General features: G+C 42.7%; 3 protein-coding genes across 24 annotated transcripts; 2 read left to right on the top strand and 1 right to left on the bottom strand.

Annotated features, from left to right (window-relative positions):
- The first annotated feature begins 39,904 nt into the window (after positions 1-39,904).
- PTH (parathyroid hormone) lies at positions 39,905-42,661 on the top strand. Its single transcript, XM_045892763.3, has 3 exons — positions 39,905-39,993; positions 41,862-41,952; positions 42,085-42,661. The coding sequence occupies exons 2-3, from the start codon at positions 41,867-41,869 to the stop codon at positions 42,344-42,346; spliced, it is 348 nt and encodes a 115-aa protein (XP_045748719.1). The 5' UTR covers positions 39,905-39,993; positions 41,862-41,866; the 3' UTR covers positions 42,347-42,661.
- A 20,860-nt stretch (positions 42,662-63,521) lies between these two features.
- BTBD10 (BTB domain containing 10) lies at positions 63,522-139,430 on the top strand. 5 transcript variants are annotated; one of them, XM_064577116.1, is made up of 10 exons: positions 63,951-64,139; positions 65,667-65,836; positions 84,097-84,254; positions 117,539-117,732; positions 120,301-120,586; positions 122,835-122,937; positions 124,632-124,752; positions 132,439-132,636; positions 135,181-135,291; positions 138,302-139,430. In XM_064577116.1, the coding sequence occupies exons 3-10, from the start codon at positions 84,154-84,156 to the stop codon at positions 138,610-138,612; spliced, it is 1,425 nt and encodes a 474-aa protein (XP_064433186.1). In that variant the 5' UTR covers positions 63,951-64,139; positions 65,667-65,836; positions 84,097-84,153; the 3' UTR covers positions 138,613-139,430. The 5 variants fall into 5 exon arrangements, with proteins under 5 accessions (XP_064433183.1, XP_064433186.1, XP_064433185.1 ...); XM_064577115.1 differs by lacking the exon at positions 65,667-65,836; XM_064577113.1 differs by lacking the exons at positions 63,951-64,139; positions 65,667-65,836; positions 84,097-84,254 and adding an exon at positions 63,522-63,545.
- A 777-nt stretch (positions 139,431-140,207) lies between these two features.
- BMAL1 (basic helix-loop-helix ARNT like 1) lies at positions 140,208-239,143 on the bottom strand. Of its 18 annotated transcripts, XM_054512042.2 has the most exons (22): positions 238,987-239,124; positions 209,778-209,899; positions 209,615-209,687; positions 173,843-173,971; positions 170,958-171,082; positions 169,932-170,084; positions 169,343-169,363; positions 167,585-167,623; positions 167,229-167,270; positions 165,740-165,897; positions 163,904-163,983; positions 159,322-159,414; positions 157,860-157,977; positions 156,055-156,204; positions 153,417-153,663; positions 152,223-152,329; positions 150,756-150,906; positions 149,813-149,901; positions 148,207-148,315; positions 145,505-145,598; positions 141,747-141,849; positions 140,208-140,832 (listed from the first exon to the last, which is right to left on the bottom strand). In XM_054512042.2, exons 6-22 carry the CDS (start codon positions 170,069-170,071, stop codon positions 140,672-140,674), a joined length of 1,902 nt encoding a protein of 633 aa, XP_054368017.1. In that variant the 5' UTR covers positions 170,072-170,084; positions 170,958-171,082; positions 173,843-173,971; positions 209,615-209,687; positions 209,778-209,899; positions 238,987-239,124; the 3' UTR covers positions 140,208-140,671. The 18 variants fall into 18 exon arrangements, with proteins under 18 accessions (XP_054368017.1, XP_054368016.1, XP_054368022.1 ...); XM_054512041.2 differs by lacking the exon at positions 209,778-209,899 and having other exon boundaries at positions 238,987-239,143; XM_054512047.2 differs by lacking the exon at positions 209,778-209,899 and having other exon boundaries at positions 153,417-153,660; positions 238,987-239,143.
- Between the last annotated feature and the right edge of the window lie 31,450 nt (positions 239,144-270,593).

Genomic DNA, 270,593 nt, shown 5'->3' with positions numbered 1-270,593 from the left:
TGAAGAAGATCCACAATGAAGAGATGGGCTAAACCCACAGATATTAATCAGTATAGTCTTTCTCCTTTAAAAGTGTTAGATTTGATCTGAGGTGGTTCACAGATCTCTCTTTTGGGAAAGAAAGTCTGTCTACTGTGAGAGTTCTTTCATTGAATTTCAAGATTAATGTCAAAGTAGATGAGAAATATCGTGAAGTTATTTTAGAGAATATTTTTATTGAACAATCTTACTCAGAACTCTGTGTTTAAGCAAAAAAAAAAAAAAAAAAAAGAGGAATGTGTCTGCCATGTTGCTAACATTTATCCTGTACAACAAAAATATCACATGAAAACGATAAAAAGAATCTTACGTTGTGTTACTCTTGTATGTATATTATTATGCTTCATGGGGATAATATAAAAAATTAATAGGCTTTCACAAAGTTAGAAAGTTCTACTATGATTTTCAGCGGTCACCCTCTGGATGGCAACTTCGTGGAATTTTATTGAGCAAATGAACTGTAATAATAAATATGTGTATAATTCTCAGTATTCATGTTGAGATGTGTTATGAACATTGGTGAGGTATATTACAAGTAATCTGCTATTAAGAAAAGTTAAAGTGCCAGTTTTTAATCACAGCTGACTTCTTTGCAGAAATTGACAAGCTGACCCTAAAATTAATAGAGAAATCCAAGGGAATTAGAAGAGCCAAACAATTCAAAACAATCTTGAAAAAGAATAAATTTGGAGGAGTCAAGCTTCTGATTTTCAAAACCTATTACAAAGCTACGTTAATCAAAGCAGTGTGGTAGTGGGGCAAGGATAGACATATACATCGGTTGAATAGAATTGAGACCCAGAAATAAACCCTCTCATTTTTTGGTCAGTTGATTTTCAACAAAGATGCTGAGATAATTCAATTGGAAAGAATAATTTTTCAACAAATAGTGCTGAGACAACTGGATATCCATATGCAAAAGAGTGAATTTGGACCCCTATCTCACGTCATATTCAAAAATTAACTAGGGGCGCCTGGGTGGCTCAGTCGGTTAAGCATCTGACTTCAGGTCAGGTCATGATCTCAGGGTCCTGGGATTGAGCCTCGCGTCAGGCTCCCCACTCAGGGAGGAGTCTGCTTGTCCCTCGCGTCAGGCTCCCCACTCAGGGAGGAGTCTGCTTGTCCCTCTGCCCCTCCTCCCACTCATGCTCTCTCTCTCTCTCTCTCTCTCTCTCTCTCTCAAATAAATACTTAAAAAAAAAAAACTTACTTAGGGGCGCCTGGGTGGCTCAGTTGGTTAAGCGACTGCCTTCGGCTCAGGTCATGATCCTGGAGTCCCGGGATCGAGTCCCGCATCGGGCTCTCTGCTCGGCGGGGAGTCTGCTTCTCCCTCTGACCCTCCTCCCTCTCATGCTCTCTGTCTCTCATTCTCTCTCTCTCAAATAAATAAATAAAATCTTTAAAAAAATAAATAAATAAAGCTGTCATAGATTGATCTTGACCTCATGAAGGAGAAGTTTCGTAAATAATTGAATAAGTGGTAGAGAGAAGTGGAATGGAGATGAACCGATTGGTTTGAGAATTCTTTCAAAAAATACCTGTGGGACTTTATGGCAACTTATTAGATGTAAAGAATGAAGGGGCAGGGAACTGACCTTGAGAAATGGTTGTTACCAATAAGAAATGAAGTTGAAAGGAAGTTGATTTGGAGAGTAAAGTGAGTCCATATCCAGACTTACTGTATTTGAAATGATGTGATACCTAATTAGATATGCCCCATAGGTAAGAGTAAGCATGAGCCTAGGTGAGAAGATATCAGGATAGAAATGGTTATAACATTAGTGAGCAAGGACTAGGGTAGCTGAGAGCATGTCCATCGGGTGTAGTGGGAAGGCAGGGGAGAATAGTGGAGAAGAAAGAAATCAGATGTTCAGAAGTGGGACATCCACCACCAGAAGTGGGTGGTAAAATACTTAGAATTCACAGAACAAAGTTCACGAAGTAGAGAGCGGGCAACTGTGTCTAGAGGTTACCTGAGAAGAAAACTGATCATTGAATGTGGCAACCCAGGAGTGATGCCACAGTATGAGTGGTGAGGTGAGGAAGCCACATTTAAACAATGGACCACTCTATCTAGGGGGGGTTAAAGTAACTGGTATAGATCACTGAAGAAGATCCACAATGAAGAGATGGGCTAAACCCACAGATATTAATCAGTATAGTCTTTCTCCTTTAAAAGTGTTAGATTTGATCTGAGGTGGTTCACAGATCTCTCTTTTGGGAAAGAAAGTCTGTCTACTGTGAGAGTTCTTTCATTGAATTTCAAGATTAATGTCAAAGTAGATGAGAAATATCGTGAAGTTATTTTAGAGAATATTTTTATTGAACAATCTTACTCAGAACTCTGTGTTTAAGCAAAAAAAAAAAAAAAAAAAGAGGAATGTGTCTGCCATGTTGCTAACATTTATCCTGTACAACAAAAATATCACATGAAAACGATAAAAAGAATCTTACGTTGTGTTACTCTTGTATGTATATTATTATGCTTCATGGGGATAATATAAAAAATTAATAGGCTTTCACAAAGTTAGAAAGTTCTACTATGATTTTCAGCGGTCACCCTCTGGATGGCAACTTCGTGGAATTTTATTGAGCAAATGAACTGTAATAATAAATATGTGTATAATTCTCAGTATTCATGTTGAGATGTGTTATGAACATTGGTGAGGTATATTACAAGTAATCTGCTATTAAGAAAAGTTAAAGTGCCAGTTTTTAATCACAGCTGACTTCTTTGCAGAAATTGACAAGCTGACCCTAAAATTAATAGAGAAATCCAAGGGAATTAGAAGAGCCAAACAATTCAAAACAATCTTGAAAAAGAATAAATTTGGAGGAGTCAAGCTTCTGATTTTCAAAACCTATTACAAAGCTACGTTAATCAAAACAGTGTGGTAGTGGGGCAAGGATAGACATATACATCGGTTGAATAGAATTGAGACCCAGAAATAAACCCTCTCATTTTTTGGTCAGTTGATTTTCAACAAAGATGCTGAGATAATTCAATTGGAAAGAATAATTTTTCAACAAATAGTGCTGAGACAACTGGATATCCATATGCAAAAGAGTGAATTTGGACCCCTATCTCACGTCATATTCAAAAATTAACTAGGGGCGCCTGGGTGGCTCAGTCGGTTAAGCATCTGACTTCAGGTCAGGTCATGATCTCAGGGTCCTGGGATTGAGCCTCGCGTCAGGCTCCCCACTCAGGGAGGAGTCTGCTTGTCCCTCTGCCCCTCCTCCCACTCATGCTCTCTCTCTCTCTCTCTCTCTCTCTCTCTCTCAAATAAATACTTAAAAAAAAAAAACTTACTTAGGGGCGCCTGGGTGGCTCAGTTGGTTAAGCGACTGCCTTCGGCTCAGGTCATGATCCTGGAGTCCCGGGATCGAGTCCCGCATCGGGCTCTCTGCTCGGCGGGGAGTCTGCTTCTCCCTCTGACCCTCCTCCCTCTCATGCTCTCTGTCTCTCATTCTCTCTCTCTCAAATAAATAAATAAAATCTTTAAAAAAATAAATAAATAAAGCTGTCATAGATTGATCTTGACCTCATGAAGGAGAAGTTTCGTAAATAATTGAATAAGTGGTAGAGAGAAGTGGAATGGAGATGAACCGATTGGTTTGAGAATTCTTTCAAAAAATACCTGTGGGACTTTATGGCAACTTATTAGATGTAAAGAATGAAGGGGCAGGGAACTGACCTTGAGAAATGGTTGTTACCAATAAGAAATGAAGTTGAAAGGAAGTTGATTTGGAGAGTAAAGTGAGTCCATATCCAGACTTACTGTATTTGAAATGATGTGATACCTAATTAGATATGCCCCATAGGTAAGAGTAAGCATGAGCCTAGGTGAGAAGATATCAGGATAGAAATGGTTATAACATTAGTGAGCAAGGACTAGGGTAGCTGAGAGCATGTCCATCGGGTGTAGTGGGAAGGCAGGGGAGAATAGTGGAGAAGAAAGAAATCAGATGTTCAGAAGTGGGACATCCACCACCAGAAGTGGGTGGTAAAATACTTAGAATTCACAGAACAAAGTTCACGAAGTAGAGAGCGGGCAACTGTGTCTAGAGGTTACCTGAGAAGAAAACTGATCATTGAATGTGGCAACCCAGGAGTGATGCCACAGTATGAGTGGTGAGGTGAGGAAGCCACATTTAAACAATGGACCACTCTATCTAGGGGGGGTTAAAGTAACTGGTATAGATCACTGAAGAAGATCCACAATGAAGAGATGGGCTAAACCCACAGATATTAATCAGTATAGTCTTTCTCCTTTAAAAGTGTTAGATTTGATCTGAGGTGGTTCACAGATCTCTCTTTTGGGAAAGAAAGTCTGTCTACTGTGAGAGTTCTTTCATTGAATTTCAAGATTAATGTCAAAGTAGATGAGAAATATCGTGAAGTTATTTTAGAGAATATTTTTATTGAACAATCTTACTCAGAACTCTGTGTTTAAGCAAAAAAAAAAAAAAAAAAAAGAGGAATGTGTCTGCCATGTTGCTAACATTTATCCTGTACAACAAAAATATCACATGAAAACGATAAAAAGAATCTTACGTTGTGTTACTCTTGTATGTATATTATTATGCTTCATGGGGATAATATAAAAAATTAATAGGCTTTCACAAAGTTAGAAAGTTCTACTATGATTTTCAGCGGTCACCCTCTGGATGGCAACTTCGTGGAATTTTATTGAGCAAATGAACTGTAATAATAAATATGTGTATAATTCTCAGTATTCATGTTGAGATGTGTTATGAACATTGGTGAGGTATATTACAAGTAATCTGCTATTAAGAAAAGTTAAAGTGCCAGTTTTTAATCACAGCTGACTTCTTTGCAGAAATTGACAAGCTGACCCTAAAATTAATAGAGAAATCCAAGGGAATTAGAAGAGCCAAACAATTCAAAACAATCTTGAAAAAGAATAAATTTGGAGGAGTCAAGCTTCTGATTTTCAAAACCTATTACAAAGCTACGTTAATCAAAGCAGTGTGGTAGTGGGGCAAGGATAGACATATACATCGGTTGAATAGAATTGAGACCCAGAAATAAACCCTCTCATTTTTTGGTCAGTTGATTTTCAACAAAGATGCTGAGATAATTCAATTGGAAAGAATAATTTTTCAACAAATAGTGCTGAGACAACTGGATATCCATATGCAAAAGAGTGAATTTGGACCCCTATCTCACGTCATATTCAAAAATTAACTAGGGGCGCCTGGGTGGCTCAGTCGGTTAAGCATCTGACTTCAGGTCAGGTCATGATCTCAGGGTCCTGGGATTGAGCCTCGCGTCAGGCTCCCCACTCAGGGAGGAGTCTGCTTGTCCCTCTGCCCCTCCTCCCACTCATGCTCTCTCTCTCTCTCTCTCTCTCTCTCAAATAAATACTTAAAAAAAAAAAACTTACTTAGGGGCGCCTGGGTGGCTCAGTTGGTTAAGCGACTGCCTTCGGCTCAGGTCATGATCCTGGAGTCCCGGGATCGAGTCCCGCATCGGGCTCTCTGCTCGGCGGGGAGTCTGCTTCTCCCTCTGACCCTCCTCCCTCTCATGCTCTCTGTCTCTCATTCTCTCTCTCTCAAATAAATAAATAAAATCTTTAAAAAAATAAATAAATAAAGCTGTCATAGATTGATCTTGACCTCATGAAGGAGAAGTTTCGTAAATAATTGAATAAGTGGTAGAGAGAAGTGGAATGGAGATGAACCGATTGGTTTGAGAATTCTTTCAAAAAATACCTGTGGGACTTTATGGCAACTTATTAGATGTAAAGAATGAAGGGGCAGGGAACTGACCTTGAGAAATGGTTGTTACCAATAAGAAATGAAGTTGAAAGGAAGTTGATTTGGAGAGTAAAGTGAGTCCATATCCAGACTTACTGTATTTGAAATGATGTGATACCTAATTAGATATGCCCCATAGGTAAGAGTAAGCATGAGCCTAGGTGAGAAGATATCAGGATAGAAATGGTTATAACATTAGTGAGCAAGGACTAGGGTAGCTGAGAGCATGTCCATCGGGTGTAGTGGGAAGGCAGGGGAGAATAGTGGAGAAGAAAGAAATCAGATGTTCAGAAGTGGGACATCCACCACCAGAAGTGGGTGGTAAAATACTTAGAATTCACAGAACAAAGTTCACGAAGTAGAGAGCGGGCAACTGTGTCTAGAGGTTACCTGAGAAGAAAACTGATCATTGAATGTGGCAACCCAGGAGTGATGCCACAGTATGAGTGGTGAGGTGAGGAAGCCACATTTAAACAATGGACCACTCTATCTAGGGGGGGTTAAAGTAACTGGTATAGATCACTGAAGAAGATCCACAATGAAGAGATGGGCTAAACCCACAGATATTAATCAGTATAGTCTTTCTCCTTTAAAAGTGTTAGATTTGATCTGAGGTGGTTCACAGATCTCTCTTTTGGGAAAGAAAGTCTGTCTACTGTGAGAGTTCTTTCATTGAATTTCAAGATTAATGTCAAAGTAGATGAGAAATATCGTGAAGTTATTTTAGAGAATATTTTTATTGAACAATCTTACTCAGAACTCTGTGTTTAAGCAAAAAAAAAAAAAAAAAAAAGAGGAATGTGTCTGCCATGTTGCTAACATTTATCCTGTACAACAAAAATATCACATGAAAACGATAAAAAGAATCTTACGTTGTGTTACTCTTGTATGTATATTATTATGCTTCATGGGGATAATATAAAAAATTAATAGGCTTTCACAAAGTTAGAAAGTTCTACTATGATTTTCAGCGGTCACCCTCTGGATGGCAACTTCGTGGAATTTTATTGAGCAAATGAACTGTAATAATAAATATGTGTATAATTCTCAGTATTCATGTTGAGATGTGTTATGAACATTGGTGAGGTATATTACAAGTAATCTGCTATTAAGAAAAGTTAAAGTGCCAGTTTTTAATCACAGCTGACTTCTTTGCAGAAATTGACAAGCTGACCCTAAAATTAATAGAGAAATCCAAGGGAATTAGAAGAGCCAAACAATTCAAAACAATCTTGAAAAAGAATAAATTTGGAGGAGTCAAGCTTCTGATTTTCAAAACCTATTACAAAGCTACGTTAATCAAAGCAGTGTGGTAGTGGGGCAAGGATAGACATATACATCGGTTGAATAGAATTGAGACCCAGAAATAAACCCTCTCATTTTTTGGTCAGTTGATTTTCAACAAAGATGCTGAGATAATTCAATTGGAAAGAATAATTTTTCAACAAATAGTGCTGAGACAACTGGATATCCATATGCAAAAGAGTGAATTTGGACCCCTATCTCACGTCATATTCAAAAATTAACTAGGGGCGCCTGGGTGGCTCAGTCGGTTAAGCATCTGACTTCAGGTCAGGTCATGATCTCAGGGTCCTGGGATTGAGCCTCGCGTCAGGCTCCCCACTCAGGGGGGAGTCTGCTTGTCCCTCTGCCCCTCCTCCAACTCATGCTCTCTCTCTCTCTCTCTCTCTCAAATAAATACTTAAAAAAAAAAAACTTATTTAGGGGCGCCTGGGTGGCTCAATTCGTTAAGCGTCTGCCTTTGGCCCAGGTCATGATCCCAGGGTCCTGGGATTGAGTCCCACATCAGGCTCCCTGCTCTGCAAAGAGATTGCTTCTCCCTCTGCCTGCCACTATCCCTGCTTGTGCTCTCTCTCTCTCTGGCAAATAAATAAATTAAAACAAAAAAAAGGGCAAATGAACTGAGGTGCCTTATGTCCAGGCCTTTATGGCCCTAAATCAGGACCCCAACCTAAGGCTTCTTAGAGAATGTGTCTAACCACCAACCAGGTTAATAAACCCCTCGGGACATATTGGACGATGATTGTCTAAATAGACCCATTCCTGTTAATAAACCTGGGCTACTGGAGGAATCACCAGCCAATCTAAACAACTAACTCTCCTCCCTGTAAACCTCAAAATCCCTTTGCTCCCAGCCCAGCTGGACATACTCTGAGCCGAATTCCCTATCTTCTAGGAGTTCCACCTAAATCTGGATTGCATCCTCTTAGGGAGGTTGCTAATGGAGAGATGGGCACAATTAAAGTCCACGTCCCATTCTCCATAGCAGATCTGAGTCAGATAAAACAACAATTAGAACGATATTCCAAAAACACTTCTCAATTTATTGAGGGCTTTCAACAATTATCTTTTCTGTTTGATTTGACCTAGTAAGATATATACATCATATTAACTCATTGTTGTACCCCTGAGGCAAAGGGGCTTAAGAATTTGCTGATGAGCTAGTAGCCAGAGAGAGTTATCCAATGGGGGAAACTGCTGTTCCCCATCCTGAACCTCACTAGAATTACCAAGAAGATAGACAGAGAAGGGAAAGACGAGACCAAATGATCACTTGTTTAATAGAAGGAATGAAAAAAGGATTCTCTAAACCTGTAAACTTTGATGAAATTCAGGAAGTTACTCAAAGAGCTGATGAGAATCCAGCTCTATTTCAGGGTCATTTGATAGAAGCCATCCATAAATATACAAATGTGGATCCAATCTCACCTGGGGGAACAACTATATTACACATGCATTTTATAAGGCAGTCAGCACCTGACGTCCACCAAAAACTGACTAAAATGGCTCTAGGTCCTCAAACCCCACCAGCACCTGCTAGAGGTAGCTACTGGAGTCTGTAATAACAGAGATATGGCCTTACAGCAGGAAAAGGACCAAGAACTAAATTGCAGGATAAAATACAGGCTCAAATATTGGCTGGTGCTACCGTGGATTCCCCACAACACCAGACTAACCAGGCACCAAAGAAAATGCCAGTATCAGAAAAAGAACCAGGGAAGACCCCATGCTACGGGTGTGGCCAAATCAGACATTGGAGCAAAGAATGTCCAAACAAATGCTCTCCACCATGACTATGTCCTGTCTGTAAGAAAAAAGGACATTGGAAGAGAGACTGTCCTCATCTCCAGAGAGAGAGAGGAAGACAGGAACTCACTTCCCTGCCTGAGAGCAGGAACCAGAGGATCTCAGCATGCGACAGGGCTGGTCCGGCTCCCTCTGACATCAGGATGTCTGAGCCCCTGGTTACACTGAATGTGGAAGGTAGGTTTTTTAATTTTCTTACTGATACAGGAACCACTTACTCTGTTCTTATTTAGCACTCCAGCCCTACTTGTCTTTCTAACCATAAAAATGTTGGCATAGGAGGGGAAACTAAATCATATCACCAGACAAAGCCTTTAACCTGTAAGTATAGAAACCAATTGGTTATTCCTGTTTTTCTAGTCCTTCCATCTTGTCCCACTCCATTACTTGAACGAGACTTAATGTATAAACTAGGAAGCAGGTTTGCTCTTAGTAAAGAAGAGAATGGCTTGCTCTTTATAACATCTGGAGAATTAAAACCTTACCCTGGTATCCCTTCTAACATCTGGAAGTAAATCCACAGGTTTGGGATTGCGATGTTCCAGGCCGGGCTCTTAAATAAAGCCCAGCCAGTTAAAGTGAACTTAAAGGACCCAACCACTATACCTCATACAAAACAAAATCCCTTAAAACCTGGGGCAAAACCTGGGTCATAACCACTTATTGATAAGTTTCTCAAACATGGTTTTTTAAAGCCTTGTCAATCTCCTTATAACTCTCCAATTTTACCAGTAAAAAAGCCAATGAAGACTACCAGATGGTATAAGATTTAAAAGCTGTAAATGAAGCAGTAATGCCTAGTCATCCCATAGTGCCAAATCCATATGCTATTCTCACCCAGGTCCCTGGTGATGCCAACTTGTTTACAGTACTTGATTTAAAAGATGCCTCTTTTGTGTTCCCCCCAAGTGAAGGAAACACAGCCACTATGTGCTTTTGAATGAGCCTCACCTTCAAGCTCACAGGCTGCTCAATTAGCCTGGGCAGTCTTGCTGCAGAAATTTAGAGACAGTCCTCACCTATTCAGGGCTGCGCTTAGTAAAGACCTCCGTGACATCTCCTTGCCTCAAAGGACTATAATTCAGTATGTGGATGATATTTTAATCTGTACTCCCACAAAAGAGATGTCTGATAGTAATTCTATAATTTTACTTGACTTCTTGGCAGACAGAGGGTATGGCGTCTCCCTTAAAAAGGCACAAATATCTAAACAAAAAGTACAATATTTGGGGTATGAACTAATACCAGGACACTGTACCCTATCTACTGATAGGAAAAAGGCTCTATGAGATCTTGGACCCCCACCTACAACTTTCTTAGGTGTGGCAGGTTTTTGCCACCTGTGGATTCCTGGATTTGGGGCTTTTAGCCAAACCACAGCATGATTCCATTAAACGTCCTGATGAAGAATCTTTACTCTGGACTAAAGCCCAACAGACAGCCTTCCAGACATTAAAACCTAAGCTTTCGTCAGCCCCAGCTTTGGCTTTACCAAATCTAGAAAAAACCCTTCACTTTATATGTAGTAGAAAAACAGGGACACGCTTTGGGAGTTCTTACCCAGAAATTTATATGTAGTAGAAAAACAGGGACACGCTTTGGGAGTTCTTACCCAGAAATTCGGAAATGAAACAAGACCGGTGGGCTATTTTTCAAAGTCACTCGATAAGGTAGCACAGGGGTGGCCGGCTTGTCTTCGAGCAGTGGCCGCAATAAGCCTCTGGTAGAAGCAGCTTCAAGACTTACAGTCCTTGACAGTGGTGACTCCACATCAGGTCCCAAGTGTCCTAGAGACCAAAGGCCACCAATGAATGATGGGAGGCTGACTTACTAAATACCAGGCTATGCTTATCGACACACCTGAAATAATACTTAAAAACCTGTCAAACTTTAAACCCAGCTATCCTTATGCCTAGACCTGACCATCATCCTTCCCTGTTAGAATGTGAATGCTCAGAGATGATCGATCTTGTTTATTCTAGCAGATTAGATTTAAAAGATTCCCCTATTGAAAATGCCAATGATCGTTGGTTTACCGACGGCGATAGCTTCATGGGTTAGGGAGAAAGAAAACCTGGATAGGCTATAGTTTAACTACGACCACTGAGGCAAAAGCCTTCCAATAAATACTGCTCAAAAGGTTGAATCAATAGCACTTACCCATGCTCTTCAATTGGCAAAAGGCCTAAAAATTAATATTTATACTCACTCCAAATATGCTCTTCGGGTGCTACATGCCCATGGGGCAATTTGGAAGGAAAGGGGATTATTATTGAGCCATAACTCCTCAATCAAATATGGGCCTGAAATACTTACTCTTCTTGAGGCTGTACACCTATCCAAGGAGGTAGATGTTTCACCTCAGGGGACATCAAAAGGATATGACCTTAGAATCTAAAGGAAACAATTTGTCAGATGATGCAGCCAAGCAGGCAGTGCAAAATAAACAAATACTCAGTTTTATACCAGGCTTGACTCGAATAAAGTCTCTAACTCCAGTCTACTCAGACCAAGAAATTCACATAGCCCAGGGATGAGGATATTCCAAAAATGCACAGGACAGGCTTGTTAATGATGAGAGAAAAATCTTTATACCCAAAAATAACCAGTGGAAGGTAATACAGGGTTTATGCCAGGAAACTCATTTGGGCAAAGGTACTTTAATTTAATTAAAACATTTAATTAAAAGTATATTTGATGGGGTAAATTTAACAACTACAATAAAACAGGTTTGCTTATCCTGTACTGTTTGTGCACAAGTAAATCCAGAAGGCGCAGTCCGCACCCCCCACCCCCCCACCCCCACTTTTAAAACCAGTCCAAAAGCATGGAATTTATCCAGGAGAGGACTGGCAGCTTGATTTCACACAAATGCCTCCTTGCAAAAGCTATAAGTTCCTACTAGTGTTTGTTGATACTTTTACTAGGATGGATCGAGGCCTTTCCATGTAAGTCTGAAAGAGCCAGGGAAGTAACCGAAGCAAGAAACCATTCCTCGTTTTGGCCTCCCATGATTCTTTCAAAGTGACAATGGTCCTTCTTTTCCCGCACAAAAAAACTCAGCAAATAGCACAAGCTTTAAAAAGTAAGTATTTTCTACATTCAGTATGGCGTGGCATCCACAATCCTCTGGAAAAGTAGAAAAAGCTAATCATAGCTTTTTCGCACCTAACTAAACTTAGTTTAGAGACCCCGGAAATTTGGGTTACTCTCTTACCAACAGGACTGCTGAGAATGAGGATTGCTCCAAGACAACCTCTAGGACTTAGCCCTTTTGAGTTATTATATGGAAAACCGTTTCTTACAGTGGACCTGTTACCGGATGAAGATTATAATTCTTTATTGAATTATTCACTCAAGGCCAGTTTAATTCATAAGTTATTTAATAAATACACTGATCACATGCCCCCAAAATCTGATTTAACTATAACTAAAAGTCCATCCCATGTAAGCCCCAGAGATATGGTTTCCTTAAAAGATCGGAAGTCAGGGGCGCCTGGGTGGCTCAGTTGGTTAAGTGGCTGCCTTCGGCTCAGGTTATGATGTCATGGTCCTGGGATCAAGCCCCCTACGGGGCTCCCTACTCAATGGGGGTCTGCTTCTCCCTCTCCCTATGCCTCTGCCCCTCCCCACCCCCAGACGTGCTCTCTCTCAAATGGACAAATACAATCTTTAAAATACATACATACATAAATAAATAAAATGAAAGATTGGAAATCAAATACAGCAGGGGACTGAAATCCAAAATGGAAAGGTCCATATTAGGTCATATAATGTACTCCTACTGCAGTAAAGTCAGAGGAAGCCATATATCTAGAATAAGACCTGTACCTCCTTCAAAGGAAATCAATGAACAAACTAGCATGCCTTCTTACTCTTGTGAACCTGTAGATCTCAAACTCCTCCTCGGACAATGAAGGTTGTCTGTTTTCTCTTTGTTCTCTGTTCACCAATTTTAGCAGACAATTCCTTTCTACAATGGGCGCAACATTACGCTGAACTTCAAAATCAAACAGCTTGTTGGATATGTGAAATTTTGCCCATGTCAAACACATCCCAGTTACCCTGGTGGGTTTCCCCTTTACAAGGCACTGATTGGCACTCTCTATATACTTATATTCCAGAAATAATATACAACCCTAATGACACCATGTTTCGTGATAGATCCACCTATGATCAGTAGGACATGGAATTTACCAGGACATAACCAGACTTTTTCATACCCTCAGACTATTAAAATATTAACTGACTTTGCAAGCCCACAAACTGATGCCCATCCATTAGTGCCCAAATCACAAAACCTTAGTTATTGTTAGACTAAAGATGGTATGTATCAAATTTGGGATATAGGTTTATGGTTCACACCCACCACCAGACAGCTCTGTAGAAACGCAGTTTTATGCTGGGAACAAAGAAATAATACATAAGACACCTGGGCAAATAACACCCAACATTTCAGATGGCTATCATTGGAAACATGTTCTCAAACCATTATACTCCAGCAACTAACTGGTTTGCTCCTGATTGGATAAGGCCACCTGAAATCAGATGGCTAGCTCTAGATGGAACCCACTGGTTATGTGGAACTAACGTATGGCCCTGCCTTCCTCCAGGGTGGATAGGTCATTGCACCTTAGGTTTTGCCTGGATTCATGGGCTCCTTATCAAAAGCATCACTACCCCTGCTAATCTTCCCAATTTAAAACAAAGATGAAGCTGATCTGTTTTTCACTGGTATGACCATTTGACGTCCATTTTTGTACCCTCCGTAGGGTTGGAAAATGTAATTTGGCGTATGGAAGCCCTTAATAAATACACCATAAAGGCACTCGGTGATTCACAAAACAGCAGCATCTCCTTACTTAATGCTGAGGTCACACAAATGTGCAAAGTGGTTCTACAAAGTAGAATGGCTTTAGATGTCCTAACAGCAGCACAAAGAGATACATGTACCATTATTAAAGCGGAATGCTGTGTATATATCCCAGATTATCATAAAAATGTCACAGGACTACTAAAAGATATGAGTACTCAAATTAAGGCTCCACAAAATCCTTTCCACTCTTTTTCCTAATTAATTAATTAATTATTTTATTTTATTTTATTCTATTCTATTCTATTCTAAGTCCAGTAGAGTTAAAATACAGTGTTATGTTAGTTTCAGGTGTACAATATAGTGATTCAACACTTCCATACATCACTCAGAGCTCAACACAAGTGCACTCCTTAATCCCCCATCACCTGTTTCACCCGGTCCGGTTATTTGAGTTACCTCCGCCAGGCAGTTCTCCTCTCTCCGCTTGATGGCCGTATCACTCAAGTGCAGTAACAAGAAACTACACCAGGGGGCTCCCCTGCATTTTCCAAATGAAGTCTGCAAAAATCTCCTTATCAATACTTCTGAGTTGTCAACTGAAGTATTTGCTTTCTTTTGAAACAAAGCAATAGAGAAACACAATACAAGTTACAACCCTGGAAATAATACCTTTATTTCTACCGAACTGCTGGTTGAGACATTCTTAATTTTCCTTAGTCCGTTAAAAACCTGACGGGGAATTATTAGTCCCCTTTTACTGACGGGGTTTAGAAACTGTGAGACAACCTGTCATTCAACTGAGGACTCCAATATTATTTACTATCAACAGGTTTGATCCCGGGTTGAGCTAAATAGAAGACAAATCTGATAATACAAACCTTTAATTACTGCATTCCCAAGAAGATCCAGCAAATAGTAGAGGGGGGAGACCTAAATAAATGAAAGTACATTTGATGCTTTTCTTTCTAAAAATAAGCTACAAGTTATAATGCATATGGCCCTAGATAAGGAGTCAATGACTCCTTCTGATGCTGGATGGATTTCTAACTTCCCCTATCTTCATGATCACTTACCTTCAGAGCTCAACTTTTTCATCTTTAAATGAAGTTTTGGGGTGATGGTCTTTTTAGAAATCAGCTTTAATGAGATACTATTTGCATATACAATTCACTATTTTTAAGTGAAATTTGATGAGTTCTGAAAAAGGTATGCTGTCCTGTAACCACCACACCAACATGATATAGAACACTTCGTTTCCATCACCACAAGAGTTCCCTCCTGCCCCTTTGTAGGCAATCTCCTTCCTTTATTCCTGGCCCTTGGAAAGCACAAATCTGATTTTCATCACTATAGTTTCATGCAGATTTTATGTCTGGCTTCTTTCATTTGGCATAATGTTTTTGAAATTCATCAACATGTGTGTATCAGTAATTTGTTTACTTACTGCTAGACAGAATGCTGTTGCATGAATATATGACAATTTTTTTCCTGTTAGTTGAACATTTAGGTTGTTCCCAGGGTTATTTTTAAAATTTTTATTAATAAGTCTACTATTGTCAGCAAGCCCTCTTGCCCAGCCAGGACCCCAACAGTTAAAACCAGAAGTAGACAAGACAGTTTAACGCATGCTCTAACTAAAACCCATTGTGCTTATTTCTTATTGCACTTTTTTGAGGCTTTGATGAAGATGCTTTTAAATGACCAGAACATTCCAACCACTAAACCAGAAAAGCCCTGATAGTGATGGAATGCTCAGAAGACCACATCCCACACGTCCCCTTCCCTGCCCCTGATCATGGGCTGAACACTTACTGACCTTCACCCATAATCATGTGCTCTCTGCCGGCTATCTTGCATGCCCCACCCCCACCTCACCTTATAAAACTCTAGATGCTCGTCTTGCCCGCAGGAAGGCTGGTTGTTAAGGCTTGAACCCGCCACCTCTCCCCCAGCTGCTGGCACCTGAAATAAATGTCTCCCTTTTTCTTTTCCAAACCCTCCTACCTTGAGTTAGTGGCTTCTCTTGTAGTGAATTTATTGGCGTTTGTTCGGCAACAGCGTTGGCAAACCCAGCCCGGAGCTATGCTTTCAATTTGTCCCGCTCCCTTAGGATCTCCTGGGACGGAGCAGTTGGCCATGGCAGAGCCAAGGTTCGCATACCCTTTGGGTCCCTGAGTTAGTGGTTGTGACAGATGAATCAGTGACGCTATGAATACTCATCTACAAGTCTTTGAGCAAACACAGGCTTTCATTTCTCTCAGCAAATACTGATTAGTGGGATTGTTGGGTTAGATACTAAGTGCATGTTTAATTCTATAAGGTACTGCAAACTTCTCTAAAGTGGTTATCCCATTTCTCACTCCAACTGACAAAGTGGAGTCCCAGTCGTTTCACTGACTTTACAACACTTGGTATTGTCAGTCTTTCATGTTAGCCATTCTAGTGGGTATGTAGAAGTACCCAATGGTGCCTTTAATTTGCATTTCCCTAATCAAAATGATGTTGGCCATCTTTTCCTCTATTTTTTTGCCCTCCATATATCTTTTTTTAGTCAAAGAAGATATCTTTAAATCTTTCACCCATTTTTAAAATTGAGCTGTTTTTCTTCTTGTTACTGAGTACTCTATATATTCTGGAGAAATGTCCCTATCAGATATATTTTTTCAAATAGTTTCTCCCAGCCCGTGGCTTGCCTTTGTAATTTCATTAGTGTCAATTGAAGAGAAAACCACTGACACGTATGTAAACACTCAAATTCTTCAGATCTCAATTTCTTAACATTTAAAATGAGATCTTTAGGGGTGCCTGGGTGGCTCAGTTGTTGGGTGTCTGCCTTCAGCTCAGGTCATGATCCCGGAGTCCTGGGATCGAGCCCCGCATCGGGCTCCCTGCTCTGCGGGAAGCCTGCTTCTCCCTCTCCCACTCCCCCTGCTTGTGTTCCCTCTCTCACTGTGTCTCTCTCTATCAAATAAGTAAAATCTTTAAAAAAAAAAATGAGATCTTTAGGTAAATGTTCTTTTCTTTTTAAAATGGCTTGATTGAGATCTATTTCACATAACACAAAATTCACCCTTTTAAAGTATACAATTCATTGGTTTTTAAAATATTCAGAGTTGTGCAACTATCACCACCGTGTAATATTTTCATCACCCCATAACGAAACCCTATGCCCACTGGCAGTCATTCCCCGCTTTCCCCTCACCTGGGAACCACTAATCTTAAAGTTCCATCTCAATGGATTTGGATATTTCATATAAAAGGAATCATACAATATCTGGTATTTTATGTCTAGCTTCTTTCACTGAGCATAATGTTTTCAAAGGTCATCATGTTATAGTATCTATACTTTGTTCCTTTTTTATTACTGAGTAACATTCTGTTGTATGAATATACCACATATTCTTTATCCATTCATCAGTTGATGAATATGCAGGTCATTTCCAGTTTTTAATTTTTTTTTTTTAAGATTTTTATTTATTTATTTATTTGACAGAGAGAGACACAGCGAGAGAGGGAACACAAGCAGGGGGAGTCGGAGAGGGAAAAGCAGGCTTCCCGCTGAGCAGGGAGCCCGATGTGGGGCTCGATCCCAGGACCCTGGGATCATGACCTGAGCCGAAGGCAGACGCTTAACGACTGAGCCACCCAGGCGCCCCTCCAGTTTTTAATTTTTATGAATAACACTGCTATGAACATTTGTGTACAAGGTTTTGTGTGGACATAGTTTCAATTCTTATAGGTACATACCTAGGAGTGGAATTGCTGGGTCAGATGGTAACTATATATTTAAAAATGGAGGAAATATAAAATTGTTTTCCAAAGTGGCTGCCTCCCTTTTACCACCAGCAAGGTATGAGAGTCCAGTTTCTCCATGTCCTCACTAAACTTTATTTTTTTCATTTTTGCATATATTTTATTTAAATAATTTCCTGTATTATTTTGTGCAGTCTTTTCCCCCCACTAACCTTTATTAATGTCTGTATTTTTCAAACAGTCATCCTAATGAGTATTAAGTGGTATCTAATTGTGGTTTTGATTTGCATTTCCCTGATGACTAATGATGTTGAGCATATTTTCATGTGCTTATTGGTCATTGGTATATCTCCTTGAAGAAATGACTAATATAATCCTTTGTCCATTTTAAAATTGGGTTGTCTGAGTTTTTGTTGTTGGGTTTTATTTAAGACTTTTTAAAATATTCTGGATAGAACCCCCTTATCAAATATATAATTTGTAAATATTTTCTCCCATTCTTTAAGTTTTCATTTTCTTTTTTTTTTTTTAAGATTTCATTTATTTATTTGAGAGAGTGAATGAGAGAGAGCATGAGAGGGGGTAGGATCAGAGGGAGAAGCAGACTCCCCGCTGAGCAGGGAGCCCAATGTGGGACTCGATCCCGGGACTCCAGGATCATGACCTGAGCCGAAGGCAGTCGCTTAACCAACTGAGCCACCCAGGCGCCCCACTTTTTTTTTTTTTTTAAAGATTTTATTTATTTATCTGAGAGAGAGAATGGGAAAAAAAGAGAGCATGAGAGGGAAGAGGGTCAGAGGGAGAGGCAGACTCCCCGCTGAGCAGGGAGCCCGATGCGGGACTCGATCCCGGGACTCCAGGATCATGACCTGAGCCGAAGGCAGTCGCTTAACCAGCTGAGCCACCCAGGCGCTCTCTTTTCATTTTCTTGACAGTGTCATTTGGCACCAAAGTTTTTAGTTTTGGTGCAGCCCAATTTATCTTTCTTCTTTGGTTGCTTGTGCTTTTGGTGTTATATTTAAGAAACCATTGCCTAATACAAGGTCACAAAGATTTACACCTGTGTTGTTTTTAAGAACCTTGTGGTTTTAATTGTTACATTTAGGCCTTTGATCCATTTCGAGTTAAATTTTATATATGGTGTGGGTAGGAATCCCATGGCATTCTTTTGTATATGGATATCCAGTTGTCCCAACATCATTTGTCAAAAACATCACTCTTTCTCCATTGGATTGTCTTGGCACCCTCGTCAAAAATCAACTGACCATAAACAGTGTGGTACTGGCATAAAGACAGACATATGGACCAATGGAATAAAATAGAGAGCCCGGAAATAAACTCTTGCTTGTATGGTCAAATGATTTTGATAAGGGTACCAGACAATTCAGTGGGGGAAAGGACATCTTTTCAACAAATGGTGCTGGATAAACTAGATATTCACATGCAAAAGAATGAATGGCTCTTTGACTAACATCATATACAGAAATTAACGCAAAACAGAAAGAAGACTTAACTGTGAGATCTGAAAGTATAGAACTCTTAGAGGAAAATATACAACCAACACTGCACAGCATTGGATTTGGCAGTGATTTCCTGGCTCTGACACCAAAGGCACAAGCAGCAACATAAGAAATAGATTAGACTCCATGAAAAATTTTTAATTTTGTGCATCAAAGGACATTATCAACAGAGTGAAAAGGCAACCCACAGGATGGAAGAAAAAAATTGCAAATTATATATATATATATATGATAAGGGATTAATATTCACAATATATAGAGCGCTCCTCACTGGCTGTTATGCACAAACAATGAATCATGGAACACTGCATCAAAAACTAATGATGTAATGTATGGGGATTAACATAACAATAATTTTTTTTTTTAAGATTTTATTTATTTGCGAGAGAGTGAATGAGAGACAGAGAGCATGAGAGGGAGGAGGGTCAGAGGGAGAAGCAGACTCCCTGCTGAGCGGGGAGCCCGATGCGGGACTCGATCCCAGGACCCTGGGATCATGACCTGAACCGAAGGCAGTCGCTTAACCGACTGAGCCACCCAGGCGCCCAACAATAAAAAATTTTAAAAAACAATATATAGAGCGCTCCTAAAACTCAGCAACAACAAAAGACAAAAACTTGATTAAAAATCAGACAAGTCGGCGCCTGGGTGGCTCAGTCAGTTAAGCGTCTGCCTTTGTCTCAGGTCATGATCCCAGGGTTCTGGGATCGAGCCCCGCATCAGGCTCCCTGCTTAGCAGGAAGCCTGTTTGTCTCTCTCCCTCTGCTGCTCCCCCTTGCTTGTGTGCTCACTCTCACTCTCTCTCTCTGTCAAATAAATAAATAAAATCTTAAAAAAATAATCAGACAAGACTTAGACATTTCTCAAAGAAGATGTACAAATGATCAATAAGCATATGAAAAGATGCACAATATCGCTAATCATTAAGGAAATGCAAATCAAAACTACAATGGAATACCACCTCACATCTATTAGGATGGCTACTATCTAAAAAAAAAAAAACCCATAAAATAGCAAGTGTCAGGACATAGAGAAATTCAAAGCCTTGTGCAATGCTATTGGGAATGTAAAATGGTATATGTCCTATGGAAAAGAGATGAGAGTTCCTCAAAAAATTAAAAATGCAATTACCAGTGATCCAGCATTCCACTTCTGGATATATACCCAAAAGAATTGGAAGCAGGGGCTCAAACATATTTTTACATCCATGTTCATAGCAATGTTATTCGTAATAGTTAAAACATGGAAGCAACCCAAGTGTCCATCAGTGGATGAATGGAATAGCAAAATGTGGTATAAACATACAATGGAATATATTATTCAGCCTTAAAAAGGAAGGAGATTCTGACATATGCTACAATATGGATAATTGTGCTAAGTGAAATGAGTCAGTCGCAAAAAGACAAGTACTATATGTTTTTACTTATATGAGATAGGTATTGAGAGTAGTCAAAATTATAGAGACAGAAAGTAGAATTGTGTTTGCCATGAGCTGAGGGGGAATGGGGAGTTATTGTTTAATGAGTATAGGGTTCAGTTTTAGAAGAGTAAGTTATGAAAGTGAATAGTGGGGATGGTTATAGAACATTATGAATGCATTTAACATCGTTGAATGCACACTTAAAAATGATTCGGGTGATAAATTTTATATTTTATCTCAATATCTCAATTTAAAAAAAAAAATCAACTGACTGAATATGTAATGGTTTATTTCTGAACTCTCAATCCGATTCCATCTATTTTATGTCTAGTTTTATGCCAATATGGCCGTGCCTTGATTACTATAGCTTTTCAGCAAATTTTAAAACCATGAAGTGTGAGTCCTTAGACTATTCATGTAATTAATAAAATAATTACAGCAAATAATTGCAGATTGCTGCAAAGAAAAGGAAAATGTGTCATAATTGAGAATATCAGAGACCACTACTATTGATAGGGATTTTATGGAAAACCTCCTTGAAGAGTTAAAGTGTGTCAAGTCATGAAGAATAGGGAGAACTAGCCTCATCAAGAGCATTCCAAGCAGAAAAAGGTGTAACAGCAAAGTCCCTGGGGCAGGAAAGAGCTGGGTGTATCCTAGGACCTGACAGAAAGCCAGTGTGACTAGCGTGTATGGAGCTAAGAGGACAGTGATACTGGACAGGTAAGCAGGCAATATATGTGGGGCATGGCAGGTGACGTGAGAACGGATTCATCCGAAGGGCAGTTGGGAGCCATTAAATGATTTTAAAACAAAGAATGTGGTGATCTGATTTACATTTTTAAAAGCTCATTCTTGCTGACGTGTGCAGAGTGGATTGAGCATATAGATTAGAATCAGGAAGTCCAGTTAGGGGGCATTCACAACTGTCAAAAGGGAAGGAGCCTGCCTTAGACTAGGACCGTACTAGTGGAGATAAGCAGAGAGAAGTAAAGAGATTCCAGATGTAATCTGGAAGTGAAATTGATAGGTTGACACTCAGATTTCTGGCATTAATAACTCACTGGATGGTGGCATGGGGAGGGGGAATGCTGCCATGGGGAAGAGTGGGAGCCAACGAGAGTATATATACGTTTCCAAAAAATCATGAAGAATTCCGTTTCTTAAAAATTTTATTAAGTTTTTAAATTTTAATGCCAGTATCATTAACATACAGTGTTATATTAGTTTCAGGTGTCCAAGGAATTCAGTTTTAGACATGTTAAGTTGGAAATGCCTAGGAGATGTGCAAAAGCCGTGTAGGAGAAGGTCAGGTTCTTCCAGCAACAAAAGCAGCTGAGGAAGAGGGCTTACTCCCGGGAAAAGTCTGACTCCCTGGGTGCCGGGGAGGTGTCAGACAAAGGAGGCCATTATTCTGAGAATATAAATATAAATATTCTCAGGCCAATATTCTGAGAAATAAAACCCAAGAACTAACTGTGCTATTTCAGCTCATCTTAGCAAATATTTATTGAATATCCATAGGAATCACCATGAGGCTATTCTTAAGTATTAGAAAGAGGTGTGAACTTGAAGAGAGAAGGCATGGTTTCAAGTCTGGTGACTTTGGCAAAATTTAAACTTTGATTTTGTTGGGCGATTGTGCAGATGACATGGAATAATTCATGTTAAAGCATCTGGCTATATAAATGGAAGTTCATATTAGACGTTGTGAGAGCCGGCATTATTATGAGCAATCAATATGAAATACTGCATACTTTTACTATTTATTGCTTTCTGAAAAAAAACCCCCAACAACTTTGATGACAACTTTAACATGATCAAAATAAATGTATTTATTTTGCTGTAGAGGCCAGCTTTTGCACCACCCAGGTGAAATAAATCAGGACAAAATAACACCAAGGAGACTGACCTGTGTATGCTGAGCTCTCATGTGGGTGAAGAACACACCTCAGAATCACTGGGTCTCAGCAGATCTTTACCCTGATTGCATGTGACCATAACTAATAGCCACAGCTTGATTACATTTGCTGCAATCCCTTTGCTGTTACATCCCAAACATATCAGAGTGTTGTTTGTACATCTTGTACCTTCTTTTAGAGCCCACCTGTCAGCATTAGCCCAGAAGCTTGGTGATACACACCAGTGATGATCTGCCTTCCCTCCATACAATCTCAGAGACTTGCAGCTTCAACAAAATAATCTTTTTTTTTCATTCCTTTGCTCTACCCACATAGGACAGATCTTTTCCCAATCACCCTTTACTTCCACTTTGCCAAATCTTTGTTCTTACAAAGGTTCCTTAGGCCTAGAATGTCTCCACTACTCACTTTCTTGCTGATTTACTGTTTATAGGTTCAGATAAATGCAAATTACCATTTCTTAAAACACTCAGTGCAATTTATTGCATCTTCATCTATATTTCCATTTCATGCTATTTATAATTCAATATACTTATTCAACAATAGAATGTCTGCTGAATGTTAGAACTCTTTAAAATGCAAATGACAGAAATCTAATCCAAGTAGCTTAAACAAACTAGCTCACACTGTTTTCATCCTCACCTATACTTTCCATTTTACTCTATTTATAATTCGATATACTTTATCAACAAACATTTATAGAATGCTGCTAAATGTCAGGACTCTTTTAGCTGCAACTGACAGAAGCTCAAATCCAAATAGCTTAAACAAATCAGCTCACCTAACTAAAAAGTACAAGGAAAAACATGGTAAGATACACATCTCTGCTCTCATGGAGCATATGAGCCTTGCTTAGCACAAGACAGACTAACAAAAATCTGCACTTTAGTGAGACACAGGCTTTGGTAGAGGGAGAATAGATTTCTATGGAAGCCTTACATACAAAATGTCACCTCACCCTCCTTGAGGGTCCATATTTTATGCTACTTTGTATATCCAATGCCCAGATGGTACCCTAAGTTATTATAAGTGCTCAAGGAGTGAGCACATGCAGCTTGGGGTGGGGATTCAGGGGTTTGAGGAGGAAGTAGATGCTCTCTGGGAGTTGTCTTTTCAGTTTATGAGCCATGAAAGAAAATCACTCACTGCTTTATGGTCACATCATGCCATTAAGTAGAGCTATTCTTATATCTGACTCCTAATGACTTTTTGCCTATTCCCAAATTCTGAACCTGCTTTCAAAAGGTAAACCTGATAACTTTAAGTATATCTACTTTTTCTCAGTTTAGTTCAACATATAATTCATTGATCATCAGCTCTGTGTTAATAGTGTGCTAAGTGATGCAAAAGATACAGATATTCATTTATTCGAACTTTGGTGCCAGCAAACTAAGAACATAGAACCGCTGCCTAGTAGGATCAATGTAATGACCTGTAAGAGGGATGCAAATTTCACTTTGTGTGATTTTTGGATAGCTGCCAGGGGAATGGAAGGTCTTTAAGTGTGCTCTTTGTCATATTCAGTGTCACTGAAGATAAGGCCAAGAGCACATCAACTCAAAGAGGGAAGACTTTATTTAAGGCCCTCAACACAGGAGCAGCGAATAGTCAGTCAGTAATCCTTGATTTTTATCTCTTTTCCATTCGACCACCTCTGTAGGGTCTGCACCTACAGATCAAACCTCCGCACCACCATCCTAGTCCGAGTCTCCTGAGTCTCTCACCTGCAAGAGCTCCTAAGGGGGCCTCTTGGATCCTATCCACTGCAGATTTCCTATCCATTCACCACACAGCAAGCTGAGTAATCGTTTGAAATTGTAAATTTAATCACATCTTCTGCCCAATCCCCATCCCGGCCCTATTTAAAATCCTGTCTGGCTCCCTCAATTGCATAAAATCCGGAGCCCTTATAGCGTCCTGTTAAGACCTACATAAATTGACACAGCTTTCGCTCTCTCTTCCCTATCGTTTCACACGTTGGCCTATCTTCAGTTCTGCAGACCCTGGAGGCGGAGAGCCTTCACACACGGGGCTTCCTTTGCTTAGCCCATCTGACTCCATCTTAATTTTCAGTCTAGGCTTATATGACTGAGCCTCAAAGAGGCCCTCCCTGATATCTTATTTAGAGAGAAGATCCCTGGGGCCCTTGGGTAGCTCAGTTGTTAAGCGTCTGACTCTTGATTTTGGCTCATGGGTGGTGAGATTGTGTCGGGCTCCGCACTCGGCGGGAACCCTCCTTGAGATCTCTCTCTCCAGTCCTTCTTCCCCTCCCCCAACTGAATCTCTCTCTCTCTCTCTCTCTCTCAAAATAAATAAATACATTTAAAAAAAATAAAAATTAAAAAATAAAGAGGCTGTCCCTGGGACACCTGGCTGGCTCAGTCAGTGGAGCATGAGACTCTCAACCAGGGTTGTGAGTTCAAGCCCCACACTGAGTGTGGACACTACTTTAAAAAAAGGGGGATCCCCTCACTATACACCTTTATTCTCTATTAAGAGAGAACCAAGTCTGGTTTATTTTTAGTGCTTATCCCCATTCGCATTTAAGTGTTCATTTATTTATTTATTTTTAAAGATTTTATTTATTTACTTGAAAGAGGGAGAGGGAGCACAAGCAGGGGGTGAGGGAGAGGGAGAAGCAGGCTCCCCACTGAGCAGGGAGCCTGAGTCGGGGCTCGATCCCAGGACCCTGGGATCATGACCTGAGCCGAAGGCAGTCGCCCAACCGACTGAGCCACCCAGGCACCCCCCGTTTTATATTTAAGATTTTTTTTGAGAGAGAGGGAGAGAGAGCAGGAGCAGGGTGAGGGGCAGAGGGATAAGCAGACTCCCCCACTGAGCAGGGAGCCCGATGTGGGGCTCAATCTTGGGACTCTGGGATCATGACCTGAGCCGAAGGCAGATGCTTGTCCGACTGAGCCACCCAGGCACCCCAAAGTGTTTATTTATTTATCGCCTGTCTTTTCCACTAGGCTCAAATTCCAGAAAGGCAAGGTGCACTATTTTATTTTCCAGTGGTGTACTCGTTATCTAGCTAAGTGCTTGCGTATAACAGGTATTCAATAAACATTTAAGTTAGTTCAGTTTAATTCATCTATTTATTCCTTTACTCAAGAATATTTTGAGCCCTAAGATTTTTTAAAAACTCTGCTGGATAGAAGTCAGTATGTGTAATTTTCAAGTTTTAAGCTGTTCTTTTTTTGTCAAAGTTGAAGACCTGTTTTGCCCTATTTGCCTTTAAGGAAGACCTTATTTGATTTGAGGGAAACCACTTGAAGTGTTCAATATATACATATATCCCCAATACCCGTCCATTCTTTTTTGAGAAAATGGGAATGACATGAAAGCAGATGTTTTGGATGAGTTCAGGTTTCTTTCTGATTACACAAGTTTGATGTGCAGCAGAGCTACTCTGCAGTATTTGTACTTCTTTGGGGAAAATTATTCTCTTCTTTGATTGAATTGAAACAGCTTTCTTGTTTGTTATTGTGGAAATGAGAGGTTTTTCCTCCAAGACATCTGGAAATCTGAAAAAATGTACCAAAATGTGAGGTCCCAAACATTATCTGGAGCTGGAGAAAAGAATAGGAAGTGGAGGAACTAGACTGTGCCGGATTATGAGGGTCTACAGATAATTGGAAGAAATAACCCAACTGTGCCGACACTGACATATTTTGATCTAACGAGACTGGATTTTTGTAGGTCATTCTGCACTACAACCCCCTTGTGTAGAGTAGAAGGGGTTTCTTCTGAATTAGGTGGGTATTTCTACACCCAATCTTTCTGCCAACCTAGAAAGATGTTGATTCTGGAACAGAAAACGAGAACTAAGGCGATGGCCCTGAAGCTACTTTGTGGTAGGTGGAGCTTCAGCTTCGTGGCAGGCGAGATGCTCAAGGGCTTCTCTTTCATGAGAGATAAGATGGTGCTGACCAGAAGGTGGTGGACCAGTAGCTAGGCATGCGGCATCCTTCTAGGACCCTGACCAGATGGGTCTGAAGCTAGGTCTGAAGACTCTGAGCAGCCACGTTTTCAGCAATGGGTATACATTGTTTTCTTTGTTCTGCTTTCTGTCCACTATCAATGAAAGGAAGGGTTTGTTTCCTTGTCTTACTGCCCACACCAGAAGAGTGAGGGCAGCATGTGTTCAAAGACAGATGATAATCCCCAAATTGCAGCATGTGATGGGCAGGCAAATGAATGGTCATACTTGTGGACAGAAAAGTGACATTCTGAGACCATTCACTTAACTAGGTAGCATACTCCATCGGGTTGGATTTGCAGAACATTTAGGCTTCTCTGATGTTAAAACCACTGAGGGAGGAGAGCCTATAAAGTGAGAACACTTTCTTCAGTCAAGTGGGAGGGGGGCACAAAGTCTTCATCATTTCAATGTTAAAGAAATCACTTCGTATGCCCGATTTGGGGAGATGTAGACCTATTAAATCTGTGACAGCTACCATGAAGAAAATAAAAAGAACGTGGAGCAAGTTATTTCCCCTCTGAGAGCCGCAGTTTCGTCTGTTTGGGCTGCGCTAACAAACTACCATAGACTAGATGGCGTATAAACAACAGAAATTTATTTCTGAACTGGCTTCTTGGCTCACAGATGGCTGTCTTCTCTCTATGTCCCCACATGTCAGAAAGGGGTAAGGGATAGCTCTGGAGCCTCTTCTAGATCCACTAATCTAATTCACAAGGGCTCCACCTTCATGACTTAATTACCTCCCAAGGGTCCCGCCTCCAAATACCACTACATTGGGGATTAGGTTTCAACATACGAATTGGGAAGGGATGCAGACATTCAGTCTACAGCAGTACAATGAAGATATTGGTTTAAATAATGATAACGATCCTTTTAAATCTGAAACTATGATTCTTTCAGGCTACCTTCCATGAATTGCTTTTGATCTAGTTGTAGTCACAAAATATACATGTAAAACAGTTACATAGTAATATAATTCCTTGCTCTAAGACCCAGCTAGAAATGTTACCTCCTCCAAGAAAATTTTCTTTCCACCCTCTCCACCCCTACCCCTAGATGCTTTGGGTGTCATATTCAAGAAATCATTGCCAAATCCCATGTCATGAAGCTTTTCCCTATGTTTTCTTCTAAGAATTCTAGAAGTTTTAGCTTTTAGGTTTAGATATTTGATCCATTTTCAGTTAATGTTTATATATGGTGTAAGGTAAAGATCTAGCTTCTAATTTTTTGCATGTGGGTGTCCAGTTTTCCTAACACCATTTGTTGAAAAGACTGTCCTTTCCCCCATTGAATTGTCTTGGCACCCTTGTCAAAAGTTATTTGCCCATGTATGCAAGGATTTATTTCTGTGTTCTCTATTCTATTCCATTGGTCTTCATATCTGTCATTATACCAGTACCACACAGGGTTGATTACCATACCTCTGTGGTAAGTTTTTAAATCAGAAAGTGTTGTTTTCCAACTGTGTTCTTCTTTTTCAAAATTATTTTGGCTATCCCAGATCCCTTGAGATTCCATTTGAATTTTAGAAGGATATTTCTATTGCTGCAAACAACGTCACTGAACTTTTGGTAGGGATTGCATCAAATCTGCAGACTGCTTTGGGTTGTATTGACATCTTAACAATATTAAGTCTTCCAATTCATGACCATGGGATGTCTTGCTATTTATTGGTGTTTTAATTTCAGCATTGTTTTGTAGTTATCACCATGCAAGTCTTTCACCGTCATGGTTACGTTTATTCTTGTGTATTTTAATCTTCTGGTGTTACTGTTAAATGAAACTGTTTTCTTGGTTTTCTTTTTGGACTGTTCATTGTGAGTGTAAATAAGTGCAACTGGTTTTTGTGTGTTGATTGTGTATCCTGCAATGTTGATGAATTTATTAGGTCTGTGTTTGTGTTTGTGTGTGTGTGTAATCTTTAGGATTTTCTACAGACATGATTATGTTGTCTGTCTGATTATGCTGCTTTTATTTTTTTTGCCTGCCTAATGGGTCTGACTAGGACTTCCAACACTTATGTTGAATAGAAGTGATGAAAGTAAACATCCTTATCTTGTTTCTGATCTCAGAGGAAAAGCTTTTAGTCTTTCATCATTGAGTATGATGTCAGCTGGGTGTATTTCATATATGGCTTTTATTATGTTGAGGTGGTTTCCTTTCTCTCTCTCTCTTTTTTTTTTTGGAAGATTTTTATTTATTTATTTGAGAGAGAGAGAGCGTGAGCTGGCGGGGCAGAAGGAGAGGGAGAGAAAATCCCAAGCAGACTCCACCCTGGGCGTGGAGCCGGATGCAGGGCTTGATCCCACACCCCAAGACCACCACCTGAGCCAAAACCAAGAGTTGGGTTCCCAACGGACTGTTCCATCCAGTAGCCCTGAGGTGGTTTCCTTTCAATCCTAGTTTGTTGAGTGTTTTTTATCATGAAAGGGTATCAAATTTTGTTAAATGCTTCTTCTGCACCACTTGAGATCATAATGTGTTTTTTTTCTTTTTAATCTATAAATATGGTGGAGTACATTGATTTTTGCATGTTGAACCAACTATGCATTCCAGAAATAAATCCCACTTGCTGATGGTGCATAATTGAACTCATTTTTAAACTAAATGTAATTGAGGATTTTTATGCCCCTGCTAAATAGCTCTTGGGGAGCTTGAGAAGATCAAAATAATTTTAGAAATTAGAAAAACTATATTTCCTCACATATAAATTATAGTATAGTAAACACACTTTAATATACTGTTTTAGTGTGTATGTCTATGTGTCTGTGCATGTGTTTGGGGGGTTCATAGGTGGGCAATATACCATAATTATTATAAGATGGGTTATGGGGTCATATTCTTCTATTCAAATTGTGTCCCTGGACAAGTTTTAAACTTATTTATGTTTCACATTTCTCAGCTGCAAAATACAGGTTAAAATAGTCCCACTTTAGGGCTCCTGGATAGCTCAGTCGTTAAGCGTCTGCCTTTGGCTCAGGTCATGATCCCAGGGTCTTGGGATCGAGCCCCACATCGGGTTCCCTGCTTAGCTGGGAGCCTGCTTCTCCCTCTCCCACTCCCCTTCCTTGTGTTCCCTCTCTCGCTGTCTCTCTCTCTGTCAAATAATAAATTAAAAAAAAAACCTTTAAAAAAAATGGTCCCACTTTAGGATTGTTGTAAAGATTAAAGAGATAATGTGTATAAAGTGCTTAGAATAGTCCCTGCCATGTAGTAAGTGCTCTATAACTATTTTTATATTATTGCAATCTAATTCATGAAAGATAGGAGTCTTTTGCTAAATCCAAGCTTAAAATCAGAATGTCGGCTAAACTATTTAGTGGCAAGGAAAGTGTTCACAGCTGAAAAACTATAGACAGAGACCTTTACAGTAGATAGAAGATTGTCCTCTTTATCATTTATGTGTGTCATCTTATTTACAGCCAGAAAGAAACCAAGATGCCTATCCTTCAATGCTCCCTCAGGTAAAAAGAAATAATCTTCTAATCTGCACTGGTTGCATAGAAGTGTGAGAGTCTGACCTTGAAACTTCTTAGCACCCGCAGGAATAAGTTTGGGTACATGTTAAATGGCCACATCTGCCTCTCCTCTCCACTCCAGTGGACCAAGTATTATCGCAAATCATATTTTTCTATCTCCCCAACTAGAGCGTATATTCCTCAAGTTCAGGTCCATGACTGACCGTCTCTATAATCTCACACATTCCAACACAGGACCTCGACCTCAGCAGATATGTTTTAGGTTGAATTTCCTCCTTTCATTCTTCTTTTTTTTAGTTTTTATTTAAATTCCAGTTAGTCAACATACAGTGTAATACTAATTTCAGGTGTGCAATTTGGTGATTCAACACTTCCGTACAACACTCAGTGCTTATCACAACAAATGCACTCCTTATTCCCCATCACCTATTTAACCCATCCCCCACCCCCTGCTTTCATTCTTTTGACCTTTGTTCTCTGAAGTATGACATTGAGGAAAAAGTCATGGATGTAGGAGACACGGACGTAAATTCTGGCTGTGTCCCTTCACTAGTTGAGTAAACTTGAACCAGTAACTTCATAAGTCTAAAATTCACTTAAAGACAGGAACAGTATTTACCTCAAAGATACTGTGAGAACCAAATAAGATAATGTAAAGCATAAAGTGCTGTGGAAAGTGACAACAGATAATTTAAAAAAATCTTTCACTCTGAATTTTGTTGCATTAAGTCGTGTCTTTAATTCTCAATTCAATTAGTAAGCTTTTTTTTTCCTGACAGTTACATTCATTTATTTATCTTGCCTGCTATACCTCCTTGAATTTTTTTTAATTGATGGACTTTATTTTTTAGAAGAGTTTTAGATTTACAGAAAATTTAAGCAGATAGCACAGAGAGTTCCACTATACCCCCCACACACATGGTTTCCCCCGTTATTTTTTTTTTTAAGATTTTATTTATTTATTTGAGAGAGAGAGACACAGTGAGAGAGTGAACACAAGCAGGGGGGAGTGGGAAGGCTCCCCGCTGAGCAGGGAGCCTGATGTGGGGTTCGATCCAGGACCCTGGGATCATGACCTGAGCCAAAGGCAGACACTTAATGACTGAGCCACCCAGGCACCCGGTTTCCCCCGTTATTAACATGTTACATTAGTATGGTAATTTGTTATAATTAATGAGCCAACATCAATACATTTTAATTAACTAAAGACCATGGTCTATTATTATATCCTTAGTTTTTACCTAATGTCCTTTTTTCTGATCCAGGATCCCATCCAGGACACCACATTACCTTTAGTCATCATATCTCCTTAAGGTCCTCTTGGCTGTTACAGTTTCTCAGATGTTCCTTGTTTTGATGACTTGACAGTGCTGAGGAGTACTAGTCAGGTATATTGTAGGATGCCCCTCAATTAGAATTTGCCTCATGTTTCCTCATGATTAGACTGGGGATATGCAAACGCACAGAGGTAAAATGCCATTTTTCATTACATAATATCAAGGGTAAACTCTATCAACATGACCTACACTGTTGATGTTGACCTTGATCACAGGTAGTGTTCTTCAGGTTTCTTCACTATAAAGCTACTCTTTTCCCCCCTTTCTATACTGTATTCTTTGGAAGAAGTCACTCCACACTTAAGGAGTGGGGAGATATGCTCCTTCTCCCAAACATTTTTTAAAGCAAATACTTTGATGCGTGGGTTGATTCTATAAGATAGAGATGTATGTTATTGACTGCCTTGCCCAGAGCTCCTTTTAAGAAAAGTTTCCTCCATCCACAGCCCCTGCTAAATGGAGAGCCAGCCTCAAAACCATGATTTGGACAGACATGACCATCTAACCTTCAGTATTTATTCTGTTCAAAATAATGATTAAATTATTTCTGTTGGCATTCGGTATTATTTAATTTTCTCACATTTAAAAAGCCATTGACTCTGTTTAACAAAGAAAATCCTCAGTCTATTTGACACATTGAAATTATACTTTCTGGGGGCGCCTGGGTGGCTCAGTCGTTCAGCGTATGCCTTCGGCTCGGGTCATGGTCCCAGGGTCGTGGGATCGAGCCCCGCTTTGGGCTCCCTGCTCCGTGGGAAGCCTGCTTCTCCCTCTCCCACTCCCCTTGCTTGTGTTCCCTCTCTCGCTGTGTCTCTCTCTGTCAAATAAATGAACAAAATCTTTAAAAAAAAAAAAAAAGAAATTATACTTTCTGAAGAAAAGTTTCCCCAAATTCTTGAGTTTTTAAATACTCCATTGAGTGAAGCCTACTTATTTCTTGTTCATGGTTGTCAATATTTCTTTAACAGTAAGATTATACAAACTAAAAAAGAGCAAACAGTGTTATTAAAGTGCTCCATTGCTAAAAAGGACTTATTGAATATATTAAAGAGTTGACGAGAATTAGATCCCTTTAAGTACCTGTTCTTAAAAGGAACAACATTTTTTATGGACAGGAAAAGGAATTCCCACTCAAAGTGGACAAGTGGACAATGATTATGGCACTTGTCAGAGCTATTTTTCAAATGGATTCCCCCCTTGAAGAATTTTATTGCTTTACATAGATATTCCTAAATACTCATCCAGTGTGGGAATAAATGAAATCAGTATATGTCGTGATGAAGAAGGGAATCACGATCGATAACAATGTTTGTTTTTTTTCCCCCAGTGGACAACAATTTTAAAAGCCACTGATCAAGAGATGAAATGTAATCCTGAAGAGTGGCAAAGCAGTTCCTGCCAGGAAAGAGGATGGTATTGTATGCTTTAACAAATCACACTGAAGAGCAGTTCTCAGAGTTGTTAAGTTTATTTCAGTAAATGTTCAGGACACCAGCTCATATGATAATGTTGAGCATGTTTTCTCATTACTGTATGTTCAGTGCAGAAAAGAACAATATAATTTGGATGTAGAAGCCATGTTACAATGTAATTGGAGCATAAATTGTCACTGCAAGAAACCTTATTTAAGAATTCTGCAAAACAGGAAACAGAAAAAGTCGATATTCAGGGAAATATAATTAAAGAGGTATGTACTTTATTATTTTTTTTCAAAGATTTTATTTATTTATTCATGAGAGACAGAGAGACAGAGAGAGAGGCAGAGGGAGAAGCAGGCTCCCAAGGAGCTCAGGAGCCCGATGTGGGACCCGATCCCAAGACCCTGGGATCATGACCTGAGCCAAAAGCAGACGCTTAACCATCTGAGCCACCCAGGCGCCCAAGAGGTATGTACTTTAAATACTTATAATTTATCTTGGACAAACACAAATACTTTTTTAGTATAAGTGTGTCCCATACACTATTTTTCTCTTATCTCAATGTACATGTGCACAGGTAATTAGAAATAATTCAAATCTAACTGGGTGTCCTGTGGCATTTTTCAAATTCTTTTTTTTTAATTGTGTAAAGAACATTTAACAAGAGATCTAGCCTCTTAATAAAACTTTAAGTATACAATATGTTATTATTGACTGGGGTCTTGTGTTTTTATGTGCTGAATCTGGTGACCCTAGTAATGCCAAGATCTGAACTTGGGTCTTTTTACTCTACACCTGCTGTTCTTTCCACTGTGATCTTCCCTCTAGTTGATTTCCCAAACTAACCAACCGCATGAGTATGTTTGGAATTAAGTCTCACAGTGACTTTTTAAATACTTTATTGATGCCCTAGACATCTGAAGAATTTCCCTGCAGGGAAAATACAGAATCTCATCTTCATGCCTCTCTTCCCACCCACTAGAGCATTCTTCTGGACAGTTTGTTGAGTTAGGCAATACTGAAGATTCTCTTCATTGTTGAAAGATGAAGTCAATAGCGTTCTAAGTGTAGCCTTTAGAACAGCTCTGTGATGTTTAAAGTGCACTGCATTCAGCTTGGACAGGACACAGAAAGCTCCAAACTGGAATTAGGTCACTTCAACAGAATGCACGAAAACAATGTTATTATTGTTAATTATGGTTTTAATCAAGACTATGTATGCAGTTGACAAGGTGCATGGATATGCATTATTCTATTTGATCCTCACAGTAACTCTATGGGGGCAATTTATATTTATTTTTGTGTGGAAATTAAGGTTTTGCGATGAAATAACTTGTCCTGGGTTGTGCAACTAGTAAGTGCCAGAGCTTGGATCTTTGCCCTCATCTTCCCTACTTAGGTCCTGAGCGTTTCCACCACATGGTGCTGCTCGGTGGGTGTGAGAACGTACCTTCTGAGGCCACCTGTCAGTTTGTTAACTTGCATAGGAGCCCACTCTCCAATTACATTCAGCACATTTTGTTACCGAGAATGCAAATATATGATTAGTCTTAATCTAAACTAATCTGAAACTTAATCTAAACTAAACTAATCTGAAACTTAATCTAAACTAACTAAAAATGATTAGTTTAAATTTTACAATTCCTTGTGAAATCAGCAAATTCAGAGTGGATTTTATCAACATCCTAGCTGCCTACTGCCTCAGAATTCTTTGCACTTCAGGGACTGGCAGATCTTGGAGGCCGAGCGCAGATTGGGCCCAGCTGCTCAATACACTCCACGTTTATTACTGGGGACTCCTGGAGTGAGGTAGACCCTCCGGGTAGGGAACACTTCCCCTTCAGATTTAGTTTCAACATGCATTTTTTGAGTGCCAATTATATGCAAAACACTTTCACATATGATAGCTCATATGAAAGCTCATAACTCAAAGGAGGGAGGGCAGTATTCTACTTTGAGATGCAGAAATTGGGATCTGAAAAGTTAAGATGCTGTAACTTAAAAAACAAAACAAACAGGACTAAATGTGAGACCTGAAACCATAAAACTAAAAGAAAACATAGGCAGTGGGGTGCCTGGGTGGCTCAGTTGGTTAAGCGACTGCCTTCAGCTCAAGTCATGATCCCGGAGTCCTGGGATTGAGTCCCACATCGGGCTCCCAGCTCAGCAGGGAGCCTGTTTCTCCCTCTGACCCTCTCCACTCTCATGCTGTTTCTCTCTCTCTCTCTCTCAAGTAAATAAATAAATAAAATCTTTAAAAAAAAAAAAAGAAAAAAGAAAACATAGGCAGTGACCTTAGCAACATATTTCTGGATATGCCTCCTCCAGCAAGGGAAACAAAAGTAGCAATAAACCATTGAAAATATACCAAAATAAAAAACTTTTCCATAGTGAAGGAAGCCATCAATAAAACAAAAAGGTAACCTACTGAATGGGAGAAGATATTTGTGAATGATATATCTGATAAGGAGTTAATATTCAGAAAATATAAAGAACTCATACAGATGAACACCAAAAAACCCCCCAAATAATCCAATTAAAAATGGGCAGAGGACCTGAATAGACATTTTTCCAAAGAAGACATCCAGATCACCAAGAGACCCATGAAAAGACGCTAAACATCACCCAACATTATGCAAATCAAAACCACAATGAGATATCACCTCCACCAGTCCGAATGGTTAAAATCAAAAACACAAGTAGTAACAAGTGTTGGCGAGGATGTGGAGAAAAGGGAACCCTCTTACACTGTTGGTGGGAATGTAAGTTAGTACAGCCACTGTGGAAAACAGTATGGAGGTTCCTCAAAAATTAAAAATAGAATTACTGTATGAGCCAGTAATTCCACTACTGGGTATTTAAAGAAATGAAAACACTGGGGCACCTGGGTGGCTCAGTCATTAAGCGTCTGCCTTCGGCTCAGGTCATGATCCCAGGGTCCTGGGATGGAGTCCTGCATTGGGCTCCCTGCTCTGTGGGGAGCCTGCTTCTCCCTCTCCCATTCCCCCTTCTTGTGTTCCCTCTCTCGCTGTGTCTCTCTCTGTCAAATAAATAAAATCTTTAAAAAATAAAAAAATAAAAAGAAAGGAAAACACAATTCAAAAAGATATTTGCACCTCTGTGTGTACTGCAGCATTATTTACAATAGCCATGATATGGAAGTAACCTAATTGGCCATTGATAGATGAATAGATAAAGACGATGTGGTACACACACACACACACACACAAACACACACTCATGCATGCATATACACAATGGAATATTCCTCAGCCATAAAAGAGAATGATATCTTGGGCGCCTGGGTGGCTCAGTCATTAAGCATCTGCCTTCGGCTCAGGTCATGATCCCAGGGTCCTGGGATCGAGCCCCACATCGGGCTCCCTACTTGGCAGGAAGCCTGCTTCTCTCTCTCCCACTCCCCCTGCTTGTGTTCCCTCTCTCGCTGTGTCTCTCTCTGTCAAATAAATAAATAAAATCTTTAAAAGAAAGAGAGAGAGAGAATTATATCTTGCTGTTTAGGACAAAATGAATGGACCTAGAGGATATTATACTAAGTGAAATAAGTAAGAGAAAGACATGATTTCACTTATGTATGGAATCTAAAAAACAGAACAAATGAATAAACAGACAGAAACTGACTCATAAATACAGAGAACAAACTGGTAGTTACCAGAGGGGCAGGCAATGGGTAAAATAGGTGAAATTGGATTAAGAAATACAAACTTCTGGGGTGCCTGGGTGGAGCAGTTGGTTAAGCGTCCAACTCTCGGTTTTGGCTCAGGTCATGATCTCAGGGTCTTGAGACTGAGCCCCATGTTGGACTCAGCACCCAGTGTGGAGTCTGTTTGAGATTCTCTCCCTCTCCCTCTGCCTCTCTCCCCTGCACTTACACTCAGTAAATAAATCTTTAAAAAAATATATAAACTTCCAATTCTTAAAATAAACAGGTTATGGAGATGAAAAGTAAAGCATAGAGAATATAGTCAATAATATTCTAATAATAGTGTAGGGTGAGAGATGATGACTATACTTACCATGGTGAGCAATGCATAATGAACAGAATTGTCAAATCACTATGTTGGGCACCTGAAACTAATATAACACTGTATGTTCACTTCAATAATAAAAAAATTTTAAAAAGAACCCAGTAGCTCAATATCCCTAGGGGAGCTTAAAGCAAAAGAGTAAGTCAACTGTTTAGACACCATCTAATCTGTCTGGAATCAGGAGAAATGTAGCTGGATTTCTTAGCCCTGGAAGTTTCTTCTTGATGCTAAGTCCCCAAAGCCATACTAATTGCTATTGTGCAAACAGAAGGAAAAAGTATCAGTCTAAAATTAAACCTCCCATAATGCAAGAGGAAACACATGGCCCTTTTATCTTTCCCAAATGTGAGGAATACAGTAGGTGGTCTGATCCTGGTTTCAGAGAACTTGAGAGCGCTAAGAAAGGCTGAGCTTTTTAAAGCAAAAAGCTGTGCTCAGCTTTTCTGTCAATGTGACATCAGCCTCCTGTGCCCACATAGCCCCTAGCCTTCTTATTTCTTAAATTATGTCCTTCTATCTAATGACTGCAGTCCCAGACCCTGATGGTTCAGATAAACAATGTGCCAAGTCTTGGCAACTGTATCTCTTCTTGGTGGGAAGGTCAGAAAGTCCTTTAAAAAATCTGAGAGACACAAAACTATTACTAACATGCATGAATTTAGAAAGGACTGTGAATGCCTTCCACAGCTTGCACCCAAGGATCTTCTATAGGATCATTGCTCATCTCCCTTCTTCTTCTACTAGCATATATTCAGTCTTCATTGCCTCCATGCCTCTGCGCATGCTGTTCGCTCTGTTCTTTCTCACCTCTGGAGGAAAACTCACTCATTCTGGAGAACATTTCAGCTTCTCAGTAAAATAGCTTCCAACAACTCTGGAAATTTAGTCACTTCCTCATCTGTGCTTATATAAGCCTTTCTTCATATCTCTATTATAATGCCTGTCACATTATATTATAATTATGTGTTAAACTTGAGAGCAGAGATCGTGTCTCAGTCATCTAGTGCTTAACATAGCTCTTAGCTGATATCGATACTCAATGCATTTTTTGAACAAGTGAACCTTGTTTAAGTTGTTTGCATTATTTGTCTGAAAAACTAGTTTAACACTGTGGTTGTCTTTAATAAGACGATTTATTCTTATTCACTTGCCGTAGGAGGAACACAGTAAAAGCACTAATTGCATTGCTCCTGGAAAGCTGTCAGTTATGTCAAACTTACCCAAAGAAGTGGGAAAAATCTACAAATTAAAATGTTAAACATGGCATGATAATAACAACGAAAATGTGTTTATAAAATCATTTGCATTTCCAATTCTCCTTCCTCTCAACAGTATATAACCGAAAAATGGTACACAAACATCACGTGTAGACTTTGCATCAGAAGAGGTCTTCAAAAAGACCAAAATAATAGATTTTTTACAGTGAAAAGGGATCTCTTGATCTCCTAGTTCAACCCTCTGTTATGTATGAATCTCTATACTGACAAATGCTCAAGAAGCTTCTACTTGAACACTTGCAGTGTAGGAGAACTCACTACCTAAGAAGGTACCTGATTCCTTGTTTTCTTTTATTTTTTTTTTAAGTAGGCTCCACATTCAACGCGGGGCTTGAACTCATGACCCTAAGATCAAGAGCTCAGCTGAGATCAAGAGTCAGATGCTTAACCAACTGAGCCACCTAGGCACCCCTTGATTCCTTATTTTAATAGTTAAAATGTCCAAGTTCACCTCAAATCTGCCTTCTTGTAATCTTTAACCATTAAACTCAGTCCTTTCTTCCTTAAACCACAGTAAATATTCCTTCCTTGTGATAGCGCCATCAAAAATTAAAAGCAGCTATCTATGGTCACCCCAAGTCTTTTCCAGACTTTTCCAGTTCCATTCAACTGCTTCTCATATGTCAGGCCTTTCGACATTTTCAGCAATCTGGTTCATATCCTCTAGTCACGTTGTAGCTTATCTGTAGCACTTCTGAGATGGAGTCTGGACATACACTCTAGATGAGGTTTGCCCAGCGAAGAGGATTGATACATATCGCTCATTCTAGACTCTGTACAGGTACTGTCCAAACTTGAACTGGCTTGTACTTGGTGTAGAGTCAAACTTTGGCAATGGTTAGCAGGAAAAGGCATAACCTGCAGCCTGGATAGGACCAGACCTAAGAAAACGAATCCAGTGCTGGGACTTCGGTTGGGAGGCTGCAAAAGGCTGGAGGCCTTTTAAGGCCAATTAAAGACTGGAATGCAAAGAAGAGCTACATTTCTAGGGGGTAACTGAGATCGTAAGAATCAGAATGGCTCTGGAGTCATAAAGGCCTTTGTTCGATTCCATCTTCTCCACTTTCCAATCCTTAGTTTCCTCATGTGAAAGTTGGGCTAATAGCAGTATTTACTTTAAAGGATGGCGATGAAGACTTACTTCATGGGATAATACATATGAAGTCTGGCAGATAGTGCTTAGCAAGGGTTTTCCTTGCAAATTAAAATACATAAATGAAATTTAAGTTAAATGAATTTTAAAGTAATTTCACATTTAAAGCTTTAAAATTAATTACATACAAAGCATTTTCTCAAAATATTTTTAACACTTTAAGAAGAGCACTATGTCTACTTTTTTGGAAAGATGACCAGGAATAATATGGATTGATTGAAAATGGCTTATAAAGTAAGAATAACATAATGATGGGGATCCTGGGTGGCTCAGTCGGCTGAGCAGCTGCCTTCGGCTCAGGTCATGATCCCAGGGTTCCGGGATCGAGCCCTGCATCGGGCTCCCTGCTTCTCCCTCTCCCTCTGCCAGCCGCTCTCCCTGCTTGTGCTCTCTCTCTCTGTGTCTGTCAAATAATAAATAAAATCTTAAAAAAAAAAAGAATAACATAATGTGATTCTTTATAATCCTCACAATAATTATACCAATAGTGTGGCTCTAACCAATACACTTATTTTCAGATTTTACTTTCAAACAATAACTTTACCATTAACCTTTGAAATCAGTCTTTCTTATAATATAAATTCATTAATCCAGTCAGAATTATAATTCGATATTTGTTAGAAATCTTTGCATAAACTCTTTTTCCAGGCCCACGTTGTTTTCCTTGTAATATCCAATTATTTAAGATGTGAGAGGGATGGGCACCGCCCAATGGGGGTGTGTGTATGACTTTGAACCTATAGTTACAATCCAGAGAATTGGGAGTGACATTATCTGTGACAAGAAAAAAAGCTTCTCTTGATGAGTGGAAGACCTGTATATAAAAGTCACATTTGAGGGTCTACAGTTCATCAGCTTTCACAAGTTGATTCAACTTCGAGAAAGCATCAGCTGCCGATACACCTGAAAGATCTTGTCACAAGACATAGCGTGGTGAGTAATCTTTAGTTTCTCTTTTAAATTTCATTTGAGATTTTTTTTTCATAATTGAGCAGTTATATAACGTGTACTATTTTCTATAAAAATGCTGTTTGTTCAAGGTAAATTATTAAGGGACAGTTTGAATTCTGTTTAATATATAATGCCACAGTACAAAATAAATTTATGCTGCTAAAATGCTCTTAATCATAACTTTTTTGATTCAAGTCTTTTGAGATGCCTTGCTTTTTCTAAATTCATCTGAAATTACACAAAAATAATTAAAATTTGGCATGATATGCTCTGAAATTTTGAAATAAAACAGTCTAGTAAGGAATGAGTAATTCTGATTTAAATAACCAATACAAATTTATTAAGTTGTGTTAAAATTCATTTGTCCTTCAGGATATCCTTATCTAGACTGTTTTATGACTCATAGAAAGCTCAAATCTATGTATTATAGTTGGAAAAATTCAGTTTTACTGCTGGATAATCCCTTTACATAAAGCCTTTCCAAATTGGCTATTTTGAAAACTGTACGTGAATTTTAAGTGTGTTTTACAACTGCTCTTTTGCTTTTTCATGGCATTCTTATACGAAGCTTTTCTCTCTATTAAGAACAAGGAAGCCAAGGACAGATGTCTTAAGTTACTAGGTGAATGTGACAAAGCCAGAACTGGATAGCAATGTTCCTATCCTCTAGCTACAGTGCTCTATGCCTCTTCCTGGCATAAACCAACATTGAAGAATCCTCGTTTGTAGCTCCATCAGTAGCTTTATATTACAGAGTGAAAACCAATGTAGTAGATTATGTTTCTTACGTGACTTCTAAATGATGCTATTTCCCTTTAAAATATGAGTACACAGACCTCCTATGTCTGTTAAAATAGAGAACGTCAAGCATTAAGAAAAAGCACTTCTGTAATAATAGGCTTTGCAATTACTGAAATGCAGATTAAGGTAAGACTATTCTATTTTGAGATGAAAAGCCTTATGAGCAAAAGAGGAAAGTGCTAAAAATTATACTCAAGACTGTTAATAAAATAAGTCGAATAAGACAGACAAGCATTCCATATGGAGTCAGGGCTCTATATCTGTAAACAAGTAATTAATTAGATGATTTTAAAATACTTTGACACATTCTTTTTAATGATAGAGGTGTGCATTAATTCATTAAAAATCTCTAAATCAGAGCCTATTAAGTTGGTATTTATTTTTATTACTGCAGTGCCTGAAATGAAGTTGACTTATGAAAAAAGAAATTTGCTAAGTAAATAAACAGTATTAGTAATTTACCTGGTTACGAGGGTGCCTGCGTGGCTCAGTAGGTTAAGTGTCTGCCTTTGGCTCAGGTCATGATCCCAGGGTCCTGGGATCAAGCCCTGCGTCAGGCTCTTTGCTCAGCGGGGAGCCTGCTTCTCCCTCTCCCTCTGCTGTTCCCCCTACTTGTACACTCTTTGTCAGATAAATAAATAAAATCTTTAAAGACAGAGAGAGAGCCATTTTCAAGCAAATTATAGGCACTTAATCATAACCAACATAAAATGTGGGAGGAAATTCTAAAAAGGAAGCCTTTCCATTCTTCATGTGGCTTAAAATTCATATGTTAAGACTTGCCCAAAACTCTCAAAAAGATACTTAAGAAAGTAAAACTAATCTATCTAATTTCTAAGTCAGATTATGTGTATGTAAAATATATACTAATGTATCTGTAAAATAAAAGAGGCCAATTCTTAAAGTCTTTCATGAAAACCAATTCAATTAGTTGTTGTAACACTCTCTATGCAGTTGTATGGTTGTAATGATAACTACTATAAATTTAATTGTACAGTTTGGCATATTAAAAATATTTTTAAATACTTTCTTTTTGCTTTTCCTTTTAGTGAAGATGCTGTCTGCAAAAGACATGGCTAAAGTAATGATTGTCATGTTTGCAATTTGTTTTCTTGCAAAATCAGATGGGAAACCTGTTAAGTAAGTATTGTAACCTCTTCTGCATGGTGAGGCCATGGGAATCGGCTTTCTGAGGTTGGCTTTATGATCTGGAAGAGGAGACACTTGACACTTCGCTAATGGAGTGATCCTCCCTCTTTCTTTTCCCTCCAGGAAGAGATCTGTGAGTGAGATACAATTTATGCATAACCTGGGCAAACACCTGAGCTCCATGGAGAGGGTGGAATGGCTTCGGAAGAAGCTGCAGGATGTGCACAACTTTGTTGCCCTTGGGGCTCCAATAGTGCACGGAGATGGTGGGTCCCAGAGGCCCCGGAAGAAGGAAGACAATGTCCTGGTTGAGAACCATCAGAAAAGTCTCGGAGAAACTGACAAAGCTGATGTGGATGTATTAACTAAAGCTAAATCCCAGTGATGACAGATATATCAGAGCACTGCTATAAACAGCACTGGGCAACTATATTACGTGCTGCTAACATTTTCAAGCTCTTAAGATTAATAAACACCAAAATTTACATCTAATCCATTGCTAGCCCTGATAGCTGACATTTTAATTGATTATTTTGATTCTACTTTAATTCATTTAAGAGCTCTTTTAATTATGCTATTTCTATTGTTTATTCTTTTTAAAGTATGTTTTTGCATAATTTATAAAAGAATAAAATTGCCCTTTTTAACCTCTCTCCCATCTTATGATGTAAAATAAAAGTTTAATGATCATAATTTTAAATAAATGAAGTTGAGCATTTTTCATTTGTTATAAGAATGCTTTCTGGGGTTATGAGTAATACCAAAATGTTTAAATTGTTCTTGAGTAGGAAGAATAATGCAAGATGTTTTTTTAATCATGTGTCTCACATTCCCATATTTTGACATCCTTTTAATACTACCGAAGTACTAGGTCCTCGAATCCCCACTAGCTAGATACTATTGTCCTCTTCATTTCAGGAAAGGAAATGCTCAGTAAGGAAAGGCAGAAAGTGGTCCGAAACTTGAAAAAGCATTTGTCTACACACTAGTCTGGATCCCAAATTTCAAAGAACAAAATTTTTGTATTTATTAGAATATAATTTCATTCACTTGTCATTTAACAAATATCGATTTACTGTCCTTTATTTGTCATGTACTGTATTAGACACTGGACATATACCGGTAAGCAAAATGGACACAATTCCTGTCTTAATGGGGCCCACAATTTAGTAGGAAAGACAGACATTAATTCATTCTTAGTTTTGATAAGCACTATGAAAGAAAAGTACTCCAGAAGTGTATAACACAGAGCCCTGTTCTATTTAGATTGATGCTATCCAGAAGAACTTTCTGTGATAATGGGAATGTTCTAGATTCTGTGATGTCCAATACAGTGTCTACATGTGCAATTAAAATGTGCCTTGTGTGGGCCCCTGGCTGTCTCAGTCAGTAAAGCACGTGACTCTTGATCTCAGGGTTATGAGTTTGAGGTCCACATTGGGTGGACAGATTACTAATAAAAATAAATACACTTTAAAAAATGTTTTTTAAAAAATAAAATATGCCTTGTGTCACCGAGGACTAAGACCCCATCCTGGCCTCAAAGAGTTCATGTTCGAATGAGGAAGACAGAGATGCAAGCAAGTACTTACAATATTACATGTGAAATGCGCAACACAATGATACACAGAGAAGGGAACGGATCTTCCTGGTGTAGGGAATAATTGAGATGGAACTGAAATGGCAAGTAAATTTTGCAAAATGTAGAGGAATATTAACAAATGTCAGGCATCCAGGTGGAATCGATCAGGCTTTGGTTGAAATGCAGAGAACAAAATCTACTTCACTTAGTTTTTGTTTTTTTTTTTTTTTAAAGATTTTTTATTTCTTTATTCATTAGAGACAGAGAGAGAGAGAGAGAGAGGCAGAGGGAGAAGCAGGCTCCCAAGGAGCAGAGAGCCCGATGCGGGACTCGATCCCAGGACCCTGAGATCATGACCTGAGCCGAAGGCAGACGCTTAACCATCTGAGCCACCCAGGCGCCCTACTTCACTTAGTTTAAATGGAAAGGGATTCATTACACAATCATTGAGAATGCTGATGAAAATAGACTCTTTTTTAAACTTGAAGGAAAAACTCACAAAGTCACCAAGAGAGTTGTTCTCTTCTAATATCAGCAGTTGACTGATAGTATCCTGAGACTGCCCTGATCAGGAGGCAGCTGCTTCCTACTGCTATTCCAGAAACAAACTGTACCTGCTATGACCAACCCCAGCAGAAACAGATGGCAACCACTTCGCTTCTTGACATCTAGTGTGCCTTGTTGCTGGAATCTCATAGCAGGAGCACAACAAAATCAACCCCCCCCCACCCCGCCCCCAACAACAGTACTTGCCGGCAGAAAGGGAGAAGAAGAATCACCTTACTTAGGTCTGCCCAATCTCACAGGAGTGCATACGATTGACGGAACCTAAATTCCTTCTAGAACCTTAGCTGCAGAGGTGTCTGGGGAATGTAGTTTTTAACTTTCCAGCCTGCTATCTAATACAAGAATAAGCACTAGAAGGTGGTGTGGACAGTGCCTCTAGCTCCTTGGTAGTGTCAAGCCTCACTGATACTCTTTTTTTTTTTTTTAAAGTAGGTTCCACGCCCAGCGTGGAGCCCAGTGTGGGGCTCGAACTCACAACCCTCAGATCAAGACCTGAGTTTGAGACCAAGAGTCAGTCGCTTAGCCAACTGAGCTACCCAGGCACCCCTCAATGAGTATTCTTTTTTTTTTTAATTTTTTTATTTTGAGAGAGAGAATGAGAGACAGAGAGCATGAGAGGGAGGAGGGTCAGAGGGAGAAGCAGACTCCCTGCTGAGCAGGGAGCCCGATGCGGGACTCGATCCCGGGACTCCAGGATCATGACCTGAGCCGAAGGCAGTCGCTTAACAACTGAGCCACCCAGGCGCCCTCAATGAGTATTCTTTTTTTTTTTTTTATTTTTTTTATTTTGAGAGAGAGAATGAGAGACAGAGAACATGAGACGGAGGAGGGTCAGAGGGAGAAGCAGACTCCCTGCCGAGCAGGGAGCCCGATGCGGGACTCGATCCCGGGACTCCAGGATCATGACCTGAGCCAAAGGCAGTCGCTTAACCAACTGAGCCACCCAGGCGCCCTCAATGAGTATTCTTGAATATGTCCCCTGATGGAACCGTGTGAGAATTTCCTTGAGATATTTACCCAGGGGCAGAATTCTGATACATAAACAAGCTTCTCAAGACTGCTTGTGAATCACATGTACAATTTCTATTCACACTAGAAGAACGAGGCATTTCTGCCTATTTCCACCTACAATTGGATGTACATGCATTTATAAAAAGTTTTGTCACATTGATGGTAAGTGGTCACTTACTGTTTTAATTTGCCTATCTCTACTCACTAGTGAGACTGAACTTCTCTCTATATGTTGGCCACTTGAGCCTCCCTGTCTGTGTACTTTTTTTTATATCCTTTGCCAATTTTTTTTTAAAGATTTTATTCATTTATTTGGCAGAGAGAGACACAGCAAGAGAGGGAACACAAGCAGGGGGAGTGGGAGAGGGAGAAGCAGGCTTCCCGCGGAGCAGGGAGCCCGATGTGGGACTCGATCCCAGGACCCGGGGATCGTGACCTGAGCTGAAGGCAGACGCCTAACGACTGAGCCACCCAGGCGCCCTCTTTTGCCAATTTTTAATTCATTTTCTGGCCCTGTTAATTTTGAGTTCTTTGCATATTCTAATACAAATTCCTTGTTGGTTTTCAATGTCACAAGTATTTCCTCCCAGTGTATCATGTATTTACTAACTCTATGCTTAATTTTGATGGACACAAATACATCAATTTTTCACTTACTGTTTGTGTTTTGGAGTCTTATTGAAGAAGTCTTTCCCCAATCCTAGGTCACAAAGTTCTCTCTTACATCTGCATTAGAGTTTTACCTTTCACTTTTAAGTATTTACTGTTCTGGACTCTAACTTTGTGTATGACAAAATGTTATGTTGGAACTTTATTATTATGGACAATCAGTGTTCCAAATGCCATCTATCAAACAATTTTTATTTCCCCATAGCTTTGTAGATAATTTAAAAAATCATATCTTAAGTTCCCATGTAAACATGGGTTTGTTTGTTTATTACTTTTAGGGAGTGAAAAATTGCTTTACTGTGCCCTTTGAATCAACTTTCAGTCCCTGAAAGGTCAGTCTCAGATGGGGGCCCACAAGTCACTCTTCCATGACTTTCTCTCATCCCTTAACTTAATCCTTGGATATTGTGTCCCTCTGAATGTCTCTAGCCCTATCATTCTCCTCCCCACGTGGCCCATACACAGGAAATCTTCTTTCCCAAGTCTTCAGGGATTGGGCCTGTGAGTATCCAACACAGACTATACAGAACTCTACAGAAACAAGTTCTTGGTTCCGTTTTAAAGTAGCAGTTCATGGAGGTGGCCCCTCCAAGGACATGCTGGAGAAAGAAACAACCTACCCTTAAACTGGGTCTGTTGAGTCTAGTTCAACTTCATCCCAAGCAAAGCCCAGTATTTACAATAATCAGGTTTTTTTCTTTTTTAAGATTTTATTTATTTGACAGAGAGAGAGCGAGCACAAGCAGGAGGTGTGGCAGGCAGAGGGAGAGGGAGAAGCAGGCTCCCCACAGAGCAGGGGAAGCCCGATGTGGGACTGGATCCCAGGACCCCAGGATCATGACTTAAGCTGAAGGCAGTTGCTTAACCGACTGAGCCACCCAGGTGCCCGAATAGTCAGGTTTTAAAATGAATGATTAATTTTTGCAATTCTTATCCTAAAGCTTCCTTTTCAGTAAAACAAATTGGATAGTTTTCTCAACCATATAAACTCCTGCTACTAACAGAAGAGCTCAGGAGTGTATGATCTATCAGTTTCATTCTACATGGTCTTTTTAGACAGAGATCACGTCTCCTTGAGAGGACTATGGCCAAATTGCAACATCTGTGGCTTCCTTGGCACAGATCTTCATGGGTTGTACATTCTCACAGTCTCTTAGGATCCCAGGTCAGAAAAGTGGATGAAGAAGTTATGAGGAAGATATATTTATGAAGGCACGTACATGGAAACCATAAGTGGTGCCGAAAAATGAAATGGCTTTCAGGTTACAATCCAGGAAATTCCCCACCTCTGCAAGTTTGGGTTCATGTGGAGACCAGTCTCAGTGCCTGTGTTGGCAGTGACTTCATGTCCCTGCTTGAGGCTCACAACCCAGAACCCCAGATCTGAGGATACCGGGAAAGATCCTTCATGATAAGCAGATGCCCTGCAAACACCCACAGCCCATTCCAGTGTTTCTCCAAATTCTACCTCCCAGTAGAGGCAGCCAGAGGTGAAGCAGGAGGACCCCAGGACACAAACAGCAGAGATGAATGTTTTGGCACTCTGGTGGTCTCATCTGGATCTACCCACCTCCCATGTTCTGTAGGTCATTAAGAGAATATGAGGAATTAGTGGCTATGGCTAGATCCAGAATCATATTCACAGAGAATCTTAGCATCCAGCACCACCTGCTTATCAGAGGCACCATCACTTTGATTTCAGCCACCAGTTTCCCCAGGGCCATGTTAGTCTGGATTCTCTGGATCCAAGAGATGTCAAGACACTGGGGCCAAGTGAAAAGGCTGTCCTGATTCTCCCTCTCCAAATGCTTGAAGCAGGTGAAGCCGAAGTGCCCTTTGCTGAATGTCAGATAGGCATCTTGGAACACGGGGCATGATGATGGAACATGTTGATTTTTGTCTAAGTTTTTCATGGCCCCCATTTCAATGTGGCTGTTTTCGGTTTTGTGCTTCTCTGGGGTATTGCAACTTCTTAACTGGATTATAGACTTCTCATAAAGATATTTTGCTCTGGGGGGTGCCTGGGTGACTCAGTTGGTTAAGTGTCTGCCTTCAGCTCAGGTCATGATCCCGGGGTCCTGGAATCAAGCCCTGCATCGGGCCCCTTGCTCAGCAGGATGCCTGCTTCTCTCTCTACTGCTCCCCCTGCTTGTGCTCTCTCTCTCTTTCAAATAAATAAATAAAATCTTTAAAAAAACCTTGAAAAAAACCATATTCTGCTCCGTATATCATGGTTAAATCAGTGTTTCTGTGAAGGGATGAGGGCTGAGGACTTTCTATTGCACCATCTTGCTGATGTCATTAACATAGGCTTATTTTTGAGCTCTGTTTATTCTATTCTATTGATGTGTTTGTTTATTCCTGCAATATAAAGTACACAAACAAACACTCATCCTTCTTTATAGACCTGTATTCTACCATACAAATTTCATAAGCTTGTTGAGTTCTTTTCTAAAAAAATACAGCTCCAATTTTGATTGAGATCATACTAAAATTATACATTAATTTTAGGAAGAATTGTTATCCTTTTTTTTTTTAAGAATTGTTATCCTTATTATATCATCCTATCATCAATATAGTAAGGTTCTTCTTCATCTATTCTGATTTCTTTTTATGACAAGTAGAGTCTATAGACATTTTCTCTGAAAAAATCTTATGTATCCTTTGTTAATTGCTAAATACTATATAGTTTTGTAGCTATTGTGAAAGACATCTATGTTTTCATTACATTTACTAGTTGGTTATTTGTGAGTGAGTGCAGATATCTCTTCAAGATCCTGACTTCATTTTGGTGTAGAGGAACATTATTCATTTTTATAATTTTATCTTATATATAACAACCCTCCTGAACTGTCTTATTAATTCTAATGGTTTGTCTCTTGATTACATTTGATTTTCTATGTAGATGATCATATAATTTCAAAAAATAACACTTATTTCTCTTCTTCATCTGATTACTCGTGTCTTTTTTCTTTTTTCATTCCTTACAGTATTATCCAGTCCCTCTAATACCATGTTAATGAATGATAATAATAGGCGTCCTTATTGTATTCTTTTTTTAATGATTTATTTATTTGTTTGAGAGAGAGAGCGAGCGAGCACACTCAAGGGTAAGGGTAGAGGGAGAGGGAAAGGGAGAGAAGCAGACTCCTATCTGAGCACAGAGCTCGACATGGGGCTCTATCCCACGACCATGAGATCACGACCAGAGCCAGAACCAAAAGTTGAAAGCTTAACCAACTGAGCCAACCAGGTGCCCTTCTTATTGTATTCTTGACCTTAGTGGGAGTGTCTTTAATTTCTCAACAAGAGAATGGTCTTTAACAAACTGATGGCATTCCCTTCTATAACTAGTTTTCTAAGGGTTCTTCTGAAATTACAAAAGGGTATTAAACTTTATAATATACTGTGTCTCCAAAAATAGGTAATTTTAGCTCATTAATGTGATTAAAATTAAATATTTTTGCATGCCAAGGAAAAAATCTACTTGATATTGATATGTTTTTACTTTTTAAATAGTAAAAGTTACTGTATATTCAGAAACATATATATGTAGATTTTTAAGAAAAAAATTAAAAAACAGCGCACCTGGGTGGCTCAGTTGGTTAAGCATCAACCTTCAGCTCAGGTCACGATCCCGGGGTCCTGGGATCAAGTCCCACATCAGGCTTCCTGCTCAGTGGGGAGTTTGCTTCTCTTCCCTCTGCCACTCCCCTGGCTTGTGCTCTCTCTGGCTCACTCTCTCTCAAATAAAAAAATAAAATCTTAAAAAAATAAATAAATAAAATAAACAACCATTATTCATTACTCAGATTATGAAATAGAATATTGCCAATACCCTGGAAATTCCTTATAAGCTCTTCCTAACCACATCCCCCTTCATCGTCGCCTCCTTACTTTTATATTCACCGTTATTTGCTTGCTTTTCTTTACAGAAAGATCCTTTGATTAGATGCATAGTCTAGTATTTTTTCAAATGCATGCTGTTGCATAATATGGATTCTGTCTTTCCAACCTGTGAAATCCATTTTCTTACCATCTACTATGGCTAAGACCTTGCTCCACATTTCTAGGTTTTTGCTAGTCAGCATGTCATTTGAAGGTACTCATTTCTGAATTAGTTAGGGTGAGCAAATTGTAACAAATAGATCCCAAATGTATAACCACCTAAATTAAATAGAAGTTTCTATTTTTTAAACATTTTTAAATTTAGGGCACCTGGGTGGCTCAGTCGGTTAAGCATCTGCCTTCGGCTCAGATCATGATCCCAGGTTCCTGGGATTGAGTCCCATACTGGGCTCCCTGCTTGGCAGGGAGTCTGCTTCTCTCTCTCCCTCTCCCTGCTGCTCCCCCTGCTTGTGTGTGCTCTCTCTCTCTCACTCTCTCTCTGTCAAATAAATAAATAAATACTTTTAAAATTTTTTTAATTTAAATTCAATTAACTAACATATAATGTATTATTGGTTTCAGAGGTACAGGTCAGTGATTCATCAGTCTTATATAATACCCAGTGCTCATTACATCATGAGCCCTCCTTAATGTCCATCATGCAGTTACCCCATCCCTCTATCCCCCTCCCCTCCAGCAACCCTCAGTTTGTTTCCTAAGATTAAGAGCCTCTTATGGTTTGTCTCCCTCTCTCGTTTCATCTTGTTTCATTTTTTCCTCTCATCCCCTAAGATCCTGTTTTATTTCTTAAATTCCACATATCAGTGAGATCATATGATAATTGTCTTTCTCTGATTGACTTATTTCGCTTAGCATAATACCCTCTAGTTTCATCCACGTCATCGTAAATGGCAAGATTTCTTTTTTTTGATGGTGGCATAATATTCCATTATATATATATATATATGTATATATATGCTACATCTTCTTTATCCATTCATCTGTCGATGGACATCTGGGCTCTTTCCACAGTTTGGCTATTGTAGACATTGCTGCTATAAACATTGGGGTGCAGGTGTCCCTTCGGATCACTACATTTGTATCTTTGGGGTAAATACCCAGTAGTGCAATTGCTGGGTCATAGAGTAGCTCTGTCTTCAACTTTTTGAGGAAACTCCATACTGTTTTCCAGAGTGGCTGCCCAGCTTGCATTCCCACCAACAGTGTAGGAGGATTCCCCTTTCTCCGCATCCTCGCCAACATTTGTCATTTCCTGACTTGTTAATTTTAGCCATTCTGACGGGTGTGAGGTGGTATCTCATGGTGGTTTTGATTTGTATTTCCCTGATGCCTAGTGATGTTGAGCATTTTTTCATGTGTCTGTTGGCCATTTGTATGTCTTCCTTGCAGAAATGTCTGTTCATGTCTTCTGCCCATTTCTTGATGGGATTATTTGTTCTTTGGGTGTGGAACTTGATAAGTTCTTTATAGATTTTGTATACTATCCCTTTATCTGCTAAAACATTTGCAAATATCTTCTCCCATTCTGTCGGTTGTCTTTTGGTTTTGTCAACTGTTTCCTTTGCTGTGCAAAAGCTTTTTATCTTGATGCAGTCCCAATAGTTCATTTTTGCTCTTGTTTACCTTGCCTTTGGAGACGTGTCTAGCAAGAAGTTGCTGCAGCTGAGGTCGAAGAAGTTGCTCCCTGTGTTCTCCTCTAGGATTTTGATAGATTCCTGTCTCACATTTAGGTCTTTCATCCATTTTGTGTTTATTTTTGTGTATGGTGTAAGGAAATGGTCCAGTTTCATTCTTCTGCATGTGGCTGTCCAGTTTTCCCAACACCATTTGTTGAAGAGACTGTCTTTTTTCCATTGGATATTCTTTCTTGATTCATTGAAGATTAGTTGACCATAGAGTTGAGGGTCCATTCTGGGTTCTCTATTCTGTTGCACTGATCTATGTGTCTGCTTTTGTGCCAGTACCATACTGTCTTTGATGATTACAACTTTGTAATAGAGCTGGAAGTCTAGAATTGTGATGCCACCAGTTTTGGTTTTATCTTTCAACATTCCTTTGGCTATTTGGTGTCTTTTCTGGTTCCATACAAATTTTAGGATTATTTGTTCCAGTTCTGTGAAATAAGTTGATGGTATTTTGATAGGAATCGCATTGAATGTGTAGATTGCTCTAGGTAGCATAGACATTTTAATAATATTTGTTTGTCCAATCGTGAGCATGGAACCTTTTTCCATTTCTTTGTGTCTTCCTCAATTTCTTTCATGGGTATTCTATAGTTTTTGCATACAAATCCTTTGCCTCTTTGGTTAGGTTTATTCCTAGGTATCTTATGGTTTTGGGTGCAATTGTAAATGGGATCAACTCCTTAATTTCTCTTTCTTCTGTCTCATTGTTAGTGTATAGAAATGCAAATGATTTCTGTGCATTGATTTTATATCCTGCCACTCTGCTGAATTCCTGTATGAGTTCTAGCAATTTTGGGGTGGAATCTTTTGGGCTTTCCACATAGAGTATCATGTCATCTGCAAAGAGTGAGAGTTTGACTTCTTTGCCAATTCAGATGCCTTTTATTTCTTTTTGTTGTCTGATTGCTGAGGCTAGGACTTCTACTACTATGTTGAACAATAGTGGTGATAGTGGACATCCCTGCCATGTTCCTGACCTTAGGGGAAAAGTTTTTCTCCATTGAGAATGATATTCACTGTGGGATTTTCATAGATGGCTTTTATGATATTGAGGTATGGTCCCTCTAGCCTTACACCGTGAAGAGTTTTAATCAAGAAAGGATGCTGTACTTTGTCAAATGCTTTTTCTGTGTCTATAGAGAGGATCATATGGTTATTGTCCTTTCTTTTATTTATGTAGTGTATCACATTGATTGATTTGCAGATGTTGAACCACCCTTGCAGCCCAGGAATAAATTCCACTTGGTTGTGGTGAATAATCCATTTAATGTACTGTTGGATCCGACTGGCCAGTATTTTGGTGAGAAATTTGGCATCCATGTTCATCAGGGATAGTGGTCTGTAATTCTTTTTAGTGGGTTCTTTGTCTGGTTTGGGGATCAAGGTAATGCTGACCTCATAGAAAATGTTTGGAAGTTTTATTTCCATTTTGATTTTTGAAACAGCTTCAGAAGGAATAGGTATTAATTCTTCTTTAAGTGTTTGGTAGAATTCCCCTAGGAAGCCATCTGGCCCTGGGCTCTTGTTTTTTGGGAGATTTTCAATTACTGCTTCAATTTCCTTGCTGGTTATGGGTCTGTTCAGGTTTTCTGTTTCTTCCTGGTTCAGTTTTGGTAGTTTATACATCTCTAGGAATGCATCCATTTCTTACACATTGCCTAATTTGTTGGCATACAGTTGTTCATAATATGTTCTTATAATTGTTTGTATTTCTTCAGTGTTGGTTGTGATCTCTCCTCTTTCATTCATGATTTTATTTATTTGGATCCTTTCTCTTTTCTTTTTGATAAGTCTGGCCAGGGGTTTATCAATCTTATTAATTCTTTCAAAGGACCAGTTCCTTGTTTCGTTGATCTGTTCTACTGTTCCTTTGGTTTCCATTTCATTGATTTCTGCTCTGATCTTTATTATTTCTCTTCTCCTGCTGGGTTTAGGCTTTATTTGATGTTCTTTCTCCAGCTCTTAGGTGTAAGGTTAGGTTGTGTATTTGAGACCTTTCTTGTTTCTTGAGAAAGGCTTCTATTACTATATACTTTCCTCTTAGGACAGCCTTTGCAGCAATCCCAAAGATTTTTGAACAGTTGTGTTTTCATTTTCATTTGTTTCCATGAATTTTTAAAATTCTTCTTTAATTTCCTGGTTGACTCATTCATTCTTTAGTAGGATGCTCTTTAGCTTCCATGTATTTGAGGGACACCTGCACCCCAATGTTTATAGCAGCAATGTCTACAATAGCCAAACTGTGGAAAGAGCCCAGATGTCCATCGACAGATGAATGGATAAAGAAGATGTAGCATATATATACATATATATATATATATATATGTATATATATATATATATATATATATATATATATATATATATATATAATGGAATATTATGCCACCATCAAAAAAAAGAAATCTTGCCATTTACAATGACGTGGATGAAACTAGAGGGTATATGCTAAGCGAAATAAGTCAATCAGAGAAAGACAATTATCATATGATCTCACTGATATGTGGAATTTAAGAAATAAAACAGGATCTTAGGGGATGAGAGGAAAAAATGAAACAAGATGAAACGAGAGAGGGAGACAAACCATAAGAGGCTCTTAATCTTAGGAAACAAACTGAGGGTTGCTGGAGGGGAGGGGGATAGAGGGATGGGGTAACTGCATGATGGACATTAAGGAGGGCTCATGATGTAATGAGCACTGGGTATTATATAAGACTGATGAATCACTCTTGTGATTGAGTTCCAGTTTCAAAGCATTGTGGTCCAAAAATATGCAGGGAATGATCCCAATCTTTTGGTACTGGTGGAGACCTGATCAGTATGTGATCTATTCTGGAGAATGTTCCATGTGCACTCGAGAAGAATGTGTATTCTGTTGCTTTAGGATTGAATGTTCTGAATATATCTGTGAGGTCCATCTGGTCCAGTCTGACATTCAAAGCCCTTATTTCCTTGTTGATCTTTTGCTTAGATGATCTGTCCATTGCAGTGAGGGGGTGTTAAAGTCCCCCACTATTATTGTATTATTATTGATGTGTTTCTTTGATTTTGTTATTAACTAGCTTATATAATTGGCTGCTCCCATATTAGGGGCATAAATATTTACAGTTGTTAGATATTCTTGTTGGATAGACCCTTTATGATGTAGTGTCTTTTCTCATCCCTTATTACAGTCTTTGGTTTAAAATCTAACTTGTCTGATATAAGGATTGCCACCCAGCTTTCTTTTGATTTCCATTAGCATGATAAATGATTTTCCACCTACTCACTTTCAATCTGGGGGTGTCTATGGGTCTAAAATGAGTCTCTTGCAGACAGCATATCGATGGGTCTTGCTTTTTTATCCAATCTGATATCTTGTGTCTTTTGATTGGGGCATTTAGCTCATTTACATTCAGAGTAACTAGTGAAAGATATGAATTTAGTGCCATTGTACTACCTGTAAAGTGACTGTTACTGTATATTGTCTCTGTTCCTTTCTGGTCTATGTTACTTTTGGGCTCTGTCTTTGCTTAGAGGATTCCTTTTAATATTTCTTGTAGGGCTGGTTTGGTAATCACAAATTCATTTAGTTTCTGTTTGTCCTGGAAAATTTTTATCACTCCTTCTATTTTGAATGACACCCTAGCTGGATAAAGTATTCTTGGCTGCATATTTTTCTCATTTAGTACCCTGAATATACCATGCCAGTCCTTTCTGGCCTGCCAGGTCTCTGCAGATAGTCTGCTGCCAATCTAATGTTTCTACTCTTACAGGTTACAGACTTCTTGTCCCAAGCTGTTTTCACGATTTTCTCTTTGTCTCTGAGATTTGTAAGTTTTACTATTACATGTCAGGATGTTGGCCTATTTTTACTGATTTTGCAGGGGGTTCTCTGTGCCTCCTGGATTTTGATGCCTGTTTCCTTCCCTAGATTAGGGAAGTTCTCCACTATAATTTGCTCTGATATACCTTCTGCCCCTCCCTCTCTTTCTTCTTCTTCTGGGATCCCAATTATTCTAATATTGTTTCACTTTATGGTATCACTTAACTCTCGAATTCTCCCCTCACAATCCAGTAGTTGTTTCTCTCTTTTTTCGTCAGCTTTTTTATTCTCCATCATTTGGTCTTCTATATCACTAATTCTCTCTTCTACCTCATTCATCCTAGCAGTGAGACTCCATTTTTTATTGCATCTCATTAATAGCCTTTTTGAGTTTGACTTGGTTAGATTTTAGTTCTTTTATTTCTTCAGAATGGGATTCTCTAGTGTCTTCTATGCTTTTTTCAAGCTCAGCTAGTATCTTTATAATCATTATTTTGAACTCTAGTTTTGACATCTTACTTATGTCCATACTGATTAGGTCCCCTGGCAGTCAGTACTTCCTCTTGTTCTCTTTTTTAAGGTGAGTTTTTCCATCTTGTCATTCTGTCCAGAGAAAAATAGATGAACAAGAGACCAAAATACTAAAATGGCAACAATGACCCCAGAGAAATATACACTAAACAAATCAGAAGAGACCCGAAACTGGGGGGAAAAAAGGAAAAAAAAGAGAGAATATAATCAGACAAGTGAGCAGAATAGAGCAATACACTGGATTCTGTGTGTGTTTTGGTCTGTTTTTTAGAAAACTAGACCCCAAAATTGTAAAGAAAGAAAAACTTTTATATGTACAAAAATACAATGGAAGGATAGAATGTAACTGTAAAAATGGAAATTAAAAGACAAGAAAAAACAAAAGAGAAACAACAACAACAAAAAGGAAGGGATATAAACAGACAGGTAAACAGAACAGAGCAATACACTATCTCCTGAGTGTATTTTGGTTAGTTTGTTAGAAGGAACTACATCTCAAAATTGTGAAGAAAGAAAAACTTATATATACAAAACTAAATTAAATACATTGAAAGGATAGAATGTAATTATAAAGATGAAAATTAAAAAAGACTTTAACAAAACAAACAAACAAAAAACCCCAAAAAACAAAAAGGAAGAAAAAAGAAGAGAAAATATGATCAGACAGGTAACTAGAACAGAGCCATACACTAGATTTTGGGTGTATTTTGGTCTGTTAGAAGAAACTGCATCCCAAAATTGTAAACACAGAAAAACTTATATATACAAAGATTAAGGGATTCCCTTATATATATAAGATTAAATACAGTGAAGGGATAGAATGTAACTGTAAAAATGAAAATTTAAAAAGATTTAAATAAGGAGTTGATAAAATAAGAAATTGGGGCACCTGGGTGGCTCAGTCTGTTAAGCATCTGCCTTTGGCTCAGATCATGATCCCAGGATCCTGGGATCGAGCCCCATATTGGGCTCCCTGCTCAATGGGGAGCCTGCCTCTCCCTCTCCTCCCTGCTCGTGTTCTCTGTAGCTCTCTCTCTCTCTCAAATAAATTAAATCTTTTAAAAAATAAGAAATTGGTTGAAAAAGGAAAGAAAAAAATTAAAACAAAAATTAAAGTTGAAAGACTAAAGAATCATGGGGGAAAAGCCATGAATTCTATGTGCTGTATTCCCCCAGCGCTGGAGTTCTGCCATTCTCACTGATCAGTAAACTTGGTCTTGGGGGCTGTTCTTGCTGATCTTCTGGGGGAGGGGCCTGTTGCCGTGGTTCCCAAATGTCTTTGCCAGATGCAGAATTGCCCCGCCCTTGCCCCCTCCCGGCTAAGTAATCTGCTCGGATTTGCTCTCAGGGGCTTTTGTTCCCTGCGAGCTTTCCCTACAGCTTTGGAGGCGGAGAGTGAAAATGGCGGCCTCCCAATCTCCGCCCCGGAGGAGCCGAGAACTCGGGGCCCCGCTCCTCAGTGAGCCCCCAGAGAAAAGCCGTCAGTCACTCCCGTCTCCCCGGTCTCCGGCCACACTCCGTGCTCACCCGGCCTGCGACCGAGCATTTCTATCTCTGGCACACGACCCTGGTGGAGTCTCCAAACCCAGCAGATCCTTGCGGTGCGCTCCCGCGCCGCTCCTCCCGGGGGAGGAAGGTGAGTCTCCCTGGATCTGCTGCTTGTTGGGTCCCTGCTGGAGGAGCAGGGGCCCAATTGTGCCGCGGATCACGGTTTATGGCAACCCCGAGCTGAGAGCCCGCTCCTCGGCTCCACCTCTGCAGCCAGCTTCCCCGCTCCGATACCTGGGAGCTCTGCCGCACTCAGGCACCCTCGGTCTTTCCGTGACCCCGAGGGTCCTGAGACCACACTGTCCCGCGAGGGTTCCACCCCCGCTTAGCACTGGAGTGACGTCCCTCAGCAGAGCTGAATTCTAAAATTCCGATTTTGCGCTCAACGGCTCTATCACTTGCCGGTAGCGGCTGACGGAGGCTTCTCCCTGTCTATCTTCCCGTATATCGCCGTGGATTCACCTCTCCGCACGTCCTACCTTCCAGAAAGTGCTCGCTTTTCTATTTGTAGAGTTGCTTCTTTTCTTCCATCTCCAGTTGAGTTTGTAGGTGTTCAGGATTGTTTGATCCCTATCTAGCTGAATTCCTGGGACCAGATGAAATTAAGGTCTCCTACTCCTCTGCTATCTTGGACTCCTATCTATTTCTTATTCATATAACACTACTGGAATGTTATATTACTAGGCAGGTTAACAGGTCAACATACTGGCTAGGGCCTCTATTTCTACCATGGTTAATGCTGGGGTTGTCTCCAGTTAACTGGAAGTAAAAAAGGTAGGAATGTCATGTGGGAAGTTTTTACCAGCCAGGAGTGGAAAGGTGACATCATCTCTTCACATCCCATTGACTATAACATAGTCACATAACTACACCTAATATTGTAAAGTGGGGTGGAACAGGGAAGTTGGAAAATGTAGTTTCTGGCTAGGTAGATACTTTTCAGTGACAACTATACTAGGAAAGCACAGGTTTTTGGTGACAAGCTAGACATCTCTGCCACAATTCCATACATATGGAATTCCTGATATGGATATATCTGTATGTCTATGTATACCTATATCTATATACATATATTCATATAGATATACATAGACATACAGATATATCCATGTTGTCACAATGGCAGGATTTCCTTCTTTTTAAAGGTTGTATAATATTCCATTGTGTGTGTATATGTAATATATAATATTTTCTTTATTTTCTGTTGATGGATATTTCAGTTGTTTCCATATCTTGGCTAATGTGAAAATGCTGCACCTAACATGGGAGTGAGTGCAGATATCTCTTCAAGATCCTAACTTCATTTGTTTTGAATATATACCTAGCAGTGGGGATTGCTCGATCATATGGTAGTTCTATTTTTAATTTTTTGAGGAACCTTCATACTGTTTTCCACAGTGGCTGTACCAATTTACATTCCCACCAACAAGAGTTCCCTTTTCTCCACATCCTCACCAACACTTCTTACCTTTTGCCTTTTTGATAATAGCCATTCTAACTGATGTGAGGTGACATCTCATTGTGGTTTTGATTTTCATTCACTCCCCTGATATTGAGCACGTTTTCATATATCTGTGAGCTGTATATACTAAGGTAGGTCTCCCTTTTTTTTTTTTTAAAGATTTATTTATTTATTAGAGAGAGAGAGTGCAAGCAGGGAGAGGGGCAGCAGGAGAGGGAGAGAGAATCTTAAGCAGACTCTGTGCAAGTATGGAGCCTAATACACACAGGGCTCAATTTCACTACCCTGAGATCACAACCTCAGCCCAAACCAAGAGTCAGATGCTTAGCAGACTGCACCACCCAGCTGCCCCAAGTAGGTTTCCTTTTGCAGAATGTCTGTTAAAGTCCTTTGCCCATTTTTAAATTGGGTTATATATCTTTTTCCATTAAATTGTATGAGTTTCAGAAGTCTTTTTTAAAGAAAACTAAAACAGGGTGATTACCAAAAAAATGAGATCCAAAGAATTAATTGAGGTATCCAATCCAATAGCATTAAAGTCTTTTTTCTTTTTACAGCTTTATTAAGGTATATCCTACGTAAAATTCACCTATTGAATGTAGTGATATTTAGTATTTATAGAATTGTGCAATTATCACTCATCTCATTTTAGAAGATTACCATCACTTCAGTAAGTTTCCTTGAGCTCATTTGTAGTCAATCCATGCTCCCACTCCTAGCCCCCACAATCATGGATCAGCTTTGTGTCTTTTATAAATTTGCCTTTACTAGACATTTCATCTCAATGAAATTATACAATATATAGTTTTTTGCATCTGACTTTTCACTGTTTTTGAGATTTATCTATGTTGTAGTATATATCAGTATGTCATTCCTTTTTATTGCCAAAGGGTACTCCATTGTATGAATATACCACATTTATCTATTCACCAATTCATTATTTTTAGTTTTTGGCTACTATGGATAATGCTGCTATGAACAGCACACATAAGTTTTTGTGTGGACAGACTTTTTCATTTCTCTTGGGTAGATTCCTAAGGATGAAGTTGCTGGATAGTATGGTAAGTTTATATTTAACTTTAAAAAACTACTGTTTTCCAAAATGGTTTTAATATTTTAAGTTCACATTGGCAATGTATGAAGGTTCAAGTTTATCCCTATCTTTATCTACATTTCTCATTGTCTGATTTTTTATTATAGCAATTCCAGTGGGTATGTGGTGGTATCTTAAATCACTGTGGTTTTAAATTACATTTACTTAATTACTAATGAAACTGAACACCTTTTCCTGTGTGTATTAGCCATTTCTATATCTTCATAGAAATGTCTATGCAAGTCTTTTGCTGTTTTTTAATTGGATTGTCTTATTGAGTTGTAAGAATTCTTTACATATTATGGATACAAGTCCCTTCTATGATTTCAAACATTGCCTTTCAGTCTGTGGTTTGTCTTTTAATTTTTTTAATGCTGTCTTTTGAAGCTCAAGAATTTTAAATTTTGCTGATTAAATTTATCCCACTTTAAATTTAATAATTAAGTTTGTCAATTTTTTTAATGATTTGTCTTTTGGTATCATGTCTAGGACTTTTTTTTTTTGAAGTATTTATGTATTTAGAGAGAGCAAGCAAGAATGCTCATATTCATATTCTAAGACTTCTGCATTTGTATGTAAGTTTTTGGATCACCATGTCAGTCTCTACAAAATAAAAGCCTAATAGGATTTGTCAAAAGCTTTGAAAATTCTGAGATTTTATCCTATTGCAAGCTCACAAGTTACAGAAAATTTGCAGACCCCTACTTTAACCTAACATCCCAGGCCCTTATGTCCCAATTCCATTCTACTTTTCTTACACTACTTTCTACAATGGCACTTCCGGTCACCCGGCCTTGCATATACATAACAGAGCATATAGTGAGTACATCTAGCTTATGATAAATACACTTTTTCTCCCCTCTTCCCAAAATGGTAAATCTGATCATCTTCATATATGAACTTAAAATATGGAAAATGTAAAGGGAGCAAATGGTTTGTAACTTTGTAAGTACTTATAGTATGGTGTATTTTTTTGCTCATGAATATTATGTACTATAACCATTGTTTCTGTAGTCTAATTAAAACATTTTCTTGGTGTTAAGAAACAAACAAAAAACAAAAAACAAACTTCCTATTCATTCTTTTGAATGGCTCATTGTCGCCCCTACAACATACACAGCTTAGCCATTTATATGCCTTTGTTGATCTCTCCATAAGAATGTTCTTTACTGGGGCACCTGGCTGGCTCAGTCTCGGGGCTCCACGTTGGGCAATGAGTTTACTTAAAAATAAAAAAAAAAGTCCTTTCCTATTATCTCTTCATGCATGGATCCTATCTATTCTTCAAGGCCCCAGGTCGAACAGCCATCCTCCCCCTTTCCTGCACCTTCTTCATCTCTCATCTCTTCAGTTAGTAGTAATCTTTCCTATCTCTGACTTCCCACAGCACATTATCTCTATCTCCTTATGACCTGGTTTGCTTTTCCTTTGTTACTTACACACCTCATTCAAGTCAGTAGAACCTGCATATTAATAATGCCCATACCTCCCCTAGTATTCCTACACAGGGTCTAAATCTATAAATATATTTGCTGCATAGTGATAGAGTTCTTTTGGTGTTAATGTGATTTTTCTGTTCCTGCCATCAGGTGACAGTGCTCAAACCTTATAGTACAAAGAAATCCCAGGCTTTAAAGTTAATTAGGATTCTGGGTCTGTGGCTTATCATTAATTTGTTGAGCAAGTATTCAACTAGAAGTCTATCTTCTTCTCTAAATAATCTTGTCTTAGCATGTTACAAGGTAAAATAATACAACCAAAGGAACTTATTTGTTCATTGCGTCTGTATAAAACTTCTCTTTAGGGGCACCTGGGTGGCACAGTCTGTTAAGTGTCTGCCTTTGGCTCAGGTCATGATCTCAGGGTCCTGGGATCAAGCCCTGCATCAGGCTCCCTGCTTGATGAAGAGTCTGCTTGTCCTCCCTCTCCAGCACCTCCCCCACCCCCCCCACCCCAGCTCAGGTTCTCTCTGTCTCTCCTCTCAAACAAATAAAATCTTAAAAAAAAAAATAAAACTTCTCTTTATTTGTAATCTTTTTGGTGCATATTGCAATTGATATTGTAGAAGATTTTCATTAGGAGTCTGAATCTTACCTCATTCAGTCAGGTAACATTTACAAATGATTGTGCAGTTTGTGATGATCTGAATCAATGGCATTACCTATTTAGACATATATATGCTACCAATGCTTCCCATAGTAATATTTGATAGGTTAACTTTTTTTAAGCAAATGATGGTGTTAGCTTTATTAGATTTTTAGACTTCCTTGCTTCTTCCCCTCCTTCCTTCCTTCTTTCCTTCCTTCAAATAACCGAATGAAATGAACTATAGGCCTCTCAAATCAAGGTAAAATGTTTTGATTCCAGTATGGAACAGAGTTTCCATATTTCATCTAAAATCTTTGCTGACATAATTCTTCCAATGTTTCCTGGAGATTTTCTGGAACTTGGACTAGAACTTGTGAATTATGCTAAGCCGAACACCTGATTGACCCACAGCAAGGTTAAAACTACTGTTTGTTTTCCTATTAAGTGTTGGGCTTATTTGTAGGGAGGATAGAGTGAGCCAAATGAAACTACTGTAGATATAAATATATATCATAAATATGAAAATAGTGTGTCTAAAGGGAAATTGGTGGAAACTCTATAGAATACCAGAGACTTTCTGTAGGAAATTATAACTTCTATTTTGCTATAGGGAAATGATTACTGTTTGACAGACCTCTCTAAACCTACCTTGGACTATAGAATTACCTCATTTGATTTTAGCTTACAGAAGACAATTTTGACAATAAATCAAGATTGGTTAAGTTTTTGTTGTTTTGTTGCCTGAGGATTTTTCTGAAGTTTCTCCCTGAGAGTCCTTGTATTACAAAAATTCTGTTAGATCACTCTTCTTAGAAATCTGCAAAGATTATTGGGAATTTCCAATTTAGCAGAATGTTGGCAATAATAATTTGGCATACTATGATAATAACCTCCGTTTCCCTTACGTCTCTGATACGTGAGTGTACTTAGACGAGGAAGAAGATAGTCACTATCCTGTACTGTACGGCAAAACTCATCTCCTTAGCATAAACCTGGGTTTGGAAAACACTTCGGTTATCACATGTGGGAGACTGAGAGTCTTTTTCTCTTCCGAAATAAACAATGATTACAAGTTTTTCAACAAAGTTCTTTCCGCAAGATCTGTTCTCATACCAAATTACTCAAACCAGGTCCTCTTCCTCTTTGCGTCCTCTGCTTGCAACGCCCCTCCTGCTCTTCCCAAAACTGGGGAACTCTTACTCATCCCAGATTCAACTCAAATGTCACCCGCTGGTGGAGGCTTTCCTCAACATGGCAGGCAGAGCTCCCTCTCTGCTCCTGCAGTTCACTGCGAGCAACCCGGTTTTTATGAGTATAGTGGGTTTACATTTTCGGGCTGGTCTCGCCCCCACGGTGTGAGCTTGGAGAGCGGAGACCGCCTCTTATTCCCCACCCGGGGCGGATCGTCCAGCGTTTGACACATGGTAGGCTCAGGTAAGTTGGATGACTGGAACTCTGTTAATTGGCGACCTTCTGCGCACAGGAGCAACATGCGACCCAGGTTCCTCTCGACGTGGGCTAGGCGGCCCAACTGCTGGAGTTTCAGCTGGCACCCCGGTTCCCGCCAAGCCAGCTTTTAAAAACAAACAGCCGCGGACACCCGGCCTCCGGACGACTGCCTGTCACGGATCCAGGTGGGTTAACAGCCGCCAGCTGAGCCCGCAGTGGCGATTTCGGAGTTTGCTCAATTGAGGGAAACCTTTTCCCTGAGCACTCAGGGTCCCAGAGCTATTTCTCTAACTCTGGGCTGGAGACGCTGTCCGTTTTTTTCTAACGGTGACAGGAAGTCGAAGGAAAAACGTGGGACTCAAAGGTTTGAGGGTAACTCTGCTCGCAGCCACTCAGACTTCAGGATCGCCTTCAACCCCAGGCTAACGTCTGTGAGAGTAGGCGCCCGGCACTCTGAGACCCGAACCCCCAGGCACAAAGCCCACCCCAAGCTGCCGCTCCCTCAATTGCCCACACCCTTAGCGCCCCGCCCACTCCCGGGCGTCTAGCCGCCATTCTCGCGAGAATACGGCTAGCCTCGCCTCTTCGGACTCCGGGCTCTCGCGAGAAGAAGCTTAAGAGTCGGCCTGTAACCCGCCCGGGCGGCTCTGCTAGCCGCAGCCGCTTGACTGGGCGCCGCCACAGACACCTCCGGAGGGATCCAATTGAGGAGGAAACGGAGGTGTCCCTTGCCCCCGCCTTTGCCTAGGCCCTCCGTGGACACTCAAGAGGGACTGCAGGTTCGAGGGTGACTGGTCTCAGCGGGGGAACTCGGTGGGGGCGGCGCCGGAGGCTGGGCTTGGCTGGGCGAAGGAGGAAGGGGGCGGAGGGCGAAGCTGGGCTTGAGCGCCGGGCTGCTGTGGTGGTGGTCTGGGCGGACGTCCCAGACCCTGCTAGGAGACCGTGGGTGGGGTTCTGGGCTCCGGCAGCCGGCACCCGATTCGGAGAGGCAGGGGTGGGACTTGGGTTTTCTGGATGCTGTTTTTGGGTTGGGAGTCCCGAGGCCTTTCCTCGGGGATGAAGGCGATACCCTCCTCATCCCTCCTTCCCAGGGCTGAGCTACCCCGTGCCCCGCCCCTTTTTCTGTCACCGCTGGGCTAACGTAGCGACATCCTCAGGAGGGCGCATCACAATAGGGGATAGAGTAGCAGGTAGTCTCCCTTTGGGTGAAGAGGAGTGAGACTCCAGTCATGTGCTGCGTGGTTTTATGCTGTTAACAGTATCACGTATGGTAAAGCTTTGTTTTCCCAAAACCTGCACAGAAAAGCTGCCTATTTTTTTCTTCTTCAGATGCAAATCCCCTAACACCCTTTTTCCTCGTTAACGGGGTGCGGGGAGACGAGACATCATTTGGTAATTTGTTAGTGTGGGGGCAAGGAGACCATCCTTGGGTCTCGTAGGTTTCGTACAGTAGTTGTCAGTATTTAGAGTCCATGATGAAAAGTCACTAATCCACACTTGCTAAAGCCAGAGCCTGACTTAACTTGTCTCTTGGTGCACTTAGCATATAAAAATTAATTTAAAATTTCTTAATCTTTAAGAGTCTTCATGCTTTTTGTTTAAATGAATCTCAGTGAAACAACCCAGTATATTGATTTTATTTGGACAATTAGGCATTCCCCACTCCCCCCCACACAGATTTAACCAAGAATTTTTAGAAAGGGGATTAAAGATAAATTTTGAATGAAATAGACTGTAGAGATTGGAATAAGAGGTCTAATGGAGAATGCAACCATAAGGACCAAAAAAAAGTTTCTGTGCTGGAGACACGGTCCAGGACTGAAGTCCAAGCCTTGAAAAATGAGGACTGCAGTTGTCATTTGAATGTAAAGTGGGAAGCGGTAGAAAATATTTGGGAAAGGACTTGATGGTGATTAAGACCTAAAAAGTGCGTGAGAATTATTTTTGAAGGTGTAAATATGTTTTATAAATTTCCCAAAATTTCTCAGAGTTTGACCTATCTACTATTGTTATATATAAAGAGAAAGTTAAGAGGGGGAGAATCTGAAGCATGGAGTGTGGTAAGGAACCATGGAGTTAACATAGTGCTCAATCAGGAAGGTTTTTAGTGTCTCAGTGTTTTTGAGTTTTTTTCATCTTTTTTTTTCTCACTCCCAGAAAAGCTTTCAGATTGGCTTTTTACCTTTATGTCACCCTTCACCAGTCTGAATTTTTTTCTTTCTTACCCTTTCTTCTAAGCCTTGTGAAAAATTTTTATTATTGAGTTGCAAACCAGCAAGATCTGCTTTGTGGTTTTTTACGTTTAGGTGACGTGGTGAAGTGTGAGAGTGAGCTGGAAAATATGCACCTTTCGTAGGAATATGTTATGAATAGCAAATTCACATGCCTTCAGGTACTAGGCAGATGAAAATGAGTGAACTGCACTAGAGAGTTTATGCTTTATCTTAGAGGGACATCTGGTTATCACGTCCACCTGGTAAGTGCCATACATGAATGCGGGCCTAGTTTTCAGCCTTCTTTTTTTTTTTTTTTTTTTAAGTCATGGTTCCTTGGCTAAATTTTCAGCCTTCTTAATAGAACACAGGAAATCTAGATTTTTACTTGTAGTCTCTTGATTGTTAAAAATATTGACAACTACTTAAAACAATTAAAAATAACTTAATGTGGCCCAACCAAACCCAAGTCTATCAGTAGTTGCATCCTGCTTTCCAGTTTTGGACTTCTGTTATAGGTTAGAATTAATAAATTTTACAACTGGAAAAAAAAAAAGATTTAAAGCAAATATGCCAATTAGTTTGGAATTTCAAACCTAGGAGGATTTGAGAAAAATGTCAAATTGAAAACAGTAGATAAGTTTAATAGCCAAATTTAACAGCCTTGAAGTATAGTCTGGCAAATGGAATTGGTACTTTTTTAATGTTTTAACTATGGAAACAACCAAAGAAGAAACTTCTCAGTATTTATGGTTTAATAACTAATAATAAGCTGAGCAAAGCTAATTTATAGGTATCTTGTAAGGAAATTGATTCACCAAGAGGCCCCTTACTGTACTTGCAGTTAATATGTGAAATTAAATTCAGGAGACCCTCTATAAGTCATCTGTAGTTTTGAATGTTTATTGGTTGCTCTGCCATCCCACATTGTCTTCCCAGTCATTGACTTTTACTGGAAGCAATATTAGTTTTTTGGGTTCTGTTCCTGGCAGATGGGGTGATAGAAAGAAATGGGATGGGGAGAGTGTGAAGACTCATGTTCCTCTTCTTTACATTGTATATTAAAAAATTGATTTAACTAGTTTTTCTTGTAAGAATAGTTATTTGGACTAAGCACAGTGCATTACACATAGAGCTTAGTGATATTTGTAGAATTGAATCCCATGGATTAAAGCACATTTACCCATTAGTGGGAAATACTTTAATCACATAATCTGATTCATACTTAGTTGGACTGAGGGGAATGGAGTTTAGAGGTCAGACCAAGAAAGAAGTGGACCTTAGGCATATTGAAGGCAAGGTGGGGAGTCTTTGCAGGGGATGAGGGTGAGAGAGGAGGCTAGGTGAGGGAGAGAGTTTTGAAAAGGAAGATAAAATGGTGAAGTACCCTTTCATCTACTGTGCAGTTTTACAAAGAGCTCTACCTTTTACAGCTAAATTTACCATAACTCATACAAAGACTACAGAGAATATTGGTTTTTCATGAGGACCTCTTGGGTAGTTTGCAGACTTGATTTTCTTCCTTTTAACCCAGTCTTCTCAGGTCAAACTAGTCTATTATCTCTTCATCCAGTCCCTCCTCCTCTCTATAGTATAGGAAGTGAAACAGGAGATGTGAATTATGTTTGTGAGGTGTTGCTGTTTGAGAGTTTTAAAATCATTCTGAAGAATCTGTTGTATACTTGTGGAGATTATGTTTGTTGAAGGGGGAAACATCATTTTTCCATCCCCATGTTTCTACCATGACTTGTAAAGTTACTCTTTGAAGTGCTAGCCGCCCCCCTCCCCTTTTTTTTGTTTTTTACCCCCAAGTGCCTTCCCAAGAAAGCATTAGGTGAAGTGAGAAGGGATTGAGTGTGTTTTTGCTCAGTGCTTTCTGGTTCTGTTTTTGGAACTCCAAGTTCTTAGGATATACATTTTCTATTTGTCTGTATGGTAGATTTATCTGAGCAGGCTGGGCCCTGTGAGGGAAAAGGAAATGGAATATCTACAAATCTAAGTAAGTTTAATTTATGTTTGAAGTAATAGGAAGCTTTTTTGGCCACTGGTTTTAGCTGTATTTTTATCTTTATTTGACTCCTGTGTTTTGTTTCTTTGCTTGGTTATGAGCCCACAGTAAGGGAGGAAGAGATACTTAGGGGTATTCGTTAATGGAGGAAGCATTATTTAAGATTTTTTTTTCCTCTTTTGGATAGAATGTTTGCTAGGGTTCAAGCTGATGTTACATTTCTCCTCCTCTGGCTTGCTCTGGTTTACTTCGGCATCCTTGAAACACACGTCTTGCTAAGCAGGTTGCAATCCAGAGCACAGAGATGGAAGGCAGTCAGAATTCAGAGATCCTCCCTGGGAGAGGTTTAAGAGGTTAGTAGATGTTAGTCGTAGACGATGGCAATACAGTGAGCTGAGTACTAGAAACAGCATGAGCTTGATCATAAAAGAAGAAAGATTTTATGTGGAATATGTGGCCTTATGTAGATTGCCAGAGATCAGTAAGATGCTAAAAGATAGCTTTGCCTGTCAAAGCATCTTTCTTTGCTCTTAATTACTAGTTTATATTTTTCTGTTTGAAAATGTAAAATATCTGGCACTTATTTTTGTCTTTATAGTTGAAATGAATTATCTATTAATATTTTGGGTCACAAATTGAAATTAACATTTAGTCTTTGGATGGGGAGGAGTCTCAGAGTGAATCACTGAAGTACTTGATTAGAAAGTATAAATAACACTTTTCTGAGGTCATTTTAAATTGTAAACATACTTCTCTGCTTGTAATACCCTAGTTGGGATCATTTAGATCTGGATTTAAAGCCAAATGTTAGCTCTGTGAGGTTACTTAACCTCTATGAACCTTTGTTTTCTTACATGAAAAATGGAGAGAGAGCACAATTGTCATGAGTTTGAGAGTGAAATAAAATATGTAAAAGTGCTATGTAAATAGTAAAGTGAATATCACTTATTAGCACTTTGTTCTGTGTTTATGCTCAGAAAATAGCCAGTGATCTGGAAACACACCCATCAGGTAAATTTACTTTTACATCCAGCTGTCTCTTTTGGAGGGAAACAGGTTCAAATGGCTACTTACAGCCTTGCCATATGACACTTCCACTAGGAATTAGAAATGTTTTTTTCTTTTTCTTTATTCTAGTCAACACTGAACAATAGAAAGCTCTTTTTCTTGCTTTTCATGTTGGCATCCATTGACTGATAGCTGGTATTCTATGTAATTTGAATGCCAGGTAGAATAGTAGCAAAAAGGGAAGGGAGAGTACATTGGAGAGATGGTTTCGCATTTTAAAAATCATCTATTAGGATACTGTTATTTACTTCTAAATATAAAATTATTTTTATTTGGATTGTTTCCCTTTTGTTTCTTTGACTGTTACTGTTATAGCAGGTAAGTAGGAAATTATCCTATGTTTACTATTTGTAGATTACATTAAATCTCACCTTAAAAATAAGTTTTAAAGTTCACATACCTCAGAATGTGAATCTGAGATTTCAGGTGCAAAATTATGCAACAAAATATTTTTATAATTTTCTTATTCTTGAATGGTCATACAAATAGTGCTGTATTATTTTAAAGGTAATTATTTCATTCAGGGCAGTGTGCTTTATGGAATGCAAGATTGAATTTGATTTTTCTCACATCTAGAGAGCAAACACAATCTGCTCTGTCCTTTTGGTTCCTCATTTGTTAGAGTTTTCTTAAAGAAGTTCCTATAAGAATAATGCAATATATGTTAAAAAAAAAAAAAAGAAGAAGAAGAAGATAGCAGGAGGGGAAGAATGAAGGGGGGGAAATCGGAGGGGGAGACGAACCACGAGAGACGATGGACTCTGAAAAACAAACTGAGGGTTCTAGAGGGGAGGGGGGTGGGAGGATGGGTTAGCCTGGTGATGGGTATTAAAGAGGGCACGTTCTGCATGGAGCACTGGGTGTTATGCACAAACAATGAATCATGGAACACTACATCAAAAACTAATGATGTAATGTATGGTGATTAACATAACAATAAAAAAATTAAAAAAAAGTTCCTGTAAGATGGTAACTGTGGGGCACTATTGTTTCCTTCTTACTGAGTATTCCAAATTGCCGGAGTTTCTCTTTTGAAAAAGAATGTCAAGTTATTAGAAAGTAGTGGAATTATAAAACCGTAATACACAAAGTACTTTAAATCATTAATACTCTAATTTTTGGAAGAGCAGATTAAACCCTCTTACCTGATTTTGATAGAAGTTACTGGCTGGTAGTAGGGAAGCTGAAAATAGAATATAGATCTGCAAGTCTCCTGATTCTGAGTGGTTTATTTCAGTTATCTCCCTAATGGGCTGTATGTACTTCTGGGAGTGTATGGAAAACTTATTTGTTGTGCCATTTGAAGGAATAAATAGAACTTCTATTTATATATATTTAAAATAATCTCTTTTTCATTACCATTTTTTTGTTTAGTATATATCTTACTGGTAAGACAGTATAAATACATTATTTATATTCATGTATATATATATATATATATGCAACTGTTAATTGAACTCAAAACATTAAGGGAGAAAGTCATATTTTAGAAGAAAAGTGTTGTGACATCTTTGATCATTGCTTTCATGTATCATTCATCAATCAGTGAATGATATTATTTAACAGCAGTCTTGAACACTTGTTGGTTTTGAAATTGTAAGAATACTTTGAAAATTACTTCTAAAAATATATTTTTTGGAGTAATTTCTTTCTGACTATAAAAGTATAATGCATTGCATGCAATTTGGGACATTAAGCAAAGAGCAAGGAAGAAAAAAATGACACTGTAATCCCATGGCCCAATGATGATTGCTTCCATCCCCCCCCCCAAATTGGGATCATTCTGTATTGTAGTGACTTCAAATTTTTATTTTGAGAAAGTAAAAGAAAATTTGAATGATAAAACAGATACATAGATTTAAAAATTAACATTTCTTTACTCTTTTCACTCCCCTTCTATCAGAAATGCTTTGATGAACATATTTTTTAGGATAAGGTTAAAAATAGGGGTTCTTGTGCCAAAATGTATGATACCTTGCAAGTTTTACAATTTATATTCCCACGAACTTGAGTAGTCATTTTCTCTATACTTCAGCCATCACTGGTTGTCATTAAAACCAACCAATCAACAAACCTTTGACAATTTGATAGGTTAAAGATCTCAGATTTAACTTGGGTTTCTTATATTACTACTGAGGTTGAATATTTCTGCTTTTCACCTTTTTTGGCCACTCATATTTTTTTTTTATAAATTGCTAGTTCATGAACTTTGCCCATAGTGTTGAGGTATTTTAATATGGATATATAAATATTCTTATATATTTAAGATTTTAATTCTTTATTTTGTATTGTAAAACTTCTTATAGGTTTTCATTTCTATTTTATTTATTTGAGTTTTTATGTGGTCTAACCTAATGCTTCTTGAAGCCTGTGTACAGTCCTAATTCTGATCTCTAATGAAGTTTTCACCAGTTTTTGTTGAGAATGTTAGCATAAATTGGCTGGCAGCACATTCCTGTTTCACAGACTAGCACTCTGTCTTGATGGTGTTTTTCTTTGATTTGAGGCTTAGAAATTCCTTATTCTGAGAGTCAGATAATTATTCACTTATATTTTCTCCTTGATTTTTTTTTTATGGTTTTATGTTGTACTGTGAAGTTTTTTTTTTTTTTTTTAAAGATTTTATTTATTTATTTGCGAGAGAGAGAATGAGAGACAGAGAGCACGAGAGGGAGGAGGGTCAGAGGGAGAAGCAGACTCCCCGCTGAGCAGGGAGCCCGATGCGGGACTTGATCCCGGGACTCCAGGACCATGACCTGAGCCGAAGGCAGTTGCTTAACCGACTGAGCCACCCAGGCGCCCTGTACTGTGAAGTTTTTAATGTGGAATTTGGGAGAGATAAAACATGAAGAAGGAAAGGATCTTCTCAAATAATTTTTTTAGAACCTATCTAACCTTGAATCTGTCTATAACCCAGCTATCTTTCTCTTAGTGATTTGAAATGCTACCACTAACTTTTATTTTCTGGGTATAGCATTTTGATGGGTTGTATATTAAATTTGAGAGACTGTATATAGTATGGTGGAAAAAACACTGATTTTGACTACAGAGATGTGTATCTATGTCTTGGTTTATTTATTCGCTATATGACATTAGGTAAATAACATAATCCCTTTAAGCCTAAGCCAATTTCTCAATTTTTTAAAAAGACATCTCTTGTGTCTTAGAGGATTGATATGCGGATTAGCATAGATAATATATATGAAAATCCAACTTTTTATCCAAGGTTCCCTGAATTAGGTGTATCTAGAAGACCCTGTGCCTCAATCCTACTTGAAAAATCTCACTAGATATTTTGCTAGAGTTCACTTAATGCTGAAACGTATTTAATCTACCACCGGTCTGGTAAACTTCCCCAAGGAGGATGGCTTTGTCTTTTTCTTTCAAGAACCCATTTTGATATGTCTTGGTTATCACTTACTATTCTAGATGGAGGTATTTAATAAGAGGTGAATGAATTTGAGTGACATGGCAATCCTTTTTATTGCTACTAAATCTGCAATTACATTTATAATGGACATCTACCATTTATTTAAATAAAGCCAAAGAAACATTAAATGGTGCATTTTTGAACATGGTAGTAGTAGGCCTTTTAATTATTTATTTAGAATATATAAATACATGGTTCAAATATCAAAACTATATAAAAAGAATACTCACAAGTTTTGCTTACATCTGTATTGGTTTCACCCCATTCCATGTAGATAACCATTTCTATTAGTGTCTTGGTTATCCTTCTAGAATTATTCTTGCAAAAATAAACAAATATATTCGTATTTATGTGTGTATATATATTTATATTTATTTATTCACAAAAGGTAACTGTGTACTACTTGTTCTTCACTCGTTTTTTTTCCCCCACTTAACAATATATCTTGGATATTAATCCATAATGGCACATGGGAATCTCTCTTATTTGTTTTGTTTTTTTAGAGATAGCGTGCACCAGTGAGGGGGGAGGGCCCTGGCAATGGGAGAGGGAGAGAGAAAGAATCTTAAGCAGGCTTCACGCCCAGCTTGGAGCCTGAAGCAGGGCTCACTTTCATGACCCTGAGACCATGACCTGAGCCAAAATCAAGAGCCAGATGTTTAACAGACTGAGCCACTCAGGGGCCTCTCCCTTATTCTTTTTTATTTTTATTTATTTTTTTAATTTTTTAATTTTTTAAAGATTTTATTTATTTATTTGACAGAGAGACAGCGAGAGAGGGAACACAAGCAGGGGGAGTGGGAGAGGGAGAAGCAGGGAGCCCGATGCGGGGCTTGATCCCAGGACCCTGGGATCATGACCTGAGCTGAAGGCAGACACTTAAGGACTGAGCCACCCAGGCGCCCACCCCCCTTATTCTTTTTTATATATGTTTAGTATTTCATTGTGTAGATGTACCACATTTTATTCATTTAGCCTTTGCTGATGCACATTCAGACTGTTTTTAGTCTTTTGCCATTACAAATAAGGCCACAGTGAATATATTTTGAATATTTTGATTAGTATTTGTGGAGTTTATCTTCAGGATAGATTCTTACAAGTGGGGCTGGTAAACATTTGTATAATTTAGATATTGCAAAATTACTCCCCATGGGGTTATATCATTGTTTTTCATTAGCAGTGTATGAGAATGCAGAGAATATCTGGTTCTCCCCAGTGGTCAAAATTGGAAGTGTTATCTTGCATTTCTTTTATGAGTTAGGTTGAACATACTTTCATAGATTTAAGGCCATTTGCCTTTATTTTTTCTGAGAATTTCCCACGTCTTTTGTGAATCCTCTATTTTGGAGGAGGGAGCTTATCTTTTTTTTTTTTTTTTCTCTGTCTTTTTAAAGAGTTCTTTATATAGTAAAAAGTATTTAAGTTTTGTTATTTCTGCTGTTTTTTGCAATATTGTATGATTTCAACTTTTACATTTAGATAGCTGATTTTTTTGGAGTTTATCCTAGTATTTGTGAGGTGTGGATTCAGGTTTATGTTTTCACAAATGTTCGTTTATCCATTTGTCCCGATACCACTTATTAGTGTCTGTCTTTTCAAGTGATTCGAGAAACTACTTCTTTATCATATATCAAATTTTCTTATGTTTTAGGGATTTATTTCTGAACCTTCTCTTCTGTTGGTTTGTCTATTCATATACAAGTACAACCAACTTTTAGTTTTTGAAATAAGCCTTAATGATCTCTGAATATAAGAAAATAATTTTTATTTTATTTAAGTTGAACACTACCTGTAATATTAGACACAAAGATAAATAGTGTGTGTGTATGTGTGTGCAGGTATTTTGTCTCAAGGCAAATTTTAGATTCCTTAATCTAATAAAAGATTCCATTTAGAGGAAAATAACTTTTTTGGCAGGGGGAGGCGCCGATATTCAGCTTCCAACTGTGCTGGCATATATGGTAGTTAACTAGCTACATACTGCTCTTTAAATTTAGATTAATTAAAATGGAAAATAAAAAATTTTCTCAGTTGTAGTACATTCTAAGTGCTTAGTAACCACATATGGCTAATGGCTACTTTTCGGACAGTGCAAAAATAAAACATTTTCATTATAACACAAAGTTCTGTTGGATAGCACTGTAGTCTAGAACTTGGATCATACTTAGGGTCTTTTCTGGCCTATTGAATTGATGGCAGATAAACAAGCAAAAATCTGAAAGGAACAGAAGGTTATGGGAATAATGAAAAGGGCAAAATGGAACAGCATAATAAAGGTTATATAAAGAAAATATGTAACTTATTTTAAAAGCCTCACAGAGTAAAAAAGAAGAAAACACTGTTTAAAATTCTGTTTAAGGGGTGCCTGGGTGGCTCAGTCTGTTAAGCGTCTGCCTTTGGCTCAGGTCATGATCCCAGGGTCCTGGAATCAAGCCCCGCATCACATCGGGCTCCCTGCTCCGCCGGAAGCCTGCTTCTCCCTCTCCCACTCCCCCTGCTTGTGTTCCCTCTCTCTCTGTGTCTCTCTCTGTCAAATAAATAAATAAAATCTTTAAAAATAAAATAAAATTCTGTTTAAGGGGTAATGTAGGAAAAAAGAAAACATTGTTTGAGTCTGACTTTGTTTAAAGGATGCCGGTTCTTAGGAGTTGAATGTAATCTCCTTTGTTTTAGGCACTTCATCAACTTATTGGACATTTGCCTTATATTAAATTTTATCTCAAGGTGATTTGTTTCAATTAAGATGCTTCCAGTTTTGAAGGCAAAATTTGGTCATAGAAGAAAAGGAAAAAGGAACGTACGCACAGAAAACAAAACAAGATTTTTTTTAGAATATAAAAAAATCATGTCTTTTAGTGAGTTTTAAGAATTTAATACTGTAAACAGCATCTAATTCTTTACAGTGCTATCCATATAATGCAGGTAATTAGAAAATGGGTAACATATGGAAAGATTTTCAAACATTTATTGATCTGTTTAAGATGGGATAAAACTAAAAAATGAAACATTTCTTGAAGTGTTAATGCCTTGAATAAGAAGTCAGCAAAATTTGAATAGAAATTCTATAAAGTTAGTTATCTCAGAGATTTTATCTCGGGGTCACCTCTGGAAGATCAAGGGCTGAATGTGAGTTGACTTTGGAAGTCAGATTTTGGTGGGATTAGATAAGGAAGCCCTTTAAGGAAAGACAAAGTTCCCTACTTTTAATGGGAGTTCCGTGCAATTTTATTAAATCTGTGAGTATCTCTAGCAGTTAGCAAAATGCCTGAAGAGGTGCTAAGTACTTAATGAATAGATTTTTTTTTTTTTTAAGATTTTATTTGTTTATTAGAGAGAGAGGCGGCGAGAGAGGGAACACAAGCAGGGGGAGTGGGAGAGGGAGAAGCAGGCTTCCTGCGGAGCAGGGAGCCTGATGCGGCTCGATCCCAGGACCCTGGGATCATGACCTGAGCCAAAGGCAGACGCTTAATGACTGAGCCACAGAAGCGCCCCATTAATGAATAGATTTTGAATGAAAACATAAATCAATTAAATTTGATATCATGGAACTAGTTACACAAAATTTAGTCACATATAATCTAGTATAAAAATATCCTGAATAAAGTTCTCAACTTTATTTACTTGCCTTACTTTTACTTTTAAGCTAACAATGAAATAATTGTTTTCATTTAAGTACTTTAATGACATAAGGTTTTGATTTAGTTCTTAAAACCGTTATCAGCAGTTGTGTCAATACATAGCTCTTTGATGACCCTGAATAGTCTAAGGGTTTTTTTTGTTTCTTTTGTTTTGTTTTTTAGAGAGAGAGAGGGAGGGGCAGAGGGAGAGAGAGAATTTTAAGTAGACTTCACGCCCAGCTTGGAGCCCTACATGAGGCTCGATCTCATGCCCCGAGATCATTACCTGAGCCGAAACCAAGAGTTGGGCGTTGGACTGACTGCACCACCCAGGCGCCCCTTTCTAAGGTATTTTTGATGTTAAGTAGAACAGGGAGGGTCAGTTCCCTGGAGAAATTAAGAAAATTCAAAATGAGTAGAAATATGATACCTAATCATTCATCCCCTACTCATATGTTGTGATTATTTTGAGTTTGTTTGTTTGGAACCAGGACATGGATGATACCATATTCATCTTTTTTATTCCAACCATCTAATACATTATAGGTGCTCAATAAATGTTGAGCAACTACCTAGGAATTCTCATTGTCTTCTGTGATCTCAAAAGGCAAATAGAAAGTCATGAATGAGCTAGTGAAATATTATGCAAATTCTGATTCAGTAGTCTACTAGAGAAAGTCAGCAATGTCCCCAGCACTATGTTATTATATAAGGTTTCCTGACCCATCTATTTTTTAAAACAATTTGATTGGCAGTTATAGGTAATAGATAAAATAATGGTAATGAGAACTGTGTTGTTTTCTTCACATTTAAGGAAATTGAGGGCTTGGAGGTTAAGAAGCTTATACAAAATCATACAACTAGTTGTATCTGATTCCAGAACCTTTTTGTCTTAATCACTTACTATTGTGGCAGAAGTAGAAAAGTTCCCACCAGTTTTCATTATCAAAAGTTTATGTATATCTTATGGCAGTGGGAAGATAGCTATTAAGTATCCTTGGGATGGTAATGGGGGCAATAGGATTTACGTTTTTTGATTAAAAATGGGTTTAAATATGTCATCCTAGTATGTTTGATAATTACAAGTATTAACCATCTCTACTTGTTTTTTTTCTTTCTAAATTTCTTTGTAAATTTACATCCAGTAAAATTCTCTGGTGTATAGGTCTTATGAATTTTGTTTTTCTTTAACTCACAACCCTGAGATTAAGACCTGAGTTGGTATCAAGAGTTGGATGCTTAACTGCCTGAGCCACCCAAGGTGCCCCCAGGCTTTAAAAATTTTGACAAAGGCATATAGTTGCATAACTACCACCACCACAATCCAGATATAGAACAGTTCCATCAGCCCCCCCACCCCAAAATTAAATTGTGCTGTCCTTGGCTGTTCTGTTCTATATCCCTATCTTTCTGAGAATGTTATAGAAATGGAATCATCTGTATGCAACCTTTGAGACTGTCTTTTTTAGCTTACCATAATGCTTTTGAAATTCCATTTTGTTGAGTGTATCAGTAGTAACTCCAATTACCAAAATGTATCATTAGATGCTGTCCTACCTGTGTCTACAGATACGTTCATTTTTTTTCCTCAGTCTTTCTCTGTATTCTTTGGATTGGATAACTTCTACTAATCTGTTTTCAAGTTCCCTTATTTTTTTTTTCTCATCTTGTCTGCTACTGTGCCCATCTAATTGCAATTTTCTTTTTTTTTTTAATCTTTTTTTTTTTTTAAGATTTTTTTATTTATTTGACAGAGAGAGACACAGCGAGAGAGGGAACACAAGCAGGGGGAGTGGGAGAGGGAGAAGCAGGCTTCCCGCCGAGCAGGGAGCCTGATGCGGGGCTCGATCCCAGGACCCTGGAATCATGACCTGAGCCAAAGGCAGACGCCTAACGACTGAGCCACCCGGGCGCCCCTAATTGCAATTTTCATTTTAGTTCTTGCTCTTTTCAGCTAGAGCTGAATTTTTCATTTTTTGATAGTTTTTCACTTCTCTATTGAGATTCCCTGTCTGCCGGTCACTAAGACCCCCTTCTTATTTTAGTTCTTTGAATATATTCCCTTAATTGTTTACATGTAAGGTTTGAAGTCATCATTTGCTAAATCCTAAACCTGGACCTACTTGGAGTCATTTTCTATTGATTGCCTTTTTACTTTATTATTTCTTTGCATCTCATAATTTTTGGCTGAAACCAGGGCATTGTAATGTTCTCATGAGCATTGATTTTTTTTGTTCTAGTGGTCCATTAACTTGCCTGGACTCAATCTGCAAACATTCTTTCCCAAGCAGTGTATACTAGCTGATTATCTGTGTTCAGTTCTTACTTCTTCCAGCTACTTGTTTTTCAGTTTGGTCTCTTGGGAGTGGATGGAGGAAAGTTCTCTTCCACCTGTGTAATTTGGTGGTTAGCCAAAAATTTGGGCTGAGATTACATTCACATTTTGGAGCTCACCCTCTGTGTGGTTCCTCTACTTCTGGGTATTCCCTCTTAATTTCCAGCTCCTCTGCCTGACACCCTAAGCTAGTAAGGCCTTCAACTTTCTGCTGCTTGGGCTGTGTATGGTTGGGGAATGCACTCAGTTTAAAAAGCATCAAACTCATAGATCTTATGCCTTGCAGTTTCAAGGGTAAATGCCTCTATTTTACTGCAGAGGCTACCTGGGGTCTCCCTTTCATACGCGTCTAATTTAGCTGAGGAGACTTTATGCTCAGATTTTGGGTCAGTACCTCTGTGTGGTTCTTTCATTCCCAGTATATCTGACTTAAATTTCCAGCTGCACTTCCAGCTCTGAAGTGTCTTCTCTACTACTTTGAGCTGTATGCTGTCTGGTTTCCTTCGCCATATTTGTAGGGCGTGGGAAGGGCACTTAGCATAAAAACTTCCCTCTGAACTCACAATTCTGTTCCCTTTCAGAATACGCTCTTCTTTCACTACTTTGTGCTTTGGGACATTTGCCAGTGCTTTTAACCTGTAGTTTTAAAAATATTTTATCCAGATATAAATCATTGTTATCTGCAAGGGGCTCACATGATCACTCACTTGGCTGCCTTTGCAGGACGTTTCTTTTCACCCCTCTGGTGTACTTTTCTTTTGAAAGTTGCTTCCACCTCTTCTTTTTCTTTCACAATTATCTGTAGCAGTATTCACTCTCTCCAGCCTCTTCACTTCTTGATGTAGTTGAAATATCTTCTGCATATTTGGCTTTCTGTGCAGCTGAAGGCAGTCCTTGGCTCCTAGCCCTGGCATCACTCTGTGATTTTATTCTTTTCATTGTTGTCCCTCTTACCTATCAGGTCTTTCTCTCCAGTAACCACCACACTTGAAGAATTACTTTGTTTGCAAAGTTTGAGAGAGAAAAACAATTTTATTTTAATAGGAAAGTTCTCATGTAATGACACTAGTTAGAGTGAGATCTCAATAGGATGGACAAAGCCAAAGATGGCCGAAGTTAAAAAAAAAAAAAAAAAAGAAATCTGCTGGCAATAGGAGCAAACATATGAATTTCTGTGTACCTAGCTTGCTACATTGGAAAGAACATGGGCTTTCTGTTAGACGATTCTAATCTTAGCTCTAAAATCTCCTCATCTGTGAAACAGGATTATAATATTAGGTTGTTGCGAGCTTTAAAAAGGAGAAAATTAAACTTCCTAGCTCATTGATACATAGTAAAGACGGAATAAATAGTTTCTATATGCTACCCTTTAAAAAAAATCCTTCTATGGATCATTGCCATTAATTAATACTACCTGGAAATAATATCCCAAAGGCCGCTTATTTATTTATTGTAGTCCTGAAGATTCTATTCCCCCATCCGCCCTTTTTTAGATGGTAATATCCAAGAGAAGAGAAGTTATCAATTGCCTTTTTCCTAGCTTTTGGCAGTCTCCTGAATGCATGTCCCTAGCCAATAGGCCAAGTTGTTCCAGCCTCTGTACAGATTATTTCTAAAGTATTTAGAATTTAGATTATTTCTGTCATACCTAAAAGTAGCAATGAACTGTGACATGTTTTATAAGAACTTTTGTTTCCGGTAGTCCAGTAATTATTTTTTTGATGATTACAAAATCCATACAATAATAAACTTTAGTTTGCCTTGTATGAAGTAGACATTGGGGAGCCAAGAGTCATATTTTATCTTATTCTTTTTAAAGATTATTTATTTATTTGAGAGAGAGTGAGAGCGAGCATGCACGCGCACACACAAGTGGGGGGGAGGGGAGAGGGAGAAGGAGAAGCAGACTCCGCACTCAGCAGGGAGCCTGACACGAGGTTTGGTCCCAGGACCCTGGGATCATGACCTGAGCCGAAGGCAGACACTTAACAACTGAGCCACCCAGGCACCCAGATAGATGTTAAAGTTTTAATGAAGGCAGCAGCCTTATGAATGAAAAGGGAGAGGGGCGCCTGGGTGGCTTAGTTGGTTAAGCATCTGCCTTTGGCTCAGGTGGTGATCCCAGGGTCTAGGGATTAAGCCCCACATCCGGCTCCTTGTTGGGCGGGGAGCCTGCCTCTCCCGCTCCCCCTGCTTATGCTCTCCCTGTCAGATGGGTAAATAAAATCTTAAAAAAAGAAAGAAAGAAAAAAAAAGGGACAGAAGGAATCAAAAGAAAGTTTTGAAGTAGACTTGATGTTGGGAAGTAAGTCAAGGATGACTTCAGGGTTCTTAGTGAATAGAGATGACACTGGCTGATGTGGGAAGCCAAGATAGAGCCTGACATTGTTGAATTTGGGGTGCTTATTGAAGAATTCAGGTAGAGATCATGAAAACAGAGTGTAGGTAGTGTATAAAATCTGGTGTTCCCAAGGGTTTGGTCCTCATGGTTTTGTCTGCTGTCCCCCTGGACCCAGCAAATGATGATGGAATCCTGAAGAACGCCCAGACTTTAATGGGCATGGAAAGTTGGGGTAATAGTGCAACAACTATGCAGGTAGGAGAGAGACACAGGAGTAAGTGGTATACGGAGCCTTTAACTGAAGCTTTTTTACCTTACTAGGGTGAGTTTTGGAGTACAGGAACAATGTCCAACTTACTTTAGCATCTTAAAATAGATTAGTAACTGTATTTGGTGTTCCATGAGTTCTTGAATGAATGAATGAAATAAAATATAATGTTACCAACTATGGTGCAGAGATTGGTTAAGATAGATTATTAGACATTTCAGGAGCAGCTCTTTTTTTTTTTTTTTTTTTTAAAGATTTTATTATTTATTTGAGACAGAGAGAATGAGAGACAGAGAGCATGAGAGGGAGGAGGGTCAGAGGGAGAAGCAGACTGCCTGCCGAGCAGGGAGCCCGATGCGGGACTCGATCCAGGGACTCCAGGATCATGACCTGAGCCGAAGGCAGTCGCTTAACCAACTGAGCCACCCAGGCGCCCCGGGAGCAGCTCTTTCTGCCCACGGGTCCTGTCGCCAGGCTTTAATAAAACCACCATATTGCACCAAAAAAAAAAAAAAAAGATTATTAGACATTTCAAAATAGTATATAATGTGTGACATTTGCCTTTTATCTATTTGCAGTTTTATCTGTAGCTTGTTGATAACATTTGAAAATAATAGGAGCACATGTAGGCAAACACAGGAATATTTTTTCCAGGTATCTCAACTTGAATTTCACTTGTTTTTAGCATGTTTGTAGCCATGACTATTGGGAGTAAGGATTGGGGAGAAGTCTTTCACATGGTGATATCCGAGTTTTAATGACAAATGAAATGTAAATATGATTTTCCAGTTGACCTTTTTGATAGCTTTCATCTGAAATTCTTTACTTTCTTGTGTCTAGCTGTAAAATACATGCTTATTAATTTTAATAGGATTGATTAGTAAGACATACTGGTATTTCCTTTCTGCTAGATACATGCTACCCATTGTAAAATGCTGGAAAATGTGGATCTGAATTTACCTTATGCATTCTTTGTGGTTGTATGTTTTAGTCACTTCCTCCTATGGTTTAGGATCATTCTTCTCTCAGTGGACATCTTTGGATATCCATAGAGGTGTGTCTTACAATAGTTAAGGGTTAGGAGGAGATAAAATGCTCTTGTAAAGAAATGTTAATTCCTGAAATAGCTTACTGGAAGACCTATAAAGTAAGGAAAAAATGTTCTAAATCTCATTCTACACCTGCTAAGCCTCTCTACATTTTTTTTTCCTTTTTATCAATTTTTCTTTCTTTCTTTTTTTTTTTTTTAAGATTTTTATTTATTTATTTAACAGAGAGAGACAGGGTGAGAGAGGGAATACAAGCAAGGGTGTGGGGTGGGGGGGGGGGCAGTGGGAGAGGGAGAAGCAGCCTTCCCACTGAGTAGGGAGCCTGATGCAGGGCTCCTTCCCAGGACCCTGGGATCATGACCTGAACCGTAGGCAGATGCTTAAACCAACTGAGCTACTCAGGCGCCCCGACTTGGACGTCTAAAGAGTTTCTTTTTTTAGTAAATACATTTTAATTTTTATAATTAAAAACAAGTGAGATTGAGATTTTTTGTTTTTAAAATAATTTTATAGTTTTTATGTTTATCTGATATCTGATTGATTTTTAATTACTCAGTGATCCTTAAAGAAACAGGTCTCCTTTTTCAGGAGCATTCGGCAAATAAACTGTGTGGCATTTGCTGGCAATTTGAGTTAGCCATTGTACTGTTCTTCCCCTTCCCCTTTTCTGTTTTTTGGGGTTTTTTTTAAGTTTATTTATTTATTTAAGTAATCTGTACACCCAGTGTGGGGCTCTAACTCATGACCCCGAGATCAAGAGTCTCATGCTCTTCCAATTGAGCCAGCCAGGTGCCCCCCTTTTCTATTATTTTGATAGACCATTGACCTTATATATTTATATATTTATTATATTAAAGTGTTCACTTATCGTAAGATTTTCTTTCTTTTTTTTTTTTTTAAAGATTTTATTTATTTGACAGAGAGAGGGAGAGAGACAGCGAGAGAGGGAACACAAGCAGGGGGAGTGGGAGAGGGAGAAGCAGGCTCCCCGCCGAGCAAGGAGCCCGATGTGGGGCTTGATCCCAGGACCCTGGGACCATGACCTGAGCCGAAGGCAGAAGCTTAACAAATGAGCCACCCAGGCGCCCCTATTGTAAGATTTTCAGTTGTTTTTGGAAAGAAAGTACTAATTAACTATGAAGAAAAAATTATCAAATAGCAAAACAGTTTCTCTAAAGTGGAAATATTTTTTTATTATGTTATTCTTTATGGAAGTATTTCTTTTTTATGAGCTCTGAGATAAACTCACAATTTTAATAAGTTTACCTTTGACATTTTTTGTGAGATTGTACTGGAATTTTTTATGAAACTCAGTAAGTATAGAATTTTCCCAGTTCTGGATTCCTTTTGACTTTTATGCATAACTCCCCCACCCTTCCCTCTATCAAATCCATCTTAGAAAAGTGTATAGAAAGCATACAGAGTGGGTGTCAGGAAACCTGGGCTCTGGTACAAATTATAGAGCTTTTTTCTAATTGTTTCACCTCATTTGGTTTTTCTTTTGGTGTTTGCAGTCTCTGAACATCAAATTTGATCTACTATTTCCAAACAAAATATTCCAGCCTGAGCATTTTTCAAGATCAAGACTTCATTCTGTATTATAAATTCTCATTGTTCTTTATAATCCTGCCATTTGCCAACATTGTGACCATTGACAAAGTTACTAAACTACTGAGACTGTTTTCTGTTTGTGGGGATTATAAGGTGATTGTGAAGATTAAATTGGATAGTGAAATATACTTCAAAATACTTAGTTCAGGTATTCTGTAAAGCTGTTAGTTTTCTTATAATTTTATGACTATAATAGAAATAATAGTCACAAGTCTCACATATGAAAAGTCATGAAGTATATGAATCAGATCAATACAATATTTTTGTGGTAATTACAATGTAAGGAAACATCATGATGTTACATTCTTTTATTTTTAAGCCCACACTAAGTTTCTATTCAGGGTCTTTTAACTTGATTAAAGAAATAACTTTGTTACTTGGTTTTACTAGATGCTTTGTTAAGCATCTTAAAACTTTTAGTAATTAAATGTATTCCAGGTGAAATTTTGTCTGAAAGAATAATTCTGTGGAATTGTTTTGCCTTTTTTGGTTCAATATTAATATTTGGAAGCATGAGATACCCAGATGGCAGTTAAGGATATTTAAATATAAATGGCACTCTATTAAACTGTTGCATAGAGAGTAGCAGATTTAATAGAAGAATCAAATGAAAAGTACCTAAAAAGACTTCTGGTGTTTATTTTAATCTCATTTGTGGCATTTTTTATGTCTAGTATTTTATAATCCTGTTCATCACTTTAAAAATATGTCACAGTAATGTCAAAGTATGTAAAATTCTTGACTATTTTATTTTACGTGGAATAGATTTAAAGGTCAACACTACTCTTTTATGTAGGTTATGGGTGCTACATATGTGCTTTCAGAGCAGTAGTGTGAGGAAGCTTGAAGTGGGATGGCAGGACGGCCTCATCCTTATGACAGTAACTCCAGTGATCCAGAGAATTGGGATCGGAAATTGCATAGTAGACCTCGTAAACTTTATAAACATTCAAGGTAGGTAGAAAATATGTATTTCACATATCAAAGCTCTGATAAAATTGACTTTTATAAAGAATCAAACTGCATTTGGTTGTGGCAAGTCCTGTCAGAGGATGGGGGCTGGTTTACAAAAAATAATGGATGTTTGCATTTCTCCTTAAAAAACTTTTACAGAAACATTTCTTTTTAATCTTTTTATATTTGTAATTATTTGAATTTTTGTTTCTGTTTCTGAATAATGTTAAAATCTCCTTAGTTGACCCCATGAATAAATGCTGTAATTAGACTGTGAACTCTTGCAAGACAGGTTAGTTCTTTGTATTTAAAACTCTCTAATCAGAATTTATTTTGTGTTCTAAACACATTGTGTGTGTAGATTATACATAATAATTTACAGGCTATGTCATACTGTCTTGTCATCCTAATACTAATGGTAATATCAGTCTTTCTGCAATGATTCTACTTGTTCATTTAAAGTTTGATGCATTAAATGAAATTCATCTCAAAAATTTCTGCCCATTTGTATATGTAAAGCTTTCATTTTGTACTCCGTGACTTAATGAGGAATACCTCATTTAGAATGCTTTATGATTTGATATTTTAAGGTGTTAATTAGCAGCTCATAAACCTTACACATTACAGGTATGTAAGCATGTTTTCATAGAGTATTGTGCTTTTGTAAATATTTACTTAGGGGATATTATCAAACATTTAACTTACTTGAGTGTAAAATTCTCCTAATCACTGATAACTGTTACCAGTTTTCTTAAAAAAAAAATTAAATTAAAACATGCTGTGATACTGAAATCCTTTTTGTAATTTTAAAGAAATAATTCAGGTACTCTTAAACTATATACTACAGCTAGAAAGTATGAGTAACTGGTACTTTTTAAGTCTCCTGACAAGATGTCTATCTTTATTGTGGACTTTTAATGTAGTGAGGTCTAGAGTGAAAAAGTTAAGTTGACTTATTAATTTATAAGTGCACAACAATGATATGAATGTTTTTGGTTTATTTGTTCATTTTTGTGGTGTGTGTGTATGTGTGCTTTAGCTGGTGCTCTAGTACTTTTTCTCCATCCTGCTTATTATATGGGTAATTATTTTGTCTTTGAGATTAAAGAGATACTAGTTTTATCTCATTAAGTGTGGGATATTTTTATCTGCTATGTTGTATACATTTTTCCAGGCTAATTCTATGTTATCCCTCTTAGTTCTTAATATTTTTCTGCCAATGTACAGTACTGTATTATAAATGAAGAGATGAAAGGTCAAAATAAGCTGTTGTTTGCTTTATAAAAGCTAACTGCATCAATAAGGAAAACTAATAGTACTTTTTCATTCCTGTTGTTTCATTTCAAAAATAACAAACATCATAGCTCTTCCTAATATCTATAACATCAGTAACTTTTTGGTGCTCTCCTCAGGTAGACCGTAGATTGGTTGTTTAAATGAAAAATATTAAAGAGAAATAGAAAATAAATACCAGTACATTATTTGTTTTTAATGGAAAGACCATGAAATCCTTAGTTTTTTATTTTATTTTATTTTATTTATTTGACAGAGAGCACAAGCAGGGGGGAGCGGAAGGCAGAGGGAGTGGGAGAAGCCGGCTCCCTCCTGAGCAGAGAGGGGAGCCCCCCCATGAGTATTGATCCCAGGACGCTGAGATCATGACCTGAGCTGAAGGCAGACGTTTAACCGCTTAACCGACTGAGCCACCCAGGCGCCCCCTTTGAGCTTATTTTAACCTCATTCATGGAAATTCTGCCCAAGGGAAAACAGCTTATTTTTAGAGACCTTTTGTTCTTATGCACTGAGCATACTTTAAAAATATATGCAATTTGACTTTTAAAAAATGGTATTCTTTGAGTTGATACTAAAATAATTGGGAAGTTTTAAAAACTAACAACCAACAAGTGTTGTTGAGATACTGCACTCAGTTCAGGAGAGATTCAGAAGTTTTTGTCAGGGTACCATCATGGAATGCTTAAAATCCACTTACGGAACAATTAGAGGACAACAGGGCACCAAACTGTGGTAGTGAGTTGTAGTAAAATTAGAGTTCAAAGAAGGAATCAGTATCAACAGAGTAATAATGAGACTTGAGCTAATCCTTGAATGATTAGGTAGATTGATGGACATTCCTGCCAGGGACTTTCTGGAGATAACCTTGACTAGATTTGAAGGTGGAGCTCTATGAATAGTATTACTTTCCCCAATTGACATATGAAAAAAAAATGAGGTTAATAAACTAGCCCAAGACCATGCAGTTTCTCAATGGCAAACCTAAAATTTATAAACAAGTTTCTCATTCTTTTTATTTTTAACATTTGCAGTAACTTATTATGGTATATTTTAAATACAAATAAAGTAGAGAAAACAGGTATAATACAGAGGTTATAATACCTCTGTACCCATCTTTCAGCTTTAAGTTATATCAGCTCACATGGCTAGTTGTGTTTCATCTCTGCTTCTCCCTACTCATCCTTTTTTTGGATCTTGTGTATTTTATTTAGGGATATTTGAGCAAAAGAAAGCCAGACTAAACACTGGCTTAAGTTAGAGGTTTATTTTTCTTGTATGTAAGTTCACAGATAGGTAATGCCTGATGTGGATTTAGTGGCTTAAGGTTGTTAGGATCAAAAATTTCTGATTTTCTTGGCTTTTTCTCATGGTCACAGGATGGCTTACTGTAGCTCCAGCCATCATGTCCACCTTCCAGACAAGAATGAGGTAGAAGGGAGAAGGGGACAGTGGGAAAGGGGTTTCATTTATATTAGGGAATTAAATTTTCTCAGAAATTTCCAGCAGGCATCTGCTTATAAATCATTGCTAGAACTATGTCATATGGTCCTCTCTGGGTCTTAGAGGCTAAGAAATGAGGTGGGCACATTGCCACCTCAAACAGAGTTGGGGATTTAAATTTATAAAAAGCAAATGTCTCAATCTGTTGAGGCTGCTATAACAGAATACCATAGATTGGGTGGCTTATAAACAAATTTATTTCACATGGTTCTGGAGGCTAGAGAGTCCAAGTTCAGGGTACTGGCACATTTGATAACATGGTAAGGGCTTGCTTCCTTGTTCAGACAACTATCTTTTTGCTGTGTCTTCACATGGTGAAGGGGCTAGCGATCTCTCTGGGGTCTTTTTAAATAAAGTACTAATCCAGTTCATGAGGGCTTTGCCCTCAAGACCTAATTACCTCCTCACCTCCAACTACCATCACATTGGGGGAATACATTTCAATATATGAATTTTGGGAGGACACAGACATTTAGTCTTTAGCAGTAAAGAGAGAAGCATATTTTATTGGTTCAGTTTTTGTGCATAATTTTAAAAAGTTGTCTTGTATAAATTTATATTTTGTTCTATTCACATTTTGGAATTGCCTGCATTTTCAGATTTTTTTTCTTTGATTATTTTTTTTCCTCCCACTTTACTGGCAAGGATAAAACTAAACTTCTTGAATTCTAAAAATGATAATAATAGTTACTATATATATGTACTTACCATTGAGGTTTGAGGGTTTGGTGGGCATTGCTAACGTTTCATTTCCATCTAATAAACTTTAAGGTACTTTCTTTTCTCAATTTTTTTTGAATGTAGATTTGGTAGGTATAGTACTGTGATATAAAAGACAAGACAAGGAAGCTAATCTCAACATGGATGGACTTCAGGGTGCCTGTGTTCCCTATGGCTTAATAAGCCAGTGCATACAAATAAATTAGTTAAAAATTTACTGAACTTTGTTTCTTTCTAAGTAGTTGTATAGTTAATACTTGTATAGAGGAGTTTGTAGTTTGCTAAGAGGTTAAATATCATTTCAGTTGAAGTGGTTCGGCCTGAATTGCAACAACTTTCTTTAAATTATAAATTATAAGAGTTTTTGCTACTTAAAAAGGGAAAAAGAAAGCACCTTTTCTGTACAACTAACATCAAAATGGCTAGATTGACAATATGCTTAAAAGCTCCTGAATATTTGAATTGGGTTGAATACAACTATTTAAAACTCAGATCTGCAGTCTGCTCAGGTTACTAAAGATAAACGCATCATACATTCAATATCAGACTTTGCCGCAAGGTTTCATTCCCACATACAAGTAAGTACGCATGCTCCTTTCTTCTGAGACTGCGTGAAGACTGAGCTTTACAGTTTCCTTTTTAAGTCACTTCGTAGTCCCAGCAGTAGTTTAGAAATAGAAAAGTTTGGTTGCTTTAAAGAATAGTTCTTGAATGGATTCTTAAAGTACAATATTTTTTTCTTTGGTTTTAAAGAGAAGCTTTACTGCCTAGAATGGGTACACAATAAAATATTGAAAGGAAAAAAAGAAAGTTAGCTGTATCCTAGTTTTCCAAAACCTGGCAGGCTGGCACAGCTAGAATTAGCATTACAGATGGCATTTGGCAACATAGCTACATATCACTAAGCCCTCATCTCCTGAGTTTTCTTCAGCCTGTCTATCAATTACAATATCCAATCGCTGCACAGAGATGGAGAAATGGGATGATCACAGCTCACACGATGCTGTTTGGTTAGAAACGTCAGTGCTGCACAACCCACGGCTGAGTCAGTGTCTGTGAGAAAATGAACTGAATTAATATATAGAGGGGGTTGTATCTCTGAACATTTACAGCCTAAATAACCGCAATAGCATTATTACACAGTAGAGGGAGGAAAGCTAGAGGAAGTCTATGGACAGGGGAGGTAGGGGGAGATTGGGAAATTTTCTGATTGTTCAGAGGAATCTTGAAGATGATGGAAATATCAGATGTGCTAAAGTTTCCTAGTAATGCCCAAGGATGCTGATCTGGCTTTCAGTGCTGCATTGTTTGAAAAAGCAGAGTCCCTTTATACTCTGATCTCAGAATTTTTTTCTTGTTTTTGTGTGTCTACCTTGGCATATGCTAAAGTAAGGTGTGTATTCATTTATTACATGATATCACTGGGTTATAATTCTATACATCTATGAATATGAGAGAGATTGAGAAAGATATGTTTGGCCTTTGTTTCATTATGATCATTTACTTTTCTGGATGAAAAAGATCATATATCTTGATTGTCAGCTAAATGGCAAGTTATTTAAAATAAATGGAGTGTGTTTTTATTGTTTTCATGGGTTTGATGCTTTGTTTTTTATTTCGTTTAAAGTCTTAGAATCTTCATGTAACTTGAGAATGCATTATGTTTGGTATTGTTTTTTATGAATATCATAAACAATTCAAGGAAAGAATAATTTAAAGTATTTTTAATATATTTGAAAATTAAATTCAAGATAGACAAATGAAATCGTTGAAATAATTTTCTAAAGAAGAGGGTAAATGTATTTTTATTTTTGGATGAATTAATGATTAGCTGAACCACTTATATGCAGTAGTATTTTACAGAATTGAATATATTTGAATGATAAATTTTAACTGGTTAAAATGACTTTTTTTCTAGTCTCTTAGAACAGAGACTCTGAATAGATGATCTAGATGCTGCCATTGAACTAGAGAGTAAATCAGATAAGTTTTTGGATTATTGCAAAATGATTTCCAACCAGGGAGAATTTCTAAATAAAGATAATTGTTCTTGCTGTGAGATTTTAAATCTTAACAGGTTAGCATTGCTTACTTTATTTGGAAATTTTAGCTGAATATTAAACACCTTGGCTATTTTTTTTCTTTTGTCTTCATTATTCCTGTCCTATTGACCCTTCATTTTGTAGGGGTTTGGGGGGATATACATTTTAAAATTATTTTATTTTTAATGTTTTTAAATAGTTCATAAGAGCCTTTCCTCGAAATGACAGGAAGTTCTTGTGATTTCCCCCATTTAATTTCTAGAAGTTCAAATGGTCATCTTAATGGTTGTCACAACTTATTTATATGTTTAGGCTAGCTAGTGGTATCTTGTATTGGCTTTTTTTGTGGTTTGGTGTCCAGAAATGTTTTTCTAAGCTTGTTTTAGTAATAGAGTTATAAAAGCAGAAATCTCAAACTAGACCTTTTTGTCTTATACTTGCTAGAATATTTTTCTCTGGTTTTGCTGGTTCTTTTAAAATAATAATGCCTGTGTTATTGTAAAAGTAATACATATTCATTATATGAATTTGATAAATACAAAAAGCACATAGAAGAAAACAAAAATGTTAAAATATTTTTCTTTTGATCATAGCTTAAATTTTTTTGCATATAACCTATTTTTTGTATATGTATAAAAATATAAAATCACACATATATTTAAAAGTGGTTTTGAAATATTATTACTGTATGTACTGTTATATAACCCATTTTTTTACACTTAATCATGAACATTCCGTGTGTCATGAAATAGTCTTCTATAGCATAATTCTTAAGAATGGTGTAGTGTTTTAGGTGTATATATTTTGTAATTTGCCAATTTGAGTTTTCCTGATTTTTGATTAAAGATTAGCATGATTTCACAGGATACATTTCTCTAAAAAAGGAAGAATGTCTTAGAGAGTTAAGTAAAAATGTAATTTTGATATTTTTTCGGACAGAGAAAGATCCTTAGTGTGACTACACAATAAACTCTTTAAAGATATGCACTACTTTTAGAACAAAGCAAATAGCTAAGATTGCCATAATAAAGTATAGAAAAGAAATCTTTATAACAATTAGGAAAACAGTGAGCTGAGACTTTTAAAAAATGCTAAGACCAACCAAAAGGGTATCTTATATTACATTTAAAAAGGTAATCAAGGAAAGTGTAATAATAATAATGCCTGACAATGAAGGAAGAAAAAAATCCCTCAGCTCTTACTTAGAAGCTTCTTTGTTAAAGAGGAAGCTCAAACCACCACCAATAATAACAATAAAGCAAACATTGCTGTGAAGGACATAAAAATCAACAGGGATATAGTGATGAAGAATGCATCTAATTAAATGAGTTATCTTCTGGGTCAGTTGAAACATCTTACATTTATAAAAGGAACTGCCTGTAAAATTTTAAACTTATTGGTATTATTTGTGATTTCTAATGATTTTAGGAGAATACCAGGAGTAATAAAGATGGAGGATTCTAGGTCTGATTTTGAGAAAAACAGATTTTAGAACAAAAAATGAAAAAGATAGTTTATGACTAACTTGAAGAAAAATAGGTTAAAAATGATCCAGAATGGGTTTGCTAAAAATAGATTGTCAGAGCCATTTTCTGATGCAGTTGGTAGACTAGTAGCAATATAATGTATTTGGACTTAAGCTTAGTTTTTAGTGAAGTCTGTTTTTAAATTTTGGGGTGTATGGTGAAGGAAAAAATGAGTTAACTGTAAGTTGTTTGTGTTAATCAACACATTTTTTATTTTGAATGACCCTACCCAAAGATTATTGATCTTGGAAGGTGGCTTTGTTCTTTGCTTTGTCTCATTGCACATCTGGAGAAGGCAAATTATTAAATTTATAGGGGACAATGAAGAAAGAAGGATAGGAAATGATAAATGATCCAAAATGACCTCTGAGTTTGTATTGTTGGACTAAATTTAAATGAATACTTTTTTTGAGATATATAAGACCTGAAAAACACTAACATACATTAAGTTAGCATGGCTTTACAACATCACACATGAAAAAGACCTGGGGGTGTTTTTTGCCAGTAAATTTGATAGAAAACAAAAGTACAGTATGGCTGCCATCATTCCATTTTCTCACCCACCCTCCCTGCTTAAAAAAAAAAAAAAATCACAGTGGAAAAGGCTACAGCCACTCTACACCAAAGTATTACTGTCTTTAGTTCTGTGTATATTCAAAGGAAGGATGTGAAGAAGTTGAAAATCTTGTAAGCTTAAGGAACTGATTAGAGGTCTTGGGGGCAGCTCTGATTGATATTAAATATGTGAAGAGTCACCCTCTGGAAATGACACTAGACTTGGTTTGAGTCAGACTTGTTTGAGGTTGAAAGCATGAGCTCTGAAATTGAACTGCTTAGTTCACATCTCAGACCGGCCATTTAATTTGCTATCTGATTTTAGGCGAGTTCCTTATTAGCCTCTAAGCTTCTGTTTTTCTCAACTGGGGATGGTTTTGAGGATTACATGAAGATATATGTAAAGTGCTCAGAATTGTACCTGGCATGTATTAAATGCTCAGATCTTAGTGTTGTTGTTGTTATTGTTATTTGGCTCTAGCAGATAGAACTAGGCAGTGGTTCTCAACTAGAGGTGTGATTTTACCCCTCATTGGGCTTTGGCAATGTCTGAGGACATTTTTGGTTAATGGCCGGGAGGAGAGAGTACTACTAATATCTAGTGGGTGGAGGCCAGAGGTGCTACTAAACATCCTACAATGCACAGGACAGCTTCCCATAACAAATAATTAACTGGTCCAAAACCCTGAACTGGGGTCAGATGACAAGGTTTAATTAAGCTTTAATGTTAAGAAAAATTGTCTTAAGAGTCCGAGCTTTCCAAAGATTGAACAGAACTGTTAAAAAGAAAAAAACCAAGTTACCCTTACCAGTCATTAACAGCAATAGGTCTGCCAATTCATGGGGACTTGATAGATGAGATTCAGAAATTGGATAGGTGTTTGGATTACATGTTCTAAAAGGGTTTTCCTAAACTTAGATTCTGTGTTTCTGTGAGTATTTCTCGGGATATTTAGGTATATTGAATGACCAGTATCAAAGGGTTTCTGATGCAAATTCTTTCATTCTTTAATTTTATCAATCTAATTTAGTTTAGCAGAGTAGTTTAGATTTTTAATTTTAATTGTTTTATTGCTTACAACTTTAGTATGAGAATAGAGGAGGGAATTTAATGGAATAAGTCAGTTTGTGTTTTCAAAAGGCCATTTGGAATACAAGTGACTGTCGGATTGCTATTTTTCTCTAGAAACATGTTTGTGAAACTAATTCGTTAAAATACTGACAAATGATATATATTTCTAAAATTAAATCTTGTGTTTGTACCTCATATCTTTTTTCCACTGGTTGATTTTCCCCCCTTTAGTAATAAGTAGGATAGATGCTCTAAGAGGTTTTTAAAAGTAATTACAGTTTTTTGAAGCACCTTTAAACGTACGTGATTATGTACATTATAATATTATTCTCAGTCGTGAACAGCAACTTGCACAAAATACTGAGTAAATATTTGTTGAATAAATGACTAATTAGTAGATACAAAATATATCTGACCATTAATTTAGATCTGTGCAGTTATTAGTAGTGGTTAGCTATATATATATATTAAAGATTTGTTCATTATTTTAGAGAGAGAGCGCACATGTGGGCGGTAGAGAGGGAGGGAGAGAGAGAATCCCAAGCATATTCTGTGCTGAGTGCAGAGCCTGACGTGGGGCTTGATCCCACGACCACGAAATCATGACCTGAGCCTGAATCAAGAGTCCCGACGCTCAACCAACTGAGCCACCCAGGCGCCCCTGGTGGTTAGCTATATTTTAAAACTACTTTATAATTTTCTATGGTAGGGAGTTGCTTGAGACTGTTAAGTATATAGTGATTTCCATTTCCCAAATTTTTATCTCTAACCTGGACCTTTCCCCTGAACTTTAGACTTGTGTGTCTGACTCTTTATTTGATATCTTCATTTGGAGTTGAATAAACCTCTCATTCTTTACAATATCTGAGATATACCTACACTTTCCAAACCTAATCTTCCCACTCTCATTCTCACGCAGTAAATGAACTTCCATTCTTTTAGTTGCTCAGACCAAAATAATAGTCATCCTTGACTCCTCTCTCTCACCTCCTACATTTAATCTCTGAAATTTCAGAGTCTTATTCTTCAAAATGTATAGTCCACTCTTTGCCATGTGCACTGCTACAACTCTCGTCCAAGTCACTTTTAGCTCTCACCTGAACTATTTGCAGTAGCCTCTGAATTGGTCATTTGATTCTACATTTGCATCCTTTCTTCCATTGTCCACTTGATCTAACATAAGTTAGATTATGTAACTTAAATTTCACTGGTACCCATATCTCAGATCAAAAGCAAAAACCATTTATTTAGGTTTTTAAAAAAGATTTTATTTATTTATTTGAGAGAGCGAGTGTGCACATGAGTGAGGGGGAGGGGCAGAGGGAGAGGGACAGGCAGACTCCACACTGAGCACAGAGCCTGATGTGGGGCTGGATCCCATGACCCGAGGTCACAACCTAGGAGACTAAGTTGGATGCTTAACTGATTGCACCACTCAGGCGCCCCTGAGCTGATCTTTTAACATTGTCTTGCTTTCTGTGCTTCAGCTATCTTGGCCTTCTTGAATGCCATAAAAAAGCCAAAGATTACTCTTGCCACAGGGTCTTTGTACCCCTCATATATTCTCATAGTTCTGTTTCTCTCTTCCTTAGATCTTTGCTCAGACATCTTCTCCTTAGACAGTGCCCCTTGACCACTCTATGTAAGATAGAACCTCATACCTCAAAATGAGTATCTCTTCTCTTCACCCTGCTTCATTTTTCCTCATAGCACCTATCACCATATAATATTTAATGTATTTATTTGTATATATTCTGTTTTTCTTTCCTTGATTGTATTAATTTTGAGGGCACAGGCTTTCTTGGTTATATCCATCAGGACTAGAATAGTAAATCGCATATGATTTGTATTCAGTGAATATTTGGTAGATTGTGTGTTAAAACAAATTTTTAAGATAAAGGATAGGAGGGTAAGAGTACTTTCAGTTATTATAGGATTTAGTTGTCATTGTATGTTGTAAGCACCTGATACCTATTGATGAATTATAACTACGCTATTTTTTAGAACTGAAAAAGTTAGCAGTATAACATTTAGATATTATAACTTCAATTCAGAGACTCCTCAGTTTGGAGAGGTGCTTGCCTAGCAACATCTTCCTTTATTAAAAAAGTTCAAAAACTAGAAGCAAAGTAATAGACATTTTGAAAGTTAAAGAAATCTTCAGCTCCTTTGCTGTTTACATGAAATTAGTTTTTATCAGTTGGGAAAACTTTACCCTGGTAGTAAAACATTAAAGCTTTGCCCTTAAGGGGTACTTTTCTGTCAGAATTTTTAGTATCTAGGTCTTCATTTGACTTCACAGAAAAGATGCTCTTAGAGTGCTCTTAGAGTCATGCAACAGTATATGAAACTTTCTTTTTATTCAAGTATGATCTAATGGTTGAACGATTCTATATATTTCTCATTGTTCATCAAGATACTTTCCTTTATCTATTTCTCCCATTCCCCCTAGCCATCTCCCCTTTGGCAACCACCAGTTTTGTTCTCTGTATTTAAGAGTGGGGTTTGGGGCGCCTGGGTGGCTCAGATGGTTAAGTGTCTGCCTTCAGCTCAGGTCATGATCCCAGGGTCCTGGGATCGAGCCCCACATTGGGCTCCTGGCTCAGCGAGGAGCCTGCTTCTCCCTCTCCCTCTGCCTCTCTCCCTGCTCATGCTTTCTCTCTCTCTCTCTCTGTACCTCTGTGTCTCAAATGAATAAATAAAATCTTTAAAAAAAAAATTTAAAAAAGAGTGGGGTTTTTTGAGTCTCTCTCTCTCTTTTTTTTTTTTGTCTTGTTTCTAAATTCCACAGGAGTGAAATCATATGGTATTTGTCTTTCTCTGAATAATTTCACTTAGCATTATACCCTCTAGGTTCATCCATGTTGTTGCAAATGGCAAGATTTCATTCTTTTTTATGGCCAAGTAATACTCCATTGTTTATATGTATGTATGCTATATATATATATACCACATCTTTATCCATTCACCTATCAGTGGACACTTGGGTTGCTTCCATATCTTGGCTATTGTAAATAATACTGCGATAAACATAGTGGTGCATGTATCTTTTTGAATTAGTGTTTTCATTTTCTTTGGGTAAATACCCAGCAGTGGAATTACTGGATCATAGGGTAATTCTATTTTTAATTTTTTGAGGAACCTTCATACTGTTTTCCACAGTGGCTGCACCAATTTACATTCCCGCCAACCATGTAAAGAGTTCTTTTTTCTATGGAACTTTCTTGCTGCTGCCACTGCTTCTGCCTTACTTCAGTTGCTGACTTATCTGACAATGGAATTTTTAAGGAGAAGAGAAAGATGTTAGGATTTAGGACTAGTATTAAGACTATTCTTGGGCTATATTTCTTGCTATACTTGTCTTTAGTGGGGAAATCTGGGATTTAAGTATCATTTAAAATATTTCTATGGAAAAAAAAGATCAAACCATATACTTACAGTTGACTTTTGAGAGCATAGCTCAGTCCTCAGTTGACAACTGCCCTTTTCGGTAATTAGCCTTTGTTCCTTGGGGAACTGATCATGTATTAAGCAGAACAAAAAGCTTATAGAAAGGCTAATTGACAAAAAAGGGAAAAGAAGAGAGAAATTTGTATTAAATCTGTTGAAAATAGATTTAGAAGTTTGATAGCATTTCTTCTATCGTCACAGTTAACTGACACTTAACATTTAAGAATGGGAAAAATTTTCTGTAAAGGGTTGAATAGTAAATATTTTTGGCTCTGTGGACTCTAGTCTTTGTTGCAACCACTCAGTTTTGCCATTACAGAGTGAAAACAGCCATTAACAATGTATAAATGAATGGGCATAGTTATGTTTTAATAAAGCTTTATTTACAAAATCAAGTAATGGGTTGCATTTGGTCCATGAACCATGGTTTTACATCTCTTAACACCTTAAAAATGCTTATAAAAAGCATATGCAAATTAAGTGCTTAACAGTATATTAATATGAAATCATTTAAAAGTCTTAGTTAAAAAAGCTAAAACATAGATGTGATACTTGTTATACTAATAAAAACAGCTTAATTCTCCCCAAAATGAAAATAGAAATTTAAAATACTGCTTTTTTAAGGACAGACTAATGGATAGGAACACCTAACACAAAATTTACAAGGATGCTCACCTTATTTTAAAGAAAAAGTAGGTCTTGGGGCACCTGGGTGGCTCAGTTATGGTTAAGTGTCTGCCTTTGGCTCAGGTCATGATCCCAGGGTCCTGGGATCGAGCCCCGCGTCAGTCTCCCTGCTCAGGAGTCTGCCTCTCCCTCTCCTTCTGTGAGCTCTCTTGCTTTTGTTCTCTCTTAAATAAATAATAAAATCTTTAAAAAAGTAGGTCTTAAAACCTTGATTAAATGTTTAAAATAATTTGTAAATCATAAATCCATATCTCCATATCTCTCTGTACACACACACACACACACACAGAGTAGTGTTTGACAAGGAATAAACAACCGATGAAGGGGAACATGCTTAGATATTATATATACCCTGTAACTTCAGCTAAATTCAACAAATATTAATAAGATACACCAGGTTATGATGCTGGTTGCTGGAAGTGTTTAAAGATAAGTAATATAATTCCTCAAACTAGGAAAGTGCTACCATATAAGGTTGTACCATGTGTATTCTACATAAGGGTGCCATATATAAGTGCATATGATTCACTTTGTAGATATTTTACTTTTGTGTATTTGTTACAACTAGTGTCTGTTTGATAGCAGCAGTGCTTACTAATATCAGGTACTTCTGGAAATTTTTCATGTGTAATTTCTCTCCATTTTCTCTGTTCTCTCTGAACATACATTATTTGAATGTTGACCTCATTCATTATTTTTCTGATTTTCTCATCCTTTCTCTATTTTCTTTGTCTTTCTTTTATTCCCAACTTTATCTTTCAGCCCTTCTAGTAACCGTTAAAAGCTTCTGCTATTGTGTTTTGAATTTCTAAGAACTCTCATTCTCTTTTTTTAAAACAGCATCCCTCTCCTTGTGTTATGGAAGTAATACCTTTTCAAATCACTAGGTTTATTAATTATAGTTTTGCTTTTTTTGTCTCTACATTGTCTATTGCCTTTTTTTTTTAAGATTTTATTTATTTGACAGAGAGAGAGCACAAGTAGGCAGAGCGGCAGGCAGAGGCAGAGGGAGAGGCAGACTCCCCGCTGAGCGGGGTGCCTGACGCAGGACTCGATCCCAGGACCCTGGGATCATGACCTGCGCCGACGGCAGATGCTTAACGGCTGAGCCACCCACGCGCCCTGTCTATTGCCTTTTCTATGTTTATTAAACTATTTATTGTGAAATAGTTTTAGATTTACAAGAAATTGCAAAAATTGTGAGTTCGTGGGTACTGTCACCCAGCTTCCCTTAATAATAACATCTCACTTAAGTGTAGTACATTAGCAAACAAGGAGATTGACATCGGTACAATATATAATACTATAAACTATAGACATCAGTTTTTATATGAACTTTTTTTTCTGGCATATATTCTGTGATATTTTATCAAATTATTTTATAGATTTGTGTAACTAACTCTACAATCAGGATACATAACTGTTGGCATCACCACAAGCAAACTCCCTCATCCTGTCTCTTTAGAATCACACCCTTTCCCCCCACTTTTAACCTCTGGCAACCCCTGATTTGTTCTCCATCACTATATTTTTGTCATTTTGAGAATATTATATAAATGTAATCAGATAGTGTGTAAACTTTTGGGTTTGGGTTTTTCGTTTCATATAATGCCCTTGTATCCATTCACATTGTTGTACATATCAGTAGTTCTTATTTCTGAGTACTACTCCATTCTACGGATGTACCACAGTTTATTTATCCTTTCAGAGAATGGCGTGGTTTTTGTTACATATTTTGCAATACTGTTGGACTTTTAAAATTCTATACATATTACTTTACTATTCCCTCCCATCCCCCATAGGAGTTTTTTGTTGCACTGAACAAAATGAAGGAGACCCTTAAATTTCTCTTCAGTCCTTAGGAAACTGCCTGCCATTGGAATCTGTTGCCGTAATTGGAAATTTTATTTTTTTAATTTATTTATTTATTTTTATTTTTTAAAGATTTTATTTATTTGACAGAGACACAGCGAGAGAGGGAACACAAGCACGGGGAGTGGGAGAGGGAGAAGCAGGCTTCCCGCGGAGGAGGGAGCCCAACATGGGGCTTGATCCCAGGACCCTGGAATCAAGACCTGAGCCGAAAGCAGACGCTTAACGACTGAGCCACCCAGGGGCTCCCATAATTGGAAATTTTAAACAAATTAGGTGGCAAGGTCATAAGCAGAAATTCATACAAAATGAATATTCTGAAGTTTGATGTAAATAGATATTTGCTTCTGAGAGTGAACATTTTAGTAAGATTTAAGTATTTTTGGTCAATCAACTGCCTGTTGATCTCATGCTTCAAAGCATGATTTTGAAGTTAAGTGAAAAGTTGGTATAAGATAAATCAGAAGCCTTATTAGCTTATGAAGTTCCAAGATTTAAAAATGGAAATGTTTTGGGGCGCCTGGGTGGCTCAGATGGTTAAGCGTCTGCCTTTGGCTCAGGTCATGATCCCAGGGTCCTGGGATCGAGTCCCGCATCGGGCTCCCGGCTCAGCGGGGAGCCTGCTTCTCTCTCTGACCCTCTCCCCTCTCATGCTGTTTCTCTCTCGCTCGCTCTCTAAAATATAAAATCTTTAAAAAAAAAAAATGGAAATGTTTTCTTTTGGTAGGATTTGTGTTTAAGGTTGGTTTATTTACATAACTAGAGGTGCTATGAGTGGTATTATTGATGAAAATTTTGATTTTAGAGGAGTCATGATTAAGGATTCTGGTTTGGGTTTCTGTAGTAACTATTGGGTAATATTGATCTGTGAGTTTTCAAGTGGTGATCAATTGGAGATGGTAGTTGTTTTTAATCTTATTGTAAAAAGGCTTTTGGTTTCATGAGAACATGAACCATGTTATAAGAGGGAATGCAAAAATCTATGTTGGTTAGTGAAGGAGAATTTAGGATTTATTAGGAGAAGAAGGGCATGACTTTTATTAAGTGTAATTGAAATGACTGACTAGAAACTTCCTGGGAGGATAGCCTTAAGCAAGCCATGTTTTAGCCAAGAGGCCAGTTCTGGTGTAGTTTGATAAGTTTTGATAAAGGTATGCACTCAATGAAACTTCACTGCAATCAGGAGATGAACATACCCATCACACTCAAAAGTTTCCTTGAAGTCCTTTTTTTTTTTTAATATTGAAGTATAATTAACATATAATGTTATGTTAGTTTCAGGTGTAAACATATTGATTCAACAATTCTATACATTACTCAGTGCTCACCAGGAAAAGTATAGTCATCAGACAAACATTATTACTACAATATTATTGACTATATTCCTTATAATGTACTTTCCATCTCTAGGACTTATTTTATAATTAGAAGTTTGTACCTCTTAATCCCCAATATCTATTTCACTCCTCCCCCCTACAACATTCCCTCTGGCAACCACCATTTCTCGGTATTTCAGAATCTGTTTTTTGTTTGTTTTAAAGATTTTATTTATTTATTTGACAGAGACAGCGAGAGAGGGAACACAAGCAGGGGGAGTGGGAGAGGGAGAAGCAGGCTCCCCGCTGAGCAAAGAGCCTGACGCGGGGCTCGATCCCAAGACCTGGGGATCATGAGCTGAGCTGAGCTGAAGGCAGACGCTTAACGACTGAGCCACGCAGTTGCCCTTGTTTTTTGTTTTTTTTTTCCTTGTTCATTTGTTTTTTAGATTCTGCATGTAAGTGGAATCATATGGTATTTGTCTTTTTCTTTCTGACTTATTTCACTTAGCATTATACCCCCAGGTTCATTCATGCTGTTGCAAATGGCAAGATTTCATTCTTTCCTATAGCTATATTCAATTATAGTATGTATACTACATTTTTTTAATCCATTCATCTATCAGTGGATACGTGGGGTGCTTCCATATCTTGGCTGTTGTAAATAATGCTGCAATAAACATAAGCATGCATATATCTTTTTGAATTAGTGTTTTTGTTTTCTTTGGGTAAATATGAGTAGTGAGATTACTGGATCATATGGTCTTTGTATTTTTAATTTTTTGAGTAACTTTCACCACTGTTTTCCACAATGGTTGCACCAAATTACATTCCCATCAACTGTGTGGGAGGGTTCCTTTTTCTCTACATTTTCACCAACACTTGTTATTTCTTTTTGATTTTAGCAATTCTGACTGGTGTAAGGTGATATCATGGTTTTGATTTGCATTTCCCTGATGATTAGTGATTTGAGTATCTTTTCATGTGTCTGTTGACCATCTGTAGTCTTCTTTGGAAAAATGTTCAGATCTTCTGCCTGTTTTTTAATCTGATTATTTAGGGCTTTTTGGTATTCAGTTGTCTTCATATATTTTGGATATTAATGCCTTATCAGATATAGCATTTGCAGATATTTTCTCCCATTCAGTAGGTTGCCTTTTGTTTTATCCATGGTTGCCTTTGCTGTACAAAAGCTTTTTATTTTGATGTAGTTTCAGTAGTTTAATTCTGCTTTTTTTCCCTTGCCTGAGGAAACATATCCATAAATCTGTTGCTAATAAGGTCAATGTCTAAGAGATATGTTTTCTTTTAGGAGTTCTAATCCGTTTCACTTTAGGTCTTTAATCCATGTTGAGTTTATTTTTGTGTATCGTGTAAGAAAGTGGTTCAGTTTTATTCTTCTGCATGTAGCTGTCCAGTTTTCCCAGCACCATTTATTGAAGAGACTGTCTTTTCCCCTTGTATATTCTTTGTTATAGATTAATTGACCATATAAGCATGAATTTATTTCTGGACTCTCACTTCTGTTCCATTGGTCTTTATGTCAGTACCGTATAGTTTTGATCACTATAAGGCTTTGTAGTATATCTTGAAATCTGGGATTGTGATACCTCCAGCTTTGTTACTCTTTTTCAAATTGCTTTGGCTACTCAGGGTCTTTTGTGGTTCCATACCAATTTTAGTATTATTTGTTCTGGTTCTATGAAAAATGGTGTTGGTATTTTGAAAGAGATTACCTTGAATTTGTAGATTGTTTTTGATAGTATGGACATTTTAATGATATTAATTCTTCCAATCCATGAGGATGGAATATCTTTCCATTTGTTTGTGTTGCTTTCAGTTTCTCCCATCAGTGTTTTATAGTTCTTGGAGTACAGGTCTTTCACCTCCTTGGTTAAGTTTATTCCTAGGTATTTTATTCTTTTTGGTGCAATTGTAAATGGGATTGTTTTCTTCATTTCTCTTTCTGCTACTTTGTTATTAGTTTATAGAAATGGAACAGATTTCTGTATATTGATTTGTGTCCTGCAGCTTTACTGAATTCATTTTTCAGTTCTAATAGTTTCTTGGTGGCATCTTTAGGGTTTATTATATATAGTATCATGTCATCTACAAATAATGAATTATACTTCTTCTTTACCAATTTGAATGCCTTTTATATCTTTTTCTTGTCTGACTGTTGCAGCTAGGATTTCCAGTACTGTGTTGAATGTAAGTGGTGAGAATGGATATCCTTGTTCCTGATCTTAGAGGACAGGCTCTCGGTTTTTTAATCATTGAATATGATGTTAGCTGTAGGTTTTTCAGATATGGCTTTTATTATGTTGAGGTTTGTTCCCTCTAAACCTGCTTTGTTGAGAATTTGTATCCTGAATGGATGTTGTATTTTGTCAAATGCTTTTTCTGAGATGATCTTATGGTTTTTATCCTTTCTTTTTTTTAATGTAATGTATCACATTGATTTGCGAATATTGAACCACCCTTCCATCCCTGGAATAAACTTTACTTGATTGTGGTGAGTTACCTTTTAATGTTTTGTTGAATTCAGTTTGTTAATATTTTGTTGAAGATTTTTGCATCTATGTTTATCAGAGATCTTGGCCTGTAGTTTTCTTTTTCTGCAGTGTTTTTGCCTGGTTTTGGTCTTGTGGAATGAATTTGGCAGGTGTTTTTTTCTCTTCTGTTTTTTGGAATAGTTTGAGAAAAATAGGTATTAGCTCTTGATGTTTGGTAGAATTCACCTTGGAAGCCATCTCGTCATAGACTGTTGTTTTTTGGGAGTTTTTTTTTGTTTTTTTTTTTTTTTTTGGAGTTTTTTGATTACTGATTCAATTTCATTACTAGTGATTGATCTGCTTAAGTTTTCGCTAAGCTTTTGGAAGATAGTATGTTTCTAGGAATTTATCCATTTCTCTTAGGTTGTCCAATTTGTTGGCGTACGGTTTTTCATAATATTCTTTTATAATTCTTTGTATTTCTGTGGTGTTGGTGTTATTTTTCCTTCATTTCTGATTTTATTTCAGCCTTTCTCCTTTTTTCTTGATGATTCTGGCTAAGAGCTTATTATCAGTGTTTATCTTTTTAAGGATCAGCTCCTGGTTTCATTGATCTTCCCTATTGTTTTTTAATCCTCTATTTATTTCTGTTCTAATCTTTATTATTTCCTTCCTTCTGCTAGCTTGGGACTTTGGTGGTTCTTTTTCTAGCTCTTTAGGTGTAAGGTTTAGTTGTTTTTGTTTTTTGTTTTTTGTTTTTTTAAAGATTTTATTTATTTTTTTGAGACAGAGAGAATGAGAGAGAGCACATGAGAGGGGGGAGGGCCAGAGGGAGAAGCAGACTCCCTGACAAGCAGGGAGCCCGATGCGGGACTCGATCCAGGGACTCCAGGATCATGACCTGAGCCGAAGGCAGTCGCTTAACCAACTTTTTCATTTGTCTCCATGTATTTTTTTATTTCTTCTTTGTTTTCTTGGTTGACCCATTCATCTTTTAGTAGTATGTTGTTTAGCTTCCATGTATTTGTGTTCCTTCCAGATTCATTCTTGTGATTGATTTCTAGTTTTATACCATTGTGGTTGGAAAAGATGCTTGATATGATTTCAGTCTTCTTAAATTTATTGTGACTTGTTTTGTGGACTAACATGATATGTCTTACAGAATGTTCCATGTGTACTTGAAAAGAATGTGTATGTTGCTGTTTCTGAATGGAATGTTCTGTATATATCTGTTATGTCCATCTGGTCTAATATGTCATTCAGTCACTGTTTCCTTATTGATTTTCTGTCTGGATGATCTATTATTGATGTAAGTGGGGTGTTAAAGTTCCCTACTATTATTGTATTACTTTCAGTTTCTCCCTCTATATCTGTTAATAATTGCTTTATGCATTTAGGTGATCCTATGTTGGGTGCATAGATATTTACAATTGTTATACCCTCCTGTTGTATTGATCTCTTTATTATTTTGTAGTGCCCTTCTTTTTCTCTTGCTACAGTCTGTTTATTTTTTACTTGATTATTATTTTTTTGCTACAGTCTGTTTTTTTTTTTTTAAATATTTTATTTATTTATTTATTTGAGAGAGAGAGAGAGAGCAGGAGAGTGGGGAGGGTCTGAGGGAGAAGCAGACTCCCTGCCGAGCAGGGAGCCCGAAGCGGGACTCGATCCCAGGACTCCAGGATCATGACCTGAGCCGAAGGCAGTCGCTTAACCAACTGAGCCACCCAGGCGCCCCTGCTACAGTCTGTTTTAAAGTCTCTTTTGTTTGGTATAAGTATTACCACCCTGGCTTTTTTTTTTTTTTTCTACTTCCATTTGCACGGTATATGTTTTTCCAGCCCTTCACTTTTGATCTGTACATGTGTTTAGGTTTGAAGTGAGTCTCTTGTAGGCAGCATATAATGGGTCTTGTTTTTTTATCTATTCAGTCGTTGGATTGGAACTGTTAGTCCATTTATATTTAATAATTATTGATAGGTATGTACTTACTACCATTTTGTTCATTGTTTTCTGGTTGTTTTTGTAGTTCTTCTCTGTTCCTTTCTTCTTCTCTTGTTCTCTTCCTTCATGATTTGGTGGTTTTCTTTAGTGTTACGCTTAGATTCCTTTCTCTTTATTTTTTGTGCATCTATTATAGTTTTTTGGCTTATGGTTACCATTAGGTTCATATTATAACATGTGTATAGCAGTTTATATTAAGTTGATGGTCACTTAAGTTCGAACACATTCTAAAAGCACTAAATTTTTATTCCTCTCTCCACATTTTAGGTATGTGGTGTCATATTTACATCTTTTTATTTTGTGTATTCCTTGACTGATATTTGTAGATATAATTGATTTTACTACTTCTGTGTTTCAACCTCCATACTGCTTTTATAAGTGATTAATCCACCACCTTAATTGTATGTTTGCTTTTACCTATGAAATTTTTCTCCTTTCATAATTTTCTTGTAGTTGTGGCCTTTTCAAAGAATTCTCCTTAGAGTCCTTTGTAACTCTTTCCTTCTGCCTCTCTCAACCTCCATATTCCATGCCCATACAAGCACCAGTATATTTTCTGACACTGTACATTAGTTTTTGTGTTTCCTAGAACTTGATATTACTGTGTTCTTTTTTGGTTGGTATAGGGATCTAGCTTCTTTCATTCAGCATAATTTTGAACTTGATCTATGTTGTAATTTGTATTAATAGTTCGTTTCTCTTTTTTTGTTGAGTAGTATTCCACTGTATGTATACACCACAAATTGTTTATCAGATTACCTGTTCATAGACATTTAGGTTGTTTCTAGTTTGGAGCTGTTACAAATAAAGCAACCAACAATGTTTGTATGCTTTTATAGACGTATGCTTTTATTTCTTTTGGGTAAATAGATAACATGGAATGGCTGGATCATATGGGTAGTATATATTTAACTTCCTAAGAAACTTTCAAACTGTTTTAAACAGTTTTTAAAGTGGTGGTACCATTTTACATTACCATCAGGAGTATGTGACAGTTTCATTTCATACACATATTCATCAATACTTGATACGACCATTCTTTTTATTTAGCCATTCAGATAGATGTGAAATGGTGTTACATTGTGGTTTTGATTTGCATTTCCTTAATGAGTGATGATGTTCAGCATCTTTTCATGTACTTTTTTTTTATCTTTATATCTCAAATTTTTTGCACATTGAAAGTTCTTTATATTCTAGATACATGTCCTTTATCAGATATGTGATTTAATTCTCCTAACAGTGTCTTTTGAAGAGCAGTTTTTAATTTTTTAAAAAGATTTTATTTATTTATTTATTTATTTATTTATTTATTTATTTATTTATTTGACAGAGAGAGTGCACACGTGCGTGAACACAAGCAGGGGGAGTGGCAGGGAGAGGGAGAAGCAGACTCCCTGCTGAGCAGGGAGCCCAGAGTGTGGGACTCCATCCCAGGACCTGGGATCATGACGTGAGCCGAAGGCAGATGCTTTAACTGACTGTGCCACCCAGGTGCCCCGAAGAAAAGTTTTTAATTTTTATGTTCATCAAACATCAGTTTATTTTTTTATTTATTTACTTATTTACTTAGTTTTAGAGAGGAGAGGGAGGGAGGGAGGGAGGGAGAGAATCTTAAGCAGGCTCCACACCCAGCATGGAGCTCAAGATGGGGCTCAGTCTCACAACCCTGAGATCATGACCTGAGCCAAAATCAAGTTGGATGCTTTACCAACTGAGCCACCCAGGTACCCCTCGTCAATTTATTTTTTAATGAATTCTGCTTTTTTTCTCCTCAAACTTTTATAATTTTAGGTTTTAGATTTAGGATTGTGATCCATTTTTACTTCACTTTTGTATATGACACAAACTCACCTCCCCTCACCTGCAACTCCCCCCTCCCCAGGTGCTGGAGGTAAAGTATACATTGTATATTCATTTGTTTCAGCACTATTTGATGAAAAGACTCTTGAATTGACTTTGAATCCTTGTTGAAAACGAGTTGTCTGTATGTATGTGTGTGGGCCCTTTTCTGATTCATTGATCTAGTTGTCTGTTATTATTATGTCAGTAGCACACTGTGTTCATTCCTCTATCTTTAAGCCTTGAAATTAGGTTGTGTTAATGTTCCATATCTGTTCTTTTTAAAGTTATTAGGCTATTCTAGGTCCTTTGCACTTCTATATGAATTTTATTTTATTTTTTTATTTTTTTAAAGATTTTATTTATTTATTTGAGAGAGAGAGAATGAGAAACAGAGAGCATGAGAGGGAGGAGGGTCAGAGGGAGAAGCAGACTCCCCGCCAAACAGGGAGCCCGATGCAGGACTCGATTCTGGGACTCCAGGATCATGACCTGAGCCGAAGGCAGTCGCTTAACCAACTGAGCCACCCAGGCGCCCCTATATGAATTTTAGAATCAGTTTGTTACTTTTGACTAAGAAACCTGCTAAGTTTTTTGGAATTATATTGTGGTTTTTTTTTTTTTTTTTTTAAGATTTTATTTATTTATGAGAGAGAGACAGAGTGCGAGCATGGGCGGGGGGAGGGGCAGAAGGACAAGCTGACTCTGCACTGATCATAGAGCCCCAGGTGGGGCTGACCCCAGAACCCCGAGATCATGACCTGAGCTGAAGTCAGACACTCAACTGACTGAGCCACCCAGGAGCCCCTGGAGTTATATTGTTTCTATAGATTAACTTGGGGAGAATTGCTGTTTTAATAATGAATCATTTGACTTGTGAACATGGCAAAATTTTCCATTTATTTAGGTTTTTTTAAATTACTCTCAGCAATATTTTGTTTTTAGCATGCAGATCTTCCACATCTTTTGTCAGATTTATGCTTACATATTTCAGTTTTTTGATGCTATTGTAAATGGTGTTCTTTTAAATTTTTAATTTCTAGTTTTTGTTGTTGCTAGTATAGTTGACCCTTAAACAACATGGGTCTGAACTGCACAGGACTTACTTATATGTGGATTTTTTTTTTCCAATATACATATAGTAGTGTAAGTATATTTTCTGTGACTTACGATTTTCATAACATTTTCTTTTCTCTAGCTTACTTTATTGTCAGAATACAGTACATATAACATGAAATGTGTATTAACTGTTTACAGGGGTAAGGCTTCTGGTGAACAGGTTATTATAGTTAAGTTTTGGGGGAGTCAAAAGTTATGTGCAGATTTTTGACTGTGCAGGGGTTGGTTCCTCAACTCCTGCGTTGTTCAAGAATCAACTGTATGAAAATACAGTTGACTTTGAATATTGATTGATTTTGTATTCTGTAACCTTGTTAAAGTCATGAGTTCTTTTTTTTTTTTTAAAGATTTTATTTATTTATTTGACAGAGAGAGCGAGAGAGCACAAGCAGGGAGAACAGTAGAGGGAGAGGGAGAAGCAGGCTCCCCGCCAAGCAGGGAGCCCGATGCGGGGCTCGATCCCAGGACCCTGAGATCATGACCTGAGCCGAAGGCAGACGCTTAACCATCTGAGCCACCCAGGCGCCCCTAAAGTCATGAGTTCTAGTACCTTTTTGTACTGGAGTCTACAATTAGTGATTGTATTGTCTTCAGATAAGGATGGTTTTACTTCTTTTCAAATCTGGATGCCTTCTAGATCTTTTTCTTGACATACTGTTCTGGCTAGAATCTTTAGTACATTGGTGAGTAAAAGTGGTGAGTGGACATCCTTGTACTGTTCTTGATCTTAGGTGGAGAGTGTTTGGTCTTTAACCACTAAGTATGATGCTGGCTGTAGGTTTTCCATAGATATCTTTTATCCAGTTAGTGAAATTCCATTGTATTCCTACTGTGCTAAGGTTTTTTTTGTTTTGTTTTGTTTTTAAATCAGGAATGGATTTTGTATTTTGCCAAATGTATTTCGTATGTATATTGAGATAGGTTTTTTTTCATTAATTTGTTAATATGGTGAATTATATTGATTAAAAGTTTTTTTATTGAAGTATAATTGACATGTGGTAATTGATTTTTGTGTATTCAACCAATCTCGCATTTTTAGGATAAATCTCATTAGATCATGATGTATTGACATTTTTATCTACTGCTCTATTTGATTAAAATTTTATTTAAAATACGCATATTCTGAGGGATGTCTGTATTTATCTTATATTGGTTTTGGTACTTGGGTAATGCTGGCCTCATAGAATGAGTTAGGAAATATGTTGTCTTCAATTTTCTGAAGGAGTTTATGTAGAATTGATATTATATCCCTCTTAAGTGCTTGGTGGAGTTCATCAGTGAAGCTGTCCAGGCCTGGAGTTTTCTTAGAGGGAAAGTTCTTAACTACAAATTCAATTTCTTTAATAGAAATAGAGCTATTCAGGGGCACCTGGGTGGCTTAGTTGGTTAAGCATCTGACTTCAGCTCAGGTCATGATCTCACGGTCCTGAGATGGAACCCTAGGTCAGACTCCGAGCTCAGCAGGGAGTCTGCTTGTCCCTTTCCCTCTCCCTCTGCTCCTCCCCCTGCATGTGTTCTCTTTCTCTCAAATAAATAAAATCTTAAAAAAATAAAACTATTAACCTTATCTGTTTCTTCTTGAGTGAGTTTTGGTAGCTTGGAATTTGTCCAATTTGTCTAAGTTGATGAACTTATTTGCATGAGATTGTTTATAATACTCTTCTATTACTCTTTTAATTGTAGTGATGTCAATTTTCTCATTTCTAATATTGGAATTTGTATCTTCTCAATTTTTTTTCCCCAGTCTGGCTAGAGGTTTATAAATATAATTGGTTTTTTCAAAGAAACTAGTTTTTTTTTTTTTTTTTTTTAAAGATTTTGTTTATTTATTTGACAGAGAGAGACACAGCGAGAGAGAGAACACAAGCAGGGGGAGTGGGAGAGGGAGAAGCAGACTTCCCGCAGAGCAGGGAGCCCGATGCGGGGCTCGATCCCAGGACCCTGGGATCATGACCTGAGCCGAAGGCAGACGCTTAACGACTGAGCCACCCAGGCGCCACCTCAAAGAAACTAGGTTTTGTTTTCATTGATTTTTTTCCCCTATTTTTTTCTGTTTTCTATTATTTATTTTTATTTTTATTATTTTTTTAAAGATTTTATTTATTTGACAGAGAGAGAGACAGCGAGAGAGGGAACACACAAGCAGGGGAAGTGGGAGAAGGAGAAGCAGGTTTCTCGCAGAGCAGGGAGCCTGATGTGGGGCTCAATCCCAGGACCCCGGGATCATGACCTGAGCTGAAGGCAGATGCTTAATGACTGAGCCACCCAGGCGCCCCTGTTTTCTGTTATTTTGATTTCCACTCTGATCTTTGTTACTAATTTTTCCACTTTGGGTTTAATTTAGTCTTTGCTTAGTTTCTTAAGGTGGAAACTGAAGTTATTCTTTAGAACTTTCTTTTTTTCTAACATAGGCATTTAATGCTATAATTTGCTCCCTAACTACTGCTATAATGTCATGCCATTCTACACATTTTGATTATGTTGGGTTTTTTTACTTGAAAATTTTCTATTTTCCCTTTTGCTTTTTTCTTTGCTCCATGAGTTACTTAAAAGGTGTTATTTAGGACGCCTGGGTGGCTCAGTGGGTTAAGCGACTGCCTTCGGCTTAGGTCCCACATCAGGCTCCCCGCTCGGCGGGGCGTCTGCTCCCTCTGACCCTCCCCTCTCTCATGCTCTCTCTCTCTCTCTCTCATTCTCTCTCTCTCAAATAAATAAAATCTTTAAAAAAAAATAAAAGGTGTTATTTAATTTCCAAATATTTGGGAAATTTCCATATATCTTTTTGTTATTGAATCTTAATCTAATTCCATTGTAATCAGAGGACAAATTTTATATGTTTGAATTCTTTTGAATTTATGGAGACTTTTTTTTTTTAAAGATTTTATTTATTCATTTGAGACACAGAGATAGAGAGAGAGAGAAAGAGAGCATGAGCAGGGGGAGAGGCAGAAGCAGGCTCCCTGCTGAGCCAAGAGCCTGATGTGGGACTCGATCCCAGGACCCTGGGATCATGACCTGAGCTGAAGGCAGATGCTTAACTATCTGAGCCACCCAGGCGTCCCTGGAGACTTGTTTTGTTGCTAAGAATATCATCTGTCTTGGTAAATGTTTTGTGTGGATGTGAAACAAATGAGTTTTTTGCTCTTACTGGGTTAAATGTTCTATAAATGTCAGGTCAAGGCAGTTGATAGTGTTCAAATTTTATTCATATTTCCTGATTTTCTGTCTATTTGCTCTATTAAGTATTACAAGGATGTATTAAAATCTCTGAGTATAGTTATGGAGTTCTTGTAATTTTACCAGTTTTTGCTTCATGTTTCTTGAAGCTCTGTTATGAAGCAGAAGAACTTTGGGACCTGCTTTTAATGAATATATCCCTTTTTGTGAATGCCTTGGTAATATTCTTTGCTCTGTGGTCTACTTTGTCTGATACTAATATTGCTACTTTTGCTTTCTCTTGACTAGTGTTAGGATAGTTGATCTTTCATTATCCTTTTATAATGAATCTCTTTGAACCTTTATATTTGAAGTGTGTTTCACATAGGCAATGGTATATAGTTAGGTCTGACTTTTATCTCTAGTCTGATAATCTCTACCTTTTATGGGTTAGGCCACTTATATTTAATGTGATTATAGATAATGGTTAAGGTTAAGTCTGTCATCTTGCTGTTTATTTTCTGTTTGTCCCATTTGTTATTTTCTCATCCTCTCCCTTTTTCATTTGCCCTCTTGGATTAATTGTATCTTTTTTTAAAATGATTTCATTTTCTCTTCTTTGTTGGCTTATTTAATTGTTGGCTTTGTTTCCTTACTTTAGTGGTTGTTTTGGGCTTGTAATACACATATTTAATTTATCAGTCTACCTTCAAATGATATTACTTGACACAAGAAATGGTTTAAGAGCCACAATAGTGTACTTTTATGTCTCTCGTCCCAAACTATGCTATTGTAATTGTATGTATATGTTATAAGCCCCATACTGTATTGTTATAATTATTGTTTAAATCTTTTAAAGGGATTTAAACAATAAAAAAAACAAACATGTATCTTCCCATGTAGTTACTATTTCCAGTGTTCTTCATCCCTTTGTGTAGATTCATATTTTCATCTGGCATTACTTTTTCTTCTGACTAAAGGGCTTCCTATAACTCTTCTTATAATGCCAGTCTGCTCATGATGAATTCATTCATCCATCTTTTTGTATGTGTGTCTGAAAATGCATTTCCCTCTTTATTTTTGGAGGGTTTCTACTAGATAAAACAAACATAGGTTCACAGGATTTTTTGTTTTGTGTTTTATTTTTTCTTAAAATGTAGGATTTGTTGTGTGTGTTACATGTAGTTTACATTTCAAGACATGATTTAAATATTTTTTTCTTTTTTCTACCTTTCTTCCTTTATGGACTCCATTATACTTATATTAGGGCATTTGAAATTGACCTGCAGGTCACTCATGCTCCATTTATTTTATTTTTTATAAGGAATACTATATTTATTTTGGATATTTCCTCTGGCTGTGTCTTCAAATTCACAATTTTTTTTTTTTTTTAAGATTTTATTTATTTATTTGACAGAGAAAGAGAGAGAGCGAGAGCAGGAACACAAGCGGGGGGAGTGGGAGAGGGAGAAGGAGGCTTCCCGCCGAGGAGGGAGCCTGATGTGAGACTCTATCCCAGGACCCTGGCATCATGACCTCAGCCAAAGGCAGATGCTTAACGACTGAACTACCCAGGCGCCCTCGCAAATCTTTTCTTCTATAATGTGTAATCTTCCATTAATTCCATTCAGTCTATTTTTCATCTCAGATACCATTTTTATCTCTGAAAGTTTGATCTGCATCTTTTTTATCTTCTATATTTCTACATAACCTTTTGGAGGAATATGATTATAATGACTGTTTTAATGTCTTTGTTTCCAATCCTGAGACATGTCAGTTCCACGTTGATTTTGATTGAGTTTTTTCTCTTACAGCTTATGTTTTCCTACTTATTTGCATGCTTGGTAATCTTTTGTTGGATGCCATACATTGTGAGTTTTGCCTTGTTTGGATGCTGGATATTTTTGTTTTTCTATAAATATTCTTGAGCTTTGTTTTAGGATTCAGTTTAGTTACTTGGAAACAGTTTGATTCTTTTCAGGTCTTGCTGTTAAGATTTGTTAGATGTGACTAGCACGGTGCCCAGTCTAGGTTTAATTCCCATTTCAGAACCAAGACCCTTTAGATTCTTTCTCCAATGCCCTATGAATTATGAGGTTTTCCAGTCTGCCCGGGAGAAGTAGGTCCTATATGAGTCCTGGTCACTGCATCTTCTAGTCCTTTGAGTTGGTTTTTTCCCCAGCCTTATGTAGTTTCCTCAGATGTATTTGCTGATTAATACTCAGGTCAGTATTCCAAGAAGACTCTGCAGATCTCTGAAGTTTTCTCTGTGCTGCTCTCCCTTCTCTGGTACTCTTCCCTGAGAACTCTAGGCACCTACTATTCCCAAGCTCTCCAGCTCTGTTTGCTTACCTGAATCTACCAGGTTCTGCCTGGGTTTCACCTCCTTGTTTACTCTGGAAACTCTATTAAAATAGTAATTTGGGGGGGAAAAACAGTAATTTGGAGCAGTTGTTGGGCTTATCTCATTTGTTTTTCATCTTTCAGGGATCACTTTTTTTGCTGATGTACTGTCTTGCAAACCATTGTTTTATATATTTTGTCCATTTTGGGTTTTTTGTTTTTGTTTTTGTTTTTTTTCAGTTAGGAAAGTCGATTCAGTCCTTGTTATTCTGTCTTGACTAGAAGTAGATGTTGGGGCTGATGTAATCTTCATCTCCTTACCTGTCCTCAGTTCATGGATCTCTCTCTCTCTCTCTCTTTTTTTTTTTTTTTTTTTAAAGATTTTATTTATTTGATAGAGACACAGCGAGAGAGGGAACACAAGCAGGGGGAGTGGGAGAGGGGGAAGCAGGCTTCCGGCGGAGCAGGGAGCCCGATGCGGGGCTCGATCCCATGACTCTGGGATCATGACCTGAGCCGAAGGCAGACGCTTAACGACTGAGCCACCCAGGTGCCCCTCTCTCTCTCTTTTAAATGCAACATGAGGGGCACCTGGGTGGCTCAATCGTTAAGCTGCGCTTCGGCTCAGGTCATGATCCCAGGGTCCTGGGATCGAGCCCTGCATTGGGCTCCCAGCTCACCTGAAAGCCTGCTTCTCCCTCTCCCTCTCCCCCTGCTTGTGTTTCTTCTCTCGGGTTGTCTCTCTCTGTCAAATAAATAAAATCTTAAAAAAAAAAAATAAATGCAACTCATGCAGACTTATCCCCTCTGAACTTGCTTCTCCTCATTTTCTTTTACATATATTAATTATTTTTGCCCTTAGAGTGCTTTTCTGATCTAAAATTATTTAATTAAATAGAGTAGGACATAATTAGTCTTCCATGACATCTGATTTTGAAGGTCTGATTCAGAGTACATTCCATTTGGGAATGAAAAGAAAGAATGGAAGTATGACACCTTTTGCATTTATTGAAAATCTAAACAGTTTAGAGATGAAGCCATTATTTTAGCGAATGAATGCTTAGTAGCATTTAATGTTTCAGTTTTAGAGGTGTCTGGTAGAAACGCTTTTTAAATTAATCAGTTAGTCTCCTTGGCCCTTACTCAAACTGAACATTTGCCTGCATTTGCCTTAGTTGCAGTTATGTTTATACCTTGTCCATTAGATTAACAGTTAGATTCCTACTTAAGCACATTTAAAACTTAACAGCTAGAATAATTTGAGGAGTTATTTTTTTTTTAATATATAGGCCTTTTTCTATTTGTGTAGATTGTTTTCTTTTTTCTACTTTAAGACACAAACCAGAAATTCCATTGTTTCTACTCTGAGGTTTTTAACATAAATGCAGTAGGATCTTTTCTATAAGAAGGAAAAAATTTTGTTCCAAGATGCAATCCTCTTCTGATCTTTTTCACTAGAAAGAAGGTGGGAGTAGAACTTTTTTTTTTTCTCTCTGTAGGTTTATGAAAGACAACTGATAAAGGTTAACAGGTTGCTTTTATTTCCCTAGAAGTAACTTTTAGGGTAAATACAAAGTTAGCCTTATCTTTTATCTTTGTAGTCTGTTATAATTTTCATAATGAAAGAAAGATTTAAGATTTGAGATTGAGATTTAAGATTTAAGACTGATTTTCATAATGAAAGAAAACACTAAAATAACAAAGAATTGTAGATAATAAGCCAACAGAGGAGATGTCCCAGAAGCACTATGGGATTTAAAATTGAATCAAGAAGATTTAAATTTTAACTAGTGTGGTTTCAGTGATGGAGTGCAGACTAATATTATGGAGGGGGCACTGGAATGAATCAAAAGGCTTGGGTTACAGTATTGTTAGCATATCCACTAAATACTCTGTGACTCTGAGCAGTTTTGTAATTGAACTTTAATATCTTCATCTGTCATACCTAAATAAACTAGTATTTATTTATTTATTTATTTATTTATTTATTATTATTATTATTTTTTAATCTTTACGTTCCTTTATTGGAGCAAGATTCCTGACCAGTATACAGTGATGTATTACTAAACAAGACCTGTGCAGAATTACATACTATCCATCTAGACAGGTTTTCATTACACTTTGCCTATTGATGGAATAGTTCCATTTATAAAGTTTTATACATCAAAAAGCTTTGAATTTTGACCAGGCTGTCCATTAATTCATCTCTGAAAAAGTTAAGTGGCATTTAATTTTAGCTACTATAATTTACAGCATTAAAAAGCTTATGCATTAGGCAGCTTCCCAAAATGGTATCCTATGCACAGTGGCATTTAGCAGAGCAGGGCCCGGCATCTCACCCGGATTCACACAGACAGGCCTCGCTGGAGAGCTATATGCTAAATAGCTAGTACTTTGAGACAAAAGTACTCCTGAGTTTCTTACCACCAATACGGACTTCTTACTCTGAGAGTCTGTCTTCTCGGCCAAATTTCATAGTACCAACGAAGACATGCCAGTAACTGCCTTGTGTGTAACTTGGCATTAGAGCACCAGGTCTGTCTGAAGGTGGTGGCAGGCACTATTATTATATCCAGGTAAATAAAGGCCCATTTTTAAAAATGCCAATTTGAGACACAAATCAAGGGCACAACATAATCAGAACTGAGTTTTGAGCAATCTGGTATCCCAACTGATGTGAAGATTTCAGAAACAGACAGCAAATTGTACCCACAATGGCTCCTGGCTTTGGAGACATTACTACATTGATTCAGATCCCTTTCTCAGTCCACACAGCCCTGAGGTCACCCTGCAAAGTGCGTATCAAAAAATACGGAGTCAGGGTGACAAAGTTTGACAATACGTTATACAAGTCAAACTTAGAAAATCATATTAAATACACCTGTTCTGAGAGAAAAGCATCAAATCCTTTGTGTACACATTTAGTTTTATTGTAACAAAGCAACTTGTACACTTTTAACGTAAATAAACTAGTATTTAATGGGTGATTCTGTTGTGCTAGGTACATTGTTGGTTAGTGTACTTATATTTCTTTGTTTAATCCTCATATTAACCTTACAAAGTAAATAGAACTATATTTTACAGATGAGGAGCTGAGGTTCCAAAATATTAATACTCAACATGTTGAGCAACTAAGTATTAAAGTACAATTTGTATTGTACTTCTGTATTTCTCTAAAGCCGTGAACTTTCTTCTGTTTCTACTTATAAAAAACACTAATATTTTTAAGCCATGCACCATGGTATATGATAAGATGGTAAATTTCCAGGCGTATTAGGTCTGGCTCTCTCATTTTTGTTCCTGTCAGTTTTCCTACCTGCAATGTATTTTGATTATTAAAATCTTACTTGGTTGCCAGCACCTGGTTCACCAGTGATAAACTCAAGTCTACAGTGATGTCTTCTTCCTCTGAGATATTAAAGCATTTATTATCTCTCACTTACTAGTTATATATTTGAAATATATTTAGCAGTTTTATATTTGAAATTTGGGATAACTCTTGAATTGTTTAAATTTCTACATATTTATGTATTATTGATAGACATCTGTTACTGATACTGATACACATAAGTTCCTTGAGGGAGCTTCTCTACAGCATTGTACACATAGTACATATAACTTTATAAATAATTGCGTGACTTAATTCTATCAGCTAGATTAGTTAATCATCATTCTCAGTTATTTACTTCTCACAAGCAAATTTACATAAGATGTTTTAAAATTTTAAATTCTGTAACTTTACACAGCACAATTAAGCTTTTTAAAAAAGAGAAATGCTTTCAAAAATAAAAGTTTTTTTTCAAAAATTTTGAAAGAAGTTCAATCAAAATCAAGATGAGTTGATTAAAGTAAGCATGTAGGCTTATTTTATTTGGCAAGGAGACCAGTTACTTTGCCCCATAGCTCATTTTTTAAGAGTTCTGGAAGCTGGTGTTCTCTCCGCCCCACCTACCCCCCATCAAAGAGAGCAAAATATTTGAGCAATATTTAGGAGATCTGGGTGGTCTCTAGTACTACTACTATTACTACTAACTCAGAAGTTAATTAACATTTCTGGGCTTTAGTTTTCTCATTCTTAAAAAAACTGAGTTGGGTTATGTGATCTTTAAAGATACTGTGTTCCAGCATGTATAAAACCTGTAAGTTTAAGGTAATTACATTTCAGAATTGTAAGGTAGCATTTGATTCTTAAACTTCAAAATAGTAGTAGTTTTATGTTAATTGCTTTTTTCTTTAAAAGTATTTGTGATCTCATGTTCCACTATTATGGTTAATTTTCTTTTCTGACTTACCAGTACTCCCTCACGTGTTGCTAAAGGAGTTGACCACACCAAAATGAGTCTACATGGTGCTAGCGGGGGACATGAACGATCAAGAGATAGACGAAGATCAAGTGACAGATCACGAGATTCATCTCATGAAAGAACAGAATCTCAACTCACTCCTTGCATTAGAAATGTTACTTCTCCAACACGACAGCACCATGTTGGTATGTAAAATCAACTAATCTTCCTGATGGTTTTTAAAAGCGTGCAGTTACCTTTTTAAAACAGTAATGACAGTGAATTGTGCCTAGTACTTCAGAGTAAAATGAACTTTAGTTCTATTCAGTTGCTTCTATTTTAGCTTAGCTTCATTCTTGCTATAAAAAATCAACTTCTTAAATGAAACTTAAAAGTGAATTTTTTTTGACTCTAGGACAGTTTCATAAAAGAAGTAATTTGACAAGCCTTTAAAACTGTGATATGAGATTTTTAAATCTTCTTTTATTTTTTAATTTTTAAAAATACTTGAGAGGGAGCGAGAGCGCATGCACGAGTGGCAAGTAGAGTGGCAAGTGTCGGGGGCCGGGGACGAGGGAGAGGCAGAGGGAGAGGGAGAAGCAGGCTCCCTGCTGAGCAGGGAGCCCGACGCGGGGCTCGATCCCAGGACCCTGGGATCATGACCTGAGCCGACGGCAGACACTTAAACGACTGAGCCACCCAGGTGCCCCTAAATCTTTCAAATTGATTTTTATCTTATGTGATACATAAGCAGTGGTTTATTTTTTAAAATTTGTAGTAAACTATTGATAGGAATTCTTGGTTAATCATGGTAGAAAAGGAAGTGAAAGCTAGAATAACCATGTAGTAATTTATTTTGAGTTTTGACAATATTTTAAATTTAATTTAAAAAATAGTAGATGAAAAGGAAGGTGTGAAGTTTTCGTTTTCTTGGCAAGTAGGTTAGGTCTTTTCCTTCCTTCCTACTCATTTGTATAAATGAACATTATTATATTTCAGATAAATGAATTGTGTGACTAAGAGGTACATTAGCAATGTGAGCTTGCTGATTTTCATTTTCCCTTGGAGAAGGCGCGAATTTAATACCTTGATTTACCATTTGACATTGTTTTTGATTGTTATAAATCAAAATCATTTATCTTAGGGCTTAATTATACAGAGAGGTTGTCAGTATCTAAGTAGGTCCTCAAAGTCAAACTAGTACTGATAAGCCAAAAATCCATGCAAGTATAAATAGGAGTTGACAGTTTGTTAATATGCTAAGTTCAGTCCCTGGGAAGAGAATAGGAAGATATAATAAATGATTTTATTAATTCAGCAAATTTTGCTTTTGGGATGCTACCAGCATTCTGGAAACGGGCAGTAAAAAGGAGGTGTCAGAATATCTCTGGAGATATAGCAAACCTAATTATATAATCAGTAAAGCTGTACAGAGTGTTCTGAGTAGCCTGAGTCATGAAGGAATTTGGCAGAAGCTGATGAATCTGATGAGATGGAGGTACATTTTTAGGTCACCTTTAAAGTGTAGTTATCTAGCCTCTAAAGGGAACTTATCACAGAATCTTAGTTTTAATTTTCCCTTTATAGAATATTGGAACAGCCAAAGAAAATCTTTTTTTTTTTTTTTTTTTTAAGATTTTACTTATTTATTTGACAGAGAGAGACACAGCGAGAGAGGGAACACAAGCAGGGGGAGTGGGAGAGGGAGAAGCAGGCTTCCTTCCGGCGGAGCAGGGAGCCCGATGCGGGGCTCGATCCCAGGACCCTGGGATCATGACCTGAGACAAAGGCAGATGCTTAGCGACAGAGCCACCCAGGCACTTCAAAGAAAATCTTCTGAATTTTAACAGTATTTCCTACCTAATTAAAATTATGGATAGTAATTATATGATCCTCTAGAGTTTGTGGCAGTGCTTTTATTCCAACAAAAGTGAGATTGAAAAAAAACCCCAATGTATCATCAGCTATTGAAGCCATTTTATTTGGTAAACATTAAAAGTCATTTGAAAGAATAAATACTCTTTTGTGTTCTTAGTGACCTTTTTTCCTTCCTTTGGGACCTTGCTTTTGTAAGATAAATTACTAGTTTGGGGATGGCCTAATTAACATAGTGAGAGTCCAGAGTTTGTACTTTGTGTTCTCAGAGTACTACTAATACTTTCAGTATTTAGGACAGTTAAAGTTGCTATTTTTATTAATCTTTTACTTACTTCAAGTGCTTATTTAACTTGTAAGACTATTCTGTTCCTTGGGGTTCATATATTTTTAAATAGCGTAATAGCATAAAATTTACCTTAATTTTGATCTTAGTCTGGGTGAGCATTAGTCAGCTATACATCTTTTTAAAAATCTAGAAAAATTAATTTAGAAAACATTTTGATGTTTTAGGTTTTATTCCTGGGAAATAATATTTATGGTGTTCTGTGAAAATGTTACTTGAAATCAAAAAGCAGAAATCCTTTGATTTTGATTTGATTTTTTTTTTTTTTAAAGAGAGAGAGCACGTGCATGCGCATTCACAAGCGGGGTGGTGGGGGGAAGGGCAGAGGGAGAGGGAGAGGCAGCCTCTGCTGAGCAGAGAGCCCAACGTGGGGCTTGATCCCAAGACCCTGAGATCATGACCTGAGCCGAAGGCAGACACCAACTGAGCCGCCCAGGCACCCAGAAATGCTGTGATTTAAAACAACTTTTCTACATCAGAATTTTTAAAAGATATATGTGGATCTTGAATTTTTTAAAGGACGATTTGCATAATTTTAACATCTTTATTTCAGAACGAGAAAAAGATCACAGTTCCTCTCGTCCAAGCAGTCCTCGTCCTCAGAAGACATCTCCAAATGGTTCCAGTAGCAGTGCTGGGAACAGCAGCAGAAACAGTAGTCAGTCAAGTTCAGATGGTAGCTGCAAGACATCTGGGGAGATGGTGTTTGTGTATGAAAATGCAAAAGAAGGAGCTCGGAATGTAAGAACGTCGGAACGAGTAACACTCATAGTGGATAACACTAGATTTGTTGTAGACCCATCCATTTTTACTGCACAGCCAAATACAATGTTGGGCAGGTTTGTATTATTGCAGTTCTTTGTATTACTATAAAGCACTTTCACATTATTTTACTTAAGCTTTACAGTAAATTGTCTGTTGGAATGTAGTATTCCTGTTTTACAGATGAACTGAGCTTTGGAGGTTAAATGTAACTTGCTCAAGTTAATACAGCCAGGAAATGGTAAAGCCAGATCTTGAACTTGGTTTTATTTCTAACAATCTTTGCTGTACTAGCAGGAAAAACAAACATACTAGTTAATGAAGACAGGGTCCTAAACGATCTCCACAGGTTGAAACCTTAAATTGTATCTAACAAGGTGAATTTAACAGTTAAATGCTTTTTTCACTTGGGGATCCCAAATTCAACCCCCAAATACAGCAGGTATCAACACTGTTTAAAGAAAAAAAAAACAGTTTGGTTAGCTGAAAAGTCAGCATGAATTGTCAGTTTGATATAGGTACTTAAAAAAAAGGAATGTTATTAACAAGTAGTAGAATGAAGGAAAGATACTTGTAGTCATCTTCTTATCTGTGCTGGTCTAGAGTAAAGGTTAATGTAAAGTTTATAGTTGTGGGAACTGCAGTCTTAAGAATGATACAGGCCTTATAGACTTGATTTTTCAGTGTGTCCAAAACTAGGATCAAATACCTTTTCATTGTAAAATTAGTATCTTTTCCTGTTCACTCTAATATAAAATGGAGGAGCATAGAAATGAAATAGAAGTTTATATGATGTAAAAAACTTACGGTTTTTTCCTAGGTTGCATATGAGTAACTATTTAGGATGCCTTTGTGTGTACATGTGATTTCTCTGCATACAGAATAAAAGCTGACATATGACATTACACATTTTGAATAGTTAAATATTCCTTTTAACATTGCAGTTAGACTTTACATCTCTGAGGCAAAAAAAACAAGTATGGCTTTTGTGTATTTTTAGAAGCACAGAGGAAGATTACTGATGGAAGGTGTCAGGAGGATGACTTGACACTATGAATACTTTTAATTTTTACCTAAATTTTAAAGAAACACACTTAAAAAGTAGATATTTGAAATTTTGCTTCATTTGTTAGGCTACATTTTCTTAAAAAAAAAAGCCCAAAATATTTGTGTGTGTGTATCCATATTGATCTGAAAAGCAGAGCATTCTCCTTTTGTAAAAAAAATTTCAAGTATTTGAGAAAATTGCATGACATTTGATTCCTGAAAGACAGTTCTTGCCTTTTTTGTTTTTAATCCATGAAGTCATCTTTTCATGCCAGTTTAGTAAAGCATATCTTTGGGGATGAAAATTAATATTCATGGGAACTGTAAAAAGCAGTTGGCATTCTTTTGGAAACTTTGAAATAAAAAAGCTTTGTTCTTTATAGATTTCTGTGTTCTAACAAAAGAAGAAACTATTTAAATTGGAAAATTGTTGAGTAGAATACTTAAGAATGATGGTATCATTTAATTCGGAGGTTCAACTTCCTTTAACCACAGTTTTTAAATTTTCTTGGGAGTAATGCATTAAACTTTTGATTTTGAAGAACATACTCTGCAAGTTTCCTCTTTTCAAAATACTTACTATTAAAGGGCCAAGAACGTTACTGGAAAAAATAGAAATCTGTATTTTCTTATGTAGAAATTAATATTAAGGGCTTTTTACTCATTTGTTTAAACTTTTGATTTACCACTTAACTTCCTCATTCCTCTTTACCCGAGCATTTGATTGCTAATTTTTCAGTTCTAGGATGCAAGTGTAAGAATTTTGAGTGTATTTCTTACATGTATAGTTACAGTTGTGAAAAGTGAAACTAATCTGCCTATCTTTTTCCTGCTTTACTGTATGTGTTGCACTATAGCATTAACTTTGCAGTGAAGGCAGCGGTTTTAAGGAAAATGTACCGATAACATGGTTTCCCTTTTCCTTTTTTTTTTCCCTTTCTGGTAAGATTAGTATAAAAATCACTTTTTCCTCTAGATTGATTGATTTTTTTTTTTCTCCCTGAGAAGAAGGAGCTGAAAAGTTCTTTAGCTTCCGAGCTTTATCAGCTGATTTGTTTGCTTATAGGGAATCTATACTACTATTCCCTCCCATCAGGAAGGAAGTATTTTTAATAATCCTTCATTTATTACATTTGTCAGAATAAATTGCTGATAAGAATTTTTTAACTAATTTATGAATAAATTATAATTCCTTTTTACTTTTGTACATGAAATAAATTTTCCCTTTGAAGGAAGTATCCTATTGTTATATTTCTCAATTATTTACTAATATCATAGGATGTTTGGATCTGGCAGAGAACATAACTTTACACGTCCCAATGAGAAGGGAGAGTATGAAGTGGCAGAGGGAATTGGCTCCACCGTGTTTCGAGCTATTCTGGTGAGTGCTTATTTCTTCTGTGTATTGACTTAATCATAGAACTCCTTTTTGGTAGGTACTTGTATTGGAAGCAGAGTTCTGTTTGGATGTCTCTATGCAGAATATTGTTTTTTTAAAAAAATACCATTTTATTCTTTTTTTTATCTTAGTACATAAAGATAATATACAAATATAGGTCAGGGGATGATTCATCTCTTAAGTATAAGTAGGCGGTTCTTTCAAAGAGTTTAGTGGTAATACTTCTGGAGTCATGTTACTCCTCCCTCCCTAATTCTCTTACATGCAGTAAGTTGATCATTTTTGCTACCTGAGAATAAATGTGATTACTTGAATTCTAATATTTTATTGCATATAATTGGCAATGTGGACAGTTAACACTTAAAAGTCATCTAAAATGTTACTTGTTGTAGGGGTGCCTGGGTGGCTCAGTTGTTAAGTGTCTGCCTTTGGCTCAGGTCATGACTCCAGGGTCCTGGGATCAAGCCCCGCATCGGGCTCCCTGCTCCGCAGGGAGCCTGCTTCTCTGTCTCCCACTCCCCCTGCTTGTGTTCCCTCTCTCGCTGTGTGTCTCTCTGTCAAAATAAATAAATAAAATCTTAAAAAATAAAAATTAAAAAAAATAAAATGTTATTTGTTAGCATTTTTGTTTTAAACCCTTTTTTTTTTTGAGGTTTTAACCTTTTATTTTGAGGACTATTTGAATTAGTATTACAGAGTCCCTACTTGTAATTTCAAATCAGTGATAAAGCTTTGATTTATAGTGTGTGACAGTTTATGCCACAGTCTGAAAATATGGTTTCCTCAAATAATTTTGGGGAAAGTGGGCAGGGAGGATCCTGGGGTACAAGACAGGAATAGAAGTTGATTTTGATTGGGTTGTTAGTACTTGGGCAAGTATCAGAAGACATCTTGCTTGCACTGGTATAGCAAATTTATTATGTTATTGTGGCTCGGAACCAAGCTTGAGGCAGATCTTCATTTTGGGGGTGTAGGGGGGGGAGTGCTTTTTCAGCTAGCCATACTTCATTTAACCCCCAATGGAGTTGACAAGTAAAAAAAAAAATTTATGACTCAGCTGTAATTTGGGGGCTAGCCCTTAACAATTGTTAAAGGAGATTTTGGAAATAAACACTATTTATTGTTTGTAATATGGGACACACCAAAGAATAGTATTTGGAAGAAGAATATCTAATTGTGCATTCTGTTTACATATATTAATACTTGGATATGACTTTGAAGTTCTTTACTAAGAACCATAAATCTTGCTCAGTTCTCTAGGTAATATTTAAGGTACCTTAAAATATATCACTTAACTTTTTAAAGTTTTAAAATTTGATAGTAGTTACATAGAAAAATAACTTGTAGAGGGGAAAATACATATGAATTGGCATGATACAGTAGAGAGAAGAAACACATCAGTAACGGGGAGACCTGGGTTCTAATCTTTCCTCTGCTAATAAATAATTGTTCGACTGGGTGAGTAAATGAACCCATTAGGGCCAACGTTTTCTTACTGGTAAAATGCAAAAGTGGTTAGGTGAACTGAGATCCCATCTAACTGTAAAATTCCACAGTTCAGAAATCTCAGAGCTCCACTGTTTCTGAAAATGCTGCCAGCTTAGCCTTAATAGTAAGGTTTTGGCCACCTTGTGCTCTAGATGTTTTATACATTCTTTTTTTTTTTTTTTTTTTAGGATTACTACAAAACAGGAATAATCCGTTGTCCTGATGGTATATCTATTCCTGAACTGAGAGAAGCATGCGACTACCTTTGTATTTCTTTTGAATATAGTACTATTAAATGTAGAGATCTCAGTAAGTATGATGTTTTGTGTGTGAGTGGTTTGTGAGTTACAATATATTGGAATGAAAACCCTGAAAGAGTGCTATTTATGTGGACATCAGATATTTGTTTAATTGGATTATAAAGCATTGTGATACCATGAGGATGATTTATGGAAGCCTATAGAGATTTTTATAAGCTCCTTGTGCAGTTTTCCAAAACTTCAAAAAAATTTTATATATATGTATGTTTGTATGTATATTTGTATGTATGTATTTATTTTTGATGGACTCTCGCAGATTTCCTCCTTGACTCCATCTCTGTCATTTGTTGCCAGTCTTTATCTCCCAGCTTGGGAGCCCTGGCTTTGGTCAAGTATGGTATTTGGCTTCACTCCTGAGATCACATCAACCAAAAATTTATAATTTTTTTGTACTTTCCATGTAAGGTAATATCCTAAGCCACTGTGGAAGATACAAATAATTCTCAAAAGCAGTATTTGTCATTAAAGATCTTAGATTGAATACCAAACCCTCATTTATACGAAAGGTTAAGTGACTTTGTCTTAAGAACAGCAAACAGCCTCAGAGCAGAGTCTAGAACTTTGGAAATCCTAACTTTTTGATCAATATTTTCCCCTTACCACCTCCCCAGCACCTCTCCCTCTCACCATTTTGCCAGCCTGAGGGAAAAAAAAGGTGATTATACACAGAAAAGTCAGAATAGGAGAATTTTTAGATGTTGACTTGGATGCTGAGTAGTTGGAGAAGTTCAGAAGGAGAGATCATTGTTTGCTAGAGGGATTGGGGAAGAGTTCAGAAGAGACAGGTAGTAAAGAATAAATAGGAATGATTAGAAAGAGTAGAGAAGGAGGCAATTCTAAGAGCTGAGATTTTTGTAATAAAAATGCAAAAGAAGTACTTTGGAAAGAACCTAGTTGGGGCAGAGACTTTATATCAGGACCAGAAGGAGATGAGAATAAATAGGTGGGCCACATTGTGGAAGGTCTTTGATCCAAACTAATGTTCTTACATTTTATCCTATATATGGTGGGAAGTCATTTTAAAAGCTTCTTACACAGGGTGCCTGGGTGGCTCAGTCGGTGAAGCGGCTGCCTTCGGCTCAGGTCATGATCCCAGGGTACTGGGATCGAGCCCCGCATCGGGCTCCCTGCTCAGCGGAGAGCCTGCTTCTCCCTCTCCCTCTGTCTGCCGCTCTGCCTACTTGTGCTCTCTATCTGTTAAATAAATAAAAATCTTAAAAAAAAAAAAAAAAAAAACAACTTCTTACACGTGGTTATAGCCTTATGTTAATCCGGGACTTATGGTTATCTTTACTTCATTAACCTAAACTCACCTGTAGCTTGGCATACCTTCTCAAAGATTGGTGTGTTAGAAACTGTGAATGGGAAATTTTAAATGATTTTTTTAAAGATTTTATTTATTTATTAGAGAGAGCACAAGCAGGAGGAGTGGCAGAGGGAGAGGGAGAAGCAGGCTTCCCGCTGAGCAGGGAGCCCGATGTGGGGCTCGATCCCAGGTCCCTGGGATCATGACCTGAGCTGAAGGCAGACGCTTAACCGCTGAGCCACTCAGGTGCACCGTGAATGGGAAATTTTATTTAAAATTTTAAGGCACCTACTGTATACTTAAATATAGCTGTTTTCTTCATGCTTATTTAAGAGCTAAATCATTGAAAATGTGTGGTCTTATTAAGTCTTCCCCTAAGTACTACTTTATTATTGCCAAACATTCTTTAAAGTCTTCATAAAAATATCAATAGGTAGGATAAAGTGGCTGGTCTGCCTCTGAGTCCATTTCTCTATAAATGATATTTAAAAGTTTAAAGTCAAATAAGTAGAGGATACATGTGTAAACTCGAACAAAGTTTGTTTTTCCACATCTTAAAAAATGTTTTTACTGAACCATGAACATTAATTACTCTAATTGTAGATCCTTGAGTTCAAGTGTTGTGGTTTTTTTTAATTCATGGGACCATTTTAATTTCTTTTTTTTTTTAAGGTTTTATTTATTTATTTATTTATTTTATTTATTTTTTTAAAGATTTTATTTATTTATTTGACAGAGAGAGACAGTGAGAGAGGGAACACAAGCAGGGGGAGTGGGAGAGAGAGAAGCAGGCTTCCCGCCGAGCAGGGAGCCCGATGTGGGGCTCGATCCCAGGACCCTGGGATCATGACCTGAGCCGAAGGCAGACACTTAACGACTGAGCCACCCAGGTGCCCCAAGTTTTTATTTATTTATTTGACAGAGAGAGACACAGTGAGAGAGGGAACACAAGCAGGGGGAGTGGGAAGGAGAAGCAGGCTTCCCGCCGAGCAGGGAGCCCGATGCGGGGCTCGATTCCAGGACCCTAGGATCATGACCTGAGCCGAAGGCAGACGCTTAACGACTGAGCCACCCGGGTGCCCTGGGACCATTTTAATTTCATTTCATATAATTAGATGTTGAATTTTGGGGACTGTCAGAGAAAAAAAAAATGATGTGGATTTGGTTTTGTAATCGTTTGGACATAGACCCTGTCATCACTGTTAAGTCTCATTTATTTGTTGTGAAATTAAAGGTAAGTCTTTATGTAAAATATGTATAATAATGGTTTTTCTAAACTTTTGACTTTTAAATAATTGTAACTGTTTCTAGAATACTTGTAATACATATTTTTAAAAATACAGAAATTCTCATAGACTTTATTAAAACAAAACTATGTAGAATTTGAAGAGACAGAATGGCCTTGTAAAAACATAAAAGGATACTGTAGGTGTAGATGTGAGTCCAAAACTGAATTGTTTCCTATTAATATGTGCCTTTACTATTGGAATGGCATATTACACTAAGATGTCTGTTTGTGTCTTAAAATTATACAAGGAACTCTCTATACCTTTTTGACTTTGCGTCCATAGTGCCTGCCTGCCACATTAGTAAGGACTCAATAAACATTTGCTGAATGAATAAATTATTTTATCCCCTCACTCATTTTTTAGGACCCCATTCTAATTGTTGTCATCTTCTCTAGTATAATTAGTCTTTTCCTCTATATAGAGTAATCCTCAGCCTCAAACAGACTCAGATCTGACCTATGTCTATTGTAGAAATTAAAAAAATTATTTAAAATATTTTAAGGTTTTCATTGGAATTCTTTGAAGTTAATGTTTTAGAAAATTAACATATTTACTGTCTCCTCCAACTGCTGTCTTTCTGTTTACAAAGTTTTATGTCTTTTATTTCTGCTCTGATCTTATTTTTTGATACTTTGTATTTTTGTTGTATGTAGAGTATGTTTAAATTTTCTGCTAACATATAAGAAAATTATTGAATTTTGTATATTTGTATTTAGTTACCTAACAGAACTCTATTTCTAATAGTTTTTCAATTGGTTCTCATATATTTTTGGTGGATAATTGGCTCTGTTGTAAATAACACTTTATATATATATTTTTGTCTTAGTGAATTGGCTGGAATATTTTGAACAATGTTTAAAAATTTAGTGGTAATTCTGGCATCCCTGTCTTTGAAGGCATTTTCTTTAGATGTCACTGTTAAGTCACTCCTTTCTTCTTGACTCTTTCTTCCTTTGGCTCCTTGACATCCTTCTTTTAGGCCTTCTGTTTATCCTTCTCTCACTTGATCCTTGATCCTTGATCTCTTGAATGTGCTCATTCCCAAGTGTTCTGTCTTAAACTCCCTTCTCGCTCAGAATCTATACATTTATTCATCTTTATGTCTTCAAACACTCCCTATACACTGTGGATTTCTAATACTTTATCTGTAATTCTTAAGTATCAGCTATGTGTTTCTAGTTTACTATTTAACTTGTAATCCCCCCTGCCTCTTACTCAGGCTTTTTGTGAGTTCCATGAATATAGTAAAATAGAGTGATGAACAAGACAGACCTTGTCCCTGCCTTTGTGTAGTTTACAGTCTAGTAGAGAAGAGAGGCATTCGACAAGTAATGAAAAGCGTGAAAAATGTGGTGAAGAAATGAGATGCTATGAAAAGTGTATGGTAAAGGGGCTGTGCAAAGTCATTATCAAGTGACATTAAAGCTGAGACCTAAAGGAATGGCAAGTGGATAAGATGCTGACTGTACCAGGCAGCAGAAAAGGTATTTGCAGAGGCCGTCAGGTTGGGAGGAATATGACATGCTTAAGGCACTGAAAGAAGGGGGAAGTATGGCTAGAGTGGAGGGATGGAGTGTGAGTGGTAAGAAGTAAGGCCAGAGAAGTAGGGAGAAAACAAAATTTGTTAACTGAATAAATATCTGATGACTGTTCATTCTCTACCAGTCTGTTCTAAGTTCGGGGAGGTAGCAAAACTTCCTGTTCTGATGGAACTTACACTTTTTTGGGGAAGACAGACAAACGAGGTGAACAAATAACATGTGGTATACTAGTGATCAGTGCTGAGGAGGGGGGAAAGTAAGGAAGGGGCATAGAGCAGCCAGAGAAACCTTAACTGGAGAGGAAAGCTTAATTTCAAGCAGAGGGTAACAATGAGTGCAAGGGTTGAGGCAGCTTGCTTGGCACGTTTGAGAGTAGCAAAGAGTTGGAGTGAAGTAAGTTAAGTGTCCGTAGTAGGAGATGGAGGGTAGGAGGGGACCTAGGTCATGCAGGACCCTAATCTTTCGGTTTTTACTCTGAGTGATGTGGGAAGCCATTGGAGTGTTTTGAGCAGAGGAGTGATATGATCTCCAAGGTTGTACCATTTCATGGGAGCACTGTTTACACAGAATTCAGTATAGAGTTGTGCAGTGCTGTAGTCCTGATCTGACTGTGGTTTAAAAGAATTACTCTTGGCTGTTGTGTTGGAAATGGATTGCGAGGGGAATTAAGGTAAAAGTAAAGGGATATTTAGGAAGCTATTGCCATAATTCAAGTAAGAGATAGTGGTGGCTTAAATCAGGGTGGAAGCAGTGGAAGGTGTCAAATTCTGGATATATTGGATGGCAGAGTTGTCAGGATTTGCTTGGTGATTGAGTTATGAGATGGGGAAGAGAAAGAGGACTTTATTAACTGGAAATGTGGAGTTGCCATTAAGTGAGATGCGGGAGACTTCATGGGGAGCAGAAATTCAGAAGCTTGATTTGGGACATGTTAAATTTGAAATACTTATTAGACATCCAAGTGGAAGTGGTTAGTGAGGCACTGGGTATACATGTTTAAAGTTCAGGAGAGAAATATGGGCCAGACTAAATTTATGTGCAGGATATATATGTGTGTATATATGTATGTGTGTATGTGTGTGTGTGTGTGTGTGTATGGACCAAGTTGAGGATTTGGGACTTTTATTTTAAGGATAGTATAAGCCATGAAAGATTTAAACTAGAGGAGATGCATAATTTGGGTGCTGTGGGGAAGATGAATTACACAGGGGCAAAAGTAAATGTTGGGGGAATGTAATTAGGTTTTATTCCCCAAGCCCTATCCCCTAATACTTTATCTCTAATTCTTAAGTATCAGCTATGTGTTTCTAGTTTACTATTTAGTGGGGGCATTGGGGATGGAGTGTGTTCTGGTTAAGTATTGCTATGTAACAAACCATTCCAGACTTAGCATAAAGTATAATTTTTATTCTGTGTGTCAAGAATTCAGACAAGGTACAGCAGAGGTGGTTTGTGTCTGCTTCACGATGTCTGAGGCCTCATCTTATGAATAATTGAAGGGCTGAGGTGACGCAGAAGACTGCAGGCTTCTTCACTCACAAGTCTGCTGCGTGCACTGGGACGACTCAAAGGCTGGGTTCAGCTAGGACTACATGTGGCCTCTGCATGCATCTTGGGCTTCTCCAAGTCTGGAGACTGGGTTCAGCAGGGAAGCACTTGGAGAGTGAGCATTACCCAGGACCAAAGCTAGACCGCAGTCATGCACTGTCACCTCTGCCATGCTCCCCTGGTTACAAGCAAGTCAGTATGACCAGCCTAGGTTAAAGGGGAGGGGAATTAGACTCCACCTCCAGGGAGGAGATTTCCCATTGCAGAAAAGCATGTGGCATAAGAGATTCTGCAGTTATCTTTGGTTAGCGTCTTCCAGAAAAGGAAATGACACAATTCAAGGTGCATTTAAGAGGTGGACTTGATAGGGCTTGGGGAATGGTTGAATTAAGAGATGAAAGAGGAATCAAGGATTCATATATTAATTCTACAAGTATTTAAGTTTCTACTATGTGCCTGCACTCTTCTGAAATGATTTTGAGAAATGGATGGATGATGATGGCATTTACTGGTTTGGAAAACACTGCAGGGAGAGGCAGATAGGATTAAATTCACTTCTGAATATATTGAGTTTGAGGTGCCTGTGAAGTAGCATCCCAGTGGAGATTTCCAGAAGGTAGTTGAATATAATATATCTAGAATATAGAAGACAAGAATTAGTGGAATAAAATTGGGAATTACCAGCATAAGTTACGTAAGAGAGGAAAAGAAAATTGTTTTGAGAAACATCAGTATTTAATGAACAGCTAGAGGAGAAAGGATTGGCAAAGATGATAAAGAACATCCAGAGGAGAAAGAAAACCAGGGATAATGGCATCAGAGATTCTTAGGGAAGAGGGTGGTGGTCCCTGTAAGAGATTCAGCCCTGAAGTCAGATAAGAACAGGATCAAAAGGTGTTCATTATTTGTAACAATCTAAAGGTCATTTGGAGACAATATATATTGAGAGCAGTTTTGAGTAGTGGAATTGGTTCAAAAGTTAAAGGAAAAAGAATGTGTTGATATATCTAGGAGTTTGGCAATCAAGGGAATGAAAAATAAGTCATAATGGAAAGTAGCCAGCCTAGAGAGAGGTATGGCTAAAAATGCCATGAATTACTTAATCACTTATTATATCACTATATATTATTAATAATACATAATTAGCAGCCTGTTTTAGGGGGAAAATGCTCTCCCTTGGGAGACTATAGATTAGATTGAATTCTAGTTCCTGTTCTAACCTTCCCAGTAGTTCCTGAACTAGTAGTGCCTTAAATAGGAGATAGGACACTGCCATTGTCATAGGGAAAAAAAAATTAGGTCAATGCAGGTGATTTTGTGATCGTGTATTTGGGAAATTGAAGTTACTCGTTATGTCTATACTTGAGGGTAAAGCGAAATTATCTTATACCCCTCTGACTTCTAGGGTCAGGTCTGCTATATAAGTCCTGTACTATGCTGTATTTTGCTTGGCCTTTGCCTTCTTATCCCAAAGCCAGTTCACTTCTTTTCCTATGCTGAAATATTAATGTTTGTGCATAATTTTCTGAAAAAGAAAACATGGGATATGGAATTATGGGAGCTATTTTAGTTCATATGGACAATCTGAAAACATCCTTAAGATATACTTTTAAAATATAATTGCATATGTTGATGGAAGACAACATGATATAGTAAACTACCCTGGGCTAGCTAGGGTGAGGGTGGGGAATTAAATTCTCATTTCGCAGATTTGTTTTATAACATTAGGTAGATCACTTCCTGAAGTATAAAATGAAGGAGCTTGTGTTAGATGCTTTTAATTGGCTCTTCTTGCTGTAAGATTCTACAGTTTGTAAAATCTCTTCCTAGGAAAAATTTTATTGACTAAAGAATAACCACTGTATTTTGTCTCTAGGTTTGCACAGTAGATGCCGAAATAATCTAATGTTTTGTGTGTGTGTTGCTTCTGCTCTTTTACTCATCAGTCATCAAAAAAAAAAATCAAGATATTTTTGTGGGTTTCATTTCAGGTGCCCTAATGCATGAGTTATCAAATGATGGTGCTCGTAGACAGTTTGAATTTTACCTGGAAGAAATGATCCTGCCTCTCATGGTAGCTAGTGCCCAGAGTGGGGAAAGAGAATGCCACATAGTAGTCCTTACAGATGATGATGTGGTTGATTGGGATGAAGAGTATCCACCACAGATGGGAGAAGAGTATTCACAAAGTAAGTACTGTGACATGTTTTCTCTCTCTTGAATCATCACAGATTCTGTGTTTATCTTTTAGAATACTGATCATAGGACAGTTTTTATAAAGAAAGTACATTGAACTCTTACCTACGCCAAGAGTCAGCAAACTCTGGCCTGTGGGTCAAAATCCAGCCTCTTGCCTGTTTTTAGAAATAAACTTTTATGTATTGTCTATGGCTGCTTTTGCGCTACAATGGCAGAGTTGAGTAGTTGCAACAGAGACCGCATGGCTCGCAAAGCCCGAAATATTTACTCTCTGGCCCTTTACAGAAAAAGTTTGCCCATCCCTGTCGTGCACAGAAACGGTTTGCTCTTTGTTGAGTATCTGGATCTTGATGGATTTTTTTCTTTGCATTTAGAAAGAAGTCGTCTAGGAAGTAGATTCTGGAGTAAATAGATTATAAACAATCAGCTGGTTTTTTGGATGAATTGTTATTTGTATATACAATGAGAAGCTTCAACACATTGATTTCTAGGGTGACTTTAAGTTCTAACATGTTTCCTTTTTAGTATCCTATGTGTTCCTGGAGGATATAGTGACCCTTCAGAAGGCTTTGTGGAACTATAGTTAGGTATTCTTGAAAGCTTTGTGGAACTATAGTTAGGTATTTCTGACCAAAACAGCTTATCTTGAGCAACAATGACTTTTTCCTTACTATACTTGCAAACCTTTTCTGATTAGAGCTTTTGAATTTTTGGTTGTCAGAAAATTTCTATTATTTTTCTTGATGAACCCAGTATAGTATTTTTGAGCTGTTTTATAGATTTGAGAAGATAGAGTTAAAAGAATGATTTGAGGAACTAGGTAAAAATAGGCCAGCATCTTGTTCTGTACTCCGGTCTGTGTTGACTTGGTAAAGAATACAGTTTAAGTAAAAAAATACAGAAATATAGGAAGTTCCCAGAATGCTCAATATCTCATTTTTTCATTTTACTTATCCTTGTCTAAAATCAAAACAAAGCAGACTCCGAGGGATTTTCTTTTTGACTTCTAAAGATTTTCAAAAGATTATTTTAACATAAAGTTATGGTAGCACTTTTCAGAATTTACATCGAGATGTTTCCTTTGCATGATATACTTAATGAGTGTTGTGATTCTTCTCTGAACTTGCAGTATCAGACATTTTTGTTGTATTTCTTCATTCCTAGCTTCTTTGCTGACAATAGTTTTCTGTAATAATATGTGGAATAAAAAGTTGAACAAAACACAGGGAAAATGAAAGGCTAACCAAAATTAAAAGAAATATACTAAATTATTTTCCACTAAGAAAGAGGAATGAACAAACCAAAATAAATTGCATTTTAGTTTTCAAGAAGTTTGACTCCGGGACAGTGGTCCCAGCTATGGAACACAGAAATGACATTCTAGTGATAGAGGAATTATGGTAAACCTGGCTTGTCCTTGTCAGTTGTTGCACTTTCCATGTCTGTGGTTTTGGTTTGTTTTCTTGTTTTTCATCTTAAGCTTTGAAGCTTAAAAAGGACTAGAAACATTTTTACTTAATTTGTCTAAAAATATTTCATTTCGTGCCAACATGTTTCAACCTAAAGAAGATTCATTTGAGGAGGCACAGCCTCTTCAGCCTGATTTTCCGAACTGTGACATTATGACACCATCCATTCTGAGATGTCAGCAAATCTTTATCTTAAAATATCAGTAATCTTAAGGATGTAAATCACAAATTTACCCCCTGAGTAGCATCTGTATACGTATTTTCCTTTTATTGGCTCTTAAACCAGCATGTTTGGTTTGTGAGTGTGTTTTTCTTTTTTTGAAAAAACCTTTGCAGTTCACCTTTTAAGGGAGATAACTCCACCTGAAAGAGAGAAGGCGAGGAAGGTCCATCAGTCTAAGTCCTTGAAGTTCCCAGCACATTTGGAAGACTCAACATGTTGTCAGTGGAATGTCCTTTGCAAAGCCAGTTTGCTCTAAACAGACTAACCGAGGCAGAACATGCTCGAATCTGCCATTTTTAACATCAGTATTAAATGGGGCTGTTCGCCTGAATTGAAAACAGTTTGTGGGGAGGGTTTTTGCCTTTTGGGGGAATTATTAATAGTTGCTCAATCCATGAAATATAAGATGTATCCGTTTTGTCCTCTCTGACAATGCAGTTTTTCCCCTTCCAGACAAGGCCTTGTAGGCATCACAGCAAAGTCCTTTACTTTGCCCGCTTGATGATGATGTGATATTGCCATCTTCTTTTGGTTCTTATTTGAAGAATGTGGGGCAGATCCTATTGCAATAAGTTTGTATATGATATATCTTTCAGAAGGAGATTCTTCCTATGGATTGGGTTACCTGATTATTAAAGCTTTTTTGTTTCAACTTAAGTAGACATTTGCTTATACATTAACTGTACTGAATTATCCTGTCATGTTGGCTAGTCATCCTTTCGCATCACTGCATCCATTTGGGCTTTTAGGGTTGTCAGGCCCCTTTGATGATCAAGATAATTTTAAGTTCATCTCCCAAGTACTTTGATTTTAATAAAATATTTTTGTTTTTTTGTTTCCAGTTATTTATAGCACAAAATTATATAGATTTTTCAAGTACATTGAAAACAGAGATGTGGCCAAATCAGTTTTGAAGGAGAGGGGTCTTAAGAAGATTAGATTGGGAATAGAAGGTAAGACATTTTCATTACTTTCTATTAATTTTCTTTTGGAAAAAAAAAGCAAGGTTAAAAATCAAAATCCCATTTAGAATATAGTTTGAGAAATGCATACTTTGTGAAAACTCAAATGATGACTGAATGAATGCTCATGCAATAGACCTATAAATAACAAAACTTAACTTCCTTTATCTGAAAAGATAGAAAGCCATTAGAAATTATTATTTAGGGGCGCCTGGGTGGCTCAGTCGTTAAGCGTCTGCCTTCGGCTCAGGTCGTGATCCCAGGACCCTGGGATCGAGCCCCACATCGGGCTCCCTGCTCCGCGGGAAGCCTGCTTCTCCCTCTCCTACTCCCCCTGCTTGTGTTCCCTCTCTTGCTATGTCTCTCTCTGTCAAAAAAATAAATAAAATCTTTAAAAAAAAAAAAATTATTATTTATTCCATAAGATCTCCTAACAACAGGGAGAAGTGAATTTGTCTTTTCTGTCATAGGTCATCACCTGATGCATTTTTGCCTGAACCCATGTAGTGTGTTTGGGCACACGTGTACACGTTCCCGTAAGATTGGCAGGGCTCTTTGCCCATTAGTGATCGTTGGTGTTCCTCAAAGCCCAACAGAACTAAAAACTACTATCTGAAAATGCATGTAGAAGCATGTTAGTAGCTTACTGGTTCTTAAGATACTTATTTTCAAATTAACTTATTTTCAAATTAAATACAGATTTCAAATTTAATTTCAGCTTTTTGAATGCATACATTTTTAGATTGCTTTTACTTTGTGATTTAAATGGATTTTTCCAGATGCCACGTCAGATACTTTTATTTTAAAGTGTCCTTACTAAGAACAAAGTGTTTCCCTTGGCATAACGTGGCATAGTGTAAAGATTAAAGGTTCTGGAGCCACATTACTTGTGTTCAAATCCTATGACTGAATAATTGTATGACCTTGGCCAGGGCACTTAACTTCTCTGTGCCTCAGTTTCCTCATCTAAAATGGGAGCATTAATAAGTACTTTATAGGGTTATTGTAATGACAGAATGAACTAATACCTGAAAAACACTGAAAACAGGGCCTGTCACATAGTGATTTACCAGCAAATGTTTGTGATGCTGATAATGAAGATAATGGTGTTGATCAATGACCAGTTGAGCTGTTGGAGATCACAGTAACGGGCTGCTAAGACATAGGAGAAAGAATGACCAGAAATAGGATCTTGGCAGGAAGGGAAAGAGACTTTGGGTTTAAAAACATAGTGGAATTGTTGACACATTAGCTTCACCAGTGTGTGTTGTCTTCTGTCATGTTGTAAATAGTGGTATTTAGCTGTTTGATTTCAGAGCTAGAGAGAAGGCGCCTGGAAGCTACTGCAGATTAGGAGGATGAGGAAGGCCTCTCTCAGGCAGAGATATTTGAGCTGAAGCTTGATAACAAGAAGGTTGGAACCAGGTTGTAAAAAAGCCTTATACATTATGTGAAGGACTTTGGACTTGCCCTTGAAGCATGAGGAAACCATTGGTAGTTTTTAAGCAAGGAGGTAATATGATTGATTACACTTGTATCAGAGTGGTGATTCTGTGTGGAGGACAAATTGGACTATGAAGGGTGGGAATTTTAAAGACTAATAGTCGGGGCGCATCTGCCTTCAGTTCAGGTCATGATCCCAGCGTCCTGGGATCGAGCCCCGCATCGGGCTCCCTGCTCAGCGGGAAGCCTGCTTCTCCCTCTCCCACTCCCCCTGCTTGTGTTCCCTCTCTCGCTGTGTCTGTCAAATAAATAAAATCTTCAAAAAAAAAAAAAAAAAAGACTAATAGTCTAAGAGGAATCAAGGACAAGGGAATAGAGCTGGAGACCTTTCTGAACTCTAGTGCTGCCCTTCAGATGGTATTGACTGGAAGTGTGAAACAAAGAATACATTCTACAGAGGGTCTTTAATACATTTTTAGCCCTGCTTGCCCCTGAGCCACATACATACAGTTTTTTCTGATTCCAATACAGTCTGTAGCCCATGAGCCCATTGCCTGTCCTCCCCCACCATTGCCTGTTTTTTATAAAGTTTTATTAGAACATAGACATATTCATTTATGTATTTCTGTGGCTGATTTCACTTTACAGTGGCATAGTTTAGTAGTTGCAAGAGAAGCTGAAAATGAGCCTGAAATATTTACTATCTGGCCCTTTACAGAAAAGGTTTGCCAATCCCTGGTCTAAACTAGCAATTCTTGCTAGTAGGAGGGAGGGATAGACTTATAATAGTTTCTAAGTAGTATATATCTTTGGAAAAATTGCGTTACTGGTAAATGACTGAAACTTTTCCCTAACTAGAATTGTCTTCACTAATTGTTACTTTTCAGTAATTATCCAAGAAGAGGAAGGTATAATTAATCAGCTTTGGAATTGCCAATCTGAATGAACTGCTTGCTTGGTTGTTGGGAGTAGTGTTAAAATGATAAAGGGCTTAAAATATTGGCTTTGCTGACCTAGGTGCAGAAGTATACCTAGAACCAGTGAAGCTGGAGAACTCTATAGCTCTTTATCTTTTAACAAAAAAAGGAAAGAAAAAACCGAAGGCAATATAAAGATGAGATTTAGGTTTAAGGAAATTAGAAGGCTAATGTGGCAATAAATTGCAGGCCTCGAGGCCAGATAATCCTGTGAAGGGAAGGGTTCAGGGATATTAGGGATACACAGGTAGAGCCCAAGATGCACCAGACTACATACCATTGTATTTAGGACCTATCCCCTCCAGGTTTTTACTTCAAGAATATTTTTCTGGTGGTTGGTGTATTGAGTGGCTGAGAGGATGGTGGAAGCTTGTGTGAATTGCATCAGTAGGATTTCTGTGTCTGGCTGTTGAACTGATGACCAAGCAGATGGAATATTGGTTTCCTTTCTTTGTTTTGTTTGTTCAGGAACTACAGCCGAAAAACCCTCTTTAGGCTAACTTGGGTGAGAAGTGTGCAGGACTGTGTGCATGCTTGTGTATGTGTGTATCCTCAGTTTTTAAAACTTTTCTCTCCTCCAGGTTATCCTACCTACAAAGAAAAAGTAAAGAAAAGGCCTGGGGGCCGCCCAGAAGTGATTTACAACTATGTCCAAAGACCCTTTATTCGAATGTCCTGGGAGAAGGAAGAAGGAAAGAGTCGGCACGTAGACTTTCAGTGTGTAAAGAGTAAATCTATCACCAATCTTGCAGCAGCTGCCGCAGACATTCCCCAGGACCAGTTGGTAGTCATGCACCCAACTCCACAAGTGGATGAGCTGGATATTCTCCCTATCCATCCCCCTTCTGGCAACAATGACCTCGATCCTGATGCACAGAATCCAATGCTGTGATGCTGATGTTCCTTGAAACCATAGCATGCTACTCTTCACGGTGACGCTGCACTCTCCACATTCTGCACTGCAAGGCCGCTCTCTTCATCGTGAGATGCACATGCCAATGTTTAGGATATTGCAGTGTAGGCTTTTTTAAAGACCAAAGGTAGCTGAATGGTTTTTTTAAATGAGTACAACTCTAGCATCCTGAGGTTCCAGTTATATAAATGTATTTGTTTACCAGTAGGTTTGTGAAATTGGTTCTTTGTATGGGGGAACAGTCCTTTTTCACACATCTCGATATTTTCAGAAGTGGTGAAAATTGGCACCTGGGGTATTTTCAGCTTAGATTGATATTCATCACACCCCAGATAAAATGTAGAATATTATATAGTTGCACTTTATAAATGGTGGTTAAATGGAACTGTTCAAGCCATTTTTATAGTTGTGATGCACAATATAACTGAAATAAGTGCTTCTATCAAAGTATTCCTTCAGTAAAATGTGTATAGTTTGCTGCCTTTGATGGGCAAAAAAGGAGTATTTATCATTGGGCTGATTTGAATGATTTGGAGGAGACCCAATGCCCGTATCTTATTTCTCTCCAATGCTGTTTTTGCCCTTTTAGAGTGAGTCACATGCAGGAAGTGTGAACATCAGAGGTGGTTTATTATCCAGTCTGCCTTACCCTTAATCTGTTCAGATATTTATTTACTAATTTTTTTTCCTTAAGAGTTATGGGATAGGAAAATGAAGTGTTTGCTCTTCATTTACTAAATGATTGTAAACTCTTTTTCATCAAAATAAAATTCCACTGTTTTAATGTTTCTGATCAACTTTATAGACACCTTGACCAGATCCTTAGTCTCATAATTAGATTTCCTGTCTTGCTGGCATCCATATAAGTAGAAACCACCGAGTAGCTCATGGAACTCCCGATTTGGTTTGTGTGTGATGAAGCACTTAGATTCCCTAGAAATCCACAGCAGTGTCTGACTGAAAAAAGAACATTTTCTAGTCAAACCTAAGAAGAAGGGTGAAATAACTTTACTAGGTTATAGGATAACCTTAAGTGTCAGAACCAGTTTCTGACACTGGTTCGGTGTTTTGTCCATCATACTGTGCTGCTTTTCTAAGCAAACTATTAGTGCAAATGCTTTTTAAAAAAATACTCTGTGGCCCAACTCAAGAAGGAAGTGGATGGAAGTACTTAGGTGCTTTGGGTCCAGGGTCACTTAAGCCACACAACCGTGGGCGTAGAGGAGTTGTAGGAAAGCAGCCCATTTGTTACAACTAATCTTGAATTTGTAATTTCGTAGGATTTGAAATTTGTGTTTAAGCAGTAACATCACTGTACTCACTGTACTCACATAATAATAATTTGGATAACTATTTTAACAGTACAGCTAAGCTAACAGGGAAATTATGTTAAGTCCTGGAATGATTATCACAGGCCAGAAAGGCACTGTAAATGTTACTGGCATGGATTGTCCTGAAATAGCCACGGTAGAAAACTGATCCAGCCCTGCAGCACAGGGATTTTTTTCTATTTGAAATGTGAACAGTATTTATAGAACAAGGGAAACATTTATTAAAAATATTTAACTGTCTAATACATTATACTTTAACCCATATTTATAGTAAAGGATTCTTACAAGGAAGAATAAACGGCTTTATGATACAGTTAGTATAAGAAATATCCACATGGGGGACTTCTTTGTAGTGTAAAAACACCATACATCTGAAATGACCATTTGCATATAAAAGCTACCAATGATGCTTCTGTGCACGATGATTAAAAAATTCAACACAAACAGAATCCAAAATATACAATTAATGCAAGCTATCCACAGCTAGCCCAATAATCAATGATGAGGAAACACTGGAGCAGGCTTAGTTCCACTTTGTCTGAAGTTACACATAGTAAGATTGACTTGTATCAATGGCTCTGAGATGGCTCTTATGAGGACAGTACATAAAAGCTGTTCTCTCTTTATCCAGTAAGCTTCACAGACTGTAAAACTCCACCAGTAATGCACTTTGATACTGTAGCTGTTGCCAAAGCAACATGTAGTGTTTACAGCGGCCATGGCAAGTCGCTGAAGTCAACAGGACCACCCAGCCCAGCATCTGCTTCCAAGAGACTCATTATGACAGCCATCGCTGCTTCGTCATTACTGGGACTGCTTGAGCCTTGGTCGTTTTCTATCATGTCTATGCCTATGTGAGGATTCTCACCTGTAGGGGGAGATAAAGACCGGTCGGTCATAATACCAGAGCATGTTTAACTTGAGTAAGCAGTTCCTAAGCACACTTTTAGTAAGTACAGTGTTCTTAACGGGAAGGTGGGAATGGCGGAAGAGAAGGCTTTTGGAGCTGCATTGCCATAATATATTTTCTTTAGAAACAAAGCGCTGAAAATGCAATAAAGATTAAAAGCATTTGAGTTGACCTCATTTTGATATTCTGACATAACCAGTTACAAGGAGGGAGATACGAAAGGAAAGAAACAGGAAAGTAGGGATTAGGGGGGAAAAAAAAATCCAGAAAGACAAATAGCAAAAAAGATGGGTGAGATGGGAGAAGCAAACTCTACCACTTTTAATACCCGCTGAAATACTTACTGATCATCCTTCCAGGCTTCATCTCTGAACCTTCATCAGCTCTCCCAAAGAAGAGCTGACGGCCCAGGTGGGGGGAAGAGCCTGTATGTATCTAGGCTGCTGGAGTCTCCTTTTGAGCTCCAGTGACAAACCTGGAGGCTCCCTCCTCCCCCCGAACTCAACCATTAAACTCAACTTTGAAGATTTAAACCAATTTTAAACCTTTAAACTTGGTTTTTATCAAATTTATCTAGAACTAGCTTGTTTTACTCATTCAGTTTTTTTTTTTTTTTTTTTTTTTTTTTTATCTGAGAGAATGGGAGACAGCATGAGAGGGGGAGGGTCAGAGGGAGAAGCAGACTCCCTACCGAGCAGGGAGCCCGATGTGGGACTCGATCCCGGGACTCCAGGATCACGACCTGAGCCGAAGGCAGTCGCTTAACCAACTGAGCCACCCAGGCGCCCCAACTCATTCAGTTCTTAAAACTAACTTTATGCCAGATGTTGTGCAAGCTCATTGTAGTGGAAAGGAGTAATAATGCTACTTACCAAGAATAGAGGAACTATCAGAATATGGATAACCTGGGTTTTCCTGAGCCTGCCCTGGTAGTAGGCCACTGGAAGGAATGTCTGGAGTCCCTCCATTTAAAATCTACAAACAAAAGTGAAGATTTCATATCAACAGTTTCAACCAGTACTGTACTCAAGATCATCAAGAAAATGAAGCATGTTGGAAAGGTAGGGGGAAAGTGTTCAGTTTCCTATTGGAGGATTTCAAACAAGAAACTGTTAGTAATGGTCACAGTAAGAAAAACCTCTTCCCAAAGTATTTTCTTGGTATAATTCAACCCACACAGGCACTTTAAAGGCTGAATGAAATCCCTAGAGCATTCGATTATCTTGGATCACCTTATTCACATGATTAAGGCCAAGGACTAAATTACCTTGGTGAGCTGATTAGATTTCAGGAGAGGCAGTGATTTCAGATCTTGCCAGTGGGTGGCATTACAAATTTATTTTCCCAATCCAGCTTTTTGGTAGGGAAACCTTTAAGAATTGAGAACTCCAAAGAACTTTTGCTTACATGTATTTATCAATATTTACTATATTTGAAGTTAAAACTAATAAATTTTTAAAATCTAATAAACTTATTAGATGTTAACATGAATAGCATTTTAAAGAAAAATAGCTTTTCTAAAATAGCAAAATGAAATGTCATTTTTAAAAAATTTTTTTGCAAACCAAATGTCTGCCTTAATAGGATTTAACAGGATTCTCATTTTCTTCAGTCTATTTAGATGTCTGATTGAAGTGTATGAAGGAAATCAGGTATGTAGTTGGGAAAGGGAGGTCCTATTTAATAGCTTTTTCCAATAACTTTGGTAGTCTTTGATACTACGTCAAAACTCAACAAGTGAAGTTTCTTAAAGATTAGGTGCAGTGCGGAATCGGAAACCGTATCAATGAAATTCTTGTACTCTATTATATAAAAATCCATTGGTATACATTTGCATGATTTTGAAGTATCTTGCTGCATTGGTTATTTGGAAAACACTTGGCTGATGCTGACACATTTCATTTATTATAACGCAAAACATCCCCATTGTTAAAAGGTATTTCTGATGATGAGGTAATAGTAAGTTTTGGGAAGCTGCTGAGTTCAAAGTAGCAGATACAAGTTTTCCAAAAACTCTACTTTTTGCTTGAAAGCTAAGTTTTATCATGGGCAACAGATACTGTCAGCTGTCTTCCTTGAACTCACCAGTTCATTCATTTAAATGTACGCTAAATACCCAAGTCTGAACAAGCATAGTTTGCAATAGTAACAGTGGTGTCCCTTGACAAGAGCAGTTCCTTAAGCGCTAACTTAGCACGCGGGTGCTTTTCCCTGAGACGACGGACCATTGTACTTCAGCATGCAGCACAAGTGCTTTTCGCATACTTCCCAGTTTGTAACAGGGTTAAAAAGGTTTACTCAAAGATGTTATAAACTCTTTTTACTGCTTATTAAGGATATCCTTAAATGAAACCGGCTTTTTTTTTTTTTTTTTATTGTGAGTATATGGTGGTGAAGACTACACGGACTACTAGTCCTGGTTGGTGCCACTGCCATGATTTTTGCCAAAGCACCAGCAGTTTTACCCAACGCTTTTTGCACTATTAGTTCATGTATCAACACAGTGAGAGGAAAAAAAATGTTTTCGATTATGAAAATAATTTTGACCTTGCAGATCCCTGAAAGGATCTTGCCTCCCTCAGCACCAGGGAGCTGCTGCTTTAACTGAATCTGCCTTAGTGCCTCTGGATGTCCAGACTCCTGGAACCTAGGAGGTGCACTCAGAGCCTCACTTTTTTAGCTTGACCCTGAATGAAGTAACGGTCAAGCTAAATGGCTCATTTTTGGACCTGCTCAATTTAAAAGTGACTGGGAAGGGCTGGAAGCATGGTGCCACCTTTACTCTCCTGGCTTTGGTACAATCTGCTGTCCTTTCTAACTCTCGTCTTGTTTAAGCTACTCTTACAAGTCCTGTTGCTGAGGGTCAGGATGTATTCAGAAATTTTTTCTGCCAGATCCATTTTTGTAAGCCCAAAGAAAAAAATTTTTCCATTAATGCCTCAACAATACTTGGGGTTTTGTGACGTAGAGTACAGTATTAGATCTCTGAAGTTGTTGGTGTGGAAAGAATCAAAAGTCGAGAGACCTGACTTTAAGTTTGGGGCTATACTTGTTAAATGATTAGCCCAGCATTTAATATTTGGGAGCTTAGATTTTGCCACCTATAAAGTTGTGAGGCTAAGATGAGAAAATGTACATAGAAGTTCCCTGAGTAATATTTAAGCACTATATTGGCGTGATAACCTTTCAAAACAGGGTAGTGGGATTCTTGGTAATACCAGGAAGTCAAGTGCCTAAAAGTTGAACTGAGAAGCAGAGAAAGGGATACCACCCCAAGGAGATGGTGGATCCAATATGGAGGAAGGACCTAGGGATGTAACAGGAGAACAGGCCTAAGAGAAAAACCTGTAAACAGGGATTGGGATGTACCAAGCCTAGGCTTTATCTGTTGGTGCTATCTTCTGAGTCATTACCAAAAGCCAGGCACTTTCACATATATTACCTCATAACAGGACTTCATATACAAAGATGCTGAGTGTCCTAACCTATAGGAGCCCTGTTATAAAACAAAAGTAGGGCTAAATAATTATACAGGGCCACCCAGCTAGCACATGGCAAGGCCAGGCTTCAAGACCAGGTCTGTCTTTCACTGATCACTCTTACCCATTAATTTATTGACTTTGAAACCTTTGGTGGGGGTAGAATCAAAACTTCTTTTCAAACAGAAATTTTTACAGCAGATTCCTGTATAAAATAAAGCCACCCTGGTAGAAGCAGGAGTCCTTGCCCTCTCTACTCACTAACCACCCTTGCCCCATCCTACCTGGTAGCACCACAGCTCCTGGTAACCTGAGCCTCAGAGGAATGCAGTTCGGAAAACCCATATCCTGCTTTTGATACAATTTGTGTTCTAGGAGTCCTGTCTATGTAAATTACAATATTCTTTCTCTCTGTATGTTTTGGGAGGTAGGGGGAGGAAGACTATGGCCAAAGATTTCTGGATCATCCTAACCTGTATTATCATCAGGCACTACAGATTTATGATTTGCAATTAACATGGCTCTACACTTGTAAATTCTCTGGCAAAGATGAAAACAGATGAGTGGTTTCTAAGCTTATTGATAGTGTCATCTTCTAGCCAACTCTTCATGAGCGCTGGCGACTGATACAGTACTTGTACCCAGTGCTGTCCTATCACAGGAAACCCAGGCAGCAGAGCCCCCACGTAGTCTGCAGCTGCGAAGGCACGGCTTGCCTTCCAAAGCACCAAAGTGCTCCTGCTTAGTATTACCGTTTCCCATGCCTGCACTAGAGACTAGTGATATTTTCTCCCTTGAAAATTCTTGGCAGTGAACTAGATAATTTTTTTCTGTGAGGTACTCACTAATCCTTCCTTCATGGGAGCTCTTGAATTGTTCCCTCAATGCAGTGGCCTCCCCATTCCTTAGAACATTCTTTCTGCCTTCCCCTACTCACATGGAATAAATCCACTAAGGATATCAGCAACGTCTCTAGCTCCACCCAAATGCCTTATACCTAAACTCACACAGATGCCTTTATTTAGAAGAGGGTCCAACTTGTTTCAGCAACCACAATGGTAATCACATACTCCCACCCCCAACATTTCAGAACTTGGGCGAGAGGCTCTCCGGATTAAGAAGGACCTTAGTCAAAGAGTCATCAGCCTTACCTTCTTGCCTCCTGGAGAAGAGGCATCAGGGGGAGGTGTACTTGTGATGTTTAATGGGCTGGAGCCACAACTGGAAGGTGAGGACCCTCTTATTCTGTCAGAGAAAAGAGGAGTTAGTTATATTGCCTTTCCTTTTCTTCAGTGGGGTGTCAGGGGTGGGGGGTGGGAACGAAGGATGAAGAACTAGAATAGGGATTGGCAAACCTTTTCTGTAAAGGGCCAAATAGTAACTGCCTAGGCTCTGTAGGCCAGAAGGTCTTGATCCAACTACTCAACTCTGCCACTGTAGCTTGAAAGCGGCCATAGATAATATGGAAACGAATGGGTGTAGCTGTGTGCCAATAACATTACGTTTACAAAAACAGGCGAGAAGCTGTTCCTTACCCCACAGGCACCTGATCTAGACTGCAGTCGAGTCCAGCATCTCACTGACAAAGCCTTAGAGTTTGGATTTCAGGTTGTTGAGTTTCAAGTAAGTGGCCAGTTTCATTTCTTATAGAATCTAGATCTCAGAGTTGGAGGGGACTTGAGAAGTTCAACCTCTATCTTTGATACCATAAACTAGAAACCACAGCAAGTGATTTATCCTCTTCCCTACAAACACTTTTCAGCTAGTGAATACTCTTAGGAAATGGAAGGTGCTGGGGTGGCTCAGCTACACCTAGAAAGTAGCCTTGCAGTAGGAGGAGTAGAAGGATGAGGAGGAGGGGTAGGAGTAAGGCAACTGTTCCCACCGCCTTCAAAAGCAACAGGTGATGAACAGGGGTTCCAGGCCCTCTCAGCTGGTGGGTTTCTCCTCATAGGAGATTAACAGAGAGAAAGTCTTAGAACTGTAAACCCACACACACGCTCGTCAGGCTGAGGGAGCTCAGGAGAGGAAGGAACGGCCTGGCGGGGAAGCCTGCGTACGGTGGCAGCTGTGTGACCACCAGGCCCTTAGCATCTACAGGGACGAATGCAGCTTCCGGGTTACCCAGGCAGCCCGCTCCCAAGTGCCCAGCAGTCCTCTGGCCATTGGCCTGCGCCGCCTGGTTCTGTAGACTTGGGAGTGAATAAGCTTTCTCCAGGATCATAAGCTCCTCAAAGGCAGGATACAACTATATGCCATGCACTCTCAGCACACACAGATGGGTACTAATCGCTTACTAAATTGCTGAATGTCTCCCATCTTCCTTTACTTATGTCTAGGAAACCACTATTTTCCTGGGTTCCCCATCTTGGCATTGCCTTTTCATTGTTACTTCATCTTCTAGTCCTTAAATTACTGATTTTTATTTGGGACAGTATCATCACTGAGGGATGGGCCTCATTCCTGGGTTATTAAGCATGTTCACCTTCATCTCTTCCTATTCCAATCCAACTTCCATATGCTTATTAGCATTAACATAAGTTATTATTAACAACATTTTGGACATCCGTTCAGCATCCTACAATGAATGGGGTCTTAAAATTTTTTTCCTAAACTTCGGCATTTTTTATTAGGATTCTTAGCAATCTCCCTTCCTTGCTTCAGCTCACACACCCCCTTTTTCTATTTTCATAAAGAAAATAGACTTCTCAGCCATTGTAAGATCCTTGAGGTCAAGGACTGTTTTACCCTGTTCTTGGATGGTTTCAAGCAAGGCACAGAGTATGTCCATAGTGGCCAGTAAGAATCTGATTATCACTGCGCTCTGCCCTGACATCTTCCTGAAGTAGACCCAAGGGGTCATAGCCACCATTCCCACAGGGTTGGAACAGAACGGTCCTGCCCACTGGGATAAGAGCCCCCCTATGGCCAACTAGAAAACAAGACCAGCTTTTAATTCTCCTGAGAGAATCAATCCAGGGGCAGCAGGGAATAATTTTTCCCTTCTCTTACTATGTTCCATTAAGCGTGCATTCCTAAGGGCCTGGTTACTACCCTCTCCATCCCCCAAATTCAGATGAACATGTAACTGCTTCCCTCTTAATCACTACTCTTAAAGACTCAAACAATTTTTGGGCACTCACCATATGTCAGTTTCTGTTCTAGAAACGTTCCTGAGACCTCTCACACTCCTAAAGCAATCCTTGAGAGAGAGTTATTACCCGCCTTTTATGGCTTAACTCAACAGAGACCAGAAATTAAGTGAATCTCTTAAGCACAGTCAAGTAGAGGCCCAGAACTCAAACCCAAGTAAACTACTTCCCCTCTCTTTCATATGGAAAAGAAGCCCTCTCAAGAGAGCTTCTGCTTGGTCTCTATTACTAAAGCTAGGCAGCTTTTTGACTAGAAGCAGCTAATGATTTAAGGCCCAGATCACAGACTGTCACCGCTCCTGCAGTCCTGTATTGTTAGTGTTCATCCATCCTCATTAGCCCCTTGAGTCATAATACAAAGTAACAAGAAAATTGAGTCTCCCAAAGAATTCCCTTTAACTCTGGCCTGTTTGGGTTCCACTCTTTAAGGCAAGGTTTCTCAATCTCGTCACTACTGGCATTTTGGACTGGAAAGTTCTTTGTTGGGGGTGGGGGAAATGGGAGGGAGGCTGCCCTGTGTACGACACGATGTTTAGCAAGCAGCATCCCTGGTCTCTATCCACGGGACTGTTTAACAGCAACATCCTACCCGATATGACAACCACAAATGTCTCCAGATACCGCAAAACATCCCTTGAGGGGTAAAATGCTCTGGGTAGAGAACCACTGGTTTAAGGGTGCAACTAGAAGGTGTTACTTGCCTGTGGATCTCCATGATTTCTTCAGCAATCATTCGACCTATTTTGCCTGCCCCAGCCCTGGTTCCCCCTGGAATCCCTGGAACAGTGGGGTGGGTCCTCTTTGGGCCACCTACAACAAAGGAATCTGAGAGTGGGAAAGGGCAACCAAGGAAGAAATGCTATTACGAGTTCAAACCAGTTCATCTTGTGATCCACTTGAAGTTCAACCTTCGGGTTACGGCCCAAGGGGCAACAGAGCACAGCTTGTCAGGAAAAGACATTCCAGCAGAAGGCTCAAGTCTGCATCCAGGATCAGAGACCAAAGCAAAGCATCTACTTCCCCTCCCGCACTCAACATCTGTTTCCTGACCACCACCGTATGCAAGCCAGGGTCACAGAGGTAAGTCAGCAGCTCTGCCCTCAAGGAGCTCACAGTCTAACAGGGTGACAGACAAGATGAACAATGGCTGGAACCAAGTGCGGTAAGCTTGACCGGTAAGCGCAAGGCACCCAACTCCTCCAGGGCCAGGGGCAGCTTCCTGGGAAAGTTTAACTCTGAGCTGAGTCTTGAGAGAGGACGAGAAATTAGCTTGGCAGAGAGGTGAGGACGGGAAGGCATTCCACCCACAGCCACCAATATACACAAGAGCACGGAGCGGGGACGAAACTTGGGAGACTACTCCAGGAGATCCCTCATGAATGAGGATGCAGGGGTAACAGATGACACCACAGGAGCTACCCATCTGATCCTGAAAGGTCTTGGGTACTGTACTAACGGATTTGGATGGGCTCCTGAGGATAAGGGGTGCCAAAGCACTTCCCACGGAAAAGGCACTTGGACTTGGTTACTGGAAAGTCCACTTCACAGAGAATGAATGACAGTGGAGAAAGGGGATTGGGTGGGGGAGTGAGACTAGGGTTAGAAAATTCTCTGCAATGATCCAGGCGAGGGAGATGGAGAAGTCTAACAGGTAGAAAGGACAGGATTTCGTGTTCAGATAGAACGGGCGAGAAGGAGTCAAGGTTTCTGGCTTGAGCAACCAGAGGAGTGCAGAGACTGGGTTTGGAGATGCTGAATTTCAGGTGCTTTTGAGACTCCAGGTGGCTCTGTCCAGGAGGCAGCTGGAGAGACAGACCTAGAGCTCTGGAGACAGACCGGACGTAGGAGTCCCTGGTGGAGACGGGACCGAAGGAAGCCATGCAAGCAGAGGTGGTCCCGTGGAAGGATGAGTCAAGTGCAGAGAGCAGGGGCCGGGGCCGGGAGGGAGCCCTGCTCCGTAGAGCGCATAGCCTGGTGCTGACAGACACCCTCCGCCCACCACTGGAGCCAGTGACAGTCACCAGAAGGCACCATGTCCCAGTCACTGGGCAACATGGGGGAAAGCCCGAGAGGAGCAGGGAGTCTGCTATTTCAAGGGCTTCCAGGGTCCAGGCAGCCTCAGGAGAAGCAAAAATGGAGCTCCCTGTATTCCAGGCTCAACAGAGAATAGGAGAGGACGACGTCCTTAGTGCTCATCCCCTGGAGCCTCCTTTCTTACATGGGGGCTGGGGACACTTGGGGACAGGGTACGCTGGCCAAAGCGGCTTCTCACGGGCAAGCCCCGATGCCCCTGCAGCCCAGAGTTACCTTCTCCAGAGGGCAGCATGCTGTCCATGCTGTGGGGGGACGCTGTGAGCTGCGGGAAGGCTGGGTCCCCACCTTCCAGGACGTTGGCTCTGTGGCAATAAGGAAACATGAGTCAGGCCTGCTCAGAACTGTGCACCTTCCACCTTGGCCAAGGTATCTGGTGTCCACTCTGGACCTGGACAGGCCAGAAAAGGAAGTGTCTGTCTGAGTGGCTCAGCAGGGCTCCTCGCCGTTTGAGGACAGGACGGGCAGCATTCCGGCCTTGGGCCGCACTGCCTGCCTGGGCCTTCCTGGTCCGTACGGGGCACACGGTCCAGCAGAGAAGGGGCCTGTGGCCGCCCGCGGCCCCCGCTCCGAGGCCTCCTCCCCCGCCACTCTGCAGGGGCACCTCACCCCGGCCCGCCCCGCCACTCGGCTCCAGCCACGGGGGCTGGATCCGGACACCACGGGGAAGGAGATGTGCGGAGCAGTTCTGGCCAAAGAGCAGGTCCCTCCCTTCTCGCCTAGCTGGGGGCCGAGCCTCTGAGGCAGGCTTCCGGCTGCCAGCACTGGGGCCACCGGCCTGGCGGGCGCGGACACCCGGCCATCTGCAGCCCGGGCTGCTCTGAACGGACCGTCAACCCTTCCGTCCACGGCAGCACCGGGGCGCCCAGGGCGCAGGGTCGCCGGGACTCGAACGCTAACTGCTGCACTGGGCAGGAAACGCTGCTGTCTCCTGGCGCAGTTCCCCAAGCCAGGGGCCTGCGCGGTCTCCGTCTGGAAGCGTGTTCTGTGTTAACACCCCTGTGGGCTTCTGCCAGCCCTGAGGCTTCAGAGGGTATCAGCAAGCTCGTGGGGAAGGCTGGGGTACTCGCTGCCGCCCGCACCCGCCTTCCCAGGGAGAGAGCCCCGGGCACCTAGAGCTCGGAAGCAAGGGAGCTTCTGATCCGGGGAGAACACTTACAAAACAACAGTGTTGGTTGAGACAATGTATTCGACTTCCTTGGTCCAAGGGTTCATGAAACTGAACCATCGACTCCGCAGCGTGATGAAAGAACCATCTTTGATTTTAAACTTATAGCAGTTAGTCGTAATCTTCTCTCTCGTCTGTAAAACTGAAAATGGAAAGAAGCCATGAATATGGTTCCCGCAGGCCAACATACGAAACCAGCCAAATCCTAAGTGTGCCAGGTTCCAGAGCCATCACTGTGTCATCAGCCCGGGGCGCGGGCCCTCGGAGAACGGGTGGTTTCCGAGGGCTTCATCCGGAGCCTTTCGGTTCACGTGTGAGTCACTTGCTGTTGTGCAGCGTCTGAAACGAAGGCTATCGGCATCGGACTGAGATGAGCCTTGAAGGGAGCAACAAACGTCCCGGGGGCCCGCGTCCTTTCCCCGTCACAAAGCCCGATGGCGGAACAGCATTTTTAGGACCTCTGACTCCAGGGGGGTCACCCACCTAGTCAAACTTCATTCTTCCACGTCACAAACATGTAACCGGCACCTTTCACGGGCCGGGCACTGGAGAGAGAAGGGAGACAGCACGCGGCCCTGCCCTCAGGAGAGGAACGCGAGAGGCAGCCACGCAGAGGAAGAGATCGGAGCCTCGAGGCAGGAGTACAGGTGTGTGGACAGGAGGGAGGGAAGAACCCAGCAGTGCCCGGCGCGTGGCACGGCCTGGTGGGGGCAGGAAATGAGGAGATGTCCCTGATGCCTCTGCAGGCGGGGGTGGGGGGGGTGGAGGGGGTGAAGCTGAGGACGGGGGGTCAGGGTCAGGAGGTGGAAGGTCCTGAATGCTGGTCAAAGGTTTTAAAGGCAGGAAGTTTAAGGAAGGATGGGACATCAAGCTTAATCCATTGGGACGTAAACAGGACAGCTATGGAAGGTGGAAGGTGGGGCAGAAGGGAGCCTGCTAGGAGTCTCTCACAATTACCGGCTGGGCCCAAGGGCCGGAACTAGGGTTGTAGTACCAGAGGCGCAAGAAGGGGCCTCTTTGGAAACGCACGTCTGAGGTGAATGAACGAGGGAAGGGCTCAGGACCGGCTCCTCTCTCGGGAGGCTGGTATGTGCCCACGCCACAAAGCAAGAGGGAAATACAGGAAGCGTGGCAGGATTTTACGGAAGAGAGAATCAGATCTGTTTGAGCCATACCAAATCTTTACAGGGTCCGTGTAACAAGACAAGGGATGCTTTCCAGAAAGCGCGCTGTCCTATGTACAGGAAACTGCTAGGCAGTCCAAGGTGGGTTCACTGTGAGGGGATAAACGGGGCCCGGGAACATCAGCCTCTTCTCAGACATGTTTTGGCCTGAAGACTCCTGGCCTGGCTGACTCCCACATCATTGGGGGCAGATTTCTCTGGAACCTTTATGTGGACTAGTTTCAAAGCAGGGGGGCACCTTAAAGTTAAGACCTTTTGTACCCGCCCAGCTTACCTTGCCTATGACATTCTGCGAGATGTCCTATGTCATCTTGGTGAAAATATTCATAACATGATGTGCCTAGAAGTTCTTGTGGTAAATATGCCAAAATAGCTGTTGCCCTAGAGTTTTTTTAAAAAAGAAAGTTATTCAGACAATTAACAGCATCTCTGCAGTGGATGAACCCCACTGCGCTGATGAGAACAAGGTCCAAGCTGGGTGGATGTATTTTTTTTGTGCAACTGAACTTAACCAACACTCTAAAAACAGAGGGAAGAGAAAGAAAAGAAGCCTCTCAAAGGGGCCGTTATCCCAAGAACAGAGACTTAAAAATGGTAACTATAGTAGTCAGATAAAAATGTGACAGAAACCCAAAGCTTCTCCATTTTATTACTTTTTTTTTTTTTTAATTTTTTAAATCAAATGGCCAAACATTAGAAGCTCCAGTGGCGGGGGCCACAAGGGCCTTGAAAAGTGGCGGCATCCTTTTCCTGCATGTAGTGACTATTTCTAATAGCCAGAAAACTTACCAGCCTGTGAATATTCTCAAGGAGGCCACAGAGAGCAAACTGGGCACATGAGGGTCCTCAGCTCAGGTCTACTACTATACTCCGCCGTGAATGGGAGGCGGCCAGTCTTCAGGTGGGGCCCCAGGTCCTCACCCAGAAAAATGAGACTGGACTAGGTCAGTGTTGCCAACGGAGCTTTCTGCAATGGCGATGTTCTCGATCTGTGCCATTAGCCTCACAGAGCGAAAGAGTACCCGTAATATGGCTAGTGAGCCTGAGGAACTTTTAGCTTAGTTTCAACCAAGACTTGAATGGCCGTATGAGATTAACATAGCCAACGACCATTGCATCGGACAGCTCAGGACTAGATCATCTTTTCCAAGTCCTACATTCCAGAATTTTAATCACAGCCATGGTTCTGAACATTCCACGCACATTCAGACAACATCCTATGCCTACCATTTCTCTCCTGGCCATGGACATCGAACCATGACGTCACCTACTTAGCTATCTCTACGTGCCAAAGAGCGTTAAAGAGAAAATCTCTGTATCTATGATGATATTCCGAAGGGTCTCCTTTTTTAGCAGAGATCCCCATCGCTTCCTTCCCTCTTTACCCTGATGGCCCAGCCTGCTCTGCTTTACTCAGACGTGAAAATCTTACACGACTAGTGTTCACGGGTAACACGCAGACTCTCACCTCTGGTCTACAAAAACAAACTTCCCGTCTATCGCGTGCCGAGACACATACTCCATAGACTTCACCCTGATTTCCCCGTTCACCGGCTGCGGAACCATGTGAGAATGCAGGCGTCCGATGGCGACAAGGCAACTGAGGTTACAGCCCTCGTTGTCCGGTTCGCTGTCCTCGTCCAGCCCCATCTTTGTGGGCGGCCAGCTCTTCAGGTACCCTGTGCTGTGGATGGTGCAGAAGCTCTTTCGATCTGCTAGAAAGCAAAGTCCGCGGTCAGTGTCGGGCTGGGGGCAAGCAGGCTCGGCAGCCTGGGGCGGGCTGGGTTGTGGGAAGGGAGTCAAACAAGAAACAAGCTTCGCTCTCCGGAAGGGAGACTCGAGAGAGAGAGGAAGGCACGGAAGTGGGCCGCTATCATCCAGCGTCATCCGTGCGGGGCTGGGCCCGTTATGCCAAGAGCGTCACATATACCAAGGAAGCAGTAGCTCCATCTACCTGGGCAGAGGAGGGCTGCCCAGGAAAACCAGGTAGGAGGTGGACCAGCTAAGGGACTAGAACGGGCGAAGGTTGAGAAGGTACAAAGCGCGGAGGTGCGTCCGGTACGAGAAACAACGGAGGGCTTGGCGTGGTTGAAGTGGAAAAGGGGGGCCTGGGAGGGGATGGACACAGAGCTGGACAGGCAAGTGGGTGCAGATTACTGGGGTCTTAGACGATTTGCTAACAACCGTGTGTTTCTCAGACAGGGAATGGGGAGCTTCCAAAGGCACGTAAGTGGGGAAACAGCAAAAGCAAATGGTGCTTTGGACACTGCAGGAGCAGAGTGCTAGGGAAACCGGAGCGCTAAGGATCAGGAGGAAGACAGGCAGGAGTGGAGACGGCGAGAGATGGGGAGGGCTGTGCTCTGGTGCTGCAGTGAGGACGGGCAGGCGGGGAAGCACGCGGGAGAAGCTTCTGAGAACTCTTGAGATTTGCTATGGATATCAGAACATTTGGTACGAAAGAAAGAAAATGAAGGGGACCCCAACTTTTTTGGAGTGCATGCTTGCTGCTCACAGACTCAGGGAAGAGAGAATAGAGAGTACGCTGCAGAGAAGAGGGAGGATTTCATTTGGGGACACACTCTGTGGAACCACCTGTGGATTTTGACAATAAACACATCCTTATGGAGGGTTTATGAAGCAGCGGGTCTGTGCTAGTTACTGGGAAACCCATCAGACACGCCAGCATGGAGTTTCTAGCCCCTGGGGGGGGGGGGGAGACAGACGTCAAACAAGTAACCTGTTTGTGGTGAGTGGTGGCCCCGGACGCCCAGCTCTAAAGGAGCAGCTGGCTGAAGGCAGCTGGCGGGGGCCGGGGCCACCAAGAACGGACGGAGACCTGGGGCAGAAAGGGGGGCGAGGCGTGGACAGGAAGTCGGCACAGCTGAGCACACGGAGTGGCGGGGGGTGGAGGGTGCACGGTCACGGACTCGCAGCTTCTCTCCAAGAGCAGCGGGGCACGCTGCAGGGTTTTAAACAGGGAGCCGATAGAAAGCTGTGCTTCTGAAAGATCATCCTGGCTGTTGTGTGGGGAGATGGCAAGTGTGAAGAGCCGTGGCGAGCGCGCAGGGGGGCCGGGGTCCGAGGCGGATACACACTTTGTCACCATAGTGGGAGACGGAGTGAACCGGGCTGGGGGTGCCTCCCCAGCTTCCAGTACGTGAACTGGGCGGCGATGGTGCCATTTACAGCGCGGGGAAGCTCGGGTGGTCACTCTTACACAGATCATGTTCGAGGAGCCCGAGGATAGCGGAGCAGGCAGATAGAAGAAGTGGGTTTATGGATCCGGAGCTCAAAAGAGAAGTCTGGGCTAGAAATCTAAATTGGGCATTCCTGGCGTATACGTGACACGGCAAGCTAAGGGAGTAGATGACATTACCTAGGGGTCAAGTGTAGATAGAAAGGTGGCTCAGGACACATGAGGAGCCAGCAAAAGGAAGTCGGAAGAGGGCCTACCATGGCAGAGGATGGGGGAGACGAGAAGAATGAGGTTTCGTGGAATCCGAGGGGAAAAAATATTTCAAGATGGAAGAAAAACGAAGTGTCCGTTGTGTCTAGCAACAGGATAGTCCTGGGTGAACCGAGCAGGGGTCATTTCGGTGGACGGGCGGGATGCTCGGCGTGGTTGGCACCGTGGCTGAGGGTACTCTTTCTCAACCACTTTAAAGCAGACCGGATTTACACGGAGGAAGCTTTCCCACGAATCGCTGTCTGGGTGACAACCACCAGGGCTTCCCAATCTCTCCTGCTCCCCAAAGGCCCTCCCCAGTAGAGGGAGAATGGCACTGGCTGCAGTCCTGGGGTCTGCAAGGGACCACCGAACCCATGCCCTGCTGAGCCCCTCAGTGCACAAAGCCAGCCTCCCCTGTATTAGGATTTTATTATTTTTTGAAAAGATTTTATTTATTTATTTGAGAGTGCAGGAGGGACAGGGAGAGAGACTCTGAAGCCGACTCCATGCTGAGCGCCAGAGCCCCACACGGGGCTCGATCCCACGACCACAAGCTCATGACCTGAGCTGAAACCGAGAGTCGGACGCTTCACCGACTGAGCCCCCAGGAGCCCCCCTGCCTCACTGTATTAAGATTTTAAAGAAGTGAAGTGGTTACCTTTTTTCTTTGAGCAGGTAGAGGGGAAATCCTTGTCTTCCACCTTTACTGAAGGCCTGTTACACTTCATCCTACAGAAGAAAGAACGTCGTGCTCCAGAACATAATCGAGATGGCCCAGGGGTTATATCTGTTTTAACTGGAAGTCCAGCTGCAAATCAATACACAAAATGTGATAAACTGAGAGTAGTATTGTCTGTCAGGAGGGGGAGTGTGACCTTGAAGAAAGCCTCCTCTTTCCTGCCTCACTGTTTTATAACGACCACACCATTCCTCCTCAGTTTAGGCCATAAAAGATGCAACACAGGGAAGTGGGCCATCAATCTGGAAAGGTCTCCAGATCACCTCGAATGCAGCTACTGGTAGGAGGAACAGGACCATGATCCCATGAACACTGGATACTGGTCTATAGACCGTGTCCGGGGATAACACGAGCCCACCATGGGGGCGACCATCAGAGGAGGGGCCGCTGCCTGGGGCTCCTGCTGGGTGTCACCCCTCCAGCCTACCTCCCACAGCCACCCCAGGGATCGGAATGCGCACGGGCCCGCCCCCCCCCCCCCCCTCCCGCCCCTGCTCGGTTTGCTCCAGCCACAGAGCAGGCGCGACACCTGTGTGTCCATCCAGAAATCGCTTTCCCTGCTCTGTTCGTCTCTTCACCGCCTGGCACACAGTAGTCATCCTTTCAAACGCACCTCAGCTGTCACCTACTCGGTGATGCCTGTCCTCGCGCCCACACGAGAAGGAGTCGTCTGTTCTCTGTGCCTGGTACTATCTCTATGGCAGGACCTAGTATGCGGGGTGCTGTCTCCTGGTCTCCCTGACTATGTGGTGAGAGCCTTAAAGGCAAGGACCAAACATCACCTTCTTTTTCTCCTCACGTCACTACCAAAAACTGCCAGGGCCAGACTATAAAAGGCAACGGGTACCAGGGGCCGTGTTGAACTTTTAGGAACTTAATGAAAATAACACAATACTGCCAATCGTGCCTATTGTGTGCCAGGAACTGCCCCACGGGCTTCATGTATAATATATTTAATCCCCGTAACTACCCAATGAGACAGGTACTGTTTTGCAGATAAGGAAACGGAGGCACAGAGAGGTTAGGTAACTTGCTCAAGGTCACACAGCTGGAAAAATCAGGGAACCAGGAAGTGGCTGCCAGGAACCTGGCAATCTGACTCCAGACTCCACCACATTCTTAACTGCTGGAGCCACAGGACTGATGGGAGGAGGGCTACAGGGCCTCACCCAGGAGACATCGGCGGGGGGGGGGGGGGGGGGGGGGAGGATGTGAACGGTGGTTCCGCTGCTAAAGAAGGAAGCCAGGAGCGGGAGCCGACTTTGGCCGACCACTTTGGCCAAAGAAACAAAATTATGTTTCATGTTTTCTTACTTTTATCTTAGGAGGCTGCATGTGTGTAACTCAGGTAAACCGAGGGAATTTTTTGCGGGGGGAACCAATCAAACTGGCGTGAGCCCTTGAAACTCAGGAGCATACAAGTGGGAAGTTCTAGATTCGGGGGGGGGGGCGGCGGGGGGAAGACTGAAAACCAGAAAGAATCAAAGTAGCTGTTTTTCCTCTCAGTGGATTTGGACATTGAGTTGTTGCTTCTTTATGTGAAACAAAACAAACAAATAGGAAGGAAGGTGGAGGACTGCCTTGAGCCAGAGAGCACCTGTGACCCGGATAAAGGGCAGGGAGGAGGGGGGCCAGAGGCCAAGCGTGGGGGCCACAAGCGGCTGTCTTCGCTCGCGGTCAGAGGGAGCCCCGAGGATGCAGCCGCAGCCTTCTCCTGGACTCACTTTTTGCATCTATGAGCCGCTCCCGGGGCGCCGTGTCGGAGGACGAGAGCTGTTCCTTCACTTTGGCGATGTCTTTAGGGTGCAGGTAGTCAAACAAACTCTGACCGATCAGATCATTCTGCGGGGATGAAGCACGGAAACGAGTCAACGGCGTGTGGAACAGAACTTACCCAACAGGTGCTTTGCCTTTGTCTTTCTAAGCAGGAGAATTTCAAAGATTTCCCATGTGAACATGTACACCTGTCCAATCACTCTGCCTAGATAGACACAGGGAACGAGGCATTGGGAGTTTGGTTTTGATAACACATGAGGGGAAAAGGGCTTAATTATATGGATACTTCTATAAATAGTTCATGCTCCTCGAAGGCAGGAATCTTTCAACTGCACACGTTCCCTTTGATTGATTTCTGATGCCCACGAAAGCCCTTCTAGGGACACAGGGCGTGGGTGCAGACTCTAGCCCGAGTCTCCGTGCTCTTCAGCCGCGACCACCTTCATAACTTTGCTCGAAGACCAAGAAGAGCAAGACACTGTGGACACATTCAACTTACATCCCTTCAAATGTATACACATGTTTTTTTTTGATTCTTCTATTCTGCTGCCTTACCAACTTCCCGTGCAAACACCAGCAGGTGAAGGAGTGAGTGAATGAATGGATGAGTAAAAACGCTGGGGTCAGAGTAAGTGAAAAACTCTGCTCTAGAAGCTTTTGGGAATGTTTATCTTATTTGATCCTATGAACAATCATAAAAGGTAGGGGTTATTAGGGTCTTTTTTTTTTTTTTTTTTTTTTTAGAGGAAGCCAAGGTTCAACAGAATTAAAAAGGGATACATCATCACAAACAAAGTATCGGTGGATTCCCAATTGTTTTATTCTCTGGTAATACCTGCCTTTCCTTGTTAGAGAGCCCCTTGCCTCCGGCCTCCCACCCCCCTTCAGTTGTGGCATAGTCATTGGGTGGCAATAAGAAAGTATAAAGCTGCTGATGAGATCACAGTTAAACCTTCCTGTGAGGGAAACGTGGAACATATGCAAAAGTCTTTTTTCTAAGGGCCCCTGGGGGGGCTCAGTCGATTAAGCGTCCAACACTTGATTTTAGCTCAGGTCATGATCTCCAGGTCGTGAGATCGAGCCCTCCATCGGGCTCTGCACTGAATGCAGGGTCTGCTTAAGATTCTCTTTCCCTCTGCCCCTCCCCACCATGCACGCATGCACACGTGCTCTCTCTCTCTCTCAAAAATAAATGAATCTTTAAAAAAAAAAAAAAGATTTTTTTTTTCTAGGTTTAAATTCATTTCTCTGTTAAGAAATGACAAATTTTCTGGAAGAAGCACTGGGTGTGTGTGGGCGGACGATACAAGCATCTTCCATGTGACTTGTAGATCATAATCATTCTAAAACGTGGGGTGACCTTTCCGGCTGCTGTGAGGCTGCCCACCACCAGCCCGACAGGAGTCATACCTGACTGTAGTTGAGGATCTTGAAGACAGACTCGGAGACAAAGAGGATCTTCCCTCGGTCACATCCTACGACAAACAAAAATCCATCTGCTGCCTAATCAGGAGAAATGGATAATCAATTTATCACACTTTAGGAAACACGATTTGTAATCACTCTGATAGCAAATAAGGACTTGTCTGCTAAGTATCCAAAGCAGAGAACTGTCCTCATTGACAGTCACAGGATGCTCACAACTAACGCATCAGGAGAGGAGGAAGATGCTCTCCAAGGCAGGTCCGGACACACAGATCATCTAATGATTATAGGGGATGGTCCAACTGAAGTAACTTCTGTTACAACAGTGAATTCACTTTAAGACTTTTCCTTTGAGGGTATCAAGGTCCGGAGAAGTCCTATTTTATTGCTTTAATTATAACTATGTAGAATCATAGAATCTGAGATTGAAAGGAACCTTTAAGATCAAAACGCCCTCTCCTGTATCCTGACCACCATCTGTCCTCAACGTGAACACTTCCGTGTACAGAGCACGCTCTCGAACAGTGCTTCTCAACCTGGGGAGTGGTGTGTTGTTTGTTGTTGTTTTTATGCTCATGGTCTGGGGTGGGGCTGGATCAGGAGTCTTGTTCTCACCCCTACTCCAAATGATTCTCATGTACAAGGACTGAGAACTACTGTTCTTGACTATCATTTCTTGATCCAGGGCTGGGCTGCTTATATCCTAAGGGAGACAAGAAAAGCAAAGCAAAAATTTCCCCTACATTCTTCTTCCCTCTTCTTCACCCTAAGTGCAGATAAAAATCTAAAGTCCCGGGACAGGCGGCCATCGAGGCCGGACGCCGCTAGGCTGAAGCGGATAAGCACTGGAGCCGTGGCGCCTGAGACGCTAGGCTCCGTGGTGCGTGGGTGAAAGCTGCCCCCAGCTCTGCAAGGCCCGCCACTTGGCCCCTGCTGGGGGCTCCCAGTGGCGGGGAGGGGGCTCCACACTCAGTCACGTACTTGCATTCATGCCCCGCTCCCACAGTTCTAATTCAACAGCTTGCTTTATTCGCCAGTCCTCGGGGTCTCCTGGGGAAAAATCTAGAGGAACTCTATTCCCCTTTCCCCAAAAGGGCCTTGGGGGATGTAATATAATTCAGAGAAGTAGGAAACGAGCTAATGTGCCGGAGGAAAATCACGGCGCACGCACCAGTGCGGCCATGACGGCGGCAGCAGGGACCGAACCACCGCCCCTGGGACTGCGCCTGGCCCCTCGGCCCGAAGGGAGCTGGGGCTGAGCTCTTCCGAAGCTAGCACAGGGGCGGGGGAGGACAGCGGAGAAGAGACTTTCCAAGCACCATCTGCTGGAAGCCTCATCCAGTCAAGAGCTAGGGTATTAATAACTTGCAGGCAACCTCCCATCTCACAGGAGAAGTGTCTTGAGGCTTTTCACGGATGAAGTGAAGTGGCCCAGAAGGGGCCTCGGAAGAAGCTGCCCAGGACATCCCGGAGGGAATGCTGCGCAGAGTTGGGCCTGAACCCGTGACATCAACAAAGTGGGTCTCAACACGTCCAGGGAGAGCGAGAGGGCTCCAAAGGCCAGTGAATCGTCAGTGAGGAGAGGCTCAACACGTTCTGACTCGGTTTCCCTCGAGCAGATAACCACCAGCAGGTGAAGGAGCTGGGCCCAGGGCACAGCAGATGAGCAGAGACTAAGAGAATGCCAACAGCACCACAGGGCCACATGGAGACAGGACAGGCTCCCTCTTGGGGGAGGACAGGCTTAGTAAGGGACACAGAAGCCCTGGTGGGGTCTGCCTAGCTTTCAGAAAATGGGGAGGTGGAGTACCCAGCCATCATCCACTGATCAGGCTGACTGCTCCCTGACACACCATCATGGAAGCCATCTGGAAAGCTCTCAGTAGAGAAAGTGGTCCGTCAGACACGCACTGGGAAAGGAACGCAGAAGTCCAGTTCCCGCGGCCGAACCGCTCAAACACCGTCTGAGCGGACCCTGCCTCCTGTTGAAGCAAATTCCTGGGAACTGGGCAGCTGGAAGTGGCGAGGGATTGGACCGTGCTTCGTCACCACGGACGCACGCCAGGGAGGGCAGAAGAGTTTCATCAGGAGAGAGACATCACCACTGTGTCCTACAGATGCTGGAGGACACGGAAGGGCAGGAAAGGCAAGCCCAAGATGAGGTATTTAGCTTCAATGGCAATGAAAATCCTTGTGCCATACCCTGACAAGTGTGGGCATCAGACAGGAAATTTAGAAAGAGAGAAAATTACTGAGCATTTGCCATTACAAAAGAAGTTTATATATATTATATGTAAATATATATAAACATATAAACCTGTTATATATAATAGGAACTTCATAAAACACATTTGTGGAGCACCTAGGTGGCTCAGTCGTTAAGCGTCTGCCTTCGGCTCAGGTCATGATCCCAGATCCTGGGATCGAGCCCTGCACCGGGCTCCCTGCTCTGCGGGAAGCCTGCTTCTCCCTCTCCCTGCTGCCCTCCCTGCTTGTGCTCACCCTCTCGCCGTCTCTCTCTGACAAATAAAATTTTTAAAAAACAAAAAACCCCATCACATTAGCAGTATGGCAATCAGGACAAACCACAGGATTTGTGGGGCCCAGGACATAATGGAAAAAGTGCAGAGACCCTTGTTCAAACATGCTGCCCTTCCAGACGGCAAGCGCAGAGCATTAAAGTCCCCGTGTGGCCGCAGAGGCCGCCACCCATGAAGCCACCCTGGTGGTTTCTCCAGAGATGCTGCAGACACAGTCTCTCTTAACTTCAGCAAGTCCTCCCTGAGAACAGGGACAGCTTTATGAAGGAGGATGGAGAGAGGAGTGCGGAGCTGTGCCCTGAGGGAGGTAGCCCAAGGACCATCACAAACTTGCTGGGACACCCGGCCCCCCCACAACGTGTTTATTGTTGACTTGGATGTACCTAGAACAGTGCCACGTACACAGAACTAAGTCTCAGAAATATCTGTGGCACTCGTGAACGAAAGACCTTGAAGGCAGGCCTATCAGCTGTACCAGTCACAAGAAGCCTCGGAGGATCACTAATGACAAACTGGAATGTAAGACCATCCAATAAATAGATTTTGACAGAAACAGAAGTTCAAAAAAACGAACCGCACCAATACAGGATGGAAAAAACTTGGCCTCACAATAATCCCTAAGAGAGTGGGAGGGACGGTATCACAGTGGTCCCAAACGTGGCACTAATATGATGGCTTCTACGGCAAGGAAGGAGCCAGGCCCTTTCAACCCCAGGCCAACCAGACCACAGCTGAAGATCTGCACTGGGTCCTGAGAGCCACTTCTGAAGGAAAATCTAGCAAACGGATGGGGCTCTGGAAAGTGTGTGTGGCCAGTGCTGATGGGGGACTCTTGCCTGCCTCGACTGTGGCGGCTGGAAAAATCTAAACCCTTGCCCTGAAGCTAGTGGTCATCAATTGACACCTTCCGGAGAAGCTGACGTCTACTACTGGGCTTTTAGGAAGGCATATCCTTTCTTGAGAAAAGGGACAGCTGGCCTAGACCCTCCCCTGCCCCTTGCTTCTGGCTGGTGTGGCTACACCGAGGAAGCCGGCTGCACACGAGCTCGGCACGACTGTTCGCGAAGACAGGGCCTGGTTCCGGCCACCCTCACTGAGCCACCACACCAACCCCTCCCGGCCTACCGCAGGACGGGCTGTATTTGGGAAACAAAACCCTGTCTGTTCATCAGGTCATCTGTTCCTTGCAGCTGAAAGCTTTCCAATTGAGAGAACACGTCAGGAGGGGATGGACAGAGAATGCTGGAGTGAGCACACAGGCCAGACTTAGAGGACCGGAAGCCAGGCAGAGCGGAAAGTCAGGGTGATGACAGAGTGGCCTGGCAAATGTCTGCTGAAAGCAAGGTGCCCAGATGCCGCAGGGGCTTGGCAAGCGACGTCCACCCTGGCTGTGGGGGGACGGAGGCGGGTGACATTTTTCTGTTTACAACTGGCCAGAGGACAGCCTTCTGAATCCCGTTTCTTTCCCTTCAATTTCCAAGTTGGTCTCGCTCCACCCGGAGGCGGACCTGATGCCACGTGGAAGCCAAGTTCTTGCGGCGCCACCTCTCCACAGAGACGAGCAAGACAAGCGAGCGCGCCGGTCCAGAGGGGAGAGCCTCACCGCCCCCATTTCTTTTCTCCCTTGGGCAGAGGGGTCTTTGGAAGCTTTCTCGCTTTGATGGGATTTTAGTGTCAAGATGTACGCGGATGTTTTTGTGCTAGCGGTTAGGTGAGGAGAAGACAAATTCTCCGTTGTTATCAGTGCCCGTCCCTTTCTAAAACCTTCATGCAGGAATGGGGCTCTTAACTACCTATGTGTACAAAATCCTGCCTCCATTTAAAAATCACAGTAGCCTGGGCCTTCGATTTTTGTCTAAGCAGGAGTGGAAGGACTGTGGAGACTGTCCAGACAGACAGATGTGGAGACCCGAAAAGACGACGTCAGCCTCAAAAGGTCCAATGTTTAGACATCAAATTCCCACACTCTGGTACCTCACTCTGAAATTTGTAAGCGTTTATAAGACAAGCTCATAATTGTGACATACCCTGAGAATGAGGTGTTTCAATTCATCATCTGACAGAAAAGTTGGTTTGTAGTTTGCTTCTGTGTATGGGTTGGTGGCACCTGAGGGAGAAAAAAAAAAGAGAGTTGGTACCCTTTCTATTCAGGGAATGGCTCATACCACTTCACTGCCTCCGACCTTCCAGATGTCGGCCTCGTCTCTACCACCTGGGACGTCAATGTTCTCTTCTTTTTCCTTAACAGACACAGGGCTAGGTCGGGCTCCGGACAGAATCCATTGAAAAGACAACACTGCTGCCCACAGGGGACCTAACAGGTTTGCTCTGGTCACTGTAGGGGAGCCAAGAGGTCATAGATGGAAGTAAAAATCTGCTTCAAAGAGAGAAGGCAGCTTTGGAAGTCAACCAGCAGAGGCTCCTGGGAGGGTCCCCTCCTCCCAGGGCCGACATTAAGTGCGTTGTCTAGCAGTCCCTCAAATGGCCACGCTGAGCCTTCCTGGGAAATCACCCAGGCGGCCAGGCTCTGAGTAAATAAATATACTGTCGAAGGCATTTAGTGGGAGTGCTTCTTCATCGGAGTGAGGTAAAGGAGCTTGGCAACCCAGAGAAATGCATTACTCCAGTGAATACAACTCTGGCTCCTCGGGCTGAAAGGGGACAAGATGCTTAAAAGGCCATCCGTCTGGAACCATAGAGAGAACACCGTACGGGCGAACACCGTATAGTAACAGAGAAAAATGCCAGCAGCAATGACCTTGGAATCTGCAAAAACGGTTAGAACGGTGAAGAAATAAAATGGAAAAGATCTGTAGCAATTCCCAGTACCACGGTGAAGGGGGAGGTTGACAGAATGTGTCTGGCTTTCATACCAGCTAACAAGGCACACACTGAGCCAGATCCCTGCTTTTTATGTAACTCGAGATTTGTCCCTCGTTTCCTTCCAATTTAATAAAAATCAGCTTATAATAATTTAAGCCCCACAATCTTCCCTAATAGGAATGTTTCGATGCCCCCCTCACGGCACAGGACATGATGCTGACGTGTCTGAATAGTGATCAAAAGGCAGACGGAACCGGCTACTCCTTTCTGGCGGCTTTGTGGAAACATAAAGACGCAATTCTTTTACCACGCAGGTCAGAGGTCTGACTGAGCGCCCACTTTCCAATTTCCTCAAAGGGTCCAAGACAGGCCATGGAACATGCCAGGCCCAGCGTTCACCAAAGTGCCTGCGACACCGCAGGTTTCTCCTGTGGTTTGGATAAGTTGTTCCACGTTTCTGCCTCTCTGTTCTCACCCGCCCCACACTCAGAAAAGAAGGAAAATACTGCCTCCCTCAGAGAGAGTCTATCTGGTTTGGGAAAATTCCAGGAACATGAAAATATCATCAGCGTTCATCCCTGACAGTAAAACGCAGCAAGAACCATCAACCAGTGACTCACTCTTTAAAGGAGCCGCGGTGAATTTTCCCCTTAAAAACAGCAACGGACTTCTCTGCGTCACCAAGGGCACCTGCATGTCTGATGGTGATCACTGGGCGGCTGGGGCCCAGCGCGCACACACAGGCAAGATGTGGGTCCTCTGACATGCACGTAGCCTGCCTACCACATACACGTGCAGATGCGTGTGCAGACCACAGCCTCACCGCCCGGGGATGTAGGCATGCAAAATCCCAAATGGACACCCACATAAGCTCAGGAATCACTTCATTTGGCATCAGGTCTACTGCTGGGAAGGACAGTTACTCAAGGCTACACATTGGCAAATAATACACACGGTCCTGGGGACTCAGGCACACCCTAGGCAAGGGAGGGAACGTTTGTGGGCAAGGGCATCAAGAACAATAACGCCCGCGGTCTTACCTCGTAGTGTTTTCATGTGCTGAACGGCCATCCTCAGCACAGTAAGTTTATCTAATTTCCTGGACATGGCGTTGCACGTGGGCACCAAAGAAGCCAATTCGTCGATGAAGCTGTTCATTTTATCCCGACGCCTCTTTTCAATCTGACTGTGAGCTTCCCTGCACAACAACAGGAAAAATGATTTCTAGAAAATGAAGTCGAGCCTCAAGGAGACAATGACGAAAATAAGTTATCACGGCTTCTGACATTCCCCCGACAGGGCACGTTTAGAATCTGCACGAGGCTTAGAACTCGACTTTTCTACTAAAGGCACCAAAAAAAGTGGCCTCACTGAGCGGGGTCAGTATTGTTTGTATGCTTACCTCATACTTAGAATTAAGAAGAAATATTACAAAAACTGTCTGCTCAGAGTAAACTGGATTGGTAATTTCTCCTTTCTTTTCCCCTCAACCTCTGTAAAGTTGGAATTTAAGATGGGCATGGAAGGAAGTAGAAGGGAGGTGGAGTCTGCAAAGAGCAAAGCATCCAGAATGTCCATGGGCGGGGGGGGGGGGGGGGGGGGGGGGGAGATCCTGTAGTCCCGCAGAGATCTCTGAGATTTGTGAGGAGCCCGCTGTGTGGCCTGTCAGAGACTCCCCGACTGAGTCCCTAGATAACTAGCGCTGCCATCTTTGGATCAACCATGACTCCACCAGGACACAGCAGATGCTCCATCTGTCCCCAAGAGCTTCCTCTGAAGAGTGTCACGCTCTTCCCTCCCCGGAGTGGCTGCCCATCAAGGCAGGAGGATGCGTCCACAGGCACACATGCTCTCCCTGACTGGTTTGCACCTGCCCTTTGTGATTGTCCCCTATGGAGTGCATCACCAGTGGAAAGGTCGTTTGCTGCCATAGGAACAGAGCCACCAAGAGGGACCTCCCACCACAGCTAGGCTGTGCAGGCAAAGCTAGAAGTCTCAGGCCAGTCTGATTCTGCAGCACTGGGTCCGTGTCATGACAGCCTCAGAGGGCCCTAGAGTCACTGGCAGGAGAGCAGACCCACGTGGATGGGGTCAGCAAGTGTGGCTGGAGGCAGGAGGGACCGAGTTCGAGAATCTACTCAAGGGCGCAGGCAGCCCCAGGCCTCCCTTGCTGTACAAGAAGGACCACTCTGAGAGGCAAGGCCTGGCCCAAGAATGGAGTCACTGAGCCAGGTCCACTCTGGAGGGCCCTCGAGTCAGGAAGGAGCAACCTGCTGGGGAAGAGCTTCAGCCTTGCAGGGCTTTCTGCTACTTCCAAAGTCCCCTGCAGGTTAAATGTGCTTAGAAAACCAAGAGTGAAGGCCAACTCAGTGTGGAGAGGACAAGCGGCAGGTGGCCACATCCAGCCAAGGCCCCCACCCCCATCCCCGAAGGGATGCTTAGACCGACAGGGACCAGACACGCACAGCTAGCTCAGCTGCACTCCGGGCGCCCAGAACCAGGACAGTGTATAGACAGGTCCACGCTTACCTTGCATTTTTGATCCTTCCTTGGTGCTCTGTGTATTCTAACCTGGAAGGGAAGGGGAAAAGAAAAGCAAAAGATCAGACACAAACCCTGGGAGACTAATGGCAAAGTTACACATCTCTTTTCTTCCCAGCTTCATTCATTTCCCTGCTTAATCCCTGTCATCTCTCTCAACACACAAGGGCTCTTGTTATGCACACTGGGGGCTGGGGCCAGGGGAGAGCATCCAGAGCTCCCAGGCTCCCAGCCTCCTTGTTTATCCCCAATCAAGGACACAGGTGGGACCTGCACCAAGTAACAGAACATGTAATTATGCAAGGAAAATAGCAGGAGGAAGGTCACGACTAGGTTCATGGTACCTTCCGTGAGGGTCGTCTTTGTCTGTGTCCATGCTTTCTCTAAAAAAACAAGAGAGAACACGAGTATCTGTCAATAAAGACATACAAAGCTGCTTCTTACAACATGGAAGGCTCTCATTTATCCAGAAACCAAATAATCAGAAAGTTCAAATATCCACAGTATTGCTGATTGACGCAGACTAGTCAAACAAACACAGCTTGCCCCTACCATGCAACTAGGACCGGTTTTCGAGATGACCAAACAAAAGTTACGTACGGTCATCAATAGAGCACGCTGTTAACATATTTTACGCCATTATTTTGGAAATCGGGAATACAGAGCATTTATGGAAATTCTTAATCAGAGTATCCAAATAACTATAATACCTCATTCCCCTCATCATTCTGGATAAATGGAGTTTATTCATTTGTAAAACATACCAAGCCTCAAATATACGTGTGCATACATATATATTTGGTGTGGGGGGGGTAAAGTGAGGAGGGGAGACCAAAGAACCCACAAAGCAGCACTGAGCAGAGCCCTGAGGCAGCTTTTCAAAGACACGGATACACAATGTTCTGGTTCTCAGCCAGGTGGGAACCCCCGAGGCCCGAGGAACTGGGAGACAGGGCACGAGTGGGGCTGAGGGGCATGGAGCCCTGGTTGGCCGCAGAGGATCCTGGGGTCACAGCAGGGATCTACCCCCCTTTTACAGATTCCAGAGATCCAAGTTTCACGGTTTAGTAGAAAACAAACTAAAATCCTCCAAGGAAGGAGTTCCAAATCCCCCTGGGGTCAGCTCACACCCTTCTCCAGCCCCTAAGCTTATCACCAGGAGGGCACTCCCTGGCACCTGGGCCTGTCTTTCTCTTTTATCCTGTAAGAACAGAGGCATACAGCCCTTCACACAATGTAGTCTCAAGGGCAAAAACAACTCTTCTCAGGAGCACTGAATCACAGCGTGGGCATTCTAGAACAGGGGTTCCCAACCAGGAGCCCTTGACTGTGTCACAGGCAGAGAGCTTGTCTAGCTAGTCCTAAAGCACAGAAGACAGGATTCAGGCCACAGGGGAAAACCAAAACTCTCCCTCCCCTTTTGTCTTGGCTTGTATCTGGTCACTGAGGCCAGGATAATCATCCCAGGTGAAGAGAGTTCCGCCTGACCGATCAGACACATTTAGCACAATGAAATGACAGGGAAAGGGATGAGGGGTGCTTAATAGGGTCTCCACGAATCACAGAAGATTTGTAAACGGGGTCCATGAGGGAAACCTGGAGCTCTTGGGTGGGGACAAGGTTGGAAACCACAGGTTTAGATAGCAGAGGTCTTAGAAGGCACCAGTGACTCCGTCCGCCCAAGACAAGTGGTCCGTGGAAAACATCTCCTGGCCTCCCTGTTGGGGAGGGGCTGCTCCAGAAGAACCCTCTCAGGCCTCACACCCACTTTCCATCCCCTGGGCGTTGGCTTGCTCAATCATCTGGGATCACTTACATATTAATCATAGCATCTCCTAGTGGGCATCTGACCTTCAGCCACTGTGCTCCCCAAATTCGACCTGTGAACTTCAGCAGAGAGGACATCTGCTGTGGGGGAGATACCTCCTTGGAGATTTTTCCCTCATTAAACAAGAGAAAACCTCTTAAGTGGACATGGAGAGAAGATTCCACGCAGTTGCCTCAACAAAACAAAACGTGCCTTTGAATGTTCTATGCGGCAGTCTATTCCCTGGGCGTTTGTACAGATAAAGAGTTGACTGTAAGTGTGCAAATTTACTTACTCAAAAGAAAAGTCATCAAGTCTAAAAAGAAACAAAAATACTATTTAATAAAACAGGTACATACTAATTTGAATAATGTTTCAGGGCAACACCAATGTTCCTATAGAACTTTCGGAGATGACCTGCCCTCACTCCTTCCACAAACAGAATTAAGCAACTGAGGTCTTCCTCAGAGAGCGCCTCAGGCAAAGTCCTCTTTGAAACCGGAGATTACATCCAGGGGCTTAGCCATCCTGCTCAAGGGAGCCAAGGAGGTCAAAGGAAAAGGGTGAAAGGCAGACCTTGGCTTTAAGGCTCTTCCTTTTCCCTTGATGTGGAACAGTTTGGGGAGGGGAGGGGGGATGGGGTGCCTCAGCAGGGCTGGAGGCTCCCTCCTGCTTGCAATCTAGGGGGAAGATAAAAGCAAAAACAAAACAAAACAAAAACAAAAACAAACCCCACTGCGGGGCCACCTAGACTTGGATCTTTCATTTCCATCCCTTTCCACAAAGAAGACCCCTTCTTCCAGGAGGAACAGCAGTTGGCCCCTCGATGTGCAGGGAACGGACACCAAGAGTAGCCAGGGGAAGAGGAGCCCGGAAGGCCTTACTGGTAGTCGGTAGAGCTGCCTTTCCGCTTGCGGTTGCAATCCATGCCGCCTGTGCCGAGGGGGCTGGAGAGGAGGTCGGTGGGGCCCGGGGACATGAAGTCACTGATGGTCGAAGAAATGTCCATTCTCTGGTCAGCCATTGGAGGTCTGGAACTGGTACAAGGAGGCACAAAGGTGATTTCTACATGCTCTTTCTACCGCGGTGGAGGGCCAGGGTGGTCCCGCGGAGGGTCGGGGTACTGGTCTACTGCACTAACACAGCTCCCCCAGGGCCAACTGGATCAGGGGCGCGGCGGGACGGAGAGAGCAGTGGACGTGCTTTAGGAGTTAGCATAGATAAAAAAAATATGAGGTTAACCTGCATTAAGATTTTATTTGACAGAGAGAGAGAGAGAGAGCGAGCACAAGCAAGGGGAGCAGCAGAGGAAGGAGAAGCAGACACCCCACTGAGCAGGGAGCCTGATGCAGGGCTTGATCCCACATGACCTGAGCCGAAGGCAGACGCTTAACCGACCGAGCCACCCAGGCGCCCCCTGCTCATATTTCTGGTGAAGATCCAAAGTTCAGAGCAAGTGGATAGCTTCTCCTGGGTCCCCGTACCAGGGCATGCAAGAACAATTCCAGAACCCAAGGCTCTAAGACTTAGAGCCCAGTGCTCCTCCCACGGAGGGGACCAGATATTCTCTGACAGTTCTAATTTTATTTACTTCCAGTCCATAAAATAAGTATGATTTACTGGTTATCTTTGTGTTTTTGTTACGACTTTTGTAAAAGTCATAGGAAAGCAGAAAATATCCTCAGACCGTGGGTCCCTCCCGGGAGCCAGGAAAATATGGTCCCTGTCTATCAGTGGGCCAGGCAAAGTCTGTCCTGCCTTCCCTGACTAGCCTTTGCGCCCAGCATCCCCTGCCAGGAAAACCTGCATCAGGACATAAAGACATTGTAGACCAATTTGCAACACGTTTTGAGAATTTATGTTTTATAAGCGTGGAGTCAGCCGGCCCAAAAAAAGAGGCTGCCAAGTACCTTGCAAGGGACTCCGACTCCAAACCAAGTTGAAGAGGGCCGCGCACTGCCCACAGACGGGGTCCCAGCTCCACACCACGTGGCTGGGGCTGTCACTCCCTCTCTCTGGGCTCAAGTTTCTTCATCTGCAAAGCAAGAGGGGACTGTGAGCTCAGTTTCCTGATTACGGTTCCGCCCACAGATGAGTGCACCAGGGTTGGGTGTGGGCTAACTTTTCACTTTCACAACCACTGCCGGAGGGAGCATCTTTGTGCTCTAACTCCAGGCCCTGGAGCTATTATCGCTCAGTCTATAATGTCTAAAAGCAGGACAAAAGGGAACACACATGGTATGTCTTGGTACGTTCTGGAACAGTGTTCTGCCAAAAAGCTCCAATAATTTATATTCCCCAAAGCTCCTGTCAATCTGAAGGAAAGCACAAAACCCCATTGGTTTTTACTTGCATTTTTAAATGATTACGGATGCTGTCCCTATGTTTATAGGCATTTCTCTGGTTTCCTTTGTGCCCACTCATGTCCTTCCTACCATATTTTCTTCAGTATGGATGGGACTCCTAACTCATGTTCACCTGTGCACCTGAGCCTGGGGGGCGGAAAGCACACAATGAACTGGCCGCTCTCACTTTCCATCCACGACCTCTCACACCTCCAACACCAACCAGCTCTGCCCAGTGATCCTCAACCCCCTGCTCTGTTTGTTCCCCCGCTCTGCGACCAAGAACATCACACCCTCTCTCTTCTCTGCAAGCCTCCGACAGCTCCCCATCCTCACTCTCAGCAGATACTTGGCTCTCTACCCCACTGAGTAAAGGAAGCACATCCACTGGCCCACCCAGACGCTGCTGGTTAGGACCCCCCCGCCGGCCGCTGCCACCCCCAATGGATGGGCACTCCATTGTCTCTCACTTCTGAAGACCATCACCCCGCAATTCTCTCCCTGCCGCTCATCCTGCACCATCCACTTTCCCCACCCTACTGGATCACTCTCGTTTGGATACAAACAACTCTCATTTCGGGGAAAAACCACATATTTTTTTGAACTCCATTCCCTTCTAGTCAGTACCCCATTTCTCTGTTTCCAATGCTTTTCCTCTTACTCAGTATAAGCCAACTCAAATCGGGCTTTTGTTCTCATCATTCCAACAGAACAGCCCCTCTTAGATTCCCCGGTGAGCTCCTCATTGCTAAATCCAGTGGCTGGTTCTCCATTCCCTCCCTACTTGCCCCATTCCGACATCTGCTAGATCTGATCTGTCCCTCCTGTCTCTTGGCTTTGGAGATGCCATCTTCTCATTGTCCCCTTCTATCTCGGTGGCCACTCTTTCCATGCTGGTCTCTTCTGTGGGTTCCTCCCCCTCCCTCACCTCCACATGAGAGTCCTGCAGATGTCCTCAGACTTCCTCTGTCTACAGCCACTCCCTAAGAGATCGGTCTAGCTTCGCTGCTTCCAATATGATCTAGGCTCTGAGAACTCCCAAACTTATACCTCCAGCCTGGACCGCTTCTGAATTCCAAACTTAGAGGACCATTTCCCTGAGGTCTCCCTTTGAATATACAATAGAGACCTAACTGAAACATCAAACCAAACCCCTGGTTCTCCCCAAGCCAAGCCCCTTAGTGATGCTCACATCAGTAAGTGGTACTTCTGAATGCTCAGGCCCCAAACCTAGAAGTCATCCTGACTTCTTGCTTCCTTTTACAACCTGCACCCAATCTGTCAGAAAATCCCATCAGCTCAACATTTGCAAAGACATCCAAATTTAACCACTTCTCTCCTTTCTCCTTCATATTTCTTCCCAAAGGTCATTTTCTGCAGTGAAGCTTCCCTGAATATCCATATACTACAACCCCCCCCCACCCTGCTTCATTTTTTTCCATGGCCCCTATCAATAATCAACTTCTTTATTTACCAGCTTCCTCTCCATTAGACTATCAGCATCAGAAGAGCAGGGATTTTGTTTTACTACTTGCACCCTAGTAGCCTACAACACTTTCTAGCATATAGTAACTACTCAATAAATAGATGTTGAATGAATAAATAAGTTTGAACATTAGGAATATTTATTCCTTGTTTGTCACAGATGTCATAAATACCCACCCCCTTTTTACCTTTTAGCTTGGCTTATAGTATTTGTATGTGATACTAAAAGTGACGTGTTTAAAAAAAAAAAAAAAAAGGCTTTTTCACCCCAAAATAGAAATATCCTCTTTACTAATATTTTTATAATTTTATTTATTTGGCACTTAATCCATTTGGAAATTACTTTTGGTATACTACCTAAGGTTGGAGACTTCTTTCCCTCCAGTGGATAGATAACTGTGCCAACACCATTTACTAGACCAGACATGCCTTCACCAATCATTTGGAATGCCACCTTTATTGATTTATTGTCTATTTCTGGACTTCCTATTCTGTTCCTTTGATCTAGTGACTTCCAATCCAGTACCATACTATTTGTTATAGTGGCCTCATAATACATTCTACTATTAGGTAGAACAAAACCTTTTCCTCTTAGGACTTTTCATTTTCAGAAATTTCCTAGTTATTCCAATTACTCTTTGAGAAGCATTTTATAGTCATTTAATCACATCAAAGGCCCTGATGGGCAGTTGCTAGAAGTTATCATGATCACGGACATGAGGAGAAGTAGATGAGGGAGGAGTACAGAGTCCTCCCTTCAGGGTCTTGGCGAGCCTCTGGGCCGCCTGGCAGACATGGGGGGGCCACCTCTGGCCCCCACTCCCTCTTTATGAATAGCTAGACTGTTGCATGAGGTGGACTCTCCCCCAAGTTTTGGGCTGCAGGGAGAATCCACATTTCCTGAAAGAAATACCATGGAAGCTGCCAATGATAGCAGGTGGGGGCTGGGGGTGCGATTTTATTACCTGAAATTACAGTTCTTAAAGCTCAGATCCACCTTGGGAGGAGCAAGGGGCCACTGGACTTATGGGTCACCTCAAAGCGATTTTCATGTTTTGTCGTTTCCTTTCAGGCAGTCAACTTCTTCCAGAAACCTACAGTGGGGCCCACAAGAAAAGAAATCCCACACAGGTCACTTGTGGAGGGGGTACATGGAACAAGCCCCCGACAGCGAGGGGAGAGGCCCAGCAGGCAGCCTCCAGCCGCCTGCTCAGCCAAACTGCGAACACATGAAGCAATCTGGCAGGAGAGCTCTTCTAGGACAAACAATGCTTTTGAAATGATTAAACATGGATTCTTGGATGCGGCCTTACGAGAAAGATAATGGGACTCTTCATTTCTCCACCTGGGTCAGGCAATACAATTACTAGCGAACATTTCTTGTGTGCTTGGCGTCAGGCACCGTTCTGACGGTGTTATGTAGACCCACTTACTGAGGCCTGAAAATAATTCTGAGGTAGATACTGTTTTTTTTCACTGTCTGGATGAGAAGACGGAGGCAGAGAGAGACTCAAGGAGGACACTCGCCAAGGTCACGCGGCGGGAGGGCGCAGGGGCTCCAGAAGCCGCATCACGGCCAAGGGCAGCCGCGCGCCCGCCCGACGGCAGACAACCAGCGACCAGGGCAAGCGGGCGTCCAGGAAGCAGTAGGCCAGACACATGGGCACAGGCCCACCTCTAAGACGGCTGGAAGCAAGGCAAGACGCTTAAAGACGTGTCCGGGAAGCTCAAGCAGTGCGGGCACCCAAAGCGAAGGGGAGTCAGTGGTGAGAAGGCGCCGAGTTAGCAAACGGCCTGTGGCCCTGCCTTCTCCTGCTGGAGGGGCGGGGGGGGGGGGGGGTCTCCGCTCTGCCCTGTGGTCCCTGCGTCTCTCCGAGGAACTGGCTCCACGGGCGGCTGCGCCTGCCCTCCTACCCCCTCCTGGCTCGTCTTGAGACGGCAAGACTCAGGCTGTGAATGGGCCTTTCCTGACCTTTCTGAAGTGAAACTCCTGGGCTTGCACCTTCCACTGGCTACTTCTCGCAGCCCTCCGATTACCTGGGGCTTGATCGTGGCAGAGGTCTTCAAATGGATGTCCAGGAATAGGGCTGCTCTTGTCCTCCCAACTTACTCCTCTTTGCTGTCCGATTCAGACACCCTCGCCGTCTGACTCTGGGAGCCAGTCTGGACGCGTGCAAACAGCACGACGGGATCTTGGGCTTCCGGGCCCTAAGCCTCCGTGGAGCAGTCCCTGGACACCAGGTCCCCAGGGCAGTGCTGCCCGAGCGTTTACCACATGCCCTTTCGCCTCGGTCTGATTCCCCACCCAGGTCCCATGCTCTTCTCCAGTGCCCAGATGAGCAACCCGGGACCCACGTGGGCACCCTCTCCTCCCCCCACCCCACTAGCCCTCTGATGGGCGGCCCTAGCTGCTCCCCTCTGTCCCCTGGCCACTGCCTCCACCCAGGCTGCTCTCCTCCCTACACTCGCCCCTCCATGCCCCGGTCACAGAGAAGACACCCCCTTGTTTAAAACACTTCAGTGGCTTTACTGCTCTGCTCCGAGCCTTCCAGAAACGCCCTGCCAGGAAACAGCAAAACTCCACAACGGGCTCGCTCGCTTCTCGTCCTGTCTTGCCCTGCTCCGCCCATCTGATGCCCAAAGCTCTAGGCCACCGGAATACTTAAGTTCTCAAGAGCACGTGGCCTCAATTGGGCCCACGCTGTTTTGCAGGCGCGGCTCCCTTGACCCACCTGGTGAACTCCTGCTTTCCTTTCAAGTGCTCTCAGGGAGCACCTGCTCAGAGAAGCTCCCTGGCTCTGCCCGTGCTGCTCGGGCCCTTCTCCTCACACCTGTGGCCCCTCCGCCCCGTGATCTCACTACTGGGGGGCTCCCAGTACCACACCTCACTCACTTTCCCCCACTTCTCTGAAACTTAGATGAACCTTCTCAGTACCAAACTCCATATGAAATTTCTTATCTGGACTCATCGTTCCAGTACTCAAATTTACTTTATAGAAATAATGAACGCGAGCATAAACTTTGGCATTATATTTTGCAAAATAAAATTCAGAAGGCCTTGACTGGCTTTGGGCTCCCTGCTCGTGGGCAGTCTGCTCTCCCTCTTCCCCTCCCCCCACTTGTGCTCCCCCTCTTGCTCACTCTCAAATAAATAAATAAAATCTTTAAAAAAAAATCAGAAGGCCTTTCTTATATGCTTAGACCGAGTAAGGAAGTTGAATCAGCTGTGACAAGTATTTCTGGAAAACTGTTTTCTCTCCAAGAAGGTGTTCTTAGATGTGAGACAATGAATGAAACAACAAAAGAAAAAACACCAACTCTCTTTCTGTGCTATTTCCAAGAGAGAACTGAGCCCAGGGAAGGGGCTCCTATAGACCACGGGTACCTGGGAGAGGGGTCCCTGCCCAGGGGAGCTCAGGGCCAGCCTTGGTGCTGCCATCCAAGCGACGCAGAGTGAAGACACTCTGGGGACAGCCTGGCCTGTGGTTCTGGAATCAGGGGCCACATGTGTGCCCACTTCTGAGCTAAAGACTTCCAAAGCGGGGGCGGGGGGCGGCTCCCTGGATGTCAGAGGAAGAGAGGCACGAAGGGACTTGTGCAGTGTGCTTGGGGAGAACTTGGTGGATCCCCTGGTCCCCCCTCAGTCCCCTCATTCTCCTTGGAGCTCAGGGAGAAGAATCTCAGGGGCTCCACACAGAGGAGCACAGGGGCTAGAAGAGACATCCCAGCCCCGGCTCCCCTGCAGAGACACCTTGGCGGGTGAGGGTGTCAACGACTATTAGGCACCAACAGCAGACACAGCTGCTCCTCTGAGCAGAGCGGGGTGAGGCTGAACAGCCCCTGAGAAACCCACACATGTCATCTACAGGATGACCACCCAGAAGACCACCGATCGCAGACGGGCATCTCTCTCTGCTTTCCCTCCTCCCTGCCCCAGCACCCCAAAGTGCTACAAGAAGGGGAGGGGGCGTGTAGATTGCATTGCGGTTCACACTCTTAGCTGCCCCTCCCCGCAAGGACAGCCTGCAGAACGCCCCAGGCTCAGGCCCGGCCACGTGACTGGCTTGGCCTGATGAATGTGAGTGGAAGGGACAGCCCCGACTCTTGAACAGAACTTTACCACGAGTTCCTTTGTCTGTGCCGAGACTGGCAATTTCCTGGATAGACGCTCCTCCTTTTGCCGAGGTCCTGGATGGATAGCAGCACAAGGAAGAAATAAACCTTTGCTCCTGTCAGCTACTGAGATGGTGATGGTGTGTGTTCTAGGGTGACCGACTCTTCTGTCTGCCCCAGAACCTCCCACTTTAGCACTGGAAGTCCTGCCTCCCAGAAAACCCCTTTGTCCCAGACAAACCAGGCCAGTCGGTCACCTAGTGGCTCTGGCCGAATCTATCCCTCATCCTAAGCTGACCGACACAGGCAGGATGAAGGACGCACAGACGGGATGAAGGAACCACAGATGGAGCCCCTGATCTGGGAGGAGGGAAAGGGGACAGGTGTTCCCGCCAGACTCGTTTTAGCTTCATGATAACCCATCCCTTAATTGTGCTCATCATCCCAGTTTTCCAGGTAAGGATTGAGGAGGCAAAGCTGTCTTGCTCAAGATGACCCAGCTAGCAAGTGGGGACTGCAACCCAGGTGTGTCTGGCCCCATGCTGGTTCTTCTGACTACCACACCACTGCCAGTCCTGCCTCCAAGACCACCCCCACAAAGTAAAATATAATGCCCCCCCAAAACAAGCCTTCCTGGGGAAGGCATGAGGGGAAAGAAGAAAAAAGCAATCCTAGTTCAGGAGAGCCACAGAACCTGAACCAACACGTTATCTCTGGGCTTCCTGGCACGCAGGGCGGAGAAGGAAATGTTCGGCCCTCACACACGCTGGGAAGTGTATCCTATCACTTCACAGGGACAGACCGAGCAGGGAGGCTCTCTCAATGGGACCTGAGCGATGAGCAGGGAGGCTCTCTCAATGGGACCTGAGTGATGTGCTGCCGAATGGCTCTGGGGAAACCAGCCCTGTGAACGAATAGAGTGCTTCCCCTTGTAAAATGGGACCTCAGTGAAGTGGGACCTCTTGCCCCCCCCCTCAGGTGTGCCAGCTTTTGAAGCCCCAGGATGTCACTGGGGCAGTGGCTTTTGATGATGTAGCTTAATAAAAGGGCACGGCTTGGAAAATATGGAGGCTCGTGAGTGGGCATCCTTGATTACCCTGTCTACTAGCTGTCTGCGTACTGATCTGCTTCCCCCCAGCCCCAAACTCCCCAGTAAGGGCCCCTGGGTGGCCATCGCTGCATCCCACAACCTTCACGGGCTGGCCCTGGGCACAGATGTGTTCCGGAAGTACTCTCCCTGCCCGGCCCCGAGAGCCATGGCAGGTGGCCCTTGGCCTCCCCTCCATATTCTCCTGGTGCCCGGCTCCAGGTTTACTGAGGGAATGGATGAGGAGTTGCTCTGGTCTGTTCAGCTGGTGGTGGTCTTTGGGCAGAGGCAAGAGGCTAGAGGGGCTCTGTCTCCTCGGCAAGTCCACCTTGGCCCGCCATGGTTACTCCGGCTGCCTGTGGGGAGTTCAGCTGCCTTGCTTTGCAACAGATGCATTTAGAGAATGTTCACCCAGGGAAACCAGATGCCCTGTGCCTAGGGTAACAGGTGTTTGCATCGGGATCATTCAGCAAGCGTTTCTCTGACCCCTGGGGCACTGGGGACACAGGGAGGAATCCGCAGGCCTAATGTTCAAGATCCCCTCCACCTAGCTGGAGAGACAGGGTCTAAATCCAGACGTGACAGCATGCTCACTGCCACAGGCAGGGCCGTGCTTACAGTGGCGCGAGCGGCGCCTCGCACAGGATGCGCCTCGGCTTTTGCTAAATGGCAGAGATTTGCGGAGCCATTCTGACAAATTCCCAGCAGGTGGCAGTCAAGCGTCTCGAGGAAGGAGGGCCCTTCTTGGCTGTGAAGCATAAGCAAGGTACAGGAGCAGCGTGGGGGAGAAAAGCATGAGCTTATTGATAAGCTGGTGTGTGCGTGGTGGGGGTAAGGGGAGGAGAAAGAGCGCGGGAGGCGGTGAGGCTTGAAGTGGATGTCTGCCTGGTGGACCGGGGGGTGGGGAGTCCGTTCGGAGCCAGGAGAGCAGCATTTGCAGTGGCTGGCAGGGGCCCCGGGGACCCCTGTTCGGGGTCCTTGTGTACCCGGTCCTCCTGGCAGCTCTAGAGGCTTGGAAATCCTGAAATCAAACACAAAGCAAGGAGGCTGCATTTGGAAGCACTCGGCTTGGAGGGCCAGCTCAGAGGGCCTCACGGGGGCAGGATCTGTAAATCCTGCGGTACTTTGTGAATAAAAACAAGGCTGGTTCTTGTGGGAGAGGTCGCCGAAACCATTGATGGAGGAGAGTCTACAGAATTCCAGTCTCCGGGGGCTACTGAGGGCTGTTAGAGGGACTCAGAGATGTCATCAAGAGTCACGGCACAGAGCATGCACCTAACCCTAGCACAGTGCTTAGTAAATGTTGGTTGCATGAATATAAAAGAGACACTGTCTTACACCTTTGCCAAGTCTATTACTGAGGTATCGGAAGGAGAACATTTCTTCTTTTTTTTAATGTACAGAATAAGAGAGCCTGGCCCTAAAGACTCAGGGGAAGAACACAGTCCACCAAAAGACTTACTGCCTGAAGTTGAAGAAAGTTCTGGAAAACATCTGCATCTTGTTCTAAAGGAAACAAAAGGATGCGCTGCTGTTATTTCATAGTCAACTGCAAGATACTGGGGTGAGGCAGAGCAGAGTCAAGGTTGGGATGGCCTAGAAGGCGCTTTGAGTCTCAGGTTCGAGCTGCGGATGGAGGCAGGCTAGGACAGGCGGCAGGCGTGGGCCCAAGGAGGGCTGAGACTCAGAGAAGAAAAGGGATCCATGCCTTCTTCGAGAATGAGGGCAAGGTTGAGAGACAATGGGAAGAAGATCGAGGGGCGTTTATCCAGAGCCGGCAGGCCAGGCCTGTGAGGCCCCCAGCACCTCTGCAAGCAGGAGCGGGGCTGTGGCTCTCCCCCTACAGGGGGCAAGCGGGCTGTGGACAAAAGGGGAAAATGATGGGCACATGAAAAGCGAGGGCAGGGCCTCTGGAGCCAGACAACCCGGGTTCAAATCCCTGTTCTGCCACCTACGGGGTGTGTGTCCTGGGCCAGTTCCCTGACCTCTGGGAGCTGCAGTTTCTCACCTGTAAGAGGAGGAGGATGCCTCCTCACAAACTGAATGAGCTCCGTATCTGAAAAACACTTAGAATGCTCGTCAGGTTAACTGTGCTTATTGAGATGGATGACCTCCCGCTGGTGAGAAAAGGAGGGGTAGAAGGCTGTGGAAAGGTACGCTCTGATGTCAAAGAAAGCAAACTCAGAAGAGAAATTTTGAAATGAAGGAGCTCAGAAATGCTAAGAGCAGACAGAGGATGTGGGCTTGGTGGTGGGGTGCTGGCAGTGGACATAAAGGAGCTTAACATTGAGGGGATCCAGGACAGTGGGCTCTGGGGACCGCGAGGGAGCCCATGAGGGGGGCTGGGGAAAGGCTGGAGAGAGGGTCCTGGGGCTGGGGTGGGAAGGGGGGCCGCAGAACAGCCCCAGAGGCCAGCATTTTGAGCAGAAAGCACTGAGGACTCATGACAGTTGGAAAGCTGAGCGTTATTTCAAGTCCAACCCCTTCGTTTTACTTGAATGAAACCAAAATACAGAGAAATAGCTCCTCCTACAGAAAGCTGGGAATTGGATCACAAGAAACTGAAGTCCATGGGTGATAATAACAAAACTTTGAAGCTGCTCAGGAAGGTAAGATGGAGAAAGCACAGGACAGTGCTTTCCCTACAGAGATGGACACCACAGCCGACAGCTACTGCCCAGGGCGGGGCTGCCCGGGGGCTCTGGGGTGAAATAGCGACACCCCAGAAGTGTTGGGGGACAGGGAGGTCGATGTCCCCCTTACGACCCACCTACCATAGGTCTTGCTGACAGGTACGGAGGCCCCAGATGGTTACCACGGGCCCAAGGCCCTAAAGCAACCCATCCAAGGCAATTTCCTGAGCAACCATATATGCCAGGTCGTTTGTACCGGGAAAGAGTTGAGAATTTGAGTAAATTTCCACCACAGATTGCATGTGGCAGTCAAATTTCAATCGAGGACAATGTTGTAATAATGAAGACACTGTTAGCGTGTGAGTCCACAATCATTCATTACTCTTTCAACAAATATTTGCTGAGGGCATCCAAGTGCCAGGCACCGTTCTCCACAACAGGACTGCGGTGAAGACACAAAGGTCCTTCTCCTCATCTGGTATACATTCTGGTGAGGAAGGCAAGCAAAGGAGCCGAATAAGTAAACGACGCTGGGAGGTAGTGAGTGCTGGGGAGAGAGCTCAGAGTCGGGGCAGGAGGAGCTCTGGAGATGGAGGTGGTCAGGATCTGAGGAGGTGAGGCGTGGAGGGAGGAGCACTCCAGGCCAGGAAGAGCTGGCACAAAGGAGGAGAGGGAGCCGAGGGGGTGTCAGAGGACCCGCCCTGGACTAGGGTGGGCACAGACCACATGGTGCCTGGCAGGCCCCTGTAAGGGCCTTGGCTTTGACTCTGAGAGGAATGGGGGGTGACAGGCTCCCACCTGGGGCTCAGCCTGGCTGCAGGTTGAGAAGAGATTGTGGGGAGGGGGACCTGTGTGTGCAGGCGCATGGGGGGGCAGTGGGGCAGCATGTGTGTGCAAAAGCACGTGCTGAGTGTGCACACCTGCCTGCATGTGAGCTTGCACATGCATGTGAGAGAGCGTGTGTGCACGTGCATGTGTGAGAGGACCTGCACATATATGCATGTGAGTTGCTGTCAATTCCTGGCAGATTCTGGAGGAACAGCTAACCAGACTTCCTGATTTTTTCTGGCACGAGGGGCAACAGCCAGTCCATCAACTGCACAAAGGCCCCCAGCTATGGGGGCCACTGGGGGTAGACGTCCAACCTGAGCTCCACTTGCCAGGCTGCATGCCCTGTGGGATAGCTGGAGGAAGAGGGCCCTCTTGCTGTCCACCTAGCAGCCAGGAGCTGTTGGTCGGGGAGCTGCTAAGTGAGAGGCACACAAGACGTCTAAGTTACAGCACAGACTGCAGGGCTGAGCGCTGTGTCCCCGCTGCCCACCCATCTGGGGCGGAGACTACCTCCCAGCTACTGAGTGTCAATCATGCTGAGGACGGTGCTAGCTCATGACCTTTCGAGAAAGGCATTATTATCAACATCGTGTATAAGACGGCACTGAGGCTCAGAGAGGTATAGCCACTTGTCTGAGATCACACAGCCAGGAGGGGGAACAGGGACCCAACCCCGATGTGCCTAACTCGAGAGCTGGGCCCCCCCACACATGCTTTGGTGTCTTCAGGAACTCTGCAGAGAAAAGCAAAAGCTCTGTCCCAAGTAGGAGAAGTAGGGCGGGGCCGGCATGTGCCCCTCCCAACTCCCTCCTAACAAGCCAGGATGTCAAAACGTGTAGCAAGGACAGAATCGACCAGAGTGCTGGGGGAATGGCCGTGTGCCTAACAGATGGTTCTTTCTGTTTCAACTCACAACTGGAAACCTTTCTGAAATGCACTTGCCCGTCCTGGCGAGCACAGTTTGAGGAAGACGATTTAATCTTGCGATGAAGCTCAAGGCCTTCCTCCAGTGCCCCAGATCTCAGATGTTGTTCTGAGCGTTTCCTGACCCCAGGAATGACCCTGCAAGTTCCTCTTTTAGCTCAAACGGAATCAACTTGTTTTCTTTCATTCCTACGCGAGGAATAAAACAATTATTTCAGTGATTTCAGTTTCATTTTTCTGAACTTTGGTTACAGCAAGGGAGTGGTAATTGTCCAAGGATCTGAAAAAGCATGAGTTCTTGAGGTACTTTTTTTGAGAAAATATTCAGTGCAAGGATCACAAGAAAAGTAAAAATGCAAAAGCTGTGGCAGCAGAAACCACACACTGGGCTTGGATTTTGTGCCAGTCAGTGTTGTTTCATGTAGTTTTCAAAGAAGTAACTCATTCTCAGAGACTTAAATAAATTGCCTGAAATTCTGAGCTCATGAGTGAGAAAGCCAGGATTCACACCCAGGTCAGTCTGACTCGAAAGCTCTGTGACGGGGAAGGACTATTATCCTTTCTTAATTAAACAAAACAAAAATAAAACCTCCTATGAACCAATAAAAAGACAAACACCTCAGTGGAAAACTAAAGAATAGAAGAGGTAATTCACAAAATTCACACAATTAATTCGTGCAGGCAGAGGCCATAAAACAACATGGTAAAGGGCAGGGAGGCTGGCTGGTTCTCCTTTCTCTAAAAATCTGCAAATGGATGTTAAAAAAAAAAAAACGTATGTGCAGGTGGGAGTGGTGAAAAAAAAAAACAAAAAACCAGAAACGGCAAAGATGAAGAAAGATGATGAAAACCATGTTTCAGACTCTTTAAGATTACATATTTTCTAAAAGGGACAGGGGAAACATCAAAATACCTTATTTCTCTGACAAAGGATGCTATTAAAAATTCTGACTTCCATTACATATTCTTATGTAAAAGGACATTTTAAGAGAAATGAAACCACTTTTTTAAATTCAATTTTTATTTTTTATTAAAGTTTTTTTTCCCCCAGGGGCTAGTTTAAAGACTCATAAAGTTCTACAAGGCTACTGGAAAAATATCGGTCCCCAGGTTCTCCTGCCCGTTCCCCAACCCATTTCCAGAGGCAACCAGTTACGGAAAGCACCTCCACATTTCTGAACAACAGCTTATGGTACCACTCAGTGATGTTCCAGTCTCAACCAGGATCTACCCACTTCTCACCACGGGAGAGGAAAAGGCACCTCTCTTCCATTATATCTGTCATTATAGGCACACATAGGAACCTACCCTCCCATTCAGTCAACAAAGTTACATAATTATTTGGGGTAGATGAATATTCGGCTTTTATATTTACTAGGATCACATAAATCCTAGGCTCAGAGGAGCCATGTTGGATATTCTGACCCCATTTCTTTGTTGCATACCTCTCTGGTTTCCTTTAGTGTTACTTGTCCTTTCTAAAATTAAAAAAAATATGTATGTATATATATTTAACCCATTTGTCTAAGTTTGTCTCAGTCTCCCTTTGTCTCCCTATATTTGTCTAAGTCCCCCTTCGACTTGTTCAAAGAACCCGTTTCTTTTAATTTCAGGTTCATTCTAAGGTTTCTCCGGCTCATTTATAAGCCAATACATACACGTGCATGCGTGCGTGCACACGCCCTCTCTCATACTTTCAAAGATTCAATACAAATATTTTTAACATTCTTTTCACTCTCTTGAAATTTGTAAATAGTATAACCTACCAGCACTTATAATTTCAAAAACAATCAACACAATACCCTAACTAAAATACAAAGAAGAAAGGAAAGTTCGTTAAAATATACTACATCCAGAGTCAATATGCAAATGTTGGGTACGGCTACTCTAGAAGACATGATGAAAGATGTAATGAGGTCCTATTTATAATGAACAGGTAAACTTCAGATGCTTGGTAGTTGTGTTCCTGGAAAATTCAGTATATATTAAAAACATGCAAAAATTATGTGTGTTTATGCTTAAAGTGGAGTCAGATTCCAGGCTCAGATACTTGTAAACAGAGTTCCACCTACATGAATGCCCACTGAACTTTAGGAGGTTGTGTAGGAAGTTGGACAATCTTTTGTTCTCCATGGGTTGCATCTAGCAAATCTGCTTCTCTCCAGACAGCCCTGTCCCGCATTACCGGGACAGTCAAATCGCCCTACACATTCCCAAGATGTCCTATAGGGGGCGCTACGTACCTACTCAGAACCAGTAGCTGATTCAACTCTATCTTTTCTACAAAGAGAAGGGGCAAAGAGAGGTTAAGATATTTACCCAAAGCCATATAGGAAACCAATAGCAGTCAGGACTAGATAAGGAGAAGGGGCAGACAGGGGAGGAGAAAGGAAATTATTCTAATATTCATATTTATTAATTGCTAGACATTGTGCTAGGTGCCTTTTGTTAGGCTCCCACGGTATCTCGTCTAATCCTCCTAACCTCAGGGGTTAGTTCTATTACCATCCCCAATTTTCAGATACAGACACCACATTTCAGGGAGGTTAGGTCCTTGCTCAGGGCCCCATTTTTAGTAACAACAGAATTCGATTTTGTCCAGTCCTTTTTCTATTACTTTAAGCTGCTCTCCCTCCAGGTGTCTGGGCCCACACCTTGGGGACCAGGTCCCTCACTTTGCTACTTCAATCTTTAGGAAATTGTAACTGGGGTGCAGGCTGTCTGAAAAGCAATGAGCAAAAAGAAAGATGGTTCAATCCCAGCTTCTTGGCCCTTCGGGTTCAGCCAGTGTGTGGCCTGGACCCAGTGGTACCTGAGCACAGGAAGCAGACTCTTGATGAAGTCATAGCCTCCTGCAGGAGCCTGGCCTGACCTGCCAGGGGTCAGGCCAGGACAACCAGTGTGACCGCAGGGACTTTTCCTGCCCCGGAAGGCCCATGCCTCCACAGTCCGTTTCACACTCCACAAGGTGGCAGGCAGCCAAGGGGCTGGAGCCCACACCACAAATGCAGGAAAGGCCAGACAGTGAGCGAGGGCTTGGTCACCAAACTTTGAGGTGTCAGGTGTGGGGAACACTCCAGAACAGTCACTACAGCTTCATGGCATGTCTGCCTCTGCTTAATTACCCTCCAGATCATCCCTCTGAGAAGATAGTGTTATTTCCACCTTCCAGAAGAGGAAACCAAGACCACAAGTGGCCGGCAGCTTGTTACACAGCTGGTCAGGGGCAGGGCCAGCCCTCCAGCCCAGGCCAGACCGGCCCTGACCCCCTCCCTCTCTCCTTCACATTTAAAAACCCCTCCTGACTTATGCATTTCAGAAAAATGTGTATTTGGCACCTACCATCCAGCTTTGGCGGGCAGGTGGGCATCATGTCCCTCCGCCCCATAACTGCTGGGGCTGTCCTGTGGGACTGAACACTGGATCAGGTGCTTGAAGAGGGGATCCCGTCTGATAGTCCTTAGGCACCTTTCTCCCTCTGCTTTCTGGCCACAAAACCGTGACTAAGCACTTTGAACAAGGAACCCATTGCATCAGACTTCATGTTCAGGAAAAGCAAATGCACACAGCCCCTATTTGTCACACTGATCTGAATGCACCCCATGGGGCCTGGCAGAGCTCGGATGAACCCATTTGTTCATGACAGTGCACAGGTCTCTGCCCGGTCGTCCGCTGTGTGCACACAATCTCTGAGGAGGTTTCACAGAACAGGGTCCGACTGGGGCTCCGGTCAAATGATTTCTTGCAAAAAAGTCAAAGTAGGGCCAGCCCCAGTCTCGTGTGCCACGAGCTCACTGTGAGCGCTCGGGGTGCGAGACAGAATAGCCCCTCAGCCAGGAGCGCAAGCGCCAGACCACCTGGGTCCCCACCTCTGCCCTGCTGCTTACTGGTGCGGCTCTGGACAGGATCGGACCTCTGTTCCTCAGTTTCCCCATGAGTAAAATGAGGATATTGACAGTAGCCACCTCACAGAGTGGTTGTAGGCAGTAATAGAGACACTCATGTAAGAGCTTAGAACCGTGCCTGACCCAAGGTGAGCACTCAGGGTTGCCTATGGCTGAAATGAATACTGACTGTCCCGTCACAGAAAGAACAGCTGAGAGCCCTGCAGAACATAAACCCTGCAAGGGAGATAAAGGGGGGGAGGGGAGTGAGGGGAAGGGGTCCATGAGCGCTACTTCCAAACTTGAGAAGTGGAACCATGCCACACCCGCGGGCCTTTGTTCCATATTGCTACAAAGGGCTGACCTAGGTCAATGGGGAAACAGAGCCAAGAGGCAGCTTTGGATTAGAATAAAGAAGGATTTTCGAACAGGCAGACATGTCCACAAAGGGGGAGCAGGATGCCTGGTGCGCGGGTTCCTGAGGGGGTCAGGGGCCTGCCTTCCTGTCCTGAACAGTACACATGCGGTTTTCCTGCCCAGGAGAGTGGCCAGGGGCAGTGACCCCTGACGCCCCTTCCCACAGGACCATTCTATCACTCCGATAACGAGCAAGTACGTGCTGATAGCCAGGGTGTGGCCCATCAGCCCGAAGGAGGGAGGAGGGACTTCGGACTGTCTTCGTGCACACAACCTTCAGGACTTTCACTTCATTGTCTCAGAACACCATGGAGTGGCGAGGCTTGGTGGCCATGACCAGCAATGGCTCCATGAAACTCAACAGTGTTTCCTGAACACCTGCCGCGTGCCTAGCAAAGTGATTCCCGGCAAGCGTGAGATGACAGAGCTGTGGCAACGAACTATCAACATTTTCTTACTTTGGAGAATTTAAAGACAGCATCAATTACTAAAGCCACTGTTATCTGGGGCACACAGTACAAAGTCATCAGATGGGCCAGCTCCACGGGCAGCTTCCCAGCCATCTCTCTGGCAAGGTTCCAATGTTCTTTACCACCGAAACTTTTACTGACACAATCCCTTGGCCTGGGTGTCCTTGGTCTCCTGGGCGGAGCTGCACACAGGAGGAGATGCTGGGACATGGGGAGACGGCCAGGAACAGGGAACTAGAGAGAGGAAGGGGCTAATCTGCTCCCTGAAAACTGATTCGGGAAGTATCCTCCATCATGAATGTTATCACCTTTATAAACTACAAAAACGGAAAAATTTTAAAAAGTGGAAAACATTTTGTCATTGAAAAATTATCAGACTGTATAAAAACTACGACACAAATGCAAGAAAAAAATACAAGATTCTGAGACTAAAGCTCATCAGCTATTTCTCAGGTATCTCCTGTACAACTGTTAACTGCTCATTCATAGGTGCCCAGCTCTGAGGACTCAAAGCAGATCAGCAGCTGGAGGTATCAAAAGATTAAGGAAAAACAATTTATGGAGATGACACCAGAGACATCCTATGTACTGACTTCCAATTCTTAATTTTTTTTTTTTTTAAGATTTTATTTATTTGCGAGAGAGAGAATGAGAGACAGAGAGCATGAGAGGGAGGAGGGTCAGAGGGAGAAGCAGACTCCCTGCTGAGCAGGGAGCCCGATGCGGGACTCGATCCCGGGACTCCAGGATCATGACCTGAGCCGAAGGCAGTCGCTTAACCAACTGAGCCACCCAGGCACCCCTGACTTCCAATTCTTTGCACCTCCTGGAAACGCCTGCAAATTTTTTTTTTTTAAGATTTTATTTATTTATTTGAGAGAGAGAGAGTGAGAGAGAGCATGAGAGGGGAGAGGGTCAAAGGGAGAAGCAGACTCTCCACTGAGTGGGGAGTCCGATGTAGAACTCGATCCCGGGACTCCAGGATCATGACCTGAGCTGAAGGCAGTTGCTTAACCAACTGAGCCACCCAGGTGCCCGCCTGCAAATATTTTTGAGAACCACTGTCTGGAGCAGTTAGGAACTTATAGGGCAGGAAGACAGAGAACATCTCCTTTCAGAGAGAAGGTTCTCAATACTCCACAGGCCCCAGCCTGAGTAACTCAGGCCCCCAATTCGCTGGATCTGCCGGGAAGGCCCTCATTCTTCTCTCCCCACCACGAACCTCCTCTGCCTAGTGGGTTCCTGTCCCAGCCCGTGGCTGTCCTTCACCCTCTGGTTGGCTGTCTGTCTGCAGCTAACCCCCACTGCTGCTACCTCCCTGTAAGCTCTCCTCCCCACTTGCCCCTCTCCATGCTGACTGCTACAGCCTTAATTTAGGCCCCGGGCACCCCCCTCCAGGCCTACTCACATCCTCTAAAACCACTGGCCTCCAGCACTGCCAAGAGGTGACTTTTCCAGAAGCTTCCACAGTCCATCCTTCCTCATAAAGGTTTCTCTCACTCCCTCTGCCTCCTCCCAGCCGCAAAAAGAGACCTAACCCCCAAGAGCGCCGCACTCTGGCCAGGCACCGTGCAGGGCCATTAGCCCAGCGCAAGGCAGAGACAGGGTGCAGCTCCCAGGCCAGCTCTAGCCCGTGGATACTGGCTGCCTGGAGAGCTGTACAAAGGATTCTGAGTGTCGGAAAGAAGCCACCATGAGCAGTGACTGGGAGCCCGAGGACTGGGAATGGCCGTGCCCAAGCCACCCGCATGCCATCCCAGTCTGGGCCAGAGCACTCTGCAGCACTCAGACCCATCTGTCCCTGGCCCGTGCTCCAGGCTTGCACTCCCTTTGGTATTCCCATGAGATCTCCTCAATGATGCGCTCTCAGGGCTCCTCCCAGACCACCATATCCACTTTCCCTGGCACCGCCACGCCGCCATACTCTTCCTCCCCCAATACTCAGCAAACGCGCTGCACTTTCTTCCTTTAGAAACTTTACAGCATCCATAAAGCTTTTCCAAATGGGCCAGAGAGCGGCTGATTTGACCTCTGCCTTAGTGTCCAAAGACATAGATTCCCAAGACCCCCTCTTACCATCTCCCCCACTCGTCTGGCCGGCTGTTGTACTCACACAACCCTGTCTACTTAAGCAGTTGGTGACTATTGGACTGTCTTGATGTCTGTCTGAGACTGGGAACCCTGCAGGATAGAAATCTCATCTGTTTAGTTCACTGGCTCCGAGCTTGGCACAGGAGGGCTCTGTTAGGGGAGAGCGTAGGGACCACAGCCCCAGCCCCGCTCTGCCCTGACGCACTGTGGGGCCCCGGGAAAGCCACTCTCCTCTCTGGGCCTCAGCTTCCCCACCTAGACTAGGATGTACTTGAGCTAGGGGCGCCTGAAGTCTTGTCCAGCTCTCAGACACTATGAGAACGTAGGCCGCAAAGCACAGGATTCGTGTCCTTCATGCTTGTGTGGGTAATAATCACTCAGCAAGATATCACAGGACAGCTCCTTTGAGCGGTGCAGATCCGCCATTGCGGGTATCGAGGACCTCTCTCGGGTATCCAGTGCTATGGGATGTGTGCTTGTATGGCTAAGCATAATGGACAAGGAGGAGTGATTTTATCTTCCTTTGAGAACATAAGTACACTCTTCTATATTTATACATTCCATCTCTTAATTTAGACAGTGTAGAACTTTTTCTGATCAGCACTCACTTGCCAATAATTTCGCTCTACATCTAAATGAAGAATAGGAGTCATATAAGTTCACAGATTGAATGGATGGCTGATTTACAAAGCCCTTAAAATGTGGCTGCAGGCCGACGCTGGCAACCCCATAATTAGATATGGCATGCTCTGTGATGATGTATTTTTTACTGTTTTTTAATAACTCAGTTCTCCTTCTGGGATGAGGGGAAAAATGGAATTTGTTAAAAATAAATCGAGATTTAGTGGCTTTTCAGCCTTCTGCTGCTTGTTGCTCACAATATTCTATAAATAAAAGAAGCCCTGCCCTATAGTGCACTGTAAACACCCACAGACACTCAGAGCCAAATTCTTCCAATTATGACCCTGTACCAGTTGCCAAGCTACTGCAAGGACCCACTTGAAAGGCCGCCATCTAGGCCACCTCCTGATTAAGCCGCCCGGCAGCAAGGAGGAAGGCCTGCTGCTCTGGCACCGTATCTAGTCTGAAATAATTGTTCCATTTTCTTGAAATTAAGCCCTTTCCTTGTGATCGAATTACAGTTCAGAGGTAAATGAAAAGCTAACCACCTGTCCATCCGTCCATCTGCCTGGGTCATGTGTACGTAGGTGATCCTGGGCCGTCACATGCTGGGCTTAAGTCAGGCGGCAGAAGGGCCTTCACGACAGTGTCTCCAACTGCACCAACTGCACCGAGCAAATCAAGGTCAAATTAAAGTAGGTCAGCTGGGAACATGACAGGTGAGTCACAGGCAGCCCGCCCTTCTGCTCGGCACCTTTCCTCACTAATCAGTTTGGGTCCCTCTTGTTCAGTGCAGCAGACTGAGCCGGTCACTTAAAAACCCATTTTCTACCCTGGGAGGGATGATACTGGGTGTCAGGCTGACGCTCTGTGGTTCAAATGCCAATGCACGAGCTGGGGCGGCCCCCGTGGCCCCAACGAGCCCTTAGAACACTGCAGGCAGAGAATCTGGAGATTGCAGAGTGCCACAGTCTCACTGAGAGAGAAATTACTTCCAGTTCCTTAGAAACCGGAATGCTCAAAGCAGCACTGGAGCAAAATGGGCTCCGGCTAGAAACTCATCACCCTCCCTCCTCCCTTCAGTGTCAGCTCCACTGGGTGAGTGCTCCTCTTGGAGCAAAAGGCCCTGCGCCACAGCTCCAGCCCCAGAAGCTCACGCTCTGAATGCATGCGGAGCCAATGGGTAAACAAAGGCCGCCCCCAAAGAGAACGGATATGTACTCTGTGGTCAGATTTTCCAAATTCAAAACTGGGACCTATACTTTAAGGGGGAGAGCTGTTCAAAGCTGGAAAGCCTGGGACTTGGCGGTCACAAAGCATGGAACCTTGTCAGAGAGGTCTCCTCTGGCTGTCCAGTCTCAAGTGGCCCTTCCTGGGGCACCTGGGTGGCTCAGTCAGTTAAGCGTCCGACTTGACTTCGGCTCAGGTCACGATCTCAGGGTTGTGAGATTGAGCCCTCACGGTGTGGGGGTGGCGGGGGGGGGGTCCTGCGCTCAGCGGGGAATCTGCCGAAGATTCTCTCTCTCTGTCTCTCCCCACACTCCAAAATAAATCAATCTTTAAAAAATAAAAATAAATAAAAATAAAGTGGCCCTTCCTGTGACTCACCCACCACCTGTGGGTTCTCGTTTCTTAATTTCTGAAATGGTCTCATTTCTTTGCATCTCCTCGGATTAGAAAGTGAGCATCATGAGAGCAGAGACCCCCTCTGTCTTGTTCTCGAATATTTCCAGAGCAACTAGAATGGTGACTGGTTCACAGGTGCTCAACAAATATTCACTGAGGAAGCGAAACGAATCCACGCCAAACCTCCAGAAGAGCATCCTATGGACCAATCTCCCTCGGTGCTCACGGCAGTGTGATGAGGTGAAATCATTACCTCTTCTGTAACAATGAGAAAATCAAGGCTCAGAGAGGGTGTGTGTTTTTCCCAGGGCTGCACATCTAATGAGTTCATGGAGCTGGAATTCCAAGCCAGGCGTGAAAAGTTCTAATCCTGGCTTTGAAGTGAGCATCTGTTGCTTTTATAATTTAGAAAAAGCAAAGGGGAAAAACTTTAGAGGAAAAACTATGTATCAGAAAAAGCTTTACATCAAATGATCTAATATATGACAGATTCGGTTCCTGTGTCCCCAGACCTCAGCCCCCCCGCTGTCTGCAGAGGGCATCGGCACCACAGATGCACAGCCAGAGTGGAGGAAGGGTTCCTGAGCCCCCATTATGGAAGGTTCCTTCCTTCCCTTCTGTGGCGCTCGGGAGGCCAGGCAGGGAGGGGAGACGCCATTGGCAGGGACACCCGTGACTCCTATTGCTGTGAGGATCAGCAGGCTTACTCCATAATTTGCTGGAACGTTTCCAAGGAGAGAAAGGCCTGTGAGCAAGTTAGAAGACTATAAAGTGGGCTTGGCATGTGCCTTCCCCCATACCCACACCTTGAAAACTGGAATTTTAAAAAAAAAAAAAGGAAGCACACTTTTTAAGGTTGAAATTTCAAAAATCCTAAAATTGAAAAGTAGAGATTTACATTTACCTGAATTTAGAACACTGAACCCTGCTGAAGCTCAGTGTATGCACCTTTATAAGCTGTGTATCACAGTACAATTCCTATTAGTCTGATACTGGGAGCCAAAACTCCTCCCCAGGCTGTCTGCTAGATGCGGGCTATGGCTTGAATTAAGTCAGCAGGTCAGTCTCATCAAAACGGCCAGCCAATTCTAGTATGTAGATACACTTCTCAAACACGGGAAAGAAATGAAAATGGCAAATGGTATCGATAAAACAGGTTTTTCCAAATGCTACCAGGATGGCCTAGCAACGCGTGAATACAAACACCCTACAGACACTGGAAGCCCATCCTGATTGTGAATGAGTGGGGGTAAGATGACAGACAAGCCCATAAGCTAACCTTCTGATTCTGAATTTCTGAGCTAGAATTCCTGGGGGGGCTTCAGAGCAAATGTCTCATGAACAATGTTGGTCTTGTGAGACTCTGTCACGTGCATTTTTTGGAGGGAGGCTCCATAAATGTCACTAGATTCACAAAATGATCTGTGACCCCGAAAGGCAGGGACACCCACCAGCCCTTTCTGCTGCCACTCCTGTTTTCCTTGGACAATCCTGTGACATAAACAACGACATGGGGAGCCCCCCTGGCTTGCAGAGTAGACAAGATGACATGGACAATCAGGGAAAATTGTCCAAGCTCTTGCCCGAACAGCCTGGCCATGGGACTGCTCAGGTCAATGACTGAAATGAGGTCACTGGCCAGAAGGCACTGAGGAACTTCTGAGCTCCAGCTTGAGCCGAGTGCCCAGGCACAACCAGAAAAGACCAAGAGAGCAACCTCAGGGACAGAAAGTCTTAGGCAGCATGAACTTGGGAGCAACAGCCTGGGACAGGAGACGGAACAAGGGCTTGGCAGCCAGACAGGTTCAATCCTGGGTTCAGTCCTGACCCCACCCACGTACTAGTCATGTAGCCTCGAGACGTGAGCCTTGAGGGATGATGACGATGACGGTGAAGATGACGACAATGGCGAGGACCACGACAATGAGACAATAATATCTACGATGAGCTATTACTTACTGGCAGCACGAAGTCTAGAGTATAGCAGACAAATGCTTCTATGCTTATGAGATAACACATGTTGTTTACTTTTCACAGTGACACATGACCCCCCTCTCGATTCTGTCTTCTAGATGTGCAAAAAGAAGGTTAAAAAGATTCAGTAGCATGCCCAAGGTCCACAGTTAGTGGGGATTCAAACCTGGGTCCGTTGGGACTCTAAGCTCCTGCTCTTAACTCCACTGCACTGCCAAGTCTCAGTTTCCTCATCTGTAAAAAGATTACTACTACTCACCCTCGCAGGGTGGGAAGGGTGAGACAGAATGCATGCGAAGTGCTTAACACAGTACCTGGCACTCAGGAGCTCGACGGCGTAGCTATTGATGTAATGTAATGTAATGGCATCTGGACCTTTGGGAGAGAGAAGGACGGCGGGAGGTGGGCATCTGGCAGTACAGATGGATGGTGCAGCATTTCACTTCACGGGGCTTGACAAACAGGATTAGGAACTTTGCACCAAGGCTTCCGAGCCTGGGCTGGCATATTCTCAGTGAGGACCAGAGAGGGGACACCTCAGCAGGATGGCTAGGAATGCATTTACTCAGAGATGAAAGGCTTTTCATTGCAAGTTGGAGAGGACTGGGGACTTCTGGAAGAAGGAATAATTCAAGCTCCAAAAGAAAGTTTTCAAGAGGCTGCAGTACCGAAGAGCATGGCCCTTCCTGGGCTGTGAATATATGCCCACCGACAACCTGACTCTCTAACACCCCAGGGAGAAGAGTCCCCGTGTGTGTTTGTGGTAAGGGAGATGCCGAACCCCCACGTGATTGGTAAACCCTGTCTGGGACATGGGCAGAGCAGAGGCGTTCTCAAAGAGAAGAGAATTTGTTAGAGCAAGTCTCCTTGGGAGTTAAATATGAGGAAAAGTACTCGTTGCAAGAAGGAACCAAAGACTTAGTGGGGTTATAGTGTATAAGAGCAAAGGGCACGTCTGCAGGAAGAAGAATTGGTCTCACTGATACCGCCATCTTGACTACACTCTCACCAAATGTCTGAACAGGGGACTCTGTAGAGCAGCAGAGTCACTCCTCAGAGAGCCAACGGCACCGCAGAGACCGTGCCTCCCAGAGCTGACATTTGCTGGAGGAGAAAAAACTCCACAGAGGATTGCTAGCCTCTTCCCAGACCAGCTTACCTCCTGTATTTCTGATAGAGGAATTGCTGTACCAAGTTACCCCAACAGGAACCAAAGATCCTCAAAGGCCTTCACACCCTGTCATCGGTCCCCTCTCCGCCATGCCCACAGCCCTACCCAGGACTCAGCATCAATTTCCTGCACCATTTTAACTGCCTCTAACTAGTTCTGCTGCCTCCTCCTACAGTCCAGCCCCCACACTGCCACCAGCTGGCTTTCTAAAATAAAAGTGCTGACCACGTCACTCACCTCCTGAAAGATGTCTACTAGATTTGCACTGCCTACAGAATAAACGCCAGAGTCTTCACTTGCATTAATTCATTCATTTTTTTTTTTTCCCTCACCAATCTAATGTGTGATGATCACCTCCTGGGTGCCAGGCTCTGTTTTATGTCCTGGAGATGGAGTGGTGAATGAGACAGGTAAGACAAGCATCCAGCCTCAGGGATTTACATTCTAGTAGGGTAAGACAAACAGTAAGGAAGACAAATAAATCTATCATATAAAGGCAGGTAGTGATGAGTGCTAATGAAGAGAAATAAAGCAAGGTAAGCGGGCCGAGTGATGGGGCCAGGGGTGGAGCAGGACAGTGCATTTTTAGTCCTTGAACACAGTGACCGTTAAGTCCATTCCTCTCTGTCCCCCCCACCCTCATTTGAACAGAGACCAGAATGGAATGAAGGTCAGCCAGGCAGGGATGTTGGGGAAGACTGATTCAGGCCAAGAACAGTAAATGCAAAGGCCCTGAGGCAAGAAAGAGGAACAGCAAGAAAGACACAGCAGCTGGGATGGAGTGAGCAGAGCAAAGAGTGCGAAGTGATGAGACCAGAGAAGCAGGATGGGCTGGCAGGCCATGGCAAGGAGTTCGGCTTCTATTCCAAGGATGCTAGGAAGCCATCGGAGAGTTTTGGCAGGGAAATGACACAATCTGATTTACTTTTTCAAAGGTCACTCTGCCTGATTCTGTGGAAGACTGATAGCAGTGGGGCCAGAACAGAAACAGGGAGACTAGCTGCGAGATGGGCGACATCTGGACGAGGGTAGGGAGATGTGGTGGCTTTCAAGATACACTCTGACGGAACAGCTATCAACAACCCAAGCAGTGAGGTGCCAGGGAAGGAGCAGGATCCAAGACGACGCCTGCACGTTGGGCCTGTGTAACCAGGGAAATGGGCCTGCCATGTAAGATGGGGAAGATGGGGGAGGAGTCATATCTTTGCCTTTTTTTTTTTCTTTTTAAGAAAAAATATCAAGACCTGTGTTGAGTTATGTTGGGTCTGGGATGCCCATGAAACATCAAAGTGTGGATGCTGGAGTGGGCAGCGGGTATGTGGGTTGGGGCTCGGGAGAAAGGTCTGAGCTCATCACCGTGCGGATGACCACCAGGTCCTCCACCGCTTGGCCCCAGCTCCAGACCCGCCCCCAGGCATCACCTTGTCTAGGCTCTGGCCTCCGCTCTGTGGTTCCCCCTGCCTGGAATGCTGTCTTGCACTTCTCTAGGCTAGACTCCTACTCGTCTCTTAAGACTTGCTCAAAAGGCACCTCTTGTCTAAAGGCCCTCCGGACTGCCCTCAGCCCTCCCTTCTCCTGCGGTGCCCCGGCGTGTGCCCCGATGGCCTTGGATCACCCCTATTTGCACCTTTCCTCCTTGTGAGCTCCTTGAGGGCAGTGACCGTGAGACTATTCCTCTCTGCAATCCCCTCCTGACATAAGGCCTGCGCGTGGCAAACTGCTAAACGAACGCAGTTCTCCTCTCTGTAACGAGACACGCAAGAAAGTACACGCGTGCGCAGTGACGCACACCGCGAGGGACACGGGGACCAACCAGGTGTTGCCCCTGGGGCAGTAGCCCAGCTCAATGGGGTAGAATGGTGCCCGCCCTCCAGGAGTTTCCTAACGATACAAAAGGGCTTCAAGAGATCTAAGGGCTGAGTATCTCGGGGTGTTACGAGGTGTCATGAACACCACCGCACCGGTGAAATGTGTCTTGGGTCTCACTGCAGAAACACCCAGCGAGTCCAAACCCAAAGCACTCAGGCGTCAGACAGAGGGAAGGAAACCGCCCTCGTTTACATGGCCTCCTGTTCTCACGAGAGTGAGCCTGGAAGCAGGTCCTCCTTGCGCTCTTTTACAGATCTAAACCACGGAGTATCAGAGCGGTTAGGTGATCTGCCCAAGGTCACAGGGCTGGGGAGTACTGGAGCCAGGATTCAGTCACGTCTTCCTGCCTATGTTCCTTCCAGCACATTCCTCAGCCTCCCCCTATCACACCAGCTCGGAGAGCAGCCAGGAGCCTTAGGAACCCACGAAGCCCCAGAGCGTGCCGAGGAAATGGAACTCTGGAGAGGGGTGTGATGTGCCCGCTGTTACTGGGGAGTCACCAGTGGAATGGAAGCTGGAATCCAAGCCCCCGAACCCCGGGCCGGGCTCTGGGAGCACTGCACCTGCACTCTGCCAGATATTTCTTACAGGGCAGCGATAAAGCCAAACACTTTAACAGTCTAACCTATCTGCTTACATGTACCCTAGAAATAAGAGCAAGGGGAATGGGAAACTGTCTTTTGTGTCAATGATGACTGCTGTGTGATTCTGGGACCCGCACTAATAAATGGGACACTAAGTGAGGAGCGCTGTCACTGCCCCAGGAGGGTTACAAGACCAGATGCGTGGGTAGCAGTTCTCTCGTTCCCTTGGGACAAATGTTCGCTGCCCACCTACTGTGTGCCAGGCACTGAACAAAGCAATGGAGGCCAGGGGAAAGAAGCCCGCAGTGGAACCGTGGCTCCCCGACTTGTGTAAGAATCAGCATATCAGCCTCTCTAAGCCTCCGTTTCTTTATCTGTAAAGAGTCCCTGTTTCACAAAGTTGTTCTGGCTGCTAAACGGGATGACACATGCCCCTGGTATACGGGAGTGACGCAGCGAGCATCAAATGGCTGGTAGTTGGTTCACTGCTGAGAAAGCAAAAGAGCTTACTCATACTGTAGGAAAAAAGGGGATGGAAAGAAGGGAGCTATACCAGCGCTCTTGTAAAAACTTTGCAGAGTAAAGGAGCATCAATCCTCTGAGGATTTACCAAAGCATAAAGGAATTCTTTGAGAAATTTTGAGTGACTGAGTATCTTAAGGCTGGGAGGGGAGAAGGTGAGGAGGCAGAGGAGAGGAAAAAGGAAAAGAGAGAGGATGAATGAATATATCAGTGTATTGGTAAGAGTCAATGAAGTTAACATATATACATATAAAATAATGTAACTTGATGGCTAATGAACAGAGTTGGCTGTTCATTATCTATCGCCTTATTGTCTCCATCAAACTCCTATTCAATCTTCAATACCCTACTTGTTTGATGACTTCTTCCCCCTCACCCCAGGTTAATTAATCTCTGCTCTGTTAATTGATTCTTACCAATATACACATCACATTGTGATGGCACGTATTGGGTTCCCCTACCTAATAGTGAGTTCCTGAGAGTACACATCGTGTATGAGTCATCTTGGTGGCCCTCCTCTGGCCCCAGGATCCCCAGCCAGCAGCCTGCAGTTTGGAGCATCCCAGAGGAGAACCTTCTCTCTATCGCAGGAAAAAGAGCCAGGACTGACATTTATACGTATCCATTCTGTGCTGAACATAGGCACCTTTTAAATCTTAACTCATGTATTCCTCAAAATGTCCCATGAGAGAATTATTATCCCTATTTTGTAGAAGGGGACACTGAGGCTCAGGGAGGTGAGGTCAACAGCCAAAGTTTCATACTGCTACTAAAAGTGATGAGTCAAGGGTTTGATCCCAGGTCTATCAGACTCCAGATCCCTGCTTTCACTAGACCAGCCCCCCTGCATGGGTCTAACGAAGTTGAGGGCATCCTGGAAGGATGAATGGTCTGGGCATCAAATCTCCCTGCAGGCTCATCAGTAAGGTGAGTGCTAAGGAGCTTTGGCCAACACACGGTAATCTGGTAGCAAAAGCCAAACACCAGGTCAGAGAGGCAGAGAGGAAGCCTCTGAAGAAGACAGAATTCAAAATTTTTGCATGCAGTTAGCACGTGGTAAGTCGACCATCTCCCCAGACCCATCCTGTCTGAGAAGGAGATACATTCTGGGTCAGTGGTTCTCAGCCACGTGTGATCAGCTAAGTCCCCTGGTTGAGAATTCACAGATCTTTCCCAATTGCTGGGGAAACATTCAAGAACATGATCATGAGTGTCAGCACTGCTAGGAGAAAGCTGTGGGCATAAGTGACCACAGAAGTCTGGGAATGTCCCTTCCTTATCCTTTCTCCACCTCCAGCTCAGTAAAGGAAACTTCCATGATGTGCTATAGGCAAAAAGCTACAACTCAGCCTCGCAGGGGTTTGACTCCACCACACTTGGAGTCAGAAGACCTGTGTTCAAGGCACTGTTCCTTACCAGCCGTGCCACACTCCGTACGGCAGATCTTCTCTGGGCCTGAGTGTCCCCAGATATAAAGAGGGGGAAGAGGGGAATGCCGGCTTCACAGAGAGGTTGTAGGGAGGGACGCTATGAGATAATACATGTGGGAAGAATCTGTCCATGTAAAAGGGTGTTCAGATGTAAAGAAGGGATGCTGGGAACCTCAGGTACCTCACTACCTCACCTGCAGCCCGTGTAAATGCTGACCCAGCCTCTGTACTGAGGGCTCTGGGGTAAACCCAAGCAGCCCTGGGAGCGCCCTGGAAAAGGAAGCTGTGATTTGGCTGTTACTCTTCCAGAGGCTACCTGGCACAACTATGATCCTTAAATACATTTTTTTTAAGATTATTTATTTATTTATTTGAGAGAGAGAGAGAGCACAAGCAGGGGGGAGGAGCAGAGGGAGAGGGAGAAGCAGACTCCCCACTGAGCAGGGAGCCCGACACGGGGTTCGATCCCAGGACCCGGAAATCATGACCCAAGCCGAAGGCGGATGCTTGACCAACTGAGCCATCCAGGTCCCCCTTAAGTATTTAATAATTAAATTGGCTACAACGGTTGAGGAGCATTTTTGTCATCATGTAAGATGATAACCAGCACCAAAACCAAAACATGAAACTCATTTAATTAAACCTATAGACTAAGACAAATGTGTCATTTAGACGGCACATGTGTGACTTTTTTGAAGTTTACTTTTCTTCTATGTGCTCAAGCAAAAAAAGCTAGATTATTAACGCCATAATTGGATACTCCTGGGAGGAGCATGAATTGGTCCAGGCTTTTGGAAGGGCAATTAGGCAATACTGATTAAATTTTAAATGCAAACTATTTAAGCCAGAAGTCCCACTTCTTGGTATCTACACCACAGAAAATCTCACGCAGAAGTTCACAAGTGGGCACGGCCACGGCTGCAGCAGCAGTTGGTGCAATGGCCAAAGATCGGAACCTGGGTGTCTGCTAGTACGGGAATGATGCAATAAACCTGAAATGTATCCACACCATGGGGTACAGCTGTCAAAAATAATATGGCACATTTCCCTGTACATATCAACTTGAAAAGATGACCACAATAATTGGGAGGTGGCCACTGAAAGTCACAGAACCGTACGAAGAGAGAAATTCCATTTTTACAAAACAGAGGTAAAAATGCAGGGATGCCTGGGTGGCTCAGTTGGTTAAGCGACTGCCTTCGGCTCAGGTCATGATCCCAGGGTCCTGGGATCGAGCCCTGCATTGGGCTCCCTGCTCGGCAGGAAGCCTGCTTCTCCCAATCCCACTCCCCCTGCTTGTGTTACCTCTCTCGTTGTCTCTCTCTGTCAATTAAATAAATAAAAGAAATTAAAAAAAAAAAAAAGAAGTAAAAATGCGTATATTGGGGATAAGGGCAAACGAGGGAGGGGGAACACCGAGCAAATAAAGTCCAGGCCTATACCCAACAAAGTCTCAGAAGTACCTATTTTTGGAGAAAGTCAGGGGTGGGGAAGTCATGAAGACTTTCTTCCTTCATGTGAATGCACTTGAGTGTTGCCTGCATTTGTTACAAGTGTATACTCTTTCCTGATGACAGAAACAAAAACTAGATCTAAAAGGTCATAGAATAATAATAATTTTTAAAATTTCAGTGTTTGCAAGGAATCCCCTAAAGTAACCACCTCCTCTCCCATCTCTGCGTGCGGCCACCGGTCCCCTGTGCACTCCTGGGCTTGCCCAAGAAAGGACCAAAGGTGGGGATGGCCTCCAGGACTGAGAATCTCAAACCCCTCCCCTATTTCAATAGGAATTCTGCCAAATTACAACTATGTCAACAAGACGGCTAATAAAAAGGATTAAGTGTCTTGTTCAAATTTACAACATCATAAATTACGGAACTAAAGTTCACTTGTTTTCAACCTCTCTTAAATAGGGGCAATCAAAATTTATATCCTGCATTATCCAATATTTTATGTTGACTTATTAGGTCAGGCTGAAGAGTTCTTAAAAACTACTAATGAGGAAATCCCACGGGGAGGAGAGAAGGTGACTCTCCTAAATCCAAAAGGGCCTAAATGAAGCTTGGGTTCTCATAAAAATGTCAACTTATGGGGTGAAATAACCTTCCTATCTATGGGCATAGTTGCTCATGAAAATAACTCTAAATTGTTGCAGTGTCTAAGAGGTATGGGTTCCGTTCAGCAGAGACTGCCAGCTCAGTGATCTGCAGGCTGGGTAAAGATGCAGGGTGGGGCCAACTGGAGAGACCAGTGCCTCGAGGAGGGACCACCACTCTCTTTTGAGCATTGCCATGAAGAAAGATGGACCCCATGCTGTCAGACCTGCAGGTTTTCATGCAGAGCTAGAAATCCAGATTTCTAGACAACACCTACCAAGTTTCAATTGCCGCTAACTGTAAAGTTTTAAAATAGCGTGAACACTGAACCAAATACACCTGCAGGTCAGATACGGCCCATGAGTCGAGTTTCCAACCTCTGCCCGAAAGTATCTACATTTTTTTAATGGGTAATTTTCGTTCAATTTTATTTTCAGAAGGATGGGAGGAGGCAGGGAAATAATATGGAATGAGAGTCAAGCAGTTGATACTAGGAATATATATATATATATATTATTTTTTTTTTTAAGATTTTATTTATTTATTTGACAGAGAGAGACACAGCGAGAGAGGGAACACAAGCAGGGGGAATGGGAGAGGGAGAAGCAGGCTTCCCGCGGAGCAGGGAGCCCGATGTGGGGCTCGATCCCAGGACCCTGGGATCATGACCTGAGCTGAAGGCAGACGCTTAATGACTGAGCCACCCAGGCGCCCCTAGGAATATATTTCTAACATACTTGAGAAAACAAGGGTAGTTGTCCATACCAAATTGTGAAGACATTGTTTAAAATTACTCGGCTATCCTAGGCATAAAAACACTTGAGAGTGAGAATTTCCCAGGTCCAGAGCAAATTTCCACAATTTGCTGTCAGTCAATCTCTAAGAACTTAGCCTACTACTATGCGTTAGCTGTTTATCCTAAGACTTTTCAAATAACAACAGCAAGCACGGAAAGGTTCCTGGCGCCAGGTGCGACTTAGGCGTTTGGCACCCAGGAGCACCAGTGTGGGTCACACAGCCTCTGGGCAAGATTCCAGGGAAGGCCTAACAAATCTCCCTCCAAAATGAAAAGCCAAAACAACCAAGAATTTAGCCTTAACATCATCCAACTGTGCTCAGTCATTTTTTCTAAAGCCCAGACAACAAGATATATTTGTGCTAATAACAATATCTGCACGTAATTCACAATTCACGAAGTGCCTTTCCTAGACCTTATCTCACTCCTCAGGGCCTTTAACTGCATTTTAGACTTTGTATCTTGTCTAAAGTCGTCTCACAGTTGTTATTAACGATACGACTTTTAAAGAACAACAATAACAGATCCTTGGCATTTTCGACATGCCGGGGCTCAGCACATTGTCATTTCACCCGCACAAGAACCTCATCGAGATGATGACTATTATCACCATCCCATTTTACAGGTGAGGAAACTGAGGCCTACAGAACTTGGGTGGGTCGTCCGAGCCACGTCACTCGCAGGCACAGAGTCTGACATTCCAGGGCCAGGGCGTGAGACCAGCATGCGAGTCCCCTTTAAAGGTGGAGTCTGGGCTTTAAGCCAACCTCAGTTTGCTGCGGGCAAATGTACCCAAGGCGTGGCCAGCGTCCTCCTGCGGCTCCTCCCCCATGCCCACTTTCCCCATTTGGTCAGAAGCCATTTATTTTATTTTTATTTTTCCCGCTCAAAGCCAGGGTGAGTCACTCGGAGCTCGGCCAGCCTGGCCCCAGAGGGCCCTGGAGGCCCGGTGAGGTGCCCCCCGGAGGAACGGCCGGCCTGCCTCCAGCCTCAGCAGGGTAGCCCAGCCTGCTGGGGTCTAGATGGGGCTTTCGCGGCACTGCTCTCTGAAGGGGGTCTGGGAAGCGGGTGCTGACGGTCACAACAGCCCTGTGAAGTGGTCACTGAGGTACCAAAGAGGGGGAGGGGGGAGGGGAGGCGCCTGCAGCTTGGGGAAGGAGAAAAGATCTATTTAGCCCGTGGCTATGAAATATCTATTATTCAAGGTCCCCGCATCAGAGCCATGAGAGAGGGAGAGGCGTCTCTAACATGCCCCAGGATAAACTATGCAAATGAAAACAGGGAGCGAGAGGTACACACACCCCTTGGCCCACACACGCTACCGACGACGCAGGCACACGCACACACAAACTGCATCAGCAGCTGCTCTTAAGGTAGTGACTTCTGTCCCCCCTTACCTGCGTCCGCAGACCCCACAGCCCTGACTCTACACGGTGCCGCCCTGCCACAGACACCACACCCCCTGGCCCCCAGGGGCTCCGGAAGGACCGGGAGGGCAGGCACACGGGTCATGATGGCCCTCAGGGGTCACAGCCATCCCCAGAGTGTGTGCAGGGCCCGAGGAGCAGAGGAAGGTGCTGGCTCCATCCTTGGGGGAGAATGGGCTCCACTTCCTTAGGAAGCTGCAGAAAAGGACCCAAGCTGCAGAAAAAGGACAAAGGGAGGGGGCCTGAGGGTCTGAGAGGAAGGGACTCTGCTGAGGTACAGATGCTTCCTCAGCACAGCGGCTCGGAAGGGGAAACAGGTGAGGACAGAGGCTAACACGTGCGGGGCCCCCCAGGAAGCCCCTCTGCGCTCCCGGCCCAGACGCCCGTGGTGCAGGGGGCACAGAGAAAGAGCGGGCCATGGTGTGGAGCACCTACCTAGCAGGCAGGTCCCTGCAGTCCTGGGCTCACCGTGCGGCCCGGGGCAGGGCAGGGAGAGGGGGGCAGGGCAAACATGCGCTTATCTACAACCACACAAATAAACAGAGACCAGCGAGCGCCGTGGACGACAAGCCGAGCGGGAGGGCGGGCTGCGCGCACGCGTGGCAGAGGGACGGTGGCACAGGAAGAACGGGTCAGAGCGCAGCCCGGTGCTCCACAACCCAGGCACCTGCGGCAAACCCGTGCTCGCCTGTCCTACGTTACCTGGGCCTCCGTCCCCTAAAGGGGGTCTGTGGGGTACTAACGATGACACTTAGCACAGCCGACACCCACCAAGGCCCTGGTACCAAGTGCCTGCCCAGCAAGCACTGTCCCAGCACATGCCCCCTGGCTAGCAATCAATAGGCCGTATATAATGATAATGGTAACAGTGACGACAGGACCAGGTCTCTTATCCGGGAGGTTGGGGGAGGCTTCCTGGGAGGAGGCAAATCAGAGAGAATGGGCGCCGACGAGGCAAAGCAGAAGGAAAATGCCTCCATGCAGCGGGAGCGGCTGCTGGAAAGCCCCCGAAAGGGAAAGCAGCATTCTACGTCTTACCGGGAGAGGACAGCAGCTCCAGTGCCTGCTGGAGCACCCTGGTCAGCAGGGCACCTCCGCAGTAAGAATGGCTCCTTCCTCGAGGAAGCCCTCCCAGATTACTGTGAGCCCCCACGCAAAAGCTGCATTCTCGGTACAAATTCCCAGTTCCCTGTGGCAGAACTAGGAAACGGAGAAGGTGCAACAAGCATGGAGCAGACGGCCCCACAGGGAAGCAGGAGCACATAGACTGGTGGGCTGGCCAGGTGCACGGTGCCAGCTCCTATGGGGGATACAGACACTGCCCTGGCATCTCGGGTCGGAGCCCCTTCCCGTTTGCCACTCCTCAGTGCTCACCCAGGACTGGACAAGGTTCCAAATGCAGATAAAGAAGCCCTGGGGGCATCTCCACAAAGGACCACTAGCTGTCCTCCTCTCCCAGCCAGAAAAGCATTCTCAGCTGGACGATGGGGGAGAGAAGCTGTCAGCGGTGAGCAAGAATCATTATTTTGGCTAATTTAGGAAGTGTGGGACTCACCCAGGATGAAGCTGGGTAGACCTCATTCCTGAGCATTCCTTGACGGATTATTTTTCATTCTGAATTGCTATTACTATTCCATCAACAACAGGAATTTTTTTTAAAGTGCGGGGCAAAGACTATAGAGAAGTGACATTCCTCAGGCCTCAGTTTGCCGGGAGACCCACAACGGGTAGCGCCCAACCCAAACCCCCAGCAATGCATCTTGCACTCAAAGCCGAGGGGAGGGGTGGCCCTGCCGAACGCAACGGCCAACGAACCTCCAATTCCAAATACATTTGATCACATTATAGATCTGTTGTTTGGCTGCACAGACATTGCTATCCCTCCTCCTTCAACAAATACTTCCTGAGCCAGGGGTACTCTGCTGGCTCCGAGAACCCAGAGATAGTGTGTATGCGTGCACACGTGCGTTTGTGTGTGTGTGTGCACGCATGCACACGCATGTGTCATCCCCACCCTTAAGGAGCGCAGTTTACTGAGCATGACAAGTAGTAAATCAACAGTTATGCTGATAAGTGCTTTGGGAGAGAGAAAGGCAGGGTGTTCTGGGAGCCGGCAGGAAGGTCATGTCCAGGTCACAGAGAGGAGCAGCGTGGGAAGGAAGGTGTCGGGAAGACTGGAAACCTGTCCTGAGCTGCTGAAATGGGGAACAGGGGCCGGGTCATTCCCAGGAGGGTCCAGCGGGGATGGCTGGCGGGAGGCTGGGGAGGTTAGAAATCCGGGGTAGGGCATGAGGAATGTGGCCCAAGGCCCGATCATGAAAGACCGCAGGCCCGCCGAAGGGGCTTCGGTCTTATCCCACAAGCAATGAGGAGCCCTCGGAGAGTCTGCAGCAGGAGCGAGCCATGATCAGATGAGTGAGTTATAAACATCATGCTGATGAGGAGTGTGGGGGTGGACTGAGGAAGGACAAAAATGGACACAGGAAGACCAATTAGGAGGCTGTTGAAAGGAATCCAAAGGATGAGTCCTAAGTGAAGGAGCAGGGAAGGAGGAGAAGTGAGTGGACAAATCAGAAGATGTCCTCTTCAGGAGGACGCAGTAACCAACAGAACAGGACAGTTGCGGGAAAGGACAGAGCTAGGGATGGCTCGTGCAGGAGACACACCTTGGGGCTGCAGTCGCGGGCAAGGCAGGCAGCACAGGGAGACAGACGCACTCGCGGCAAGGACAGGGGTGAGCGCCAGGTGCCTGCGGGCAGCAGCTAGCGGTGCGGCCTGGGAGGAGGTTCAGGGCTGGCTCTGCAGTTCTGGGGGACTGCAGGGTGGAGGTGAGCAGTGCAGGGGTTCACCCGGGGATGATCTCTGCAGCAATGAGGAAGGGACTGAGTAAAGCCTTATTAAGGGTAAGGACCAAGGAAAGAGAAGTGGCAAAGCAGGCTGCGGAGGCGAGGCCTCTGAGGCTGGAGGAGAACCAGGAGAGGCAGGCCAGGTAAGGAGATGGCACACCTACCAGGGAGGGGAAGGGAGCACTCAGCGGGCCGCAAACACGGGGCCCGAACAGGGGCTCCGCACTGCTGGGAGCAGTCAGTTAGCTGTTAGCCACCAGGGCCCAGGAAAGAATTAAGAAGTGCTGACAGTTCAGCTGACGTCTGTAGAACCCTCAAAGAGAATTATTATGACTTTGTCCCCAAAAGCCACTCTGTCTCACTTCATTTCTTGGTTGGGCCCTTCTCGATGACCCTAACTAAACTACTGGGCCCATCACCCTCTACCCCCTTCTCTCACTTTATTTTACTTCAGAGCATTATCATGCCATTACACATCTCACACATTTGTTCTGTCTCCCCTACTAGAAGCATTCCCATGAGTAGCCTCAGGAGGACAGAGAACTTGTCCTTTGTCACCCCCAGAACCACAGTGCCCAGAGCAGTGCCTGGCACACAGAGGAGGCTTGTCCCAAGCCTCCCGGCTCTTTAGAAACAATAAATATATACTGAGTACATCCTACATGGCAAAACCATGCTAGATGCTGCAGGGAGTGCTGGTAAATAAGACAAAACAGGACCCTGCCCTCAGAGCTGAAAGTTGGAGGTGAGCAGAGAGAAATGCCAAATATTTAAACAAAAAGTAGATGACAACTATCATCATGCGAGGCCTGGGATCTGACTGTCATGCCTCCTAGTGCTATTTCCTTTCCAAACCCAAGACTGTCGCCTTCTCCAACTAAGGAAAATTTTACCTGGGGAAACAGTTAAAGTATTTGAGATTTGGTCTTGGTTTTTTTCAGAGATCCCACGCTTCCTCCACCCTTTCAACAGACTCCTAAGAGGTGGAAACACCCACTATAGGCTCTGAATATTTAACCTGTACAGCTCAATCTTTCTCTAGTCCTTCTACGTAAGTAGGAGGAGAAATTTCCAGACTCAAAGCGAGAGAAAACAGGGAGCAGTGTAACCAGGGTTCAGATCTGGGTTCAAATCTCTTGTGACCTCGGGTAGGTTTCTCAACCTCTTTATGATTTGATTTCCTCACTGCTGAAGTGGTAATACTAAAACCCCGTGTTGGGGATTGTTGCAGAGATGACATAAAATGACGCGTACCGAGCACCCAGCTCCAAGCCTGGTACATAGCGAGAGTTCGATAAATGGTGGCTCGAAACCAGTTACACCTGTTGCTTTTATGACCAGATCTCAAACTGCTGTATTCACACCACCTAAGCCAAAAAGACCGCAGAATTCAGACCAAAGAATGGACACCTGAAATACTCAGAGCACAAACTGACATCTGGTTGGATGGCTTGAAGAATTATCTCAAAGCCCCCTATGTGGGCAGACGCGGCAGTAAGAAGTCTCGTTTCAGTTCCTCGGTCTACCCTCTTTTCTCCCTCAATTTAGGCAAATGCAACTATCTCCCCAACAGATCACACCTTGTCTTACGTCAAGAGTCCAGACATGGGCTGGATTCCACGCTGCAAGTTGTGGCAAAGCTATGAGCACCACACCCCAAAGGGAGCAGAAGAACACAATCACAAGCCCAATGTATACACAAACCCCCACCGAAGCTTGGCTCCAGAGAAGGAAATGAGAACTGGTCATGGCATGCTGGGCCTGCCTCAAAGCTAAAGAAAAGGTAACTGTGACATGCAAATGTCCAAATCGTATGTGTACCTCCCTTCTTCTACCACACTCTCTCTGAGTGGCCTCTTTCTTTCACTCATGTCTCTGATGCTTTATCCATCATTTATGTGCGACCCTGTGCAGCCTGGAGCCCTCAGCCCCCATTCCCCTCTGTGGCATCATGTTCCTCAAGGCCATCTGTAAGCAAGTGGTCACCAATTCAGCAGCCTTCCTTCAAGCCCTTCTCCAGAGTCTCTGCTGCTCCCTCCTCTTCCCTTTGTGGGACTCTCTCCTCCTTGGCCTCCAGTTCTCTTCCACCTTCTTCTTCCATCCAGAGTTACGCACACTCCCCAAGGCTCGGCTCTCTGCTCATCATGGGGAGAACTCATTTAATCCTATGGCTTCCCTTCTACATCTCCGGACCAAACCTCAGTCCAGGCTTCCGCCCTGCATCTCCAATTGTCTATGGGACATTTCCTGCGGATGAACCACTGTCGTCCTAAATTCGGTGTATCTAAAACCAGATGCATCAGGCACCCCTCTCCATCTCCAGTCTGTACATTTGTCAATGGTACCACCGTGAACTACCAAACTTTCGTTTTCTTTGGCTCCTGTCTTTAAAGTCCAAGAAGACTATAAATCTTATGGTTCTCCCTTTGCAATCTCTCTTCTGTTGGTCCTTCGCTCCCATCTGAACCACTGTTAGCCACATGATGTCACACGTGGATTGCTGCTGCCCATTTGAACAGGCCCCTTGCCTCTTGTCTAGCTATCAGATGAAAGGTCTTAGCATGTCACTTCTGCCATTTCAATTCTTTGCCCAAAATAACCTCAATGGCTTCCCACTGCCTCCAGGATAAAGTCCAAGTGTCTCAGCCTGACATTCAGCGTCTAGAGATGGAGTCTGCAAACTGGAGCCCACAGGCCAAATGCTACCTACCACTTGTACCTGTAAGTAAAGCTTTCCGGGGACCCAGCCACGCCCATTCATTCACAGATCAGCTGTGGCAGCTTTCATGCTCCAATGGCAGGGCTGAGTCGCTGTGACAGAGACCACATGGCCTGTGAAGCCAAAAATATTTACCAGCTGACCTTTTGCAGAAGATGTTTGCTGACCTTGGTCTAGAGTAATCCTATCCTGCCAAATGTCTTGCCTGTGACTCTTCTGGATAAAGCTCTTACTCCTGTGGGTTTGCTGCTGTGAGCCCACTTTCTTTATATCTTACACCCAACTTCTTGAACCCAAAAAGCTTATTTCACTCCTTTTGGACTTTTCCTTCCAAACACAGCCAAAGTCCCACCCCTCCATGAGGCCAGCTGTGTCCATCCCCTACACCCCCGGATGCCCCTCCTCTGGCCCCCCTCTCTGCATCTATTGCAGAAACAGTGAAATTTCACTTTTCCTGTGAGTCCTTTCTGGCTGTACTACAGGCTTCTCTAGAGTCTAGGCTTGGTAACCTCCACAGACCTGTGCCAATGATAACTTCCTTGCCCTTTATTCCAAACACCGATCCTCAATAGCATAATTCGGTAAGGAGGCATCAAACAAACTTACCAGTGAAGGCCTAGGATTCCACATTTGAAAACTTAAGTTTGGGTCCAAAAGTGTGCACTCTAGCCAGCACCACCTAAAAGCCAATGAGATAAGAGTTTAGCCTTAAGAGAGAATATTTATACGCTGTCTTTAAATTTATAACCCCCAATAAGTTTTGATTTACCATCCTCTCAGGATGCCCATTTCTGTTACTTTGCCTAGAAAATCCTGCTCATCTTTCCAATCCACTGGACAGTCTTTTCCCCAGCAAGCCAGGCACCTCCTCCTCTCAGTTCCCATGGAACTCTGGTGAGACATTTATGGTAACACATGACATATGGGAGCACAATTTCTTCTTTAGGAATGGGGGTCTCTAGAGTATAGGCTTTTCAAGAGAAGAGACCTATTGAATTTACCCCTTCTCTTACCCCACCGCCTAGAACACAGTGGGCATTTAGGTAGTTGTCAAGAAATACTTGTAAAATGGGTGGAAAAATAACTCACTCGGTACATTAACATGTAGCTGGGTGTTGAAAATTCTGCTAGGCCACATTTTTCCCTAGAGAAATGCATGCCTCAATCCCACTGATTTTAATAAGCAATGGTTTAACAGGAAGGATTAATGACATTAATCTTCTAAATGCACACCTTTGGAATGGCACTCCCCTGGGCAGAGAGCCTTCAGAGGCTCCCAGAATCTAAGAAGGCAAGCGCAACTCTGTAAGCAGCCTGCCAGGCCTGTACCAACCGGCCCAGCCTGAGTCCACAGCCTCAGCTTGCACAGCCTCCCCTACTGACCCCACTACCCAGACACACACAGCTGATAGCGGGTCCCTTCCCTCTCTGCATTCCCTCCATTTGGATGTGTCTCTCCCCTTCTCTCCATATTATCTCCTATTGAAATGCCATCTATTTCCAACATTATATCCCAGACCAAGTTCATCATGGGGCCAATACTTTTTTTTCCTCTTCTGGTGTGTGTGTGTGTGTGTGTGTGTGTGTGTGTGTGTGTGTGTGTGTGTGTGGTAAAATACACATGACATAAACTTTATAATCATAACCATTTTCGGGTGTACAGCTCAGTGGTATTATGTACATTCATGTTGTTGTGGAACCATCACCACCATCCAGCTCCAGAACTCTTTTCCACAAAATTGAAACTCTATACCCATTAAACAATTAGCTCCACTTTCTCCCTTCCCCGCCACAAGTCTCTGAAACCCAGTAAGTTTTTGTGGAATGAATAAATGATGAATGAAGACATGAATGAATCTGACCTCAACCCTCCCCACAAAAGCCAGAAGTACTGTCCCTTCCTACTAGACTCCCATGGCACTGTCTTCATCTTTCTTGGATTTATTTCAATCCGTCTTAAATGATTTGTTTTGCACAGCTGTATTCTTCTTTAGTGGGGAAACTGTGACTTATTTGAAAGGTTAGGCTGGGGTCCCAAAGCAGGCATTTGGCCTGCATTTGGCCTGTCCTCCATGTTGCTGGATCCAATAAGCAAGTCTCAGACCTTGTCTTACGGCTTTTGACACCAGTAAACCATTCCCTCTTGTTTGATGACCCTTTTCACTTGGCTTCCAGGATAGCACTCTTGGTTTTCTACCCACCTCACTAGCTACTCTTTCCCTTTGCTGGTTCTTCCTTATCTCCCTACCTCTTAATGTCAGAGTGCCCCAGGGCTCAGGCCTTGTTCTCATCTCGTCTCTGTATACCTCCAGTCACCTCCTGGTGGTCTCACCTAGTGTCTGGGATTCAGATATCATCTGTATGCTGAGGATGATGCCCAGATTTCTCTCCAAGCCTGGGCCTCTCCTCTCAACTCCTGGCTAGTAGGATATATCCAACTGCCTGCTTCCAGTAAGATGTCATGTAGACAGGAGATCTGTGTAAGTCATGTTCACTGTGTCAAACTTAACCAATGCCTTTCGCCTTCCCCCGGGCCTGTTCCTCCAAGCCCTCCCCATCTCAGTTTAAGACAACGTTCTTCCAGTTGCCTAGGCCAAAAGGTTAGAGCCATTCTCGTCTCTTTTCTTTTACGCCATAGTCCAGTCCTCACCAACATCAGTTTTTATTTCAAAATACATTCAGAATATGACCATTTCTCACTCCTTCCACCATTATCAATGTAGATGATTGCAAGAGCCTCTCAACGGGTGTGCCTACTTCCCCGCTTTGGCTCTTGGTGTCACTCCTCCCTCCATCCGTGGTCAATTCCCATTTCAGGCGGGAATTGGTCACAACATCAGTCAGATCGGGTCATTTCTTTGCTTAAAATTCTGAAAAGCCTTCCTAGCAAGGACAATGGCAAAGGGATGAACGTTTCTAAAGTAGACCTGCAGGCCCAGGGGCAGGCCCGAGGAAGGGTCTTCAGGCCAGGGTCCTCCTCCCATCCATCTCTCAACTGGCAGTCCCAGCTGCAGCTCCTATTATCTGAGTTCATAAAGAAAGGAAACTTTTTAAAGGGAGAAAAATACAATCAATCAGCTTTCTTTTCCAGTTAAGGCACCACAAAAAGCCAACAACACTCACATTTCTCAAGAAGCAAATAAGATATATCAAGTCTGCCACCACTTAATAACTAGTTTCCAAAGATAAATCTAGCCTTCCGGAGAATAGTTATTATCCCCTTGGTGGCGGTGTTGGGGGGGTGATCCTCCTTAAGCCCCTCTTCTTACTGCATCCTCCAGCTGGTCACCAAGCCCTGGTTGCCTGATTGTCTCTAGACTTTATCCCACTCCTCCTCTTCACCGTGCTGTGGCTGGAGGTAAAGTCCAAATGAAACAACTAAGGACTTGAATTAGTTCGGGTCTCGTCAGCTCTCCCTGGAGCTCCAGCGACAACCTCCTAACCAGTTTCCCCACCTCTAGTCACTTATTTATTTCCAACCGCAATCCCAGACACAGTGGAATGATTTTAATAAAACCTAAATTTGATCAAGTCCCCTGCTTAAAATTCTCCAAAGAGTTCCTACATTGCTGTACTATAAATTCTTCAAAACATATTATAGTAAGCCAGGGTAAATCTTTTTTTATCTTCCATAGACACTTTTCTTCCACCTTCTTAAAAAGACCATGAATGCCCCAATAAGGTTGGGCAAATGATCCAGCCCAGATTAGAGTCCTCCACTCCCTGGCAACAGTGATTAGCCCCAGGGGATAAGCACACCACCCAACCTAAGCCAGTCAGAGACTTTGTCTAGACTTGATATACAGATGCAGCCACTTCACTGCAGTCGCTAAACTGGGGCTGTCAGCAGAGGTGCCCCCACGAGGAGGACGTGGTCTGTCTGCGGGAGGAAAGACTGATACCCACATACAAAGAACAGAAGACAAGCGGCATACGGACTCCCGGTGGCACCAACTCCCTTTCTGGAACATCTTCCTTTTGTTAACTCCTACAGCATCCTGCCCAGTTATGGAACCAATAGCGACCCACTTACGTGTCAGCCAGTGGGGGTCCTGACAGGCCCATCATGCCCTTACCCGTACCTGTGTCCTTTCCCACATTGTGTCCTCTGCCCAGAGCGCATGCTCCTTGGATCTTTACGGAGCAGCCAGACTTATAGCTCTATGGCTTCCCTGAAGGGCAGCACCATTAGTCTGGTTTCCCAGATGTGCTCTCAATGCCTGGAATATGCCCACTCTGCTGCATCAGACGCTTCATGGCCTTCCCAATTTTCGCTGGTGGCGCAAGCTAGAAGCCTCATCCTCAGCCTAGTCTCCTCGCACTTCCTTGTTGCCATGGGGACTTTCCTCTCCTTCCTTTCTGCACCATGTCTGTTGTCACAGCACGGGACCCCTTTGTCTACTACCTGGACCCAGGCAACAGCCTCCCATTTTCTCTGCCACTCCCCCACCCACCCAACCCTCCACACCGCGATATAGCCCTCCAATCAGCTACAGGATCAAACCCCTGGGATCTTAAGCTCCCCCCCAAAACTGGGGGGCGGGGGGGTTATACTCTCTAGCTGCTCCCAACCATTGCCACTTCCAGGAAGATGGAGTACAACAAAAACTCCTGGACAGCATATGTAATGCAAACATAAGAAATGTCTGAAAGGCAGAGTGAAGAAGGCAGACCAGTTAGCGATCTCAGGACCTCAGGAATGAATGACACCATGGTGAGTTCCCTGCATTTTCTTTCTTTCTTTTTACTTTTGTGTGTGTGTGTGTGTATGCCTCACATATCCCAGACTTGGAATTGAAGAAGCCAGCAATCTAGAAATGCAGAAGGCGCATGTGTGTGTGCGTGCGCACACACACAAAGCTTGTGCCCTCTAGCAAGACAGAGAACTTTTAGATAGTAACCACTCTATTGCAACCAAGCACTACAGAAAACCCTATTCCATCCCCACCCATACCAGCAAAATGCAAATGACATCTGCAAAAATCCCTATTGTTAACAATCGACTTGATGGTGGAAGACTGCCTTCCCAAGACTAGGAACGGACAATGATGTCCACTCTTACCAATCTTATTCAGCATGGTACTAGAGGTCCTAGTCAGCACAAAGGACAACAAAGAGAAATAAAAAAAAGCAAAGAAGAAATAAAACAAATCTCCATATCTTGCAGACGATATGACTGCCTATGTAGAAAATCCTGAGGAATACACAAAAGACATTCCTAGAACTAATTAGTGAGTTTAGCAAGGATGCAGGATACAAGATAGAAAAATTTTTTAAAATCAGTTTTATTTCTATATACTTGCAATGAACACATGGACATCAAAATTAAAAATACAATGCCATTCACAATTGCTAAAAAGAAATAGTTAGGCGTAAATATAAGGTCTTCCAACGAATCATTCTACAGTCTATCCACATGGGTTTACCTCTGCCACAAGGGCAGGAACAGTACTGTTTTGCTCTCCGGTGAAAACAAAATACCTAGCCAGTGCCCAGCACCTAGTAGGCATGGAACATTTGTTGCCATGACTCACGCCCTACTCTGCTTAAGACAGACTTTCCCCCCCCCTTTATGCTCCCACTGAGATCACCACTGGGCTCCGTGCTCAGCGAGGAGTCTGCTGGCGATTCTCTAGCTCCCTCTCCTTCTGCCCCTCCCCCATGCTTGTGTGCACTCTCTCTCTCTAAAATAAATAAATAAATCTTAAAAAAAAAAAAAAAAGACTATGAATTGCTTGGCTGTGCTAAAGAAAGTACTGTGCAGGAGGAAAGCCGACTGTGAGATAGGTCAGGGCCCAGAAGGCATTCATATATCTTCTCTCCAAAACTTTTCCCCTTACTTCTGCGGGGAGAAAGTGAGACTAACAGTCATTAGGCGAAAGCCAAAACCTCAGAACAAGCCTGACACCTCTCTCTGTCTCACACCTCCCCCCAAGCCCCCAGCAAGCCCAGTGGCTCCACCTTCAGGACAGACCTCAAATCCTGCCCCCCGCCCTCGCCACCCACCCTGGAGCTGGCTACTCTCATCACTCAGCGGGGCAACTCCAACAGACGCTAACTTCTCTTCCCTCAGTCGATTTTCAACACAGTAGCCAGAGTGATCTTTTCAAGATGTAACTCAAACCACGTCAGTCCTCTTTCAAAAACCCTGCCATGTTCCTGGCCCCCCTGGTCATTCCCAGTGCAACCAAGTCTTTACAGTGATCCCAATGGCCCAGCCCCCATGACGCCCCTGCCCTCACTTTCTGCCACTCTCCTCCCCGTACTCCTGCCACGCTGGCTACCCTGACGCTGCGGTTCCCACTCCCTGATGCTCTTTCCCCAGTGACACACACGACTCACTTCTTTCCTTCATTCGCTATGGCATACATTCCGCCACAAGTTCACAAAAACCCATTTCCTTTCTCTTGGGGGCACATGGCTAGACCCAAGTTCCCAACAGCCTCCCTCGCAGGAAGGAGCAAACACGTGCCTGAGTTCTGACCAACGGGTGGGAGAGATGCAGGTTTCTTCCAGACGGGCTGTAAAAACTCCCCCACAAGACCCTCTCTCTTTTTACTCATCCTCCAGCTGAATGGGAAGCAATCTGAGGGCCTTGAAGAAGGCAGAGCCGTAAGATATAAGAGGGCGGTCCCTCAATAAGCACAAGGGAAAGGAGCAGCCACACTGGAATCTTTCTGTACTAAGAAATAAAGTTTTACTGTAAATTAAGAAATAAAGTTTTCTTGAGTTGATACACTGAGATCTGGGGCTTTGTTTGCTACTTCACCCAACAGTTTGGTCTCCTTCTCAATGAGATCTTCTTTGACTACTCTAAAATTCTCCCAACGCTTCTTAGGCAACCTCCTTGCTTTATTTCTCACCATAGTCCTTATTATCATATTGGGTAATGTACATTTTATTTATTATTTTTTTTCTCCATCTCCCCAATTTTGAATGTGAGCCGAAGGCAGGAAATTTTTGTGCTTTTTTTTTCCCCCTTTGCTGTATCCCCTGAGTCTAGAACAGTGCTTGCCATGTTGTAGACAATCACTTGATGTTGAATGAATGAATATATGAATGTATGAATGAAGTACCTGGGCTCCAAGGTCAGAAAGGCCTCGGGTGAAGCCTAGCTCTGCCATTTATTAGCTGTGTGACCTGGGGCAAGCTATTCTACCTCTTCAATACTCATTTTCTTCATCTGTAAAATGGGGGAAGTAATAGCACTTTCTTTATAGAGACTGGGAATAATTGAGATCATGAACATAAATACCTTACTCCAGGACCTGGTAACAGCTCAGTCTCCATAAATGCTAATCGCCATTGTTATCAACTCGAGAGGACAGGACTGGGTGTCAGGCCGTAGCAAGGTCATTGGTAGGAGTTGAATGGATATGTACATGCACAAACTCCTCTGGGAGAAATCGTGACAAACACCTAGGCAGTGAGATTTAAGAGCTGCCTAAAAGTTCCCAGTAAATTGCCAACGATCAGAAAAACATGACAACTGGTGTCAGGGGTGATGAAAAGTGTGTGCAGAGTCTGCAGAAAAGAGCTACTATGGGAAGAACACCACCCAAATGATGAGAGATCACTTTGTGCCTTTTAAGAAACAATTTTCACAGCAAAGCTCGAGAAAAGAGAGGCCTCTCGCATCATGGGGACGAGGTAATCAGGTTATAAAAATGGAACTCAAATAAACCACACACAGGGCCCACATGGGCCCAATTTTCCAGGAAAAACAGCAATTGCTACAGCATTCAGATAAGGGAGTCACACTTGGGCCTCAGCATTGCCAACAGCTTTCAAAAATCATTAGGCTGCAGAAAAGCCCCTGGGTTTGCCAAATTAGCAGTGCCGGCTCTCACCGGCCCCTCTGCCATGCTCACCTATTTCTACTGACAGGAGGACACAGACAATGATACCCAATGCCTGTGCCCGCTTCCCTACCTTCAAAACACAGAATCATCCAGAAGGAACAGCACCTCGTCTGCAGCCTGGCTGCCCTCTCCGGAGGCCTGCCCAGCTCTCTCCTTGGCTCAGACCTGCTCTTAAATCTCACCTCCTAGAACTCTGCTGGCCCCTGTGCTGGGCCCTATTGACAAACCCACGCCTTGAAGCTCTTTCTTCCTGTGGCCCCTCTTGGCTCTCAGCAAACTCCCCCACCCCTGCAATCCTTCTCACCTCCACCCTGACCCCTCTTCCACCTGTGTACCCCTGATCACTGGCACACCAAGCCTCTGGTTCTAGTGTCTGTTCTTCCCCTATATCAGAGGCGGGACAGCTTTCTGGTTAGAAGCAGAGATTCTGGAGCCAAATCGACTGGGTCTGATCTTTGCTCTACGGCAGTATGGTCTTGGGCGGCTAATGAATTCCTTTATGTCTATTTCTTCATCTGTAAAATGGAGGCAATGACAGTACCTCCCTTGGTCTCAGTAGAGATTAAATGAGCTAATATATAGGAAGTGCTTAGAACCGTGCCTGGCATCTGATACACAATGTTTTAGCCAAATCCTAGACATATCCCCATGTACTTAAACCTCCATCTCCTCTATCCGCCTTTTAGCTTTGCTGGCAGCGTCCAGTCCCCATCTCAGCCAGTCCACAAAAGCAACTCCTCCATCACACCTTCCTTGACCCCCACCTGCATTCCCACGCTAGCCTCCCGAGGAGATGGAATTCCGCCCTTCTCTAACAGGGTGGGGCTGACTGCCCCAGCGCCCTCTTCTTAGTTGCCCTTGAAGGATCATCAGTTTAGACTTCTTTTATCCTTCTCAATCCTAGTTCATGAACTCCTCGGAAACAAGGGTGATGCATTGGGTTTTTCTTCCCCAAGTTTTATTCCCTGCAATCTTATGCACTGTGAAGACTCAGCTGACATTTGCTGGATTAGGTTGAAACAGTCCACGTAATCATCAACCAGAGACTTGAAATGGCAACAAGAGATCAGCAGGGCACAGGAAGCCTTCCCCACCACCCCAAAGCCACACAGATTCCAGCCTAAAAAGAGCACTGGGAACCACGTCAGTGATGCTCGTTTGTCGGTTTCATTCTGGTTGTTTCCTTATGACCAACAAAAAGCCAAACCCCTTCAGCAAGTTTGCAACCTGCTCCCACTGTTAAGAGCACTCCCTGACAGGCTCACTCTGGCTCAAGGAGACATGTTTGTATGTTTGTTTGTTTCTAAAAAATCCCATTTACTTTTTCTTGTTTTAGAGCATTTCTTAAAAACATCGTTAAGAAGGGATCACTGTTTATTTTACTCTAGCATCGAAGCTATAGGGATACAGAATTCCTCAATTTGAGCAGATAAATTACTCCTTAAGAGAATGTACTGGCTCACCTCCACACTTAGCAACAAACAAGTCATGTATTACTTGTAAATATGCAGCCTTTCACTTGTGTCTCATTTTTTGTTGCCGTTACCCTGCTTCTTTGTTCACGGAAAATACAACAAAAACATTCCTAGCATTTAAAGTAAAATTTAAATATATCTTCACAACATTTCTCCTGAAAAAAGAAATTCTGATTCTCTATCTGATCTTGGGCCATTGCCATTAGCTAGATAAATGCCAACCTAATAAAATGATTCTGGAATACACAAAGATGGTTAATGTAGCATTAGCTGAAAGAACAAAAATTAAAAGCAATCTCAACGCCCCATAACAAACTCATGGTTTATTGAAGGCACTCCCTTGACAGAATATTATGCAGCCATCTTAAATGAGCATGATAAAAACGAGGGAGCCACATGGAGCAGGTTGAGGATATGATCTTAAGAGTAAAGGGAGTGCAAACATGCAGGTGCATGTTGATGCCATCAAGGCTGCCCCAGCAGGGCAGATCAGGCCTGGAGTTCGAAGTCAGATGCAAAGGAAGATAGGAGAGAGGTAAGAGGAAATCTCAAGCAATGAGGCCAGAGAGAAACGTGGTAGCCATACGAGAATGAGGCCCCTGGCCATAGGGGAGGGACCATGTTTAGGAGAGCCCAACGAGAAATGGGAAAGGACCCACGAAGCCAAGATCATTTCAGGAATTCCATCCAAAAGCAGGCAAGGGGAATGGGAAGAGAACCCTCCTTAGTTTTGCAGAAGAAATCAATCCCTGGGTGAGAGAACAATGTTCAAACCCCTAAGACAATGTCAAGCCTAGTCCCCTCCACAGTGTGGCCACCACGACTCCCACCCGAAGGTTCAGCCCCACCCAGGTCTCCAGGGCTAATTCTGACCCAAGGCAGGAGGGATTTGAGAGGCTCTAGCTTACCACCCATGGATTTAGCGTGGTGCTAACCTGGCAGATAAAGAAGGAGAATCCCCAAGAGAATGAGCATCTTGACCAAGGCCCTGCAGAGAGTTATGGGCTGTGCTGACACTTGAACCTGAGTTTGCCAGTCTCTGGGTTTAAAGCTCTTCTGAAGAGCACTCTGGTACAAAATTGATTGATGAGTCAGGCTGACTGGCCCAGCACAAAGTGTAGAAACCTGGCTAATTCCAGAGAAACAGCGGCTTATGAATTGTTGAGTCCACCCAGAGCAGGGTAGGAAACTCCCAGTGACCCAGGGACACCAACAGTTCCCCTTGAGGAGAAAAAGCCCAATCCTGAACCCAGTCTATGCTGAACCCCCACTTCTAAATCCTCAGTCCCCCACACTCTGTTGTTTCAGCTAAAGCTCTACTGTCCTGTTGGTGCTGGTGCTGGTCCCTAGCGGCAGGGCCTCTGGCACTGGTATGCCGTCTGTGGGTCTCACAAGACAACTGTCTCTAGACAGGAGACAAATGACTCCAAAGCTCTTCCCCACCTCCCCTGACCCCCTTGATTCTTACACCTATCCCATCAGAATCCCTAATCTGGACTCTTCTGCCAAGTACCAGAGGCCAAACTCATTGCCCTGGCATTTATGGTCCTCCCTCATATGGCCCAAATCACCTACCTGCTCATGCCTCCCAAGGGACCCATGCTCGTCCCTGAACTGGGCAGGGGCTACTCTCCAGAAGCCATGCTCTCCTCTCCTACCCCAAATTCCCTAGGGGCCAGCTCAAGCTCTCTCTGCTTCTCCCCGGCCTCCTCCAAACACACTGGTGTTGCTCACATGCTCCCCACTGAATGAGTGTAAACTGAATCACACTGTCTTCTTGGGACCGGAACAGCCGAAGGGCCAGACTCTCACGTGTGGAACTGGCAAGTCACCCAGACACCGTCATCCAAAGGACTAGGCACAGGAGGCCCTCTGCTCCCCCAAATTTGTTCTAAACATACTATTAGAGATTTCATCACTTAAGTGGTTGTCAAACTCTCTCTTAGTGCCCCTTGGGAGGGGGGCGCACACATGAGGCAGCAATGCTGGAGCCAGGCCCACCAGGAAGGGACTGCAGAGCCCCTTCCACCTGTCACGGCTGCCACCAGTAGACACTTCCTGAGCGCCTACTCCACGCCACCCCCCACGGGTACAGGGTCCTTAGGATACAAATCCCAACAAGCCAGTCTTTGCCCCACAGGACTTTGGGCTCATATAGGGAAAAGAGTGAGACAAGTCCCACATATGCAGTGTGATAAATGCCACAGAGGCAGAGGGCACAGAGAGAAGGGCAGCGAGGAGCAGAGGTGGCCATGATGCAATTCAACCTGTGGACGGGGCTGGTCCCCAAAGGATAATCAACACCAACCATGGAAACCATGGCAGCCAGCACTCGCTGGGTGCTTCCTACGTGCTCAGCAAACGTACGAAACCCTTTACTTGCTCTAGTGCAAACTCAGTCATGCATTCATTAGCGAGCCCCTGCTACCTGCCAGGCACTGTCTGAGGCACTGGGGAGACAGCAGTGAATGAACTAAACACTAGTCTCTGCTCTCACAGCTTACTTTCTGTTGAGAAAAGAGACAATAAACCAAATAAGTTAAGTAAAATGTACACTATGTTAGGTGATGATAAGAGCCAAGAGGAAGAATAAATCAAAGGGGAAACAGGGAAACATCTGGGAAGCAGTGGGCCGAATGGTACAATGTTAAATAGGGTGACATTTGAGAAAAGACCTGAAGAAGCTGAGTGATCACACCACACTGATAATCTGGAGGAAGTGCATTCAAAGCAGAGGGAGCCATCAAAGGAAAGAGCCTGAGCCCCAATAGGCCTGGGATGTTTGCAGAACATGTGGCCAGAGTGGAACAAGAGAGGGGCAGCCAGGATCCATGCGTCCGGCCACGTGCGTTGTGCACTGCACACTCAGGGGGGCGCCAGCCACATGCACCACAGTGAGCTCGGCACAACTCAGCCTGCCTGGTTACCCACCAGGCCCTGGGGTGGGAGATGAGGCCAGAGGAAAACCAGGCAGCCTTGCAGGCCACGCTGAGGATTTGGTTTTTGCTTTGAGTGAGACAGAAAGCTACTGTTAAGAGGGTTCTGAGCCAGTATGACTTGAGTGGACCCCTCCTCACTGGGTCACTGGGCAGAGAGCACACAGAGCAGGGCAAGGTTGGAAGCAGGAGACCAGGGCAGAGGCCTGCAGTGCGTATCATGTTTCCCTCCCAATCCCATGAGGTGGTTCTATGATCACTCTTTCATAGATGAAGAAATTGAGGCTCAAGAGAGATCTGGTAACTTGCCTAAGGTCACTGGGTAAAGCTTTGGCAGAAGCACCAGGATTGGGAAGCAGGGGAAGAGAACATTCCAGGTGGAGTGAAGACCACCAGCCATGAAGCAGGAGCTCGGCGGGGCCTCGCATACTTAGGGCAGGCTCATGGTGCAGGGAATCTAGAGCCTGAGGGCAAGTGGCAATGGCAGCCAGTGCAGGCCTGTCTGTCCCTGTCTGCTCCCAGCAGTGTCCGAGCCAGCCCGGCTGCCGGAACCGGAAGCACCAGCTCCTAACCCATCCCTCTGCTCCATGCTTATCCTTCCCACTTGAGGCCACAGGCAGCAGGAAAACCTTTAAATGTATTACTTTCTTGCTCTCGATGCTCCAGTGGCTTCCCATCAATCATATCAGACACACAGGACCCTCGATTAACGGTGAATGAAGAGACAGCTCCCTCATCCCTGCAGCCTTGCGCAGGCTGGTCCTGTTTCAGAACAAGGGAAAGCATGCCTTCTCCGCGCCCTCCTTAGCGGAGGGAGGCAAAGCCATGTTGAGGGGTCGGGGGGCCTGCCAGCCAGAAGTGGCCAGGCAGACGAAGCCAGGCCGCTGTTCTAACCAGCAGAGAGGTTAGCCATTCAGACCACCTCAGAGGCAACTTTTGGATTAAACTTGTTTTTAAATAAAACTGCTTATTCCAAAGCAACCTGGACGCACTCCACCACGCTAGGACCAAGGAGGTCTGCAGACGGCCCCGGCCATCCTGACTGTAACAGGCGCACTCCGAACAGGAGCCTTGGCCCTGGGGCCTCAAAGCTCCCGACAACATCCTCGGTGAGGACAATGTGTAAGAGATGCCGGAGGCCTCAGAGCGACAGGCACTAGGCAGGCGACAGAAGGCTCTCCTTACTGAGTCTGCATCTTTAAGGGGTAGAGCCAATGACTCCGGATGCTACAACCAGTGAACCCCAAAGCTGTCCCAGAAACTGGGGGAAACTATGAAATGAAGGTTGAAACAAAACTTTACAAATTTCAGCCAGTAGATATTTGGGACAAAAGGATATATTGTCCAAAGAATCACGACCACTCCTGGGGTTTAAATCAAGGCCCTGTGAGGGCCCCCTTCATTCCCAAGCCCTTTGCTATATGTAGAACTATATAAACATACATACACACACATGCATTTACGCAGATATATTTTTAAAGGAATGGTAACAACACCAAAAGGATGAGAATAGTAACAAGCTCCCCCACTCCCCAAGAAAATTAATTTAGTAACAAGAGCCTTCCTGTCGGCCCTGGTAGGAGTGTTAAATGATCAAAGTGTGAATGACTTCTCTGGTTGAACATCACAGCTCATGGGTGGGAGAGCAGTGAGGGGAGCTCTGGAAGCCAAGTGAGTCCCAAACCCCTTTGGGAGCCAGGTAACTGGAAGTTCCCCATACTGCATCAAACCAGTGAGAGGAAAGCTTCAAAGGCTTTGTTCTTTGAAGAGAAAGATGGGAAGAGAAGGGTCAGAAAACACAGTCACTAAGGTCTGTAGGAGGAAGGATGCTGAGTTTCCACAGGAGTGAGGGTCCTGTTTGTCCCGGTTTTTCAGAAAGACGGGGCACAAAGAGCAGGACAAATGGCCCATCTGACAGAGAAGTATAATAGAAAAGAAGACTCAGTAAGGAAGCTCAGGAAAATCACTCACAACTACCCAACTTCCACCTTTTCTGGGCAGTCGAAAGCCAAGCAGACAGTGGGACCCAAAGGTCCTGTAAAGCGTGGGTGATCAAGAGCTGCAGAAAGGGGAATGGCACAGCAAGACGGCCTAAATCCACACAAGGCCAGGACTGGGGGCGGGTGGAGGATGGGGCAGCAGGGAGGAGCTCATTAAAACTAAAACAACTCCACCAACAACAAAATAGAAAACCCTGTCCCTGAAAGAACAGTAGTCCAGTATCCTGCTGGAGGGACACGGAGAGGCTGGTCCTCATTAGAAGTTGCAAATAAGGGAGAAAACACAAGCTTGGCCTCGGACAGGCCTGCAGCCTGCACAGATTGGGACTTCTTTGTGCGGACTGGCTTATAGCTCTTCAGAAAAGGAGGATGTGCACCTGCAGCCCAGAAATGGGCAAGTGGAATGACCAAGAGGGCCAGTCCCAGGCTTATGCATCAGCTTTTGCTCTCTCTGCAGGTCTGCAGGTCCAGACCTGGCCCCAGGCAGCCTGAATGGGAGAAGCAGCTCAGCTTTCCCGAGAGACCTCCCTGATCTTCTCCCTCCCCACCAGAAAGCACCAGGGGCATAGAAGGAGCCCGGCCTCGGGATCATCCCAACCCCAGCCCTCCTGCTCCTTACAAAAGGGCACATGTAACCATCTCTGATGCCATTCTTACAATCCGTAATGAGCTTCGTTAATTTCCCTGCGAACCATTTCTCTCTCCCACGAGAATGAAAGCTCCGTGACAGCAGAGGGCAGGTCTGCCTTGCTCATCACTATGCCCCCTGACAGCATCTAGAATAGTGACTGCCACATAACAAGACGGCAAGAGATCAACGCAGGGCTTCAAGCACCAAGCAGCCGTCTGCAGGAGCTGTGCCAGAGCAGGCCCTGCCAGGGACGGGTCAAGGGCTCGGTGGATGGCCCAGTGGCTTCTCCAAGGTTCCGCAGCCAGCTCAGTATCCCCACCCTTTCCCTACAGTCCTGACCCCTCCTCTTCATTCTGTCCCAGGAGCACAGCTCAGGCCACTCACCTGAGCAATGAAAAGGGCAAGGGACAGCTATGATAGAGAAGAGAACAACAACTAGTTCTCTTCAGTCTACAAACATGGCGGTGGGAAGAAGCCACAACCAAATCTACAGTCACAAACAGATGGAGGGGAACATGCACAGAGGACATTGGAAGTGGCAGGGCCTGAGAAAACAAGGGACAGGGTCCCCCAGTCCCAGGAAGATGGAGTCTGGGGGTCCCTGAGGAACACATGAGTATAAGAGAAAGGGAAACAGTGCCATGGTGAGTGGGAAAGCTGCGAAGTTCATTTCCGTAAGTGACTGTTAATACAGGCTGGTCAAATTCCAGAAGCAGAGTTCCTCAGGACCTCTTTCCTGACATATTACAAAACAATTGCTTTCTGTGTTGATTTCCACAAGGAAAACATCCTCCTTCTAACAAACCCCTTAACTTGTCAGAAAATAACTTGGCCAAGTCTGAGCTAACATGAGAGCTTATAGCCCAGGCCAGGTTGCCAAAAATAAAAATTCTTCATTTGGCTGGAGGGTATTAATTTTTGAGACTCATTTTTAACTAGCCGTTTACGATTATAAGAGGAACACATGCTCACTGTTGAAAAATAGAAAACCACAGAGAAGGAGATGAGAATAAAAATCACCTCGAATTCTACAAGATGAGAACCACTGTTAACGGTTTGGTGCTTTTCCCTCCTTCTATGCATGAGCCTTTAACAGAGTCAGGAGCATACTGTGAATGTAAGTTCAATTCCTGCTTTTTTCCAATAAAGTCCATTTAAAAATACTTCACTGTGTTCCAAGAAAGAAGGTCACCCTTAGTGAATAAACAAATTAAATAACAAAATGAATCAAAGTTAAAAAAATTTTTTGATTATCCACTGAGCCCCCATTTCTCCAGCAAAAGAAAAAAAAAAAAAACACTCTGGCCAGGATAGAAACACACCCATAGGATAGAAACCATAAGCTTATCTTTGTAATCTCTTACCTCTATCATATTTTCAGTAAACATTTATTGTTTTGAACAAGCCACATAATTTTTTTTCTTCAAATCAACAGGGGAATTTTATAACCACATCTTATTACTTTGAAGCAAGAAGTTAAGTTCTGACAGCCTTGGGAAGGCTTCGTCTTCCGATCTGCAGGTAGACCAGACTACTTAAAAATGATCAGTTCACATTCATGGACCATGACATCCAACTGGAAGTCCTAGCTCCTGTTTTGTTGGATTCTGTCACCTACTCAGTGAAGTAAGCAAATGGCCTTGCCAAAGACGTATTATGTGTCCTGCGCTACCTGGCTGGGAGCTGCCCTGATGTCTGCCTGCGCCCCGGTGGGGTACCTGGTTATACATGTAGGCCCAAGACCTTGGCCAGTAGAGAACAGAAGAACCGCTCTGCCCAGCAGAGAAGACCATCCTGGATCAAGATCTCTGCACAATGCATTTTCTTTCCTACCTCTCACATTTGACACTTCATTCCACGAGTATGTTCATACCAGCCCTTACAGCAGGTGCTGGGGACACAGGTGAGTAACAGACGCTATACCAGTTTCCATGGAGCTGCAGTTTGCAGAGCATGTGCCCTTCCATTACTCTCACACTAAGCCTGGGAGACAGGAAAGGCCACCACTGTTTTTCCCATATTGTAGATGATAAAGCCAACGTTCTTCTAAGTATTTTTTTGCCCCATGTTATGAAGCAGAAGGGGTTAGACTCAAACCTAGGTCTTCTGACTCCTAGCTCAGTGCTCTTTCTACTGTACCACTTACACTGATTAATTTCCTCTAATAGACAACTGAAGTCTTTCAGATTATTCATATTCCCTCTAGCACCTTGGTTCTACCTGGCTACCTAGTTTCTGAGCCATGAGTTGCCCTGACTTCCAGAAGGCTGCATATGTCCTGATTTCTGTGTGCCTGCCTAGGTTCTGACCCTGGGCTCAGGCATCTTCCCAGCTCTCAGGAGAGCTTCAAAACTCTATTGAATCCTTCCCATTGGTACCGCAAGGCAGCACCGTGCAAGCTTCTCCTAATGTTCAGTCTCCTCCCCACTCTTACAAATAGATTTTGCTGGACTCATGATGTCCCACCTAAAGATATTTCTCAGCCTTCTTTTGCAGTTCGATGTAGCCATAAAACTAAGTTCTGGCCCCTAGGATAAAAGAATGTGCTACTGCCAGGTCTTGACCTTAAAATGACTACATGTGACCCCCTCCCCGGACCCTTTCCCCCAGGAGATGGTGAAATTAGAAGCTGCCCCCTTCAACCACGAAGTGAAAACCACATGATGAAGACAGAAGGCCTGGACAATTACCTACTATGGACTAGTTTTAGCCATTGTGACTGTGGATCTCTTTAATACAGAAACTTGCTTGGTGTCCCAACCAAAAAGGTTTGAGTGACAACAGTTCTACATTCTCTGAGTAAAGCCCCTTGCCACCAATTAAATACTTGAAAGAGGAGGTTCAAAACTATATAAGAAAGTGTTCCATTCAGATTTATTTCAGGGAAAACTTCTAAAAAATACAATTACCAGGACCTCAAAGATGATTTATGTTTGGATCACAGGAAGAATTGAGAGAGCTCAAAGAAGCAAATCAGCTCCCTTCAGTAACAGGAGGGGAAAGAGCTCTAAGTAATAAGCATGACCAGTCCTCTCTCCTACAGTGGCTCACTCCATTCCTGGAAAAGGCACCAAGAGCTGAAATGATGTGAGCCAAGGCTAATTTCTCCATGGAAACAATGTGATAACAGGAGCTTGTGTTCCTAACCGAGAACTTGATGGTCAACTTTTAAAAGACATTACATAAATTCCATGTTTGATCATCTATTAAAGCCTTTGGACTTCTTTTTTTTTTTTTTTAAAGATTTTATCTATTTATTTGAGAGAGAGACAGCATATGGGCAAGGGGTGGTGGGCAGAGGGAGAGGGAGAAGCAGACTCCCCACTGAGCAGGGAGCCCGATATGTGGCTTGATCCCGGGACCCTGTCTGTTATCTGAAGCATCTTTGGGTCTCAGTCTCCTTAATTAGAAAGTGAGACTGACAGTGTCCACCCCACAGGGCTACTGTATTAAATGGGAAAAGGCAAGCACTTTGCACGGTTCTTGACAGATGGCAAATGCTCAAAGGTTAGGTAATAATAATAATAATAATAAATAAATAAACCATGCAAAACTAACAAAAATTAAGATTTGGCACATCTCCAATCAAGCCTTTGCTACAGGCTTTAGAATCGGGCATTACCTAGACAGTGTGCTGGCTCACCCATTAGCCCCTAGGCTAATCAATGTTCTTCTGGATTTCTGCCTCATGCCCCAGGATAGGTAAAACATCCAAGCATACCCAACTGGCCGGCTGGCTAGATCCCGACACTTGTTTTTCTGGTTCACAGCTGCCCATCACTATCCTGAGAAGTGTGTGCAGAGAAGAACAGATTAACTTGAGTATCTATGCCTAACCTTTCCAGCCATGCCCAGGCTGTGGCTCCTCATCTCTAAGGGTGAAATATATCATCATCTTTAAAATATGGCCCTACCCAGCAAAGTGAGGCCCGTCAGCACCCACTAGGTGGACAGCGCCGCATCCCTAAACAAGCCCCGGAGGCGGAGGCGGGAGAACTTCCTGCATTGCCCTCCAGGCTTTCCCTGCAAGGCCAGTACATCTTCACTATGAAAACTACAACGGTGGCTCCCTTCAATCCGGGACCAACGTTACAGCTTTCAAAACCCTTACTCGTTCCTTATCTCATTCCAGCATCAGAACCACACTGTAAGGGGCTGGGCAAGAATTGTTACACCTGTTCCACAGATAAGGAATCAGCCAGTTTGAGACATTTAAGTAATTTGGCTCAGGCTATCTGGTGCTTAAGTAGCAGAAGCAGCCCAGAATGCAAGTTATCTGGTTCCTCATCTGGTTCTTTTTCCAGAAAATGTGGGTATTTGTTTTTAAACATTCAACTTTCATAATGGTGCTTTGCTTCTAGAGAATTCATTAACCAAGGCAGCTCGGTCACAATACAGTGCAGATTCACATACTTGAAAGACACTCACACAGGCAGATGTTCCCTGCACTCTAGAAATCTAAAGGGTGACGGAAAACAGCCATGCCAATTAACATAATTGACAATTCCCAGCTCTGGCTCCCTCTAACTCTCTGTCTGGCTTCAGCTAGCAGCCTCCTATCAGGTCCCTGCTGCAGCTAGTCCCTCTCTGCTCCAGTATAACTGAAACACTCACACCGGACTGATGCTTTAGGGATAATTATTTCACATCACTGAAATAGTAATCACAACCACAGTAAAACCAACTGTAGTGGTTCTCCCTCCACTGCTGACCAGTCTCTACCTCACCAGGTAAACTTTGACCTGCCACTCAACCTCACAGAGTTTCCTAATCTATAAAATGAAGGAGTAGACTAAATAGAGCCTTGTCTACTTCCAGCTCATGACTCTAACACCCAACCAAATCCAAATTCTGCATGTGGAGGACACTGGGAGACAGCGGAGTCCAATGGTCAAGAGCTTCCATGGCCTGGTTTTAAAGCTTGGATCCTCTGCTTCTTGGCTATATTGACCTTAGGATCACTGTGTGCTTCGAGATCCTCATCTCTAAAAATGATGCTAATAATAATACCCCTTCATGGGGTTTTATAGGCATTAAATCAGATAATACATGTGAAATGCGAAGGACATCATAAGAACTCTCTATAGACTAGTAATTACTATCATCTGAAATGATGTGCATCATGTTTAGGCATTGACTGATCTTCCAAACTTAAATTTGCACCACTATTTGAGAACCCTCCATTCTAGGCAAGTCTCTGTTCCTGAATACAGGTTGGTCATTCCTACCTCTGTGCTTTTAATTGTGCTATGTTCCCACCCATCTACTCCCTGGAAATAGCTGTGCTACCCCTTGTTTGTGAATCTAAATCCTACCCATTCTTAAAGGTCTGGATTAAACCTGATCATTTCCATGAGGCCTCCTCCCTCCCATGACAACTCACAAAGATCTCTCTGGTCTCTGAATTCCTGCAGTACTTAAAATAGTCTAGACCACTTGGTTGGCATTATACATGGCCTTGGATTATCGTCCATCAACAGATGAAACTGCAGGCTCCTTGGCTACAACAACTCTTTCTTTTTTTAATTTTTTTTGAAGATTTTATTTTTTAAGTAATCTCTACACCTAACATGGGGCTCTAACCTGCCACCCCGAGATTAAGAGTCACATGCTCCACCAACTGAGCCAGCCAGGCGCCCCTACAACAACTCTTTCTGCTCTCCCTCTGGGTCTAGACTGAGTGTCTGGCATCTGGCCCCTCAGATATGTGTTGACTGAATAAATAAATGTGTAGTACTTACACCCAAAGAAATACACAGTTCTTTTAGTTCATGCAGCTCAGCTATTGATTTGTTGTACTTTGAGGCCAATTAAAGATAACATAAAGATGAATATCAGCCAGGCAGGGACAACCACAGCCAGTTAAGCCCTGATCATCAATAAAAGATACGGATATCTGACCAGCCTGAAGAATAAGAAAAACACAGATGTCAAAAGGAAGTTGTGACCTAAACTCCAAAGTACATTGCAAGACCAAGCTCACGAGGGTTAGATAGGGAAGGAAAGTTAAGGTTTTCCCAGGCTGAATTCATTCATTTGGTAAGTATTTATTAAGTGACTGCTCTGTGCAGACACTGTCTTAGTTGCTGGGGATACAGCCAAGAACAAAACAGATACAATTCTGCTCATAGTCTAGCATCTAAGGAGGAAGGCTAGGTATCATGCCACCTTCCAGCTCCGAGGTGAAATCCAGCAGAAACTTCTTGCCCTAACTCCTTGCTGTGCCTTCTCGTAAGGAAAAAAAAAAACAAGAAAACAAAAAAAACCACATCTCATTCACAACTGACCACACAGAGGCCATGCTGAAAGTGCTGTTTAAATCCCAAGGAGGCTTCCCTTGCTCGAATCTGGTGGGGAAGTCTGCAGCAAAGCACCCTGCGCCCTGGGCCATGTGAGCTCTAACTCCCTAACACCCTGCGTCCCAGAGTCCTTTAAACGGCAAACTTGTCAAAGGGCAAATGTGGCTCATATCGCCAAAGTGAAACACAGAGAGGGGAAAGGAGGAAGGGAGGGGTGGTCGTTAGCTAGTTTTCACCACTGCAAAACCTGAGGCTCCTTTCTCCTTTGGAGCAGAAACCTCTTCTATCATTGAAAGCCTTAAAAAAAAATTTTTTTTTCCTCCAGCAGGATACTGAAAATAGCTTTGCATTTAACATTTAAAATTGTTTTTGATCCCACACTCTTTCAGCTCTGCTCTCTCCTGCAAATTCATTCCATTCCCTAAGGGCACTTAGAAGTATAATTCATAAGTAACAAACCATAGTCACCATTTTTATCCCTAAGAGTTAAAAAGAAAAACCAGTTTACATAATTATATGGAAGATAAGTTGGCCAAGAACACAGGAATCTTATCTGGACCAAAAGTTCTAGGACGAAATTTCTTTCCACTCATTAAGAAAGATAGCAGATCAAAATGAGGGTGCAGACGGAGTGCGTAACTGCTGAGCACCATACACGGGAATTTCTTGAGCTCCTCATTATTTGAGTACATCTACTTCTTCAAGCAGAAACCGGACGCAGCCATTTGAGGGTAGGTTGGAACAATGAAATATATGTATGTTTTCCCATTGTGGTGAGAAAACAGGGTGTTATATCTAAGAAGGACCTGAGAAATCAAAGCTCAGTGAGGGCAGCTTACTCGAAGTTATTCAGCAAGCCAGTGGCGGGGCCGACACTGGGCCCCAGGCTCTCCCAGCTCCCAGTGCAGGGCTCTCCCTACTCTGCACATCATGGGCTCGTTTATAACATGGGGAGCTAAATCTTAAAGGCACAAGGGCAAGAATTCCTTTCATAAAACTTCTTTGGCAGGCTGGAAAAATAATAGGAGATGGGTCCCTCTGATGCTAATAGTAAATGACCTAGAATGCCATCTAGATGAGGGGGTCCAGCTGCAGCAGGCTTAATTAATGCTGAGGATACTTTAGCACTAAACAGTATGGCTTCAACCAGAGTCAGCACGAAATGATGTTTGTGGGCTCACCTGGGAACTAAACCACCAGTTGGTTCATCTTTTTCTATAGAAAAATCCATCCCTGGTTTCAAGTGCCTTACAAATGAACTTTTGGAACAGACCTGCTTATAAGATGGCTGCATATATAAAACAGAATTCTGAGGGCTGAAGCTCTGCACTAAACACAATGAAAACAGCAATTCATGCTAGGTGTACATTTATGAGAAAACCCTTTGAACCGTCAATTTATGTGCAATACAAAGTTTTATTAAAAGCCTTCTGTGCAGAGTCTAGTTAACTGCTATTTGTACCATATATAACTAAGGGCAAATGCTCCAGTTCTGTATGTATTTAAGGGACTTTCTGGCACTGGGCTAAGGTTACAGGGAGGATAAAATACCTGCACACAAGGAATGCATAATCCAGTTACCAAGCCTTTACCTTCCTCAAAAACAAGCTACTTCCAACCTCAGGGCCTTTGCACTTGTTCCCACTTCCTGGGACACTTTCCCCCAGATCTTCCTGCAGCTGGGCTTAAATGTCACCTCTTCAGAAAGGCTTCCCCAAGGGACCCAATTAAAGCAACCTCCGTCCCACCATTCATCGTCACTATTGCTTTACTTTATGCGATTGCCTATCTATCGCTACCAGAAGCGAACGTCTTCAACTGTTCACGATCTGTCTCTAGCTGGGACTCCTGTTTTGTTCCCTGCAGTATCTCCAGGGCCTGTAACAGTGCTGTGCACACAGTAGGCATCCCTCCACGACACTGAAGGGGTCAATGAGTAGAGGTGGAGAATGGGAAGTGAGGACAAGATATTTACTCATGAAACGATTAAAAAATGAGAGAACTGGCCATCCCGATTAGCTACAATGTGATAATTTGCTAATTATGAAGTACCACTGCTTCTGAACGAACGGCTGGCAATCAAAAGTGACAAAGAGAGACACAGTGTGTATGTAAAGGGGGCAAATGACACCAGAGGAGGCTCACCCAGAAGTGTGATTCGAGGCAAGCTAAGACAAAGAGGACAGGCCCCTCAGGTCAAGGGGGAGATGGGAGCAAGCGGGGAGGAGCATGGCATGGGGGTGGCCTAGGCAGGGGAGGGCAGAGCAGGGCAGTACCGAACCTCCGGTGCCCAGCTCAGTCTGGGAATGGGGGTTGGGGTGGAGGAGCAGGGCCACTGAAGGGGAAAAGGATCCGACTCTGGAGAGTCTGGAACACTGAACACGGAGGTGTGAACCACAGGCCGCTCGCAACAGGGCTGTTTCTGGAAGGCAAAGTTGGCCCCGTTGTATGGGAAGAAGTGAAGGAGGTAGAGGGTAGAACAGAAAACTGGTTAGAAGATGACCTCACTGGTCTAAGTATGAGGGGCAAAAAGAGCTTTTTCCCTCTGCTTGGATATGAGAAAAACGTAAGTAAGCAAGATGTCAAGGAATTTCCCCCCACTCCAAAAAAGACAATTTCCAGAGTATTTCACAACAGCATTCCATGGCAGATTCAGGTCAACTTCCCATACATCCTACACTTGGAGCACTCAAGGAGGATAACAGAGGTTCCAAACAACAGCTCTGAGGGCAGAGCATGTCTTTCTATGCCTTCCAAATCCAAGATTAATTACATTCAGTATAGCCTGTGTTTATTATCTTTCTATTCTTTGGGGGGAAAAAAAGTGGTATCTAATTCCACTGTGCAGTATATATTTGAACATTATATAACACATTTTTATGTAACAGGTTCTTGACATAAGACAATGTTTCTCTTACTATCTAAATGTATTCGGGGAAACAACTGGCATTAAAATATATATATATATACACCAAGGCTGTTGATGCCTGCCTTTGGGTTAAGAAGCTGGGGAGAGGAGGAAGAAGGTGAGAGACTCTTGAAAAGGTCTCCTCCCCAGTGAGGAGCTCTGCAGATGGCTACAGGGGGGCAAGGGGTACCGAGCTCTGTTTGAAGGTTCATCTGATGCCCAGAGCTGCCCGGGGAGGGGCTGGCTGAGCCTCACGAGGCCCATGTCAGAGCGATGCCCAGAGAGGCATGAAGAAGCAAGAGAGACAGAAGTGCACAACAGGGTGTGAGAAGGATGCTCACGAGCCCTTGGAACTGCTACTCGGGTGAGATCTAAATGGGCATCCTGTCCTGCCGCAAAGGACTTCAGTCCTGCTGAAGAGAAGGTGCATGACCACATCTGTCGACAGTAAGATGGGTGAGCCATCGCCACAGGCCTGCCTGCCTCCCAGCACGGTGCTGGGCACTGCACACACAGCGTTTCAGGTGGTGGCCGCCGCCCCTGCCCCCAACACACACACACACACACACACACACACAGCAGGCCCCGAAGACAGTGCTTAGAGACCAGACTCTGGAGTCCTCTGGGCATAAATCCTGCCCTGCCCCACACCAGGTGAGTGACCTTGGGCAGTTTCCAAAACCGCTTCACTTGGGAAAACAAAGGATAATCACAGTACCTACCTCATGGGGTTGTGATGAAGGTTAAACGTATTAATAAACATAAGGTGACTCGCATCTTTGCTGGCACATAGAGAGTGTTCAATAAATATTAGCCACTAATGCCATCAGGACCATTATTTCTGTTTTGCAAATGAGGTAAGTCAGACTCAAAGAAGCTAACTAATTGCCCCAGGTCACACATTTCAAACAGCAGTTGAAGGCATAAATATATGTAAATGTTTTACTCGGTATACATCCAAAATCAAATGGGTACAGTATTAGCCAGAATAGGAAATCAGGCAGACCTCCATCCCCTTCTTTAGCTGGGCTGGATGAACATGAGTTTATACTATTTAAAAGGACAGCATGTACTAACGTAAAAATCATTTCTCATCATATGCTGGCACTCAACGTTCCCCTAAAGCAAAGATGACTAAAACTTACCCAATCTCACCCCCCCTACCACATTAAGTCCCAAACTCAAACCTCTCTTCCCTGTAGACCTAACTATGCCCAGCCATGTCCAACGTGCGTCCCTGATGCACCCCATTCCATCTCCTTCCCCTCAAAGATCACTAATCAATTAGATTGGACAAGCACATCTTAAAGGCTCCCTATGGCTGTGATTTGGGGAAACCAAGATGAACTCCCCGCAAAGTGCCTGGCCTGAGCAAGCAGGGGAGATATTCCCAGAGGCAGCCCAACACAATATAGATGGAACAGTAGCTACGAATTCAAGCTAAACCAAGGGCTGGGGGACACTGCTGCCAGGTGTGGGGAGGAAGAAAAACACAACGAAGAAATAGCTCCTGGAGGACCACGCATTTGAGCTGGGTCTTAGAGAAGAGTAAGACTTTGACATGAGAAAGTTGGAACATGGAATGGGTCAAGGGCTGGTCCGGGCAACAGACAGCCGTTCAGTTTGACTAGACAGTCCCGTGCACATGGACAGGCAGGCTGGATATGGAGAGGCGAGAAGGAGCAGAGGTACCATGAGCTAACATTCACTGAATGCTCATTATGTGCCATGAATAGCTTCATGTATTTTTTAATAGTTTTAACTCATTTAATCTATACCACAACTCTTTGAGGTAAGGACTCCAGAGATCTCAGTCTTATAATTGAGGATACCAAGACACAGTGAGCAAAGCAACTTGACCACACATCATAAAGCTGATAAGGAACAGTTAGGATGTGCAATCTGCTCCAAAGTCTGCACTTTTCACCACTCAAACTGCCTCTCAGGACAGCTTGGCGGTGAAGGGCACAGGCAACAGTGTGTTACGAGGATGAAATGAGACAGTGCTTGCAAACAGCGTGCAACCTATAGCTCCAAGGTCACGAATGCTGGCTCCAGGCTGCCATTAACGTCTACGATGAACCCACTGGCAGTTGAAGCAGGAGAGACAGATCAGGACTGAAAAATGGGCCAGGACAAAAACCTGCCTTTAGAGTGTGCAGGAAGAGAACCAAGAAAGCATCGTGACCCAAAGGCTGAAGAACGAGGCAATTTCAAGAAGGATGGAAAGAAAGGTAGGGGAACAGCAACACAGGGGCCAAGAACAACCATTCTGGACTAAGGACAGGCCCCTGGAATTCAAGACTGAAAGTTTTTGGAGATCTTTGCTAACCATAGAGAAGGGTGGTAGAGAGAACAGCTAGAGGGTGGGAGCTAGGGACAGAGCAAATGAGAGAGTAGAAGAGGTGAATGTTCGCAGCCCCGTGAGAGGCTGCGTGGCAGGGAGGGGAGAGAAAGACATACAGATTCAGGGGTACCACGTACAGACAGGTGAAAGCTGCCTGCTCCATCACAGGCCTGCAGAAGGGCTATGTCTTTCCCCTTCCATCCTTCTTCTACTAAACTGAGATGAAGGCTTTTCTGGGGTTGGTGAGGATATTCAGGGGGCAGGACCCTGGCAGCGCTGGGAGGGAGTGGTAGCAGGCACTGAGGGAGGGCTTCCTGTGTGCCAGGCATTTCACACGCACCGTCTCCCTGGATCCTCACACAGACTCTGGGAGGCAGGCACTGCCATGACACTACAGACGAGGAGCCTGCGGTCAGAGGGATCAAGCACTTGTCTAATCAGAACCCAAGTCCCAGGTCCTGCCACCAGAGTCCCAGGCTCCGGCCCAAGGTGAAGGTCCAAGGAAAAGAAACAGAGGACAGACCCAGTTGCTTTTTCTGAACTGGAAAGAGAGGATGAGACATGGGGGTGGGAGGGTGTAGAAGACAGGCCATTTTGAGCAGGAAAGAAGAGATGCTGAGGGGGCTCAAGTCCGAACAGGTCTTATTTTGAGAGAGAAAGAGGAGAAAAGCCAGGGTGAGTGTTTGGGGTAAGTCTGGGTGTTGTGACAAAGTGGCGAAGTGGCAATGAGGTGAGAAAAGACTGCAGAAGGGTGACATGCCTGTGTTTCTGGGCTCCTCACTAAACCTCAAGGTCTAGAGAGGATTTTTTACTTCCCTGCAAGTATCTCCCATGATGCTAACTAAAATCACTCTGTAACTGTAACATGGTAAGGGGCAGAAATTGTTTCTCTGATGCTGACTTTCTCTTACCACCACCCTCAGAGCTGATGCTGCGGTCACCACCGGAAGAAAGCTCACAGAAAGAAAGCAACTCTTACACCAAAGAGAGATATGAAATATTTAGTTTCCATAGATTCTCAGGCAGTTTTGTTAACATAGCCAAGTCTTTCCACAGTGCTTGTTCACTGTTTAGTATATAAATTGCACAAAGATGGTTGGCGTGGAAGGAAAAATCTGAAAACACGGCCACTTCCTTTTCTTCATGTGGTAGGCAAACCTCTTCTGCAGAAGGCAAACTCCTGAGTCGTCATCATTTTATAAATCATTTGAAATGGAGTCTTTAAAACCCCATCTGTTGTTCTGTTTAAGTTTCCTATGAAAATAGGACTTCGGCTCAGATGTTCTGGAGGTAAATACCAACCTGAACTCAAATGTATTAAATATTTAGAGATGCAGAGAACTCTAGAGCAGAAAGAACCTTTGAGATCACCTAGTTCAACTGCCTTACTTTCCACTGGAGGCAAACAGAACCCAGAGAGGCTCAGTGATTTGCCCCAGGTGGCACAGCTACGAACATCCAAGTCTGGGCCAGAACCAGCCTTGGTTCTAACTCTCAGGCTAACGCTCTTCGACCACCTGTTCCTTTCACTCTCCCTCTTTTTAAACTTTAGGGGTTCAAATAAGGCACAAATTTAACTATAGTTTAAATTATTATTATTATTCACTGGCTACATCCACCATCAAAACCAAAATACCTCCACAGATTCCAGCATCAGATGATACAGGCAATTTCAAAGCCTTCTAAATAGGTTCAAGAAGCTGTTTTAAAGATTTATCAGTAAAGTGAACTCAGTAACAGATCATGGAGCAAAAGATTCAATTTTGTGTTTTAAAAAATATTTTGGAGTTTCATTGATATGGAAATTTAATTTAACAGCAGTGACTTTTTTTTCTTTCCCTTGCAAGCATAAAGAGCATGAGATTATTCAAAACTGCTCAGGAGCAGCAATGACTATTTTAAGCTCATGATTCAACCAGTACATTAATTAAAAACTCCACCAACCCAAATTGACAGATCCTGATATCAATGGGACCAGAAGAATTAAAATAATAGTTGTCATATAAAAATAGATTAAAGCGGGGAACAGCAGCAGATGTCAGAAGGACAAGCAAGCGTTGTGGGAAATGAGATGCATCTAATGGGCAGCTTTTATGGATTTTTTTAAAAACGAAGACCCTGGAAATACAGGTACACTCAAGAAATGCTTCCTCACAAATACCGAATCTTATTTCTGGAAGCTAGGTGAGAAAACTTGGCTAATAATTCCATGCCGAGGAGTAGCTCTGTAAGCAGGGAGAAGAGACTAGCAAGCGCCAAAGTGCCCAGACAACGCTATTGGACCGGGAAGGGGCCAAGGGGCTGAAGCGGAGGAGGGAAAAGGGGATCGGGAATGTGGGGTGAGGGGTGTCAGCCTGGTCCCTCATCGGCCAGCATCGACAGTAACAACCGACGCCAATGTCCAGTGCAACCCTTCCTTCCCCTGCGACTACCCTCCGACACCTGCCTGCGCTCCGCAGCCGGCTTCTCGAGACCCCTCCGGGGTCGTTGACTCAAGCCCCAAAAGGTCGTCATTAATTTCTGCTCTTCCACTTCTATCTCCGAGCAAAAGAGCTCTCTTGGCTGTCAACGCCCGGCAATCGCGAGCGGGAACCTTTCTTTTCTGACATCTGTCAAACCCGGTGCTAGAGCCAGCCTTGCTGCGCCCTCCGCGGGGCTCCGGGGCTTCTAGGGCGGGCGGCGGGCCCACACCTGGACGCCGGGCGACATCCCCGTGCCGTCGGGCACCTGCTCAAAGACCCACAGGGGATACTCCCGGGGCGGCCGAGGACCCAGACGGCGCAGGCCGGACGAAAGTTCGCAAGCTGGGGTCTGCCCCATTATGGACCCCGGATTCCCGGGTGCAGCGCCAAGGCCCCGCAACAGGGCCGAAGGGGCTGGCAGACTCGTACTCCCCAAGCCGGACGGAGACGCCCTCCCGCCACCTCCCAGCCCCGCAGGCTCCCGAAAGGGAAGTGGAGGAGATGCGGAGGAAGGGCAGAAGAGGCATTGCCTGCCCAACGCCATTGGGGTGCCGCCGTCAAGAATGGTCCTCTTGAGGTCCCCCCAGCTCCCCGGGATACATCCTAGGACTCGCCCTGAGCCGGATCACTGCTCCCAAAGGGCGGAGCTGTCCCTTTAAGAGGCAGCTGGCTGCTTCCTCCCCCCCCCCTCCACCCCCCCCGTCAGGTAGCGATGCCCGAGGAGGGGAGGTGGGTACTCCCGGGGACACTTTCCCGGTCCCTTTAAGGGCGCCTACGGCACCTCTGCCCGCCCTACCCTGCAGCGCCAGCCCCCGCGAGAGAGGATGGGGGCGGCCGGGCGCGGCGCCTTTAAGGGGCGCAGCCTCCCCGCGGCTCGGGTGGGGGCAGGGAGCGGGCACGGGCCCTTTAAGGCCGGCAGCGGGCACGTCGGGCAGGGTTCCCCGGCGGCCGGGCTGCGCCCCGGGCGGCGGCGAGGGCGCCGCGCCTGCCAGGGTGCTAACGGCCCCCGACGGGGTGCCCCGGGCCGCGCCGCCGGCCGCGGCCAGCCCGACACTCACCGTGGCTCGCGGGAGCGCCCGCGTCCGCGCCCCCACTCGGATCCCGCGGCGGCGGCGGCGGTGAGTCCGGCGCGGGTAAACAGGCACCTCCGTCCCTGACCTACTTTCTGCCTTCCCTAAATGTCGCACCACTAACCTACTTTCCGACCAATCCGCTCCCCGCCGGCCCAGGCCCGGCCCCCCGCCCACCAATCGCTGTGCCCAACCCCCCTTCCCCGCCCACCAATGGAGGAGCCCCAGAGCCCGGATACCTGCCTCTTTCCACCAGCCAATCCGAGCACCCGAAGGGAGCCGGTCTCGGCGGTCGTCCCCGGCCAATCCGCGCGCGGCTCGGCGGCCCTTTGGCCAGTGGTGTAGCAGCTAGAGAAGCTGCTGACCAATGGCGGGGCGGCGGGGGCCGGTTTACCTGCTACTTTCTCGCCACCAATCGCTGGGCGCACAAAAGCGCACGCCCCGAGGAGAGGACCAATCGGCGCGCTTTCCCTGGATTTCCTCGCCCCTGCCCTCTCCCTTCCCCTCAGGTCTCCCGCTCGCGGTGGCCACTGCGGGTGCAGACGCCGCACTCCTTGCAGTCGCCTGGGATGTCCCTCTTCTCCGGGTCCCTGGCTTGCTTCTGGCTCACCGGTCTCACCCCTCCTCCTTCCCTTCTTCCCTCGGGCACCCTGACAAAAAGCAGCGTTTCCTTGCTCGCCTCCCTCCAACTCCATCTAGGAAACCAATTTTAGGAACACAGAGTGCCAGACCCTTCCTAAAACAGCCTGGCTTGCCAAAGTCCAAACGGGAGAACGAATACTTAGTATTTCTAGAAGGCTTCCCCATCCAAGCTTCTTACGTTCCTTTCGTTCGTCTTGACCTCCAAGCGTCCCGTTGCAGCTGTCATTCTCGCTGTTGAAAAGACAAAACTCAAGCCTGCGGCGATTCCATTGCATTTCCTTCCAGTGCCCGGGTTTTGACCACCTACTGTGTGGCAGACACCGTCCCGGCGGCCGCGGTCTCTGCCGCGAAAAGCTGCCCAGGGAGGGAGACGGAAGGAAACAAAGAGTTACAAAAAATAAATATTTCATGACGGAACACATCTTAGGTACTGAGAAGACAGTGAATCTGTCTTATTTTTTGTGTCTCAAGCACTTAGCAGAGGGCCTTTAGCACAAAGATCTCTTAACCTTCTAGATGTCAACCTCGCTGAAGAGGAGGGCGAGGGCGGTGTCTTCTCTTTTCTCATACTCACCCCGCTCCCCTTAAGCGCCTGATGGGAGGGAGATGGAGGGGTGGGGGCAGGAGCCTGATACCTAACAAGTGCTTGATAAGTGTTTGTTGACTGGATACATGAACAAACGGAATGAAATCACTTCACTCAATTCTGTGACCCAGACTAGCCCCTAAGAGTCTAGAATTCTCGTCTCTTTCCTTGAACACAGACACTGCATTTTAATCGTGGTAAATCCCTTGCTGTCCACAGCTCATTGCCAGGCACAGCGTGGTAGCCCAATATGCGCTTGTGGCCTGAATATTGACTGTTCTCAAGGTCGACCAAGTTCACTGGTAGCTTACTATTTTTCCTAAATTTATATGCCTGTGGAATCATTGCTGTTTACTTTGTCCCTGCCCTGATTTCATAAGGAAACCACTCTATGTAAGTGGCATTATAGCAATGCACTTCACGAGATATTGTGGACAAGATGAAGAAATCTAGGCCTGGGTTCTAGTATAATTAATTGGACCAATAACTGGTTAAGTAACCATAACCTATAGATGCCTGATTAATGAATCTCTGTGGGTCTGAAGAAAGGGTAGAGGGGAATCAATATTTGTGCTTCATCAATTATGAGCTAAATGCTTTCCCTGCATCTTCTCCCTTAATCCTCACAACACCATGTTACAGATGAAGAAACTGAAACTCAAAACTTCAACCAGCTAGTCCAATGTCACCCAATAGGTGGCAGAGCCATAATTCAAACCAGGTTTTTGACTTCAAAACCTTCATACCATACCAGTTACCATCAGAATGATAGAAGGCTCTCTCCAGGGCTTAGACTTTAGGACTTTTATCAGTGCTCTGAATGAAAACCCAGAGGATTTGCATCACATTTCAGGATGACACAAAACCAGGAGGGGAAGAGATACCATTACATAACATAAGCCAAATGCAATGGGGGAGCAGTGGGCTAGCTCTTACAGGGATAAATCTGGGGGTCCCACCCTGGGAAACTAACTGCTGAAACACAGAGGTATCTTAACAGATGCATATGAGAGCAAACCTAAAGGGTCTCAGGTGACAGACAACTTGATCTGAGTCCTCAGTATGGCTGCCCAAATACATGAATGCTGTCTTAGGCTGCATCGATAAAAGTCTGAGATATAAAGCAAGTTGGATGTTACAGTACCACCCAGTGTTGGTCATTACACACATAAGAGTATTGTCTCCAGTTAAGGCTTGGCAAAGGAAAAGTAAACACATGCACAAGGAGAGGGACCAGGATGTCAAGAGCCTGGGAACTACATCATATGAGGAAAGATTAAAGGAAGCAGAAGGTTTTGCCCCAGGAGGTACAAGGTAACTGTCTTCATGTATTTGAAGGGCTGTCAAATAGAAGAGAAATTAGACTCGTTCTTCAGGGCCCTAAAGGGTGGAAGGGGGACCTGCGGGTAGAACCTCTAGAATGAAACAATATGAAGAGTTTTCTAACAACTAGAACCTCCTCTGCCTTGATAAGTTGAATTTCCTGTCACAGAAAGTGTCTACATAAGAATTGGATGACCAGGAGTGCCTGGGTGGCTCAGTCGGTTAAGGGTCTGACTTCAGCTCAGGTCATGGTCCCGGGGTCCTGGGATCGGGCCCCACATTGGGCTCCCTGCTTAGCAAGGAGCCTGCTTCTCCCTTTCCCTGCCCCCTGCTTGTGTGCTCTCTCACTCTCTCTTTCTCATAAATAAATAAATAAATAAATAAATAAATAAATAAATAAATAAATAAATAAATAAGTAAGTAAAATCTTAAAAAAAAAAAAAAAAAAAAAGAATTGGATGACCATGTGGTGGGAAGAGGCCTGGAATAGGTGTTCTTTTAGGACTCTGTCTCTCTGAGATGATGTGGTTTACCTTCATACCTTGGTTCTCCTCTTTTAAATAAAGTTCATCACCCTGACTTTTCCTACCCTCAGTGACCAAGCTACTGTTTCTCCTCATGTGAGCCTGTTCTTCCATATGTAATTATACTTGTGTTTCTCCCTGTTGGAGATCCCAAGCAACCTCCATTTTCCACTGGTACTCACTTCCCTTTTATTTTCTACCATCTAGAATCCTGGTTCTTAATTCTCTGGGCACTGTTAAGGTCAAAGTATTGTCCTCAATCTAAAATTCACTGGGAATGAATAAAATCACATAGATAGAAGGAAGGGAAAGGGAACATTTATTGAGCACCTACTGTGTATCAGATACTTTAAATACATTATCTAATATACTATTCTCATTCACTCCAGCAGTTGATAAGCTCACTCTTCCACACTTGCTAGCTGAATGACTTTTATCAAGTAAAACTACAGTTTCCTCATCTGTAATACGGGGTTAATCTAGTATGTACTTTACAAGATTGTGGTGAGAGTTAAATGAGACAAGAGATAGAAAGCCCTTGGCATAGTACCTGCACATGGTAAGGATTCAATACATTCTAGGTTAGCAATTCTATGGGAGAGGTATTTACCACACAGACTTCACAGATAAAGTCAGTGAGGATAAAGTAGTATAATCCACAGTGGTTCCCCAAACTCTGATCCAATGGTCAGGTCCATCAGAATTCACTGAGGAGTTTTTTGTTTTATTTTGTTTTAATACAGATGTCCAAGTCCTAATTTGGAAGATTCTGATTCAAAATCTTTGGTATCTGTGAGGCAGTCCAATTTGGGAACTGCTAGTCTAATGGAATAAACCCAGGCCCCAAAGTCAAACAGACATGAAGTCAAATTTCAGGACTGCTGGACTGAATGGAGGAGTCAATGACAGGACCTGGGAGTTAGGTAGTTGTGTTCTCTTTGGGAGGAAGCTGGGAAGTCCTGGAATGGACATGTTAAAGTTCTTGCAGAAAGCCAGGTAGGAATGTGTTGCTATAAATAACCATAATAACAACAATATTTACTACAGGCTTACAATGTGTCAAGTGCTATTCTAAGAGCTTTATATGCATCAACTCTTCAATTCTCACAAACCCCTATAAGGTAGATACTTTTATTATTCCTATTTTACAGATGGGAAAACTGAGGCAGAGAGGTCCTGAGATCTCAAGCTAATTAGGGAATCTGAACCCAGTGCTCACACTCTTACCTTCATTAAATTGCCTCTTCCTTTAGGCAATTCCTTTGGAAAACAAAGAAACTTCATATTTTAGAGACACGGATTTAGGCTCAGGGGTGTCACCTCACATTAAGGGAATGCAAGAAATAGAAGCCTCTTCAACAAACTTAAGCCCAAAGGGGGAGGTTTATTGGGAGGAAACAAGAATATTTCGTGGTAAGAAGCACAACTAGCCCTCTGAAAGGACCAGAACTGAGGTGCCATGGGCACGAATCTCCTCCTCTCTCCAGGGTCATGTATCCTCTGGACTTGTCATCCCTCTGCCCATGTACTTTATGATTCTTTTTCTCTGTAGCTCTTCACCCTCCACCCCATTTGTACATGGCCCTTCACGAATGCTTTCAACCACTGGGTGAGAAAGAGAGAACAGGAGAAGCTCAGACAGGTCATTCTTGAAGTCTGGGGCATGGGCTGAGCAAGATTCCCCAAAGGTGCCTACTGCAGTGAACGAAGAATCAGAACAGGAGAAAATAGAGTAAGAAGAGCAAAAGAAGTGAGAAGTGAACAGCTGGGTTTGGGAGACTTCAGAAAAAGTCTCAGCACACAAGTTTAGAAGATCAGGAAAACTTACACTTGAGACAAAAGTTTTGGTTAAAACACCAAAGAGGTTGACTGTAAGAAAGCTGTTTTACTAAAACTGCTTCTAGAGCCAGAAGATCTGCCATAGGAAATTAGGGAAATCATGGACAGAAATGAGTGAAGACGACATGGTGCTAGAGAGTACAGATCACATTTTGAAGACATTTGTTATTTAAGGAGAAGTTAGGGAAAAAAATCATAACTATCTCTTAGCAGCTGACCCAACTAGAAGTGGTTTATGTTTATATGTGTGTATGGATGGTTTTATTTTTTTAACCAAGGTTGACTATCTGGGCAAACAAAAATGGAACTTCTAAAAATCAGGCATCAGTGGGCTAACCGGTGTTTATAACTCTTTCAGTTGCTTTTGAAAAGACCTCCTTTGACTCTTTTTTTGAATGGGATGGTCATAGCAGCCCAGAACGGGAGAGCAGTAGTACCTCATTTGGAATGTGTCCTAGACCATGTAATTAGGATTTAGGCTAGATCTTGCTTGCAGACATGGCCAAGATTCCAGAGATCTTGGTGCTCAAATGTCAAAGGGGCTTTTCCATTTGGCTGAGGGATATTTGCTAGAGGGAGACAAAACACCAGTGACCACATCACTTCTCAACAGAAACCCTGAAGAATAAATAGACACTGTCTTCAAAAAACTGGCATAATTTTTTTTTAATTTAAAGATTTTTATTTATTTATTTGACAGAGAGAGAGAGAGACAGCTAGAGAGGGAACACAAGCAGGGGGAGTGGGAGAGGGAGAAGCAGGACCCCCGCTGAGCAGGGAGCCCGATGCGGGGCTCGATCCCAGGACCCTGGGATCATGACCTGAGCCGAAGGCCGCCGCTCAACCAACTGAGCCACCCAGGTGCCCCAAAACTGGCATAATTTTTGCCCTACTTTGCTGGAATGAACAGCACTAAAATTCAATCTCTGGTAATATATATACATATATGTTATATATATTATTCTTACTATTTTATGGTATATATATGTGCATATATATGAATGTATCTGTGTGTGTGTGTGTATATATATATATATATATATATATATATATATATATATATCTCCATTTGCATTAGTAAAGCAAAGTGAAGTGTTAAGTCATTTAAGAAATGCATTAACTAAAAAAATTACAATATGCTTTTGAAAAAGAAAATGAGATGGATTGGGGGATTTGACCTAACATATTATCAAAGCATACTATAAGACTGTGGTAATTAAAATAGTCTGGTATTGGTTTAGAAACAGATCAAGAGGGGCGCCTGGGTGGCTCAGTCAGTTAAACGGCTGCCTTAGGCTCAGGTCAGAATCCCAGGGTGTCGGGGCTCCCTGCTCAGTGGTGAGTCTGCCTTTCCCTCTCCCGACCCCCCCCAACTTATGCGCATGGGTGTGTGCTCTCTCTCTCTCTCCCTTTCTCAAATAAATAAACAAAATCTTAAAAAAAGAAGAAGAAACAGATCAAGAGGTGAGTGAAAAAGCATAGCATCTAGAAACAGATGCAGAAGTCACAAAAATCGAGTATAATATAAAGGTGACTTAAATTGTTGAGAAAAAATGTGGAGTTTTCAATAAATGCTGCTAAAACAACCAGCTAGCCATATGGAAACACATAAAGTTTGCTCTCTACCCTAATCCTTGCACTAAAATGTAACCCGCCATTATTTAGGATTTAAATGTAAAGAGTGAAATCTATAAAAACACTGGAAGAAAATAGGGGTAAATTTTTTAAACTTGAAAGATCTTTCTGGGCGCCTGGGTGGCTCAGTTGGTTAAGTGACTGCCTTCGGCTCAGGTCATTATCCCAGAGTCCTGGGATCGAGTCCCACATCAGGCTCCCTGCTCAACGGGAAGCCTGCTTCTCCCTCTCCCCCTTACCCCGCTTGTGTTCCAGCTCTCGCTGTCTCTGTCTCTGTCAAATAAATAAATAAAATCTTAAAAAAAAAATCTTTAGGGGCGCTTGGGTGGCTCAGTCGTTAAGCGTCTGCCTTCGGCTCAGGTCATGATCCCAGGGTCCTGGGATCGAGTCCCACATCAGGCTCCCAGCTCAGCGGGGAGCCTGCTTCTCCCTCTGACCCGCTCCCCTCTCATGCTGTCTCTCTCTCTCTCTCAAATAAATAAATAAAATCTTAAAATAAAAAAAAGAAATAAAAAAAAAAGAAAGATCTTTCTAAGCATAACCAGAGACCACAAAATCCAGAGACCACAAAAATAAAGGTGAATTACACAAATGCACACACACACCATGAACAAAAGAAAGGGACAACCAGCAAACAGGTCCACAACACACTATTAAAGAATGCATCATACATATTCCAGTTAAAAGGTGAGAAGTTGAGTAATGAGATGTAAGCAATGCTTCTTGGGGCATTATTTAAACCTGTCATTTGTAAGAATTACTCTCTCTCTCTTTTCTTTTTTTTTTTTTTTTGAGAGGGAGGGGGGTTGTGGAGGGGCAGGGAGAGAGGGAGAGAGAGAATCTTAAGCAGACTCCACACCCAGTGTGGAGCCCTTCTCGGGGCTCAATCTCACAACCCTGAGATCATGACCTGAGCCGAAAATCAAGAGTTGGTCGTTTAACTGACTGAGCCACCCAGGCACCCCAAGAATTACTCTTTTTAAAGCATTATTCCTTGTGAAGTTTTATTTCCTTGGCCCTCTCTTTGGTTTTTTGGTTGTTGTTTTTTAAATAAAAGATATAAGCCCCCAGCACTATCCCAAGCAACAAAGCCTGTTTCTGGGTCCTTTACTTCACTCACGTAAAAGCTACTGATTCAAAACCTACCTGAGGATAACTCCCATTTGTACAAGGACATGTGGGCCTTATAAGAATGAATGCTGCTTACATCCCTCCTTTCTCTGCAATTAAAAAAAAAAAGACAAACCATACATTTTTTGTTTTCAGATTATAAAACTAATACATGTTTGTGACAAAAAATTTGGAAAACACATGAAGAAAAAACATGAAGAAGAAAATAATCTATAATCTCATTAAGTAGCTATAACTCCTATTAAAATATTGATGTATTTTCTTTGCCATGTGTTCTTTGTAATTATATTGTGTCCTAATTTTTAACACACTGTAATTTTTGTTGTCATCCTGCTTTCTAAAATTGATCTATGGTGAACATTCCCCCATGCCGATTAGCCTTCTATGACATGATGTCCTAATGGCTATGGTATATTCCATTGAATGGAGGTATCATACACCATTATGCAAAACCTTCATTTCTAATTGTTCTTCATTATAAAGTCTTGGGTAGGTTATAGGCTTATGAGATGGGCCCACAGATTTCCTACCCTACATCATTATCATACTAGGTTTCAAAGAATCAAACAGTATAGACAAGGAAAAAAACTTACATATTTTTTCTTGATGGTTTTCATGTTTTCTCCTCCTGCTGTTGTTTCTTCCTCTCTCTGCCATAAATCTTATGTTAAAGACACAAAATTTATGTGCAGTCCAATTAAAAACAAAACAGGAAATGACTATAGCTTGATAAGTGGTCTTTGTGAAATTTATTACCCCAATTCTGTGTTTCACAGGGCATTCCAGCTATCGAAAGGATTGATTTGCAATAAAACTTACTGTAAATAAAGATATCCAAATCTTGGGTACAAATAGAGTCATTGAGTTTTGATTGTATGATTATTTTTTCCCTTGTGCTGTGTCTTTCCCTTTAATCCTCTACTGCTAAATAATTTCCCTGTGCATTTGTACATCTGCCAGAGAGAGGCAAGGAAATATAATCAAGTGCTGTTTCTTCTTAGCCCTTGGGAGATCAGATAGGTGGCAAAGTTGAAAGTCATCAGCAAAACAAAGTTGTACAGTGACCCCATGCTTGTAAATCTCTCTCACTCTCAATGTCTTTGTCCACATTAATCTGGCTCACACCTGCTTCTCTGCTTAAAGGTCACTTCCTCCAGGAAGCCTTCCCTGACCTCCCAGCCATAAAAAGCACCCTGTATTTCCTCTCTCAAAGCACTATCACACTTGTGATAATTTCTTGTCTTCCCATAGACTCTGTGAGCCAGATGCCATGCCTCTATGGTTCACTCATCTCTCCCACAGCTATCAAAGTAACAGCACATTCTCAAAAATGAATACTGTTTGGATGAATGAGTAAACAATAATGAAGAGATGTAAAAGTGAGCCGTATTTTTTCCATGCACATGCATGTGTCCTTTCACAAACAAATGTAGACGTAGGAATCACTTCCTCCAGTGACCAGGCCCACGTCAAAGAAAACTTCCCGGACCACCCTTTCTGAAATAGCAGGCTCCTTCCAGTTCTGGCATGAAGAAGTCACAGGGAGGAAAGGCACAGGGCAGGGAACAGAGTCAATGGTATTGGAATAGTGTTGTATGGTGACAGATGGCAGCTGCCCTTGTGGTGAGCCTAGCATAAGGTATAAACATGTCCAATCACTCTGTCGTACACCTGAAATGAATGTAACTGTGTGTGTCAGTTAGCCTTCAATACAAAAATACATAAAAAATAGCTGCTGTCCCATTTTACCCCAGCCCTGTCCTTCTCTTCCCCCTTACCTTCTTGACCCCCCCTTTAAAAAAAAAAAATAATACTTACCACTACCTGACATTTTGTTATGTACTTAATTATGGTATGTTCTCTGCAGTGAGGTCTGTGAGTGAAGGGGCATTTTTGCTGCTCTCTCTTCCACACCTAGAAGGGTCTCTAATAAATGTTGGAGGAATGATGGAATGAATAAATGAGTGGGTGAGATTCCACAGTGTAGCCCTACTGGGCCACTGTGGCCTCTGAGTGGCCATGGACTTCAGTAAAATTTATTACATTATAATGCAGGGACAGAAGAATAAACACATTTTTTTTCATTTAATCAGTTCACTGTTCCTGCCATGTATCATCCATTTTTACAGTTGTGGCTACCAAAATTTTTGTTCTATCACCTAATAGTGAATTGACAATACGTTCAAATAAAGTATTTCATGGAGTATAAAAAGAAACAACAGCATGGGACTCCTGGGTGGTTCAGTAGGTTGAGAGTCGGACTTGATTTCAGCTCAGGTCATGGTCTCAGGGTCATGGGATCGAGCCCCGCATCAGGCTCCACACTCAGTGGGGAGACTGCTTGGTATTCTCTCTCTCCCTCTCCCTCTCCCTCTGCCTTCCCCACCCTCCCCACTCTCTCTCTCTCTCACTTTCTCTAAAATGGATAAATAAGTCTTTTTTTAAAAAAAGAAACAACAATAAACTTTCCTGAAAGTTATAGGGGGAATGTTTTTTGTGTTGTGTCGTGTTATTTTTTTTGTCAGTCGAGCAAGAAGGGGTAAGAAATTGATTCACCTTTGAGAAAACATGTTTTATCGCACGGATAAGCTATCACACCCTCCTTTAAAACATGAAGTACAAAGTTAGAAAATAAATACAGTAAAAAAGCCCAAGACAATGATGTTATAAATAATGCCACGTGAAAAGTAAGATGCCCCCCATCACATACAGAGCAACTAAAATGTTGTGAGGAAGATGTATACATACGGACAAATTTGCAAATGTTCATAGAGATAGGTCACTAATTTTATTGAAGAGTTTATGGGACAAACTTTCTGCAAAGTTGTTTATAATAATAAAAATGATTTTAAAAGGAAACCAGGAGAGCCAAGTGTTCCAGAACACTTCATGTGTTCTCTGGCACCATTTCATGTTATTCTGGTTTTCTCTCCTGAAACTCACCAGTTATCCAAATTGTACAGCCTTTGAGATAACTTGCCCTGGCTGAGCTGGGATCCCTGGAAAATTCCAACACGATCTGCTCTTAGGTCTTGGTGCCCCCCTTTTGTCTCAATAGACGAACTGGGAAAACCAAGAGTCACATTTGAATTTCCAGTTGAAAATTCCAATTTCCAAGATGAAAGTGAAAATAACTTACAGCATATTCGTGGTGCTTAGCATTATTTTTATTTGCAGCTATTCTCCAGCCTGAAGCCCTGCTTCTGGGGAATACACTCTGCTGTGCTGGAACTAAGGGACCTGCTAAAGAGCTAAGGGACCTCCATACTATAAGACCACAAACCCACATCCCACACACTGTCATTACCTTATCCAAGGGTCCCAGTCTAGGCCCTAAAGAAGAAGTTATATTTTTTCCCCAGAGGCTGTGGTCTCAGAGACTTCATGCTTCCTAGGGACAGAAAGTTTTAGAAAAGGAAGGTGACTAGCTCTACTCATGTAAACCATACCTCATTTACTCCTCCACTCTCTTCCCCTATCATGGGTGCCATATTGGCATCTTGGAGGATTGGCCATAACTCCTGGCTCATTACAATATTTAGGAGTTAACCTTTCCAGGTAGTTGAAGCTAAAAGAGTTGGCAACCTCCCTGTTAAAATCACATTTCCTTCCCCACCCCTGCCTAATCCTAGAACTTAATGATATATCTGATAAACAACAATTTCATTGTAACCAGGGGAAAAGAATACATTAACACTCTCAGTCTATTTAGTACTTCAACCCAGGTTTTAAGCATCCACTGTGTTCATTTGCAAGGCATTAAATATTTTCATATTCCACAAATGGGGCTCTTTGACAATGATGAATGAATGAAGTACAATGAAACTATTTTTAGCATGGTAATTGTAATTAAAAGGCAGTGGTATGATAATCTTGCCCAAGCATGTCTGAGATCTCCCTTCCATTTTCTCAAAACAATACTTGCTATGTCTGGTTGCAGAGACTTGTTGCTTGTTTTCCTTCTGGTGAAGAATAGGTAACTCTTGACATTTTTCTAAAACAAAGTGAATGGTGTGTCTGAAATTGTGGTTTTGGCCAGACACAATCCTCCTTTTTCTCTATTTATTCATTTGCTCTTTCTGGGGAATGAAATTTCTTTTCCACATACAGTGGTAAATTACCATGAACCAAATCAATTTCTTAAGAAAGTAATTCTACTATACATTTTTTTAAAGAATAGACAGGAAGCATACCTAATAATAACAATAACTAACACTTTTGCAGGGCTTTCTAGAGTTTCTGTATATTGACTTAAGCCAACACAATTGACACAACTCGAGAGGTAAGTTCCTTTTTTATCTTCATTTTATGGGTGAGGGAATTGGTGCATAGGGAGGTTAAGTAACTTGTCCAAGGTTCTAAGCGAGCAAATGGCAGAGCCAGAATTAAAAACTGGGTGTCCAGCTCCAGTCTCTGACCTCAGTCTACGTGCTGTCCTCACAGCAGCGTCCCTGTCATCTGAGACTTACCCCCACTTGATGGGTGAGGCCACTGAGGCTTGGAGAGGTAAAGTTATTTGCCCAACATTGCAAAACTGGTGAGCAGCTAACCTAGATTTCAACCCAGGCTTCCGGTCTCTTTGGCTCTAATGTCTGTGTTCTTTCCATCCCCAAAATAACACTGCCCTGATACTTTTTATTCCTATTGTCCTTTCAAGTATATCATGGCCTAACTAGACTTGTGTGGGCTGGTGTGAAAATCCAGTCATCACAAAGAACTCTTTTTTCCCCATGTGAAATATTTTCAAACTTCCAAAGGATCATCTTAAAAATGTCTAGTTGCCATTCATTACATCTGCAAGTTAGGGATTAATCAAGATTAGAAGATCCAACTTTAAAACACCAGGCACCACAGTCTTTTTGAGAGGTGAATAAATATCCCACCTGGCTTCTCATTCTGCTAAGGGCCTACCGCGTTGGTTGAACTAGCAAAATCCATTTTCTCTAAAATGAAACAAAGACTATAAAAACAAAACACATAAATAATCCTTTAATTTTTTTCTTGATCAGTTACTAACCATGCTCCTAAACTGTGCTTCTCCTCTGCAAAGCAGGCAGTAAGAGCCCATTAACTGCAAAGCAGAAAGCTTTTTTTTTTTTTTTTTTTTTTTTAAGATTCCCTCTCCAAGTTTTTGTTTGCAGGAAAATCCTTCGTGCACACTTGAACATGCTGAGGAGACTGCACTAGACGGGCTTGCCTCGAGAATGAATCTAAAGATAAAAGCTCCTTGAAAAACAAGCAGTCAAACCTGATTATCATAGAACCCCATAGACTAACACATCACTGATATTTTTTATACACATGAAGACCCAAAGGGCCTTGTATATGTTTTTATTTCTGTTTCAGCAAATTTTAAGCTGAAGTACAATTTCCATGTTCAGCATTAATGAGGCTTTTGCTGTGCTTTGAAATTTGCTGCCATCCACTTCCTGTGCATTACTGGTTTGGAGACCATTTCAGCCAACGACAAGCCAGTTCTGTTTGCTCTCTCTCCTGCCTGGGTCATTAGAACCCGATTTACTGAACAGTGGCCTTCCACTCACAGGTGCTACACAGTAAAATGGCCTACCCTTTAAAACAGCTACAAACTTTAAAATAGAAACATTTGAAGTGCTGGTCAAAAGAGGACGCTTGGGGAGGCACCTGGGTGGCTCAGTCATTAAGTGTCTGCCTTCAGCTCAGGTCATGATCCCGGGGTCCTGGGATCGAGCCCCGCATCGGGCTCCCTGCTCTGCAGGAAGTCTCCCTCTCCCACAGCTCCTGCTTGTGTTCCCTCTCTCGCTGTGTCTTTCTCTGTCAAATAAATAAAATCTTTAAAAAAAAAGAAAAAGAGGATGCTTGGGAATCTCTTGGTAGAGGAACCGCTCTTATAATGAAACATTAAAATGAGCTCTACATGTAGTTGAACATTTATTTCATAGAATGTAGAGAAAAAAATTATTGGACTTCAGATTTAAGAATGCCTGGTACTTTGTGTTAAAACCATTTCATATATATATATATATATATATATATATATATACATATACACACATACACACACAGATGTCAATGGAAACATTTACTTTCTATAGATACATTATCCAACAGAAAATTGCTATTCTCTCTCCCTCCCTCATTTTGTTGCCACACTTCTTAAAAGAAGTTGTCTATATTTGTGGCCTCCTGTTCTTCACTTCAAAATCTTTCCTTATCTTCCTACAGACCCATTTTTCTGAATGATATCCTAAAATCAAATGGCTTTTCCTGTCTTCAGTCTCCTTGACTTGAGAACAACACAAATGAACAAAGTTTAATGTTGGAAAAATAATTATCAAAGTTGATTTGACATATATTAAGTGATAGGCAACATAGTATTTTGTTGCTTAGTAATTAAACAGAAATATTAAGCAAACACTGTAAGGAGCTTTAACTGACAGTGTTACCCCTTCCCAGCCCAATCCATTTTTATTTTTCCGTTGTTCTTTTTGCTTTATTTGATCAACTATTGAATTTTATTTTATTTAATATTGTCCAGGCACCAAGCAGCATGTTAAACACTTGGTACATATTACTTCATTTAGTCCTCACATACGTGCTAAGATTATCATCCTTATTCTACCGGTGATGAAACAGAGGCCCAGAATGGTTAAGTAACTTATCCAAGATTACATGGCTAACAGTGGAACAAAGATCTGAACCCATCTTTGTTAGACAAGAAAGTACTTGCTCCCAGTTCTCAATATCCACACACACTATCAATTGTGATCATTTTTCTCTGGCAGCACGTACATTTAAATACTCATGGCACATACGCGTGTATCCAATCAGTCGGCCTGGCACTCAATAAACATTTAAGTGTTAAGATTCCAAGATAAAGAAAATATTCCAAGATAAAGACACAGTCCCATCTATCAAGACACTGATGGTGTAGTGGGGAGTATGGGTCAATAACAATGGAACAGTGCAATGGGAGAGTCATTGTAATAGAGATGTATGAAATGCCATAAGAGTAGGATCGCCAATATGTGCCTGGGGAAGTGAAGAAAGTTGTCGGAAAATGGCTTTGATTTTAAGAGAGACCTGAAGGGCTCAGAGCAGTTTGCAGGCAGAGAAGAGACAGACTAGGCTCAAGGGCCTCTGGGCTCCAGCATCTGGGAGGTGACATTCCTATGCCTTCAGGCTCCTCGGTCCCTCTGAAATCTCTGGACTTAGTGCATTTAACTGGAATACCTCTCAGCTTGTCCTCATCAAGAAGAACAGCTTGTTGTAGAGGTAAGAGGTATCAGATTCTTCTGACTTAATAGTCCTTCAAAGCTCTATCCCTGTTCCTCCTTAATACTCTATTCCAGTTATTCTCAATGTGGGGTTCCTGGACCAGCAGTAGTACCTGGGAATTTGTTAGAAATGCAAATTCCTAAGAAAAAAAAAATGAGCAAAGGGACAAAAAAAAAAAAAAAGAGAGAGAGAGAGAGAGAAACCAAGAAATAGATTCTTAACTATAAGGAACAAACTGATGGTTACCAGAGAGGAGGGTGGTGGGTGGGTAGATGAAATGGGTGAAGGGGATTAAAGAGTATTGTGATGAGCACCAGGTGTTATATGTAAGTAATGAATCACTGAAACTGATATTACACTGTATGTTGACTAACTGGAATTTAAATGAAAACTTAAAAAATGCACATTCCTAGATGCCACTCCAGATTTACCACTTCAGAAACTCTGTGAGTGGGCCCAGCAATCTGGTTTCACAAGCCCTCCAGGTCATTCCGACACATGCTAGAGTTTGGGAACCATGGCTGTATCCTTACTGTCCTCTCTCTACTTTAGAAAGGTAGAGCTGAGTTCCCTAATGAGCTGGGAAGTGTGGTGCCTCTCTTCTGTTCACCCTTGGACACTCAGTACTTAGGCCAGCATTGGACACAGAGTAGGTGTTCAAGAAATTGTTTGTGGAAATAAAGAATGAATGAATAATTACAAAATAAATTCCACAAGCGTAGAGAAAGCTTCCAGTGCTGATACTCTTAGAAGAGCTCACGTAATTCCAAGGAATTTTAAATGTCTAGTCAGAATGGGAGGGAGCAGAATGTGGGAGGTCTTGGTAGGGAAAGAGAATTAACATTTGCTCACCACTGCCTATGTGCTGGGGGCTTTTCAGAGGCTTTCCAATAACTCCCGGCGACCCCAGGAAGGAGTTATTGTCTGTTATTGTCTTCACCTGAAAGACTAGAAACTGATGTTCAGAGAGGCAATGTTCCCAGAGGCACAGAGCTGGTGGTGGGTGGCACGCACTGAGTGCCATGACTCTTTCTCCTCTCCATGGCCCCTCTGTAGACCAGCAGCAGGAGCCAAGGAGCAGACAAATGGAAGAAGAAAGCCCCAGTGGGAAAGACAAACTCCATGAACCACTTTGCCCTGCATTATCACCACCACCTCTACACGTTTGTTCAGGATGCTGAGCTAAGCAGAGGCTTTAAGCTATTAGGGATGGGTTCTTAGGCATTCTGTACCATTCTTGGTCATCTTCAGAACCCTCTTCCCCTCCACTGGCCACGACATCATACAATCTCTCATCTTCTCCGGGCTGAATATGCCTTTTCGGCCACCTTCCCCGACCTTGTCTGTGTCTGGGCTGGAGGATGCCTCCCTGGCTGGGTCCCATTCAGCATAGACTCCACTCCTGATGTTGCCCTATGTGAATCCTTTCAGCTGCAACTTGGCAATCAGATTGCCACCCCGCCTCCCCCACCAGAACCCAGAGACTCTGGTTCCTACAAGAGGCTTCTCTTTTTCCTTCCTGCTTTACCCGTTAGAGATTTCTTCCTTTCGGAGAGCTTCAATGACATTTTCACAACTCTCCAGCCCTGGCCTGGCCCTGAGCTCCACTACTGCATCTATCTATCTGCTGGAAGTTTCGCTTGGGTGTTCATTTTAAATGCAGCGTGTTTGAATTGAACTCATCAATTTATTCTCTAACTCTGTGCTTCCGCCCAAACTGCTACTGTTTCTATCATTGGCACCACATCCTAGCACTCATCAGTCTTTTCAACTGATCCGCTTGAGTACTTAACCTCTCTCTTCCTTTGTAGCCTCTCTCTTCCTCCCTCCCTCCCTTCGTCCCTTCCTTCCCTTTCTCTCCTCTTCCTCTTTCCACAAGTAGGTATTGAGCACTTGCTATGTGCAGGCCTAGACCTTGTCTGTACCTTCCTGGTGCCTACATTCTAGGAGAGAGAGAAGGCTGACAAGCAAGCAAATAAACGAACTGTAGCTTGTGATAAGGACAGTAAAATAAATAAATAGGGCACTATGCAGAGCATGGTTGAAGGGGAGGCCAGGAAACGCCTCTTGGGGAGGCAACATTTAAGCCAAGACCTGTGAGGAGCAGTGAGCATGGGAGGTTGGGGTGAGGCAACTGTTGGGACCGGAGCTCAAGGAACAGGAGGGGGAGGGGAGCAGCCACGAGGGGCCAGGAGGACAAGTAAGGAATTCGACTTCACTCAAAGTGCCATGGAAGCCTTCAGGAAGATTCATGAAGGGGTGGTCCAGACTAACGGACACTTAGCGGAGGTATGGAGTGGACATGGATCTTTTCAGCTGCTCTCTGGAGAAAGGACTGGAGGAGTGGGGAAGCCTATAGACTTACTTCTACCGTCCAGTGCCTTCCTGATAGAACGTCCTTCTAATTAGGACCGATACTCTTCCTCCCATCAAAATGGTGAGAGTTACATTCTGTACCATTCAATCGCTATGTTTCAGAGAGAGAGGGTCTTGGGCATTGGTAATGAGCAACATCATCAACAACAACAACATTAGTAGAGCTTATTGACGGTCACTTTGTGCACTCAGTTGGAGTACTTACATATATCATATGTTTTAATGCTCAACGGTACTGGAAGGGGTATATCATTACCTTCAATTCACAGGTGAGGACAGAGAGGTTCATTAACTTGCCCAAAGTCACATAGCTGTTACGGCAAAAAAAGAATAAAGAGACCGCTTTTGAGCAAACAGGGTAAGGCTTTGATTGTTTTCTCATTACTGTTTTTCCATACTCCTTGTGGAAAACTCAAATTGTACAAAGCTGTACAAAGCAGGAAGTTAAAGCTCCCCATAATCCTGCCCGTAAGGTGTGACTTTGAACTTTCCTTGCAGTTTTGCTCCAGAAATGCTGACATGGTTTGTATGGGCAGTGCTGAAAATCCTGCAAATACCGCGTCCCATGAAGGGGCTGCTCCTTCTGGAAGCTGCTGTAGAGGCAAAGCGATCGGGAGACACTTTCTTACCCTCTCTGCTACAGGAAATGGGACGCCAAACTGTTCTGTCTCCAAAAGGAGCCGCACCCACTGGGGGTCAAAAGAACTTTAGCCAGTTTCTATCACTGCTTTGAAGGACAGTCCCAAAACAGCAGGAAGAGGACAATGAGAGCTTACCTACTTACCTACACCCACAACCAAACAAGAATTCAGAGGCCAAATCTGGTTCTTCATTTCTAATTTTCACGTCTCATTAACAGAGATCATGTGGGTTTCCTCTGTCATAAAAACCACAACTTCAGCAGGAAAACTAATCACCACAGAATAATAGTCTGGTGTCATTTTTATAATTCTGAATAAAAGCTGGAGGTGTTCAAATTTCGAAACCCCACTGGACAGAAGGCAGTTTTCCAAGCAGGGAGAGGCCATGTAACTGTTGACTAGGAAAACTAATTAGCATCCTGTGTGAATTATCTTGTCTCTCTCTCTCTCTTTTTTTTTTTTTTTTTTTTTAGGACCGGAAATCAAATGGGAAGGGTTCCCTCCTGTTCCAAGTGAGTTCCAGAAGAATTACTCATGCTCCTTAACCTATGAGTCAGATAGGAGTCTAGGAGAGTGTTTCCAAAACAGGCCGACAATAAGATAAACAAAGCAATTGATATGTGACAGTGTGGAGAAGCAGGGTTGCAATTGGCCAAAGCAAGTGAGGGGTTCTAGAGCAAGAGGACAGCCAGCAAACCCGGGATGGCCGAGCTGCCCCAGAGACGTGTTAGAGGACCGGAGCTCTGCAAACCAGCTCAGAGCATTTCCTGAAAGTGAATGTTCACCGGGAGATTTGTCTTCAGATCCTTCATTCGATTTTATCAACTTAGTGTATGGAATTATAGCATCTTCCCCTCAAATGACTCTAAGGGCCGACTGCTATCTCACGGCACCTCTTGGCTCTCTAAAAGCTTTGGCTAGCCATGCGTTTTGACATTTCACAACACAGGATATTAATCATTTTGGGACCCTGGGTCTGTTCCCAGTGTCCATGTTTGCCATTGTTGATCTGCAGCCAGAAAAATAGCTCCTAAATGAACAGAGCCTTCCCCCAATCGAAATATAAATTAATTGAGAAAGATCGGCTTAGGAAATAACCCAGTACCAAGCTGGATTCTCTCCTGGGAACAGAAAAAATAAGCCTCCTCCCTGCTCCCTCGAGGACGGGGTCTGAAACCAGGTCTCAGCCCTGCCTGAGCCTGCGAAGGGCCTAGAGGCATCTCCCAAGCAGAGGTGGAGTGGTATGCGTGCGGCCTCCTGAGGACCCTGCCCCTGGGCCCGAGTCCTGTCATCTGTAGAGAGAACAGCACGGTGGGTGTGCTGGAGGAAGAGCAAGGACTAACAGGTGTTTTTCTTCATCCCTCGTTAAACCCACAGAGGCCAGGCTGGGCTGTGGGGCGGAGGAGGCATTGCATCTTCCACAAGCAGTCAGTGATCTTCCCAAACACTGCCCAGATCACTTCCCCCACTTCCTAGAAACCTCTGAGATAACCCTCCCCACCCACACAGCTACAGGAGAAATTCCACAATTCTTCACGGCCATTCATGGCCCTTCACTCCCTGACTCCCTGCCTAACCCGGCTTCATTGACAGTCCCTCCCGGGCCTTTCCACACTGACGTATTAGTTAGTTCCTAAACCTACTGTGTGCTGTCAGCTCGGTTTTCTCCTTCCACCTGGAATGCCATCCTCCTGCTGACTACTTCCTGCCCAGCCCCCCAGCATCCCCTCTGCTTGCAGGAAGGCTCCCATCCCCACCCCTCCCCGAGTTCATTGCTCCCAGTCTGCATTTCTATCACACTAAGGGCAGGCTCTCTTCTGAGGGGGATTAGCTGGTGGGGGTTGTGCCCTGTGCTTCTTCCCTGATAGACGGTGAGCTCCCTGAGGATGGGCACTGTACCCTCTCCCTCCAACTTGGGCTCTTGAAAAACCAACCATGTCTCATTGAAGCAAGATGAGTTTTACATATCAGTTATTATACCCTATGCTGTTTCAGAGAATGGCCAGAAGTTTAAAAGAAGCCGTGCCCAACAACGGTGAGGCTCCATGCTTTTCTTCCTTATAGCTTTTTGCAATTTCAGTTTGACTTTCAGTGACATTTGGCTTGCACCCTGAGACTTATGGTATTCGGTTTTCGAGGGTAACGGCTTCAGGGTGCACTGATTTCTGTGTTTAATTGTTTAAGATAGGGACAGATGGCAAACCTATATCCTACTCCAAATCCCCCTCTCTGTCTCCCCCTCTCACACACATATACACAGCCCACAGAGATAGAAATTCCTAACAGTATGTGAAGGAGGCTGATGGCACAAAATTCAGTGTATAATAAAAGTTTTCAATGCCACTTAATATGGAAAGCTGATCAGTTAATAGGTGCTTAGAGGAAGGCACAGCAGGCCCTGGGCAAGGCTAGGTGCCATAAAGGGATACCAAAGTGGGCGAATGCACAGTGGTATTGTGGAAAAGTCTCACTGGCTTGTCTTTCATTGTGAAACAAGCTTTTTCTCTCCTCAGTGTTTGCACATGATGCTCTCTCTGCCTAGAAAGGCTTTGCCCTTCACCCCTAGCTCCTTCATTAAGTGCCTTCATCCCTTCAGGTGTCAACCTAAACAGAACTGCCTCAAAGGGGCCTAGACTCAATGTCTTCCTACTCTGCCTTTCCCCATTGTTGGTATTTTCCTCAAAGCCCCTGCCGATGATGATGATGAGGAGGAGGAGGAGGATGACTTTATGTCTGCTTCTCCTATTAGACTGAAAGCAACCTGAAAGGAAGAGGAATCGTGTGGTTTTCATTATTAATATACATATCCACAACACAGAGTAGGGGTTCAATAAATACTTCTGGGTGAGTGAGGGTAATCTAAGCCAAGGTTCCACTTGGAGCTAGAGGGAGTTGGTTGGTTTCCTGAATGGGTGCCTTTCCCTGCCCGCTCAGCTCCCTGCCCCCCTCCTGCCCTCCCCCCAACTTGCTTCCCAGCAGCCCACCTCCCTCATCACCTTCTCCACTTCACACATTCCTGCTCACTTCCCAACACCTTTTCATATGCCCCTCCATTGTGACACTCTCCCTCGGCTGTTAGTGACTCTTGCTTCTGGGGTCCCCCAAACACTTGGACTTTCTTCCACAGTTGCCCATAATGGTTTTTTTTTTTATTACCAAAACTTGAAGGTACTTTTAGAAAACCTTGAGCAAACATCATAGAGGTGTGTAAAGTCAAAAGTGAAATCCTCCCTTCCTCTTCTCATGTTTCTAGTTGACCTTTGGTACCATGGAGTTCTTTTCTCTGCATTTATAAGCATACATTAAATCTTTTCTTTTAAATAAATTTAATAAAGGGACCATTGTAAACTTTTAGGAAGTAAAAAAACAGATCATATAATAATACTGTGTCATGAGTTTTCAATGACCATGTCTTATTTTTCTTTCCACATGAGAATAGAGAGAGCTGCCTAGATTTTTCATTGGCTGATTGTTGGCCCATGTGTGCTTGTCCTATCGTTTATTTTATTTTATTTTTTTTAAGATTTTATTTGAGAAAGAGAGAGAGCACAAGCAGGGAAAGGGGCAGAGGGAGAGGGAGAAGCAGACTCCTGCTGAGCAGGGAGCCTGACACGGGGTTTGATCCCAGGACCCTGGGATCATGACCTGAGCCGAAGGCAGACGCCCAACCGACTGAGCCACCCAGGTGCCCCTGTAATATCACTTAAAAAATCAGTTTCTTCACAACTATTTAGGTGCTTCCTATTTTTGTGAATTACAAGCAGTCCTGAGATAAATCCCCTTACATATCTGAGTGGTTATTTCTTTGGAATGTATTCCTAAGAGTGGAATTGTTCCATCAAATGGCCTCCCATTTTGTCTTTTGATAGCTAGAGCCCGATTGTCTGCCAAAGAAGCAGTGCCCCGCGCGTGGTGCATGAGAATGTCTGAATCTCATGGCCATGCTTAGGTATTGTCTCTGTGCTTTATCTTTCTTATCTTATTGGTAGAGCTTTTCCTGTCCTTAACTGTTGAAGTAGAATAGATTTTAATCACCACATCGTTCACCTATATACACTATTGTTTATATCCTTTGCTCATTTGCCGATTAGACTGTTCAATTTCATTTTTCACTCATTTCTAGTGGTTTTTTTTTTTTTTAATTATAGCAAAATACACACAGTGTAAAATTTGCCATCTTAACCAGTTTTAAGGGTCCAGCTCAGTGGTATTAAGTGCATGCATTTCGTTGTGCAACCATCCCCACCATCTAGCTCCAGGGCTCTTTTCATTTTGCAAAACTGAATTCTCCCTTTCCCCCAATCCCCAGCCTCGGGCAACTGCCCTTCTCTTTTCTGTCTCTATGAATTTGATGACTATTTGGCTTTTTTTTTTTTTTGATTTTTTTTTTAAAGATTTTACTTATTTATTTATTTGAGAGAAAGAGAGAGAGAGACAGAGAAACAGCATGAGAGGGGAGAGGGTCAGAGGGAGAAGCAGGCTCCCCGCTGAGCCGGGAGCCCGATGTGGGACTCGATCCCAGGACTCTGGGATCATGACCTGAGCCGAAGGCAGTTGCTTAACCAACTGAGCCACCCAGGTGCCCGACTACTTGGCTTTTAAAATAGTATGCATATAGGGGTGCCTGGGTGGCTCAGTCAGTTAAGCTTCTGATTCTTGGTTTCAGCTCAAGTCATGATCTCATGGGTCATGAGATCAAGTCCTGAGTCAGGCTCCATGCTCAGCGGGGAGTCTCCCTTCCCCTCTGCCCCTCCCCCTGCTCTCACTCTCTCTCTCTAATAAATAAATAAATAGCATGCATATAAACTTTTGTTTGTTATAGAGGTTCAACATATTTTTTCAAAAATTTTAGCTTGCCTTTTAACTATAACGTCTCTTGTCACGTGGAAGGTGCTCCTTTTTTTTAAGGTTCACATTTTATGTTTGTAAATATGATCATCTTTTGCTTTATGGCTTGTAAGTTTTATGTTTTGTTTTGCTGCAGAACCTCCTCAGCCTAAAATAACCAAGTATTTTCCTGATTTCTTGTAGTAATAAAATTAGCACAGTCACAGCCTCCTTTACCCTTTGCTGTTAAGTCTCACCCTCCCTCATGGCTGTATTTAAATTGAATTCTTAAAGCCATGGTAATCTAGGCCCTTGATTCTTGGCTCTCCTTGGTCTCAGCCTACCACACTCAGCCACAGCCCTGGATGGTGCCAATGCCCTGCTTCTGGTTGAAAACACCACCTTGACCTCATGCCACTCTATGTTTTTGCTCTTCCTCCCACATCTTTGCTACTCTTTCAGCTTATTCATTCAACATGTTCTTATTGAGCATCTGCTATGTACCACAACTGTGCTAGGTGCTTGGGACACACTGGTGAACAACACAGGCATCGTCATGGACCTCTGGCCCCTGAAGTGTATGGTTTAAGAGGGCAGACATGAGACAGTCATATATATTCTCTGTATCAGCCACCTGTTGTGCATGTGTGTGTGCATTTACATATTTGCAGAGTGTTACAAAAGCAAATAACAGGGAGGAAGAGTGGGGAGGGGAAGTCAAGGAAAGACAACTTGAGGAAGTGATTTTTAAGCTGAGCTCTGCAGGATGAAAAAGTGCTAGCTGGCTGAGGAGTGGACAGTTTGGAGGGGTAGCTTCCAGGAAAAGGGAGGAAAACTGGGAAGACTTTGAGGTTAGAAAGAGCTTAGTAAATTCAAGAAATCAAAAGAAGGCTGGAGTGCAGGCAGCAAGGTAGGAGATGAGGTCAAAACCATGGACAAAGAAGCAGGTCATGCAGGGTCTTATGGACACGTGGGGAGGGCTGGAGATTTACCCCCAAGAGCAATGGGCAGCTATTGACCATCGATCTTCCCCTGCTGTTTCCCCACTTTGGATGCCCCTTGTAGATGGGTTTTGGTGCTCTGCCCTTCTCTTGGCTCATTCAGTCTTATAGCTTAGTAATCATCTCTCTAGGGCTTATTCCTGAATCCTAATAGCCTCCTGAATTCTAGTCCTTTTCCCAGCTACCTCCTAGGGTTATTACTAGGGTGTCTTGCTGGTTCCACGTATGTAAATTTTGGAAACTGACCTCATTTTCCTTTCCAAAATCCTTCCTTCTCCTATGTTTCCCATCTTGGTCAATAGCAGTTCCCCTGGACCCCCATTTTCCCAGATTGGAAACATGTGTATCTCCTTGACTACCCCTCCCCTTATTTACTCATTCATTTATTCTGAGGATACAGCAGGGAACACTGGTGAAATCTGCATTCCATGGAAACGACCAACAGTAAACACATCGATATATATTATAATGTCAGTAAGTGATAAGTGCTATAATAAAAGTAAAGCACATAGAAAGTGATGGGGTGGGAACGCTGCTTATTTTCATCAGAGAAGGTCTTTTTGAGAAGGTAGATTTGAGCAGGGGAAATAGCAAATGCAAAGGCCCAGAGGTGGGAGCATGCTTGCAATGCAGCAAAAAGATCAGTAGCTGGAATGCATCAAGTGACAGGTTGAAAGTAAAGAGATGAAGCCAGAGAAGCGGCACTTACAGACTACAGACTGCTGAAAGGTATGAAAAGGGGATTGGAATTTAGTTCTAAGTGAGGTGAGAAGCCTTCAGAGGGTTTTGTTCAGAGAAGTGACATGATCTTATACATTAAGATCAGAGGATCCGCCTGGTGCTATGTGAAGAATAGACTGTGGGGGCAAAGGGAAGACAACATAGTCAACTAAGTCCTTGCCACACTCACAGGGTTTTGCCCACATCCATCCCCCTCCCCCATCCTCACAGCTACTGCCCTAAATTAACCCCTTCCCTCTCATACCTGAATGATCACTGGGGTTGCATTAATGATCTTCCTGCATCCTTCTGGATTTCTTTTCCAGTTGCACACATCTGAGCAAGCCCTTCCTTTGCTCAAGCCTTCAGTTACTCCCCACCCCATACAAATGAAGTACAACTTCTTTAGCCTTGGATTCAAGGCCCTTCCTGCCTTCCCACCTTATCTCCCACTGTTGCCTTTCACATAGCCCAAGCTCAAGTCACTGCACTACTCAGTTCCCCATAGAAGCTTCTTGCCTTCCCACCTCCAACCTTTTGCCCAACTGGTTCCATCTTCCCAAAAAGCATTCTCTCACCATCCCCCATCTCTGTAAGACCCAGCCTTCCTGAATCTTTCCTGATGGCCCAGGCAAAGGGGATTCTTCCTGCCTTTGGACTTTTACACTTTTCCAATGACACTAATCACTCTCTATGTGGCTATAACTCTTTATTATACACATCTTATCTTTCTCACGAAATTATAGATTTCCGGGGGTCAGGGTCCAAGTGCACTTTGCATCCACACTGCCCAGTCCAATACACATGGGGAGACACCCCAGGCATTTGTCAAATGAATGAACTGCTGGCTCCAGAGTATTTAAGCTATCTATTTGGAGAGACAACCAAGTCCTAAGTTCATCCAAATGAATAATATAAGACTGTATAAAATGGGAGGGACACCTCAGGTAACACACTCTATGGACTATAGGGATTCAGAGGGGTGATGTGTAGAAGATGGATTGGTCAGGGAAGAGCTGGTAACAGCTGATGTTTCTGGGGTGCTTGCCACGTGCTGGGCTCTCTAGGCTGAACACTTTCCTGCATTATCTCACTCCTCTCCATTACCCTATGCTACTGATACACCTAGGTACTGATATGATAGCCCCCTCCAGACGAGGAGACCGATGTAGCAAGGTGAAGTGATTTTCTCAAAGTCACACTGTTACAAAATCTACAGATGTGGGATCTGAACCCATGCCTAACTGGTTGGTTAGCCCGTATCAATCCCTCTAGTATTCTGCCTTTGGAAAGGCTCTGGAGTGAAAATAGTTTGTGTTTTATCTCCTGCCTCATTCCCAAATGGCTTTGAAGCAGTTAAATATGAGCTGAGCTATGCCAGAGAGGATGACGAAGATTTGAAGATGAGGTAGGTGGTTCGGGTTAGGGAAGTAGCTATTTGTGGGCTATCAGGCAGACTCGTTCCTGGATGGAAGCGGAGTGTGTTGACTACATTGGAGGATGTATCTGGAGTTTTGTTGGAGACTAATGTGTGGAAGTTGTTGAATGCCAAGGAGGATTGTTGAATGTTAATGACTTAGGACACAAGAAGATGTTGAGGGTTTATGAGCAGGCCAGGATAGAACTCCATTCAAAGAACATTCATTGGGATAGATTTTGCACTAAGATGATGAATGGAAAAGTATGCTTCACTGAGTAAACCCTTGCTCTCAAAGAGCTGATCATCTTTTGGGAGAAACAGCCCGTAGGATGCAAATGAAGCACAGCGGAGACCGAGCTAGGAGAGAGGGTTTTTATGAAGGAGCCGGAGAACTTCCTAAGGTTGTGGCATTTGAACCAGACCTTGCAGACAAGTGAAGATGGAGAACAGTGATGGTGACTGCTTCTGGGCCAGGGGAAGGAGGGGAGGACGGTCTTTATAGAGGGTTCCCCAATAATCGTACACAGGATGGGGCATAATACATGTCTCTAATACATTTCTGAGGGGGGAGATGCACTTAAGGCCAAAAATCCATCTGCACAGGCAGCAGCACCCATGAAAAAGACTCAAGAGTCTTAGCAGAGAGCAAGTTCAGTGAGAGAATGGGGCCGCTTTCCTGTCAAAGGAGCTAAAGTCATCAGCAGCTTCCTTAAAAGATGATCAGGGCTGCACAACCAGCTCCCAGACTCTAGCCCGAGAAATTTGTCAGTTCTGGGGGCCACCTGCTAGAGCAGCAATTCACAGCCAGGGGTGACGTTGACCTTCAGGAGACATTTGGCAATGTCTGGAGACATTTTTGGTTGTCACACTGGGAGGGGCTGCTACTGACATCTGGTGTAGAATCCAGAGATGCTGCTAAACATCCTACACTACACGGGGTGGCCCCCCATTCTCTGCAACAAAGAATTACCCAGACCAAATGTCAACAGCGCCAAGCTTGAGGACGAAGCATCCAAAGCATGGATCGAGGTTTTGACAACGGTGTCCTTAGGAGCAGTTGAAGTCCCTGGGAATGTGTATCCCGGAGGAGACTTAGGGACCTATCAGGTTGGATTTAACCTAGATTTAGGGACCTTTCTAATATCTTAGAAAAGCAGGTTGTCCAGAGCAACCACCCCAACTTCTACCATCACGCACCCTGACTATTGTGATCAGAGTCCAACCAGACCCAATGTTTGGAAGATGAAGAAAGTCATTGTAACAGCAAATGCTTACATAGCATTTACTGCATTTCAGATACTAAGGTAAGAGCTGTACCTATGCTAATGCATTGAATGGTGCCAACAAACCTGTCTCAGCCAGTATTCAAGCAGGGAGACTGAGACACAGAGAGGAGGGTAAGTCACTTGCCTAGGATTACAAATCTTAGTGAGTAGCAGAGCCAGAATTTGAACCCCGGCAGCTGTGCTCTGAACCACTCTGCAGTGTTGCAGTAGCTGCTTTGGAGAGAGCTGCATTTGAAAGACAAAGATCCGAGCTCCAGTCCCAGCGTCACCACTTACTAGCTGTGGAACCACGTAGTGTCTATCCCTGCATCATAGGAACAGTAAGATGATAAATGGCGACTAGCTCTTCCGACTGCGAGTTCTCACAACAGCTCCAGGAGGGACGTGTTCAGTACCCTTGTTTTACATTCACGAGGATTTTTTTTTTTTTAAGATTTTATTTATTTATTTGAGAGAGAGAGAATGAGAGAAAGCACATGAGAGGGGGGAGGGTCAGAGGGAGAAGCAGACTCCCCGCCGAGCAGGGAGCCCGATGTGGGACTCGATCCCGGGACTCCAGGATCACGACCTGAGCCGAAGGCAGTCGCTTAACCAACTGAGCCACCCAGGCGCCCCTACATTCACGAGGATTACGTAGCTTAGAGAGGTCGAGTGACTTGCCCAGGGTCACCCAGCTCGGAAGTGGAGAGTCAGGATTTAAACGCACATCTGTCCGATTCCAGAACCTGTTTTGAGCCACAAAGCTGTATACTCGCAAGCTCAGGGTGAGGGCAGCAGGACAAAGCACAAGAACGTTTCCTGGAACATAGAAAGCAATTAACAAGAGCTCTTTGTTATTATCATGGCGATCCTAGCTTTGATCTTCGTGACCAGCTCACTCAGGTGTGCAGATGGCAGCAGAGTATTCTAGCCAAGAGAACAAGATCAGCAGAATATGAATGATGCAGTGGTTTGTGTGCAGTTCACAAGCCCACAGCCAGCTATTCTGTAAGCCTGAGCTTCGGTCTCTCTGGTAAGGTGGTGTCACTTTTGATCCATTTGTCCTGCTCTCTGCACAGTCTACTATTCATAGAACAGGAGTGGGAGGGGCAGGGACAGCGTGAGGTTAATTTAATGTCAAGGTTCCATAGCCCATACATTTCATAGATTCCACTTAGTCATAATAATAATAATAATAATAAAAGATGAATGTGGTGCCTTGTGCAAAACCGGAAAAGCCACAACACACTCACATTCCACACTGCAAATAGAACCACAGCTCACCTGACAGTTAATTCCAAACAGGAAGGGTTTCATTTTAAAACAATTGCCTGATTTCATTGTAGGGAATGCTGTGTGAGCATTTTCCACAGAGAGGGGATGGCATCTGCCTAGCTGGAGGGCTGGAAGCACACAGAATCTGCCTGCAGTGGATTCTTAAACATGTAATCCTGGCCACAGGGATGTCAGACAGGAAGGGATGGGAGAATTGCTTGAGTGACAGATGTGGGCACAAAGGGCCATGGGAGCACCTGCCTAGCTGGGGGAGAGTGATCAGAGAAACTTACACAGAGAGGGGATATTTAAGCTGGATCTTGAAGGATGAATAGGAGTTTGCCAGGTGGAGAAAGGGGAAAGGTATATCGACAAGAGAGACCAAGAGCCCTGTGAAAGTTCTGTGACCTGGGAGAACACAGCCATTCCTATGCTTGGTGGCTAATTGTGGCAAGAGCTCAGGGAGAGAGGGGCATGCAGTAGAGGAGATGAGGCTGGAAATGTGGCTGGAGTCAGCTCATAAAGGGCCTGCAGCTCTACAACAGCTTCTGGACAGCTTAGTGCAGTGGAAAATATTTCTGGCTGTGCAGTAGTTGGAGGAAAAACCTGGGGGTTTGGAGTGTGTCAAACCTGGTTTTGAATCCAAGTTCCATTACTTACTGGCTACATGACTGAGATCAAGTTACCCTACCTCTGAGTCCCAGCATCCACGTTTGCAAGACGGGGACACAATGCCCACCTCCCAGGGGTGTCGTTAGGATGAAACAAGGTGAAGGGCAGACTCCTGACATAGTCACAGCGCACTGCAGGCTCTCGGTGAGAGTTAGTTGCCCCTTCCCTGGACAGGCGATGGGGTGTTGTTTCCAGCAGGGTACAGTTTCAACCAGATCTCTACTTTAGAATGGTAACTCCAATGGATTGTTCTAGGGGGAAATGGAAGGAAGAGAGAAGACTCAGCTCTGAACTTGGAGTTTTTACAGCTTCAGTTTCAAGGGTTTACATCCTCATTATCAGGTACCAGATTCTGGGGCTACAGCCTATGGTTCCAATACCTGAATCTCTCTTTAAGAAGACTGGATAATGAACTGGCTTAGCTGCCCCAATGTCCCCAATGTCCCCAATGTGGTGAGACCAGTTTGAAGGGACACAGTTTAAGCAAGCTCAACTTTATTTGGCCATGAACAAGCTGTCCCGCTTCTGTTCTTCATTTCATTTATTCATTCATTCATCTGGCAAGTATTTATTGAGTGGCCACCAATAAGTGGGCTGCATGGCTGTCGGGGATACAACCGCCCTCTCCCATCTGTGTGGTTATATATGATCAGAACTTAAGGAAACAGCAATGCCATTCCCTCCCAATGCCCACATGTTGCCAGGGCTCCCCAACGGTTAGTTTGGATGCATCCCTGGCCTTTGTGGAAGGTAATTAGCTGGTCAGAGAACATGGTCCAGTGAAGACTGCCCTGCCAGATAATCACCATGTTGTGCCACGCTTTCTCAAGCTTCATTTTCTAAGATCTTATCCCAGAATTGTGAATCTGAGATCAGAGCTCCTGAATTCTGCCTTTCTGAGAAAGCCGTTGGGAAAAGATAGATGAAAAGCAATAACCAGTGGACCACGCTGGCTTCTCACTTCTGGTTGGACCGGAGGTGATATACCCAGACAGTGAAGTGGATTCCTCAGTTTGATATATCAGGGAGTATTGGCTCAAGTCAAGAGAATTGAGAGAATTAACCAAGAAAACCTCTATCAATAAGGTTAAACAAGAATGCTGTCACCAAAACAAAAAACAGTTGAATCTGTGATGCCAAAACTTCCACACCTCATTAAGACACCCTCAAACACTTGCTTTCCCCCTCCCTGAATCCAGACCACTGTCTCTTCCTCTTATGGACCATTCTAAGAGCTCCCCAAAGGGTCTGCCAGCTATGGGTCTGCTGAGCCATCCGTTCTCCATGGTGTCCTTGGTCTGCTCTCTCCAGAAGGAAAGAAGGACCCCGGCTCCTCTCTGACTCCCTGACTCCCTTGGGGGGAGTGTCAGGCAGTTAGCTGGGAATCAAGGCTGCTCTTAGCTAACCCCTCCTGAGTTCCACCCACTGGCGGGTCTACTTGCTTCACTCAACATATATTATTCATCAGGATAGGACTGGGGACTGATGGTGTTGAAACCATGCCCAATAGGGTTAATGAGGTTGAAACCAGCAGAAAGTTTTTGTTTTTGTTTTTAGATGTTATATATTTATTTGTCAGAGAGAGAGAGTGTGTGTGTGTGCACAAGCAGGGGGAATGGCAGGCAGAGAGAGAAGCAGACTCCCATCCAAGCAGGGAGCCTGACGCTGGACTCCATCCCAGGACCCTGAGATCATGACCTGAGCCCAAGGCAGACACTTAACCCACTGAGCCACCCAGATGTCCCGAAGCAGAAAGTGTAAATCTTGTTTTCCAGAGAACCGTTTCCTCCAATCAGCTATTGTGTTTTTTCCGACCTCACTAACAAACCCACTGGCTGTCTCTGCAGAAGCCTGGACTCAGGGTCAACTGATACCGTTCCAGCCTAGGAACAAGCAAAGCCCAGCATTCCTTATCTAACATAAGGAGCCCAAAACCACATCTAGTTTATACCTGCTCTCAGAGCTTGGCCATAGCCCCTTCCCCTTGTCCTGAGATAACCTCCTGACGTCAGGGGCTGAATCTTGCCTCTTTCTGATGCTGTCTCCACCCCAAAGTGAACATGGGATGTATGTTACATTATGTTTGCTCAATGCGCATGCTCCACCTTTTCTCATGAATAGTCATAAGTTCCCCCGCCCTTTTCATCAATATGCATGTTGGCTCCTACCCTGAATTTCCCCTTTAACCCCTCCCCCCATCCTTAACCTGAAATCTCAGAGATGGTCTTTGCACATCAGTGCGCCCTCTCCCCAGGTTGCTGGCCTCCTGAATAAAGCAACCTTCCTTTCCAACCAGCACTTGGCGAGCAGCTGAACTCGGCTTTCCCTAACACTGCAGCTTCCTAGCTTAGAGTTGTTTTCTTTTGCATCCCCATCTCCTTCACAATCCAGCCCAGTTCTTGTTCCCGCCAGGGGCTGCTTCTTGCCTCTCCCTCCGGAGAGCCGGAGAGCCGACAGCTTC

The sequence above is a fragment of the Mirounga angustirostris genome, unplaced genomic scaffold (genome assembly GCF_029215605.1).
Source record: "Mirounga angustirostris isolate CCGP_5_RB_7025 unplaced genomic scaffold, mMirAng1.0.hap1 SCAF_13, whole genome shotgun sequence".
In the NCBI taxonomy this organism is placed as follows: domain Eukaryota; kingdom Metazoa; phylum Chordata; class Mammalia; order Carnivora; family Phocidae; genus Mirounga; species Mirounga angustirostris.
Note: the sequence above shows the minus strand (reverse complement) of the source record. Positions and strands in the feature narration are given on the sequence as shown.

Bases quoted from the DNA above. Each gene is read 5' to 3' on its own strand.
- BTBD10 (XM_045894110.3), top strand. From the start codon at position 89,036: ATGCCCAAGGATGCTGATCTGGCTTTCAGTGCTGCATTGTTTGAAAAA. The intron at 89,161-117,538 runs GTGTGTATTCAT...CTGACTTACCAG, and splicing joins TTGGCATATGCTAAAGTAAG to TACTCCCTCACGTGTTGCTA. The intron at 132,637-135,180 runs GTAAGTACTGTG...TTTTGTTTCCAG, and splicing joins GGGAGAAGAGTATTCACAAA to TTATTTATAGCACAAAATTA.
- BMAL1 (XM_054512041.2), bottom strand. From the start codon at position 170,071: ATGGCTGACCAGAGAATGGACATTTCTTCGACCATCAGTGACTTCATG. The intron at 167,624-169,342 runs GTAAGTAAATTT...TTGTTTTTTTAG, and splicing joins CTTGATGACTTTTCTTTTGA to AGAAAGCATGGACACAGACA. The intron at 148,316-149,812 runs GTAACTCTGGGC...CCTTTGTTGTAG, and splicing joins CATGCTGCCCTCTGGAGAAG to GTGGCCCAAAGAGGACCCAC.
- PTH (XM_045892763.3), top strand. From the start codon at position 41,867: ATGCTGTCTGCAAAAGACATGGCTAAAGTAATGATTGTCATGTTTGCA. The intron at 41,953-42,084 runs GTAAGTATTGTA...TTTTCCCTCCAG, and splicing joins TCAGATGGGAAACCTGTTAA to GAAGAGATCTGTGAGTGAGA.